Source organism: Cydia fagiglandana, chromosome 12, assembly GCF_963556715.1.
Source record: "Cydia fagiglandana chromosome 12, ilCydFagi1.1, whole genome shotgun sequence".
Lineage (NCBI taxonomy): Eukaryota > Metazoa > Arthropoda > Insecta > Lepidoptera > Tortricidae > Cydia > Cydia fagiglandana.
In genome coordinates this window covers 1-288,358 of record NC_085943.1, presented here as the reverse complement: position 1 = coordinate 288,358, position 288,358 = coordinate 1, and the positions used below count along the sequence as shown (strand labels likewise).

Genomic DNA, 288,358 nt, shown 5'->3' with positions numbered 1-288,358 from the left:
GTTGCATTTGATTGTTTTGCAGTTGGTGAGGAACAAGCAAATTCAACCGCGTTGCTGGGAATTGTTGCTTTGCTCCGGCAAATGCACACTATCGCAGTACCGAAAAAAAAAAGTGTGGAGGCTGTCAAGGCACGAGGCAAGCACTGGTTTCCTGGCGCGCGTTGCAGCAGCGTCAGAGATTGCCACATATTGCCCTCAACAAGAGGCATTCAACCTCTCAAAAGGCATAGAATCAACCACACATACTTGCGGTCGGACCTTCATGGGCTAATATACACACGTATGAAATTGTTACCACTGCTGGAGGGCTAAGATACCAAGTATTGTGAGACTATAAAGGTGACGTATAATTTATACTGGGCATTGGACTTAGCGTACCCTAAGGTAGCTGCACCTTGTTGGATGTTTATCCAACGGGCCATATTTCAGATGAAATCTAAGTTTGACTCTGAAGGAGTTCCATTAAGAGAACTACTTTCGCTATTAAATTCGCTTGATCAAACTTTTAAACGCCTTTTGATAAGTGTCTCGCGCCATTAAACTAATTTACTAATAAACCTTATTTGATAATACCTAGCTTGATACAGTTGCGTTGACATTAACACGGCGTTCTTGACGTCCAAGGGGATAAAGCAGCTACACTTTCTTTGCACGAATATTGTAGAAAAAAGGAAAATGACTACTTGTGCGGTAGGTATGCAACACTTCCTTTGGCAGTTTTATTCGGTTGAGGAAGCACATGGCTTTTTATCATAAATCAGTTACAACTTTGATGATCATTACTTTGCATACCGTGATCAAGATGCTCCTTCCGAAGATGAGCCCGTATATCTTGATTATGACACTATGCAGTATCATTTTCCTTGCAATCTCATCAATATGAGTCATGGTGGGCTGACTATGAAATATGTTTTTTGCGTAAGCCATTGTAATGTAATTAAGTGTACTCATTACTACTGTTACTGTTCCCATTAAAGGTTCCGGCATATTGAAAGCAGTTTCGCCGCTGTACTAATAAACCATTCCTCCTATACACGCTGATGTTGGTCTCTGACGCGTCGGTCACATGCAGGAATAAGCACAATGCTCTATGAAACGCCGCAAAGCGACGCTGATAGATCTGCCGCTCAGACATGAGTATCGCTGTGCGGTGTCCCATACCTACAACATTATTTATTGGTCCGCTTGACCGATACCAGCGTTAGCAGGAAATCAACCCTTAAAAACGCAACTGTCCGCAACCGCGTTTGACCCGCTTTATTACTACAGCCATTATGACAGTTTGCGCGGCCCCACAGGGTCATTGACGTCATTGTATAACTTCAACCCAATCCGGAAAACAACGCAAATGTATGGTCTAAATAAACTAAAGCTGACACTCAGCTCATACGTTTCCGTTGTTTTTCAATTAGCAACAACCCTTTCGGCTCGGCCACGACATTCAGTGCTTTGCGACGGCGGCAGCGATAACCATAGGTTGGAGCGAAACAGCGATCGGACCTTTCGTTTCCACCTATGGTTGTCGCTGCCGCCGTCGCAAGTCGCTCAACTCAGCTCAGCTCTCAAACTGCGCCGCCCCGCGCTGTTTCTGCCTTGCTTTTTAATGTGCCGAAGCCTTAATAAAGAAAATTATTATTATTATCTATGTGGACTTTAGAGTGGTCCAAAAAACGCTTTTTATATTTTTGAATGTGCTGTTATTTGAGGTCGGTAATATTGTAGGTAGGTACATGTAACAAAGGACCATGTTATGTTATTTTCTAGAGGCCTGGAGCCTCAACTGCTGTTACCTAATTACTTAGTGATTAGTAAAAGTATCTTTGAAATAAATACACATGAATGTACAAGTTAATGTTTTATTCACTATTTTTGCATTTCCCTCCTAGAACATAGAACATAGAGGGCAAATTTCTTTTTAATCATCGCCAATTAATTGTTTTATTTAAATAGTTTCTAGTAATGTAAGTAATTGTTTTAGTCATTACATAACGTCGCGTTGTTTTAAGCTGTCAACTCTGTAAACATAGTATTTTAGCTATCTATTGCAACTAACCAGGCCACGTAGCCAAGATGCCAATCGCTTACGCTCCGTTGCGATCGAAACGCAACTGTTACTGTCACACTAATATGGAAGAGTGATAGAGAGACATAATGCTTTTCGCTGTCGAAGCGATAGCGATTGTAACCTTGGCTAGGCCGGCAGTTGTGCCTACCTTACCAAACGTCTTCAGGGGCCGATATTATAAGGGGGCTAGCTCAATTTACAAGCGGAAGTCTCTTTCTATCGTCTTCTGCTAGAAAGAGACTTCCGCTTGTCTGCGCTAGTAGTTGTATCCATGAACAGAAAGCGCTGTTAAAGCTCATGCATGGTGTCAAACAAATGGCGGATTGTGATGCGATGCAAAGAGACATCAATGCGGTATTGCAATGGAGTATTTCGAATAAACTGCAATTCAACGTATCCAAATGTTGTGCGATGTCCTTCACTCGCTCCCCAAAGCCTTTGATTGCACAGTATGTACTTGGATCAGAAGTCATAGCCCGCGTAACAACTGTCAAAGACCTGGGTGTTACCTTTGATGTCTCTCTTACCTTTCATGAACACATAAAAGGATTAGCTGCCGACTGTTACAAGCGACTTGGTTTCGTTATCAGAAATGCGCGCGAATTTAATGATCCTAGAGCTATCAAACTGCTCTACACGGCTCTTGTGAGAAGTAAGCTTGAAGCTGCAAGTATTGTTTGGAACCCAGCTGAAAGCACATACGCCCTCCTCGTAGAAAAAGTACAAAAAACATTCCTTAGGTTCTTATATAAAAAGCTGTATACTTATTATCCATTTTTATATCCGACGAAGTATTTATTAGGATCTCTAGGTTTTAACTCCTTAGCAGTAAGGCGGAATAACAATCTCCTAGTGACAGCATGCGGAATTTTACGCGGCGATACAGACTATCCCGAGCTGATAGGAAGAGTTGTTAGACTCGCTGTGCCATTTGTGCCCAAAAATCTCCTTAGACCGCGAAGTCACAACCTTTTGGCAGTACCAATTACACGCACTGTAGCACATAAAAACTCACCAGCTGTGCGGGCTCTAAGGCTGTTGAACTCGCTTCTGTCATGGGCACCAGAATGCGATATGTTTGCAAGTCGATGGATGGTTGTGTGTCAGGTGTGTCTGCGGTACTGTGAGATGATGGACGAAAGTTGATTGTGATCTGATTTTCCTAAATTGTCTAAATTGTGTAAATACATTATGTATTCTGTAATTTGATGTGTACAGTGATTTGGTTTCGACTGTAATGCTGTATATTATGTTTTCAAAAAAAAAAAAAAATAGCTATAGCAATAAAAAATGGCAGCTAAAATTATGAATAATCCTTTAAAATATTGCAAGATATATATTTTGTTTATTTCACTGTCTGATAATGTAGATTCAGGCTCTCATTCAGGATTAAAGGCTATTCAGTGTTTGTTATTTATCTGTCAGATTTAAAAAGTTTATTAGGTACCTTAATGAATAATGCTATTTGCGAAAGTATATATTAAAAAAAATGTATTAAGTATTGTTCATATCTAAGGCATAACACAAAACTAAACAACTTGCATGATTTTTGAAGAATACTTTTTCATACATTTTATAATTTAAGCTGCCTTTTTCTCATCGCTATGATGACAGTCTGAAGAGTGAGTGACTATTGATAGGGTAGCACCAACAGATTTGTTGGAATAGCTAACTAAATGCTGTGTTCACAGATCAGTGTGGACAGCTTAGCAACATGTTATTGGTATTAATTACAGTTGCTGGCATATTAAAAAGTAGCTTGCTCTCACATAATATAGGTATATTGTATCACTGTAGCAATACGTTGTGAGACACACATAATATAATATTGTTGTCACTGAAAATTAAAAATGAAAATGAAAAAATGTTTATTCGGTTTTAGAATTACTTATACAATTGTGTGTTGGCGCCTCTTTTTAAGTAACAAATACCTGTGTTAAGAGGCACTCTGAAAACAAAAATGTTGTCAATTTTACAGCAGATCTGTGACTGCAAAACTGTATCACTATAGCAATATGTTGTGTGACACGCATATATTGTTGTCACTCTGACAACATAAATGTTGTCGATATGGCTACATAACTGTATCACTATAACAATATGTTGTGTGACACGCATATATTGTTGTCACTCTAACAACAAAAATGTTGTCGGTTTGGCTGCAAAACTGTGTCATTATAGCAATATTTTGTATGACACGTATGTATTGTTGACAGTCTGACATCATAAATCTTGTCTATTTGGCAGCGGAGCTGTGTCACTGTAACGATACATTGTGCGACACACATAATATCGTCAGGTGACAAGCAAAACTCACTAATTACCACCACAAGTTCATAGCCATAGTGAACCATATTAGTACTAAAAGAAGGTCGATTTTTGTTTATTTTATTTTGTAATTAGTGACTTTTGCTTGTCACCTGACGATATATTGAATATATTAATATATTGATATTGATATATTCAATACATTTAGTGTGTCTCACAATGTATCGCTACAGTAACACCGTCCGCTGCCAAATAGACAACATTTATGTTGTCAGGCTGACAACAATATATGCGTGTCACATAACATATTGCTATAGTGGCACAGTTTTGCAGCCAAATCGACAACATTTTTATTGTCAGTCTGACAACAATATATGCGTGCCACACAACATATTGCTATAGTGACACAGTTATGTAGCCAAATCGACAACATTTATGTTGCCAGACTGACAACAATATATGCGTGCCACACAACATATTGCTTTAGTGGCACAGTTTTGCAGCCAAATCGACAACATTTTTGTTGTCAGTCTGACAACAATATATGCGTGCCACACAACATATTGCTATAGTGACACAGTTATATAGCCAAATCGACAACATTTATTTTGTCAGTCTGACAACAATATATGCGTATCACACAAAATATTGCTAAAGTGACACAGTTTTGCAGCCAAATCGACAACATTTATGTTGTCAGACTGACAACAATATATGCGTATCACCCAACATATTGCTGTAGTGACACAGTTATATAGCCAATTCGACAACATTCATGTTGTCAGTCTGACAACAATATATGCGTATCACACAAAATATTGCTATAGTGACACAGTTTTGCAGCCAAATCGACAACATTTATGTTGTCATACTGACAACAATATATGCGTATCACACAAAATATTGCTAAAGTGACACAGTTTTGCAGCCAAATCGACAACATCTTTGTTGTCACACTGACAACAATATGTCACAAAACTTGTTTTGATTATATGACAACGTTGTACACATTGCTACAGTGACACAGCTCTACTGTCAAATTAACAAAGTTTTTTGTTGTCAGAGTGACAACAATTAATCACAAAATTTGTTTTGACTTTATGACAACGTTGTATACATTGTTAATAGACATTGTGTTCTGGACAATTGTAAAAGTTGTTGCAGAATGTTGTTATATCAACAATAAACTGGCGACAATAAAAACGTTAACTCAATAGCAATGTAACAATGTGGGTTGTGTGGCGTTAAAGTTTTATTGTTAGCTCAACAGTATTTTTCTCTCAGTGTTATTAGCCGTGCGTGATTTTCTTTATAAGCCGTGCGTTAGATTCTTTATTCTTAATTCGCCGCGCGTGAGATTCTTTATTCTATTAACTGTGCACGAGATGCGCACCAATCACCAAAGCGATCGTCAAGATCGTATCAAAACCAGTTCAAAGCCATTACAAATTATTAAATTAGAATCGACCTTAGGGTCCACAGTTATTTAACAGGGTAGCTGTTAGTATTATCTTGTATCTACGTAGGCAGTTAATTGGTTCTGGTTTAATTTAGTGGCAGGGAATTGATAATGTTTCTGTAGGGAGCCCATTTTCCACCGGCCTCCAAGGCTGCGAACCTTTGGCGGAGCGCCGAAATTTACGGCGGCGTGAAATTTTGCAATTATCAGCTCATATTTGCCATCCATTAATTGCCTATCAGGCTTCGAATAGTTACTGCCGTCAGAATTATATCCTATTGATGTCATTTAGTAATCACGCGTCTCGCTCGCGCAAATATATGTTCGGAGAAGTACGAGCGAAGTATATAACTAAATGACATAATGCATATTTCATTCTAATGTCAGTGTACGGTAGGTTCGAATTGGCCTGTGTATTTGAGTGCAGTGTTGTGCCGAGTTAACGTTATTAAATTTTAAATATTGAACTAGGCATTTCATAGTGTTAGTAGAAATTATTGTGGGTATGTAAATGGAAACATAATTGTATTTTGATTGAAAATTGAAGAAAAAAAAACGCAATGAAACAAATAAACGGATTTTGATAAAATCTGTGTCAAGAACCAGGGTCCATCTTAAAAAAGAAGGAAGAAAGAGAGTGGCCCGTGGTGTCGGGGTTTAAAAAATGTAGGTACAAATCAGTAGCTTGTTACCTATAAATTGTACTCGTTTAAATCAAAACTAAATACAACCTCACCAATAAGTCGAATCTAAGCACTAAATTAGATTACCTCAGTCAACCTCATCGGTCCGATCGGCGTCTTCAAAAGCAAAATCTCTAGATGTAACGATTCAGGATTAAACGACATTTAACCTTATCACACAGACATAAGCTACCAATGGACTTAAGAGACATTCAGTAGTACGGCAACACTCTTAAGAGAGGCGTAACCCAGAAAAGAACTAAAAATACATTATTGTAGCGCGCCATGCGAAACTTGCCACGGAAGATTTGGCGATTGCACGCGGGTTTTAGCACAATAACTTTGAAATATATTTTATACTTCTGTTTAAAATTCCTCTTGTCAAATCCCTTCGCTATATCACTAGCTAGGTTTTTTTATAGTAAAATAATATTTCTTTGGTACGACATGTAGTGGCCAGATCTTAGAATTGATTATATTTAATATAAAAGTTAAACCATATCATGAAATGATCAAAATAATCTGCGAAGACATACAAATATGTATTTTACTTAACCTGTTAGTGTCTTCCACTGTTGGACAAAGGCCTACCCTCTTTCTCGTCACTTGGCTCTCCCCAATACACACTCCAGCCACTTCACACAGAATGTAGAGAGATCATCCCGCCATATCCGTTTGTGTCCCAAGATCCATCCTGTGGGATCCAGTCCGTGGCTTATTTGGTCCAGCGTTCTGAGTGCATTCGGCAGATGTGCCCTGCCCAGTCCCATTTCAGCTTAGCGGCCTTCACGCCCACATCCACAATGCTAGATTTAAAACGCAGTTCGGTGTTTCTCGGTGGACATACTACAAAATCATGACGTGTCTCTTTTCCTTGGAGTAAGATTTTCCTTGCAGTCTGCCCTTGCAAATATAGCTAGTCTTGTTTTCATGTGAAGTGTAAAAATTTAAGATAAAAACTACAATTTTATTTTCCGCCTCCTCTTAACAGTTTTAACGATGGCACATTTATTTCGTCCTAAGACCACGGTCCCGGGGCTTGGAAATTCCCTTAAAAAGGACTTAAGTGCCTTAGTTTCCTTGTAATCATTAGGCCCTTTTCTTCAAAGAGAGGAATGACGTAATATTTGGACGGAGCAGCATACAATTTAGTATTTATAAGTCATTTGCCGACTCTCGGGCCTTAAATTACGACGCTTGTCTATATTTTGGGGATTATCTCTTTTTAGTCGTTTTGCATAAGCTTTGGATTATTTTATTACATTCTCTTTTATTTCTATGTGAAAATTTATAAGACCTTAAGTAACTAAAGGTTTTTTTAAGGTTTTAAAGGTTTAAAGGAGCCACTTGTTTTATTTTTATTTTTTATTTTATTTATTAGGCACACAAAACAGATAACATTTATTACATGGAATAATTCTTTTCAGAGCAGGTTTTTGGTTGGGAATGCCATCCAAATCATGTATGCACATCATGAAACAAATATTAGAGCGAAAACTACAATTATACTAAGACTACTATACAAACTAACTTAATTACACAATAATACAATTTTAGGCACAAAACATAATAATTCAAATAATGTGGAAATTAAAGACATTAATGACACTTAATGTAAGAGTGACATTCCATTTCCAACTGCAGCTGCAATACTGTTCATTTTACTATGGAAACGCGTCGCTGTCATTGTCAATTTCCATAGAAAATGAACAGTATTGCAGCTGCAGTTGGAAATGGAATGTCACTTTAATGGTGATCGATGGCAAAGAACTTCCATAACCTGTTTCCGAAAGATTGCAAATTTCGAGTTGAATATATCAATATGGCTATGTTTAGATACCATACACACACGCATACGTTGTACACTTGTACAGACGGCACATTCTTACAATAGGGTTGTAAAATGAAGTATTATTTGTATACACTTGTAGAGCATTTATTTTAATCGATACTATCTCAGGTTAATGCTCATTTTTAGAACACTTACTTTGAATCCATGTCTCAAGCACTATACTTGAGCCACTCGAGACATTGAAATTCAGCATTTCTGTTTTTTTCAGTTGTTAGACTAGACTGACTGATCACGTGTAAATAATAAGAAGAGTCCTTCTAAAGGCCTGATTTGAATAATGGTTATAAGACGTCACACCGATATTTGTTCCTGAGTCATGGTTGTTACCTATGTATTTACGTATTTATAGGTATATTAAGAGTATATATATATATCGTTGTCTGAGTACCCACAACACAAGTCTTCTTGAGCTTACTGTGGGACTTAAAGTGACATTCCATTTCCAACTGCAGCTGCAATACTGTTCATTTTACTATGGAAACGAGTCGCTGTCACTGTCAATTTCCATAGTAAAATGAACAGTATTGCAGCTGCAGTTGGAAATGGAATGTCACTCTTAGTCAATCTGTGCAAGAATGTCATATAGAATATTCATTTATTTACCTATTGATACCTACCTACTACTCATCCTACTACTGATCTGTCAGTATCAAAAGTGACATTACTTTAACCGAAAACGTCACTTTTGGCACTGACCTGAAGATACCGTCGACCACGAGTCGATGTTTATGCAGGTTGGTGTCAAAAGTGACATTACTTTAACCGAAAACGTCACTTTAGGCACTGACCTGAAGATACCGTCGACAACGAGTCGATGTTTATGCAGGCTGGTGTCAAAAGCTTACTTGAGGATGAATGAAGAATACAATTTGAATCAAAATATTCGATAAAGTAATTTCTTTAAAACTAACTCATGAGCATCATGACAATAACGCACGCGGTACATAATTGTTTTCTACGTAACCTACTACTTAAATTTGTATATTGGTTTTTATTGACGAATTGAATAGAATCTTAATAGAAAATTTCACTGACTTCGACAGAGCAAAGTGCCACTATTAATTAACCTCATATTGTCTTAGAAATTTGGCATAAATTATGATATTTCCACACTTACATAGTCTGACTCTAACTATGTAAAGTCTGAATAATTGATGTACCCTAGGAAATCCCAAGGCGCAATTCCTGCAAGCTGCAATTAACCTGAAGCGCCCTTTGACCGCGAGCCGGCATTTATGCAGCTTGGTGTTAAGCTGACTTGAGCATTATTGAAATACAGGCCAATTCGAACGTGCACTGACACGTGAATTTAAATAATCTGCCCAATTCGAACTTTGTTTGAAGAAATGCCACATTTGACACTGACATAATCTAATCCATATCGTTTCTAGATCTGTTAACTGACGTATCCTGAAATTCAAATCGGGCAGAATGTTGTTGAGTTATCGTTCCCGTTCGCGCCAGTACATATACGGACAAGGTCAACAGCTAAGCGGGCGAGGGGTTCAAAATGATTTTGAAGCGACATTTTCGAGAATAAGAGCATGTCAAGGTAATTGTGAACACCTCGCCCTCGCCCGCTTAGCAACTTCTGCTGGTGACTAACGAGCAAAATAATAATATAGCGATATTGGCTCTAACCCTACACCTCCACCCGAATATTTTGTTTTATTTGGACTTTGGAGCATTTTACTGGAAAATAGGTTTGCCAGACTATATTACGCGCGTATTTCTAAAATTTAAAGAGGAATCGTTCAAAGTACCTACATTAGGGTGGTTCACGTTTGTATGGGAAAAATTTAAACTCTAGCTAGAAGAAGCGGCACCCTCTCATTTTGTTACACTTGTTCTGTTAACTAAATATGCCTAGTTTTGTAATCTTATCTCAACTACAAGGGGGTGCTCAAACACTTTGAAATTTTTTCAAGTTGTATGAAATTAAAAAAATTCAAGTCTATGTAAGTAGTAGTTTTCACATTATTTGAAAGTGTGATTTAAAAGTTATTTGTTGAAATACCATTTTTATTTCTATTTTTTATGATTTTTAGGTGAAATTCTACAAACCTTACTTTTGAAAAATAATAAAAAATAGAAAAAAAAAATCTACTTAAAAACTAACCAAATAATGTGAGATGTTTTTTTTTGGTTTTCATACAACATACAAAATTTCCAAAGTGGTTGAGCACCCCCTTGTAGTTGAGATAAAATTACGAAACTTGGTGTATTTTATCAGCATAATAAGTGTTACAAAATAAGGGGGTGCCCCGTCGGAAAAAAACATGTTTTTTGAACCACCCTAACCTACATACAGGAATGCCATATTATTGTTAGGAAAGAATGTTTAATATCCTCGGATTCCACGGGGTCACATTACCTCGATATCGCAATAATATTGCGACGATTTTTTTTTTCAAAGCAGTGGCGATATGTTAGCTGCTTAATGCTTAATACCACAGAAACTTATTTTACATGAGGTTTATTATATAGTAAGTAGTGTTTATTAAGGTAAGGGAGGAAGGACACAAATAACATCTCGCTGTCCTAGCTAGTCTCGCCTGCTCGTGGAGCAGGAGCAGCAGGAGGAGCTGCTTAACGGAAGAGATAGCTACAGAGAAGGAAAACTTGAAACAAACCCGGCTCGGTGCCAGCCGTTATGCACCTGCAACCGAACCGGCTCCGCACGTATTGACTATGTCATTCCTGTGGGTCCAGCCGGCAAGGCCGAGAGAGTGATGTGGGTTTTGGGCATGCCCGCATTACTTACTCGCGTCCCAGGCGACGCAGCGTCCGTGGAGAGGTCACTTCACCCATTCCAGCTTGCTGAGTGGAAAACAACACGGAGAGTGGCAGTTACCGGTTCTAAGTCCAAACAGATAGGCGTTAGTGCGGACGCCAGGGGTCACTCTCGACAGTGGGAGGGTCCATCGCAGGCCCATTGACAAGTTATCGCCCGCTTTAAGCCGGGCAGCCCCCGGTCAGTTAGGTACTTGTCCGTCTCGGTACTGACTTGCTTCTAATGGGTGGTAGGAGCACTAGCATTGCTAGACAGTTGGTTCCGTTAATAACTTCACCTGCTATCAAGAAAACCAACAAACCATGTCAAATTCGCCAATCCATGCGCCTGGGAACATGGAATGTCCGTACAATGAGGACAGGCTTTCCGAACACCAATGAAAGCTTAAACTACGAGCATAACCTTCGTAAAACCGCAGTTATAGATGCAGAATTGTCAAGGCTAAATGTGGAGATAGCTGCATTGCAGGAGACAAGACTGCCAGATGAAGGATCCCTACGTGAATCAAATTACACGTTTTTCTGGAAGGGAAAAGATTCCTCTGCGCCGCGACAGCACGGAGTGGGTTTTGCAATAAATAATAAGCTGCTACACGCCATAGAAACCCCAAGAGGAGTGTCCGAGCGCATCATGGTTTGTCGCATTAACACAAACAGCGGCTTTATTACGTTAATCGCTGCTTACGCCCCAACATTGGCCTCGTCTCCGGACTCAAAAGATCAGTTCTACGGCCAACTAAACGAAACTGTCCGTGAAGTTCGCAAGGGAGACCGCCTACTAATCTTGGGCGACTTTAATGCTCGAGTGGGTCAATCACACACATCTTGGCCAGAGTGCATGGGCTGTCACGGCGTTGGCAACATTAACGAGAATGGGCAGCGCTTACTGGAGTTTTGTTCTCAAAATCTGCTCTGTATCACCAACACTTACTTCAAGGGCAAATTCATGCGCAAAGTCTCATGGAAGCATCCTCGATCCGGGCACTGGCACCAGCTAGACGTCATCCTTACCCGGAAAAAAGATCTTTCTGATATACTCCACACACGTACGTTCCACAGCGCAGATTGTGACACCGACCACTCTCTTGTTATCACTAAGGCCGCCTTTACAGCTAAAAGAATTCATTCATCTCGTACCACTGGTCGTAAGAAGTTAAAGGTGCCAACATCCAGGTCCATAGAAATGGTTGAATCCTACAGTGATCTTGTACGCAAGCATACAGCTTGCTGGAATACAGATATGAATGCCAGTCAGGAGTGGACTAAATTAAAAACTCTTCTTACTGATACCGCAGCAGAGGCATTTGGTTACGTCAAACCATCAAAACACGATTGGTTTCAAGAGAATATTGAACATCTTCAGCCATTTCTGGATGCCAAACGGGATGCAGCACTGCATCATCGCCTTAGTCCTAGCGACAAAACGCGTGACAAATTAGCCCAAACTAAATCTGACCTGCAAAAGAATACCCGCTACTTTGCTAATACGTATTTTCTCGAAGTGTGCAAAAGTATTCAAGCAAGTGCAGCTACGGATAATTTCGCTGGTGTTTATTCGGGAATAAAGAAAGCTCTCGGTCCTATTCCTTCAAAAACAGCTCTTCTCAAAGAAGTAGACGGCACTGTGATACTTGAACCAGACCGCCAACTTAAACGTTGGGTGGAACACTACACGCAACTTTATTCCGAACCTGTTGGAATACATCAAGATGCAATTCTCTCTTTACCTAAATTGCCAACATGGTATGAACTTGATGATATTCCCACTATTGATGACTTTCACAGTGCTGTCAATCAGCTAAAGAACGGTAAAAGCCCGGGCAGTGATGGTACTCTTGCCGAGATCGTTAAATTGAAATGTATGGCTCCTTTCCTTTTCAATTTTTTCGTGAAGTGTTGGAACGAGGAATACATACCCCAGGATATGCGCGATGCCAACATTATCACGCTCTACAAAGGGAAGGGTGACCGCGGCAATTGTAACTCATACCGCGGTATCTCTTTGTTGAGCATTGTCGGTAAACTGCTCGGCCGTATCATCATGGCCAGGCTACAGAAACTGGCAAATCGTGTGTATCCTGAGTCCCAGTGTGGTTTTCGTGCAAACCGTTCAACAACTGACATGATTTTCACATTACGTCAGCTTCAAGAGAAATGCAGAGAGCAAAAAACCCCCTTCCTGGCTGCATTTGTCGACTTAAACAAGGCCTTTGATACGGTGAGTAGAGAGGGATTGTACACAGTGCTACAGAGCGTTGGCTGTCCTCCAAAAATTTTACACCTCATTCAACTCTTTCACCTTGATATGAAAGGCTCTGTTGTTTACAACGGTAACACTTCGGCTCCTTTTGAAATGCGTAGGGGAGTAAGACAGGGCTGTGTGTTGGCGCCTACATTGTTTGGAATCTTTTTCTCTGTACTTCTGAAAGTTGCCTTCGGGGACACCACTCAAGGCATACATCTACACACCAGGTCGGATGGTAAACTGTTCAATATCTCACTATTAAAATCCAAAAAATACCGCGAAGATTTGTATGTTGACAGTTTGCTATTTGCCGACGACGCCGCTTTCGTTGCTACGTCACCGGAGGAGCTTCAGAGTATGGTAGACAAATTTAATGCGGCTTGCAAACTCTTTGCAATGTCGATTAATGTCAAGAAGACAGTCGTAATGGCTCAAGGCGCAAATCAAGACCCAACAATACAGTTGGATGATTTGCCTCTGGAAGTTGTTGGAAATTTCTGTTACCTTGGATCAACCGTGACCAATAATCTCTCACTGGATGCAGAGATTAACATTCGTATTGGCAAGGCATCTACGATGTTTGGGAGGCTCAATACAAGAGTATGGGATAATAAACATCTAACCGTAAACACAAAGATGATCGTTTACCAGACATGTATTTTGTCGATACTCTTGTACGGTGCTGAGACTTGGACATCGTATGCCAAACAGGAACGGAAATTGAACAACTTCCATATGCGCTGCCTTCGACGCATTTTAAACATCTCGTGGAAGGATCGAGTCACAAACGAGAAGGTACTTAGTATCGCACGTTTACCCAGTATCACAGCAATCTTGAAACAGAGACGATTACGCTGGCTGGGGCACGTGCACAGGATGGAGCCCTCTCGTTTGCCACGTAAGACTCTCCTGAGCGAAATAGCGCACGCTAAACGACCGGTTGGGCAACCAATGCTTCGTTTTAAGGATAGCGCAAAGCGAGACATGTTGTCCTTCCGGATCGTTCCCACCAACTGGGAAAGGGAGGCTGAAGATCGCGACCACTGGAGGAAAACCCTGGGTGAAGGGGTAGTTGCACACGATAAAGCGTGGTTTAGCCTTCTTCACACTAGGCGAGAACTGAGACACCAACGCGCCGCTCTCCCACCTTCGTCACCGGGCACGGCATTCTCCTGCCAGCTATGCGGTCGCGGCTGCCGCTCTCGCATTGGGCTTAATAGTCATTTGCGGAAGTGCCGCACTCTTAATATGGACGCTGTTTAAACCATCATCTTATTGATGTGACAGGCCAATGATGATTGCGACGAGAAATCATTATTTTACTTGATGAGAAAAATAAGAAGACACATAATTTAATATAACACGCACGTGCTTTTAAGGAGAAACTGGGGCGTAAGGTATATTATTTCTTGTTTTTCTGTCTGTGTGTGACAATTATATAACATATTACATCAAACCTCTCTAGCGACCCATCCGTAGGTACAGTCGCCATCAGATATATCTGAGCGGTCAAGGTGTTCACAATATCTGAACCCGCACTCTAACACCCTGACAATAGAGGCGTGTTCAGATATTTGTGAACACCTTGGCTGCTCCGATGTATATGATGGCGACTGTACAATCGAATTGATTGAATCAATGTTATAAGACAATAGAGTTCAATTAGTTTTATTTTAAAATCTAAAAATAAGCAACTCTGTTCCATTCAATTAAGATTTAAATTTCATAGGAGGTAATTTCTATTAGTACTTAATATTAAGACATTTAGGACAATGAACAACCCCCAGAGATTAAGTAAGTACAGTCAAAATTAACCTCTCTCACACATGAAATTAGGAATTAAAATAAATTTAATTATCTAGCTTTGATTCAGATTACGATATGCAATTAGAGTCGCCTAGTCACGTCATGTCATGAGTCGTATCATAACAAAATCAAAGCTTTAACATTTGTTAAACTTATATTCCGGCCTCCTTATCAACATAATAAAGAGGGAAATATAAAATACCCACAATTTTTTTTTCACCTTAACTCAATACGCCGCCTCTGTAGTTGACAGTATTTAACCCCATTTGTATATTCATTTAAAAATACACAAACTTATCTATTACAAAGCCCGGCCAACACGTAGCCAGCGACACCCGAAACCCCCGTGACGTCACTTCCGGCGCTCCCGCGGATATTTATCTTGTCCCCACCGCTTCCGACTGTCCCCACACATTAACATGGTCCGTATAGTTGACAGTTAACTGAATATGAACCTTATTGCGATGAGGGAAAGTCTATTAGTGGTCAGTGAGGTTGCTCTTAGTAACATCGTCCACAGAATTAGGAATAAGCATGAAAATATTTTTTTTATCACACCAGTTCGCAAACACCAGTTCATTTTTCCCGGTTCTCAAGATACACAGCCATATTCGAACTTTAAGATACGTCAAATAATAGATATGTAAACGATATAGATTGGATATGTCAGTGTCAAACAAGTGTCAAAAGTGACGTTTTTATTTGTAGAAACTTCACTTTTGACACTTATTTGACACTGACATATCCGATCCATATCGTTTCCATATCTATTATTTGACGTATTTTAGAGTTCGAATATGGTTGACAGACTTTGCCTAGTTTTTTAGATTATTGCCGAAATTCAAAACCATGACTGAAGCGTCAAGAACAAGTCACTACCGACTGGGCTGGAAGGTCTGCAAACTGATTTCTGGTGCTTTTGTGCAATCATTTGTTTCCGTCAGAGGAGCGAGGATTCGTAGCGCGGGATGTGCTTGTTTTAAGAGCCAACAGGAGTGGTAATTTCTCCATACAAACGTACTCCTCGTTTTCCTCCGTGGTTTTTAAAGCTAGAGCAATGATTTTTTCAACACAGATTAATATTGTCAATATCTGTGTCGCACCGTTTTGCTTTTTTTGATATTTTTGTTTTTTAAGGCGCTAGAGTCCTTCAAAAATGGCCAAAATGGCCTAATTGACTATGCCGCAATGAGAGGCATTCAAAACTGATATCAATTAGCCAAAAAAACAAAACTGTACGACGCAGATAATTTCATAATCATTTAGATTTCCAAATTTGGTTACGATTGGTTAAGTTTTGGAGGAGGAAACAGAGGAGTACTAAACCTCGATTTTTGAGATTTTTACGCAGGATTTTTCGCCTTGTCCTTATCGCACTACTTTTAGGTGCCGCTTCCGTTAGCGAGACGGGTATATTTACCTAAAATATTTAAAACTCAGCTCCTGTTTCGTCTTAAGAACCAATAGAATAGGTACTATCCACTAGAGCTGCGCTCAGCGAAGATATGTAATAAGTGATGGGAGCGCACCCGGGGGTTAATCTCTTCTCGTAAATTGTCTAACCAGAATTGTATTTTAAAAATATATTGAATGGACTTGTTACAGAGTTTTATTTCCGTTCCAATTTCTCTGTTGTTGGTCTTTTAAAATTTAACGCAGCAGAATATTTCCCTTGCGTAGGTACGATTGCATCCCGGAATAAAAATAAAATCCCACGTCTGTTTCGGTTTTATTTTTATACAATCTTGGAAATTTAATTACGGGTTCGAGTTCCGGTGGCCGATACAGATTCAACCATTTGCTCCAGTTTTGATACGACCCTGAAAATAGCACGCTCTGATTGGTGTATGCGAATTGCAGTGAAAGTCGTGCGTGAGATGCGCGCCAATCGACAAGACAATCGTCAAAGTCGTATCAAAACCAGGTCAGAAACGGGCTCGTGGTTTTCATCTTATTTTTATATCCCTTTTCGTCCCGCTCTTCCTTGTCTCGTCTCGCGTTTCACCGATTGGATCATCTCACGCACGGCTTTTACTTTTAATTCAATAAGCATAAGCGATCTTCAAGGTCGTATCAAAATAAAATCAAAACCGCAACAAATTTTCACATCTAAATCGGGCTATCAATTTGAAAAATTAAGGGAACCAGCCTGCCAACAAAGTACCCCCTGGGATGAATATTCTATCATTGGTTGTTGGTTGGTATGAAAGCTGAAATTTCTGAAGCCACGGGAGATTGAGTAATGAATAATTTACTTTTGGAAAGCGTCGGAAAAAATAGAAATTCAATATAAACACGACGGCCTGTCAGTTGAGAATACTTTTGTTTTAAGGGTGGAATAAGAAATAAGGTCGGTGAGGCGTATAAGGCCTGGCGAGTGACAAGGCCCAATGTTCAAAAATAGCACACGTAGAAGTAGCAGATACATACAACGAGCTGACAACTACGCTTGACTTCACACGCGCACGTTCTTTTTTTAACCGACTTCCAAATCCCAAAGGAGGAGGTTATCAATTCGGTTGTATGTTTTTTTTTATTTTTTATGTTTGTTACTCCATATCTCCGTCATTACTGGACCGATTTTAAAAATTCTTTTTTTGATTGCATGTATATGCATACAGATTGGTCCCGTTTTTGTCAAAATCCAGTTCTGATGATGGGATCCATAAGGAATCGACGGAACTTCTCAAATCTTAAAGGCATACATATAGTGATTTTTGTGTTTTTATCAATAAATCAAGCATATACATTCAAAAACGTGACATTTGATGAAGTGGAACTGCTGATGATGATCAGAACGGAACTCTTCAACGACGCATAGTTCACCTTTGGATATTTGTCCTCTTCCTTATGTTTGTTAAGCAAGTTAAGTTTTTAAGCAACATTTTTGTCAAGCTTGAGTTCTGATGATGGGATCCATGAGAAATCGACGGAACTCCTCAAATTTTAAAGGCATGCGTATAGAGGTTTTTGTATTTTCATCAGAAAATCAAGCATTTTCATTCAAAACTGTCGCATTTGATGGAGTGGAACTGCTGATGATTATCAGAACGGAACTCTTCAACGACGCATAGTTCACGTTTGGCGATTTGTCCTCTTCGTTATGTTTGCTAAGCAAGTTTAGTTTTTAAACCACATTTCTGTCAAGCTCGAGTTCTGATGATGGGATCCATAAGGAATCGAGGGAACTCCTCAAATCTTAAAGGCATACGTATAGAATTTTCTGTATTTTCATCATAAAATCAAGCATTTACATTAAAAACTGTCGCATTTGATGAAGTGGAACTGCTGATGATGATCAGAGCAGAACTCTTCAAAGACGCATAGTACACGTTTGGTGATTTCGAATTTCGATTTTGACTTGACTTCTTGCCCTGTGACGTAAGTTTATTCAAAGGAGCGGCTATCGATGCGAAATTTCGGATAAACCGTCGATACCAGGAACACGTTCCTAAGAATGCCCTTACGTCACGTGCATTTGTGGGTGTGGGGAAGTTTAGAACGGCAGAAACCTTGTCAGGATCAGTACGCAACCCGAACTCGTCCACGACGTAACCGAGGTATCTTATGGACTGCCTGAAAAACTTAGATTTCTCGAAATTAATTTTCAAATTTGCCTTTTCTAACTTCGCCAACACACGATTTAGCAAAAGCAAGTGCGTCTGAAAATCTGATGAGCAAATAACGATGTCATCGATGTAACAAAAAGCTAAACCGGTTTCGATGTCACCTGTCAAATTGTGATCAATAAGGCTGTCCATCAGCCTCTGCTGACGCGCCGATGCGCCGCAGAGACCAAAAGGCATGACCTTGAACTTAAACATTCCACGACCGGGCACGCAAAAACTTGTCTTTTCCTGTGATGTTACAGCTAACGGTATCTGCCAGAATGAGGAACTTAAATCGATCGATGTTAGGTATTTCGCTTCCTTCAAACTATCCAAAATCTGGGGTATATACGGAATGGAATACGAATCTCCCTTTATGACCGCATTTAATTTCCTGCAATCTAAACAAAATCGCCAATCACCGTTAGGTTTTCTAACTAAAAGAGCCGGGTTATTCCACGGACTCTCACAGGGTGTAACTACGTCCAATTTTAACTGCGGTCTAACTCGGAGGCTAAAGCAGCGCGTTTTTCCGGCGATAACGGGTACTGTTTCGTTTTGATGGGCGTGGCATCACCAGTATCGATAACATGCTCCGTCAAGCTGGTTCTGCCAAGCCCCTTCTCCTCGAACGAAATGTTTTTAAATTTCCCTACGACGGTGTCCGCGAGTTCCCTCTCGGCCGCAGTTAAATGCTCGTAAGACCGAATCGTGTGTACTTGTTCTGCACTTAAACCGTTACAACTAAAATAATTTTCAGGTGGAGTCATGTGTTCCGCATTTTTTAAACATTCAGGCAATAAATCAAAAGCTTTCCAAAATTCATACCCTAAAATAACGTAATTTACGATCGAGGGTACTACTACAAACTTTATTACTTTTGTAGTATTTTCAAACGTAACCGGGACAAAAATGTCCCCAATCGACTCGCAATTTACTCCATTTGCGACCCTACACGAACTAGAGTACGCTTCCTGAAATGTAAAACCAAATTTGACAAAATCTAAATGTGCATTGTTCCCTAAAACTGACAATGCTGAACCGCTATCGGCCAATCCATAAATCTCAAAATCATTCGCTTTAAATTTCAAATATGGTCTAATATCATCTTTATTTGGAGCAAACAGAATCGTAGCAATCGAACTAGCATTTTTATTTTGTTCAATCGATTTAAACTTTAATCGATTCGATTGACACTTGCTACGATTCAACCTTAGGCGTTTTTTGACTGTTGTTGCATTGGTTTTGTAACGTTACCCTTTTGACAGATTTCACATTCCGATCTGATTGTGTTTGCTTTGCCACAGCCAAAACAGCTATACGAATTTAATTTAGGCTTTTCTTTACACAATCTAAAATTATGATTTAGTTTACCACATTTATAACACACTCCACGATGTGGTTTCGAAAACTTCGCGTCCGAAAACCTTGGTTGCTGTTTTCGCTGCGAAAAGGAACCATCCGACTTAGTCGCGAAGCTTGAGCTTTGTTTGGCAGCGATGGCATTCACCTGAGGTTGCTTGGCACTGGAGCCTTTATAAACATGATCACGACAAAGTGTATGCTCGCTGACCTTGGGCGGTTCTACAAATAATTTCGCCCTTTGCTGTGAAAACTCAACCTTGCGACAATAAGCCTTCAGTTCGGCGACCGACTTAATATCTACCAATGCCAACTGCTGAGTAAAATGTGGGCGAATGTTGTGCAACAAGATGTCCAGTACGCCTCCTCCGGTAAGTCTGATTTTAATCTAGCAAACATTCCTGACATTACCGCAAAATATAAGTGGATGGGTTCGTTTTCCCCCTGCGTTCTAGCTTGAATTTCCTGTCTCAGCCTAAAATCATAGTCACCGGGGACAAACTCATCCCACAAAAGTGACTTTAAATCCTGCCAACTTGAAACCGAACCCTTGACACCTCTAAACCACAACAATGCCGAGTCTACAAATAAATGTGGTGCCGCCCTAAATAGTTTGGCATCTGAAACCCCATTTGCTTCTTTTAGTTCCTCCACACGCTCCAAAAATGAGCGCGGGTCTGTCAAACCATTAAATTTAACCTGCCATTTTGAAATATTCAAATCACTAGAGCACTGAACCTGCATTTCCCTAATACCGCTTGTTAACATTTCAGAACTATTGCCGGAGATCAAAGGATTTGCATTTGAAGCCTCCGCGCTGCCGCTGGGTGTTGCTGAACTTGAACCTGGACCCTCAATCTTCGCCAATAAACACTCAAGCTTGGATTGCAAACTAGTCTTCAATTCTAGCAATGTCTGGTTGCGTTCCGGCTGAACCCTGGCCAGACGATGATAAATATGGTACCCGAGGGCTTTAGCGCGACTTAAAGAATACCTCTCCTTTGTCTCACAATATTTGTCAACAATGGAAGCCAAATCGATCACTTTCTCCGAGACAATGCCTAGCTCCGACTCCGCTGACAGTTCAGTCTCCACTATGTCCTCGCTAGGCGCTTCTAAAATAAGAGACCTAAGTTGCTTTCTCAAAACGTCAACCGTGGTTGCAGGAGTTTCCGACCGAATTTGAACCTCATAAATCAACTCATCCTTCAAAAGACTGTGAAATTGAATGCTGCGCTCCATTTTTAACTAGTGTATAAACTACTGTATTGAAAATTCTGGTATTAACAATATGTATTGTATGTATGACTGTATCACTATGTTGTTTTCTAACAAGATTAAATAATATTAAATAGTGTACTATTTTCTTTAAACCAATCTTAATCTACAAATAATGTAACTGTAATCCTTAATGAGTAAAGTATTTTTCCTACCGAAAATAATTTCTAACTGACAGGTGTACACTTTCAAACGTCAACTTTCTTTTTAAATTTGCAAAGTGAAAGCTACTATGAAATTGGTTCCAAACAATACCACAAACTTCCAAGAAAGTAATATTTCCAACAAAATCCAATACCGTTTACTTTAAATATGTAACAATGAGTTGACACTAAAGAAATTTAAGGGAAATGTAAGCAAATACTCTAAATTAATTGTTATTTCTCAAATTCGAATATCTTTGTAATAAGTCCGTACTACAAAAGAATGCACAAAAACCTTTTTAAATTTCAATTTTACGCTTAAAAACAACACAAATTTAAAACAAATGTTCAAATTAAATCTTAATATCTAAAATGAGTGAAAGTTCCTCGCATGTACTTGGTGCAAAGTACAAAACCACGTTATTTTTACGGTTGGCAATAACCTCAAAAATCAAAAAATTGCTTGTCACTTTCTCTTCCAAAAAACATCAAATAAATGTGCCGCAAACCAGCAAAATTGCAATCAAATCTTCAAATTACCATATCTAAAGACTATTTAATGTATAAAGAGCAACCAACACTAAACAAAAAGGTGAGTAACACAGTAAATATTTCACAACTTTCCTGGTACATGAAATTTCACAAGATTCCTTTAGCAAGTTTATACCCAGGGCGCCAGTGAAACGTGCTATTTTAAAGGGGTTAAATAAATTGCAAAGCTCCGGCTTGTTCAAAGAAAGCTATAGCACGTTAGCACAAAAAAAAATGAAATTAAATACTTAGAAAAAATGTGGTGTCTAAAATTGCTTGCTATAGGAACCTAATTTGGGAGATGAAAAAGCGAACACAAATTATATTATAGAAACTTTATTAAACCTAAGATCTTGCCAGTGGTAAGTTTGTGATTTAATCCTAACCTGCGAGTCCTGTGTGAACCTTTAACTTGATTTGACGACACCTAATTTTAGAACTTAGCTCAGTGGACAGCTGGGCCGCTTAACAGGTCCGGAATAAAGCTTCACACAGAATTCTACTTATTTTAAGAACTAATTTATTTTTATACTAAATACTATGTACCAGGATTTTCAAATGTCTTTATCTTACTTTAGTGGTTGCTCAAAATTCTAAATTTACTCTAAACTTTGCAGCTGGCGCTGATGCCCTACTAAATTAAATCATGGAAAGGACCGACCTCAGAATTTAAACGTTCCTCAGATGCAGCGGGGTGACAGTCTGCTTTCCCCGGTGAAGTTAGATGCTGAGCTGTGACGTAGAGCTCAGGGGCCGCGCACGTGGTACCAAAATGATGTGGCAGAGGCAGATGACGTGTTTAAATTCCTCGCTCCAGGAGGTCTCCAAAACTAAATTGTCTTCTAGGATTTTGAAGCTTTTGAGATAAATTACTCAACAAATGAAATAAATGAATGAATAAATAAATGAATAAATCCCGGCTCCTGAAAACCGAGAAAAGGTTATATTAGCCTACGCCCTTTATGGCCGCTAGAAAAGAGATGAAACCATTGGAAATTTGGCTCACCGCACTGGTAGCTGCTAAGCCTTCTGGCGGAGCGCTCCCTTCCCTCGAGCAGGAGTCTCTCTGCAAAGAACCACAATCTGGTTAACAACAAACCCACAACGTCTCGCGCCATTGTCGAGTTGATCACCACGAAATTTAATTTCTACTCACTCAGTGGAGCTTCCGAAGGACTCAAGCCGTTTCCATCTTTCAGACCACCATGCCGAAAGTGTGGTCTTCCCACAAATTGGGCTCTTGCGAGCGAGTGTCCCCAGAGGGGTTCCCAAATCAAATGTGCCTATCATTCTCGAATGATCTCCAATATGGAGTCCCTGAGAGCCCTATTAACAAAAGGTAGGGTGGCAGTCCCTTGAAGACACAAATCCTTCGAAAATTCTGTCTGAATTATTTAGACAATATCACTCCTGAGCCTAAGAAATATATTTTTACCATTTAATCTAATATTGTTTCATTCCAGAGCCACTTTGTAAGTCTGTAATTTCTATGTTTTGTTTTAAATCAAAATTGTTTTTATCTTATAAATCCTACCTACTTCATACAAAGTTTTCCTGGAGTGACAACATAAATATCTCAAGTTTTAATTATTTTTAGTCATATGACAACCCCGACAACAGATAAGCATCGAGAGGTGCATCTGAATGCAACAGATTATGCATAGAAATGCAATCAATGAGGTTTGTTTTGGACACCGTTAAAAACGTTGAAATAAGAAGAGGTATTTTTCTTTTAATTATCAATCGACCCAAAATATTTATTTCAAATTTAGAAAAATGTACTACGTTACAACTGGGACCCGGACTCGTACCCGGATCGGAACCGGACCTGGACTCGGACTCGGACTTGGACCCGGACTCGGACCCGGACTCTGACCTGGACTCGAACCCGGACTCGGACCCGGACTCGGACCCGGACTCGGACCCGGACTCGGAACCAGACTCAGACCCGGACTCGGACTCAGAGACCTGGACCTTGACCTGGAAAATCACTATGATACCTAAACTAAATAAACCGCTATGATTACCTACCATAAAATGTAGGTATATAGTATGATGATGCCAAACCCCTCCCGCTCATACCCCCGTACACCGCACGGCATGCGCCGTTAAGTAGGTTAGGTTAGGTTTGAACTGCGACCTCACAGACCAAACAAAAGTGGGTTAGGTTTGGTTAGCACTGCGGGCTTTACAGAAACGAAATGCTACTAGAAAAGTGGGTTTGATTAGGTTCGAACTACGATCCTCACAGAACCGAACTGCAATCAGAGAAGTGGGTTAGGTTAGGCTAGAACTACGACCCTTACGGAAACGAAATGCTACTAGAAAGTACTGGTTTTACCTCCTTTTCTACATAGTGCACCATCTACCATAATTTTTCACCGGGAGAAGTCGGTTTTTTTTCTTAAAAATTATTCAGTTACATGTATTATACAGTCAGAAAGGGAGGTTGCGGCTGCGCTTGATGATTATTTTTAATAAAACAAAGTTTGTTTTATCGAGTTCCTTGATTTATTCGTTTTAATGTAGGTACATATAGGAAGTTATCTAACTGTACAAGTAAGGGAAACAATATAATTTTATTCTTAAACATATTATAAGTTATCAAATGGTTATAACATTTTTGGTTGAAAAAGACACTGTTGACAGTTGACAGATATACATAACTGCTTTTATATCAAGAAAATACTATCCGAATAGGCCTCCTGTATAAAAGGTTGCCAACAGGTTCAAAGGGTCCTTCAGGTTAATTGCAGTTTGCTGCCGAAACTGCGTCTTAGGATTATGCGAGATATTTACATTGAGGGGTTTCCAAGAGTTTAGATAATGGTTGACGACGGTTATCATCTTAAATAAGAGTCTCAAAAACATAACCTCTTATTCATAAAACTTTGATGATGATGTGAAGCAGCATTTCACAAACTATATATGGCTCGCGGCCCATTGGTGGGTACTACATATAGGTATTATGTTAATTGGATGTACATGCCAAGTTTTCAAGGGATTTTTAACTGTGTAAACTTTATCATCGACCTCGAAACAATATCTACTTACAAAATATTAATACAGTTACAAAGAAAGCTGGGGGCGATCATTAGGGAAAGTTATTTAATGCATCGATATGCAAACACCATATTTGTCATTAAGTTTTGCCCCCTACAATCCAATGTATGTTAATCAGCTTCTCGCACTCCAAGCATAACCTCATTTACCAAGGACAAAAAACAAAAGCCCTATTCACCCGAAAAGCCGCAAACAGAACCAAAGGGTCGTAATTACGTTTCCTGATTTGCGTAATTTTTGTTGACCTCCAATGGCGTATCGTTGGCAACCGTACATATATACCGGGTGTGGCCTGTAATACGAGCAAAAAATTAAACTGTAGGCTGTACTCCTCATACTGACCAACATTTGTTCAGCCACTTTTAAAAATAACTTGTGGTTTGATTTTTAATTCACTTTAAAGTTTATTCTATGACGCAATGTATTGCGAATTTTGTTATGTTTAAGGCATGACGATTGACGTTGCTAATCACAACGATAATGGCGTGGCGATGGCGTCCATTGAAGATTATATTTATTTTGTATGAAAAATAGGGACTCTATACTTCATAATTTTTAAAAGTTGTTGAACAAAAGTATCACCGTTTGAGGAGTACAATCTATGTTTTAATTATTTGCTCATATTACAGGCCACACCCGGTATACTTAACAACTTTATCTGTTAATGAGATTATGGCTTCACTCGCCGAGGTTGTAATCTGATTAATCGGATATTCAATAACGTGAAGAGTATGTTAATTTACCTTTTTCACGAGCACTTTTAATTGATATCCAAGTCAATTACAACCAGTCACGTACGATTCGTTCCGAATCATCGTAAATGATTAAAAAAATATTACCTATACAGGGTGGAACAGTCTAGAGACTGAGCTGAAAGCATAGAGTTATCTAAGTGATCTATAATCAGTTATTAGTTATAACCGTATAGCTAAATTAAAAAGTAAAACAAAATTATTGCAATGAAATATTTTTATATCAGTGACAACCCTACCACTACAAAGTTATTTACATTTTAAATTGACACCATGTCAACTTACTAACTTGACTTTACATTCGATGCTGCTCGGATCTACTTGCTAAGGTTGGAAGATGCAGATTATTGCACTAACGTTTAAAAAACTTTATCTCACAAACGGTTAGAAATATTGACGTGGTTATAAGTGAAAAAATAAGTACGTAGCCTAAATAATTCCCCGTTTATATAAAAGTCCTTCGTTCTGTTCCACCCGATATAATAAATACCTCGTACCTATACAAAAGAACAATAAGAATACATACAAATAACAACACAATTTCTGAAATAAATATGAACGTAAGATACTATTGGTTAGGTGTATAGAGCATTTTCTTCCTTGGAGTATTTGACAAAACTTAAAGCATAGAAGCATAATACAATAAGTACCATAACTTATGAGTTGCTCAAATAAAGTGCCTAATGTCACTAACCTAAGAACGAGTATGGCAAGTCTCATATCGGAGTTATGAGGCCAATTCAAACTGACATTGTGACATCAAAATGATTTCTACTCGTAAATCATGTCAATCGCGTGCGAAATGCGCTCGCGCCAATATTATATGTTCGGACAAGTACAGTCACCTGCAATAATATATAACTCTTCGAAGGCCGCACAAATATGTGAATGGCTTTATGGCAAACAAGATCAAGTCAGATATTTTTGCGGTGTTCGTTGTGTAACATAGGTAAGTATTATTGCAGGTGACTGTACAAGATTCAATTTATATTTATAATTTCGATGTCACAATGAGCCCGATTCGGATTCTGAAATATACATCTATTAGATATCTTTTAGACATCACCAAGATACGATAACGATATGTTTAAGATCTAACCTGTCAAATTCGACATTTGCGCGATTCTGGAAATACTCTTGAACAATTTCCACAGGATATGACTTAGAGATCCAATTCACATCTTAGTCTATTTAACGTAAAAGTGACATTGGTTGCCCGAATTGCGCTGCAAAAGAGAACTAGTTGATATCTAAACTATAACGTATCTAGAATGGATCTAGTACGTGTCGTCTCTTGTGAATATCTTGAAGTTCGAATACGGCCGAATCTATGTTTGAATTGGCCTCTAAGTCGAGTTGATTCTCAAGCGGATCTCCTCGTGTCCAAACGTACACAAAACAAACTCAATTAAACAACCTCGGTTTATTCGACCGAATTCAAATTGGGTACCAAACGAAATCCCCTAACGAATAAAATAACCGTCCGACAAACAACTTAGTTAATTCCAGAAACAAAGAACGATCAAAGAACAAAGGAAACCACATTCTTGTTTCTTATTACATTGCTTAAACACGGCAAAACAACATTGATTGTCCACTGAACACAAATCCGTGTACATTCACGGTAAATCTTTAACAAACGAAACAAAGTCGCTATAAATGGAACACGAAAATAAGCAGTTAGGAAATCTTCAAAGGGATGTATTTTTAGACTGTGTCTTTCAGTAGCGATGAGTGTGAGTGTATTGAATGATAGTTGCAGTTCGCGCGACATCAAAGAGGGTCATTTGTTCCGGTGATGTCTTGGTCGGGAGGGGGTGGGTGGGGGGATTGCAGATGTGAAAACTGATGATATTTTTATCCTTTACCACGCTCTTTGTACAGTTTAGTTAATATCGCATTTTTCCGATATTTTGACGATGAAATTAGAGTTGTCGGTTGTGACAACATATTATTGAATGGTTATTTTATTACGGTTGTATTTTGAAACTCAATTCAGAACTGGAATTATTTAAAACTATATGTGCTTCAGACCACGCCTGTCTAAATAAAGTAAACAACATACAGTCGTCTGTTATTTAAGGTATCCATGTATGTATGTACCTATACTACATAATTATTCGGAATCACAAAAGTACCTACGGAACATAACCTCATTTTGTTAGAGTTTTGGTAAAGGTTTCAACATTAAATATTTCAGTGCGTAATTTAGTTTTATTTTATAGATAAGTTAGTTTATTTTTATATTTATGGTTTGTATCTACCTTATAAATAAATACAGCCTCATTATTAATTAATTAAAAATACTCATAATAGACGGATTTCCGTAGGTACGTTATTATTGATATGTATTTATATTCCCTACATTCATTCGCGATGATAATAACACAAACAAAAAAGGCTCAGGCACAAATTACAAACAGCAAAATCTTCCAAAGAACAAATTTATCATTATACCATTTCCAACCAAATTGTACGCTAAAATAATCATTATTACCAGTTTATACGTAGTATGTGCAGTTTAAAGGCTGCAAATATAAGTTTGTTTTTGAAACCTTATGTCCCTTGAGGCGAAAATTGGTTCATATCTGGAATAAGTTCACAAAATATTTTTGGATTCATATTCTGGGCCGTGGAAGTGATCCGATCGTCATCTTGGTACAGTCGCCATCAGATATATCGGAGCGTCCAAGGTGTTCACAATATCTGAGCACGCACTCTAACGCTTTGACAATAGAGGCGTGCTCAGATATTTGTGAGCACCTTGGGCGCTCCGATATATCTGATGGTAACTGTACCTACTTGCCAAGTTAAAATTAATTCAACTTAACAGTCACGGTCTTTAATGGTTGAGCCATGGAGAGGCATCTTCACATTGGATATATTGAACAACCAATTACGTACGACGTACCTATCGGAGTTTAGATGAAAAGATCTATCGACGAAAGTTTATCCTTAATATAACGTCGGCCTAAGTCGCAAACCTCGTAACTCCATTTCAAGGAAATAAGTAATTGCTACCTTGGACAACAATACTTATAGCTTATAGTCGTAAACCTCGTAACTCCCCCGGAGGAGTTACGAGGTTTGCGACTTAGACCGACGATAAGTACCTTAGTTATTTAATGATTGATTACTCTGAATTTTTTCAGTAAGACAACATGTCTAGGAGGCGTAAACATGTTAAGAATTTGTCACTGACATACCGGGTGTGGCCTGTAATATGAGCAAAAAATTAAACCGTAGGCTGTACTGCTCATACTGACCAACATTTGTTCAGCGACTTTTAAAAATAACTAGTAGTTTGATTTTTAATACACTTTAAAGTTTATTCTAAGACGCAATGTATTGCGAATTTTGTTATGTTTAAGGCGTGACAAGCAACGTCAAACACAATGATATGGCGTGGCGATGGCGTCCATTAAGAATAATATTTATTTTGTATGAAAAATAGGGAGTTTAAATACTTCATAATTTTTAAAAGTTGTTGAACAAAAGTGTCACCGTGTGAGGAGTACAATCTATGTTTTAATTATTTGCTCATGTTACAGGCCACACCCGGTATAGTAACTAGTTTTAAATAAAGACGCGTCCCTTTCAAAAATAATCCTTTAACCTATCAATATGTCAACTCAATCATTATTAGATTTACACTCGATATATCATCATCATCCTCGCATTGTCCCGGTTTCTGACGTCTTATGGGAGCCTAGAGTCCGTTCGGACTATTCCGAAGAATTGGCGTAAGCTAGGCTAAACTAGGTTTTCCAAAACTACTGCCATCTGACCTTCCAACCCAGAGGGGAAAATAGGCTTTATTGAGATTTTGCAGTATTCACAACGAGGTGGGAGTTATTTTGAAGAAGTAGATGGCCGGCATCGCTGTCTCTCGCCAGTTTTGGAGACCTAATTTAATACGTCGCCCAATAAGTACTAAAACTTGGTGGCAGTTTCCGACTTTGAACTATGTCCCCACTGGGGAGAGTATTTCTTTCGACGCGTATTCATATGTTTACTCTATGCTGTCATCGATTAGATTTTTAAACATCCTTAATTATAAAATCATTATTGTTTAAACAACTCATGACACAGATACCCAAACCACTTGACGCATCGAAAGCCAAATCAGCGTCGCAATAAAAATCCTCCACCAATTACATCCTGATTTCTTAGCTTCACCTATTCGATCTCGCTCCAACAAGATTAATGGCCTGCCCTCCCCCCTCCCCGCTTCAACCCCTCCTTCCCCATCAATCACTTAGCCCTTTGATGTATTATTTACTTGGAAAACTTTATTTTCGTGTCTCCTATGTTTTGAAGGGAACGCAAATATTTTTCAAGAGCATTTGCCATTGTGCTAAAAAGGGGGCGGGTGTGTGAGTAAATTGTCACCTTGTTAGGGAGGTTTAAGATTGTTTTTTGATTGGTGGGTTGAGAGGAGTTGGGATGTTTTTTGTGTGTGGAAGGAAAATGATAACGTGTGAGAATTGTATTTGCGATGATAATATCATTGATGTGTAACGCAGAAGCTTAATTATATTACGGGCTTAGAAGTATTTCCCGCGGCTTTTCTTCGAATTTCTCATACGGAGTAGGTAAATTTACAAAATATTAGGCTATTTAGTAAAGTGCATTTGGGTTATGTCGATAGGTTTTTGGGTTAGTTGAGAGGAATGTTTGCGCTTGAACTTTAAAGCTACTCGTATGACTGAGTTGTGTGTAATATTTTTTTTTAATGCATATTTGCGGCGAATGTGAAGGTTGGCCATCTTCTGCAGCCATCCCCGGTTTCTGGAGACCAAGTTTGGGGATTTAACGAGATGTTTCAAATTTTGCAGATTGTAGTTTTTAGAATATTGTCAATAAAGGACGTAGAATATACAAGAATTTGGGTGAGAAAAGTAAGTCCAACTACTCATGGAATTTTTTTCATCATCATCATCATCATCTCAGCCATAAGACGTCCACTGCTGAACATAGGCCTCCCCCTTGGATCTCCATACGTGCCGGTTGGAAGCGACCCGCATCCAGCGTCTTCGTCTAACGACTGATTTTCTTTTAATTTAGAATTAATGTCTGATGGAGCTATGCCATCCTCGTATATTGGTACGCCATGTAAGGGATAAAATCGGACGTAACACGCACAAAATTTTGAATAATGCCAACCCAGAAGCGCTGGCAGACAGCTTTTCTGAAACAAATACAAAATTTCTAAACATTATTAATATTAACATTCAAATAAGATATCTTTTATTCGCATGAATTATAGTAGTTAATAGGCGTTACACAGTTTTAATGGATCATATGATTCAGCCTAATGACGGCTACTAAAGTCTGTGCGGAAAGAGAAGAGTCGCGGAATGTATGGAGCCCAATACATTCCACGACTCTTCTCTTTCCGAACAGACTATATACAATTATATTCTTCTTATTTCTTAAAATAGGTAATACAATTTACAACTAGATTTACTTTTCATTAAGACATAGTGACACTAACTAAGAGAGTGTGGCAACTCAAAATCTACAATAACAATATTAGTTACATTCCTGGGGCCGATATTGACCCAGCGTTTCCAACAATCCTATTGGAACAAATAAGACCAGCTCCGGTCTGGAGACGTGGGTGGGAACAATTGGGGACACACTTATTTGCCCAAGCACACAGATTATTTACGTACTAGATGCATTATACATTTATGCATCAAGACTCGATGAAAAGCGAGCGATATCCCATCTGTTCCCGCCGGGGAATTGGAATTTTAACTGTTATAGCAACTACCAGAATCGACATTTTTATAATAAATAACAAAGACAGAAAGAAACCGAGGCGGTCACAGATGGGAACGATACATTCCTATTTGTCCCCGCCAGCCACAGATGGGAATGGACCCTTCCCATTTGTGCTCGGCGGCGGGGATAGAACTGAAATTGTTCCCATATGTTCCCGGCGGGCAATGCACCATTCCTTCGGTCAGGGGGCGGGCACAGGTTATACACCAGCAGACTATATGTGTGTTGATAGTACGAGCACCTTTGTAACCGCGTCACATTGCGGTGTCTATCGGAAATAACCTGTTGCACACCTTCAGTATGTTTGCTAGAAAGACACCAGATAACATTTACCGAGCGAGCATCTGATACACAATCATATAATAATCGTCACATGAAGTTAATTTCCTGTTTATGATGGAAGGATATCGCATTAACTCATTGTGCTAGAGAAAGAATAACATACGTATTTACAGTAGGTACCTACATATGGTGCTACTTTACCGCACTAGTGCGATAATTAGCACATTACGTAACTATATCGAAAATTTTAAGGGCCATTTATGTACCTACGTAAAACGATAGGTATTATAAATCGTTTAAATTATACTTCAGTTTATTATAACCCACACACACACACACACACACACACACACACACACACACACACAACACACACGCTCTTATGCCTCTACAAATAAGATCGTGTCAGATATTTTTGTGGGCCTCGTTGAGTAACATATTATTGCAAGTGACTGTACACGATGTCGCCGACTTTTCTCTATTGACTTAAATAATATTTGATTGGTCTGATAAGTTTTCAGCGAGACTAAGTCTAGTATATAAAATCTAAAACCAATTATATTATATCTTATCCAGTCTTAAAACTTGTAAAAAATAATCCTTTAATCTTTCAATGTGTCAAGTTGTCAATTCAATCATTATTCTTGGTACCTAATAGTAGAAAAGGTTTTCTATTTATTTTGTATTTATTATTTATATCTAATATTCAAAATGTTAAACCAAATTAAGGCTGCACTCAGTCATAATAGGAGGCTTTAGAAGAATTATGTTGAAATATTGTATTTTATTTACTATAACAAAAGAAACGTAGGGAAATGTAAATTCTTATTTTTTTACAATTCCAGGCAATAACAATTGTAACAACAAAATTTTTATTTCTTTATTTTTTCAATATTAAACACTATGTGACCCATATTCGTTTTGATACCCTTAACGCCATCTAGCGAGAACAGTCGATAACAACATGGTCCGGGTTGCTAGATTAAAAATAATTTCGGTACCTTCCTACATTTTTGGTTTTTTTTAATCGCAGGTCGTTGTAAATTAAAACTGTCTTCAAATACTGTTTTTTATTCGTCGGCGCGTTGTATTCAATAATATTCTAAGCAAACTAAATAGGAAAGAAAGCGTTTTTTTTGTCAAGTCATGTAGTGTTCGCCCGAGCCCCGTTCGGACTCTGGTAACCCCGTCGTTTGATCTGTCACCGATGGCTCGCCACGTAGCTAGCCGTTCTTTTTGGATTTGGAAGAGATCGTAGCAAGGTGGTTCGTTTCCTTTGCCCAGCGGCATGGTGCCGCCTGATGGCTTCTACCTATATCGCGGTTTAAGCCGCCTAATCGTAAGTAGCTCGTCGATTCCTTAATTGTTTTGGATGGATTTGTTAGTGCAGTGCTGATTGTTTTTATATTATTGCAGCTCGTTGGATGTGAATCGTCCTGGAAATTGAAGCCCCGGGTGCATTGAAATTATGCAAGTCCTTTCCTACGCCCGCTTATTGTCTGCCCCGGGTAAGCAGCGACCTACTCGCAGTCCAGTATATATTCGATTCTGTGAATGTCTGTTGCGTTACTTAGTAGTTTTATAAATTTCAGGGTTTCAAGATTTACCGTCTCTATTACAAGTTTACGGGGTGGCCTCAAGATGCCAGCTTCTACAAGCCGAGCTACCAGTGGCAAGGAGCTGTGCCAGGCATTTCCATACTTCCACGCAGAGGTTCTTGGCCAACGTGGCGGTTATATTATTTACGGTCTTCCGAAGTTTGGGAGGTTAGATCGACCCTTTATTTAATATTTATTACTGAACCAGAGATGCTGGCTCTGGCGCCCTCATACCCTTAGTAACTTTTAAGTTTGTCCGTCAGTAGGCCGCTTCTACCAAAACATTTTAAAAAAGAGTTCGCTATACCCATAACTGTTCCCTCAACACTTAAATAAGAGTCTGATGCTCATGTTATTTAGATAAGAGCTAGTTTACCTTAAGTTCCTGTCATTAAGGCCATTAAGGCTCTCCGGGTTAGTTTTGAAATTATTTAAATAAATGTTTTATTCATATTGTCTAGTTTCCTTAATTAATTAAGAAAATATTCCATATTAGTACCCCTAAATAAAAGTTGTTTCAGTGGCGCCCAACATGGGGCAATGTTAGCGAACCTCTTTGGTCACAGTGTGTTAGCTAAAGGGAGTTTTATTTTTGGTAGAAACGGTGCTGCTTGTATTCTTGTATTGTGTTCAGGATTACCGATTATTACCTTTTTTTAATTTAAAATTTAACTATATTACATAACCGTGTAAGTTAATACTGTTACCACATGTGAGCATACTTTTATAGGTTAGGTCACATGTACATGGGTGCGGAGTTACTTATCTATTACTTGCGTTGTACTGTTTAGTACTGTGTAAAGATTATTAATTAAATTGCAACTAGTGGAATAGTGTGTGGAATGTTAAACTTAAGTTAACTTTTACTTTAATTTAAAAAAAAATACAAAGGTGTAATGTTAGTGGACAGTTCTGTACCAAGCTGTAAGACTTGTGTTCTTTCAATTTAAGTTTTTTATTCTTCCTCGGTGGGAGGTTACTGTATTTGTACTTAGTTGTCGGTACACCTGTTTAAAATGTAACGATATTTTATTAATTATAAATGTGGAGTTGTAAAAAGTTTGAGGGAGCAAATTTGGAGGTTATAGTGAAGTACAGTCAGCAGGTGTTTCCATTTATTAAATTTATTACGGGATGTTTGGAGTTGAAGTTTAAAATAAATAAAATTAATATTAAATAGTTTCTTGAGGTGGTTGGGTACAGTCAGTCACAATTATTGTTGTTGACTTATGTTTTTTTTAAATAACTTACCGATATTCAAATAGCGGTTTACCTTTAAGGTCGAATCTTATTGTAGTAGTTTTCACAATTGTTTCGTACGGGAGTTATGTTTATTACCTACTTTTCCTTATCTATTATCTCGACTTAAATCGAGTTTTTCCTTATTGTTGTTACTTTAGATGGAGTAAATATTTACTTATTAGTTAATTATCGGTGATTGCGCGTTTTTTTTTTGTTGATGTTCGGTAGGAGTTTTTTTTTTATGTGTTTCGTGCAGGTGTTTATCTACATAGTGTCCGGAAGGGAAAATTACCTTTTGAACACGCGTACTTATTACCTTTCGATCGTGTCTGAGCAAACGTAACTCAGGCACGTGGTTTGTTTGTTGTTGGTGGGCGAAGAGGACGATTTAAAGACTCTTCACGTGTTTTACCGGGGTGCTGGCGTTTTAAACCAGCATTCCAATCGGCACTGGCTGGTCGGGTTTTGGCGGATTTTAAACCGTCAAGCTCTTAATAGCAGTGCCATCTTCTTTGTTAACGCTTTGCGGTATGACTTAAATCATATGCGTGAACGTTAATGTTGATGTTAGGGGGTTGTTCTGTGGTACACGCCTTAAAGCGTTGTCCGCAAACATCGGATATTTAATAATCAAACGAACTTACCTGTGAAGTTTGATTACAATTATACGAGTATCCAAATCCAAGACAACAAATATAATTTACAAGCAGCAGTACATGGAATCATGCCGTCCTTGTCACACATTTTAGAGATATAATATTTAAAAAACAATTTCGCGCTATTCCCCTACCTCACTACGCCATCGTCCCTCGCCATCCCACTCTAACCCCGCTCCTCAGATACCCGTCATTATTTCAGAGTGGATCTTTTTTGTGTTATGAACAGAGACTATTTTATTTTAATTTTCGGGGTTGGGGGGCGGGAATTTGTTGTCTTGGATTTGGATACTCGTATAATTGTAATCAAACTTCACAGGTAAGTTCGTTTGATTATTAATTATACTTCCTATCCAAATCCAAGACAACAAATATAATTTACAAGCAGATGTTCAGAGCCTTGTATCTAAATACAGGTGCGAAAATAAAATGAAATATCGATATGAAATCAGTAAGTTACGTATACCGTTACTGATATGACTGATTTCAGCTGAAGAGATTTACCTGCAAATGTAATTTTATATAAGTATAGCATTGTATATTATAATGATAAGCGTCATTGATTAACGGGTAAAATTAGGTACCTTTTATATTCCTTTTTGGTGAAAGAAAAAAATAATCATAAATAAATTAAAATGTCTTAGTTTTTATTGTAATACTATAACTATAACTTTAAAAAACAACTTCTTAAAATTATGGTTATAACTGTTGTATAATGTAATTTTGCCTTTGCTTATGTAAACCATTGAAAGGTGTGTTCAATCTTTAGTTATAGCTCTGAACCAATTTTTATAGCACTTTATACCCATTATATTATTCGAATTTCAATTTAAATTTAACTAAGATATACATTGTTTTAATTTTCTAGATTATAATTACTACAACGGTTTAGGTTATTTTCTGCCAGACACTATACATAATAAATAAGCTGTTTTTTATCATTTAGATTTTACCAACCACTGGATGTAATTATTTTTTGCGTTATGATTAATCTATGAATGTATGTCTTTTTAAGTATTGACAAGTAGAATAAAATATAACTTTATGACAGTTTGCAATGAAGATCCAATACAACAATAAATACCCTCTTCTATACAATGCCTGTGGGTAAAGGAGATTTTTCTTCATTGTAAGGTTGTCATAGAAATCAAGTTTCTGTACATTTAGACTAAGTCCGGACAATGACTAGTAGAAAAGCCTGTAGGTGCTGTTTTGAAAAACTTATAATTTTTCAAATTTTCAATTATAATTCAGCTTCAAATTATAGATTTATATAGTTGGTCAAACCAATTTGTCAGTCAGTAACAGGAAAACTATACTCATCCTTTCCTTTTGGGTGCTAGTACTGGTGTAAGACAAAGATAGTACGATTCTCTCTGTCTTTGATTGAAATGAGACAGTCACATTCTCAAACGATATGTAAATAGCTAAATAATGTATATAGATAGACTACCTTTATTAATAAATAACTCGTCTTTCTTTACGTATCTGACCGATGACGACTACACGTGATACAAGTGGCAAGTAAACTTTGGTAGATTGTAGTGTAGGTAGTTAGGTCTTAAATTATGATATATTTGTGTATAAGGCATTTACTTGAAATTTATCATTCAAGGAGTAACTTATAGTAACCTTTTTTTTTTTTTTTTTTAAATAACAATTATACTGTGCAGCGTGCACAGTATTCTTGTGATACACAATCAACAATAATTATTTAAGCTTTCTCGTGTTACGTAGCATTCAATAGGGTATTACATAGGTACTATAAGTATTTAAATAAACTATTTTACACCATGCATAAAATACACAGATTAGAGTTATTGTTAAACACAAGTTCTATTTTATAAATTGGATAGAAATATAACAAAACACTCTTTTTGTTTGGGCAGTCGTGTAAAAAGTAGGTGAGTTGACCGTGACGTCACGATCTAATGTTTCATATAAATTCCATGTTAGCAAATCGTTTTGACAGTTCTAAAAAGGTAACTGATTTGTAGTAGTAGTAGTAGTAGTAGTAGGAAAATACTCTATTATAACTGTACAGCAATATAATATGACAACCTAGGGCATTTAAATTAATGACAATATTTAATTTTATTATTGTTGATGGATATCAATCTTTTATTGCGATTGTCAATCTAGCTATTTAGCGATGGCGACTCATGTAACAGGTTACAGCATTTAGCTCTGGTTGCATTGTTGTGCAATTGTGCATATTGGTTTTCAGCTAAGGATTCCAGCGTTGATTTCGCATCGTGGGATATATGCATCAACCACGGTGCAGCCCTTGTTAGTTGCGGCGACGGTCCCCTGAAGTTTAGAGCTGAGATAACCAGTAAGCAAATCGTAATGGATTTGTTACGAGTTGGTAAATCGGGCTCGTTGAGATGGTATATATTTGACTGCAGGTCAAAGATGCTGTTTGAAGCTATTTGGAACACATAACTTCGTTATATGTATGTATAATAATGTGAATGTAAAACCGGTTAAAGGGTTATATCTCTTTCCATATATTGTTTACTCGTCATACAGCACTGTTGGTGTACTTAACAGGATTTTAGGCTGCATTAACACCAGTTAAATTGCTTCAACGTAACTAAAATCTCCTTTGTATTTCACATACGTAAAGTCACATCATCACTATTAAAGTGGAGGCAACATAAAGGTCTGGATGCAGACTATGACAAGTACATTACATTGGCATCAACACTGTTACAGTGGAGCACGGTTATATATCTTTGACTCATTTTATAACGATCAAAGCGTCTGCAGAACAAACATACCGAAGAGCGTAAAGACCGAAGGACGAAGTGACTGAAGAACGAAGTGATCGAAGAGCGAAGCGACTGAAGAGCGTATCATCAGAAGAGCGAAGCGACCGAAGAGCGTAGTATCCGAAGAGCGAAGCGACCGAAGAGCGTAGCATCCGAAGAGCGGAGAGACCGAAGAGCGTAGCATCCGAAGAGCGAAGCGGCCGAAGAGCAAAGCGACCGATAAACCAAATGACCGAAGCAATCGAAGAGCGAGTCAGCCATTATTATGTAGTTTTTGATATTATGCAATTATCATCATAAATCTTCAACACAGTAAATGTGGAGTAAGGATAACCTCGTTACTATTAATGAGGAGCAAATTCAACCTCGACGCTGTGAAAGCGGAGCTCTCGACACAATTACTGTGGAGTAAAAATAGCCTCATCACTATTAAAGTGGGGCAAACTTACCCTCAACGCTGTTAAAGCGGAGTTCTCGACACAATTAATGTGGAGTAAAGATAGCCTCGTCACTATTAAAGTGGGGCAAATTTAGCCTCAACGCTGTTAAAGCGGAGCCCTCGACACAATTGATGTGGAGTAATGATGGCCTCTTCACTATTAAAGTGGGGCAAATTTACCCTCAACGCTGTTAAAGCGGAGTTCTCGACACAATTAATGTGGAGTTAAGATAGCCTCTTCACTATTAAAGTGGGGCAAATATAACCTCAACGCTGTGAAGGCGGAGCTCTCGACACAATGAATGTGGAAATTTTTGCCTCGACTTCTCGTTTGTAACTAAATATTTATCCTATATGAATTTTAATGTGCAATATCATAAACTCTCCTTTTGTCATTGACTTTTATTTGGTAACACGGTTTATACCGAGTACTTACCTACCTGTTTGATGATCATCTCGTTGCATAGTATACCTAAGTTTCTAAATACTCACTCTACGTAAACTACCAAATTCTGAATCCCAGTTGTCATTAGGAGGTTTACTTATATTTCCGATACGATTTACGCATGAGTTTACGATCCTCGACGCTATTGTACTAGCGGAGTATTATTATTTGACGTAGTCCATAATATTACACAAATCGAGTCCCAATACTTTGACCATGATTTATTTCATTCTAAAATTACATTGAGTTGATAATATGCGAGTGTATAAAAAGAAATTGATGTTAGCACATTCATGAGGTTTACTTACTCGTACAAAGATATCGTCGGTATACTTCAAAAACATGATAACTGACGAAATGGTCAAAAATGAGTTATTTATACAATTTTGTTCAAATTTTATTGCTTTAAATATATATGTGACATTTTTTAAATTATGTTTATTATTTACAAAGTTACACAGTGTAAAAAAGTACTAACAGACAGGAAATTAAATATAATGTACAAGTAAAACATAATAAGAGTATTTAACACTACCATATCTCATAAAACTGGTCACGCAAAATATATAAAGTAACGTTAACATTTTTTTCCTGAATGTACCTATAATTAAGAACCTAGTTATAGCAACACTGGTAAAACATTATAACATTATTCATTACTATTTACCTGTAGACATTTCTTTCAATACGCGATCTATTATACAACTAGACAATATTAAACTCACTTTAAACTGATTAACATTATGCTCGTTAAACGCTAAATAAATCAGTTACATAATTTATTGCAGTAATTTAGTTAATAAGGAGTGTATTGTCACATGTTTCTTCAATAAAGGAGGGAAAAGTCAAAAATTGTAATATTAGAATCACTTATAACTGTTTACCTGTAAATAATAACATGTTGTATGTAATTTATTACTTTATATTGCTAACGGTAGTTTTTAGAATTTACTTATAATGCCGTGTGAACTAGTATTTTTATCACTGTCATTATTTTTAATTATATATAATTATTTTTTATATGATTATAAATTAATAGGCAAATATCAGTCCATTTTTTATACAGGCAAAACATGATAACTAACACATCCCATGTTTTTGTCGGCCAATATTTAATATTTTTCGGTTCAAAAACATCAGTTTTATCACTTTATAGACAATTTTAATATCCAAAAATTTTAAATGTTAAACTAAATTTGTAAAAACGCGTTTCTAAATTCCCACTATTGAGGATCAAACTTTCAACTCGCGTTTTCTCGAAACTATGTTTCAGGTAGTTATCATGTTTTAGAAGTATACCGACGATATACTGTTCACACTTGGTACGCCTCCGTTATACAGTACTGTTGTAGAAAGTAACTGGCTATGTGATGTTAAGCATATAGCATTGGTACTTAATAGTGTCAATCAGTAATGTCTATTTATCACAAAGCAGGAGATCTGATGAGCAAAAGGAGGCGACCACACCGACTGGACCCAAGACTCGACGATACCGCGATGTGCGATTAAAACCAGTACCTAATCCGTTTTAATCCTTACGATACATTCACTATGTCGGTATCGGAGCACGCATAGTGCGTGCTCGTCGTATACATCGGTCACTGGCAACAGTCGGTCAAATTATTATGCAAGTATCTTGTAGATCGTGTATTTAATGAAATTTTTTATATACCTACATATAAAATGTAGGTATCTGTATACCTACAGGTATGAGGATACCTCCTCATAACATGCTAATTAAACTTATTGGTTAAGTAAAGAATAAGTCTATTTGCACAAAGACACATTTGCTACCGTGCATAGGCACTTAAATATTACCAATCGGCAAGGATTAATATTGTTACCTATCTTTTTTATTACACAGTAGGGTAGATCTATAATTTTTATTCAATTCGGATATAGTTTGTATACCTAGTACCTACTAGTATACAGTATATAAAATCTGTAGGCGAAAGCATGTTAATATAATATAATAATATGGTGTTCGCATTCGTAAACAATTTACTGAGCGAACATTGCATAGTATGAATGTAACATATTTTATTCAAAACATGAAATGTTAGTAATATGGTACATATTACTATAATCTTTGGATTTTGTATTAGTCATATAACTGGGTTAAAGATCATTTTGTGATTTATCTATTTATAGCTCCGTACTTATTTCATCCGTAATTATTTTATTCTAAAAAGGAGGTAGTTGTAACAAGTGATTTCGTACGGAAGCAAAGATTACTTACTTAGTTGATTTATTACGTAATAACTTTATAACGCTAAATGAAAATACGATTTCAAATTAAAGATTACTAGCCATGTAAAGTATTGCAAACGAGACTAGACTTGCCGTGCCGAAAAACCATTCATTTGTTGCTCGGCCACGGCGGCCGGCGGTACAAGTAATGTTTTGATTCTATAATTATCATTCAGCGCTTAATAGACATATTAAAATTACTCACCCTAACTTCATCAATCGACACACACACAGACATTTTTAGAGGAACACTATTTTGGCGAAAATACGTGTGATTCGGACTAACACAAAAACATGTAATGACGGGTATCTGAGGAGCGGGGTTAGAGTGGGATGGCGAGGGACGATGGCGTAGTGAGGTAGGGGAATAGCGCGAAATTGTTTTTTAAATATTATATCTCTAAAATGTGTGACAAGGACGGCATGATTCCATGTACTGCTGCTTGTAAATTATATTTGTTGTCTTGGATTTGGATAGGAAGTATAATTGTGTGTCAGACTGACAGACTTGCATTGCCTGAAATGGAGCCTATACAGTCGACTTCCTTGTGTGTCTCGTGTTGTTTCGAACGTTACCGTCTGTTTGTCGTTTAGACACAGCTGGTCAACGTATCATTGTTGTTGTGTTATTGTCTGATTACCGCGTTCAGACCTTGACGTCTGATAGTCACGGCCTGTTATGCGCGTTGTATATATTTAAATTAGTTGTAGTACAGTCACCGATCTTAGTTATAGTTAATTTCACTTGGCTATATGCCGTCTTCCGCTGTATCTCTTGGACGCATAACCCGCGGCTTGGGCCGTTCGTTATGCCACCAAGGAATATACGCGATGCGACGTTTCGTGGTAAAGTAGCTTAGAGCTTTACTTGCGTACGTCAAGTCTTTATAAAGTAAGTCTGGTTTAGTGCGTGGGTTCGATTTTTTTTGTTAGATAGTTTTTTTTTAGCGGTAGGTAATTGTCTAGGTACTTTCCGCGTGTGGTTTTGCGAGCTGGGGACCAGCTCAAAATTTTGCCGTAGTCAAAATTTTCTTCGGGAAGGGGAGCACTGTAACAACAAAATTTTTATTTCTTTATTTTTTCAATATTAAACACTATGTGACCCATATTCGTTTTGATACCCTTAACGCCATCTAGCGAGAACAGTCGATAACAACATGGTCCGGGTTGCTAGATTAAAAATAATTTCGGTACCTTCCTACATTTTTGGTTTTTTTTAATCGCAGGTCGTTGTAAATTAAAACTGTCTTCAAATACTGTTTTTTATTCGTCGGCGCGTTGTATTCAATAATATTCTAAGCAAACTAAATAGGAAAGAAAGCGTTTTTTTTGTCAAGTCATGTAGTGTTCGCCCGAGCCCCGTTCGGACTCTGGTAACCCCGTCGTTTGATCTGTCACCGATGGCTCGCCACGTAGCTAGCCGTTCTTTTTGGATTTGGAAGAGATCGTAGCAAGGTGGTTCGTTTCCTTTGCCCAGCGGCATGGTGCCGCCTGATGGCTTCTACCTATATCGCGGTTTAAGCCGCCTAATCGTAAGTAGCTCGTCGATTCCTTAATTGTTTTGGATGGATTTGTTAGTGCAGTGCTGATTGTTTTTATATTATTGCAGCTCGTTGGATGTGAATCGTCCTGGAAATTGAAGCCCCGGGTGCATTGAAATTATGCAAGTCCTTTCCTACGCCCGCTTATTGTCTGCCCCGGGTAAGCAGCGACCTACTCGCAGTCCAGTATATATTCGATTCTGTGAATGTCTGTTGCGTTACTTAGTAGTTTTATAAATTTCAGGGTTTCAAGATTTACCGTCTCTATTACAAGTTTACGGGGTGGCCTCAAGATGCCAGCTTCTACAAGCCGAGCTACCAGTGGCAAGGAGCTGTGCCAGGCATTTCCATACTTCCACGCAGAGGTTCTTGGCCAACGTGGCGGTTATATTATTTACGGTTTTCCGAAGTTTGGGAGGTTAGATCGACCCTTTATTTAATATTTATTACTGAACCAGAGATGCTGGCTCTGGCGCCCTCATACCCTTAGTAACTTTTAAGTTTGTCCGTCAGTAGGCCGCTTCTACCAAAACATTTTAAAAAAGAGTTCGCTATACCCATAACTGTTCCCTCAACACTTAAATAAGAGTCTGATGCTCATGTTATTTAGATAAGAGCTAGTTTACCTTAAGTTCCTGTCATTAAGGCCCTTAAGGCTCTCCGGGTTAGTTTTGAAATTATTTAAATAAATGTTTTATTCATATTGTCTAGTTTCCTTAATTAATTAAGAAAATATTCCATATTAGTACCCCTAAATAAAAGTTGTTTCACAATCAACATTAATTATAAACAGTATCTGCTGCTTAATGTATTTTAAAACAAAATTTAATTACCTTTTTCCAAGCATGATTAAAATTTAACTATAAATATTTATTTTTAACCTGAACTTGCAATAAGTAAAATAAATGGAAAGAATATATAATAAACTTTCACTTGGATACGTCGTTTTTATAACCTCCTTATTGCAAAATGTTTAGAAATACCCAAGCTATAAAGATGAAGCTATATTCAACAAAAAATCTGTAGTTTGACCCTAAGATGGGTGAATAGATCATTTTGTTTCGATGCGAACACTCGTCCTTATTATTTGGTGCTCGCAAAATGTGCTGCAAACTTGTTTTATAACAAGAACAAATCAAATTGATATTTTAACTTGTGACCATAGACTGATAAAATCGTAGAACTATTTTTTTCTTATAAACACAAAGAGCTAGTTCACATCCCCAACACAAAAGACCTAAGTATTCTGAATTACGCTCGTCCAGTGTCAACTTTAACACACTCTACCCTACGGACGCATGATACCCCCAAATCAAACAGGGGCATATTAAGTATCCCTCCGTCACCTCAGTAATGAAGTTAGGGGCCCTTCCCGCCCCCAGACATGATACCGGTATGATCGATCGGCTTTAATGCGTTTACTAAAACATCTGCGAATATTTTCTACGTAAAAGGAAGGAAAAGTGGGTGAAGTTTTTGGGTCAATATATGGGCGGTATAGGTAAGTTATGTGAGGTTGTGTGGGGTTTTGGACTTTTTATTGCATATCAATGACGTATATTTTAAATAGAATATCATCTACAGGTCTGCAAGTCTACAGGTATTTATAGTTATAGCTACGTTACATCATGAAATGTCATGCATTAAAAAGTCCAGTACAAAACTAGGTACCTACTTATTGTAATTATCTAAGTATGAATTACAGGCCATTTCGAACGTATTTACTGATATCAGAATGACACCTAACTGATGTCATAAGGTCCACCGATGTACAGTTAACAGTGTGTGCGACGGTACGAGTAGGGGAACTTGCACTATTTGTATTTTTAATGGCACTTGAATAATGATATGTCTAGAAAACGCGTTGCGTGTGCGAAGTGTTGAAAGGGTGCGCTTGATGAAGTGAGGCGATTTGTGTCATAAACAGACTTTTCTATACAATATAACACTTTAAACTCTCGCGTTTTGTACACATATTCAATTACACAAACGGGTCTACCGCGATATAATTTCATTGTTTTTACCTTTAATTCCGACGTTTCAGCTGAGTTGCACCAGCTGTGGTCACGGAAAGACTGACGTCCCAACAAATGTCAACGGAGATATTAATAAAACAACACTAAACTACCCGAAATTAGTTTATAAAAATGTTCGGGGTAGACAAAGAAATTGCAGCTACCCGTTAAAGTTTAATGTTTATTGTCCACGGCACAAATTATCGTCTACTTGGGGACCAGTGATTCAAATGTTGAAACCAGCAGATATATCTTCGGACCAGTGTACGGATACTGTGAGTGTTGTGTGTCGTGCCGTGGACTATAAACATTAAACTTTAACGGGTAGCTGCAATTTCTTTGTCTACCCCGAACATTTTTATAAACTAATTTCGGGTAGTTTAGTGTTGTTTTATTAATATCTCCGTTGACATTTGTTGGGACGTCAGTCTTTCCGTGACCACAGCTGGTGCAACTCAGCTGAAACGTCGGAATTAAAGGTAAAAACAATGAAATTATATCGCGGTAGACCCGTTTGTGTAATTGAATATGTTTTCTATACAATGTTTTACTTTATTGATTTATGTAGCGGAAAATTAAAATGGGGTCTTCTATGAGTGATATAGCTGGCTATATAACGTGCATTTTAGTATTATAAGAAACAGTGTACGTATTGATGAAGATCCAAATTCATCCCATAAGAGGGTTAAAAGGGGGTTGAAAGTTTGTATCGGGAGTGAGTTTTTTTAGTGCGAGTGTTGAAACTTTCATAGATAAACACAATTAGTTATTAAGATAACCGCCCAAGGTTTTTATTTAAATCAACGATATGTTTTTTAATAGAAAGCAATGTGTACGAAATAATTTTTAGAATCTAAAATCGTCTGTCGGTAGATGGTATATTTTAATATTATAAATAGTATGTCAACAATGTTTGGCGAGCTACTAAACCGGGCGAGTGCAAGGCGCTCGAGTCTGCTCGAACGCGATTACTGGCGCAAGTTAGACCGGGAGCTGATGGAGGTAATATGAAGCTCGGGAGATCATTTATTGAACTCATTGGTGTCTTAAGATGGGCATAAAGCCAGGAAATTAGATAGAAACAAAAGATACGACGCGCCGCGGGAAACTAGCGACGGAAAAAGATGGTTGTGATGTTTTTCGTCAACATTTCTTAAAGTATATTTAATTCCGTTTTATATTTAGCTAGTCAAATCTCTCGACTATTTAATTAGCCATTTTATCATTTTCTTAGAAAATTAAAAAAAATACATAGGTACTGCTAAACAGCCGTAACAATGAGATAAGTCAAATACTAGATATTGAAACGATATGGATCGGATATCAACAAGTGTCAAAATTGACGTTTCTTCAAGCAAAAACGTCACTTGACACTTGTTTTACAATGACATATCCGATCCATATACGGCTGATAGTACTAGTATGCAGGTTAAATATAAACAATTGAAAATAAATGAAAATTAGATAAAATATGTTCTCGTGATTATTTTCTATCGAGCTAACTTTGAAACTTTGACGATTTTTCTTAGAGTCTGCCCCGAAAATTTAGTATAGTTTCCGAGTGATATTTTTGAAACGTGTAAAAATTCAGTAACAATAATCACTACAATTTTACGTTACCTCCCTCTTAAGCTTTATTGTTAACGTACGGCGGAGACCCTGTCTCTCACACGGTCAATTAACAATGAAGCACAATAGACGCACGGGCAATTGATGTCAAAATTAGTTCAAATCGACTTTAGCTTGCACCTCAAACGGTCTGGTGACCCTAATGGCAATATCAATGTCATTGTACAATGACAAACTCACTGAATTAGATGACCGATTAACATCAGTACGCGACTAAATAATTAATAGTAATGGCCGTTGACTGCGTCCAGTGGATTGGCTCGTTTGATTATTACCCGCGCTTGATTATCTATCAAATTAGCTAAACGTTGTTAATATTATTATAATGTTCGCTTAGTGTAATATTCGCTTGCAATTGTTTCAAAGTTAATTGGCTGATTCGATTAAGTATTAATTAAGTTATGTGTTGTATTTAGCTAACACATTGATAATTTGTAGGCAGCAGTTAACATGTGTATTACGAGAATTAAGTTGGCGAGACATTCAAAAATATGATCGTAATGAATCATTTTAAATATCTTGGCAGTGTATAAATAACATGTTAAAATGCAGACAGTATCTATATAGATGTATACCTGAAAAAACCTATATAGATATATACCTATACCAAACATTGCGTTGTTACCTTTGCTAAATTTCATCGCATTCAGACAAAAACTAGTTGAAATCTGTAAGATTTGACCCAAACTTTAAATCATTTTAATTTGAAAAAGTGTGAGGAGGCCTTTGCCCAGCAGACTCGAGAAAGTGGGAACCTTTGCCCAGCAGTGGGACATTATAGGCTCCCAATAATAATAATGAAATAAATAAAAGCTTGTAAAAACTTCCAATGTAAAAATTGGTGACAGTGTCCCGTACCGCCTCGAAATTGAACTCGGAGTGGCCGCACTCGGCGTCTTTGTGCGACAAATGTTGCTTCGATTGCTTGCGCTGCCGTACCTACCCTACAACGTCTACATGTAGTATAGCTGCAAAAACGTACGTTCAGATACGTGGCTACAATATACGGCCACATGCAATAGACATAAGTATATGCAAATGTTGTATCGAATTCGGTGCATGCCAAAAATAGCAGTGCAATTACCCAATCAGCCACCTACCGTTTTGTGTACTAAAATGACAAACAGTTTTTGAAGATTGCATTACAAGCACCGCAGGTCTAGAGTGTAGAAGTATGCCTGTAAAATAAATATTTAAAGCGCAACGAAAAGTGGAATAATGTCTGGTTATGTATGCCTAAATGATTGTCACTTATGTTCTCAATACAGCTTTTCGTATATGCGAGATTCATACGAATAGCACTATTCGTGATGACTTCCTTTTTGCACAATTCAGTTAAATGTCATTCTAAATCTGTAATACTTTTAAATTAAATAAAAAATGAGGTCAGAAAAGCCAATTATTTGATAACCTGACTATTCAGCCGCTATTAACTAGTTTTGACGGGCATATTAATCTGGAGTAATCTGGAGTTTGAAGCCTGATATTATTCATGTTAGAGGCTTTTGGGGTTACAAGTTAGTGGCGTGGGTCGACTAATTAGACGAAAGTCAGGAGTCAATGTCAATTTTTTTATGCAAGTTAACAGCATAACTGGCATATAATAAAATACACACTTTTCAGTGAAGCAAACAAATAGCAATAAGTTTTTTTTTAAATGCAGTACCTAAATACGGAAATAAAATAACAAAAGCTCTAACTCAATATTACCTTAATTTTCTCCTCGCACCATTTTTAGGTTTCTATTAAGCCCTAACTTAACCTAATGGTAGAAAATACTATTATGCATTTATTTATTCCGCCATTTGGCCAATTTGTACTTATTTTAGTATAAAAAATAAATAAAATAAAAATAAAAATCATTTATTTCAGACCTTGGTCCATACACTTACACCAAAAAACTAACTAACTACAAACTAAATTTAACTTAAAACAAAGTTTTAAACAACCTATTTTACTACTACTACTATTACTATTTACTATTTTGTGCAAACATTTTTAACTAAATACCTTCCTACAACCCCCGTGCCCCGTACCTATTGAAAGACGCGGAGTGGAAATGATCTTTTCAACAGGATGCTTGGAATTCGTGGAAGAGTCCTTGGAGACGTATGCCAGGATGATAGATGGGAGGAAGGTGTCCATAACTCTGCAACAAAACAAATACAATAAGAAGCCTCAATATTAACGCGGGCATACCTACTTATGCTAAAAACATTGCTAAAAACTTTGTTCATGATAATCATGATATATATAAGCGATTATATCATGATTATCATGAACAAAGTTTTTAGCAATGATAACGTTCTGCATTAGAAATCTAGTGCATCGAATTTCAAAGTAGGTACCTAGTGTATTTTATTTTAAGATTTAGAAAATTCCATATTAATTTTAATACAATTAAAAATACACTACATAATCTGAACATAAAACACGAAACTTAAATATAAATATAAGCAAAATAATATAATTATATATAATTAATTTAAAGTTCTTCACTTCATTTCGCATGCGCCAATCGGCGTGAGCGATCTTCAAGGTCATATCAAAATAAGGTCAAAACAGTAACTAATTGTAAAATGAACCGCGCTCCTAGTATAGTTTAACAAACCAGCTAGTTCTATTCAAGCTCAATGTTTTTATCTAGACAAAGGAAATTAGCCACAAAGAGCCTTTGTAGGTTCACGTGAGCAAATTTTAATTGGCAGAGGGTATTAAATATTGAAGGGTGAACAATGGACTCGACTTACGGAACGACCGCGCTGTTCGCTGTAATTGTGCGAGTACGAATATGAAATACTAATAGGTACCTACTTGCTCTGATATGAGTCAAGTTCGGCTTCAAAATTCAAACGCATGACAATTTGACAATCGCAAGTGTGAATAAGACCTGCGAATTATAATTATACCTCCTAATGTATACAGAAATTAATCGGTTTATTTGAAAATACAATTCCCTTAATAAAGCCGCCAGCGCCACTGGACGGACGATGCAGCCTTAATTGTTTACTGTATCGTAGAATTATTTTAATATTTAAATGATGTTTTAAAGTTGTGTATTGTAAATATTCCAAGTTTTTAAGTATATGTAGGTAGGTACACTTTATGTTCTTTCTTCATAATCTCTATTTTCTTCAAACTAGCATACATACCGGTTATTAAGTAGGTACCTAGATAACAGTATTATCTTGCAACTAAAAACTACACACCACATTATGGCTGCGAAACATTTCGCAACCCCGCAGTGTCAGGCAGCGGTTACGACGCCTGAACTTGACACCCGTCGCCCAAAACCTCACCTTGGTGAAAGTCGCTAGACCCGTCGCTAAGCTCACCACAAAAAATTAAAATTCACGCTGTGTAATAAATTACTTGTATTACAAATTCAAAATGATGTTTAATCTACAGGCTCCAAAAACAATTCGAACGTAAATCTACATATAGTAAAAATTTGCACATGTCTCCATCGAAAAAATAGTTTCCATCAATGGAGTTTAATCCAATAATCCATACAGATTTGACATTTTATCTCAGATTAATTTCCTACCCCGATCCAATCAGGCTTGGCCCGTTGAAATAAGTTTATAATTCGCATCGCCGCCACAATAGGCTCAATTTAAAGTTTTGGACCGTCTGAGGACAAATTTGGAAGGGTGGCTGCAAACAGAAGACGAGAGTTTGGCGAAGTCCGGCGTATACTGACATGTATTAGGTATTTAGAAAGTAACGAGTTCAATTATTCATTGGTGCGATTGTTTGCAAAAGCTCATTGAGGGAATTATAACGACCCCAAACTCAAAGAAGTTGCGTTGTTTCATTAAGCATTTGGGGCGTCGTCGCGGCAAAACAAAAATAGGTACATAATTTCTTAATTAATTGTACGTTTTTTTAAATATGACCTACTGCCCGATTTGATCATTAAGATACGTCAATAAATAGATCTAGAAACGTGACGATTTTGTTTGAAGAAACGTCACATTTGAGACTGACATGTCTACCTAATACCTACATATCGCTTAGTTCGAACTTCGAATCGGGCCGCTACGTGATCAACTTGCGTGGTGCCGAATCAAAAGTATAGCGTCTAGGGAAAACGTCGATTTCGATGAGAATTTAAAAAAGGTACGAAAGAATAATTCAACGCCACTATATAAAATACCTACTTACCGCAAACATCGAAGTTCGCAAATTGCGGGCATGTTTCTCTGTCACTCTAATTACGCCTTAATTTGGAGTAATTAGACAAAGATGCCCGCAATTTGCGAAATTCGGTATGCCCTCTGAACTGCCGAATTATTCTGTAAATATGTGAAAGAACTGGAAAAACACATGAATTTATTGGTGCATTCAGCAATAAAACAAATACCGATATTGTTACACTAAGTAATGTAAGTATCGCAGCACGCAATACGTGTAAATAATGTACATATTTAATTTATGAACATATTTACATAACCAGAGTAATAATATACATGAACAGCTCACACCAGGAGGCCGATTCTTACTTAACAATTTATATGGTTTTCATCTTAGGTGACTGCTATAGTATATTGGTTCCAGTCCTCTATAGTCCTCTATAGCCCTTAATAGGTTTTGATAGGGCATTTCGCTCTCCTGGATTGGATGCGCACTTCGTCAGCACCAATCGGCGTGGTTATATCAAAGTATCAAAATAAGAAAAGTGACCTGCAGTAACGTTCGAAAACCTACATTATACATATTATGTACCTACATGTTTGTGTAAATGGTGCACAATAAAGAATATATACTTAGGTATACCTACTTAAAGCCTCACCAGTAATATATGATCATTTGTCAAAAGGGCACCTTATGTAAGTATGTAATTATTTTGATTGAAAAAATATATTAAAATTGGCAGTTTGTTTTGTACGACGTCCGGTTAGTACGAAGTAATATCAGCGGTCCCTTGGGTGTCGTTATAACCGGACTCTACTGTATAGGGTAACAGTTCAGTATAGTATGAAAAAAATTAGTTCCAATGAAATTCCGCAACATGGCACGTGGTCAAGCTTTACTTAATAACATATTTCTAATTTATAAAAATATCAATAAATTGGCATTAATAGTTGCCTTGAAATTATTGACAGAACCGTAAAACACGGTAAACACGGCGGTATCTTAAGCCTGAATTTATGAAATGGCCGGCCGGATGTCGCGGAGGCAATCGGAAATTACCCACGGTTTAGGATCGCACGGACGGTTCTGTGGATCGGTCTGTTGCTAGTTACGTACAGCTATACTGCCGTATTCGAACTTTAAGATACGTCAATTAATAGATCTCGAAACGATATGGATTAGATGTGTCAGTGTCAAAAGTGGTGTTTTTGTTTGAAGAAACGTCACATTTGACACTGACATATCTAATCCATATCTTTTCTAGATCTATTAACTGACGTATCTTAAAGTTGGAATCGGGCCGATAAGCGGCTATCACACTGGAGCGAATCGCACGTCACTCCGATATTTGAGCTGCTATGCAGCGCGTAGCGTTGTCCCGTTCCCGTACCGTTCTGTTTGAAATTTGGCTCATCAGATACCTCGGCTAAATCACTAACTATAAACTAAAATCATACTGCTACAATATACACTATTTTTTATAACTTCCAGTAGCTTCTACTCGACAAAATCTACACTTTTTTCCCATTTTGCCGTCTTTTTCCGTCATAATTACCTTATTCATTAGTTAAAGAGCACCCCGGGGTAATTAGGTAAACGCATAATATATACATAATGTTACGGGTATTACCATTTGACCTTTAGTTTCGGTGCTCCAATATTCATGGCGAATGTTCTTGTGAGAGTGATATATCAGCGCAGAAATGCTCGGTTATGTCTTATGAATATTATGATGTGATATTATTCCGTTTCTATGTTACATTATAAAATGAATTAATATGTAGGTATCAGTAGGGACGGAATTAATATTATAATATCAAAGTGACATTAAACAACTTAGGAGGTACCACCACATAAGTCTTCTTTTTGTCATGTACATATTATCTTAGTTTGACTATCATTTCTCTCTTAGCTACTTAAAGGTTAGCTGGAAGAGATCCCTCAAGGGGACTTTTCGCCTTTGTACACATTTACTGTATTTTCTTTGTGTTATGTACTTGTTTTGTGCAATAAAGTATTTACTACTACTACATAAGATAGAGATATCTAGATTCATTTCATACCTATGTATGTATATTACATTTATCGTATTTTTTATAACTTTTGATAACGAATTCCTAAGAAGATTAATAGCGACTCTAAAAACATATTTATATTCAACATACCCTGGTAATTAATATGGGATCACGATCCAAAGCCCTCAAGGAAGCTTTGGATCACCTTTAATTAACTAATGTTTGCGATCCCGAACGAATGGGGGAGGGGGGGAGGTGGGAGCACTTGATGAGGAACCCCTAATTAGATTAGCGTAAAAATCTGATGAACGTGAGGGTATTCGGTAATGTAATAAGCAAATTACACCGGAAATTAAGCCAGATTTACATGTTTTTTAATGATTTGGCGATGTTAATTATAAATTTATATAAACAGAGTAATTTTGGAGACGTGATCAGCATCAACAAGGCGCGTTGTATTATGAGGGCAAATGTTTCTTCATTATTTACAATTTTTTTTTTCAGTTTTATTTATATTTATTTACCAATAAATGAATAAGTACTTCTCCGTTTCAGCTTGAGCGAAAATGTTTTCGTATATCCGGCCGTTTCTCTCTCCAGGAAACTTGTTCTGATTGTAATATCAAAAGTAACATTTCTGGCTGAACACATTTTTGACAGCATTAATTATTGGTTATGTGTTTTTTTCGCCAAGTCAGCTTTTGTAAATTCAAAATGGCGGATCCATGGGAGTTCGCGAGTTCCACAGCTCACAGAGCCACTAGTTTTGAACAGTATCGAAGAATCGAACTGTAAGCGAGCAATAAGCGAGCATCAACGCCAAGTTTCGATGTGCGAGCTCAGTCCGAACCAATGAGTATCGCAACTCCACCAACACAAACACAACAGTTTTGCTGTCGGGTATGTATGGTTTATATAATTATCTACATCAAATCAGGTAAAAATATTTATCTAGAGAGGAAAATTTTATAAAGAAGCGGTCGTCTCCTTTCCCATAAAAGACATGTAAATAGTAGTAGTAGTAGTTTTGTATTTAAAACTTACTCGCTTGCGACATATTCTATAGTTATTCTAATTGTTGGTTAGTAGTAGTTACCTAAGCATTAACCACATAAGGTAGCGTCATACGGGTCTAGCGACTTTCACCAAGGTGAGGTTTTGGGCGACGGGTGTCAAGTTCAGGCGTCGTAACCGCTGCCTGACACTGCGGGGTTGCGAAATGTTTCGCAGCCATAATGTGGTGTGTAGTTTTTAGTTGCAAGATAATACTGTTATCTAGGTACTTAATAACCGTATGCATGCTAGTTTGAAGAAAATAAAGATTATGAAGATAGAACATAAAGTAGTACACCTACCTACATATAGGTAGTTAAAAACTTGGAATATTTACAATACACAACTTTAAAACAGTCATCATTTAAATTTTAAAATAATTCTACGATACAGTAAACAATTAAGGCTGCATCGTTCGTCCAGTGGCGCTGGCGGCTTTATTAAGGGAATTGTATTTTCAAAGAAACCGATTAATTTCTGTATAAATTAGGAGGTATAATTATAATTCGCAGGTCTTATTCACACTTACGATTGTCAAATGCGTTTGAATTTTGAAGCAGAACTTGACTCATATCAGAGCAAGTAGGTACCTATTAGTATTTCATACTCGTACTCGCACAATTACAGCGAACAGCGCGGTCGTTCAGTAAGTCGAATCCATTGTTCACCCTTCAATATTTAATACCCTCTGCCAATTAAAATTTGCTCACGTGAACCTACAAAGGCTCTTTGTGGCTAATTTCCTTTGTCTAGATAAAAACATTGAGCTTGAATAGAACTAGCTGGTTTGTTAGACTATACTAGGAGCGCGGTTCATTTTACAATTTGTTTCTGTTTTGACCTTATTTTGATATGACCTTGAAGATCGCTCACGCCGATTGGCGCATGCGAAATGAAGTGAAAGTATTTAATTAAAATTAAATACTTTCACTTTAAATTAATTATATTATTTTGCTTATATTTATATTTAAGTTTCGTGTTTTATGTTTAGATTATGTAGTGTATTTTTAATTGTATTAAAATTAATATGGAATTTTCTAAATCAAAAAATAAAATACACTAGGTACCTACTTTGAAATTCGATGCACTAGATTTCTAATGCAGAACGTTATCAATGCTAAAAACTTTGTTCATGATAATCATGATATAATCGCTTATATATATCATGATTATCATGATCAAAGTTTTTAGCAATGTTTTTAGCATGAGTAGGTATGCCCGCGTTAATATTGAGGCTTCTTATTGTATTTGTTTTGTTGCAGAGTTATGGACACCTTCCTCCCATCTATCATCCTGGCGCACGTCTCCAAGGACTCTTCCACGAATTCCAAGCATCCTGTTGAAAAGATCATTTCCACTCCGCGTCTTTCAATAGGTACGGGGGTTGTAGGTAGGTATTTAGTTAAAAATGTTTGCACAAAATACTAAAATAAGTACAAATTGGCCAAATGGCGGAATAAATAAATGCATAATAGCATTTTCTACAATTAGGTTAAGTTAGGGCTAAATATAAACCTAAAAATGGTGCGAGGAGAAAATTAAGGTAATGAGTTAGAGTTTTGTTAATTTATTTCCGTATTTAGGTACTGCAGTTAAAATAATACTTTTTGCTATTTGTTTGCTTCACTGAAAAGTGTGTATTTTCTTATATGCCATTTATGCTGTTAACTTGCATTAAAAAAATGACATTGACTCCTGACTTTCGTCTAATTAGTCGACCCACGCCACTAACTTGTAACCCCAAAAGCCTCTAACATGAGTAATATCAGGCTTCAAACTCCAGATTACTCCAGATTAATATGCACATAAAAACTAGTTAATAGCGGCTGAATAGTCAGGCTATCAAATAATTGATATGTTACCTTTTCTGACCTCATTTTTTATTTAATTTAAAAGTATTACAGATTTAGAATGACATATAACTGAATTGTGCAAAAAGGAAGTCATCATGAATAGTGCTATTCGTATGAATCTCGCATATACGAAAAGCTGTATTGAGAACATGGGTGACAATAATTTAGGCATACATAACCAGACATTATTCTAATTTTACTTTGCGCTTTTAATATTTATTTTACAGGCATACTTCTATACTCTAGACCTGCGGTGTTTGTAATGCAATCTTCTAAAACTGTTAGTCATTTTACTGCACAAAGCACAAAACAGTAGGTGGCTGATTGGGTAATTGCATTGCTATTTTTGGCATGCACCGAATTCGATACAACATTTGCATTTTATGTACTTATGTCTATTGCATGTAGCCGTATATTTTCTGTAGCCACGTATCGTTTTTGCAGCTATACTACATGTAGGTAGATGTTGTAGGTAGGTACCTACAGCAGCGCAAGCAATCGAAGCAACATTTCGTCGGGGATAGTGCAATACCGCGTAACTAACAAAGTCAAATAGAGTTCTAAATTCAAACAATGTAACAAAGAAATTGGACCTTACTGCATTTGTTAGTTACGCGGTATTGCACTATCCCCGACGATTTGTCGCACAAAGACGCCGAGTGCGGCCACTCCGAGTTCAATTTCGAGGCAGGACGGGACCCAGTCACCAATTTTTACATTGGAAGTTTTTACAAGCTTTTATTTAATTCATTATTATTATTGGGAGCCTATAATGTCCCACTGCTGGGCAAAGGTTCCCACTTTCTCGAGTCTGCTGGGCAAAGGCCTCCTCACACTTTTTCAAATTAAAATGATTTAAAGTTTGGGTCAAATCTTACAGATTTCAACTAGTTTTTGTCTGAATGCGATGAAATTTAGCAAAGGTAACAACTCAATGTTTGGTATAGGTATATATCTATATAGGTTTTTTCAGGTATACATCTATATAGATACTGTCTGCATTTTAACATGTTATTTATACACTGCCAAGATGTTTAAAATGATTCATTACGATCATATTTTTGAATGTCTCGCCAACTTAATTCTCGTAATACACATGTTAGCTGCTGCCTACAGATTATCAGTGTGTTAAAAGCTAAATCCAACACATAACTTAATTAATACTTAATCGAATCAGCCAGTTAACTTTGAAACAATTGCAAGCGAACATTATAATAATATTAACAACGTTTAGCTAATTTGATAGATAATCAAGCGCGGGTAATAATCAAACGAGCCAATCAACTGGACGCAGTCAAAGGCCATTACTATTAATTATTTAGTCGCGTACTGATGTTAATCTGTCATCTAATTCAGTGAGTTTGTCATTGTACAACGACATTGATATTGCCATTAGGGTCACCAGACCATTTGAGGTGCAAGTTAAAGTCAATTTGAACTAATTTTGACATCAATTGCCCGTGCGTCTATTGTGCTTCATTGTTAATTGACCGTGTGAGAGACAGGGTCGCCGCCGTACGTTAACAATAAAGCTTAAGAGGGAGGTAACGTAAAATTGTAGTGTTTATAGTTACTGAATTTTTACACGTTTTAATTATTCACTCGGAAACTATACTAAATTTTCGGGGGCAGACTCTAAGAAAAATCGTTAAAGTTTCAAAGTTGGCTCGATAGAAAATAATCACGAGAACATTTTATCTAATTTTCATTTATTTTTAATTGTTTATATTTACTCTGCATACTAGTACTATCAGCCGTATATGGATCGGATATGTCATTGTAAAACAAGTGTCAAGTGACGTTTTTGCTTGAAGAAACGTCAATTTTGACACTTGTTGATATCCGATCCATATCGTTTCAATATCTTAGTATTTGACTTATCTCATTGTTACGGCTGTTTAGCAGTATGTTTTTTTTTTTATAAGAAAATGATAAAATGGCTAATTAAATAGTCGAGAGACTTGACTAGCTAAATATAAAACGGAATTAAATATACTTTTAGAGATATTGACGAAAAACACCACAACCATCTTTTTCCGTCGCTAGTTTCCCGCGGCGCGTCGTATCTTTTGTTTCTATCTAATTTCCTGGCTTTATGCCCATCTTAAGGCACCAATGAGTTCAACAAATGATCTCCCGAGCTTCATATTACCTCCATCAGCTCCCGGCCTAACTTGCGCCAGTAATCGCGTTCGAGCAGACTCGAGCGCCTTGCACTCGCCCGGTTTAGTAGCTCGCCAAACATTGTTGACATACTATTTATAATATTAAAATATACCATCTACCGACAGACGATTTTAGATTCTAAAAATTATTTCGTACACATTACTTTCTATTAAAAAACATATCGTTGATTTAAAAAAAACCTTTGGCGGTTTTCTTAATAACTAATTGTGTTTATCTATGAAAGTTTCAACACTCGCACTAAAAAAACTCACTCCCGATACAAACTTTCAACCCCCTTTTAACCCTCTTATGGGATGAATTTGGATCTTCATCAATACGTACACTGTTTCTTATAATACTAAAATGCACGTCATATAGCCAGCTATATCACTCATAGAAGACCCCATTTTAATTTTCCGCTACATAAATCAATAAAGTAAAACATTGTAAAGAAAAGTCTGTTTATGACACAAATCGCCTCACTTCATCAAGCGCACCCTTTCAACACTTCGCACACGCAACGCGTTTTCTAGACATATCATTATTCAAGTGCCATTAAAAATACAAATGGTGATGCAAGTTCCCCCCTTCTCGTACCGTCGTACACACTGTTAACTGTACATCGGTGGACCTTATGACATCAGTTAGGTGTCATTCTGATATCAGTAAATACGTTCGAAATGGCCTGTAATTCATACTTAGATAATTACAATAAGTAGGTACCTAGTTTTGTACTGGACTTTTTAATGCATGACATTTCATGATGTAACGTAGCTATAACTATAAATACCTGTAGACTTGCAGACCTGTAGATGATATTCTATTTAAAATATACGTCATTTATATGCAATAAAAAGTCCAAAACCCCACACAACCTCACATAACTTACCTATACCGCCCATATATTGACCCAAAAACTTCACCCACTTTTCCTTCCTTTTACGTAGAAAATATTCGCAGATGTTTTAGTAAACGCATTAACCCTTAAAACGTTTCTGTCACTTTTTTAGTACAGGTACTAAATGTGGCGCCAAGTTTAAACACTAAGTGCAGGCTAGAAAAGGAAGTACGTTAAAGAAAGTGCGAGAATTGTACTTTTTTTCCTAGTTTAAGAAAATATCAGACAAAATTCGGTTTATGCGCAGGTGGCAGTTGAAATTTGAAATTCGCTTAATTTGCGACGGTGTGTGTTCCTGAGGTCATAGAATATAAAGTTAATAGCCAAATTGTTTTCTTTGTGTTGATATTATTACTAGATGAGTTAAACATTGTTATTCTATATAAAGCTCATTAAATGATAGATTAATTCTAAGTCAAAAATTGCGAAATATATCTTGTCCCATTTTTGTGACATTGTCGATAGTACTGGTAACAAGGTACCATTTAGCACGTCCTAAAAAACGGACAGTGCCGACTTGTGCGGAGACAAGATTGTAACAGAAAACGGACATTGCCATACTTAGGGTATATGCTTTTTTTTCATTTATCGTCATTTTATAGGCTATTGTTGCATTGGGGTTATGTTATACATAAGTATATGTATATATTTATTTATATTTTAGTTTTAGGTGGTTCCACCATCTGACTCAGAAGAGTGAGATAGCAAAAAAAAACGACGATGACGAAATTTTACTAGAGACAGATTGTACATCTGCCTTGCCCCAATCTGACTCTTTTTTAACCAGGTCACTTTCTACGAGGATGTCAAATATGATGGACAAATATATGTTCATTTACGAACACGCGTGCTTTTATTCTTATTGTCATGCTATTAAAGTTTATTGCGCCTCATTGTGAATGGCACTGTCTGTATTTAAATGTAATTTCGAAGTCTAACGTAGTCATTGTGGGAAAAAAGTTGTTCATAATATTCGATCTGATGACCTAAACACGACCTGTCCTCTAGTACTCCATCCACAAAACTTAATTCCTCGCCATTAAACGCATAACTCGCTTCAGTATCCAAAATTTTTGGCACTTCTTGAAATGTCCTACGGTTAGAACCTTTTTCAAGTCGATGATGAAGATGCTACAATTCCTGAGGCCTGTAAAATGTAAACTCTACAAATTTCAGGAGAGTAAATAGCTAATTTCTCTAGTCTAGAATAGAATCTAGTCTTTCATATGTCGGGCAGACGAAGCAAAGCATTTCTACTCGGGTACAAGAACATAGCTGATGTCAAGCACCGCCAACTAAAGTCTGCGGTCTGGGAGCATGACATGGATAAGACTCTGGTTCTCGCCAAGGAGGAGCCATATATTCTCAGAATGTTGCCAGAGGCCATTGAGACTGAAAAATATCTAAACTTTTACAGGAACTACTGCTATTCTTTACCACCAGCTTAGGTTCCAGATACTCCGGGTAATAAAAAAACAAGCAATACATAGAACTGTGAGAGCATAGTGATAAATGGTGTGGTCATTTAAGTAAAGTAATGTTACTTACAATAATTGTAATGTGTAACTATCTTTATGAGCCTATTTTGCCTCTATACGTAGCTTTATAATGTATATTTTTTGTTTATTATATCTGTACGTGGGTCGTTTTACATATAAACACTAGAAGTAAATATAGTATTACTATGTTTCTCATTACTTTTTTCTTCTTAATAATATAATTAAACATTTATTCCAAACATTCACTAGTGTGTTATTGAAATAATTATACATTTTCTAGCCCTGTAATTCTTTTATATTTTTTATTTTGTGAAACTGTATAACGGCATTGTCCGTTTTTTAGGACAACCTTGAGAGCAATCAATCTATAAGGTTCGTGGCAATGTCCGTTTTAACGGACGTCCTGAAAACCCTACTTTCAGAATGCTTTTAATTTTTTTTTCTTAAATTAAGTATTTTTTTACTCATTACTATCCCCAAAAACATTCCATGAAATAGGTGGATACATTATTTCATGTCTTGCCATGTTAAGGGTTAAAGCCGATCGATCATACCGGTATCATGTCTGGGGGCGGGAAGGGCCCCTAACTTCATTACTGAGGTGACGGAGGGATACTTAATATGCCCCTGTTTGATTTGGGGGTATCATGCGTCCCTAGGGTAGAGTGTGTTAAAGTTGACATTGGACGAGCGTAATTCAGAATACTTTAGGTCTTTTGTGTTGAGGATATGAACTAGCTCTTTGTGTTTATAAGAAAAAATAGTTCTACGATTTTATCAGTCTATGGTCACAAGTTAAAATATCAACTTGATTTGTTCTTGTTATAAAACAAGTTTGCAGTACATTTTGCGAGCACCAAATAATAAGGACGAGTGATCGCATCGAAACAAAATGATCTATTCACCCATCTTAGGGTCAAACTACAGATTTTTTTTTAATATAGCTTTATCTGAATGAATAAAGATTTTATCTATCTATATATCTTTATAGCTTGGGTATTTTTAAATTCAATTTTTAAACATTTTGCAATAAGAAGGTTATAAAAACAATATCTCCCAATGAAAGTTTATTATATTTTTGTAAATTTCTTTCCATTTATTTTTTTGCAAGTTCAGGTTAAAAATAAATATAGTAAAATTTTAATCACGATTGAAAAAAGATAATTAAATTTTGTTTTAAAATACATTAAGCAGCAGATACTGTTATACTTAATGTTGATTGTTTTTGCCTGTCATTGTAAAAAACATTAAGAATTTACATTTACGTTTCTTTTGTTATAGTAAATAAAATACAATGTTTCAATATAATTCTTCTAAAGCCTCCTATTATGACTGAGTGCAGCCTTAATTTAGTTTGACATTTTGAATATTAGATATAAATAATAAATACAAAATAAATAGAAAACCTTTTCTGCTATTAGGTACCAAGAATAATGATTGAATTGACAACTTGACACATTGAAAGATTAAAGGATTATTTTTACAAGTTTTAAGACTGGATAAGATATAATATAATTGGTTTTAGATTTTATATACTAGACTTAGTCTCGCTGAAAACTTATCAGATCAATCAAATATTATTTAAGTCAATAGAGAAAAGTCGGCGACATCGTGTACAGTCACTTGCAATAATATGTTACTCAACGAGGCCCACAAAGTGTGTGTGTGTGTGTGTGTGTGTGCGTGGGTTATAATAAACTTAAGTATAATTTAAACGATTTATAATACCTATCGTTTTACGTTCAGCTTGAATCCTGCAACCGGCAAACATTTCTCGGCGCAGTTTGCACAGCACACGGCACACAGCACACGTTACACAATGCACAGCACACAACACTGTAGCACATGATTGTGCGATTAGCTGAGCAACAAGGACCTTATCAAGCTAGATGTCCCGCAGGTACCTGTATAGTAGAGTGTTCCGGCAGATCTTGGAGCTTTGAGAAAATGGTAGCTAAAGAATCCAGCGGTGGCAGTTACGTATTTTTATCGTTTGTCACCATGCCTGTCACGTTCTTACATGTATGTAAGTGCGAAAGTGACAGGCATAGTGACAGGCGATAAAAATGGAACCTATTGCCACCGAAAGAACTGGAAGACTCGACCCCTTATTCATAAGCACGCTACAAGCAATTAGGTGGTTAATTTATGGTTTATCCCTTTCTTACAAATACATAGGTCAACATGACAGAATAAGATGAACGATTATTAGCTAATTGAGGCGTGTAGCGCGTTTATGAATAGGATTGCCTACTGAACCAAACATCGAACGCCTGTTGAAATCGGTTTACGGTAGCAATGTACAAATTGCAGAAATTGCAGAAATGTTCTCGGAAATTTCAGAGAAATTACATGAAAGAAACTTAGAAAGTTCTCTGTGAGAATGTTCCCATGAGAACTTTAACGTTTTGTGTAAGATAATTATAATATTACACGCCACATAACAGTAAAGCGGGCAGGCGAAATATTTAAAATGGCATATGTCTACGTCGATCTTGACACGATTAGATTGTTTATTAAATTTAAGTTCCAGAGAATATTCTTCATAGAAGTTTCGCAACTTAAGAAACTTCTCCTCGGTGCATTGCTAGTTTACCGGTATCTATTGGTGTACAGAGTACGTGTACCCTCGTGAATGAGTTTGAGCAGGTGTCATACCTGACATTAAAGGTCTCCAAACTGCCTCTACGTGTTGGATCTATGTATCGTTATCCCCCTACGCATGCCTTTTAAATGACCGGACTTAAAAAACCCAACATTTTGTAACGGAGATGCAAATAATATAAATTAGTTCTTTTTTTAGATAACCAGGATCCCAGGATTGTTAGTTACTTATATGTTTTATGAACTTATATAATATTTCAATCTTTAGCGTTTAACCTATTTGCTTTGTGAAAATAAATATTTAAATAAGTGTAAAATGACGGCGCGGCGTAGTCGGGACATCTAGTTTAAGTTTAGGATTCTTGGCTGAGCCTGATCAATCAAGTTCCGAGCGCACAGGGTTTTGATGACTGATATGAGCGTTCTGCCAGATTTCTGTACTGTAAGTATTAAGGATAATAATTGACAACGGTCAAAAATGCCATTAAAGTATTTTTTACCATAAGGGTAACATTCCATTTCTAACCGCAGCTGCACTACCGGAACGCGTCGCTGTCATTGTCAATTTCCATAGTAAAATGAACAGTAGTGCAGCTGTCTTTGGAAATGGAATGTCACCTTAAGTTTCGCAATGCGAATGGGGTGAAACTGAACTGGGGCTGGGAAATACTCACGATATTGTGAAACAAGGACCAATTATAGTTTTCGTTCTATAACGTTATAAGATAAATAAGTAGTCTGTCAAACCATTTTCGTAGAAAAGAGTTGTCGTGCCACAGAAAATTAGATTTTCGCGCCTTTTTCTACTGACAAAGTTTGACCGGCTATAGGATTATAGGTACCTACTAACGTCCGTCAGGTGATTTGGCAAATAGGCTGCACTGAAAAATCATACATACCTAAACGCCACGCGTAAAAAAGTAATTTCGCATGCAATAAAACATTTACAATTCACGCCTCATAAATATGTGAACAGCAGATTATCTCGGGCTCATAAAAGGGTAGTGTAAATCATGATGGTGGGAGATTATGTGAGACTCATTACAAATACTGTGCCTCCAGTGTAAAAGGGTTAAACTCGAGTTTGTCCAAATTACAAATTTTACCAGTAAAAGGTTTATTTCATGAAACTACATCTTTTGGGCTGACACCCACTGCCCTATGACTTCTAATTGCTGAGATATCGATTGTGCAAAACGATTAAACTTTGCCAAAAATCACAACCATTATGTTCAAAACGATTTATTTTTATATAATCTTGTTTAAAAAATGTGTTCCTTAAGAATCGTGTTACGAACGATGGTTAAAGTAAACTTTAATCTTAGTTAATAAAATACATTTCAAGAAACATTTGGTGTAAAGAAATCAAAATTCACTTAGATCTATTTCAACTACCGAGTCTAGTTCGTGAATGACGGTAAAACTTAAGTTTTTTTATTAATCACAAACATTTTTTAAGACGTCATGATGTGTAAAAGGGTATAAATAATTTACTTTGACCGTTTTTCACCATCTAGTTTCGCTAAATTGAGTTAATGATTAAGGTTAATGTTCACTTATATTCCTTTCCATATATTTTTTTAGTTGGTCAATGTTGTGCAAAACGGTGAAAGTCAAATATCAAAAAGAAAGTCCTGTAGAAGAAAAGACATCTAAAAGGCTGATTATGAAATAATTGTGTAACAATAACAAAAATAACAAAGATGGGGAAGTAATACAAACAAGTACAATTGCCCTGTTTTCAGTACAACACTACTATAGTACAACATTACTCTGTTGAAATTGTGAATGGTTCAGTAACCATTAACAATTTCAACAGAGTAATTAAATATATTAAGTCACTCTTTATTACATTGATATTATTCTTTTTGGTTTGTTTTTTTTACCATCAATCTACAAAAAATGCAATATTTAGTTCCCAAAATGGTTTCTTTACACAATACAAAAGTTCAAAAAGATTTTAGCGACACTAGAGAAAGTGCAGTTTAACCTTTTCACACATTCATAATTTTTGTGAAAAGGGATTTATGTAGTTTTTGAAAGCCAATATTTCCGTTACTTTCACATAAGTCAGGTTCATTTAAATGACAAATTATAATTCACGACTTAAACTATCTAAAACAAAAACAAAAACCTAATTTTTTTAGAAACAATGCAGAGAAAACACGGTTTGAAACGTTTTTCGGCCATACTGAAAAATTTCATTTTTTGAGTTTAACCCTTTTACACTGGAGGCACAGAATAGATATGTATATTATTGTGTTATGAACAGCATTGCACAGGCCCATTCATACTTATGTACATAGTAGTGTGAAATACCTATTATTTCGGGCCTATTTAAAAAAAAATGGCGCCATACTGTCCATAACTGGAGAAAATAAAACATAGTTTTAATTTGATAATTATGTTGAAACTAGTTGCAGCATCTTTCATTAAATAAAAATAAAAATAAAAATAAAAATAAAAATAATTTATTTCAGACTTTAGGTCCATTGGGGTTAGTATCATTATTACTAAACTTAAAATTAGGGTTAATATCATATAAAACTAAACAATACATTAAAATTTAAAAATAAAACAAAACTAACTTAACCTATGACCCGGTACATACGGAACTGGCGCATGCAGACCGAGCCAGTGCCTCATTAGGGGGCTGTCCCACGTTTCTGAGACAATGCCCAGGATTCCATTGGGGCTGTTCCGTATCCTGCTCAGGGTTGAAGCACACCTCTTTCGCATGATGGCATGGAATCCATCTATTCCGGCATTGGCAAACATCCCCGAGGCGCTACAGTAACGAGGCAACCCCATCAGAACCCTGAAAGCATTGTTATATTGTACGCGTAGAGCGTTGTAAGCCTTCTGCGTGTAGTTGGCCCATAGGCTGCAGGTGTAAAAAGATTGGCAATATGCTGTGAACAGCGTCGCCTTGACTTGTTTCGTACACCGTGCAAACCTACGCGCCAACATGTTGCATCTGACTGACAACGCTCTACGCTCACGTTCCATATCCATGGTATCACTCAGATCTTCCGTGACCCAGTGACCCAGATACTTAAATTTGACGACTTTATTTAGAGGAGTCCCGCATAGTTTTAGGTGTGGTACGTCAGGATAATATTTGGAGCCAGCCTTAAACACAAGCCACTCACTCTTCTTTACGTTGTATCTGAGTCCATGGGTCTCGGCATACTTCTCACAAATACTGAGAAGAGTGATCATCGCGTTGATTGATGGAGTCAGCAGCACCATATCATCTGCATAACTAATGTTGTTTACGCACACTCCACCGATATGACAGCCTTTATAGGTGCTGCTGAGTTCAACAATCAGACGATTAATGTATAAGTTGAAGAGACGAGGCGAGGTCAACCCCCCCTGCCGCACCCCGCACTGCAACCCATACATATCAGAGAGTGACCCTGCCCATCTTACATAATTGGTTTGTTTACTGTACCAATATCTAAGCACCGACACAACTTCGCCCGCCACATCAGTCTCCTCTGTCAACTTTTGCCACAAAATGTCATATGATACAAGATCAAATGCCCTAGACAAGTCTAGAAAGCATGCATTGACAGGTGTTTTTCTAGATGTATAATGAGAGACAGTGTGCTTGAGAGACAGGATTGCGCTTTCGGTAGAAAGACCTGGCCGGAAGCCGAACTGCGCATCGTGTAAGTGTATGCGACTGGCCATATGCCTGTCAAGCAAACTGTCTAACACTTTTGCTACTACTGTGGCAAGCGAAATCGGTCGATAATTAGAAAGCTCAGAAATGTCACCAGTCTTATCCTTCATGATTGGCACGACAATAGTCTTCATCAACTCATCGGGCAGGTGTGAGTGGCTAAGACACAAATTAAGAAACATAGCCAATACTCTGGGCAAATGCACCCCTGCGTACTTTAGGTGCTCAATACTGAGCTGGTCGTGGCCCGGAGACTTGCCTCTTTCCATACCACTAATTATTGACGCGACTTCCTTAGCGGTGAAGTGCACACTCAGGTCCCTTGACTGACTCTCCATATTAAGCACCTTAGTTTGACGTATTAAGGGCGCATTTACCTTAAAGTGGTCTTTGAAAAGGTTTGCTATGGCGGTGGGATCATGTTGCCCCGCTACACTCACAGGGACACTCGACTTAGGGTTCAATTTATTAGTATTCTTCCAAAAACTCTTAAAGTCCCTCACCTTATGGTTTTGTGCCAGTATATCCATTTTAATTTGAGTTTGATTATTTTGACACCATTTTAGTGCGGACTTGAAGAGCTTTCTGGTAATACACATGTTGTCATATAAGGGACCCGAACGCGGCTTATTAAACATACACCATTCTCGAAAAGCAGACCGAGCCTCCCCGTGAGAGCGCTTAACATGCTTATTCCATCCAATTATACGTTTAAATGTTGCCCTGCTGTTCTTACTAGTTAACTGTGATGCTTCGGTAAGTTTACTAATAATGTCACAATACATATTGTTCAAAACATTTTTATGACTACAATCTCTACACAACCTACCGGCACACCTAGCCAATTCAGAAGGAAAATCGACTTCTTTTAGCTTATCATTACATAATTCTGTATACCTAGATATTTGCATAGCATCTCGCTCTCCCCATCTGACATTATTGTTACTAGGCGGGCTCGACAAATGAATAGACTGCCTAGTCAAGGTCAAGTTAAGTTTAATCTGTAAAGGCATGTGATCCGACCAATATGTATCATAAAGCACTTCAGCCGCATCAATAAGGCCCCGAGCGGCCTCCGTGACTACACAGTGGTCAAGCCATCGCCGGCATCCGTGTGCGTCACTAACATAGGTATAGGTGTCTAACGATAGTAAGTCTAAGTCTACACATGTCCATTGTTGTTCCGCACAGAAAGTCAATAGCTCATGACCGAACAATGTATCGGGATGAGCATTAAAATCCCCTAGCATGAAAACGGATTGCACATCGTTACTGTCTACTATGGCACTTATCTCACTTAGACACTCAGTGAACTCAATAATATTGTCCAACGAGTCCGTGGGCATGTACACAGAGAAAAATAACAAAGAGCAGTTCCGATATCGTACCTTAATTGCAGCAAGACGAACACTACTACATTTTATCACTGTAACATCTGTAAAGAGCGATTTCCTCCATAACAGAGCCACTCCTCCATAAGGACGCCCGCGAAGTACCCCGGCCGACGTATCCACCGCTGATGTACCCGTGAAGGCAAATTTATCATCAATTTGGCCTAAGTATGCAATATCATGCGGCAAAAGAAATGTTTCCTGCAACGCAATAATGTCCGATGATACACACAGTCGCCTAATACAGTCAACCGATCTAGTTACACTTCTACAATTAAAAGTTATTAACTTAGCTGTATCTTCCATTATTTTGATTTATGTTTTACGCCAATTTTCAGAGCATCTGCTCTGCCAATAAATTTCCGGTATGAAATACCTTCAGGCCAGAAGTCATCACTCATAAACATTTGAAGCTTAGATCTCGGTACAAAAACTTTAAAAGAGTTATAACTTTTTGAGATTTTCATTTTCATTTTTTCCACATTCACTTGTATGCTCCCTTTTTCCTTGACGTACTGCATAATATCTTCTTCCGTGACTTCTTTGTCAACGTTGTATATGTACATCGTAAAAATATTGGAAACGGCCCTAAATTTACTATTAGGGTCTACAATTGCTGTTCCACTATTACCTATAAAACGACGATTTTTCATCTTCTTACGTTGCACTAATTGCCATTCCTCGTCATCATCACATTTTGCCGTTGGTACTTGATTATTTATGTTCGGACCGAACGCCGCATCCGTGTGTCTCACGCAGCCACTTGTAATCTCGCCAGTAACTGATAACGCGCTCGTCGCCCCACCAGCGCTCTGCGCCTGCGCCGCCGCGGGACCGGTTTCGCCCTCGTCGCTACTCGTATGGTGCATTTGAAATAACGAGTCAGCAGCTGACTTTGACGTTTTTGCGGTAGGCGAACATTTGTTTACATCACTTTTGTGTTTTGATTTATGTAACGTAACCGTTTCATTTCGGGTTTGCGTGGGATGTTGTAGTGATGGTAAGGAGGTTTGCAGGTTACTTATAACGCTGTCATTGCTTATTTTGGACACGTCACAATTACTCAAATCTTGCGTTTGGGGTAGTAAACCCATGGGCCCGCTATTACAAAGACTAGTGTTATCTAAATTACAAAACACACCAGCTCCACCGCGCTTAGTATTCACAAAATTAAAATTGTTAGATTTATCTGAACTTGACTTCAAGAGATCAAGATCTGCCTTCAGTCCATTATGTTGAGCCAATGTCACGTACTTCTCCTTTATATCCTCTATTTCTTTCTTACATAGAACCAAATCTTTCAATAACTTCGTAACATCAACTGACTCGAAAAGTACAGGCGGTAATTTGTGGAGCTCTTTCGCCACAAACACCGGTCTGTCATCTGGCGGAGTTACTTGTAGGAGCCCTATGATATCTTCAATCTCCCGGAACTTTTTGCCCTCTCTTTTTCTTTGTATATTCCGTTGTTTTGTCTTAACCGCATTGAACAACATATTTTTTGCTTCCACTATTTCACTGTCCGAGAACGCAGAAACACATATACGACTGAGGCTTTCCTCATCCATAACGTCCAACTTATTACATATGAATGCAAGCACTTCATTTATCACGATGTTGCAGTTTATGCACTTTACCACTTGCGACGACATTGTCATCACAGAGTACTCGCGCGCGCAGGCACGACCGTACAACAACGCAAGCGCGACGCGACTCTTTTCGCGATTAAAACGCGGAAAAAAAAGACGAGCAGGACATTCAAGTTTTAACACGCAAAGCGGTAAAAAATTTACAAGTTGCAATATGAAAAATACTTCTAACTTTCTCTTTTTAAATGTCTCATGATTGGTGCTGTTTATACGCAAATCTTAATTTATTTTACACCGTACAAAATATTACGTAGCGTCCGTATGCTGGTCACATTTGCCCTGAAATCTTCTCCCGCGAGTAGAGGCGGGCGCAGCGGGCCTGTAATTAATTCCACGGCCTGTCCGCAGGTGCCCGGCCTCCCCTGCCCTGTAATAAGCCGTTTCGTTCCAACCAAATTATAAAGACACAATTATAAAACTTGGCTACCTACTTCATGTGTCCTATTTTCTTAGCTGCGTGCAATCTTTAGCGGATGGCGCTGGGCCTAACATACGGCGTTGCATGAACAAGAGATTTCCTTTGGCAGGATTGGTCCTTAGGACCCAGGGATGGATTCAAGAAGTGGAGCCACCGAGATTTTTGATGTAAATTTTTAGGGAGGGGGGGGGGGGCTCTCAACTTGATCTTGATATATGTATCATTTAAGCTACTAGGCCAAGTTTGGTATCGTTTCCGTATAAATCGGGGGTGCCGAATTCATTTCTGATATCATAATGACACCATTCCGAAGTAAAAACACATAAAATATGAAAAAAATACTTTTTTTTTTAATTCCTCTTCACGCTTAAACTGCTGAACGAATTTTAGTTACAATTTGGTACAGAGATAGTTTGAGTCCCAGGGAATAACATAGCATACTTTCAATCTCAATAATCATCCCTTAAGGGTGTGAAAAGGGAGGAGGAAATTTGTATGGGAATTCAATAACCGCTGAACCGATTTAGATAAAATTTGGTATAGAGATCGTTTGAGTCCCAGGGAAGAACATAGGATAGTTTTTATTCCAAAAAAAATACCTTAAAAATGAAAGGTAAGGTGTAGGATTGTATGGGAAATCAATAAACGCTGAACCGATTTCGATGAAATCTATATCTACATCTTTGATTTAATTGAAAATGATACTAAACTTGACTTAGAACCTAAACTTAAAGAATTATTAACCTCAAACGTCGCAGTTTTATCTGCTATTAATGATGTTGAATTCGAATACTGCATTAAACTCGAAAAAAAAAGGAACAATGTTGTGACAAAACGAAATGAATAAATACTTTGGTTCAAAGACATTCAAATCAGATTCTTCTGTACAGTTTCATTCCGTACCCCGGAAATAACTTTCGCGCGTACCTTCAAAGAGACCATTTAAACTGCAGCTCCAACTAAGGTTTCAATAACTTCTCGTTAATTCCTTCCGATCCATTCTAGCTGCAAGCGATTCTGCAATCAGAACTGCGCGACGGACGTGCTGGCAATATCGCGAGAGGATTACCGCCGTGTTTTACATAACCAAGCTACCCTGATCTACTAACCTCCGCACACCGAGAGCGATTCACTAAGAAAAACGGCGCAGCGTAGTAAAGCGCGGCTCAAAGAATCCTGGCGTAATAATGGCTGAGAAATAATTCCGGATTACGACTATTCGGGGAGGCACTCGCCAATTATCGAAATGCAGGATGGACACGTAGACCACGCAGTGGGCACTGCTGGGAACAGTTCGGTTAATTACAACTTATAGTCTGAGGTTTGAGGTTTTTGTCTGCAAAGTAATTTGGATCGCGTAATTATTAAATGATTAGGCAGGGCTCCAGGAATGAACAGATGAATAAATGATGGGGCGGAAATGTAGTTTTTATTTTTCTTTTAGCGGAGAATCCTTGTAAGTGTGTTTTATAGCCGTAACCCCGTCCACCATACAAAATTATTGCTAAAGAAGTTTGAGTCTACCTGTATTTTAATTGGGTTGAATTTCATTTGTCCAAAAATTTAACGAGACTAAATAAATGCAATTTTCTGTTTCATGAATGTTGAAAATCCATTGAAAGAGAGTGTACATCGTAATGTACATGGGGCGGCTGAGGTTAGAAACGAAACGCATAGGTGGCGAGGCAGGCAATCTTACTGAACCTCAAGAGTCATCTTTTATGCAAGTAAGGTGCAATGGGTTAACTTCGAAAGCGGGGTAATTTTGTAAATATAGCTATAATATCTGCTTATCCAGAAGTTTAATGTTGCTAAAAAATACCGATTCTATTTTAAATAGATAGATAGATAGAGAAATTAGTAGGTAGATATCTTAATTTCTTAGTATAGAGTATAGAGGGTCCAAAGTATTATTTTTGGTTTAAAAAATGGTTTTGAACTAGTTTGGCAACACATTAAAGATCATTTTGGTTGTTGGCGCGCATCTTACGCACGACTTTTACTTCATTTCGCTTGCGCCATTCATCATGAGCAATCTTCATGGTTGTTAAACTATTATAAAAACGAATTCTGACCTTAAATAAACCCTTAATGACCTTAATTAATTCTATAATGAGGTAGAGGATCGTCGAATCAGACAGAGCTCCAACGGCATTTTAAATGTCATTACCGACTAAAAATATATGACTGCCCTATTCCGTTTCTGGACTCGAGATTCTCGAGAAGTCTTAGGGGTAGCTTCTTAGATTAAGTGTATTTTTTTAGTATTTAGGATAAATGTTTTTTTATTGTTTGTAAAATAACTAACACTAAAGTAAGTATGTAACTAACAATTCTATGGAGTCCTGGTACTCTGAAATAAAGATATTATATAGTCTTGTAAAATTATAACACTTTGATACACAAAGCCGCCTGTATAACAACTAAGACCTTTATGAACATTGAGTTCATAACTCCGTGATCCAGCGAGTTTTCGCGGAACCTGTTCAATCAGGGGCTCGCCCTCACATGTGTCTAACGTAAATAATATCCTGCCCAAATAGTCAGAGAGCTAGCTCCAGAATATCGGCCCTATTTGAACTTTAATATACGTCAATTAATAGATCTAGAACCGATATGGATTAGACATGTCAATGTCAAATGTGACGTTTTTTCAAATAAAAATATAACTTTTGACACTGACACATCTAATTCATTTCGTTTCTAGATCTATTAATTGACGTATCATAAAGTTCGAATCGGGCAGTATGTAGGTAAGTTTTTGTCAAAAATTTCATTTTGATAAAAAGCTAGTTTTTATTTCACTTGCCCTGATTGTACCTGTGTGTATGTCAGTTATTATGGCTCAAATCTTGGAAGCTACATTTGACCTACTGCCTGATTTCCGTTAAAATTTTGTGTAAGTACGAGTATATATGTAAATCAGATGACAACGAAATGTTATAACGACATCGAGCTGATCTGCTGATGGACACAAGAGGTCAAACGACGCAATCTTATTGTGTTTGGGTTTCATAGAGTGATTGTCTCGATGAGTAAAGTCTCGTGAGTAAACCTGTAGAACGAAAAGTACAGTCAGCAAAACGAAATTTTGACAAAAAATATTTCATGAATAAAAATTAGTAACTATTTTCGACGCCAGCTCTTAGAGCAGTATATCGACGCTGCGGGGGGCCAACCCGAGCCGTAAGCAGAAGATGAAAATGGGACGCCTTTTGTTACGTGTAGTTTGCTTCACCATAGTTTACATCGATTCAAGTGGGATTTTAGTCTTGAATGGAAATGAAAAATAAATGGAAAATTCTTAAAAAAAACACTGTACAAGGCTCGAAAAAGCACATAATAGCGATCACTCTTTATCAAAAAATGATGGATTTTTGAAATAGGCCTTGTGGTTATAACTACAAGGCTTTCGTGAGTTAAGGGGCTTCCTGCGGTTAGCATCGATTTTTGTCGAGTTTTGAATCGTATTTCCTACTTGTGCACTACAGTTAGATTTATAAGACAAACGGCTAACGATTCTTCAATCTTTTATCTCCATTTTCGTCTACCGGATTTTGAAAGAATTGAATAACTATTTTTTACGATTATTTTAAACATTGTCAAAAAAACACTTTGTTTCGTAACTATCTAAACGTTCCTAGATTGCTGTGAAGGAGCATATGCATATGGAGAAGAAGAACCCTTTAGGTATGGAACGCCACAATTGACAACTGACAGCCAATCCATTCCTATTCCCGCGGGATTAAAATCAAATCATGCAGCGCCCCCTAGGGTTGATGTGTTCTTTGCGAATCAGGTGTAGTTTAGTTAATCCCCAGTGATATATCGTGGCACGGTACAATAGGGACACACGGTTTTAAAAAATTGAGAACTTGACCTACAATATTTAGAACCAAAACAGCAGCGCCCCCTAGGGTAAATGTATTCTTTGCGAATCAGGTGTAGTTAAGTTAATCCCGAGTTATATTAATTTATCGTGGCACACAACCGTATTCGAACAATGAGATACTTCAAATACTAGATATTGAAACGATATGGATTGGATATGTCAGTGTCAAACAACTGTCAAAAATTACGTTTTTATTTGTGTGTCAATTTTGACACTTGTTTGACACTGACATATCTAATTCATATCGTTTATAGATCTATTAATATACGTATCTTAAAGTTAGAATCGGGCTGACAGTGCGATATTAATACAATAATAATGTATACGCGATAACTCGACGCACTTAGTCACCACGCTCAGATATGCTGGAGGGCTCGACAACCATGACTATTGTTATCTTATTCTAGAGGCTACCCCTTCTCTGTCCGTTGACAACACATAATCACTCTAACAAATAAGTTCGTATGTATGACTATTATGCCTCATCACGGAGACATGAATCGTCCGTCCTAGCGCGCCGTATGTCACTATCACGCGTGTCGTACATCGCGGCTGACAACTCAATTTGCCCATTCTCCGTCCGTTGACAACACAATGACATGATCTCACTAACAACATAAGTTCAAAAGTATGACTATTATATGCCTCATCAAGTTTAGTCATCACGGAGACAGGAATCGTCCGTCCTAGCGCGCCGTATGTCACTATCACGCGTGTCGTACATCGCGGCTGACAACTCAATTTGCCCCCTCCCCGTGCCGACGACAAATGATCGCACTAACAGGTGCATGTGTACCTGAGTGCGACAATAACGGAAATTGAAACAATAGCTAATACCTAATACTAGTTACAGGGCGCTATTGACCACAGTGTGTCACCGAAACCGAGTTTGTACAAAAGTGTTCTAAAATGTTTATATCGTGTTACCATTTTCTAAAGAAGTACGTTACATTATGTTAATGCAATAGAACATAAAAAATATGCATGAAGAATAATATTGGACAGTTTTTACGAAATCGTATCAAAACGAGTTCAAAATCATAAGTAATTTTTAAATTAGAATCGATTTCCTAATGAAAATTGTTTAGGTATGTACTTATTTAATACATTTTGCATAAGATTTTAGTCAGATGATTTATAGCAACGTATAAAGGTCGAAAAAATTTTAACCGGCATCTTATTGCTTCATATATTTTATAATAATATGGATGCTAGTTTTAAGGTATTTTTGTCTATGGGTCAAAAGTTGCCTGAAAATAAGTATTTTCATTTCATTTCATTTCATTGCGTAAATCCTAGTGACAAACACAAGCCAAACGTAGTCCTAACACAGGCCAATTCGAACGTTACAGCGACATCTAACTGAATGATATCATATCATGATTTTTTAGCAAGTTGTATGAAGTTTTAAGTCAAGTGGAATTTTGATGTTGGTTGCTGAAACTTCTTTTCTTGTATTCTCATAATAGGTACCTATGCCCTTATACAAAGATTCAAGTTCCGCACTCACAAAATATCTGATCTCCATACAAACTTTCAACCCCTTTCTCATCACCTTGGGGGATGAATTTCAAAAATGCTTGAATTAGTTTTCACGTTTTTGAATTTAAAACCTTTTTTTGTAAAAAGTTCAAGTTCATAGCTTAAAATTAAATTTACACTCCAAGACGAACTTTCATCCCTTTTTAACCCCCTAAGGGGTTGAATTTCCAAAAACGTTGCAATTACTTTTTTTTTGTAATCTACTATTATGTCTTTCTAAGAAGTTTCAAAGCATTTGTAATGGATTCAAACTTTGAACCCCATTTTAACCCTGTTAGGGGATGAATTTTACAAATCGCTGAAATCACTTTTATTGTCTTCTAATAATATCGCCAAATAAAAAGATTCAAATCCCGCGCTCGAAAAAATGTATGATATCCATACAAACTTTCAACCCCGTTTTCACCACCACAGGGGATGAATTTTCAAAAACGCTGAAATTAGTTTTCTTGTATTTTAATAATATATCTTTTTACGAAGTTTCAAATTCCTAGCTCAAAAGAAAACTTTAACCCCATACAAACTTTCATCCCCTTTTTAACCCTGTTAGGGGAAGAATTTTACAAAACGCTGAAATTACTTTTCCTGTCTTTTAATAATATCCCTAAATACAAAATTGCACCCGAAGACGAACATTCATCCCCTTTTTAACCCCTTTAGGGGTTGAATTTCCAAAAACGTTGCAATCAATTTTTTTTGTTATCGGCTATTATGCCTTTCTAAGAAGTTTCAAAACCATTTGTAATGGATTCAAACTTTCAACCCCTTTTTAACCCAGTTAGGGGATGAATTTTACAAAACGCTGAAATTGCTTTTCCTGTCTTCTAATAATATCTCTAAATACAAAGATTCAAGTCCACCACTCGAAATTTTTTTTGATATCCATACAAACTTTCAACCCCTTTTTCACCACCTCAGGGGATGAATTTTCAAAAACGCTGAAACTAGATTTCTTGTATTTTAATAATATATCTTTTTCCGAATTTTCAAATTCCTAGCTTAAAAGAAAACTTTAACCTCATACAAACTTTCATCCCCTTTTTAACCCCCTTAGGGGTTGAATTTCTCAAAATCGCTTCTTATCTCTTGTACACTTTATAAATGCAATCTGGTGTGCAAATTTCAACTTTCTGGCTTTTGTAGTTTCGGCTCGGCGTTGATGAATCAGTCAGTCAGTCAGTCAGTCAGTCAGGACACTTGCATTTATATATCGGGTGTGGCCTGTAACACGAGCAAATAATTAAAACATAGATTGTACTCCTCAAACGGTGGCACTTTAGGTCAAGAACTTTTAAAAATTATGAAGTATTTAGAGTCCCTATTTTTCATACAAAATAAATATTATCTTCAATGGACACCATCGCCACGCCATATCATTGTGATTGACGTTGCTTGTCACGCCTTAAACATAACAAAATTCGCAATACATTGCGTCTTAGAATAAACTTTAAAGTGTATTAAAAATCAAACCACAAGTTATTTTTAAAAGTCGCTGAACAAATGTTGGTCAGTATGAGGAGTACAGCCTACAGTTAATTTTTTTGCTCGTATTACAGGCCACACCCGGTATATAGATTTCGCTCAAGACGAACGGTAACGAAATATCATAAAATGTTATTTATTTTGACGTCAGTGTACGTTCGAATTGAACTGTTCGAGGTAAATATATAACTGAATTTTTCATTATGTGCGTTTGCGTTTAGATTATTGAGTTTCTAAACGTACAATAATTTCCTTTTATTATTTACCCTCAAAGACTTTTCATTACGTGATTCAAGAGCCCAACGAAAAGAGTTGCCAATAAAGAAAAGTAGGTACCAACATAAACTCAATTTAAATTGTATTTATACGAACGGAAGGGAATGTGAGCGTGGAAACGTCGAAAGATTACGAAGAACATTTTGTAAAAATATATTCAAGATGGTTTCGCCGACTCATGATTGATGGGTACAAATGAATTCATTCCGAATTCGAGTGTACTGAGTACTTAATCACTTTACTGTGAAACAGATGTGTATTGAATTAAAAGCGAGCGTAGTCAATAGTTTTTAAAGTCTGGCAACAGTTTTTATTAAATGTGACACGCTGGATGAAATAGTACATTTCGATGCTAGTGCGGAAGGTATGTCATTACTTCACGAGTACCGAGATATCTTGCCACGAGCCGCAGGCGAGTGGCAAGACTCGGGACGAGTGAAGAATGACATTTACGCACGTGTATCGAACGACGTTTTTTAATACAGTTGCGAAAAAATAAGAAAAACATTGTTAATCGTACACTAAACAAAAGTGGTAACAGTGACAGCTCGGTTAGACGTCGTCTTTAAGTATATTATATCTATGGGCGTTTGGCAGCTATTCCGTTCCATTCAGTCAACTTATTAAGAACGGAATTTTCAATATTGAATATTAAAAAATAAACGTGTTATAATGATGAAGAGGTAAGTAATTAAATATGAAATATGTAATATTTTTCGTATTCTTACATTAACGGTAGGTTTTTATGCTGATTACGACGTTTAAAGGAAACTAATATTAACACTCATCAATAAGTAGTCGTGAATTGGAACTAGTATAAATTTAAAAAAATTGGAAAAGTAAAAAGCACTAGTTCGAGATAACCAACTTTCCGCACGCTAAACAGCTACGTAAAGTAGCACTTTTTGAGCAACTGTATTAAAAAATATATTTATTATTTTCAAACCGTATTTTACATTTTTTGAGATGACATTTATTAAAAAAGTCTATATACAACAAATCCCAACCCTATTTTATTATACTTACCAACACGAATGATATTTTTTTTTATCTCAAAGACATATTTTTAAGTAATTATTTACTTGTTTTTATAGGACCGATGGCCAAGGGGCGAGGAGAGGGGTATGGGGGTATATAGGTTTTAGTTATAAATTTTATTCCAATCAATTTTAATTTTTTTTTCATATCTTGTGGCAACTGCCCCCTCCCCTCTCTACCCTCCCTGGTCTACCTCTTCTTGCAGTAAAACGAACTTATGTATAAACCATCATCCACACTGTTAAATGACTTTTTAATACAGTTGCTCAAAAAGTGCTACTTTACGTAGCTGTTTAGCGTGCGGAAAGTTGGTTATCTCGAACTAGTGCTTTTTACTTTTCCAATTTTTTTAAATTTATACTTGTTCCAATTCACGACTACTTATTGATGAGTGTTAATATTAGTTTCCTTTAAACGTCGTAATCAGCATAAAAACCTACCGACCGTTAATGTAAGAATACGAGAAATATTACATATTTCATATTTGATTACTTACCTCTTCATCATTATAACACGTTTATTTTTTAATATTCAATATTGAAAATTCCGTTCTTAATAAGTTGACTGAATGGAACGGAATAGCTGCCAAACGCCCATAGATATAATATACTTAAAGACGACGTCTAACCGAGCTGTCACTGTTACCACTTTTGTTTAGTGTACGATTAACAATGTTTTTCTTCGTCGTAATCAGCATAAAAACCTACCGTTAATGTAAGAATACGAGAAATATTACATATTTCATATTTGATTACTTACCTCTTCATCATTATAACACGTTTATTTTTTAATATTCAATATTGAAAATTCCGTTCTTAATAAGTTGACTGAATGGAACGGAATAGCTGCCAAACGCCCATAGATATAATATACTTAAAGACGACGTCTAACCGAGCTGTCACTGTTACCACTTTTGTTTAGTGTACGATTAACAATGGTTTTCTTATTTTTTCGCAACTGTATTAAAAAACGTCGTTCGATACACGTGCGGAAATGACATACCTTCCGCACTAGCATCGAAATGTACTATTAAACAAGCTTTATTGTAAGTATGTATATAAATGGTCATAGTCAATTAAGAATTGCTAACGTTTTTGATCTTATTTTGATACGATGACTCAAAGACGCTTACGCTGATTGGTGAAAATGTCAATCACCAAATCAGCTTGGCAAGATCGTATCAAAACTAGTTCAATATAATAACAAATTGTTAAATTTGAATCCACCTTCAGGCTCGTATGAACGTTCAAAGTGAGCATGCATTATTACGACACCTGTGCTCACTTACCCGCCGTCCGGTTCAAAGCGGCGTTTTCATAAAAAAAGGTTCGGCCCAAAATAGATTTCCTCCGATTCGCGTTTGTTACTATTTTATCGGAGTAAATATATTTGCGATAGGAATGAAGCCAGCGGAGTGGATGTTTCGCGCTGATGAATATATGACCCTTTGTAGCTTTCTGTGGCTTAACCCGATCGTTCCAACCTATTTCAACAAACAACCCACATTTGTTTTAAAGACTATATAAGTACAGGTATAGATTTCTATACGAGATCGGTTTCTATATAAATATCATTCCGCTCCGCTGGATCACAACCAATGATATTGATTGTCATACGTCTCTTTCATATCCGCTCATCTCCGCTTCAGTGAATAGGCAGCCTAAAATTTTGTTTAGTTTTTCACTCTTAAAAATATTTACAGTAAAAATACCTTTTTTGAAGCTCGTACTATCAGAAAAGCTCGTGCAATACAAGTGCTACGCCATAATAACTCGCAACGTTTTACAACTAGAGATGCCCCGAATAGTGAATTTGGCCAAATACCGAATATTCGGCCCCTCTCTCGGCCGAATACCGAATATTCGGCATGACATGCGAACATTATGAGTCACAACTATTATGAAAACTGTTCGTCAACAAAGCACAACGTTTGCTAAGATTTATATTTTTATGTTGAACAGAATTAATAAATGTAGTTAGAATCAATCAAATTATCTAATGAGCCGTGGCGAAATGCCCGGATAACGCGAGGAAGAAGAGGAAGAAGAGAGAGAAAATTGTAAGGAATGAATGAATGAATGAATATTCTTTATTTAAGGCCAGGTCCATATAAAATTAAAATTAAATTAAATTAAATTATAACATTAAATCCTTAAAGCCTTTTATACCGTTGTTATTGTTGTATGGCAAACTATCGGCTCGATTCGGAACACGAATTAGATTTCTACTAGACTTCAACAAGTTACGATATGGATAATTTAAAGATATTTGTAAGATAGATATGTAAAATTTGACGTTTCCGCAATTCCGGAGGTCCTCTTGACCGATTTCGACAAGTTATGATTTAGATATCCAAGTCCAAGGCCTATTGACTTCCTTGGAATGACGTGACCCTTCATAATTGTACATGTGTGCTCCGTTTCTAGAGCTGTATTGCCAGTAATTACCATAAAAATATTTTACTACAGCAACATTGCTAGAACTGGTTTTGTCTATACGATTTCTAGGAACAAATCCAATTATTTTATCAAATATATTTTGATTTGTATTTTATGAAGTAGTCAAAGTCATATGTAAATTATTATTTATTTTTTGAAATATGTAAATTATTATCTATTTCAGTTTGTCTTTGTCTATGTTCATAAAATCTATGAAGGGTAGACGTGCCTCTACCCTCCTTGAATAAATTAAAAAAAAATCTTTGTCAATAGGCCTCTTTGATAGGCCTTGATTTGAGTCTGGCCGGTAAGAACATCGACAAGACAAAAGTCTGTAATGTCAATGCTGTCATTTAAGTCATTTAACGCCAAAAATATAAATTTTCATATAAAACGATTTATTCACTTGAAATATATTTATTTACCTATTAATTTAAAAATAAAAACTATTCATATGTACGAGCAACATATCTAAATGCGTCTTCGCACAGCTTAGTTAAATTTAAACCGTTGTCGCTCTTCCTTCCTTGCTGTATTATGTATCCGGCAATGGCGACTTCATCAACAATTCTTATGCGGATTATGAAAAGCCCTAATGTGTGTGTGGAAACCGCTGTAGTAAACCAGAAACAGCGATAATTTCAAGGTAAGAAATATATCAATCTTTAAATAAAAATGAGCGTACTAATTACCAAATTCAAATATAATAATTTAATCTTACTATCCCCGTAAGTCCCGCGGACGCTATATCGCGTCCGAAATTATAATCTAAATTCATCATAGATGTAAAACCTCTCATTGTTTACGAGTAAGCTGGTAAATTTAAACCTTAGGAATTAGCGACGTTAGTAATTAGGAAGTTAGATTATATTGTTTAATTTGTGACTATTTTGTTTTAGAAAGTGAATCATGGCTTGAGCGTGAGATAATAATATAATCCTGGCCCGTCATATGATTTCTTGGAAAAAGCTCAAAGGGCACGTATCTGCTGCATATACAGACTAGTTTTCCGGTGACCAAGAACGCTGCGTGGAGTTGTGGAGCAGAAATGTCCGATAACCGGATAGATGTAATAACAACTTGTAACCATTTGCCATATCAATGTATGTATTCATATGTATTGCTCCTAACATATATACACGAATCCTAATAGGAATGAAAATATTTATATCTTAATAATACGTAACTTTTTGTAACCTTTTATATTTGACGAATTTTTAAATATAGTACCTAATCATTATCTTATAACGTATTTCTTTATTTATTTGTGATATGCTAATTTAAGAGCCCAACAACGTGCACACTAGCACCACTGCTAAAATAAATATTCGTGATTATTTAAGTTAAATTTAAATTTTACAGGTATTTAAAAAAGTGGCCGCTACTGACTGTATTGTGTATTTAAGTACCTTTTGAATACATCAAACTAGTTTTTATGTTGCTGGATTCGTCAATCTATGAGCTCAAAACAAAAACGGCCGCTTTAGTTTTGAACGGGTAGGTTGACGAATCCAGTAACATAAAAATTAGTTTAATGTATTCAGCAGTGGCGCTAGTGTGCACGTTGATGGGCTCTTAAAAACCTGACCCCAACAAAAAATAAAATAATACAAAAAGAAATTCCCTCTCCGGGATTCGAACCCAGGGCCATTAGCTTCCTGAACTGGATTACTGCCAATACCCGCTAGGGGCGCTAGGCTAAACGGGTTGTCAATTCTAATTACAATGGTATCCTACCGAGCGCTAGTAGTATAAACGAACTTTTGAAGGGGACATTTTTTTGTATGGAGTTATCGTTCTTCTCCTAGTGAGTATTATATTCTTTGTCCAAGTCACATCTAGTCGATATCTAATGTAGATCTAGTTGATCTCTAAATCGTCTCTAGATCTTGTGATTATCTATAAATCCGAATAGGCCTGTATATAATTCTTTTTGTATTTTAATATGTATATTTTATACTTATCTGTGTTTTTGTCAAAGTTCTTGTATGTACTTACATTACATGTTTTTTGTTCATTGAGTTTTTCTGCCAGTACCATAATGAAATCTCGGAAAAGGTATTTACTCACTACTTTTCGCTTTTGTGATTTTTATTTTCAGCGAAACTGTTTCCGAGAATTAATTAACAAATTAATAAAACATCGATATGTCTGGTTTTTATTTGGTTCTCGTTAACAATTTCTTGGGAAAAAAAAACTATGGTTATATTATATGAAAATATATTAAGTAGGTACATATTTATTATATGAAAAGCTACAAGCTTCACGCAGTACTTATGTGATATGCTGGGACCGGATTAGTTTCAACAACTTGTAACGATTTAGAACTGGTTTTGATACGACCTTGACGATCATCTTGGTGATTCGCTTCATTTCTCATGCACCATTGAGCGTGAGCATTCAAGGTCGTAGAAAAATAAGAAAAAAACCGTTATAAATAAATATCCCCAATTCAATGTTAAACATTTTATAGAATAGAAAAGAATAGAAATATTTTATTCATGAGCACATACACAAATAACAAAATTAAACAAGCAGAGAAACATAAAAACCGGGCAAGTGCGAATCGGACTCGCGCACGAAGGGTTCCGTAGCATAATGCAAAAAAAAAAGCAAAAAAAAACGGTCACCCATCCAAGTACTGACCCCTCCCGACGTTGCTTAACTTTGGTCAAAAATCACGTTTGTTGTATGGGAGCCCCATTTAAATCTTTATTTTATTCTGTTTTTAGTATTTGTTGTTATAGCGGCAACAGAAATACATCATCTGTGAAAATTTCAACTGTCTAGCTATCACGGTTCGTGAGATACAGCCTGGTGACAGACGGACGGACGGACGGACGGACAGCGATGTCTTAGTAATAGGGTCCCGTTTTACCCTTTGGGTACGGAACCCTAACAAAAGGAGAAAGTGCCACGAAATGGTCTCACCTCAGCATGTTGCTGGCGACTTCCAGCGCTGATCTTCCGATGAGACCATCCGGTGAAACAATCACGACAGGTAACATGAATATAACAACAAAATTCATATACCTACACATACAAGAGACAAAGATAGACATTATTTAAAAATACATGACAATAAATTACTATGTATACATCTATTATATCTGTTTTTAACAATTATTAACGTTGATTCGGGCTCCTAGTCCGGTTACTCTCTTTCTTTATCCGGTTCGAAGGACCATGTGCAAGGAACATTTCATATTCTACAATCTACAGTATTTTTTGCTGTCACAACTTAAATATATTCAAGTTTTTTTTTCTTGCAGTCTTATTTATTTGTTCCCATGGGCCACAAAGAAATTAAGACGAGCTTTTAATTCATAAATAAAATACCTAAGTTCCAGTACTTACAAAAGAATATTTAGTTACTATATTTACATCCAATAACCTAATAAAAAAGCTACGAAAATCGTTAGGCAATATTGAAAATGATGCCGAGGAAAACCTTTTTATGGGTCAAGTGTTGCAATCCGATACATCTTCATCCCAAATTCTTTCGACCGGCCGGGGATTAGCATCTCTTGTTCCAAGAATTACGAAGTAAAGTTAAACTCCCTAAACAAAATTATTCAGATGTTCGAGAAATCCTTGAGGCCTTTGTATCTCAGCGAGTGGCCTCAAATTATCTAAAATTTTTGCCCGCAATTATATAACAATGGAGTTGAATTGAAAAGCACTCGGCCTCAGACAGCCGCGGAAAAATGGCGTCTCAATACGTTCCGGATAAAGGGAATCCGCAAATCCCTACAATATCCAATAGCGTAAAAGAAATGCGGGAAATTAAATTCCGAAGCGTAGCCGTTTGTGAGGAACTGTTACGCACGCCCGCCGCACGCGGGTTATTGAAATATACGAATTTATAAAAAAAACTGCAGGCCCCAGGGAAACGGCACGGGCGTCCTCTCCGCTCAACCCGTTCGCGAAGAGTCCCGCCAGATACTCCTGGCTACAACCTGCTAGCCCGCACGCAATCAATTGCGCTTTTAAATCTCCTGCACATTTGTATTTTCGATTCCGCAGTTCGGACGTTAAACGACAATTCCGTCTGCAAATCGGAGATTCAAAATTGAATTTCAATGTCACAACAGCAGATATAAAAATCATCGGAGCCTCCGCCGATCGTTTGGCAGCGCAGTACGCAGGCGCGGGCGGGGTGCGGCGCGCGGGTGCCGGGGGGCGGGGGTTGCGCGCGCTGGCGCGGCCGCGTCAGTAGCCCGGCTCGCGTGCGCGGGACGGTCGTGTGTTGCCATGCCAGCCCCCCGCGCCCCGCAGCCCCGCGATCGAGTGTAGTGTCGCTAGTGACCCAGTGGTGGTGGCTTATGTGGAGGAGCGGGAGCACACGAGCGCTCTGAACGCGTAAGTGTCGCGTAAACAAACCCGCAACTTCGCTAGAGATGTTCCAAAGTTTGCGAAACTTCACCTTTCAAACTTTAACTATTACCCCCTGAACCCTCAAACTCGCGCGATTTCAATTTTGCGCAGTGACAGAAACTTAGCTGACGGATGTGGCCGAATTGACTGCGTGAATACGAAGGATGTGAAGTGATAATGAGGTAGTTTCCCCGGCGGCGTATCTGCGATCAGCGGATCAAAGGCGCGATACCATCGCAGGTAACCCCGCTCTGAATAAATTTCCTCGACTTTTCTTTGAATGGAACTTGGGCTGGACGGTGAACTTCCTAAAGTTCCTTATTTAAATATTCATAAAAGCTTGCAGTAGCCTGAATAAAAGTGGGTGTTATCGCGGGAATTTGCATTCTCGCCGGCGGCATTAATTAAGGCGCGCAAGTGTGTCAAGAGGTGTTACACGGCATTAGCGGCCGCAGATAGCCTGAATAAAACATTCAATCTCCTCGGAACACTCTCTTTGATTAACCCCGTAAGCCTAATTACTTACCCTCCTACATACCGCACTCGCATTGAAATGATCGACGTCCTTAAGCCTTAAGTAAAGGGTGGCGGACTTAAGGGAAAACAATGGCTCTTGAGGAAAATTCTTTGAAGAAAATTTAATTTATTAAAACTTCTGAAAACGCAAATCCGGTGCTGCCTACTCTTAAGAAAGAATATGGATAGGTACTTACCTAACCTACTCAATCTCTTTTGGAAAATACGGACTGAAACTCATTTACAAACTAAGCTTTAAAACTAAAACTGAAGTCAATCTCAAGTCAAATAGCAATCGCTACTTCACGAAAGTACTGTTCAAACACTGAAAGCGCTGGTACTCAGTCACTTTATGAATGGGAAAGTATAAGAAGCCTTCAGCAATACACGAAGCTCTTCTAGTGGTAGTGCGCCTTGTAACGGCCACTCCGAGGCTGAGCAAAGCGCAACCTCTTTAATCCGATAGCGAAACTGAATAGCCGGCCAAGAAATAGTTCCAACCTTATTGCAGCCGGGCATTCAGCGCTAGAATCGCTTTACCGAGGGTTGAATGGGATTAGCCCTTCCAAGCCCAGCGATAAACTAATATGCGGACTCGAATTGGCTTCGAATAACCCCACATATAGCGCGAGTCCGTCAACGGGTAAATAGCTTCCAGGTTCCTTGGGACCTCAACAATTTAACCTTCTATTAATTTCACCCGGTCGTAGATATATTTCACAGCATCGTTTGTACATAGCTATACATATTCCGAGCTAAATCGGTAAAAGATACGCATCAGACGATGACATCGTTTCTTTGTAAGTTCCGCTTGAATCCACTTTGGATGAGTGAATAAAATTTCATCGAGATAAGTGCCGTCTTTGTCCGGGCGTTATCGCCGCAGCCGTGTAAAGCCGGCGATGCGGATCGCTCCCTCGGGGCCTGATAAGCCCGTTCTATAAACCTTCACTATTCCTTGATGTGATTTAACGTTACACTAAAAGCCACAAAGTTATGGCTATTGTGGACCGTATCTTGGTCATTTCAGATGCTGACCTACATCCCCTATATCTAATACGTACGCGAAGCTCGCAGTCGAAATTCATTTCTCCTGGAAGGACCCATCAATTAAATTATCGAGCGTCTCGCGAGCCTATTGTGGACGGAAGAATATTCGATTAAAATTATTAAATAATTGTCGAGGGCTGTCGCCTAACAAAGCGTTGAATTATTCACCGGAACAAATTAGATCCCCGTCAACACAACTGTAACTCCCACGTTTCCCGAAAGGGCCTATGATCTTGGCCGCTCGAACGCCCCAACTCCTTTGTGGGTGACAGAGCTCCGGCGCTAGTTAAATGGCTCGGCTATGCGGACACGAAATTGTATCAGAGGGATTAGATTACGATTTGAGTCGGGCTAAAATGGATGGCGACCGTGGTGACTGCTATTTGTATTTATGCTCCAGAAACTACTACTTTTCAAGACAAACTGCGAAATCATGACATTAAACATGAAAAGTGAGAAGTTCAGAGACGACGTGTAAAAGGTTATTCTAAGGTTGTTAATTAATATTTACCGAGCCGTAAGCCAGCTTTCACGGTGTTACCGTTTCATAATACAAAGTGAAATATTTGATCCCCTAATCCTAAAGAGGGTGCTCGAGTGTCCTCCCACACAAATATATATATATATATATTTATACAGCCAAACGGACTAAGTCCCTCGCAAAATATTACGCGGAGCAATATTGCTCTTTTGGTGAATTTCGTAATCAAATCGTGCGCTCGACGCGGACTCGGGCTTTTAGCTCAAAAAGGAGGTTCAAATGAATCTGTAGGTTTGAAGAAATTAATCTATGTTTCCGGGCGCCATTTTGTCGAATAGTACCTACTCTCTTAATGTCGGTCGCTATCAAGCGGGTCGCCGGAGGTTTATTGTTCTAATAGGTCGTCGGGTTACAATAATATCTCCGAACAGTTGTAATGAGCGGCCATTAGTTGCGGAGCGATGCTTATCCGCGCGTCAACTCGCTTAATAGTTTCAAATGAAGTCGCGGCCCGAACATACCGCAGTGGGTGACCCCGCGATACGATCTCTTGTCAATAGCCCGACTCATTTGTTCAAATCGCTTTTCGATTCTTTTAATTACACGTTCATGACATATAGCCGTGTTTGTGAAACACCTGTCATGTCCCAGTATTACTTATGTACTGATTGAAAATTAATGGGTGCTGATTCGATCGCGGCTATTTTTACGATTGTGGATAAATCACGAGAAACCCTTTGAGCCGACCCTTCTCGCTGTCAGGCTCCGACAACTCCACAATTTAACAGGAATTTTATAGAGGGACATTTCTTTTGTGAACTCCATTGAATTGGGCACGGGGTTTCTGTAAGTTTTTGCTATTTTCGCGCGGCAGCGACATTTTGTGTACACATTTTTATAGCGCCTATAATATGAGATTACATTGGGACGCGGGAAAAGTTAACGAGTTCGCTGTAAGTGTAGACTTTGTAGGTGTGATCCGGCATCTAGTCGCTGCGAAGGGGGTGTTAGGGGATGAGCTCCACCGATTCGATCCTAGAGAGAGCCGAGCATCGTGCTCAAATCCGTAGACACGACAAGACACGCAACACGGTAACCCGACTAAACGTACACTCGACAACACGTTTCACTAGCTTGGCTGGGACAAGTTGTATTTTCTCGCTTGTCTCTGTGTCCCTAAACATTATCCCTTTCCATAAAGAAGGTTAGAAGTAGGTACCACATTTTCTTTTAAAGGGGTCTGTGTTATTTAAACGATGTCATCTACATAAATGTCAAGCAATTAGAACCGTTTTGAAATGCAAATGTTAGCGAACGACATCGACTGTCCGGCAAAATTAAACTGAAGCATCCCATTCAATAAAGGACAAACTGCCCGCTCGATGCCAAATGCAAATCTGCGGGCATAAAAGCGGGCTAGATTTTGTACTAGTACTAAACTACTATTTGAGGGTCTATATAATTCTCCATCAACTCCGTTAATTGGATTCCTGATTGGTATAACTTTATTAACGTAGCGAGGCTTTTTATTGGTAGCGTGGTTCGATTAAGGCGATCCCGGGCCATGATTAGCTCGTTCCTCACCCAAATGAAAACGGCCGTAATAGGGCGCGGTGTGCCCCGCCGAAATTAGAATCGTGTCTTATGAATTCCTTGAAAAATTATCTTCCTTGTCTGAGATATTGCGAATTTTCATTCATCACGGCGTCAGAAATATCACGTTTTGTTTTGAAGGGGCGAGGTTATCGCGTTAACAATAATGTCCGCGCGTAATAACCCGTAATTACGGCGGTATCGTCGCATCGACAAATTGGAACACGGTTTAATTTCACGGGGTGAGTTTGTTGAGAGCGCTGAAGGCTGACAAACGAGGCGCTTGCGCCACTGTCTGCGGAAAGAAAACAATTTTCCTCTCTTTACGTTTCCGCCCCACATATTCTTGCTCGCGTATTGTAAGACTCATAGTAATATCGCCGCGGCACGTCGATATCAGATAGTGAATCATGTTCATGATAACATGGCATTTTCGCGACTCCCTTTATCACCGTCGAAGGCCTGGCATCTCTACGATATATTTGCAAGCACCCGTCAGTAAGCGTGGGGGACTTTCGGAATAAAATTCTCATTGTCGTCACGAACTCTTCAGAAGGGGCGCGGTGACAGTTTTGAGGAAAACCTATGGTGCGGCGTGCGATTATAATATAACGATCTTCAAACTCCAGATGTGCTGTTTAACTATAGTAGTACCTATTCAAATATTTTCCGGGACAGTAAAATTCCTCATTGGCAGCAGGTTTTTAAATATCAAGGATTAAAGCAAATGTAAGTGCTAAACAAAAAAGGGAAAACACCTAAAATAAATTTTAAGAACTTGCGAGCCTTTATGCTCTGATTACAGATATGAAGTTCAGGCTACGAATTTTCTCTTATAATCCTCCAAGGATTTTTTCTTAGGTTTCTTCTTCTAGTAATTGGTTTTCCGTGACATTCAATATTTATTTAATATTTAGTGCTAATTAGGCTAAATTATTGATTTATTCATTATTTATTTTAAGTGCTGCTAGTGAATATTTTCTACTTCGTTTTGCTAGTCAGAAAATCAGAATGGTAACCAAAAATAAAACTGTCTTTTTGTGGAAGTCACTCTGTACTTTAAAATGAGTGCACGAGTTGCAGTCGCCGCGAGCACTCGAGCCTGAGGAAGGACCCCCGACGGGCCCGAAACATGTCGCCAATAGCGACTAACAATTCAAGTGAGTGAAACCGTTATCGTATAAACATTTTAAAATGTCCCACGAAAGTTTAATATCGATCACTCCGGACTTCTGCTCATTTTGGACTCTTCATGCACCAATTTCGTCCTATGGATAGGTGTGAATTAATACAATTTTAGGTAATTACGATGCTAAGATAAACAATGTTCAATAGTAGGTTTAGAGCTTTGATGTTGTTCAAATGATGCTTTGATATCTTCAAGCGTGCATTCAATATTCAATGGCGGTGTTCCACCGAGCACATGATTCGATACCGAGTACGGTCCGGCTCGACTCACGTGAGCACGACGTTTCCTAATTGAATCCCAAGTAACAATGCAAATGGGAAAAGCTAATAAGAGTACGAAGCATCCATTTTGTGGCTGAAACGCTGTAATGGTGGAGCCATTACGCTGGAGATAGTAATGCAGTTTTTGATGGAACGCGAAGCGAATGTAAGAGTGTATAATAACCTATTTTGTTGTTCATAGCTGTATTTCACTTGGTAAAATTCTGTGAGATGTATTAGTTATATAATTAAAAAAACTAAAAGAATTTACTTGTTAAGTAGACTGTAGCTAAAAGGTTCTCAATACATACCTAATCTTTGTTTTTATAACGTAGGATACATAAAGCTTTTAGATATAAGAATTTTCTTTATAAATAAGCTTTCTTTTAAAACGTAACTAGGATTCGGATGAATACGTCGGAGCTCAAAGCGAGAGTCGTCCGCGACAGAATTTCATTTGTCGATGTCAAAAGACGCGGGAGGACTACCGATATCCAGGGTCCCGTTGAAAACTGTTATTACCTCTTAAAATTTCTTTCATATTTTTTAAACATTTTCTAATTACTACCCACTGATCAAAAAGAGTACCTTGGGGAACACCTCATTTTAGTTCAGATAATGATCTGGTTTAGTTGGTACTCTAATAAGTATTAATTAAGTTATTTGTTAAAATAATTGAGCTAATTTTCTGGCACATTATTAAGACAATACTGACAATTATAGTTTTGCTACCCTGTCCAAACCCATAGAAAAGTCAAAAGAAATACCAAATTCGTCACTTTTGATCAAAGCCGAAAAAAGGTTAAAAAGGTAATTTCCGAAAAAAGGTTAAAAAAGTAATTTAGCACACGAACTTTGCACGAACGAACCCAAAATAACATTTTTTTTTACAACATAACTTAAGATACACTTCAGCGCGTCGCAAAGTTTTGTCCTTGCGGAACCCAGGGGCGTAGTTGCCTAACTTCGTGGGATATTCTCGTTTGACACTTCCTGGAGTGTCGTTCCGATCACTTTTCGAGTCAAAAACTTAGACAAAATAGTATACCGAGACTCTGTAATTACTCGTGTTTCTTGATGATCGAGGTCATATTTCATCGGTTATACTAGGTACCTATGTAGAATGTGCCTATTATGCACGCAAAATGTAGAATTTTCTCCGTCAAGACATAACGACTTCCATTAATTTATTTATATATAACCATTTTTCATAAAATTACAAATATTAGTTCATTCATTCATTATGACGCATTTAGCTAAAGTGATTTCGGAATGAATTATTGAAGTGAAAACTTCTTTAACGGCGCTGTGCACTTTTTGTGAAAAATGTTAAACACGCGAGAGCGTAAGACGTAAGACGCTTCGTAAGACGGACACGGTCGTGACCTGATAGAAAAACTGTTACAAAGTCATTGAGTTTTCACTTCTGCTGGCACTCCTGGAGTGCAAACCGTTGTTTTTTTTTATATGCGTCTGACTTTAACTTCCCTGCAATAAGACAAAGTAGTATTTTAGAGGCATATTATGTGATGTGATGTTGTCCACAGATTCTGTTTATTTCAATTTCTTTTAATTAATTTATCTGTGTATATAACAGGAGCAAAAAATAAACTGCAGGCTCCACTCCACAAAATATATAACAATTTAAAAATTATGAAGTCATTAGACTTCCTATTTTACTTACAAATTAAATATTACCTTCAATGTATGCCGTATCAGTGTAATTGACGTTGTATATCACGCTTTAAACATAAAAAAATCTCATCATCATAATAGAATAAACTTTAAAGTGTTCTAAAACTAAAAATACTAGCTAATTTTAAAAGTGCTGAACAAATGTTGGTAAATTTAAGCAGTGCAGCCTACAGTTTTTTTTTTTCTCGTGTACACCCATACCCAGTATATTTATTTTGCGGTTTCACACGTTCACCTCAATATTTACTTCCTAAACGTAATCAATCTTGTCTTCCGAAATGACTCCCAAAACGTAGCCTCAGCTCGTGTTTACGATTTCACTAAGTGACACGACACGTTCACTGGCACGAGCTACAGAGTTATTTATTAACAAGATCGAAAAATCGAAAAATGATAATTTCATGAAACGTAGTTACCATGTCGATTTCTTAATATTGATTATTCGATGTTTATTATTAATGATGAATTCCACACAAATGTATTTTATAACAAGTCACAATCATTACTTCTTCACATTTTCGTTTCTTCCTATTCGTGATTCTACACAATTTGAGTTCCAAGCAGCTACAAACAGTGATGGCATAAACATGAAATAAACTCTGAATATTTATATTCATTAATAATTATCGACTTATCGACGATATTTTTATCTACTTATTTTTATTTACTTAGATTATTTTTAATCAGAGAAACAGAAATTGATAAAAAAGTTCATGAGCAGAAGTTAAATAAATTTTCTTTCCATCCGACATTCGTAGGTTATATTCCGATTAAATGTGTACGCCCGCCTCTGATCTAGGTCGTGGTTTTACTTTTTTCGCTTTGAATAATGTGTTTGGGCGCTCGTAGGTTCTTTAGGGAATACCTTTTTTAGGACAAGCGTATTGTTCTAGATTTGTGTAGGTTCGAATTATTCATGACATGTTTTTTGTCAATGCACCCTTCTCTTAGAATATTACCTGTATGTTTTTTTTAGTAATTTGATATCTTGTTTCAGATGGTATAGTATTTAAATAATTTTATATGAAATACTGAGAACGCAATTTAATACAAAGACAAAGTAATAATCATTTTATCTGGTTCTTTCTTGACTTCTCCACCAACTTCTTTTTGACTAAAATACCGTTAAAGTTTTGTTACTTAATATTTGAATACAAAACGTCATTTTTCCAAAAGACAAAGAATTTATTTAAAAAAATAAATCGTCTTTGTGTTTGGTTTTCATATCAATCTCTTTCATTGGACTATTCACCACCAACACAGCGGTCAAAGTTGCCATAATCACCCCGACGTGCCACATTGACCCCGTTGTATTCATTCTGGGGAATATGCTCGTTCGAATGCTATTCATAAGTTTCCGTGAAATGCCTTTAGAAATGTTATACCTTTTGAATACCGCTTCTTGTTAATTTTGTTTATGAAATGCGATTTCCATATATGAAAACCGCACTTTACTTTTATAATAAAACGTTATTTATTTTCCTCAAATTTTGGCGTTTAAAAGAGCCTATTCTAACATTAAAAGTGTTTATTTATAATGTCATACAAAGAATGACTCACGCTACACCGGGGCCGGGGCCAGCTTGAGCCGTTCTTAAATCGTGGCCATGCAATTAAATATTATACATTTGTATAATAATATTGAAGTCAGCGTTACAACTGCAGTAGTGCAGATTTTCAACACTCATCTACAAAGAAAATGTTGTATAGTCACCTGCAATAACATGTTACTCTTCGAAGGCTGCAAAAATAAGCGACACGCTCTTATGGATCTACAAATAAGATCGTGTCAAATATTTTTGGCGGCCTTCGTTGTGTAACATATTATTATATGTACAGGTACTGTATTTATCAAATAAATGTACACCATTCTGTATTGTAACTTTCTTCCAAGGATCATTTTAGCAATGTTTGCAGAGATTCAGAAAAGAATACCTCTATTTATTTACCCCAATTACGCGTCTGCAAAGAGCCTTGACTTAATGCAAATTCCTCCAAGGCATGCCGGCACCGGAGGCAGTCAAAACCCAGAACGTACTAATGGAGTATCAGATTCCTGCATTCTTAGTACTTTCTTCCCTTGGCTGCCGCTGTAACTGATGAGAAAATCTAAAGTAAACAAGTAGCGCGGAAAATTCCTCGAAACGCTAAGCGGAACGTGCAATTGCAGCGTCAACATGACCTGATATCTTCATCCTTACCCCTCTCGTAATAGAGTTCTCATTACAAAAGCTTATGTAACGATTGGAAATGAAGACTTATAGCTGCTGTAATTGCGCTTTAAGACATGTTCGATTTTATAAAGTTGTTAGTGTAGCTTTTGCCTTTGTTGAGCTTACGTAAGCAGTTTGTGTATATTCTATATTGTTCTCGACTCGTCTAGTTGACTGAACAATGAAATGTGAAACTGTTTACCAATAATAACATTGTTGCTGGGTAGTAAGTTGTTTTCGTGTACATTTCTAAATGAGTTAGTGCCCAATATAGGTATTTGATATATTCAATAACTACTTTCTATATAAATTGGACTCGCTATACTTTCTTTGTTTAACAATTTTTAGCAACTACCTAATACTCCAGACATAGATATTGTGTTAAATTCGTTAGTGTTCATGCCAAGTTTCATGTCATTTAACCCTGTCATTTTAAAATGAGAGGGTAACTTCGATTGTAAGGGAGCGGCTTTTTGGCGACGGGCTCGTAAGACTCCTAAGTTATCATAAAAAATGGTCTATTTACTAATAAAATAAACTACAAATCTTTTCCAAACATTTTCCCTGCCTCTATTACTTGTGAAGTGTATTTTATTATGTTCAAAAAGACAGACAGCGGGCGAAAATCGAGGCTAACTTGTGCCCCAGGGAGCTCTCGGGCCGAGTTAGTTCGTAACGCTCTGTCAACAAATCATAAAGATGGCGGGAGTTGAATATTGTAGGCTTTGGACCAACTAATGTTAAATTCAAAGCTTAAGGCAAGTGCAGTGTTCAGACTTTAGAATTTGTTAAAGTTATGACAAGAGCGATATATAATACAGCATGCTTATAATAATCACACAAATGTGTATCAAGAGCGAAACTAACTGCCATCAAACTATTTATTTTGCAGTTTGGCAATACTGTTTCAATCTTACACCTACACATACATAGTGCTTAATTGTTTTCCATCGATTTTTTTCGGAAACGTTCGTATTTGTCATGCTATAGTTCGTTTTTTTTAGCATTAGAAAGAACTCCGCAGAAGCAAGCGTGCAGTTTTTATCAGGCTTGTTAATTGTTAATAATTATTGAATTATCTAATGTAGCATGGTCAATACATATAATTTACTTCAAATTGTTACCGCTAAAAGTGCCAGATTTAGAACCACAAGCGAACTTCTGCGAAGTTCTTTCTACTGCTAAAAAAAACGGACTATAGTTCAGTCAATGTCCTTTTTGTACCAAGACTGACTTATGTAGATAAATATAAATACGTACTTATGTTCCATAACTCAGGAACCAATATTCGTGATAAACACAGAAATGAATTCCCTTAACAGGATTCGAATTTGGGACCTCCTGCTAAAGAGGATTAGGATTAGACTAAGAGTAAAATGTCACCACTCGTAGTACATTTCGCGCGCACCAATAAGCGCAATACGAGCGATCATATCGTGCCTATCTTATAAATCAAAACCTGAATACGTCCTTGCCAATGTTATTAAAAAAATCAAAGTTTATTGCTTTAACACTTTGCTCGCAGTATTATAAGCTACTTAAATAATGTTTTTTGCACATTAATGTTTTTAAAATTGTAATATTCCAACGTAGAAGTGTGCAGTTAATGAAAGTTAATGAAGACTGACTCGAAACGCGATTAACGCATTCATTGCTATGTTTAAACCAAGTCAAAGGATATAAAGAATCAGAAAATATACGTGAGAAGGATTTTTTTTTACAAAAAGGTGTGCAGTCTGGCACAACCACGTTGCTTGTCTTGTTAGTTGAAGCCGTAAAATGAGGTATAACATTTATTTTGCGTGTGGTTTTGCATATCCCTCGAGAATATTTCCTGAGTGCGTGGCTTATGTGTCTTGAACATAAACACTCTCTATGCAAAGTCGTATCGATCCTGGGTCCCCTGTTCCAAGAAATAAGGAAGCCAGCTAATATAATTTTGGGTTTATATTAAAGGTAAAGAATAACAAATATCTTTCTTCAAGCTCTCTTTGCTAATATATTTTTAATGCCGTCTTTGAGTATTTTTTTATTCGTCTTTCCATCACAAAATAAACAAGTTATGAAGCCTGATTTTGTTATTTTATCTTTATAGGTATGTTAAAACTTCTACCTTTTATAAGTTATATGATAAAAGTCTTAGAAAAATATACCCAAATCGTTTACTTTTGTAATGATGTGAACATTGACCGAGAATGTACCAATTTTCCTGAACTTTCCATTTTCCTCAGTAAGAACACTTTGAAGGTATAGATATACCTACTAACTCTTGCCCGCAACTTTGCTTGCTGTCAGCGTGGAATCATGACGATGATTAATTAAAACTATCATATGTCTTTTGACTTCAGAGCTCGAGCTTCGAACTATCTCTATACCAAGTTTATCTTAAACGATTCAACGGTTAAGCGTGAAGAAGTAACAGACAAACAAACATCATTGTCATATTAGGATGTGTACTTACCTATAGATACATTGAATTCCAATTTTTCTGAAACGGAACAGTCATAGAGCGGGACGTACAAAGCAATATTTTCGTTTGTCGCGTGACGAGGGTAAGATGATCAAACGGACAGATGTTTCTTGAGAGACAATCTGACAGCAGAGGTCGACTATGAACCAAAGATTATTTATTTTGATTCTCGAACAAATCGAAAACAAGTATTTTTTTTCAAGATTATGTCATTTGAATCTTTATTCAAAATGTTGTTCGTTTTCTTGAATAAATAACCGACAGGCCTACATAGGCCTTTTGAATAATCAACCACTTTTGAATAATCTTACAATTTTTATACGATACGATTTATAAAATAAACAGCGGTACAAAAACATTTTTAAAACGATTTTACAATTAGCGAAGAATCGATAGCAAAAAAATGGTTGTCTGATGTAAAGTCGGTTTACGGACGATAATATTGCGTGATACCTAACGCCATAAGAAAACATTACTATATTACCATTACGTTACGTAACGTTGCCACGGAGATCTGTCCACAACGTTACCATGGAGATCTGTCCACAACGTGACACTTTTTCGTGCATGCTACCGGTGTTCATCGATTTATAAGACGTTATCACGTCAAAAAGTCAAGACGCAAGCTCAAAGAACAAATCAAAGTCAATAAAACAAAGTCCTCAAGATGTAGCAATCGACATAATCAGCTACAAATGAGGCGTCTCCGTGGGTGACTGTAACAGCGGCGCGACACGGGAAGCGCCGCGGTTATACCGCGACACAGCCCACGGGTTGTCACGGGGCAAACTGACAGATCTATTAATACTAATGACTGTACTTTATGTGGGTGAAGAAATCTGAGGTAAAATTAGAACTTTTATGGAAGTGTCTCCGATAGTTACAGTCGCTGAAGCAAATGTTTAACTAGATGTTACCGTGTAACTTAAATAACAAGAAGTAGGTAAAGTAAATGAACAGCTAATTCAAGTCGATGAAAATAATATGTGCACATTACATGTGTTGCTTACTCTAGGGACTAGGTTTAAGGGTACCTACTCAATTACTTTTGATGTATTGCTTGCAATTAATGTTACGTCATATTATATATGTGGCGTAAAAATGGGCGTAAAGTGACGGCGTTATTCATTAATATTTCACAAACCTTATTAATTTAGTGATTATTGTTTGTGTCCTATCTGTAACTTTATTTATGTTTGTTAGTAAGAGCTCAAACCGAAATAACTTAAATAGGTTTGTCAAGAGTATTACTAACGTCTTTTAAATTTTGTCACTATCTAACAAAGACAATAAAGTCAAGAATGGTAAATACGGGCAAATGGTAATCAACGACATTTATAATTAGCAGATGCTTATGAACAACGCTAAGTTATTAAACGTATTACTTAACCTGAAACTGACCTCACAGTTAATTTCAAAACAAACGTTTATCCTCGGCTGCAATAATCACAGTACTTAATTATAATCAATTTATTTTGATAAAGCGGAGCTCCCGCTAAGACGCTTAACGCCCCAAATCCGACGGCGGCCATTAAAAATGCGTAAAAAGCGGAAAAGCCTTAAGAATGTTTACACTGACTTATCCTTATTATCTTAAAGCGAGTATTTGCGAAGACCTTAAACTTTCCGAGTACCTATTGTTCCTTGCGCAATTCCTCGATTGCGGTTGGAAATATTTGTTAGTAAGTTAAGCTTGTAGAGCTGCTAAAAGTTTGGTAATACAAATTAGACTGGACTTACGCAGTAGGCACGTGATCTTTGGTAACGAAGTTTTGGCCAACATTTTTTCTGCGGATAATATTAGAATAGGTTTTGGAGTATTTCTTTGCGAATGATGACTGTTTTTGTTTTATTTTATTTATGACAGTAATATTTATCTCCCCTATCTTTTAAGGGCAATACTATGTTTATGTTCATACTTATACATAATTTTAATCGTATTACATACCTACATTACTTACATTTGTTACATTTCTTATCCGCTACCTAAAGGTTGAACAATATCGATTTTTAGCGATAATACCGCCTGTTGTTTAGGTACAATAGGTACCTCTACTTCTGTTGCTGTTTTCGTTCTGTATTGTTTTTAGGGTTCCATACCCAAACGGGACCCTATTACTAAGACTTCGCTGTCCGTCCGTCCGTCCGTCTGTCCGTCCGTCTGTCTGTCACCAGGCTGTATCTCACGAACCGTGATAGCTGGACAGTTGAAATTTTCACAGATGATGTATTTCTGTTGCCGCTATAACAACAAATACTAAAAACAGAATAAAATAAAGATTTAAGTGGGGCAAGCAAACGTGATTTTTTACCAAAGTTAAGCAACGTCGGGCGTGGTCACTGGTCAGTACTTGGATGGGTGACCGTTTTCTTTTTGCATTTTTTCCGTTTTTTTTTTTGCTTTATGGTACGGAACCCTTCGTGCGCGAGTCCGACTCGCACTTGCCCGGTTTTTATTTCGTTGAGGCCGCGGACAGATCGTACGTACTCAACCAGCTTCAGGAACTGCACCAAAACTCCACAATACTAAAGAATACAAACAATGTTTACTAATAGAAGCAGTCCATTATACGTAAATATAACAATGTCGTAACATTGTGAGCCGTAACTTATTCTTTGGCTATACTGTCGCAGCCATTCTACGACCACTGTCGGATGTTTTTATTTTACGACACGACTTTTATTCCAGCCACTAAATCTATCCCGTCTTTACGATACAGGCTTACGTAAGAGAATTTCGCGAAGATCTGAGCAATCAGGAAAGTGGAGCGAGCATAGTTAGGACTAGTTAACACTTTCAGCGCTGAAGGCAAACTAGTTTCGAGACAGCGCCTACAGTGGCCTATTTACAGCGATACACACTCAGATCTTGGCGAGCTCCTGTTTTTATGATCATCTAACACAAGTTGTTCTACTTTGCTTGCATGTACCGGCAGTATGTTGTTAGAAGTAACATAGTGAAGCAGAAAAGTAAGAGGGAACAAGTACTGCTATTCGTTCACGATTACTTTCTCGTTTATACATTACATTGCGCATTGGATGATTTTAGAAGTGGTTTTTAAACCAAAAGACATTCGTGTATTTTGTAAACTGTGAATTGTTTCTACTTAGTTCCGTACTTTGTGTCAGGAGTGTATTGAAATAGGCGACGCAGACTGCAATCCCTAATAATAATGTTACGATATAATCTTAGATTACCTACGTATCTGTGCAATACCTGTCTTAAACTTAGTTACTGTCGACATCACGTCGCTGTCATCCTTGTAGGAGCACAGTTACGAGCGCGAGTGCGTTCTCCCGAACTTTACTTTGAGGATGACTTTGAGACTTGAATTATTAATTTTAAGAGGCGTTACGACAGTAGGGCCAAAGTTACCACATTTGTTTAAAAACTAAAAGTTTCCAACGTTGTATTTAATGCAGGCAAAGAATACTAACGAGGTTTAATTTTATGAACGTACGTGATGTCACAATGTCTTTAATTTCTTTTCTTAAGCTTATACATAGGTAATAATTTTTAGGCTTAACTTCAGGTGGTAATAATCGTGATCTCAGTTATTTTTCCAGTATATTATTGGGTTTTGTAAAATTAATCTTACGTGTGCCGTAAGTTTCATATTTTGTAAAAGTAGCTAAATGCTAACAAATTTCAAACAATACAAAATGGTTTTACTTAAAAGCTTTAGCCTTCTTCAAGAACATCAAAGCAGCTGACAGATTCCAAATGTTAGTACAAGCATGCCTGCTGCGGTAATGATGACGTCTCTCCCTCGTTAGAACTCGAAAGACACCATTTAACTTACTTAAGCGCCGCAGTCTTGGCCGCCTCTTTCGCAATGTCTCTAGTGCTGCGGTGCCGTGCCAAAACCTCTGAAATGTTTGTACACTCACCAAATAAATTTGATATTCTTGACGTCGAGCTGTGGCGTGAATAAAGTTTTTGTGACTTGATTTTCAAGAAAGCTAGGTTTCGGTTGGAAGCTATAAGTAGGTAGTATATACAATTTGTTCAGTAAATTTAAAGTTATTAGGGAAAACGTTCAGCACAGATGACTTGCTTTCAAGTGCAAGTTGAACCTTGTACAAATTCATTACATGCATGAGCATGTATTTGAAAAGTCCTAGACGTTTCATTGAAAAGAGGTAGAAAAAGCGGTTGTCAGACTTGATTTTCCACTAAATTTAAACCACGATACATCGTTGTAGTTCCAACGTCACTCTGCGGAACCTGCGGCGACAGACTCCCTACAGCTTAAAGGAGCCATCGCTTAACTTACTTAAGTTTACAATCTTGGCGGCACACCTCGCCAGATGGCGCTATCCTGTGACGTCACGCCTGGCGTTACGCCAGCCAGAAACAATGAAACGGAATTTAAAATAAGTGTTTCGCCTGGAATATATCGTGGGTAGTTTTTAGAGAAGCCGAATTTAAATTTTTGGGCCTGAAAATATATTTGGTGGGAAAAAAATTTGCTTCATCTTTATGGCCAAAGTTATTTGGGGTGGAAAATGCGAATCTAATGCTTGGAATATTTATTCTGAATACATTGTAGGGCTAAGTTAACCTTTGAAGAATTTCTTACTTAAAAATCTTAAATTTTATTCTAGAATGCCTCAGCCTGAGAATTCTTAAGTTTAGCTCAACATTTTAGTCGTAGAATAACTTGCTTTGGAGACTATTAGCATTCCTTAATTTGCTTATCCTCTTAACATCCAAATAGTATTTTCTCGTTTTTTGACACTCTTTATTTTTCTTTTACTGTAATTTAGGTACAATTACGGTAATTTAGTTGTTAGAACTCTCCTAAAAAAGGGATGACAAATCACAATGAAGCAAGGTCAACCCACAAAATGATGGAAGAATTTTAAAGAGTAGTTGTAATAAATTCAATTTAATCCAGGCTTTGCTTCAGAGGGTTGGTTACATAAGCTTGTTTAAAAATGTGTTTATTATGACACTACTCATTATTAAAGCAGAAGATGGATTTCTCTGCGGTTGATCTTTCGATAGTTGGCCAGAGTGCGGTTGCTGTCTCACTTTAATTGGGAATCATTTAGTCGCCAACATCGAGTTGAATATTATTAACTCCAAAATGTTTAATTATTCATCATTAATAACAATTTGAAGGTAAATTTCTTATTCTAACTAATTATACTCTATTGTCTATAATGCCTAAGAGAAAATTACGTGAATCTTAGAATAAAACTTACACTAAAAATGATATCTCACAGAGAATTTAAGGCAAAAAACACATTATAAAGTAAGTAAATAAATTTCATTTCAAATTTCATTTCATTTCAGTAATCCTAGGAAATTTAAAAAGTTGGAATACTGAGGCCAAATCATTCAGATTAGTTATTGAGTAAAATGCCTGGCATTAGTGGCACTCAATAATTAGTTTAAATGGGTACGACGCAGGGTCACGAGGAACCAAGCAATCAGCATTCAACGAACATCTCGTAGTATACATTATGTAGACTTCGGCAGGGAAACTTCAGCTCGGCAAGGGTTATTTACTCGCACTTCCCCAGCTTTGTTCCAGCATTAATCTTTTCCAACTATTTTTTGTTAGCGAAGACGCAACTATTGGTGGAAGTAATTACGGTAGTTTAGTAACCGGACGCGAAGCTGCTACTTTAGATCCAGAATGTCGTAAGAAACTAGGTGAAGGAATGTTCGTAAGCCCTTTCGCTTTTGAAAGTGTTTGAGGTGCTGAGTTAGTGGTAGAGCAAAGAGGTGCGGCGAGAGGCGGGGCTACTAAGTTCGAAGTTCACGAAGGAAAGTGTTGCTGTTGGTTTTCGTTGCATTTGCAGAATGTCAAATGGGCTTTTAAAAGCCAACAAAAGGTGTTAGTGCTATTTTAGTAAATTTTGTAAAGAGCGTTTTGATATTTTTATGAGTATTTTTGTATGAGTTTATATTCCGTGATGGTACCATAAAAATAAAAACAATTCTGAATTGATAATGTATAATACCTTATTCAATGAAAACTTTGCTTCGCTTGAAAAGTTTTAAATTTATAAAATAAAGCTTAATTCTTAAGACAAATATAAGATACGCAATTTTCACCAAGTTAAAAGTCATGAATTATGACACCAGCGACGCGAACAAATGTTTCAACGAAAAGCTAAGCAGTGTAAATGATTTTAACACGAAATAGTAATAGAATAAATTAAAATAATTGTACACATCTTAATCAAGCAAATCATTAAATGACTACGAAAATGTACAAGCGGTTCAACAACTTTAGTACATTTATGGGCTAATCTAACTCTAACAAAGCGCCTAAAGCGAAGTTCAGGGCATAAAACCGCACAGCCGAAAACGAAGCATTATTTCCAACTCACCTTGAGTTAAATTAAATTATTCAGACTCCTTTGAGTATTACAAACAATCCCGAAATCCTAAGCATCTAGGCCAAGCTTGTCGAGTTTAATTAATCAACAGCCTCACTTCATTATCCCTGTGGATCTCATTAACATCGATCCGCCGGGAGCGCCCAATCTCAAGTAAGGAAAAGAATCAGGTTGCAGAATCCTTTATATTTGAGATTCCGGTCGCAAGCCCTGCTCGCCTCAAAGAGAGATCAACTCTGAATAGCATAGTTTAAAGTCTACAATCGATTGTTGCAGAATCACATCAAAGCATCTATTCGCGGCGGCGGAAGTCCGCTCCCCACTCAGGGGTGACACATTTGAAACATTTTAAAAAACATATATTAAAGCCGGCGTAATTTTTCCTCGCGTATAAATTCGGATTTAATGTTTTTATGATGCCATAAAAATTAATAACGTACTCTCGCGGTGTCAGGTAATATGAATTTATTCGCCGCGTCGTAAAGTTTGCTTGCTGAATGCCAACTCATTAAGTTTAAAATGGAAACTGTCATAAAACGAACGAATAGTTCCATCTTCTTAACTTGTTGTTTGGAACTTTGCTGGATAAACTCATTTTCTCAAGTTTAAACAGCAATCAGGATTTCTGACTAAGAATTTATATTCTGTTGTTTAATGCAAATTTAAACAGATATTAACAGTTTGAAACTTACTTGCGAACAGGAATGAGGAATGTACTATATCAGGAAATACGAGAAGAAATGTATAACCCTTTACACCCACACCTAAGTTAAATGTCTTGTTTTCGTCTCCAACGTATAAATGGAATTTAAAAAAAAAACATTTTGAGGTGTACACCACACCTAATGCCGCTGTTATTAGTCACATGACTTATAAAAACTAGAGATTCCTTTATTATTTTTCATCCTAAACACATGATATTAATAACATGAACACATTTTTTCAGGTTATTGGTACCATCAACTAAACGAAGTGTGCAAGTAAATATAAATATGTGTAGGATATAATATATCCAGAAACCAACAATAGGCCCCAATATACTTCCTTGGATGACCCTACTTTCAGGACATAAGTAATGCAAGTGCTGACAGGTGACACGGCGCCAGCGATTGTCCATCTATTCATATACACATCCTCTATCCTCTTTGTATCGAATTATATTATGACACTTATATTGATTATGTTGGTTTAGGATAGTGTTACGGGAATTGATAGATGGAAAAGTTGTTCTGTTTTGTCTATTATACCAGGTATCGTAGGTCCTACGAGCTTAACAACACATATAACATCTAACTAAACATTGGCGGACTAATTGAATAGAAAAATTGTGATTAATTTGATTAATAACTACACAATAATTACACTGGACAGAGATTTGTTGAGAAATTGGGGGGAGGAAAAATAATCTAGAAATAGGATTGGGAAATGCCTGCACGGTTCTATTTTGAGATCCAAACTGCCACATGGTAAATTGATATATGTCCAGCTTTGTGACTGACGGGTGATTTAGAAATGGCGGTGTGTTTGAATAACGGACAACGTCGCGTATATGTTGCAGGTTCTATGTTCGGCAATTTTGCATTTTTGGATTGCATTTTATCACTTTGGAAGTTCTTAAAAATAAATAAAAAATATGGCTTGATGGTGAGTAACCGGCTTGAATGGCAAGATGCGTTCGGCCCATGTACCCCACCCCATTTTGCAGATATCTCATCATCATCATCATCATCATCTCAGCCATAAGACGTCCACTGCTGAACATAGGCCTCCCCCGCATCCAGCGTCTATCAGATATCAGCAGATATCTAGTACTAAATAATAAATTAGACAAGCCCCTGACAAAAATACACATCAATAAATTAAAATAATTTTTTTACTGTTGATGAACAATTTAACATTTAATTTTAAGTTTCTCCGAAAAATTACCTATTCAGGTTTGCTATTAGCCGCCTAAATAATGATCTGTGAAATATAATTCCCCAGTGAATAATGATAAAGATTATTTCGATAAATGAGTAGCGTCACAAAAGCTGTAATTCAGTATTTTCAAATGATTTATATTTACCTTATTAGTTTGAGCACCACTTTACTAAATTGTGTTCTATTTTAACAGTAACTGTAACGGACTAATCATTTTTGCCGTCACCAGGAAAGCCGCAAATATTCTCAATCTCCAATCAGCTCTGGCGTTGGGTCGTCCGTTAGTTCATTAATCTAGATGCACTGAAATAGTGCATTGTCTGCCGCTGGACTGATTAAAATGGAGCTCTGTTTAAAACTCCAATTCGCTTGATCAGAGTGCTGTGACAATGATGAATCCGTTTTCAGTTTCTTGGAATGGTTTTTGCTAAAGCGTTTGATTTAATTCAAGTTAGATTTGAGATTTTACACAAAAGAAATATTGAAGTGATAAAATTTGAAGGACTTTATTAGCTGCATCGTTGAAATTAACAAATTTTACGTTTAATGCCTAGGTATATTGTGATTTGAATTCTCGTACAAAAATGTATAAGCGAACAGATTTAGATACCTAAGTTGTTTTTTTAAACTACTTGTAATGTACATATTTGCTCTAACTTTCCCTGGTTATTTGTCTATGTTAAATTTACAAAAACTATAATGCAAAATAACAGTTATCATCAGCGTTTCAATTTATCCTCAATTAATTATACCTAGTTATTATTTTTAGGATACCTAATCAATTCAATATACGAATATTAACAACAGCACAAAGCCCTGATACGAGTTCCACATCCTCCATGATTAAGCTAAGTGTAGTATTATGAACGGAATCATTGTGTGGGCACGCGTTCGGCAAGTCACGGCGCATTCAGCGTGTTTTGGTCGGTTAGCGCGCGCCCTGTCACGCGATGAATGGCACTTCCCTCAAGTGACACTTCACAATTTATTAAAATAATATAAGTTCTGTCTAACATAAAAGAGAATAACTTTGTTGTTGAGTCATTTTTGTCCTCTACGAGTTGTATAATAATTTAATCTTCTACATGAGTACCTATATTGTTTTGTCATTTATTTTAGTTTGAAATTCAATATACTTATTAATGACCAGTTAATTAATTCATATTATTGACAACTGAGGACTTGAAGTATATTATCTTGTCGCAATGATTGTGTAACAAGTAACAACTAAGGAATTTAAAATCATAATAACTGAAATTCATGATTATCATATCCTCACTAGCAAGAATGATTAAAACTATCTCGTAGCCGCTGAAAACACTTTGACAAAAGAAGTTGTGCTCATAGATATCACCTTGTGTCGTGTTTAGTTATGACGGCCATACTAAAACTGTTTTAAAGAACAATCTCTCCGTACCGCAGCATCTGCACACAACACGTCGGTGATATTTTACTAAAACTGCAGAATTTAAAGCCGTCATTTCGCAAACTTTCGTCGCATCAGCGCGACTGCTCCAACTTTTAGTAAAATTATGTCCCTCGGCTGCGCTGCGGAAAAAATAATTGCGCCATATTTTACGGAGGGCTGTTATACGGTTCATTACAATAATGGACGAAATAAAGCGAAGCCTTGACGAGCATATGTCTTGTCGGCGCCGTGTTACGCGTTACGTATGGCCGCCATTATACAACCTTCCGCTTTTAGATGGCTAGCGGAAATATCGTGCTTGGCTAATATTCTACATTTACCAAACTTGCCTGATTTATGTTTTACGGTGATGGTTAACATGCGACACGCCTACGCCTTGTAAGTAAGCGGTCACTACACTCTCATGGTAAAACCTTGAGCTTGTGGCGTTTTCGGAAAAAAATATTTGGGTAAAATATCACTGTCCTACGACTTTGGTATACTTTTTTACCATCAAATACTGTTTTAAAGTGTACTACATGTATACAAAAATTGTAAAGTGATTTATTATCTGAGTATTTATGGTAAAAAAACTGATTAAAAGGTACTTTAAAGTAAAGAAAATGTACAAAAACTGAAGAAAGGGAGATGATTTTTGAGTGTCCCATGCACACTTTGCATACTTTGGATCCAAATATTATATATCTGCCTCCTTCTAGGCCCGAACCTGGTTGTTGTGTGATAAGATCGTACCAGCCAAAATCTATTAAAAACCTTATTTTTTAGCACCTAAAGTAAAAATATGCATTAAAGTTTAATTTATTGTTGTCCTTCAATATCGACGTAGTGGAAATTTCCACCAACGTCACGGAGTTTTTACCAACTTAGTAGCAAAAATCTACTAATATCATACGGATTTTTACATGATCGTAACATTATGTTCCTATAATTACCCGGTGTTTAGGTTTTACAAGGCAATTGGGCTCGAAAAAAGCTAGTGTAGGTTGTGCGTCACGATGTGCAGAAATTTGTTTTCCACAACGAACTGAATTAAACTGAAGATAAGGAGTCAATTATTGACTAAATATTTATGAATTACGTTCGATTATTATGTGTTGTATGATATCAAATAATTATAATTAAGAAAATTCTAACGATCAGACCGCTATTTCGCTTTATTAACCAACCGGCATGCCTACGTCACATCCAAAACGTTACGTGATGTATTAGTGGAACAAAAAAACGTGACGTATGGAATGAAAATGAACGGTTTACATGCCGTCAGTTTAAGTTGCCAAAATATAATAGGTAGAGTGATATTAAAAACACACAGATAGATTTATTTCCATAAGGTACCTTTTCGTAAATGTATGGAGCAAATACTGTTATTGTTATGTAAGTTTAAAGTGGCATAAGGGGTTAAATATAGTATTTAGTTGGGGTTTTAGGATTTATTTCATCTGAATGACAGAATTTCTTTCATATGTGCTCAGAAAAATTGATTGTGTGTTACATTAATAATAATTTTATTCTAGCAATATTCTTCTAACTACTCGACCTACTAGTAAAATATTACTTAGCACCAGTGGCGGCTCGACCTAAGAAACGCTGGCAGGCGCAGGTTATGCTTTCGACTGCAGCAGTATTGCAGTACGACAATACTGCTAACTGCAAATGTCAAAAAACTGGGCAGCAACATCTATTTTGATTTTGTAGCAGTAATGCAGTCGGCAGTATTATCGTGCTACAATACTGCTGCAGCCGAAAGCATAATTACTGCAAGAAATTCAAAATCTGTTAAGTTAAACTATAATAATAGGTATTAATTACTAAATTATTTAATTTAGTACAACATTAAGTAGGTATTAAATTAAGTAGCTATTTTCCGCACATGTAAACCCTTCATGTAGTTCCTAAACGCGATATTATGGTCCATAACGTCACTTTGTCCTACTGTGGCTGTGATTGATTTTATTAGAATTTATATTAATTTTTAGGATAATTGATACTGATTTCGATCTCATTTGCAAGAATAATATATGATAATTATTAAAAACAACTTTTTATAATACCTTTACCTTACGTTTATTATAACAAAATGATTGCAAAGCAACAATTAAAACGAAAAATGTGACGTATTGGAAAGACTTCTTTAAATAACTTTATTGTAATACTTAGTATTGCAGTTGTTATTCGTTTTTAGAAAATTAATATTGTTTTGTATTCCAATAAATAAAAACTGGTTCACTTAAAACACTCCGATCTTCACTTAAAACCTGCCTAAAACTTGTAACGTAATGGATCGTCACATTCGCTGTCATTCAGTTTAAAGTGATTTATTAGGAATATAAATAATTTATATAGAAGCAAAGTAACATTTTCATAAAATATATAAATAGTAGATTAAATTCAACCCATTTTTAGTCAAAAAAAAATTTTTTTTGGTGGGTGGAATTCCATTACGTGACGGACTCTAATTCTAAAAACGCCCCTTGTACATATGTAAATGACCTTTGCAAGAGAAGGTTACAGTAAGAAGCAGATCTGTCGGAGGGTGGCCATCGTTTCCGAACCATTTGATCTGAAAGGCCCTGAAACGCTTAAATTCAATTAGATAGAAGAAATTTTAAAGAAGTATTTAACCGATAGTTGACTGCACTGAAAAATTTATACCAATGTGAAATATTAGAAAACGTTATTATCAACTTGAGTAGCACTTTTTGTAATACTGCATAATGAAGAATGACGGATATTTTATTTTTTTCTGAAGCTCTTTTTATTACAATTCATATAATAAAATTCATGTCTCAAGTCATAATTTCATTGTTCTTATGATATTATGAAATTGTATTTTGACAGAGCTGAAGTGCACATTACATTTTGATGATTGTCACACACAAATTGTTATTAAATTATTTATTATATTGTCTCTCACATTTTCATACTTATGTCCAACATATCTCATATGAAACAAATATAACGACATTATATTCTTCTTACATTTAAAGTCAAAATTGTCTGCACTCAAGTCATGAGTTGAGTAGGTACTCGTACCTAATAAAATAACTTTTTTGATAAAATTTAATAATTATTGTTGTTCGAATTGTAGGTAGGGACTTCTTTATCATTTCTTTTAGTATTACATATTTCCGTGGTGCAATTTTCTAATTTCTGCTCCTACATTTTTGAAGTAGGTACCGTGACTGCCTTCTAATATCTTCGTAAAAAACCCAAGGTCACGTTGTCCACAGTGCCCTCAAGACCCTCTCATTTCGCATGCGACAGGCACAACCAAACTATCCTTGAATAAATTACCTACATAAAATTCGTCATGGCCCTAAACTTGCAAAAGAAATTTAATATAGGTATAAATGAGAATTGAGAACCAATTTCTTTCTTAGATATATATTGTATAAAAGTTTGATGGCTCGACATCGCTGCTATTCGAATAGCCATTTTTAGGGTTCCGTACCCAAAGGGTAAAACGGGACCCTATTACTAAGACTTCGCTGTCCGTCCGTCCGTCCGTCTGTCACCAGGCTGTATCTCACGAACCGTGATAGCTAGACAGTTGAAATTTTCACAGATGATGTATTTCTGTTGCCGCTATAACAACAAATACTAAAAACGGAATAAAATAAAGATTTAAATGGGGCTCCCATACAACAAACGTGATTTTTGACCAAAGTTAAGCAACGTCGGGGGTGGTCAGTACTTGGATGGGTGACCGTTTTTTTTTTTGCTTTATATTTGTTTTTTTTTTGCATTATGGTACGGAACCCTTCGTGCGCGAGTCCGACTCGCACTTGCCCGGTTTTTATACCTATATGAATACGCTTTCATTCACTTATTTATTTGAAGGCTGGTGATGTAGATAGGTTCCCTGATCTGACACAGCTGTTTCAGATCAGGGAACGCAGTTAAAAAAGACCACAACAAGATGACCCGACGACGCCTATCGCCCACATAGACTGATATATGAACAATGATGATACACGAGGATATAACGTGAGTGCTGTGTTTCAGCTAAATAAATAACTTCAGAGAAAGTCGTAGGCCTAGCAAACTAGCAGTAAAACAAACTGTTCACATGTAACCTTCCCAGCGCACGTAACCTATAAACAATTCTTTGCCGTTCGTACCGCATTGTTTAGGGTCACGGGGGTGAAGGGGGATGGGGTGTCTTCAGCTTCGGTGAGCACGGATCCTTTTATTATTTAGAGCAAATAATGCGGAACAGTCGGACGGAGAAACATTATCGGTGTAGGGGCAGTGCTAAGTGGGCGAGACCACTCGACGTGAATTCTGTACCTACAGCCAGACATAATAAATGTTAGCGGTTAGCAGGAAAAATGTTTCAACGAAATATATTTGGAAGATATGAAGTTTCCAGTGAAATTATGCGTGGGTACATGATAATATTTATGATTATAAAACGTATGTACCCAATGTCTAAATTCCATGTGCTAGAGCGAGCGTTTGTAATAAATCCATATATTATGTTTACAAGTCTCTGCATAAAGCGTATTCTAAATTCTGAAATCCGGCAGTACTTTAGTCATTGCTTCGATAATAGGAAATAAAATGTCGATAGTGGCCTAGATTAAGAATCAAACCTCGTATCTTTGGCTGGACGCCAAGCCAAGTTATATTGCAAATATTGCAATATCTTTTATACTTAGTTGAAGCTACATTACAATGTCACGTTTGATGTTCGCGTTCGTCTTCATCTTGTATTAATGATGTGCACACGTCGCTTAATCTGGGTTTATCAGCAAGTCAAACGGCGTAACGAGTATTTGCGGTTCATTAGGCTTCAAGCCTTAAGTGGCTGTACTGCACGCTGTTCTCCTTTTACAGTCTTGTCACTGTTGCTTTGTGTATTTTTTCTTCATTGTTTTCATTCGTTTTCATGTCGCGTACATCGATTTCGTTTCATTGTTTCACGATATCTATATGTTTTATTGATTCTTCACAGAGCTATCGATACCCAAATGTTTTTATACGTGTATTTATCTTTCTTTTGATGGCTTACACATTATTAATCTTTTTGCGCGCTTCTTGCCTTTTTATTGATGTTTTTTTTTAATTTTGCAGGTCAGAAGTTATCTTATAACTCTTATAAGGTTTATATAGATTTCATATAGTTGTAGTGCTGATTACATAGTTTTTATGTTGAAAATTACAGTTAAAGCGCAACTGGCCATTAGGCTCATTACAAATATTTAGGACTTATTTACAAATTAAACATCTAATCTTAGTTTAATTTCTTGTTCTGATAATTTTACGGATTTGATCTGTCAAATGTCAATAGTAACCCAGAAATGTCATTAGTGACAGCTGACAGATCAAATCCATAAAAGCTGTTGAAGAAGAAAACAACATCGTGTTTCTGCTTTTTTGCGCCATGACGGCACCTATACCTTAAATTAATACACGCAATTTATCAAAGCTCCAAACCGAATTAATTATTGCAGCAGTTTAACCATCCCAATCCCAATCTCAATCCCAATGTTACTAGAGCAAATCAGTTATTACTATAAATAATTAATTTGAACAACCAATCAATCGTTAACATATCTATCAGAACAAGTAAGCAATTACCAACGGTTCGGAGATTACAGAGGATATACGAGTCGTTGGTCCTACATTCCCTCAGCAGCACAAACGTGGGCACGTCCAGTTTTAACTTGGCCCTCAGATATGTAAGAACTTACGTGTATAGACATCAATTTATACCAGATCTAATAAGCCTTCGATTTGTCCTCTATAAAGCAATCAGAATAATATTGCCGGGGGCGTCAGAGGAAACAATACGATACGGTACGCTGTATTGTGGACTGTGTCAATAATTGCTGATAATAAACGGTAAAAACAAACTGCTGTAATACACAAATACACCGGAGGCCATATCGTGGATTTGGCAAACAATAAAGGGATAATAAATATCTTTTGGTTTATCAAAGGGTGTCAATATCCAAATACATATGAGCAAATAATAATTATGATTATCGTACTTGTCCCGAAACGAGTTTTTTATTATTCATGCACGTAATACTAGCTGAATTAGATTTTTTTTGACAAGAGGTACCTGAATACAATAAAATTAGAAAATGCCACTATAAACTTTTTTTTCAAAGAAATCTGATGTTAATGAAGACCTCCCCACACTTTGTCTTCGAAGAGTTAGCTTCGTTTGACTCTAGTAACTCTTAAGCGAAGAATAAAAAAAATAGTGGTATAAGTAAACTAGATGCCAACAAAACAAATGTCTAACATCAGGACGCAGCGCACAACGTGCAATTTTACGAGTAGTCATTAAAATACCGCTCCCGGTATGCTGCAATATATTTCCCACTCCATTTTCTGTAAAATCTCACTCAACATGCTTTTATTTAACTATCAAGTTAATCCAAACAAGCAATTATTTTCATATTACAATCTCTGTGAATAAATAACGCTGTATTTATACCCCAATTCGTGTGAATGCAAGCATGGGCCGCCGAACACGGCTAGCTAGTTAATGCAAAGTAGGTACCTAGGTAATTAAAACTGTAGGTAATGAATAAATCTGGAATATGCAAAAATCCAGGCTATTGTTCGTGGGGACGAAGGAAGCAACATTGGATCTAGCGTCCAAACTTGTTTTTGGATCTTATTTCAAATTACACGCAGTGATTTTCTGTAAACCTAGTAAAAACGGTACAAGTCTCGCGCACCTTACGTGTAATAGGGCATAAGTATTACGAGGAACTTAAGCCCTTTCCTTTTTGCGCTGCCCGAGACTTGTACCTTTACTCACTAGGGCCACAGATTTCTCTCGTATTTTTCTCGCAGGATGGGCTTCCAAACCTAAGGCGCATGGCATAATGCATCCGATTCTCACGTCACTTCTACATTATTTTGAACAAGACAACGCTATGCGCGTATTATAGCGAAATCCCGCTCGCACATCGGAGCGACTAAGTCATATTATTGCACACTGTCGTTTAAATCAATCAGCTTACTATCTTTCAGCAAGGCCTTTTTAAATTTATTGTCGCCCCACGTTGGGCGCCAAATCTCCAAAAATGATTAAATAAATACATGATTTTTACGTAATGCAATAGATAAAATGTGCTCTGTTTCTGACAAAGTTCAGCTTAAAGTTGAAGCACATTATTTCGGCAGCCAGCTACGATCGTTTCCATTTTAATAAAAGCAGTCCTTTTATTTCTTATATTTAAGATTGACGTTAATACGAGTATTGCAGCAATATTAACGTCAATCTTAAATGTAAGAAATAAAAGGAGTAGGTAACTACGTTTATTAAAATGTAAATGTTCGTAGCTGGCTTTTGAAATAACTTCAGCAGCGACAGTGCAATATACTAGCAATATTGAAAAGTCTCTCGCTGAGTGAAATTTCATGCAGAATAATACTTATTATATTTTACGAAATTAATCAACTTCTACAATGGCCGTCGAATTTTAATCTCGGCTTGAAATTTTAATCGATGAGTGTAGTTTATTCTGGATCAGCGAAGAGTTAACGCCAGTGTACTTATTGTGTAAGGCTTGATGGACGAAAATAACAAAGAAGTGAAATATTATTTTATATAATTACTTCGGAAACAACTAATTTTACCTCATAATTAAATAACGTACAATCAGGTAAAAGTCCACAACCACAGACAAAACATCCTTCACACTGAGCATAGTCGCGCTAGCTCTGCCACGCATACGGTAATTTTACTCCATGTTCGAGTCGAAAATGTATTTGTGTGACGTCCGTGTCTTTGAACAGACCAATCACGAGACTTCGTTCACCTCGTCCCGCGAACCCTGCATTTTTGGCATCATCGGTTGCATGAAATAATTGCTCTAAACTCGGTCTAGAGGATTCCTAGTCTATGTCCACAACTTACAACGATGGTCCAAATTCAAGCTCCAATAAAATATGTACCTATTAGAGATGCACCGGATATCCGGTTACTATCCGGTATCCGGCCTATCCGGCCATTATTTTACTATCCGGCCGGATACCGATAGTGAGCTACTATCCGGCCGGATACCGGATGGTAACATTGCTTGATTTTGGAGTAAACAAATTGGATTTAAGAATCAGACACGGTCATAATCGTACTTGTTTATTATTTTAACACTATTTAAACATTCCACTGACTTGCACGCGCACTCATTTCGAACCTAAAAATGTGTCCGCGCGAACGTTCACTAGGAAACAGGGCAAACCTGCAGAATGCGCACCTGAATAACCGAAATGTAGGTATAGTTTTGCCAACCGAATATTCGGCGGCCGGATACTGGATATTCGGCCGATGGTCAGGCCGAATATCCGGTATCCGGCCAAACAACTATCCGTTTCATCTCTAGTACCTATAAGTATGTTGAGATGTTGAGTATATAATATAGAAAGAGCATTAGTGTATATAACCTCCAAATAAATGTAACGAGTACCAATCATAAAGGCTCGTTAAGAATCAACTTTACAAACCGAACCATCGTTGTACGTAAGGACCATGTTACCTGATTTTACGGTAGAACTAAGTGTGATATCACGTATGACCTCAGTATGTATGTACTCGTATTCGACCGATACATGAATCAGCCCCCTGCGCCGCCTCATGCTGTAATTATTGTTTTTGTCTCTTTTTGCTATTTAGTATTAACGGGAGTTACCGTTAAATACACGTTGCAAACAAAAACTAAACGTTGCAAAAAGAAAAAGTGAACATTCAAGAACATTCCGCCCACCAAAATAAATCATATACGATTTTTATTGCAATAAAATCCCTGTTAAGATAATCACTCTTAAGCGCAGCACATACCTGATACGCCAGTAATTATATTCCACTCGCGTGATTGAACGTCGAGCACCAATCACAGGTGTCTGTGACAGCGTCCTCGGAACAGTCGGAATTAGCACTAAGTGCGACACCGTGTTCCACACACGACATCGAAGGCTTACTATTTACTAATGGCTAAGAGACTAAGAGCAGAATGGTATATGCTCAATTGGCCAACAATCTATAATGAATTTGAATCATCAAATAAAACACGTTTGTTTTGATGAACAATGTTTTATCTGATGGTTCATCAAATAAAACAAATTAATATTTTTTTTTGTTGACGCACTTCGTGGCTTTAAAATACTTGAGACCCCTCTGCCCTCAGCTGTTATACCAGTTTTCTTGATTAGGGCTTTTCAACTTTGCACAACCCACAACTGGAACCATGTTGATTTAAAGCTATTGAACATTAACGCTTATTTACCAATAAAAATTAATGCGTGAACAGGAAAAAAATAGTGAACATTCCGCCCACCAAAATACAGGTGCAGCAAAAAAAACTTTCAGCGATAATAAAAATACAAGTAAGAAACTACGTAATAACATTATTTCTATCATTATAATGACATACTACGCATTTGAGTATGTCATCGATAAATGATTACTCATACCCAAATTGGTCCCAAAAATTGTTTCGACCTTCCATGATACTACTTTATATTGAAATTAGGAACAATTAAGTTATACTGGAATATGATTGACCTTGTCTCGTTTAAGTTTCACACGTGTATCGATTTATACTAGAGTTTATTATAAAGCTTATAATAAGAATATTAATACCTTCATCCTTATAGTTCATAAATGATGCCCCCGGTAATAATTGTGTCGGATATTATAAATTTGCGTTGAAACTCGTTGTAAATAATATTTAATTACTCGAAGTATTTGTAATAAAACTAATAAACACACATTAAGCTCACAAGTACCGCTTCAAGTTTACTTATTCAATAGGAAATCTGAAAATTAAATTCTAACAACTTGGAAAAGTTATTAATACTAAAATTAAGTCAATACACGTTTCTAAAAAAGTTTGAACAATCATAATTTAAATACCAGATTTTAACTTTCTTTTCTGAATAATTTATTATCTTTAGTTATTTAATACCTACCTAATTATACGTTGAAAATCTAAAAACGAGCAATAAAATAAGATCATTGAAATACACATTCTACAAATTATTTTTGTCCCAACGGCTACATTTTTTAATGATGATGTTAATAAATACAAAAGTCACAAAGTCAGATATATTACTATACTTAAAACCATAATTATGAATGATTACTTATTTCATTTAATAATATTGGGACTCAGGTGTGCGAAACGGGGCAAATAATAAATTCGACTTTTGACTTTTAGGTGTCCTCCAAGTTGGTGAGTGTGGGTCCTGAATTCAAACACTTGGTAATAGGACCGAACAGTCCCAAGCGTCTGGGACTGGTTGTCAACAAAGTTTAAGGTTTACGGTATGACTATGAACTTTAGTTTTGCGACTCAATTATTATATTAATATCTAATATGACTTACATCAAATTGACGAACAGATTTTTATCAACAACAATTAGATTTATAATTTACAGGTCAATTGGAACGTACACGTGTTATCAAATAATAATTAAACATGTAGCTTTGTGTACATATAAAATAAATATAAATAAATATTGGACATTCTTACACAAATTGACCGGTAACGAAGTCCCACGGTAACGGTAGGTATAATATATTCCCATTATTTTCTTGTTTACATTCTTACATTTCCATGAAAACTGATCGGTATGAGATTACAAGGCACGTGCAACTTGTAGGTTTTTACATATTTACTTACAAAGCTACATATTTACTTACATAGCTACATGTTTACACAGTCTTCTTAACATGGTAACCCAGCATAGATCTCCGGACTTAAAACTTCTTAGAAGTAAACATGAAAGCTTAAATTCCTGCGCCTGACATTAAGTTAAGTGATCAAAGCGATTTACCTCACGGTGTAAAATGCCGGCGGCCGATGACTGCGAGGTGGCAGGGTTATTAATAAGAGCATTTACCCGCGAGGGCACGAAATGTTATTTTTACAACGGGCTTTACGAGTGATTTTGAGAAATGCATAGCAGCAAGCGTCGAGAAATTTGTAAAAAGTTAAGTATTTGTATATAGGATTGTTCATAATATTATTAGTGGGTATGGTAATCTTTTTTTCTTCCATTCTTAAATTGGAAGACATTTAATCTTTTTAACACGTATTATTGTATAAAAAAATTAATATGCATAATGCAGAGGAATCATACACATTTTAGCGTGGGTATGCTTATTTCTTTTGCATTTCTTTTATAGACATTTCAAATGTACGTAAGTGAGTCAAAAGCTGATTTGAAAACATTCACATTTAAAATATTTACATTACATTTTTTCACTTAAGACTATAATAAGAAAAACGGGATAATTTTGTAAGCCGGTCGTACTTATGATGTTTTGTCCACAAAAGTGACCTTTTTTGAAATGTGTTTGTCCAGAGGGATACAAATTACAATGAAATAATATCAAAACAGTATGAAAATATTTAATGACCCAATCACTTGGGAGGTACTTGTAAGCCAGCCTTATTACCACTAAAGTGTAACTATTTGACTGCTATGTTGACCAACAAAGCAAACACTCCACCCGCCATAATTAGCGTTTTATTTATTATTTACACACGATCTTATCTTTCTTTTTTTCAAGTCCGGCCCCGAGCGGCGTCGCGTGCCGCCATGTCGGAAGCGTTCCGTCCGGCTTCTTCCGTCCCGCCTCCCCCCTCAAATTCTTCCTCACACCCCCCGGAAACGTTTCCGTCTCCAACGATTGGGATGCCTCAAATGCCTGTAGAAGCTTGAATTTTTTACACTTTGATATTTTTTTCCTGATGGAAATTTTATTGTCGTTGACGAAATACTTCATGAATTGTTACCGGTGGTGTAAATACATTGAATACTTCTAACTTTTGCAAGATTATATATTGTATTAATGATTTTATATTGTATAGGCGACAAAATTATATTAAACTGGAGGCCGATTCAGATTTAACAACTTGTTACGGATTCGATCTTATTTTCATGCGACCTTGAAAATTTATCAAGCTAACATCAATGGGCGGCAAACCATAACATATTGTTAATGGGTGAATAACATAAATTAGTATCTTGTGCATTTATCTCATGATGAGGATTGTTAAGCAAAAATAGGTAAAAATACTAAAAAAAAATAACATTGGAGGAAATACAGACAAAAATACTGCCATTCATCACATGAACCCTTCTTAAAACATAGTGATACGTGTGTAGTTAAAAGGCTCACACTTCATACGTTCAAGTCCTAGATTTACTCGACAGTCCACACCACACCCCACAGTCACACAAAATGTTACGCAAACTAGTTCAACCCATGTCATTGTGATAAATCAACTCAACCTTCCCTAACTATTGTTCTCCTAGCATTGGGCTTACACGTGTCAGAGAAGTGTGTTAAATAGACGACTGCATTAATAATGAGTAGTCTTTGCTCTGAATTATAGATGGCGCTGGGTGCGAACGACTCAATGGACTTACGGTTTTGGGTGCAAACGACCCGGGTGCAGAGATAAATAATTATTATAGGACAATTTTGCACAGATCGACCTACGAGACGACGAGAAATGTAATATTTTATGTATACTTAATATAACATTTACTTTTATACGCGATTCGATTCCAGGAGGAGACTGCTTCATAGGCGTAGAGATTAACAGTTTGCAACTCAATTGAAATTAAAATTAATTGGTTTTGATCTTATTTTGATACGACATTGAAAATCGCTTATACAGATTGGTGCATGCGAAATTAAGTTAAGTCGTGCATTAAATACGAATCACCAAGATGAGTGTCAAGGTATCAAAGCAAGTTTAGAACCATAACAAACTGTTAGATTGGAATCGTGTCCCTGTTCAGAAACATTCTAAAGAAAATAGTTTCTTTGAAAATAGTTGCTCATTGTTATTACCAAACTTCATAAAAACTTTAAAAACCACAAACTAGACCTTCATTGTACAAATCACAGAAGTTCTTACTATTTTATCAAGAATGCGCGCTCAAGTAATTATTAAACAGGGTAAGCGCCCGGAGCTCTTAACTGTTAATAATTGAAAGCAATCGATAATAGACAAGTCTAGACACCAGCATTGCTAGTGCTGAGTAGTTTATAGCATAAAAGAGGCAAATTGCTGTTTTATTACAAGAATCAAAGAATGCTCTTTATTCGCAGCTGCACTTTGATTGCCAATCAAAACTTTGATTGACGATTTCATGGAAAATACTGATTAAGAATTTCTCTTTGTGTTTCCAGTTCTATTTCTAGTTTGATGTTTATTTGAAGAGTTCATTAATCGCGAATGTTTAATAACAGATTATCTTCACGCTAAATTGAATCTAAATCTAACAAAAACATGCGACACCAAAATGAAAATAGATCCAGCTACCTTTTACTAAGATAGTCATCGTGCAACATCTATATCAACTTGAGTTAAATGATAGTCCTGTAGAATACTCCAACGGTATTAACAATGTTTGTTGTGGCTAGAGTAAGCCTGCAGTCGACAATAAGATTACGCTTTGTCCTGTCATAGCCAAGCTCTCATTCGTCTTCAGACCTTTTGCACTAAATCCTAGACGAGACCATGATTAATTTCCTATGTTTGCTAAAGCTGAGCATTTCCGTAGCTGGTTATTTCGAAATAACTCAATAACAATTTCCTTCTGGCAACCGTTTCTTTAAAAACAGTTTCACATAATTTTGCACTTTTCATAAAAGGGTCCGTATAAATGGCAACAAACGCTACTATCACGAACATTTAATTAGAATTAATCTAGAACTTATCGTAATATAACTAACGTAAATTTATAAACTAAGATACTTCTGATAAAAGCTAAACGCCAAAAACGTCACAATATTTTTTTGTGGTTTTATTATTCGCACAGTTATACACCGAAAGTAACGCAAGTCAAAATGTATTTATGACATTTTCCCGATTCAATAGTTATAGTCAAAACAACAATGAAGGAAAAATAAACATAATTGGCTTTTAGTTCATTCTAAAAACACAAAACCGCAAAACCGTTTTCCGAAACGGTATCTCGACAAAACGTGTGACGTTTCGTTTAACAGCTCTCGTGTCCACGACAATTAGTTAAGAGTAGGTACACGTGTCGAGTTCACCCGAGCACTCATGACGTTATTATGTCGCTCATGAAACGCTATTTGTTCAACATTTGCCCGCAACATTTGTCTCTTAGCTAATAACTGAAATTGATATATTGATTGATAACTTTTTCAAAACAGAGCCTTTTTCAACCCATTTTATGTCTTTATTCCATAAATTAATTCTATAATGCGCAAAATATCTCTATATCATAAATATCATATTGCGCGAGATATCTCTATACCATAATAATCATGTGAACATTAACAGAGTTTACAATGTTTACCTAGCTTGGAATCGCAATGGACTTATAATTCAGTTTTCATGAAATTAAAAGTAAATAGGTTTTTAATTAGTTTTATAAACTACACAAATACACACATGCCAAATGAATATTTGTTATGTATGAATTAACCTAATAGATTCAATTGACTACTAATTATTAGGTACTAATTTGCGTATGTCGTCAACAATGATTCCTCGTCTCGAACTCACCGGAGCTGTCTGAGCCACCCGAGCGGACGTAATGTATGGAAATACGCCATCGACGTATGCTTCGGCGACTGTTCATGTTTATTGGCACTTGAGTGATGGCTCATTTACCGATTCTCATTACATTGTTACCAATTGGAGAAATGTGTTTCAAACGTCAAAATTCAGTATGACGGGGCTAACTACTCTTTCTTTATACTTACTAGGTATTATAAATTCTCATTATCCTTACTAGGTATTGTAAATTCTAAATAACCCGTGGAGCGCCCCAGAATTACCGTAGTACCTATGGAACTCCTTTACTAGTTACCAGCACACGTGTGACAGTAGGGCGCTCCAGGGGATAAAGTAACTTTGTCAGTCTGTTACCTCTTCGCGCTTAAAAAACCGCTGCACGCTAACCCGATTTATATGAAATCTGGTATCTCCATACCAAATATCTCCATATTAGAGATGGTTTGAGATCCGAGGGAGGACAGAGAATAGGTACCTAGTTGAATTACCATCATTATTTCGAATGGAGGTCCAAGGGGGAGGCCTATGTTCAGCAGTGGACGTCTTATGGCTGATGGCAGATGATGATGATGATATGCTGGACAGGGCTTCTTGTCTTGGTTATATTCTTTGTCTGCTTCTGAATCTATCTTCAGCCTTCTGCAGAGTTCATCCATCTTCAAAGCTTTAATAGGTATGTTTGTAAAGCAGACGTGCTATGCTTACTTCGTGACTTGAAATCTTATGAATTTCAAATTGTAAACATTTTACTTACCTATTTTAAGACGATAGCGGATAACCGTTTCTACATACATACCTACAAATATAGTCCCCATTTTCTCCCTGGATATTGACGAGATGGAAAATATTTAATACGATTGATTGAATATTAACCATAGCTAATAGGTCCCTTCGTTTGATTTTTTAATATTTTTTGATTATTATAAGAATTCGGAGCGAACAACAATTTCCATACTAATTTTAGCTAGAAGATTTTAAAATTATTTATGGCTAATATTCAAAATACATTGTATAAAAATATTTTCCATAAAGTCAATTTCCAGGGAGAAAAATGAATAGGTACTAAGTTTTTATGGAGTAGCTATCACTTGACTTCGTCAGCTTTCCTCTTAAGGCTGCAATATAATTAAACACGTCATAGTTACTTAAAGCGCCATCTAGCGTTAATCCAGGACAGGAAACTTATCTATTATTCAAGCATTCGGAGCTGACCGCTCATTATAAATGCAAAAGTCGTTGTTTTGAAGACTTGCCTCTCTTCAGCGTGTATTTAATGCAAAGTTGGCTTATTTAAAACCACTTGGCGACATTCTCATTAGGAAGCTTGTTGATTGCTTCGGAATCTTCAAACGAAGTTTGCTTCTCATTTATTTAAACAAACTCACGCAAAACAGTCGCGATTGAAAATTACTTACGGAATACCGTAAAACGGGGTGAGTAGGTTTCGCGGGGAGAGTTGGGTTATGAATGGGGAGAGAAGGTTTGAGAGGGGGGGGTGAGAAGGGATTTTAAGGCTACTGCTACAAAAATAATGTATTCCAATTTAAAATGGGCCTATAGTAATACGCATAATAAAAAAAAATCGATCCAACAATCTTCCAAAATCACCTTTGTATGAAAAACCCTCTCACCCCAAATACGAGGCACTACGGGGTGAGGTGGGTTTTCCTCTTTATCGTCAAAGTTATGAACTGGAACTACCCAAAATAAAATACAAACTAAAATACAAACGTCCGAACCACTTATTATATACACCACTCAGTTTTCACATATAAAAATAAAATTGTATCGAGGTTTGAAAAAGGCAAGTATAGGTTTCAATTTGATTAGTATCATTTATTAGAAGTAAGATGTTAACACTTTTTGATTTAAGTAATTATCATACTTACGTATATTTATTTACTGCATTTATTCATGAAAAAAAAATGAAAAATTTTGTAGAAATTTTGTTGAAAAATGAAGTATTTCCCAGGTTTTGTAAATAGCTTTACGTTTTGACCCAAAATCAATACCAAACCTCAACCACTAAACTAGAGCGATGACAATTAAAACTTCCCTCTAAATATTCGGCTGTCTTACTAAACTTAATAATTATAACTTAACAAACGTGCAAGTATGCGTTAGTGTAAGTTTATATAGGTCACTCACGTGCGTCGCTTATGTGATGGTTCAACTAAGCATCCGTTAGATGGATCATTCAAGAGAGGGCAACGCAAATTAGTTGTATTAAATTTTTACATGTTTTAATCGGGAGAACATGACAAAAGTAGTAAGTAGCAAATGTATGTACTCGCAATAAATATTAATCCATTTGCAAACACAGGCACCTATGTTAAGATCAGCTACCTTATATCTTAGGTTGTGTAGAATATCCAAACTTGCAATAGCTGTAAAATAATATAATTATAATTTGTTTTATAATGATTTTTTGTTTGTTTCAGGTACATAAGTCACATAGGCTCGTCATGTATCAGTATTTCAGTTGCATCTCGTTAAATGCACTTTCAGCGTGGTCTGCGACCTCAGTCTAAGATAAAAAGTTTAAGTAAGATAGAGTGTAAGTTTGATTAAACTTTATGAAGACGTTATTCCGTCCCCAAACACAGGAAACAACCATTAGGTAGATCTACGTTTATATAATTTAACATCGTTTTAAACTAACGTTTTATAAGCGCGTTTTTAAAAGCACGTGTAGATACGTGTAAGCATGCCTTTTTCCAAATGTAGGGAAATATGGCAGACGTCTAAACGCTTAACCCAAAACGACTAAATGTAATTTAAAAATACTCAAAATAACTCGTTTTCAAGGGGAAAAAAACTATGTATTTTTATTTTATATATAGGTACGTAGTAAGATGCGCGGTAGCATTGTTGACACCAGAAGAGCGCTTAAACAACTTACATTTTAAAAGCAACACTAAACGTTTTGTTTTTACAACAACTTTTACTAACTGACAGTTAAGTGCAGACGATGCATACAACAATGCGGTGTCTGCTGGAGGAAGTCTATGTTGGTTGACCTAGTTATGAGCGTCGCTTACAATGCTGTTATGTGCCATTATTAGTTTGTTGTTTGTCGCCTCAGAATATTCTACTCGTATTGTTTTGATGGGTAGTAATAAGCACGTGCCAAAGCCATATGCAAGCATATTCTCTTAATCTGTTTTATAGGGTTCTAAGCTGTTTTCTCTGGTGCGGTTACCTCAGTAGGCTTAAACCGCTGAACAGATTTAGATGCAATTTGTAAGAAGTTATTTTAAGTCCAGGGAAAGGACATAGGAAAGCTTTTAGGGACTTAATTCGCTGTAAGCTATCCGAGTATCTTAAATTTTTCTTAGAGCACACAATCATTTAATAATATGATAATTTCTGGGAGAAACATATAAACTCAAAAATGATCGTTTTCCCAGAGATAAGACCTAGCTAGATCAATTTATCGCCCTGAAACCCCCACATAGCATTTTTCATCGAAATCGTTCAGAGACGTTTCCGAGATCCCCGATATATAATATATATAGGTATATAAATAAACAAGAAAGGTAGGTAATATTATGTTGATGTAATATTAACATAAATGCTGACTTGAAAGTCCACATTTTAAACAGCACCTTTCATTCCAAGTGTCATTACATTTCCATACGAATGTTACTTGCATGTTATATACTCTGTGGTCGAGCAGAATCCGTGATCAGTAGGAAACTGTTTGAACTGGTAGCTATTAATGGCAATGGCTTCGATGCGGTTGCAGCGTTGGACTCTTGCAGGTCTATATTATAAGACGTAGACTCAGTTATTAACTGAAATAGATGTAATATTCTAAAGTAAAAGTGACCAGACAGCACACACACACACACACACACACACACACACACACACACATAACAGAGTGTGCACAGAGTGGACAGATTTCTTCGCAACTCGGTTCCAGCCTCGGTCATTGAAGGCCTGGGTCAGTATTTTCTTTAGAATATGACATCAATTATCAACTTATAATGTACCTATATATTTATAGTAGTGGTGTGACTTTAAAAACACAAATCAAAATATTTAATAAAATTATTTGATTTCCTAAGTTCTAATACCTACTATATGCACTGTCCACGGCCTAGAGGACCAAGTCCAACGAGATGGTGTGACCAAATATCCGCCCAGATGGACATCACACTAAGCAACGCTTTCCACAAAGCAACCGACAGGGAGAAGTGGAGAGCTGCCATAGGAAAAATTAGTAAGCGGAGTCACGATCCTCAGCAGTGAGGGACCGACTTAGAAGAAGAATATGCACTGTCCACATTTATTCGTGTAAACAGGCCGCGTAGCCAAGATGCCAATCGCTTACGCTCTGTAGCGATCGAAACGCAACTGTCACTGTCGTACTAATATGGAAGAGTGATAGAGAGACATAAAGCTTTTCGTTGTCTACCTTTCGCTTTCGCTGGTACCTTTATATTCCGACAGTCCTTACATTTCCTGCGATCGTTACTTCCCTGTTTTATCCTCTGCGGTCGAGCGGACTCTGTAATCAAGAGGAAACTATTTGATCTGGCAGGAATGGCGAATCGATGCGGCAGCGTTGGTAATAGCTAGAGGCTCTTGTAAGTCTACATATATTATAAGGTTCATGTGTGTTTAAAAGGCTTAAGAGGGGCTGAAAGAATTGTTGTTTTTATATTGAATTGTTATTCATACATTTGCATACAATATGTAAGCAGGCCCTAAACGCAAGTAGCAATGCTATGAATTCGTAATAATCACTTATCAAAGTGTAAACAGGCCCAAATGTAAAAGCCAGCCACACTTATCTGTATTGACCTGACGCTATATACTTAATCCATTAAATTTGTTTAATTCACGAATAATATTTGCGAAACAAACACAATATCATTTTACGCGTGTTATGTTTTCGCGTCTCATGCATTGTACTAACTTAGGTACCTTTGTACTTACTTTACTTGATACGTTCGAAAGGCTGTCGTAAACGCTACGCCATCGTTTTATTGTCAAAGACAAAGACAGAACACTTCCCCGTGTCAGCCGCAAGGCAGGTGTTTATCTTACATCTCGTTCTGCAATGCCGTCTCCCCAACGCCCTCGTACGTCTTATTTGAATATGACTCTCGTTTGTAATATCGGTTTATTATCTCTGTATAATTCTCAACACTTGGCAATAGTACACAGAGTGAATTCTTGGAAAAGGTAGTGCAATATACCGGGTGTGGCCTGTAACACGAGCAAAAACTTAAAACATAAATTGTACTCCTCAAACGGTGACACTTTTGTTCAACAACTTAAAAATTATGAAGTATTTAGACTCCCTATTTTTCATACAAAATAAATATTATTTTCAATGGACGCCATATCGCCACGCCATATCATTGTGATTGACGTTGCTTGTCACGCGTTAAACATAACAAAATTCGCAATACTTTGCATCTTAGAATAAACTTTAAAGTGTATTAAAAATCAAACCCCAAGTTATTTTTAAAAATTGTTGAACAAAATGTTGGTCAATATGAATAATACAGCCTTAAGTTAAATTTTTTGCTCATATTACAGGCCACACTCGGTATACCAATGTAAGTTGGATCCATTCGAAACTGAAATACTTAGACTATGTAAATATATTTATTAATAACAATAAAGTTACAGGGCATAAGCAGGAATATAAAATTAAAACTAACTACATTTAAAACAACTAAAACTTAAAAATTAAAAATTTGGTGCCCTCGGAGGGTGCCCAACACGCGGGCAGCGCTCCCGCGCTGGATTGCGATGGCAATTCTCTGCGCGAGAAGGGCAGCGCGGGGGTCGCCCGTTGCCTCCCTCAGCCGTTTGCCGAGCGCCTTGAGGAGCATCTGTGCGTCTCTGCTCTACGAAGGCACGAACCAAGCGTCTCGACGCCAAACGCGATGAATTCGTATTGAGCGCCGAGACAGGGGGCCGAATTTTGAATTTCGACCACTCGATTTCGTGTATTTCGTTAAATAATATCTCCACTACTAGGCATTTAAATTCTACTAATAGAATTGAAATTGAGTGGTCAATACCACGAGATTCCAAAATTCGATCGATCGTATTTCAAAAATTAGCATTTCGCCGTTTTCCACCGATTTTCGAGTGACAAAATCGAGCGATCGAAATTCAAAAATCGGACCCAGACCTGTATTTGCCTACCTTTTGATGCTCCCGAGTGTCCGCCGAAATTCTTAGATGTTTCAAGGCCTCCAGTACCCAGGGCTGGAATCGGACAAGCGTCCACTTTATTCGCGACATAATTATGGCTAGACCACTCGGCCACCGTCACGGCGGCGGGAAATGATACCAAAATGACATCATTTTTACATCAAATGTAAGCATCCACATCCACCGATGACCACGATCCTCAGTCATGAGCGACCACAGAGAGAGTAAGTTCCTCGTTCCTCCTGAACTCTTGCCAGTCGGTCGAGTGTCTTACTGTTACAAAACCTTATACCTACTGCTGCTCTTAACCGTGTGCCTAATACATCAGAGTCTTAAGAAATATGTTAGGCCGCGGCGTTGCGTTTTGAATAAATTGCCGGGACTCTTAGGGGGGAGGGGTAAGAGGGGAGGAGATCAATGACGCGTGACGATTGTGTACATGACGCTCTTGATATAAACGTTCTTACTATGCCGGAATACACAATGACCTTGATAAACTTTAACGCTTTATTTACACAAAATTTGAAACTTTAATCAAATATCAAGGCACAGCAGGCCGGCTCTGTACAAAATAAAATAATCCAAACACTGTAGGCGAAAGTGTACTCCCACACACAGTAGGTACTAGCTACTCATATTAAAACTATATTTTGATGAAATTTAGGTAATATAATGAATTATAAGACTTTTCTCTTTATAAATACGAATTAAACAACTTTATAAGGCTTCACGTGGGTCGATGTTCTTATTTATATTTATATTTGATTTGTTTTCGCTTCAAAATTGATAATATTACGATAAATTTCTCAGAAAGCCTACTTAGTACCGCCTACTAACACTTTTAGTACCTATTTTATATTGTTATCTATTCATCAAAGGATTGTTTAAGGAACATTTAACGATATTGCTTTGTTTGTTTAATTAAAATGTTATTTTCCATCGCCATTGAATCGCTAATTCAAATTCGCTCGTTTAACTCGCTATTTATATTCTTAATTAAAATCATACTTTATTAGAATCTTTCGCTAACTTGGGACTCTAAATTAGCACTGGAAGAAATAATAACAAAGGTTGCTCTCTTGTTGCACAAGTAACCATTAATAAATGATCGAGAACACAGACCAAAATAGAACAAGAAGCAGAAAAGAAAATATAAATCGTTCTCGAACCAACGTATCGCTTCCCAAGTAGATGTAGAAATATATTAAAGGAATATAGTGGGAAGTAAAAGTTGCACTACATCATACGGGCTATAAATTTCAAAGGAAGCGAAATATTTCCTTTTAGCTCTCGTTTCATCGTTACATGTGTGTGTGAGCGGTGACTACCTCTTGTAGACTACGCATTACGAAGGAAAGTACATAAATTGGAGAAAAGAAAATAAAAGAAGGGACCGGAGCAAAATGGATAGTATTATAGAGGAGGGCAAGACACACAAAGGGTTAAGGGTTATAGCGCCACAGGTGCGCCAATAATAAATATTAAGAACGATATAAGAAGAGTCGTGGCAACAAACAAACGGGCGATTCGGGATATGAATTAGACATTCACTAGATATGAAATAGTAACGATATATGACGTTCCACGGCAAAAGGTACCTTATGGCCGCAATAATATTGATGGAGCGGCGTTAATAATGGCGTAAGCGCTAACCGCCATAGGGTACCTTTGCCGTGGAACGTCACATATCGTTACTATTTCATATCTAGTGAATGTCTAATTCATTTCCCAAATCGCGCCAAAAGGCGCTTTTTATACCACCTACTTGGAAAATAGGTACTTCTCTACCAGCCGCGCCACTACAAACTGAGAACCAAACCGTAGAGTCAAACTGTCAAACATTACAATTTCTACGTTATCTCATTTTGACCTCACTCGTCGCTATGAACAAGGTGTATGCGAAATTGTGCGTGAGATGCAAGTAGCCCATAATTAAGACTATCGTCAAATTCGTGTCAAAACCAGTTCATAACCATAACACGTTGTTAAATCTGAATGAGGTTTCGTATTTGTTTCGGGTGTAGTGGCTGCGGCTCGGGTTAGATGCTTCAGCTATGTAGGAAGTGATCTGTAACGAGAGAAAAACAGAGGGCGCCATTTCAAAGAGTATTTATTTAGGTTCCTGTGAATAATGAACACAATATGCTCCTTTTGTGTGTGTGTGTAACGTGTTGTGTTAGTACTGTTCTTTTAAGTATGTTAGAATAATTAAAAGGCAAGTTGTTTTACCCGGCAGGCTATTTAGTCACTTGTTCAATTATGCTTTTCTACCGACTATACACAGGGCCTTTTTTAACCTTGAATGAAGAAGGTTAGGCCTTGAAGGTTTAGATACGCTTTCTTAAAAACTAAGTGACTGCATCAACTCACATGCAGCAGTGCATCTCGCTTGCACCAATATTGTTAGTTTACGCAGTCGCTAGCGAATATGACAGTAGTGTCAAGTTTCAAGTTTTTTATTGTATGTAAGAATCAGGTTACATTGCAGGGTACATTGTCAAACTCGTGGTAAGGATATAGCTCGGTTTTATAATTCCTTTATCCACCTTAACTCCACTAAGGTTAGTATTTACTCACACAAGTCGGAATGCTGCGGAATAATCCAGAACTCAGCGCTGCGGCCATTTAATAAAATTAGTTTAGTCCACGTTAAACTCAGGAGGTCTGAAAGCTTTCAACTATATTTCGATTATAAGCATAAATTTAATAATGTATAGGTACTAAGTGCAACTAACTAAAATAATTAGACTATATAAATCAGACACTTCTAAAACAAAATAAAGAATTTCGGAACAGCCGGCATAGTTATACATATATAGGGTACCTACAGCACAATAGTTAGCAATTTGGGTAGGTATAGTTTTCTAAGACTTTCATTAAAAAAAAAATTAAAAAATGTATTAATATGCTGATTAGAAATTAGTTAAAAAATAAACTGATATTTGCCAGTAACTTACATTATAAAAAAGTTTTGATTCTCAGGTACTGGGGTTCAAATCCAGGACCTCAATCTCCGCAGCCAAGGTTTACGGAAGTTTATCAATCAAAATACGCCTCCAGAAAATATTCATTTACTCTGAAAACATGCCTCAAGTTTGTTGTTTCAGGTCACTTGACCTCATCTTTAAGTAGGCCAATCTTCAAGAGTGTTTTTAACTTTGATACCTCTTGTAAATAAATATTTAATCTTATTACGTCAGCTCAAAGAGAGCATGCCGATTTGTTTTTAACTTTCATGGTACCTATTTTCTTTCTTTGCGGTTTTCCTCATAAAAAGACTTGATCTATCAAACTCTTGCTTGTTTAATTTAAGTCGGACATATTTAAAAACAGGATCGTTTGCGGTAGATACTTAAACAGCCAATTAAAAATACTATTTTATAATCGAATACCTAATGTAATATTCTTAATAGTAGAAAAAATATTTCAATACCTAAATAAATGAAAACAGTACCCAGTACAGTGCTTAAAAATTAAAATAATGTTCTGGAAATAAAATAACTAGGAACAAAACTTTTAAACAAAAATAAATTTATACCAGCAGTGTTTAAATATTAAAATTACTAAAAAGATCTTAAATAACCTTTTTGTTCGTTTTTAAAAACACGGCGTCGGATATTAATATTACTTATAATTTATAGCCATAATTCATTCCTCGGAAAACGGGACCCTCATTGAAAACACTTCATTTCCGAAATGCGCCTCCCGACACCTACATAACAGATACCATAATCTTTTCCTCGTCGTTTGATATGATATTAAGTCTCCCAATTCCTTTGCTACACTATATTTCGGATTGCGTGAAGACGTTTTTAATATTTTCCTGGTATTTTTCCCTCTTACATTTTTGGATATTATTTACAAAGATTATTTCACGGAAACTAATCTCACCAACATAATTATATTCTCACTCACAGGCGGGCAATGCTCTGTGAGCGATTGTAATAAATGAGATCAACAATTCAACATGTTAAGATTAAATACTCGACAAAACAAGCAGTGGGTATTTACTATTTAGTTACATCAGTTTCAACACACTTGCTCGTAACGTTGGAACTTATTGGCTCATAATCATAAATATTAAATAAACACGCGTGATTTTATCATTATGTTTTTTTTATGTTACGCTCTTGTGCGGTCATGTACGATGATCCGATCGAGTTAAACTGTAACTAATTGCTAATAATGTGTAATTATTCGGTCTAGTTGATTATTCCACAAGGCGCCAGGTGCAGCGTTGGCTGCGCGTTGGCTGGCGATGACCGCGGGCTTCAGGCTGTAATCCGAAATAATAAATAATTCATGATTTATTATAAATACTCACTCGAAATGGATGGACAACGTACATTTCTGAATTTGAAAATAGAAAATTACAGACAAAAAAGCCTGGTCATGCATTCTGTAAAGAGTCTGCCACAAGTTGATTCCCGTGGGTATAGTTTGTCAAAGGACTGTCTCATTTCAATCACGGACAGAGAGAATCATTATTCTTTGTCTTACACTAGTACTAGCACCAAAAAGAAAGGATGAGTACAGTTTTTCTGGTTCTTACTGACTGACAAATTGGTTTGACCAGCTATATTCGCGTATCTCCGCCTCAGTGGAAAGGCAGACTTATTACACATTTCAGTCAGCATACCGGCAGTATAAGCATAAAGTATACAACATTTAATTGAGTACTTTGATATAAACTTCTTGAATCGTCAAATATGAAATAAATTATACGGCACAGAATTCCTGTTTTTCTAAACTGAAACTGCCGGTATATAAACTTGATCCTTTTGTATTGACACGTCCTAAAACAACGGTGAAGGGTTGTGTGCTCGGCGCTCGGTCAACAGCGCCAAAGGAAGCGTCCTTTTAGTGACGCCTCTGTAGAACATAGCGACTGTTTGGAGTTCACCGCAAAAATTGGCGGGTAAGGAACCTTAAATTAAATTTTAAACTAAGGAAATACTGATTCTTCATGCCAATAAAGTGATATTACCTGCTTTTTTTCCTTTGTAACGGGTTTTGCCGTCATGTGACCGAAATCGGGAACTTAAGGGCCCGCTCATTACCAGTCCGCCGGACGATATCATCCTGTCAGTTAAAAGCAAAATTTGACAGCTCCGAACAACTGACAGACTGATATCGTCCGGCGAACTGGTAATCTGTGGGTCCCTTTAAACTTGACATTATAAATTCGTGCCAACGGACGGGCTAAAAGTCATTCAGGTACACGTATATATTATTTAAATACTTACACAATTGTCGGCCAGAAAGTACTTGGTATTTGTGAAAACCTGCCGTTTAAATCACGGGCTTAATTAAGCACAAAATGTATCAAAACGCTTATTTCTGTGAACTGTGAAAAAAGAAACGATCGCTTACAGATACAAAATGCATTAGGTATAGTTTGTCGATTCCTAGCAGGCCCCGATAATTTACTTAACAATCACACATTTTTTTAATAACCTTTAACCCCGCTTCAACCTATTCCTTACGTAAAACACACAAAATAACCAATCACCATTAAGTATACTGGTATTCCTTGTTTTTAATAACAGCATAAAACTCTACTTCAATACGATAATTGACTAACAACCGCTTTAATTCAAACCAAAAGTATTAACCAATCAAAAACGTCATAAATACATAAACGATTCCCACCACTTACGACCTTCTCGTCTTGAATCATACGCTCATTGTTCCTCGTACCACAAACTTCCAAGATGCAGTGAGGTATTTGCTAGCGTGTGTTTATTGCCTGCTCGCTATTAACTGCTCCGTACGGGGCGGAGCGCGGCACGCAATGTACACTGTACGCTCATTAGGATCATCCGTTTAGCGGGCACTCGAGTCGGTAATAATATGGCTCCCTGGGACTGTTACAGCAGTGCATACTTTATGGCAAAATGAGTGTTTAAGAAATTAATGTGCACTTTTCACAGGAAAGTTTGCTAGTCGTGTTGTTTACTTTACACACTGTTTTCTTTCATGCAAGTTGTTATTGTTTAACTTTATCTTATATTAATTTCAAAGCATTGATTGGTTAAAGTTTTCCACGCAGATTTATAAAGTCAATCCCTGAGGTCAGTCCGATCTGATAATTTATTACCTATGTTATGTAAAGCGTCAAAAGCTACAATCAAAATTAGTCATATAATGTAGATATTATCTATCAGGGATTTGTAATCTGGATCAAAAACTTTTCTCTTATAGACTAACAGATTCATGTGGTCATCATAAAATAAATCGAGTTTAAAGCCTCGTTTTCATACTTCGTACTTTATTATTCCTGTAAATTGTATGACGTTATTTTTAAAAAATGTATTATTTTTTGTAACATCCACAGAGAAGACATTTCTCGAACGTTTGTAACCCATCCTTATGATTGCTTAGACAAATAGAGCTGTGGTAGTTATAAATATAAAACTTTTACTCAAAAGACAGTCTAAAAATAAAAAAGTAGATACAAAATAATACCCAACTGAAGTGAATAAAATAATCAACTCAACGTCTAGACCGCAAGCTATAAAGAAAATAGTCTAGGTATTCGTGGGTACGGTAGGTACATAATATATTATTTCGTCTGAGAAATGAACTTACCATCTAGGTTTCCTCAAGGGTCTACATGTCTACAATTAAGGTTGCCTTAAGAAACGGGTACACAATTTAACATATTCTGCCAAGGTTTTTGTTGTGATACGTCGTTCGTGGCCGATCCCAAATAGATTATTTACAAGGAGGCAAAGTTTTTGCAACCGACCAATATTTGATTTTGATATCCGAGTAAGCGAAATAAAAATTTAATACACAATTTCAAACGGGAAAAAGTTGTGAGGGTTTTAAAGCGCAACTGTTAAACACACTGCTACCGAGTAATACATACATTTTCACCACCCCAACGCCAGGAAAATACATTAAAAATCTTATAAACGCTATCAAATAGTTATTATTTAAAATTATCTTTAAAAAAATTAATATTTCCAATAATTACTTTGCCACTCTTGTTGATAAATGCAATTTTCTCATTAGTTTTTGATGAATAAAGAGAGCCTTTACGAGCTGGTAAAATTAATATTTATCGCAATATTTACGTAAGCATCTGAATATACCGCTAACATACTCGCTGCCAAAGCACAAGATATATCGTATAGTTCCAAACATGTTGTGCCGCGATACGTAGACGGGCTACGAGATAGCGTAGCAAGTTCGTAGCGCTACGCCGCTACGATAACACTCGCGTAAAGTTTGAGATAGTGAGTTGGTAGTGTATTGTAGAGAAACGCAAGTTCGGTTAAACATGTACATTAAGAACGGAGTGAACTTACAAACTTATTAACTTTGTTTTAATAAACTTCTCACTTATGTAAGTAGGTATATTGTTTCTCGAGAAGTATGAGTAGGTACTTCGGGTAAAGGTATGTTATTAAATTCTACATTGCATAAATCTGTAGACCGATTTTTATTTTGTTTCTTTTTTGTCTTATTTTGATACATAATTTGAAGGGCTCCAGGGCGAAATGCCGATTTGGGACAAAAAAATGTATGTATTTTTCCGATGAGATTACGAAAATTCCATACATCTGCGTAAGTCAGAGGAAGATTTTTTAGAACATACGAAGATAGAAATTATGCTTAAAGTTTGTACAAATAGGGAACTCTATCTATCCACCAAATTTTTTCGAAATTTGACGACAGGAAAAAACCTACAACAAAATAAAAATCATTATCATTCATTTCAATTATAGTCAGCGATTATTACCCACAAATATACAACACTTAACGATTTTCTAACTTGACTATCGCTAGGTATAACCGGCGATAGCGTTAGAAAGGTTATTGACTGAATTAGTTAGCTTATAACGTCCCGTTAGCAACGAAATATTGCTTCCATCACGAACCACTAACGTAATTAAATACAAGCACGATTAACAGTTGCCAGATTTAAGTGGCAGAGGGCGCTGGGCGGGGCAGGTTATCCGTGATTCTGATTACTGGGACAGCAATGCTTAGAAATCAAGGAAAAGTGGAAAAACTATGGCGCATGTGAAGGATATCGTAGAAATATTCGCTGTTAACAGGTAAGTCTCGGTAGCTCAGTTGGTATAGCAATGGACTCGTATCCAGGAGTTACGAGTTCGAGTCTCGCCCTTTGCAGTGAGTTTTTTAACTTCTCCAATATTTCTAAGCACTTTGATATCATTTACTGACGATCCTGCTTACTATAAATATATTTTCTGGGACAGCATTCGACAGTGCGAGTGTCAGGCTACTTGAAGAAATAGGAAAATGGCGTCCGAGTGTGGAATTAAAGGCCTAGTGAAGCGAGGCCATTTAATGAAGACAAGGCCGGTAATCTCTATCATGGCTATTTCCTTACCTGGCGGTGGTATGTTTTATGATTACTTTAAAAAATGCGTGAATACAACCTGAAAAGTGACGCTTGCTTAAGATTATGCTGGCTCGGCCAACAATGTTGTACATAAATCCATTGCCGGCGCGCCTCACGTATGTTTCGCAACCTATTATTCTGAACGTAACCACAATATTTTCATTGTGAAAGTTGTTCAGTATATCCTAAATAATCAACCCCAAATTCCTAAGGGTTAAATAAACATTCCATTTCAATAAAACATTCGATTGTCCCCGACTGACAAACCCAGGAACGTGTCGGAATATATATTTAGGTTTAATATGTACGCCGGATTTTTCTTTAAGCCGATATCTCTGAGAATATTTATATGGCATCCTTCGGGATCCTTTCCACGTGATGTGTAGATCATTCCTAATAACGTGTTCCGTTTTTTGAGGATCCGGAAAAGGCGGAAAGCTTCTTAATTTTATGTGTATCGGATTACTACTGAAGATGTTTACGCCATGTTTTTAATATGCCCGTGATTTAGCGAAGTTGGTAAATAAAATCTCTTTCTCAGTTTTCCTCTTATTACTTCTGTATTATCTTTTAACACCCATTTGACTTCCATCATTCTTTTTCTGCATTTTTACATTGTTTAACGACAGATATCTTGTTCATCTTTAGGCCTTGATATATTTTTTTCATTTGTACATACCTATATTTTAGGTTTTCAGTTATTTTAACTTTTGACATGACTAAACTGCACTATAGATCATTATTAAAAATATATTCCAATGACAGTCTATTTCTATATTTCATTATTTAGGCAATCATCAGATGAGTTCATTGACATTCATGTAAACTGTAACTTATTTTAAAATTCTTTGACACAAAAAGCAATCTAAATGTCATCTGATAAACACATCGCTGAGCATAAAAAGATTCCCTTTGAAGTAATTTCAAAAGACATTGTGTAAAAGAAAATCGACCATTGACGTAATGTAGTAATTAGTAATTTAACTATATACTGACGATATGTATTCCACAGCAGCAAATTGAGTTACAGGCCTTTTCGAACGTGCACTGACATCAGAATGATATTTGAATCATGTCATTTACTTAGTTATCTCGCGTCTCAACCACATATGTACGGACATTTGAACAAGTACGAGTGAAATGCACGATAACTAAATAACATGATTCAAACATATTTTAATTAGTGTGCGTTCGAATTGGCCGGTTAATTGACAGCAAATTGAGAAAATGGTTGAATCGACCCTTGTGCGTCGCCCTTTCTAATGCAAGGTCGACGACAACGCCCTCTGCGGACAACTCTGCTCTTATCTATACTCTGTACTTTTAGGTATTTAAAAAAACGTAAACAAACCATTAAAAGGGTAATTTATTGGGCAGGTTTTGGTTCCTGTTAAATTTTCAATTTTAAAAAATAACAGGTTACAGATTCGTTCCATCCTATTTCAGCAACCTGTAGTTACGCTGGATTTTATGATATATATACACATATATAAATTTACCCAATTATTTATATCACATTAAATGATTAATAATTTTTTATAGTAAATTGCCTCATAAAAAACACCCAATTTTGCAGATGTGCAAAACGCAAGGTTATAGTTATGAGGATAAAATACGACTAGATTACAGAGTACCGTTTTTAGTGTAGCAACACGTACCTTGTGTCACTTTTTAACTTGGTCGGTTTGACAGCGGCCATTGCTTGACGCTTGTTGCATTGTGTTTTATAGTCGGATGCCCTTGCGATATTTGTGGTGTTTTTGAGCTGTTATTCGTTGTAAATTTTGTGGTTTTCTGTTAAGTTTTTGTTGAACTTGTTTGTTTTGTTACGGAGTTGTGTGTTTTGCGTGAACATGGATGATAACAAACCGGGAAGTAGCCGGCCTAGTTCCCTGCTTACATTTCCTTCTCCGAAGAAAAAGAGGCCTAAAACGGGACAGCTTTCGTCATCGGAGAAGACCGTACTTGTTAACGTTTATAAATACGTGGAAGAAACGTGGCCCAAGGATAAATACCCATATAAAACCGAAATCGTTCAGAAAACGGCAGAAATTGTTGGTGTCTCGACTCCTACTGTATACTCTGTTTTGAAAGAATACAAGACCCACGGTCGTGTTCAGTCTCCACCGCCACCTGCGACGAAACCAAGTTTAGTAAATGCACTGGATGAGATTGAACTGGGTGGCATTCGAAGAAAAGTGCACCAATTTTATTTTGCCAATGAAATACCAAGTATAGACAAAATGCTTGATGCAGTAAACAGTGATGAGAGTCTGCCAAACTTCTCGAGAACCTCATTTTTTAAAGTTTTAAAAAAACTGGGGTTCAAGTACTCTAAAAGAAACCGAAAAAGTATGTTGATTGATAGAAGTGATATAGCCTTATGGCGTATTAACTATCTAAACAAAATAGAAGAAGAACGAAAGGCAGGGAAAAAGATTTATTACCTGGATGAGACCTGGGTTAACGAAGGTAATTAAATTGTTTTACTTTTCTTTTTAATTTTCTTGTTTGTAATCATTTAAATAGAACTTGAGAGATGATAAATAAACTAATGCTGTAATGTATTCTTTACGTTATGTAGTATGGTAAAAATAGTATCCCGTTCAAAGATACACCTAATTCCTTAATTTGACATGTCCGCCTTCAACTAAGCACTCGCTTATAGACCTTCTTTATTTTGTGTGTCTCAGCTTTAATCCTACCAAATATTTATAAAGATTAGAAAAGCTATACTCAAGTTATCGTCTTACGTTTGATTTATGTTGTAATAATAGTGCAATAATTATTATTTTGGTTTACAGGGCACACGAAAGAAAAAGTTTGGCAAGACACAACAATCAAGAGTACCAAAGAAGCTCATCGCCAAGGGCTTTCTACAGGACTCAAAAATCCATCCGGCAAAGGAAAACGCCTCATATTAGGCCACATAGGTATGTCATATTTGTGTTCAATAATATGAATCATCCATACTAATATTATAAATGCAAAAGTCTGTCTGTCTGTTTTCTCTTCAGACAGACAAAACGCTGGCAGAAGGCAGTTTATTTATAAGTGATACCTTCTGCCAGTCACTTTGTCTGTGTAAGATTATGATGATATGTCCTTTCCCGAGAGAAACTCCATCAAGTGTCAAGAGGTTCATAATATTAGTATGGTTAATAAGTCATACACAAATTAATCTATATAATATAATATAATATATAATCTATATAATTAAGGGAGTGCATAGACTCATATAGTATAGGGTCGGCAACACGAGTGTGATATCTGTGCAGTAACAGGCATTCATAGGCTCCGGTGCCTGCTTACCATATTTGTTATTAGCATGCATTAACATGTTTCTATATTTTTGTAGGATCTTCAACCGGCTTCTTGAAGGAGGGCGAGCTGATCTTTTTAGCGGGCACAGATGGTGGAGACTACCATAAAGAAATGAATGGAGCAAACTTTGAAAAATGGTTTGACGTTATTTTAAATAACGTTGAGCCAAATTCAGTAATTGTGATGGACAATGCACCATACCATTCACGCAAGCTCGAAAAAACTCCTATTTTAAAAACAAAAAAAGCTGAAATCCAGGAATGGTTACGGTCCAAAAATATTGCTTTTGGACCTAAGGAATATAAGGAGCAACTCTTGAAGAGAGTGCGAAAAGTAAAAAAAAAATACGAAAAATATGTTGTGGATGAAAAAGCAAAAGAAAGGGGCATTACTGTCATAAGGCTCCCGCCCTACCACTGCGAGCTCAACCCTATTGAGCTCATTTGGGCACAGGTAAAAGGGGAGATTGCCGCAAAAAACAAAACGTTCAAATTGAAAGAGCTAAGAGATTTACTACCCGAGGCACTCGGAAATGTCACTGCTGCTAATTGGAAAAGCTGTGAAGATCATACCATAAAAGAAGAAGAAACAATGAGAGGGTTAGACAACCATATCGACAACTTGACTGACAGATTTATAATAAATGTGGGGGGGGATTGGGATTGGGATCATCATCATCATCAAGTGATTCCGAATAAAATATTAAATTTCCTAATTGTACTGTATTGTACTAATAAATAAAAATAATATTAAATTATTGTGTCTTTTTATTTTATTTATACACTGGTCTCAGTTTTATTTATACAGTGGTCCTATTCAATATGCGTCACACTGCTGAGCACAGACAAAGGCCTCTGGCCTCCTCCCATGCAGTAGAGGGCTTGGGCTATAGTCTTCACACTGGCACTATGCTTGTATTGTAGTATGTAGCTGGAGACATCACATACACCTTTGAATTTGTTTGTGAATGTATGCAGGTTTCTTCACGGTGTTTTCTTTCATCAAAGTCAAAGACCGACTGATAAACTCAGTGGTACGGTCGGGGTTCGAATCTTCCGGATTGAAAGACATCTTACCACAGTTACCACCAGGCTACCAGTGCTTATGGGTAAGATGTCTTTCAATAGTACATTAATTACTTTAAATAATATACGTAATTATAATATTTAAGGTTATTAACATAGGTAATAATTATATCACTCGAAAAAGGTTCTAAACCCCTGAATCTGTCATTTTTGACAGCTGCTGTTTGTTTACGTTTTTTTAAATACCTAAAAGTACAGAGTATAGTTAACGTTTTATTCACGTATTTGTAGTCACGCTCGGATATAGGTTTTGGACTTTTTCAATTTGGGCAAACGATCATGACCACACATCGGATTATTGTAGGCAAAATTAGATGACGGGTAGGGTAGTACCTATATCGATAAACTTAATTATCGATACATTTTTAATTGTACTACCGATACATATATTAAAAGTTAATGATATATTATGCAAATATACTTACCTATGGTATTAAATTTAAGTAAAGTGAATATTTTGTGCGGTTTTAATAGTTCAAAACTTGTGTACCCCGCGTTGGGACACGGAAGGTGAATGATGTTTAAAACACATTTACAATTAATTTTCTTTTGTGTAATAAATATTGATTGAATCTGTTTTCATTCAATCCTTATGGATTCTCAGAAACAGATTCACATCTGTCTAAGTCTGAGTAAAATTATATTGATATAATTAATAAAATAATATATAGGTATAATTTTCAATAGGTACCGAAGTGATCCCATAAGTGTTCCGTGAACAAAATTTTGTACGGAACATTAAAAATTATATATACGAGTAGTTAAGAAAAGGCCCATTATAAAAATGCTTCATTTATGAGAAAAAAACAATTTTGTAAATGTAAACCTAAATGGGGTATTTACGCATAAAGGAAGTCCTAATGACTAACTAGGGGAATAGGTTTTCATATATTACCTAGAATACCTAGTGCCATTATATGTATGTACCTAGTAGTACGTAGGGGGATGAGAACGGGCGTTTCTTTCGGGCACATGTTTCATTACTCGTCGTAAACCGGGCCGTAAACCGTAATTACTATACACTTGATGAAACGGCCTTTTTACTACTATAATCTAATTTAGTAATTAATGCTCCTTTTCATTTGTTAGTCCGCTCGTACGTCACTGGGGAGTCGTAATTACTTGTAGACTAAAAATATAGACGATTGTGTTGAGGATTTATTTTATACAATTTTGGCTAACTACTTGGTTGGTTAAAATTTAGATCCGAATCCTGGTAAGAGCACTTGTTTGTGTGTTTATCATGAATAGGTATATAATTATATTATATCGTCGTCTAGTACTTACGCACATCGCGCACCATAATCCTTACTGTGTTTACTGTGAGGTCGAGTTATGTAAATAATATTTATTAGTATTTTTAGTATCTTAGGATCAATTTCCAAATGCCACTCGAGGTGAGCGTCATTTGATAGTGCCAGGGCCTAGCGTGCCAACCGGGCATTTTTGATACGAATAGGTAGCGTTTGGAACAAGAATAACCGTACACTAAGCTACTTTATTGGAGCGTTTTTACTCTAACATTATCAAACTTTGTACACTCCAAGCCGATTAATACATCACGTTACGTTTGTTACGGTTTTCATCTAAGTATATAATTATGATATGACCTTGAAGATCGTTAACAATAATCGATGTATGCGAAATGAAGTAAAACTCGGGCGATGATCAAGGTCTTATCAAAACCTGTTCAAGATCATAACAAAGTGTAAAAGTAGTATCGAGCTCTTTGTACCTACGATGCAAGCCGTTTAATATAACATGAAAGAAATATAAAAAGCGGGAGAGAATACAATAAAACCGTTTTGACGAAGGAAAAAAGGACAATCATGTCGTTCCTAAATGCGCGTATAATTTATATTTGGAAGTTGAACGCTTTTATAATAAAAGCTTAATGTTAGGTACCTACCTACATACAGTTAGCTGGCCAATTGTGAACGTTATCTTTATACCTAATGTAAAATGTGCTGGTTACCTTAGATTTGCATTTCTCTATATTATAGGAAATGAAAATAAGATTGAGAATTGTATCTAATCCGTGGTTGATGACCACTGTGCAAAACACCAGTGCTTTAATAATTAAAGATCGACTCAAGTGCTATCGATATCGATAGCGAACAATATTTGCACACCTCTTTGATTTACGGGCCAATTCTAGTTTAAGTTATTAGATCTGATTCCGATACGATACTGATCTGTCAGTGTCAAAAGTGACGTTTTTGGTTAAAGAAATGTCACTAACAGATCAATATCGTGTCTGATTCCGATTTAATAAATAAAACTTGAATTGGCCCGTTATTCTTATTTGAACTGTAAATATCTTACATATTAGAGCATTGCCTCTAGTCAAGTTGAGAATGATTACAATTACTTCCAATTTAGTTCACATTATTGTGTGTTCGTGTTTTTATTTCTATGTACAATAAAGTAAATACATACATACATACATACATACATATTATTGTAAAAGCAATTATAATATATTTAAAAACTATGTAACGATTCTGTCTTACGTCATAATTTTATCGACACCGACCTATAGTAAGTTTCACCTTGTCCTCAAATTCAAACAAAGTGCACCCGTCATACCGGGTTATTCTAATCAGCCATTATTATACTAACCTAACCTAACCTTACCTACCTCTAACATATAAGTATATTAACCAATGTATCGGATCACGTACCTTGGCGATTACGCCATATCGCCCGCTATCTCCAAACAGCTTTGGGCCCATGATATCGGTGATCATTATCGACATTTTGCTTCGATACGCTTTTTAATCGGCTTTTTTAGATTACTTTCGCTAAATGACAGTTTTTAATCGAATACGCTTCAATCTTCGTTTTATACACGGATAATCGGATATCTACATATATATCTAAATAAAAGGCTTATCTGTATATCTATCTATTTACCTAAATATATGAATTATGTAATGGTAATGCTGAATTCGTTTACACATTAGGTATGTTAGGTATTACAATTATAACATGGCTTACGGTCGGTACAGATGGACTGCAACCCGACTGCAATTTGTATGGGAACTGCACGCCGACTGCACGCCAACTTAAACATATGTAAATTCCAAAATTGAGTTTTAAATTTTCACGACCGTTTTATTATGAGAAAAATATAATGCCTCTGACGTTAATGGTTAAGCTATTCAGTTCACTTTACATTGGCCTATTCTAGGTGAAGTATTGACCAACCACATTGTCTAGAACTCTAAGTGGTCCGAGGTCGTTTCGCATAATATAGTGATTTTTCTTTACGTTAATCACAAAGCCTGTTTGCACTGTCCGACACGATAGAGACACTCTCGTTATGTCCCACAGCCTACCAGTAACAGACTCCACATCACAGCATATATTATTAGGGCGAGCGAAGCGAGCCCTATTACTATTCGACGAACTATGCATTCTTGTGGTACACTTTACGGAAAAACTACTGCACCGTTTGGTTTGAAATTTAGCATAGTAATTTTAAATTCATGTCTAGATGTGTTATCAAACATAAAAATATAATTTTATAAAACTAAAAAAATAAAATAAAGTAATAACACTTTGTATTACAAGCGCCATCTGTTGGCAAATTAATGAATTAACATTCGTACTAATGTTAATAATTATTGATTACTCTGACAGATGGCGTTAGTAGTAAAAAAATTAATAAATAATACAAAAGTGGGTTAATATTTTGGATTTAGACCCACCTCGCTTTGCTTGGTTTGATTCCCAATTTAGCAATTAAGTTTCTGTGAATACCTACTAGAACAATAAATTTTGCTGTATATTCACTGCGGAGATCAATTTACTCGTATGTTTTGTGACGCTGATGAACTGATCAGTCGTGTTGTGTTAGCAAACTTAAATCGGGTATTTTCAGTTCGAAAAACAGTTTTGGCGCCATTCATTTATTACGTAAGACGATTTTGGGGTGGAGGGGGGTCGAACATATCAATTTTTTTTCTTACAAGGGGGAGGGAGGGATTTTCATAGTTCTTACGTAGGTAAGATCACAAAGATGAGATTTTTTTTTTAATTTCTATGAAATTATGACGTTTAAAATAAAGATAATAAAACACGGTACAGAGTTAGCTTAAACGAGCTCAAGTACCTTTGTACAGGTACAAATACACATACTTATTTGAAAAAATAAACTCTAAAACAAACCATACGTAATATATGGTAATATAGGGGGTGGGAGGGGGAGGGCGTCAGCCTATTCGAGGGGATCAGCCTATTCGAGGGGGTCAAAAACTGGCAAAAATTGTCTTAAATAATTAATGAATGGCGCCTTTAGTGTTACTATTGCTTGGAACTGCTAAAATTATAAATAAAGATAAGCATATTAATAAAAACTTCAGTGACTTAGAGCCGGATCACGACTGCAACTTGTATGATAACTGCACGCCGACTGCACGCCAATTGCAATGTCGGCATGCAGGTCAACAAAATGACCCTGGCAGTTCCTAGTGGAACTCAGGTTTGGTGCAACAAAGGCACATTATGCTATGGTCATCCGACTCTACTTGATGAGTACCTACTTAGCAGAGTAGTACCTACACAAGATAGAGCTGATGCTGAAACCTGGCAGTACCTAGAGGAGTTCGAGTTTGGTGCAACACAGGCACACGCTGTATTAGTCAATCGACACGTCTTGATGACCACTTGGATGAGCAGTACCCAAGATAGAGCTGATGCTGAACCTTGGCTGTACCTAGTGGAACTCAGGTTTGATGCAACATAGACACACGCTGTGTTGGTCATCGGACTCGTCATGATGAGCACTTGGGAGAGCAGTACCCAAGATAGAGCTGATGCTGAACCCTGGCTGTACCTAGTGGAACTTAGGTTTGGTGTAAAATAGGCACACGCTGTTTTGGTCATCTGACACGTCTTAATGAGCACTTAGAAGAGCAGTACCCAAGATAGAGCTGATGCTGAACCCTGCCTGTACCTAGTGGAACTGTGTGTGTGTGTTTATGTGCGGAGCAGCGTGATTACCACTAAGTGTCCAGACGGGATAGTTTTTCGCTCTATTGTGTGAAGTGGACGCAAAAATAAATTCAAGGACATTGGCTCACTGACCCAAAATTATACATACATATAGGAAAGCCTGTTGGCTTCCTTACAAAAAGTACTGGGCGACCGTGTAGGATGTAATAAGCGCTTATGAAATTGTATATTACGTATTGGCATATACGATATTGGCAATTTGATTTTGTCATCTGGTCACGTTTTTAGTGGACAAAGTAAAAGCTGTAACAGACAGGCGTACCGGACAGCAACCGGGGTCCGGTTAGTATCTATATTTCTTTCTTGCTTTCATCTATAGCTGCGTTCTTAACGGACTTATTACGTACCCACTCGATCGAACATCAACAAGCCTCGGATTGGATCAAAGTCGCGGTCCGGTGCTTTTAGGTAAAAAAAAACTCCGCGAGCCCTTACAAAGCTCTGCTTTTTGCTAGTATGTATAAAAACAGCGAGACCACACAAACATGCTGTGTCCATTCAGTTGTAAAATACTACAATACTCGAATATTCAGTCATATCCAACGCTAGTCTAGTATAAACTTCTTCAAAAACAATGGACTTTTTTCATTCAGGATTTTTAGCCACATATCCATATCATAATTATGCTTGCCATCCACTTGGGATCGGTGCAGCACGTCTTTCTCTTCCACACATCTCTGTCGCCCGTTATCTTAAGTACCTATTCACTTGCGTTCGTTTCATATCATCTTGCCAAAGTTTTGGTTTAGGCCGGAGCTTTCGGCTTCGACAAAAAATCCGGACTCGCACGGATACTATTCATAGATACTTCATCTAGCAAGTGATCTATGTTATGAGCTCATAATTGCGCCGCGACCACGACTTTACGATTGGTTCCCGTCGTAAAAACATAATTTAATGCAAAACCAATCTTAACGACCTAAGATAAGGTCCAGAATGGGTCAGCGTTTTATTTCAACGGTTATTATGTCATAAAAAGTGACGTGCGGAATCGAACCCGAGGAAATGATGGTTTAAAATAAAACCTAACACTTAAATGGTGGTTATGGCTCACTATAAAAAGTGCGTGTTTGAGTTTGAACCAGTTTTTAAAATCAGAGCGATGGTAGGTACACTTAACTGTAAAAGGCGGCGAAATCACGTGCCCGTTTGAATACTAACAACTGTGCCCCAACATTTGGTTTGTTTAGATTTCTTAATTATTATACGAGTTAGGAGCTCTTAAAAATTGGTATGTATTTTTTCTTCTACTAATACTTGTCTTAATTGTCTTAATCAAACGAATACTTATAGCTATGTTTTCCATAAGGTCAATCAATATCTTGGGAGGAAAATGATGACTAAATACGTTTGCATGGAAAAGTGGTCATTCGTCCACTATCCTCTTAACTTTTTGAATATGGAATGAAATCTTTAATCACTTCCAAGGCTGTGAAAACAAAATTAAATAAAGACGAAAGTCTTATTTCTTTGAGAGCTCCTAACTCTTATTTTATACGCCATACCCGTTAGAGAAAATAGAAAACTAAATAAAAATCTTCTTTATACGATTTAGGTACTTACTTTGAAATTTTGAAGTAACCTAAGACTCAGGTCACCTGTGTAAATTGACAAGAATTATAGGGTATTTTATAAAAGACGATAAGGTCGAAGGGATAAATGGCAATAGGGGATATTTATACGTCTATTTGAGTTAATTTATTAAACAACGTCAATTACAAGACTTCCCGTCATCTATAGTGATAAAAGCCTAATGTACTTTCTAATAAATCGTTTTTGAGAAGTAAAAAATACAACTAATATAAGGATTAATGGTATATTAATCCTTTTATCTTGTATTTATCCCGGGCGACCTTAGTATTTCTTTACCTACTCGTGTTTTTTACGCGCTTTGTCTTCATCAATTTTCGCTCGCTCGCAGTGCATTTCGCACTCTTTATTCATTTTCCCCACATCAAAAAAGCGACAAACTCGTCGAGATGTCAGTTTTACCTACTCCATCAAAAGTTTTACGAGATCGTAAAGTGATGCCTACGGTCGATACGTCACCGTACGTTACCTTGAGTTACGGGTAGTAAAGGTTTTGCATGTTTTCGCTACTTTATTGGAGATTTAAGTAAAAGCCCGTACACGCGGTTCCGTTTAGTTTTCAAGAATTTATGACCATACATAACAACCGGATGTTACATTGACAAACGCACTTAAGTGCCTACGACGTTTTTAGTAAAAACTTCCTCCAATTTCAAAGTTGGGTAAATTAATATGAATATATCGGAAAGGGTTTGTTAAATATACCTACCAGTACATTTAAAGAGCGATTAGTAAAAATAATAATAAGAAGGGAGAAGGCGGTAATTTTGGACACGGCGCGTATAGTACGTCGGTTCCTCACTCTGCGGCCCTGACCACCGGCAGCTTGGGCCCTGCCCCGCTGCCGGCGGCACCCTAGGTTAGTTTTTTTATAATGTGTTTATATGTATTTTTTATTGTTTTGTAAGTGTTTTTATATTTTACTTTTATATTCATGTTATAAATGACCTAGCCTAAGAAGAAATATAAATAAAGAGAATAATAATAAAACTGTTTAAAAACAATTTTAACTTAAACTCATTTTTGGTTTTCTTTCTAAACTTCTTTATATCATTCAATATGTATGTGATTGGTTGTCAAGTGTCTATCGGCCCTATTCGAACTTCAAGATACGTCAGTTAATAGATCTAGAAACGATATGGATTAGATATTTCAGTATCAAATGAGACGTTTATTAAAATTCAAACAAAAATATCACGTTTGATATTTTATTTAAGTTTAGTATTTAGTGCATAGCGTAATACGTATGTTTGAACGTGAAGATGAACGCGATCTCGCCAAACTGCAATTGCAGTTTGGCGAGGACTATAATGTGTTATAAAATTGTTGTGTACTTTATGATAAATAAATAAAAAAAACACTGAAAAATCTAATCCATATCCTTTCTAGATCTATTAGTTGACGTAGGTATCTTAAAGTTCGAATCGGGCAGTATGTTCGCCGTCATTATGGGCGGGACAGCAATATACTTAATTACGCACGAGCTGTTAATTAGGAACACATGGGTCAATGTACGATATTCTTCGTGCTAGCTAGCGTCCTTTCTTAGAAATAATGTTTTAATAATATTAATTTGAAAGTCATCGGTCGTTGCCCCGTACAAGTGTTGCGGTTAGTACCTCTCTCTAAGCTCAGTGAGTGAATAATCCCTCCCTTTGGCATTTTGTTATATCCCTTCCGAGGAAATCAGGACAATAATCCCGGACAAAGCTTATAATTTTTTTGTTCTCAAAATATCCGCTTTTATTGCGACTTTTATACTTACATTGATTGTATTGAGTGTATTCTATCATACACATATAATGGTTTTTTATTGTGGGTGTTAAAGTCCTTAAGAGTCACATAAACCTACTGCTAAAAAACCGCTACCATACAATCGAATCGCTCTCATTTTAATACGATATATGTGCTAAAAGTACATTAAACTTGACATGGTCATCGTAGCGCAGCGTTAGAATAAGATTTTTATTGTCTTGTATGAGTATTTGTATTTGAAAATAAACAATCATTTACAGTTTGACGCAACCCCGCAGACACTAGAGGCCCGATACGGATTTATAAATAGATATCTATTAGATGCCTTTTAGACATCACCAAGATAAGATAACGATATGTTTAAGATTTAACCTATCAAATGTGACATTTGCGCGATTCTTTGTATTCTTGAACGATTTCCACAGGATATGACTTAGAGATCCAATTCACATCTAATAGATATCTTACTCTATCTAACGGAAAATTGACATTGGTTGCCCGAATTGCGCTGCAAAAGAGAACTAGTTGATATCTAAACTATATAACGTATGTAACGTATATAATGTATATAACTAACTAGAATGGATCTGGTACATGTTGTCTTTTGTGTATATTGAAGTTCGAATACGGTAGTAGGGCATGGCCCTAATAGACGAAGACGTTACCGTCATGACCAGCGTGATGGATGTGCAGCCTTATTGATTCCGCGCAATATCGGCCCGTGTCCACTAACGACTGCCAACGGGCACGCCTGTTACATAATGGCTCTAAACGGCTACCGAATTTAGATATCTAAGCCCAAGTATTAAACTAAAGTAAGTATTAAACGGCCTCCTAGCCTAGTCGATACTGACCTTGCCTACGCAGCAGAGGGTACCGGGTTCAAATCCTGGTGAGGGCATTTATTTGTGTGTTCATCACGAATAGGTATCTTGTTCCTCATAATGGATGTTTTTTTCTAGGTAGAGTTAGACCAAGATAAGTCTGCAACGATTTTGATAGCACACGCAATGCAAGTGTTATTGTTAAACTTCTATGAAATTATGACGTATATAAATAACACTTGCACTGCGTCTGCTATCAAAATCGTTGCAGGCTTATCTTGGTCTAACTATTTATTTTTATCTATTATAATTAACGTTGTCTAGTATTTACAATACAAACCTTATTGAGCTTACTGTGGGGCTGGTTTGTGTAAGATTGATAGATAGATAGATTTTTATTAATCATACACTGTTCACTAGGCAGGTACATAATAAAAATTGATTACAAAATTATAATAAATCAAAATTCACATGTCCCATAATGTTTATTTATTTATCTATATTGGTATCAACTTGTTTCACAAATGGCATTCCTGTCCGCTTGAGCGACCGTCTCGTCCTCTCAAGAAGCAATAGCTATAACGGCCCTACCACATCTCGCAGCGGGAAATGGCATTTCCACTCGATGCATACTCGCCCATGATTTGTAGTAGTCTGAAGCCCGCAAGGTCTAGCGAGGGAGCCATTACGGGGAAATAGCAATTTCTTGCTAAATGTAGGCACTAAGATTAAGGTACCGTTCGGATTTAGACTAAACCAGCACAGCTGCAATATTGCAACACGACATTATTCATTACCATTGAATACTCAAATTTGATTTATTTATCTCTGTTATAAAATTAAAACTTAAACTAAAGAGTATTCAACGATTTTAATTACCAGTCAAAATTTAATTAATTATGGAATTAAAAGCAATCTAATAATTATCGCTGGTATATAGTAAATTCATTAAAAAAACTGCAATAAAATCGGTTCATCTATAAGACCTGACACTGATACAGAGCACAGATAATAAAGACAATAAATTCATACAATTCCACTCGCCTTTCTCAATATGTTTTGTATCATCGATAACAAAACCCTCAATAAAATAAACCTATTCGACATAACGTAGAAGCTATCGATAAGCCGCGCGATAACATCGATAAATAACGTAAAGAGCGCGCCGTAACGTTATCGCAACGGTCCGTCATCGGTATCGAACGCCACAACACGCCACGACACGCCACACGCCACACGCCACGCCAGGCAGCGGGCCAAGCGGGCCTACTTATCGCGACAGTTAAATTAAAGATAGCAGCTTAGTGCAGTGCCATAACAGTATAATAACGCCGTTATGGCTTAACTTATTTCTGTGAGTCGTTATGTAATATCTAAATGTTATGCTTTCAAACATTTAACGATGGGAGGAATTTGAAACGCGAAGCTAAATTATGAAACAAATTTAATTATTCAATTAATACTCTAGTCTCTGCCCGCAATTTATTCCGCATCGTTAGAAATTTTAGCCTTAATTTTGGAGGCGAATTACAAAATATTTTAAGCTATACTAGATTTGCAGAATTTTTTCAAAATTTCGGGGCGTAACGTCTAAGTTCTTGTTGTGGGTTATTTGTATTAAGGAGGATTCATTAGATTTTACTTTCTAAAATGATAAACTGAAAAAATTCAATAATAAACATCATGAAAAAATATTACACAAAATAACACAGTTTCACAGTTGGCAGTGCCATCATCTTTTTATATTAAAGTAGCTGAATCATGCCAAAACGTGTGGATTCTTTATTGATAGAAACAAAGAAATAAATTAACAAACATAAAATTATTTTGACTTTGAATAATTGAATGAAGTTATTTTCATCTCTCGTCATTAATTACCTACTGACTATTAAATTTTAATTTGTAGCTAAAATTGTGATTAGTGTCTTCGACTCAATTTATCTTGCTTTCAGAAATACGAGTTTTTGACGTAAGGAGCGGTATTTATTCAAACAAATTATTAAGATGTTGATATTGTTATGATATAACTATAATACAACTTACAGATTCGCGCCCCGATGAGTGTGAGTAAGATGGTCATTGACACGACCCGCTGTCAATGTAGGTATCATATCAATATCAAAACTTTGACAAGTTTTAAAATCAGAATACTGCTCCAGGGCGATTTTAACGTTTACCAACTGCAAATAAGTTTGAACTCTAAAGGTGATTTCAAGGTGAAACGTGGGCCCATTTACTTTTGAATAAATCTAGTTTTCAGCAAGATAGATGATGCAAACATGTTTGTAATTGTAATAGAACACAATTCAATGCGCTATTGTGTGAAACTCTAAGAAGTTCGCTTAAAGAAAAGTAATCCATAATAGGTTTCGTGCCAAATAAATAAAGAACCAAATGGTTGGGACTTCGGTAAATATTTTTCTAAGCATAATATAATTACTATAAAATTGTTTTAAATAAATGCTAAAAAGATATCGCTTCACGAGGCTTACGAACTTGAAAATTACAGAAAACATCGCCTGTGTACTTAAATTTCAACGAAATGAGCTACTAAATTAATTTCAAAGCAATGGGTCTTTTAAGCCGGGTAGGCCTAGGCTACTTGCTCGTACACATAATTTAACGCATATAACAATTGCCTATGCAAATGTACCCAAGAACAATGAATATGGGTCACACAGTAACTTGTTTTGTTTGCCCCTGGACTACATAGGAAGGTATAAAGTTATGAATTTATTTTAAGAAAGACGTAGGTGCGGAGTTATTTCTCTCTCTTCCTATCTATCCATCCCACATGGTGGCGGGGTCAGCTTTCTTGCTCAACCATCTCCACTTCGCCCTGTCCACGACATCGTCCTCGGATAACTTGCACTCACTCATGTCCTTAGCACTACATCCTTCGATTAACTTACAGTCCTCGGATAACTTGCACTCCTCGGATAATTTGCACAATATCGTTGGAAAATGAATCACTGGTCTTTTTACGAATACTCTTTTTGTTATTTTTAGGGTTCCGTACCTCAAAAGGAAAAAACGGAACCCTAATAGGATCACTCGTGCGTCTGTCTGTCTGTCCGTCTGTCACAGCCTATTTTCTCGTAAACTACTGGGCCAATTAAGTTGAAATTTGGTACACACATGTAAATTAGTGACCCAAAGATGGACATTTTTTTTATGATTTTAAAATACATGGGTTCGAAGTTATTTAAGAAAATAGCCCAAAAATTACCATTCCCCCCCCCTTTATCTCCTAAACTACTGGGTCTAAAATTTTGAAATAAATAGTCAGAATAGTTCTTTAGATATAAATGACACGAAAACCTATTAGAAATGTGCAGTCAAGCGTGAGTTGGACTTATGTACGGAACCCTAGTAACGCGAGTCGTACTTACTCGCACTTGGCCGGTTTTTTTTTGTTTCAGTATTATAAATGTGTTTGCTATTGTTGCAGTTCGGCGCTAGAAGACGCAACATGTGCGCGCGCGCGTGGCGTCTGCACGCGTTCACCGCCGCGCTCGTGTTCGCCGCGCATCTCATTAAAGGTGAGTCTACACAGGGGCTAACTTTTACAACTACTAACTTTTCCTTTTTGCCTAGCTTCTTCTCATCACCAGACATCGTACATTTTCCAGCATTTTTGGTGCAGCAGAGTGTTGTTAACGGAATTGGTACAGATAATTTCAAATGAAACGGTAAATTAAGGTTAATATTAACGTAATTAACCCTAATTAATCATTAGGGTTGAAGTTATTTATACCAATTCCGTTAACACCACTCCGCTGCACCAAAAATGCTGGAAAATGTACGATGTCTGCTCATTACTATGGATTAATTAACCAGGGATGCCATATATTTATGTTATAAACAAGTCAAAGCAATGCAGGTAGTCAAATAAAAACTCTACCCGCAGGACTTTCGGCGCGATTCGGGAAATGAATTAGAGATTAACTAGATACGATATAGTAAAGATATGTGACGTCCCACGGGTAAAGGTGCCTTATGGCGGTTTGCGCTTACGCTATAATTTTATTAACGTCGTTCCAATATTATTGCGGCGCTATGCGACGTGAGCGCCAGCGGCCATACGGGTCCTTTTGCCGTGGAACGTCAAATAACTTTACTATTTCATATCAAGTGAATCTACAATTCATTTCCCGAATCGCGGTGCCAGCTGCCATAAGGTACGTTTTTCCGTTGAACATCCCATATCTTTACTATTTTCATATCTAGGGAATCTCTAATTCATTCCCCGAATCGAGCCGTTTATCACGGACATAACTACTTCAACAGAATTCAAGTATAATTGACTTCTCCTACGGGACACACAATTTACATTAATCCGCCAAAACTAGTCCCGCTCCGAACAAGTTTTAATGAATATTTTAATCTTGAAATTTCGTCAAACCACTTCAGTCGTCCTTTTCCACCCGGTTGTTAACGAAAGAGACGCACAGCGCGAAACTAGTTGTAATCGTGAAAGTTTGCCGTCGCGTAAATACCTACATAAGTGCGGCAAATGTTCTCGAAACTGCTTTATGTCGGGATGTTCCCTTTTTAACCCTGGAAATGTAATTCCGTTGCTTTAAGGCCTATAATTCTATTCGCAAAGGCTCTCTTTATTCTTAGAAAACTGATGAGAAAGCTACATTTTATCCGCAAGAGTGGCAAAGTAATTTGCGACGATGCCAATTTTGAATTGTTTGCTCTGAATATTCGTTTTTTATATTCAATATGTAATGTACCTATGTAATTGCAGTTAGTAGTTTTCTGACATTTGTGTGATAAAAAAATGTGTTTCACTCGATAGCACCTCGAAACCCTAGCATTGCTCAAGATTCAACTTTTCAAACCTTTCGCTAGGATCGTGGAGTTAGAATCCTCCATTTGCTCGGGTATGAGTATTATTATAAATATTACATATTTTTGCTGCTGCTGAACAAGCGATCAAACAAAAACGTTTGGGAATTGTTTTCCAATTTCCTCCTAGAAGAATATCAACGGGCTCAGTTAAGAGTATACCTTTCTATCAAGTGTCTCTGACATTAAAGAGCCAAAGTACTATCTCCGACAAAGCGCGGCGCGGCGCGGAACCCTGTCGCTCCAAACTTGTAGATCCCTAAAGCCACTAGCTACGTGTGAATGCATTTTTGGAGCTTTGTGACTTTCAAATGCTTCAGTGAATAGAGTTGCTGTAGTTTTATTTGAAGGAATTCGGAATGCGACTGCTTTTAGGGTACCTACAGAATATGTGCGCTGCTAAATTAATGACGACACAAAAAATATAAAATCCGCTGGCAACTTCATTAAAATAGATTTCCATACCCTACCACGCCGTAACATCCATTGAAAATCAGTAGAAACTATTGAATGATATTTTTCTAATGGTTACTGCTAGGAGTAGGCACCACATACCTAGTTTTAAATCAACTTGTTACACTTCGTTACACGTTACACAAGATCATGGCCTCGACAAAAGATCAGCCCTAACCCAACCAGGCTAGAATCATGCTGAGTCGGGACCAATTCGCGGCTCAAATATATATATGATGTTTTCTTCTTTTATTTTTTGCCTCGAATAAACGCTTTCTACTCTACTCCAACATAACGTTCAATACGGGTCACGGCGTGATTCGAACTTTAAGATATCGCGCCGTTAGACATTCACTAGACATGAAATAGTAAAGATATGCGACGTTCCACGAAAAAGGTACCTTATGGCGGCTGGCGCTTACGCTTGTTATTAACGCCGCTCCAATATTCAGTCAGGGCAATAGCATCTTTTGCCGTGGAACGTCACATATCTTTACTATATCTTATCTAGTGCATCTCTATTTCATTTCCCGAATCGCGCCGTAAGTGAAAGATGCTTTAACATTACTGTTTCTCGTCTTTACCTGTTGTCTGCCATAGGTAGTTTGATTTAAATGCTTAATTTTTATATACTGTTAATTTTATTATAGAAGAGCAGTACAAAATATTTATATTGTAGTGTATATGAATGACAATGTATAACCTACTGAATAAATGATATAATATGGCGGTCGTCACACTGCTCCGCATCTCGCAGCGGCGTCCGTTGATGCGTTTTTTACCTTTGTATGTAGAATCTTGATTTTGTATAGAAAAAACGCATGGTACGACACACTGGCTCCGCGTCGACGCGCGGAGGAGCGTGACGCACGACGACTCGCGCGCTCGGACGGAGACGCGGTGCGTGCCGCAGGGTATGTCACACCGAGCTCCGCAGTGCCGTACGGATTTTAGTGCAAGAAGGACGTAGGCGCAATGAATATCGACGTCGATAAGTTTATTTTTGAAATTGAAAGCCGTCCATCAATTTGGAATATTAAATGCGACGAATATTTTGCTTAGCAAATAATCAAATGACGAGGTTGACATACAGGTGCAATTAAAAAAAATTTCTTCGTGTTGCCTTAAATCTTGGTAATCTCTAGTAAAAGACCCATTTATAGGTCTGGTTTGTAAATCTAAATAGGGATGTACCCATGCAGTGTCTTCTGCGTTTTATGACTCGATTGTACAAAAAACAAACTGAAAGTATCACCGCAGCGTTCTGAATAAGTTCCGTTTCCATTTTATCGACAAATAGGAACTGTTTTCACCTTAACGTTCGAATGTGAAATGAACGCGAGACGGAAGACAAGTAACGCTAGCGCGGGACGTCGCGCATCGCAGCTCCGGACGGAGATGCGGAGAAAACTCGGACGTTGGTGCGTTGTCTCCGCATGCGAGTCCGCTGCTCCGCGTCTCGCAACGAGACGCGGCGGCAGTGTGTCAACCGCCTATGATATGTAGAGTACAAAAGTAAACAAAAAGTGAATTTACAGTTTCAACAAATTTTTAATAAACCCTCTGCAAATGGGTTAAGCTCCACAAAGGCGTTGCTATTAAGCGAGCTTACCTTATTTTTACGTGGGTGTTACAAAGCCGAAGTGGAGAGTAGCCATAATATGATAATAATCCGCCGTAATTGGGTTCCGCGTAGGCGATAGTTACTTCGTGTAGGGCCTTTTAAGGGTTTAGTGTTGTAAAGCCCTAAAAATGGAAGCCTTGCTTTTGATAATGGTACCTATGACTTAGGTATTTATAATAGGAAAAGGAATTATTGGTAAAAAATGAATTAAGTGTTTATAAGGTAAGTACCCCTATTAACGACCCCATTAAAATTGGCATTCATTACCGCGGTATGTACAAAATAGCGTTTAATAAGAAAGCTTACTAACTTTCTTTGAATCTAAGAACACAGAAATAAAGCCTTATCTTTTGACTGTCGAATAAGTATAACACTACTACGAAAATATCACACAAACAAGTCGAAAAACGTAAACTAGCGTATCAAGAGCGCAAGATTTGGTTGCCCCATACTAACACGCAACACCTCAAGTAAGTAAACGCGTATTCTATTTAGTGATTAGCGTAATAATGGTAAATATTATGGAAGGACTAAGACTTGAGATTGATTCTTAGTTATTATCTTTATGATTCTCAAATACTTTATTTGCGATATTTGCTCCAATAGGGAAAAAAATAGGAAATTAAAAACCTCGGTGTTAGGTTCCATTTTCTTTGTGTGACACCTAATTTCGAGGTATACCTCGGTAATAACGGAAACGGTATTTTAGATTCGAGCGATCTTATATTCATATATAAATGCACATTTCCTTGACTTTTGATGTTATTGAATTATTTAACCACCTATAAAACTAAAGAGGTATTAACGTGGTATGAAATCTATGCAAGAACTCTTAATTTTGATTACAATTTTAGACACCTTCTCAGACGTTTTCTTAGAAACCCTTATATGAGAAACTCGTTCAAGTATAGTGCTCGTTTTGTGGCCCTGCACACCTTCCAGATATATATCTACATCATCACCAAGGCACATATTGCGCCTTTTTATTTAAATAATAAATACCCCTCATCGCTCTGGATCCTGCCTTTTCATTCCCATCATCCCTGTGAGGCTCCTCTACCTGCCCCCTCATTCTTTTGCGGAACTGTTTCGCACTTCCCCGTACCGTGTACACCCTACGAACATCTCCGACTTGGATTTTCGAACAGGACCTACAAACCCTCGACGACACATTAAAACTCATCCTAGAAACAGTATTGAACGTAAGTTTGAACGGAGATCAGTGGCGTCAGGCGTCCTTACCTGTTCGCTATGGCGGTCTCGGCATCCGTCGAGTCCAAGACATCGGCTTGGTAGCGTTTTTGGCTTCGATACACGGATCAGCTGATCTAGTCGGTCGGATACTTACAATAGAGAGCACCAATATCTGCTTGCCCTTTGCATCGGATGCCTTATCAAAATGGGCCACATTGTGCCCATCTAATGAGCATCCAGAAAACCCGGCCGTTCAGAGGGGCTGGGATGACATCCTTTGTAGGCTTCGCCACGCGAATTTACAGGCTGGTGCCTCGATAACCGATCTGGCGCGTCTCAAAGCCGCCTCCAAGTCTGAGTCGGGTGCATGGTTGCACGCCTTGCCATCCCCTCAATTAGGCACACTGCTAGACAACGATTCCCTAAGGATCGCAGTGGCCTTAAGGTTGGGGTGCAAGGTGTGCAACGCGCACCGCTGCATCTGTGGAGTGATGGTAGAAGAGAACGGCCACCATGGGCTCAGCTGTCAGAGATGCGCCGGTCGTTTCCCCAGGCACCATTCTTTGAATGAAATAGTCCGTCGAGCGATGCTGTCGGTGGGCGTCCCGTGCCTCCTCGAACCACCGGGGCTGTCTCGAACAGATGGCAAACGACCCGACGGGCTGACGCTGGTTCCCTGGCAGAGAGGGCGGTGTCTTATATGGGATGCAACTTGTGTGAGTACATTTGCTGCATCCCATGTAGGACACACCGCCAAGTCGGCAGGTTCGGCGGCAGAGACTGCCGCCAAAAATAAGCGACAGAAATACTCTGCCCTGGGAGCCACGTACGACTTCGTGCCCGTCGCTGTCGAGACAGCTGGGCCCTGGGGACGGGAGGCACGAGAGCTTTTCGGGGAACTTGGAAAGCGCCTCAGAGAAAAGGGGAATGACCCCCGTTCTGAGTCATGGCTTGTCCAACAGGTCTCCATCGCCATTCAGCGGGGTAACGCTGCTAGTGTGATGGGGACCTTTGGACCCGGCATGGCTCAGAACGGGTTTTAGTTTGTTAAGTTTTATACATACATACATAATATGTAAAATTGAATAAAATTGAATAATTATGTTGAGTATTGATATAAAAACAGAAGTATGGTTATAAAGTTTATTTTAACCTAATTGTTTTGTAATATTTGGAATCATCCATATTGATCGTTTAAAAAAATACAAGATAACTATTTATTTTGATTAGTCGTAAATGAGTTTTAAAATTATTTGAATTGAACCGTTTAACGATGGTTAGAAAAGACATCGCTCGGTAATAAGCTGTATGAGAACCTAATACAGACCCACCCAAAACTTTAATGGCTTCGAAATTAATAGGTTCTTAAAATACTTTAAAGTACTTTTGATACTCTTTTGTATACCAAGTACATAATAAAAGGGTTCTTAAAATTCAAGGGCCAAAGACAGGCCCGAGAATTTTCAGACCTAATGTATTACCGTTGCATTGCACACAATATTTTTTATAAGGCAGCAAACATAAAATGATATATAAAGTAAAAGTAAATATTGGTTTTTAGATCTTTGCCTCGAAGATAGTTTTTTTTTTAAATACAACTCTTGACTATTACTATTGTAATATTTGTGATCATATAGACAAAGGACACGGCCCTCTACGCACTGCGCTTCAAATGTAGCTGGTTTAGATATCACTGGCAATCATTTAATCGACAAATAGAAGTGCTGGAGTAGAAAAAAAATATATTTTATGTTATATATATAAAATAGATACACAACACAAACATACAACATTAACATTAACTTACACAGATCTTGTATCTGTATTGTGTAGAATATAATTGTGATAGCTTGAACGTTTTGGCGCAATTTGTCCTCCACGTCCGATTGAAATAATTAAGTACCTATTTATTTAACGTAGATAGGTAATAAATAAATTAAACAAGAATAATTTCGACAGCATCACCCTTGCTCGTAAAGGGTACCCCACGATGTTTTTAGCGTTAAAGGAACCAACTATTTCTATTTTAAATTCAATAATTAACTAAGTCTTATAATATGAAAAGCGAAGGTAAGTATTGAATATACCATATTTTATCCATTATTGTCAAATAAATAATATTTATCGTAATTATGGAACTAAAAATGTAACGAGTTATCTACCCTCGTAAAAAGGAACCCACATCCGCGGTATTTGGGTAACAGTGGTCCATTACCACGGTAATAGGCGATTTCGACATTTTGGTTTTGATAATTATTTTTTCCTTTATAATTTTCTAAAACAAGGTCAGAAACTAAAATAATATAAACTTTAATTAATAAACTAACATAAAAAAATATGTCTTGGTCCATATACCGCCGGTTTATGCTTAATTTTTGGCTCTTTTTGGGAAACTTGCTTAACCCCCTCGTTAATAGGGGTACTTACCTTAATACCTGTTCGTAATTTAAGACAACGCAATATATTTTTATTTTTTTATTTATTATTTTTGATTTTATTTTTTATATAGCTTTGCTTACGTATTGAATGAAATAGGATATTATATTTAATCTAATAAGTCGTCTATGTATGTTAAGCCTAGCAGTAAAAAGTGCGAGTTTCAATCCGGACGTTCGACCGCCTCGTATTAACAATGAGTTTTCGGAACATACCTACCAATTACCATGTACTATCCACAGATATTGGATTGGAAGGTCAAATACCAGACGTTGCTTTGGTAAAAAAAAACTCTAGTGCTTACGCCAATGCTTCGAATTAGTTGTCAAGCGGACTTCAGGCTCTCAAGGGCCGTGACAGAAAGGGACAGCACGAGGAGGACGATGAAGTCCCATGTGTGATTTATGGCTTTCAGCAAATTTCAACGCAATCTCTACATGTTTAAGGCTTTTAAAAATCTCAGTGAAATCTCGCTTAACCAAAATTAGAATTTTTGACAGACTGTAGATATCGTGCGTCACGGTCTGCCTGTCGAAAGTCGAAGTCCCCTCGGTAAGCCGGCGGCGGCTCCGTGGTTTATCTTTGATCTGCCTTTAATTATCCACGCGGCTCAACCAACAAATTACATATCTGTCGAACGATATTATCGGGAGTAAGTTCTGCTGATGCAATTCTAATTCAATGCATGATTATTTCTTGCTCTGACTTTAAACCCATATTTAAAACATATTTATGTAAACCAGGTCTAACGCCAATCAATTTTGTTATCTTCTTATCTTTATTTCTGACGCAAGGTTCACTGGGTGGAATGGTAGCCATCCGCGACCAAGACCAGAGTGAAACCTAGGCCTATTATGGGCCCGATTCGGATTATGAAATAGACATTTATTATGTCTACATCTTTTAGACATCACTAAGATACGGTAACGATATGTTTAAGATCTAACCTGTCAAATATGACATTTGCGCGATTCTGGAGATACTCTTGAACGATTCCCACAGGATATGACTTAGACAGATTGTGGCGACAGGTGTTTTAATTATTAGTATTTTTATAATTAATATTAACGTACCGTATTCAAATGCAATCGCCGCTCCGCGCGACGCGGGCGCAGCGTAAGAGTACTTGCCTTATCGCTCGGTTCGTTTCGCCGTAGATCGGCGGCCCGAGTGCGCATTCGTGCGCGCTCGGAAATCCCGGTTAGTCGGCATATTACCACTCTCGAGGCTGGACGCATGCGCTCGCGCCGCCTGAGCTAACGGTTAATGCTTACGCGCCGACTCGCTTGCTTTATATTCGGTTTGCGTGCGCGCCGAATACGCTTATAGCTTTTGCTTTTTATGTATACTTTCTTTATGTGCTTTTTCTATCTTCTGTGCTTACTCTGACTTTCTCTTCAACTATACTGTGCTGTGCTTTGAACTCTTACTTCTTTCCTTTGTGTTTGTGACTCTTGTGTGCCGTTATTTGACAATATATAATTAATGTGGAACTAGCTTGTTTCTCTTATCTCGCTAGGCTAGTTCACCACAAGATAATTCACATCTAATAGATATCTTACGCTATCTAACGTAAAAGTGACATTGGTTGCCCGAATTGCGCTGCAAAAGAGAACTAGGAGTTGATATCTAAACTATAACGTATCTAGAATGGATCTAGTACGTGTCGTCTCTTGTGAATATCTTGAAGTTCGAATACGGCAGTATATTATAGGCCACTCGGTAACCCGGCGCGGCGGGGTTTGTCGCCGTGATTTATCTTTGTCTGACTTTAATTATCCACGCGGCTCAACCAACAAATTACAAATATGACGAATGATAATATCATTCGTCATATTCCGCCGAGTCCCTTCACTGTACTGCTACTGCTATATATTTTTATTTTACATTTTTCCCTTTAAAAAATTACATATTTGTAATACAATAATAAACAAACATATATAACATAAATGCCAATAATATGTGGAAGCTTCTAGTTTAAGTTTACAGCGGGTGCGAGAATGGAGTCCCTCTGATAAGACCGTCTCATTGATTCCAAATATAAATTCAGCCTCAACTGGACCTTCGGGATTAAGGGCGTCCTAGTTTTACAATAACCCAGCCATGTTTATTCACTAACGACGAGATTATCTCCCACTATCCGAAGGAAATTAATAATGATATCGGATTAGTAATCCTTATCATATTAATCCTTTAAATAGGTAATCGCTTTATTAACCCCCGACGCAATTAGAGGGGTGTAATATGTTTGACACCAATGTCTGTCTGTCTATCTGTCTATGTATCTGTCTGTGGCATTGTAGCTCTCCTCCTTGTTAGGCACAATGTTGGTATGTCTTTTTTTTCTGTTATTTCTATATTTCAACAAAGAAAATTCCAGCTTTCTAACTAGAATTCCCTGCGGTAGTATCTTATTTAGAAAGATTCTTCTTTCCCGATTGCTCTCACGTACTTACTATTTACAGAGTAAACTTTAGAATTTTAATGTATAAAGCTTGTATGGGCCTCGGCAAAATAAATACGGACTCTGTAAATACACAAACGAAACAACAAATACGTTCGTTCGAATAATTGTTGACCTCTGTCGCTGTCGTGTTGTCAGGTGTAATTGGAAAGAGACATAGGTATCGCGATTTGTCAACATGGATTAAAAGAGGGAAAGGTCAAGTCAGTTATCAATGTTATCATAATATAGGGAAAGAACACTGCGGAGAAATTTAAAGGTGTGTACAAATAGTGGAGTAAGTAGTAATAGTGGACTGATATATTCGCTAGCGACATTGTATACTCATAATGCATAACCCTTTATTACTGACAATGCTGCAAGCGAGATGCACATAGTTAGAGTTGACGCAGTCGCCAGCGTTTTAGGCGGCGTAAAACTCATGATGAGGGTGTTGCATTGGGTTAGCTTGGTCACCGTGGTCTAAAACATCTCGAACAAATATTTATAGTAGACGTAGGTGTAGGTTTATGCTAATATTTACACTATGTACCTACCTAATTACATCACCATCTCTCATTTTATCATCATCATCATCATCATCAGGCTATAGTAGTCCACTGCTGGACATAGCCCTCCCCTAAAGAGCGCCAAAGCGCCCTGTCTTCAGCTTGCCGCATCTAGCATCTGCCTGCAGTCTTTCGCAGATCGTCATCCCACCTGGTCGAAGGGCGTCCTACTTTATAAATAATCTCTATTATAAAATGTTTATACGACAACGGTTTCACTCACTTGAATTCACCAATAGCGACTAAAAATTCAAGTGAGTGAAACCGTTGTCGTATAAACATTTCTCACGAAAGTTTAATATCGAATCTTTATAATCTGATTCGCTTCTTAAAATAGATTATAATTCAAACTTTGTCCTGACTTTCTCAATTCAAATCAACTCAACACAAAAAAACCTATCAAACTTTGACCTTAGACAATAAAAACAGCGCGCCTTTTGCGTAATTGCTAATGTGCCCTCGCCCTTGTAGCCATAAACTAGACCTAGGTCTTGCTCGTTAGAGCCTAAGTAGATTAGGCGGCCGACTAATGGCCCTAGGTGACCTTTTGCGTGGTTCACCACGTGCAGTTAAAAATAACTGGGTTTTATTTACGACGTTTTAATGAGAGCGATAATTTAGGAAAATATAATGGAGATGACATTCGGCGAAATTATACGTCTGTACATGTTTGATGACTCAAATTTCAAATACACCTTCTGTCAAACGTACATAGGTGCCTATCTTATATATTTGGAATACTCATACCTATATAATTATGAATAATATACAACGAATATAATGCCTGTTTTAAAGGTAATGACTGTAATGAGTAGCCCCTGTTACACGTGGTAGTGAAGATTTATTCAAAAACACACTAGGAGTACAAGCTTTAATTGGCTATTATATATGAGTTAAATGTCAGTGTCAAAAGTAATGTTTCTTCAAACAAAAACGTCACTTTTGACACTGACACATCTAATCCATATCGTTTCTAGATCTATTAATTGACGTAACTTAAGAGTTCGAATCGGCCAGTAAGTGGGTTAGACATTTCATATTTACAATTTATAATTAATTTATTTGTAATATAGGTTCTTAAGAACTCAGCTGAAACAACAAATCCAGAGTGAAACCATGTCCCTTTAGCTCCAAGATTTTTGTACGCTAGTTTTTTATGATTTAAAACGAAACTCGGATGGAACACGGAGACCGGCGCTAAGCCGGATTACTCATAAAAGGCTTAGCGTTTTGCTGCTACAAGCAATCGCTACGCGGATCAGACATCTGGATGCCGCTGGAGAAAACAACATATTTTATGGTTGCTATTTTTAGAAGCAATGTATTAGCGGTGGAATTTCTGATACAGGATTATAATCATGACAAAAATAACAGGAAACACTTTAAATGCGTAGTTTTTTCTCGTGAGCTCTTCACGAAAACATAAGATATACTTTTTTCTGCTTTTCGCTCGGAAAGCATCAACCGCTGCGCTAAACGAATTTGCCGCTTTCTGACTCCGTCGTCGAGCAGAAAAATAGTATACAAACATTGCACAGTAAAATAAGAAAGCCTCATATCTCATGTTTGTCGACTCGGCTTCGCCTCGGCCGACAATAACATGTGATCTGAGACATTGTACACTAGCCACAAAATCTTAAGCGGTTACCATATTTAAGTCCGTCTTAGGTCAGAGACCGATTATGTGAAGTCATATTTTTATTTTTTATGAGAATTTGACGCCAATGGCAAGATTTCAATACTCTGTCGGTTGCCATTTCGGTATAGACTCCTAAATTATTTTATCAGTCACCCGTACGTATGGCTCACGCCAATACATGTACGAACAAGTGCGGGAGAAATACTCGTGCGATTGATAACAAAATGGCACCCTTTTGTTTTCAAAATGTATGTTCGAATTGGCCTCCAGGCCGGTTCCACTTTAGTGTTATGACATCTATTTCATTTTTAAAAATCAATTGTATATGTTTACTTAGCAGATTGTAAAAAGCGCGACCACAACCCCGATATTGAAAACCAATAGTATCACGTCCTCGAGCTGGCCTCCAAGAAACTTGCGGCAAAGTAAATCGAATGCCCCGCGGAAACGCTATGAAATAGAAATGCAGGAATTTTACAATCACTCCGGACCGTAATGAGGTTGTAGTGTGCTCTGAATAAGCAATGTTACTACGTGAGGGGGTATGCTACGACAGGGGGGGGGGGCTGCTACGAGCTACAAGCGTAGCACGCTTACGATAATGCTATCAGAAGGCAGTTTTTTTTTTATTTGCTTTTTGTAGCAAACTGGAAAGAAGGAAGATGGACCGTGTACGTTTGAGAAGTAGGTAAGGATGAACGTACCATACTATAGTTCGTTTTTTTTAGCATTAGAAAGAACTCCGCAGAAGCAAGCGTGCAGTTTTTATCAGGCTCGTTAATTGTTAATAATTATTGAATTACTTATCTAATGTAGCACGGTCAATACATATAATTTACTTCATATTGTTACCGCTAAAAGTGCCAGATTTAGAATCACAAGCGAATTTCTGCGAAGTTCTTTCTAATGCTAAAAAAAACGGACTATACGTCTACGTCAACTATAATAATTATTATGTAGTATTATTTTCGAACACTCATTTACTTACTTCGCTGGCTCAGCGACTCGAAGTGGATCTTGGCCTCCGACACTAGATTGCGCCAATCGTTCCTTTCCTGTGCAATCTGACGCCATTCAGCCGCTTGCATGCCACACAAGTCTTTCTGGACCTCGTAGATCCATCGGTACCTAGGCCTTCCGACCGGACGTCTCCCAGTTGGTCGCCCCAGATAAGCTCTTTTTCGAACAAATCTACCTGATTTTCATCTATTCTAATCAGAAAGTTAACCACGCTAAGTATTTAGGTACATAATTTCCTCTGTGAAAATTTCTACCGTATTTAAACTAAAGCCAAAACACTACACTTATAAAAGGCGAGACATATCGCAGCCATTCATTAGGTAAACTAGCGTTCGTGCCGCGCGCGCGTTACCACCGCTTCCGGCGTGCGCGCGCGACGGGGTAGGGGGGGTTAAAAGGGGGGGAGGGGGTGATGGACAACGGTTGTGAATGGGTGATTAGAGCGTGATGGAATGGAAGGCGAGTTTTACTTCGAGCTTCAGTTTATATATAGATGGAAAATAACAGACAGGTCCAATAAGTACAGTCACCAAAATAGCGCATAAGACTGCGCATCACAAGTGTATAGAAAACTTGTCAACTTGTCTGTTTTCCAATAGCTGGAGAGTGGCCGGTACTTTTGTGATAGAACTCTTGAGTGTACCTACTGGTATTAAAACTTTGAGATTCAATTTATTTCTTTGCTGTGAGAAAAGAACAGGCAGCGATAAAAGCTTGTATAAGAAATAATTTTTTTTACAAAATATCTTATTATCCGTCTGTAATGATTGAGTAATGTTGCGGTCGTTGCCTGCAGACGCCGGACCGCGGCGTTCGTTAATGAGATGATAAACTGAGTGAAACTCTAATTAAAATGGATTTATATTTAATACGACGTATTTATGAAGTTATTCATAAATAATAACCCCCTTATTCATAAACGTTTACTAAAGTTGACAAGCCGATAATAATCGTTTGTCCCTTTTCATCATACCAATACGTCGGAAAGGAACAAACGATTATTATCGGCTTGTTAACTTTAGTAAACGTTTATGAATAAGGGGGTAAGTCTATAAAGCACGAAGTGTTGGAATCCTTGCAACTTTCAATCCAGTGGTCGCGGGTTCAAACGCCGGCTTGTAGAAAGCTTACGTACGATAAGTACATACCTATAAGTATCTACAGCGGAACTTTACATGTAGGTCGTTAGTTAAAGTCCATTTTTGACAATAAAAATCTTAATAAAGTCCACCTATCCATTTTTTTTTTTTCAATTTATTCCGTCTTTTGTTTCGTGAGACTTCCTGTATCCCTTGGTTACTTATCTGCTTTCAGCAGTGTAAGGGTTGGCGCGATGACAAATAACGCAATCATTCGCATGCAGAGCGGATCGCGACGATTTGTCGGCGGGGCGAGGCGATGTGGTGCTTGTCAGGGGTAAAAAATGAGGGGGTGATGCGAGGGGAAGGGGGAGTAATGATTTAAAGGAAAACGACGTGAGTTTTCCCCGTTAGCTTGAGTCATTGTAAACGGGTGGATCAACTATTTCTAATCTGTCAATCAATATATTAATTTTCGAATATAAAGTAGGGAAATATGTTATAGTTTTGAGAGGGACAATGTATTTAGTGATTGATATCTTGAAAAATAGATTATGCTATTTCATAATTAATTGTGATTTTGTTTTGAAAGGACCGAGATATGGCTTACAGTACAGGCTAATTCGAGTTTTAGTTATTAGATCTTTTTCCAATATGACACTGATCTGTCAAATGTCAAAAGTGACGTTTTTGGTTTAAGAAATGTCACTTCTGACATGGACAGATTATTATCATATTGGGAATAGTAGAGTATCATATTAGTGTGGAGCAGGTAAAAGATAAGATAAGATAAAAAAATATTTATTCAAGTAGGCATATTACAATGCGCTTATGAACGTCAAATAAACCTAAACCGGCTCCAACCGTACACCTCTGCCCCGAGAAGATTTAAATCCCCCCTCAATTGGAGGAGGGTACCCGAATATGGGACCGGCAACAAACTCGGCGGGACACATCTTTTCAAAACATTATTACATCTTACATCAGGATGCCTAACACGACTGCTATAGGTACGAAGACATTTCATATGCACTACTAAAATCGGTAAGCGATTGTAAACTGTCTTCTTCTTCTTCTTCAACCTAGCGTTTCCCCGGCCTAGCGCCAGGGTCCGCTTTCCTGCTCAGTCTTCTCCACTTTGCCTGGTCTTCAGCATCCTCAGGTGTGAGATTATTCTCTAACAGTCATGTCCGCTGTCACGACATCCAGCCGTTTGTAAATTGTGTCACAACAAAATCAAAAAGAATATCTATCTCAGCTGTGTACTGATGTCAGTGTTTTTCAGCGTTGCTGAAAAACCTGTACGAGTACTCCAAAGCGTTTTACAGCGCTGAAAATGGACACTGTATTCAGCCTCAGTGGGCCGCACTGAGTTTCATTCAGCTATCAAACACTTTTTAGTTGAAAAGACAAGTGATTGCTGGACTTTGTGAAGCAGGTTTACGAAACTTTTTTAAAACTATTAGAGATCCCTTATAGGGATAAGTTCGCCTTTGTACTTCCATTACTGTAATTTATTTTTGTAAACCTGTGTTGTGTACAATAAAGTGATTACTACTACTACTACTATTTTCATGTAAAAATATATAGTTCCAATGTATGTATATTTTTGCTGCATTTATTCGATAGATAAGTTAAGTTTTGCTATACTTAGCTGACGGTGATGGTAAAGGCTTAGAATGGCCCCACTCATTGACGTGAAAGAGTTCTTCCGTGGCCTATCACATAAAACTTACAATTACAATTTTACAAGTGTCAAGTTACAACTTTGTAATAATATAAATGTGCGTACCACAAAATATACAAGTAACAAATTTGTAGTGGAAAATTCTTACAAATATGTAAATTGTATCGACAAGTCTACAATTTATTGTATCACAAAACTTTACATACGCTCCATATATTTTCCGGAAAACGTACAAATTTGTAGCTGACAATTGTTTTGTGCTACATTAAATTGTAGTAATAATTATACATATATATATAGAATTGTACCTACAAGTTAACAATTCTCTAAACGTGTGTCGCAACCTCTTGCTACAGTTGATATTATACGAATACTAGTAATTGCAGTATATTTTATCATATTTAGCGATTCCAACCCTTTGTACCTACCACGAAATGTTTAGTTCAAGTAGCAGTGATAGTGAAGAAGAATTATTTGTAAGATGTCCTAGGACGTATAGTGAACGTATAAATTTAACTTTGACCATAACGGATGTTACATTTAATCAGCAGTTCAGAGTGAGTAAATCTACCGTCGAATATCTACTGGAGACTGTTGGTGGAAACCTTAGACATCCGACACGAAGAAATCATGCTCTTGATTCTAAACAACAGTTACTGACTCTTTTAAGATGGTTGGGCTCATGATCCCAATATCACTGACGATGCTCGTGGTGTTTCAAGTGGTTTAAAATGGTCAGTTTAGCTTGCAAATCCATTGTAATGTCAGTTGGTATGTAAATGCTCGTAGATAGATCACTATATAATTATAATTAATGTAATTCTTGCGTATTGCGTATAAAGTGAAACTAAAGACAACAACATTAAAGAAGCAAAATAAATTGTTACATAATATATTTGAGTTGTAACATTAAAATTTTTCACTTGTATATTTACAAATCAACAATTCTACAATTATGTAGCTGTCGTGACATACCTTTATTCTATGTGATACGCTTTCACAAAAATGACATATTTGTATACTGCAGACTTGTAACGAATACGTATTTGTAATTATTGTGGTACATTTTTTGTTTACAATTTAACAATTTTGTCCAATTGTACACTTGTAAAGTTTTGTGGGATAGGGCACGGAGTCCGATTCAGATTTACCATCTTGTTACGGTTCTCTTATGATGTCTACGAGAGTAATGACTGTAATACCGCATATAATAATTTTTATAATAGTTTTAAATTGTTCTACGAGCTATGCTTCCCATTTAAACTAGTAAAATGTAACACAAAACGAAAACCAGTGTGGTCAACAAATGGCATTAGGAAATCATGTAGACAAAAAAGAATAATATACTTACAATATCTGAAAAATAGAAACCTGTACAGCGATCACTACAATAACTACAATAAATTGCTGAAAAAAGTAATTACGTATTCCCAGAGACTAGAAAATTTTAATCTTATCAATAAGTCTAATAACAAAAGTAAAGCAATATGGCATATTATAAATCAGAGTAAATACATAAACCCAAGACCAGAGATAAAACAGATAAATTACAAAGGTAATATTCTACACAGTCCTGTACATATAGCGAATGCTTTTAATAACACCTTTGTTGAACTAGCAAACACGTATTTTAAACAGGATACAGGGATTATGCCAGAAAATAATATCGACCCCGTTGAAAATTCTATTTTTATGCAGCCAACCTCCCCAAAAGAAATCTCAAATATTATAAAAGGCTTGAAAAATTCACTGAGTGTTGGACATGATGGGATATGTACGAAAGTGATCAAAACATGTTCAAATGCGATAGTAGAACCACTCTCGTACCTAATTAATTTAAGTATATGTACTGGCATTTATCCAGAAATTCTAAAGGTAACAGTTGTCAAACCTGTATACAAAAAAGGCGACAAAGAACAATGTGAAAACTATCGCCCAATAGCTTTAACTTCAATCTTTTCTAAAATATTCGAAAGATCAATCTACAATAGGTTAAGTAAATTCTTCGAGAAATATAACATATTGGCTAGAGAACAATTCGGCTTTAGGAAAAACAGATCGACTACTTTAGCTATCGTCGAATTAATGAACACAATCTCAGAATGCTTAAATACTCGTCAACCTGTCACAGCTATTTTCATGGACATGACTAAAGCGTTCGATTTTGTATCCCATAAATTGTTACTAAATAAAATATATCAATACGGGGTACGAGGGACTGCTTTCGACCTCATCAAATCTTATTTAGAAAATAGGAAGCAGTACACCGTTATAACTCGTATTGATAAAAAAAGCAAAACAGAACTTGTCTCGAATTCGATAAATAGAACAGTAGAACGAGGTGTACCGCAGGGTAGTATATTGGGGCCTTTGTTATTTTTATTATTTATCAACGACTTGCCCAACGTTACTAAAAATCGTACAGTTCTCTTTGCTGATGATACAACTATCTTGGTAACAGGAAATGACAGCGATACCTACCAAGACAGACTAAACTTGGCATTAAACAATGTTATGAAATGGTTCACGATGAATCAACTCATTGTTAACTTAAGTAAAACAAAATTTATGCAGTTCTACCTGCCACAGTCAAAGCCAAAAGAGATTGTACTAAAATATGAGAATCTTCCATTACAAGAAGTAACAGAAATTAAATTTCTTGGATTGACGTTAGACTGTCATGGAAGCTGGAAAGCACACACAAATAATCTTTGTAAAAACCTAAGTAAATATGTTTATGCTCTTAGGAAAATCTCAACTATGTCTTCCCAAAAAACTGCACTTTGTGCGTATCATGGCCAAGTATCTTCTATCTTGAGATATGGTTTATTGCACTGGGGAAATTCTTGTAATAAAAATGACGTATTTATTCTACAGAAAAAATGTGTTCGGTCTATTGCAAGAGCAAGATATAATGATAGTTGCAGGCCTCTATTCAATAAACTTGATATCTTAACTCTCCCTTCAATGTTTATACTGGAAGCGTGCATATTTGTCAAAGAAAATATAAATCTCTTTAGAAAAATAGAAAAAAACTTGCCCCGAAATCATCAAAATAAGTATGAGATACTCCCAAAAATCCCTGTAAAAACCGCCTACTATAATAAAAGCTTATACGTAATGGCTGCTAAATTATTTAATAAATTACCTGACTCAATTAAAGATCAGGATGCAAAGGCGTTTAAAAAATCTTTAGTATACATATTGAAAAAGAAGATGCCTTATAATATAAATGATTTTTTGGTATAGATTTCTCAACCACTTTGTAATAGGATAGTTGATAGCACGTGCCTTATTTTTCCTTCTTAGGTAAAACTAGGCTAAGAAAGAAAAATATGGCAATTACAAACATTACAAACATTGTAAATAGTTAATATAGATTATAGTTAATATAGATTTTAAGTAAACAAATATTGTACGCCTGACAGGCAAATTATAGTGAGTCAACTAAAATATGTACATATCATGTAATCCACCTTTCTGTAACACCTATAATTATGCAATAAATGATTATCTTATCTTATCTTATTTTATAGTACGACCTTGAAGGCCGCTCACGCTGATTGGTGCATGCGCAAAGAAGTGAAAGTCGTGCGTGAGCTTTACTCTTGGTGATTGGCGCGCGCCAAGTTAGGTTACGTATCTAATTAAAAGTAATGTACCAAAACATTACGAACATAAACCCATGAATGAGATAATTTCTCTCAAAAACATGCAAGTACAACTTTGTACAAGAGTACAACACTAGACAGAGAGAGATGTCCCGCGGCACTCGTCCTAGTGAGGACAATAGTCACTCGGGTCCGCTCGGTTAGCCCGGTAATTGGATGGAGTACTCAAAGTACCGCGGGTCACAAAGTCCCGACAACAAACAGTATACAGCTTGTATGATAAGACTTGAGCCAAATATTTTTTTATAATTATAAAGATTTGAAATGAGACAACAAACTCTAGAACGTACTTAACCCTTAAAACGTTTCTGTCACTTTTTTAGTACAGGTACTAAATGTGGCGCCAAGTTTAAACACTAAGTGCAGGCTAGAAAAGGAAGTACGTTAAAGAAAGTGCGAGAATTGTACTTTTTTTCCTAGTTTAAGAAAATATCAGACAAAATTCGGTTTATGCGCAGGTGGCAGTTGAAATTTGAAATTCGCTTAATTTGCGACGGTGTGTGTTCCTGAGGTCATAGAATATAATAATAATAATAAATAATAAATCATTTATTCCAGACAACATCGATCCATAGGTATACATTTAAGATAAAATTAAAAATATATAAAATTAGGTATAGGTATAACATAAAGATTCATGACTAGACATTACAATTAAATTAAACTTAGCATTTGATAATAAATAATAGCCAAATATATATATAAAGTTAATAGCCAAATTGTTTTCTTTGTGTTGATATTATTACTAGATGAGTTAAACATTGTTATTCTATATAAAGCTCATTAAATGATAGATTCCATAGGCTTTTTTTAGAAGCCTATGGAAGAGACTGGTCAGCAACATTAGGACATGATGTCACGATCCTCAGCATTGAGGGAACGACTAATGATGATGATGATGATGATGATGAAATGATAGATTAATTCTAAGTCAAAAATTGCGAAATATATCTTGTCCCATTTTTGTGACATTGTCGATACTACTGGTAACAAGGTACCATTTAGCACGTCCTAAAAAACGGACAGTGCCGACTTGTGCGGAGACAAGATTGTGACAGAAAACGGACATTGCCATACTTAGGGTATATGCTTTTTTTTCATTTATCGTCATTTTATAGGCTATTGTTGCATTGGGGTTATGTTATACATAAGTATATGTATATATTTATTTATATTTTAGTTTTAGGTGGTTCCACCATCTGACTCAGAAGAGTGAGATAGCAAAAAAAAACGACGATGACGAAATTTTACTAGAGACAGATTGTACATCTGCCTTGCCCCAATCTGACTCTTTTTTAGCCAGGTCACTTTCTACGAGGATGTCAAATATGATGGACAAATATATGTTCATTTACGAACACGCGTGCTTTTATTCTTATTGTCATGCTATTAAAGTTTATTGCGCCTCATTGTGAATGGCACTATCTGTATTTAAATGTAATTTCGAAGTCTAACGTAGTCATTGTGGGAAAAAAGTTGTTCATAATATTCGATCTGATGACCTAAACACGACCTGTCCTCTAGTACTCCATCCACAAAACTTAATTCCTCGCCATTAAACGCATAACTCGCTTCAGTATCCAAAATTTTTGGCACTTCTTGAAATGTCCTACGGTTAGAACCTTTTTCAAGTCGATGATGAAGATGCTACAATTCCTGAGGCCTGTAAAATGTAAACTCTACAAATTTCAGGAGAGTAAATAGCTAATTTCTCTAGTCTAGAATAGAATCTAGTCTTTCATATGTCGGGCAGACGAAGAAAAGCATTTCTACTCGGGTACAAGAACATAGCTGATGTCAAGCACCGCCAACTAAAGTCTGCGGTCTGGGAGCATGACATGGATAAGACTCTGGTTCTCGCCAAGGAGGAGCCATATATTCTCAGAATGTTGCCAGAGGCCATTGAGACTGAAAAATATCTAAACTTTTACAGGAACTACTGCTATTCTTTACCACCAGCTTAGGTTCCAGATACTCCGGGTAGTAAAAAAACAAGCAATACATAGAACTGTGAGAGCATAGTGATAAATGGTGTGGTCATTTAAGTAAAGTAATGTTACTTACAATAATTGTAATGTGTAACTATCTTTATGAGCCTATTTTGCCTCTATACGTAGCTTTATAATGTATATTTTTTGTTTATTATATCTGTACGTGGGTCGTTTTACATATAAACACTAGAAGTAAATATAGTATTACTATGTTTCTCATTACTTTTTTCTTCTTAATAATATAATTAAACATTTATTCCAAACATTCACTAGTGTGTTATTGAAATAATTATACATTTTCTAGCCCTGTAATTCTTTTATATTTTTTATTTTGTGAAACTGTATAACGGCATTGTCCGTTTTTTAGGACAACCTTGAGAGCAATCAATCTATAAGGTTCGTGGCAATGTCCGTTTTAACGGACGTCCTGAAAACCCTACTTTCAGAATGCTTTTAATTTTTTTTTCTTAAATTAAGTATTTTTTTACTCATTACTATCCCCAAAAACATTCCATGAAATAGGTGGATACATTATTTCATGTCTTGCCATGTTAAGGGTTAAACAAAATCCATCATTAACAAACTATCTTAATACTTAATTAATAAATTGTAAGAAATAATTTGTCTCCTCTTTATAAAAAACACTAACAATAAGGTAATCGTACTAGTGCTCGACATGCTAATGCCCAAATACGTGACACCTTGCTATCGCCTCTATTTGACAATGACTTAAGTTTCAAGATGACATGTACTGGGACCGCGTCGAGTACCAGTACGTTTACCTTAGGTAGGTAATTTTATTTAGGCTAGTACCTAAGCCATATGAATATGTGAAACGTTTTTTCTCTAGTGGAGTATATTAGCAAGTTCCTCTTCCGCTCGGGTCGGCTCGGTTAAACAAAATTACTTCCCCAAACACGAGTACAAAGAGAAGCAAAAAGCGCATAACGAGCGGCTTGATTACCACACAGGCTATCCCCCCTAGACGGTGCATGGAGCGTTTACAACGAAGTCTAATATGCACATAATACAACTCTTAAAGTACCACTGGTATTCACACTACTTACCGTTTGGGTTGTATCGCTCAGCAGGAGCCTCCCCTCCACGCTCGATCGTTCCGTCGCATGCGCGGTGTGTAGCGGGGAATCTATTTCGTTACAATAATACGTTTTGTATTAGTATGGAAAATGAACTATTCCAAAGTTTTATAGATTTACAAACTTTACTTTCTGTACTGTATGCCAAACTATTTAGTTGCACTACACCATTTTATGATAAGCGATAACCTACGCAGGTTTACCCCTAGGATTCAACATTTGTTGAAAATTTACATGAACACAGGTCGTGATCGCGTGTGCAACTTAAATTAAATAATATTAACGCGTCAATGTATAGTGAGGGGTGATCGGAGTATATACACTACTCCATCTAGTGGTACTGATCTGTGTTACTGGCCAGCGGGGACCACGAACGGACTTTTCTGTTTTAAGACCGCAATTTCGCACTCGCAAAAATGTGTGGAGCGCTAGGCGAGGTCACATAGGTACCTACTACATAGGTACTGCATTAAGGTTACATTCGGACGGCGACTGTAGCAGCATTAAGATGAGATTCGGATATCCACTGCAACTGCATTACTGTTGCGGCGTTGTTGTTACCGTCACTGTCTCTGTTGACTGACGGAATAAAATTCACAATCGCGCCAGAATTAGGACGGCGAACGTTACCGATTTTATCAAGGAAATTAGCAGAGAGACTCAGTAACAGTCACGAAGCTGCTGCACTGTTGCAGTTGACACCTGAAAGTCACCTTTAAACTATTAATATCACAAATGGTGAAAACCTCCAATATAAAAGGCGTGACTCTGGTGTAAATGTTTACCCATAGCACCATAACCAAAATTAAATTAGTCGCAAGCATTTGCCTGTAGAGAGTAGGAGCAAATCGCAGCAGTAACGGCGCGCACGGGCCATTACGAAGTGCAGTAACACTTACGAAGACTGCAGTAAACGCGCATTGTTCGTGCGATATTGAGACGGTAATGCACCCGTGGTGATAAGCTGTAGGTTGTACCTACGACCCAATTCGAACAATGTTTATAAGATGTAGCAGTGATACGATACTAATCTGTTACATTTCTAATCATTATCGTATAGCTGAGATATGTAATAAGCGTTATTCGAATTGGGCCACTATGTATTTACATTCTACATGTGCGCAGTTACCAAACATTTTAAACAAAGGACACTTAGCATGAGAAACTTCGTACACCTTGACTTAGCCTGTTCCTATCTCTAACGCATGCGCATGATTATATTGCAGTCCCGCCTAAGACGATGATGATTGATAAAACACATGCATTCGCATTTATAATATTAGTAGTGAGTGATATCTATCAAAATCAGATGGAAGTTCACCTATAATTCCTCGTAATAACTCCAGAAACCGTTACATTTCCTTTCAACGTGGTGACGCAATTCCACGAAGAACGTGCACCGCAAATGTAATCCCGTGTACTTACTCCGCTGCACTGCACTGTGTGCACTATAATGTTACACGACGTGCAACTCCAATCCGCCCGGAAAACACTAAGGACTGCCAGGATCTGATTCAGGTGAAACAACTTGTTATGGTTTTGATCTTATTTTGATAAAACTTTGACGATTGACTTGGCGATTGACGCGCATATCACGCACGACTTTCACTTCATTTCGCATGCACGCAACAGCGTGACATGATCTCCAAGGTCGTATCAAAATAAGAACAAAACCGTAACAAGGCGTTTCATCTGAATTAGGCTTCCGATACACTACAGTAACTTCCCTCCTATTTAGAAGTTATAAAAATTGCTTTTGGATTTCGACATATGCCCCTAATACATATGTCATTGTATTGTATAACCTTTACTTTAGGCATATACTTACAACCGCACCTTTGTGAAACATAAAAATAGCTACCTACTCAAAAATTATAATGCACAAATTAATACGTAGCTACACATTCATCTTTTGATTTACCACTTTGAAAAATAGCTGTTCGTTTTATTTACCTCATATTATGTCAATACATCATTGGATATGCTTCACACTTTATCTTGTATTCCTTAAATTACATTATTCTTTTGAAAACACAGTCAAGTTTGCAAACTTTTCAGAGTGTCATCGGTTGAGTTTTTGCTTCTGACATTTTGTAATTGAAAAACCTACCCGTTAAAGTCAAGAAACTTGTACGGACAGAAGTCACAGTTCGCTTGTTTCGTCTCAGGTGCGCCACAGGGCCGTCCCGAGGGGCTCGAGTTACGAGAGAGCTGCCAATGCAATTTTCTCCGTATCCATGCTGTTGGTATTTACACTGTTCGAAGAGTTTCATATTTTTCCTGTTTTAAGTTTTTCTTTTGATGTCCTTTCGTTTAATAACTATGAAATACGAATGGAGTAAATAAAACAGATATGAAACATGATGTATAATAACAGTTTTGAATGATTCACGGTTAGTTTCACTAGACTTATATCGACCGGAATATGAACCGTGATTACCTTTTGTATTGTTTGCGAGCTCCAGATATTTCGACGCAGTTACTTACATGCATCTTGTTCACGGTTAACTGATGATTGCGGGTGGGTGTCAAAAGGTAATCACGATTCATATCCCGGTCGATATAAGTCTGGTGATGTATAATAATAATATTAAATTTCAAACGTTTTTCAGCAATGATTTATATAAACCATGCACAGTCATTCTCTGAAACAAACGAACCGAAAGCTAAACTAAATTGATATGTATAAACTCACTTTCATTAATCAAGTTATGCAACAAAAGTTCAATGTTAGGTTACGGAGAGCACGTTACGGAGCGTGCGGTGCGTGGCCCGGCGCCATTACCGCTGACACACGTAAACCCACCAGGCACGCCTAACAGTCTTAACAACCATTGCAAAACCAGTTTAAATTTAGACTTTATTTCACAGCAATACGGTACACTATTGAATGAGTTTACCATTGGCTGTTATAAGGGTTGTGAATGGTGCATTGCTGTACGCACTAATCATTCGTCAAAAATATTCTTAGCAATCAAATGAGCAATATTTTGTATCGTAATCGTGAAGCCTAAAGCGACTTTTAAAAAGGAGATTCGTATGTTGATAGGGAAATCCGTTTTTTCCGTGGTTTTAAACCGGGAGGCCGATTCTTGTCTATAAATTTGTTAAAGGGTTTGATCTGACGTTGATACGGCCTTGAAGATCCCTCATGCTGACTGGTGCATGCGAATTGAAGTAAAATAGGTTCGTCAGATGCGCGCCAAGCACCAAGATTTGATCTGTCAGTGTGAAAGATCATATTTATAACAAATCCTGATCAAATTAACAGGCGTATTCGGGAAACGAGATAATTGCAGGATTAGAGACGAACTAGAGATTTTTGGGATCTACATTAGATATCGACTAGATATGACTTGGATATCTAAGTCATAACTTGTGGAAATCGAGAGGACGTGCAGAATCGCGGAAATGTCAAGTTTGACATATTTACCTTACAAATATCTTTAAATTATCCATATCGTAACTTTTTGATGTCTAATAGACATCTAATTCATTTTCCGAATCGAGCCGTTACATTGAGTTGAAGTTTTAGTGTTTCAGCATCTAAAGCAATAAGGTTTTCTCAATAAATTCTTCTTCTTCTTAAAGTGTAAACCTTCAACATAATACATACATACATACCTACTTATATTCTACTAGTGTAAGTACATTCCTTTACATTGTGTTCCGTACCGCCGTAAACTCATACGTGAACCTTTCCCGCCCCGAAGTTCCGTGCGATATATAACTTGTTTTCATTTGCCGCGCGCGCTGCGTCCTGCTTCCGAATAAACACAATCTTTTCATCTCAAGCGTACATTTGTTATCGCTAGTGCTGTACAAGCAAATACAGAGGTTTTGAGTGGGCATTATAGTTAAAAAAAACTACTGTTGCATGTAGTAGTATTTCTGCCTTTCCGATGTTCCATGTGAGACAGATCTATATCAATGGTGTATTTAATGCATCGTGCGAATCCGCCGCTAGTTTTTAAAACTACAACGCATACTAGAAATCTTACGAATAATTTCCTTCTACTGTGGAATTACACACAGCTGCAATAGTTCATACCCATTTTATAAATAACGTGCTATACCTACTTATATTTTTTCAAGAAAACACAAGGGTAGGTACCTATGTGGTTCTTTAATAAAAGAGTGTTCAGGTTTCTAATGCACCTGCAACGTGCAAGTGGCAAGCATTTAACCATCAGCCGGGCTGATTTATTTGTTATTAACATATTAAAATATAGCCCAAATTCCATCTGGTATAATTTTGGTCAATTTCAATTTCAATTCCAGGATTGATAAAAATAGAATTTTACATGTCAGGTACAATGCTTAATGCTAGGTCTTATGATTAATTAATTATAATTATTAGATTTCAAGTCGAGTGGAGAAAACGAGGGGAGGCCTTTGCCCAGCAGTGAGACACCAAAGCAGGCTAGGAAAAAAAATTGATTTAATACATGGTTGGACAGGCGAGACTGAGCCAGCGAACGAGCAATTGCATTGTATTGGTACTGGTCCAGAATACTCCAGAAGTCGTATTCAAAGTAGACAAAGTAGTGTTTAAAGTAAATTCCAAATGTCACATCACTATATATCCTTCGTGTCGATCCGTATAAAAAGTTCACGGCACGCACGTGGCCTTCACAAACAGCGACAATACGTCGCGGACGTGATTTAATTATGGACCCCTAACAAGGATACCTTTTTATGCGATGGATACGCGATTTTTTATATTATCACCCTGATACAATTAATGTCACAAAAATTACTGTGATAGTCAATGTCTATCATTCCACGCGAGATTTCTCTTTTGTAAATAAACTACCTTTACAATCCTATTTAAAAGTAATGTCATAAAAAGTTGGAGAATAAGTCACTGCCGGAGATATATAAGATAATGATGGTGGCGATGGTGGCCGAGTGGTTCTGACGTCTGATTTTCAAACGGGAGGTAGCGATTTCAAATCCTGGCTCGTAGGTACAGTCGCCTGCATTCGCGGTGGTCCACTTTTGAACCTTAATATACTGGATTAGAGTCTAAAAGTTGAACACCGCGAACGCAGGTGCGACTGTACCAATGAGTTTTTCGGGACTTCCCTCAAACTGCATTAGGCCAGCGTGGAGACAGCTTAGGTCCTCTCGCGCATGGAAGGAGGCCTGTGTAGAGCCGGGGGACGTATAAAGGCTGAATTATCATTTATCGATTTGCGTCGAATCGTCATTTAAAAGTTGAAATGCCACTGGGCTTGGCTTGTATGATAATACCACTGTTGTTGTTGTTGTTTCTATTCTGTTCTGTTGGGGGATAATACCACTTAATTAGGTGCTAATTTACATCAGCTTTCCGACTTTAACCAGGTCAGTTATTAATTTATTTATTTATGCGTATTATTATGCACATAATAGTGGCCTGAATTATGGATCATGACAGAAATTTGATGCGAGGGTTTGGTAGAATGTGATTTATCAACGCCCGAAGGTAACAAATAAAATGCTAAGGTTAAGGTAGTTACTGGCGCAGTCAGTAGGATTAGGATGTAATTTAATATTTATCTAATGTGTGGGTTGCGTGTAATGTTATTAACCAAATGAGGTACCTACTAACAAATTATAAGCTTACAAAAATGTAGGCAAGAGCTATAGTTTCCAAATTCGAAATAATCTTAAAAGTTCGACTAACTGGCGCAGTCGTTAGTAGGATGAGACCATATTATTCGTTTGAACTCTTTTAAATATTCAGGCTGCAGGCAATATAATAAAGTAATATGAAAAGTAGCCCAAACAACTTTTACGGCATGATAAAATTGGTTGAAAATGATAAGTAGATTTCGGTTGATCAGCTAAACCTTTTTAACCACTTGCAACCTGGTGTAGCTGGTGTCCACGGACGACGGTAATCGCTTACTTTCAGGCGATTTATCTTCTCATTTGCCTCCTATGTTTTAAAAAACTATTTCGTGGAAAAAGTTGTCCATTAAGTTCTACATAAAAAACATAAAAAAACTGCCTGTATAACTTTTAGCTTAACTATTCCCATGTACATACGAACATAATTCTTCGTATATTTACGAGTTACAAAAGTTTCCTGTACATTTTTGCTGGTCCGACCGAGCGCCAACAAAAACTTTCGGGCGTAATTAAATAGTTGCACACATTCAAAACATACGCGACCTTTACACACACACGCAAGCATACTTACTGTACACGTAAACAAAAGGTAACCTCCTAATAGACTTCGCATTATGAAGCATACTTAATAATCATTTTCTTATAATAATTCTGATTTATTAATACCACTGTATAATATATATATCTATCTTGTTTGTAAATATAATAAATAATTATAACTGTAAAAAAATCTTATAATATAGTGTTATCTAATTATAGTTTTTGTTTTCAAAATGTGGTTTCAAATAATAATATCCGTATCATTTCATTCGGGTCCCATTTAACACTACTATGTTTTAGGTATGAGCATGTTTTGGTCAAATTGTACCATCGTATGTTCCACTACATATTTCAATTTCATGTTTGGCGAAACTCAAAAAAGTACTTTGTATTATTTTGTACTAGGTCAAACTAAATCAATTCACATGATAAATTAACTCATTATTCGACTATACATACAGGGTGTTACTGACCATGGGGCTTTAAATCCAGTACTCGATTCTACTCGCTAAACTGAGCTACTTTTATTATGGCACCAACCCCGAAATGCCGATTTTTTTTTTACTTTTTCATACACTTTGGCTGGTCAGATGTTGACGTTTTCTATGGAAAACCCAAAAAACATTCCCCTGATTTTAGGGTTGGTCCCATAGTAAAAGTAGCTCAGTTTAGCGAGTAAAATCAAGCCCTGGAATTAAAGCCCCATGGTCAGACACATACTGTATACGAGTAGCTTAAAGTAGGTAGACACCTTTTTTGCGTGTGCACAGGCAATACACTTTATTAATTATGATTATAAGGTCATTCCGCTCCATCTAGAGGGCTAAGTTGTCTGTGACGTAAGCATACCGTATTATCCTTTGGGCCGCAATTATTTTTGAGTGTGGGCAGGGTTTAATTGATTCACGGGGATAATGAGCACGCGACGTAGATTATGGAAACGCCACAATTTTGGGATTGTTCTGTTTGTTGGAAATATCACAGATATACAGTACCTATGTATGCGAGCTCAAAACATACCTGAAACCCATGTCTCGCTAGTACGAGACATGTACCACAGCGTAACCACACAGATTAAGAGTCCAGCTGGTATAACCGACCCATTCCAGGTTAAAATTGGTGTCCATCAGGGTTCGGCATTGAGTCCTCTGCTATTCAATTTGAGCATGGATTACATCACCAGAAGCATTCAAGCACAAATACCTTGGTGTATGCTGTATGCGGACGATATGTGCTTATGGCGACAACGGCGGCTGAACTACAGAAAACCTTGGACATTTGGCTCAGGGAACTGGAGAGACACGGGTTGCGAGTCAGCCGTACAAAAACCGAATATATGGAGTGTGACCTGGGTGGGACAGAACGGCTTTGCTGCAACATACACATTGAAAATACCGCAACACCCAGAGTCACTCGCTTCGAATTCGCTATATGGTTCGAAGTGCTGGACTGCACTTAAGAAGCACGAACAACGTTTTGATAAAATAAAGAAATAAAGACCTTTACGTTTTTAATTACGGTGTCTTATGTCACACGTAAGTGTGTGTGTAAGAACGCTGTATTCTTGTTTGGGGTATCAATTATACCGCGTGTTGTCCCATAAATTGTTTTCAAACTACAGTCATCAACCACACCGAGGTCGATGATAAAACTGAACTAAGCTTATTATAACTAATGACAGCAGTTATCAGCAATCAGGTAATAACTGTGCGTAGGCGGACTTGAGCTATATTTGAACTTTACATATTGATAACAATTTAACTCATCAGATGACTTGCTTCTATTTTATTTCGTTCGATTTTAAAACAACACGAATTCTATTCATTTTTTATACAAGGAATTTTGCAATAGCACTTATAGCGAGGTATACGGTGTAGGTACTTATTCATATCTTCGGTGATGGGTGATATTTAATTACTCTTAAAAAATAGGGGGTTCACCGATTTTCGTAAAATACACATTTCCTTTTTTTTATATATTAATTCGTGTTTTCTAGATAAATAATTGAATTGTGACCAAGTTGAATGTCCGCATTGTTTAAATGTTTACTGACTATTCATCTATCATAACAAATTATTATTATTACTCGTATTTTCCAAAGAAATGTCACTTTAATTTTGGCATTGATACATTATGATGTGTCAGTTCATAACAAATCCGGATCAAATTCATAACCTGTTACTATAATCAGAATACGCCTCCTTTACTGTTAGTATAAAGATAGCAAAGCTCATTCCCCAGCACGGTAACTGAAAACCTTGCAAATGCTCTGTCCGAACTTGCCTCGCAGCGTCGCGGCCTACATCCATTGTTCTCTCCCGTTAATTAGAACCCCCTCCCCCCTTTACCCTCCCTTCCCTTCCCCCACACAGTTCAACAAAAGAACTGATGGATAATACGCGTAATCTGCGCGTATTTATGTCGGTGCGTGCTTACCGGCAATGAGGCAGCTGTGAGTCGTAAATATAACAGTGTACGGCATACCTGGAGTTTCGGCTCTTACCGTTTCTCTCTGACGTGTAAATTAACAAATCAAACGGAATAAAACGAGTTTTTTTATGAAAATTTTAGGCTGAGACTTAATCAAAGTTTAGACATCGACGTTTTTACAAAATACATTTAGTATTGATACTCATTAAGTAGTATAATCAGTGTTAGAAATAAGTAAGCGAGTGAGATCTTCAAAATACTTTATTTGCACGCACACTTTCATAACAATAAAATTGTGTTTAGTTCATTTAGCTTTCTTGGATAGCACGCGTGATGTCCAAATGAGAGGAATTTGTAAAGTTCGAGTGATTGACGTTGAAATCAACCATTAATTAATATAAGCCGTATTCCCTCAAAGTATGGCTCAAATTAATGTTTGCAAGAATTCTAATACGACATAATTGTTTCATTACCATGTTTGCTCCATAAAAACCGTATCACGGCTCACAGGTTATTACGTATGCAAATAATGTTTTATTACACAATTGTAAAAGCTAAACACATGAACAAACAGGCTCATAGCTCAAATACTATGTGTGTTTATGCAGTAATAAGTGCAGCTAGTCGTAGTAGGCTCAATAAAAGACTCGATTCGGGACTTAAAAGACTCGGAAGTTTTTTAAGCAGAGAGTAAAAACCAGCCGAGTTCTTCTAAACTCAAAAGATTCGAGTTCCTACCAACACTAATACTTGGTCACTTAAGAAGTGACCATCTGTTACCTCACCATCTTAAATCACCATCTGTTAACTGCAAACTTCCAGACGCGTGCCTTAAAAAGAAGAAAGCTGAGCGTAATTAAACAAAAGAGAATCGGGACAATGAAGTGACAGCGGCGGCGGCTTCATTAAAACAGTTGCACGCAAACAAACCGCCGAGTTACCCACTCGAGCGGGATTCCCACTTTGGAAGTAGGTATGCTTCGGATTTATTTGCCGTTAGATACACGCCAATGCAATGGGGTTATCTGGTAGCATTTTACAGATGGCGCCAGCCTAGGTTTCATCTGTCAATCTTACAAACAGTGTCATAATCTTATTTTTTTTTTAAATTTGTGTGTTGAGAGCTAGCCAAATACTATACAACAAACTAGAGACAGGTAAATGCTACGCTAGCGCCATTTATAAAAACATTTGAGAGCTATTTACGTCAAGTAAAGAACGATGTTAATGAGTATTACAAGTAGCATAATAAATTACAAATGAAAATCAATGCAATATCAGTGTGGAAAAAAAGCAGTGCAAAGAAATCGGGCATAGCGTATTTAGGTAGGTATAGGTAGAAAATACAACTTTTCTATTTTCTTGGACATGGCTGTAATTCCTGATAGTTATCACTATCAGAACTAATACTTACCGGAATAATAAAATATTTTCGTACGCAACAACTAAGCTATGGCGCTTGTAGTACGGGATAATGGAGACCGCGAATTGTTTTAATACCTATATTGCAATACACACATAACACGCCAAGGCATCGCATTTAATACAAAATGTTTTGATAGAATCGCTGTTTAACTACAATAATAGCGGAGCGTTCCCGTAGCTTATATCGTTATTATAATGCTACTGAGTAAACCGTTATTTTATAGCGTTATTTACATAATCAATCAATTAACTTGTGAAAGTCAATTAAATATGATCAATAAAACGTTGTTATGTAAACATATAATGTTATTAGCTTTTATATTGTTTGAGCTGCTCGAGCAAGTAAATTACAATTGATGTAACCATTAATAAAATAATTATTAATTAATTGTTGTTTTAGAACTGTGTATCTACTTGAACATTTAGTAAACCATTTATATTTTAACTTTTTACTTAAAACAAATAACTTAAACTCTTGTTTTTTTTGCAGGTAAACTCTAAATGAGTGCGACGCAAACACTAGCAGTGGCACTTTTTCACACAGGTACTGGTATGGACTTTAATCGTTAAGCCAGTTTTTGTGCATTTTAAATTGGACACTCAGTGACCCAGTGACTCAGTTATTAAATAAGAGTCCCACGAAAGCACGGCTGAAATTCTCGCTCTAACGTCTTTGTATTACAATTTCTAGTATGACAATTTTCATGCGCTTTCAGAATAGCGTTTTATAATGAGAGCGTAACTTCGATTGTATGGCGGCGGCTATAGTTCATCTTTATAGCATTAGAAAAAGACTACGCGATCTTGACGTGTCTTTTAATTGAAAAACGCTTATTAAAAATCTAAAAAATATGAAAGCAAAGAATGTAAATAATCGTACATGATTAATAATTGTTACACGCTGCATAATTCACAATTGGTGCCGTGACTTATTTCCAAAAGTGTTTTTCAATAAAAAGACACGTCAATTGTTTACCTTTTTACTAATGCTAAAAAACGAACTATGGGTTCGTGCGAGTCTAAAATAACCAAATTTGCTTGAACTATTTAATTTCGTGACTTATGTACATTATCTACACTACCTAGCACAAACATTAGGCATATAAACGTGAAATATGATAAACCACAGTATGTACTTAATAGGATACTCAGGCATTCAGAATGTAAAATGGAATACTGGCTTACCAAGTGTTTGTGTGCTAAAATATTTTATAGTTCTATGTCTGCAGATGCCTATTTAGGTACCGAGGCCTATAAAATATCTTATATATTACTTATTCTATTTTATTTTAACCCCCCACCCAAAAAGAGGGCTGCTATATGTTTGACACCAATCTCTGTCTGTCTTTCTGTCTGTTGTCCGCAGCAATGGTTTTGTTTTTGGCATATAGCGTAGGGAGCTATTTAAATTTAATCGTTATTAGCCTATGCATCTTTATTTTGCCAAATCAGAGTTGTGTTTTTCTTGACTAGTGTTGACTTGTCAGCGCGCGTAAATTAAAATTTAGGCTGGCTTTACTGGACGTAATTGGTTTGTGGACCTATTTAAATTAAATTTTAAATAAGATAAGAAAATTGATTACCAAACTGGTTTTAAATTCTAAGCTAAATTCTAAGGGAAATAAATAATTCCATTTCAATCATTACATTTATCTTCCATTTCGCGAAGTAAAAACACATCAACCTTAGCACTCATCCAATATTCTACCACAAAAATCCATGGCTATTTCTCAGCAAGAAGGATAAACCTTCAGACACATTTCTCTCTTTTCCTTTAATACAACAAGCAGCTCAGCAAATTCTGTGACAACTCAAAGACACCCTATTAGCTCGCTCCGATATTAACGGCCTTTACGCAAACATTGCTCTTCACGCGATTTCGTATCTTAATGACACGTATTAAGGCACACTTTTAACGCCATCATCTCACATTACCCGCCACGCTATTATACACCTTACTTACAAGTTTTAGGGTTTAGTTTAGAGGCTATTGGTTTTGGAAACTGGCCTAGTTGGTCGTTCGGGCGTGCCGAAGCCGTGTCAGGTGTTTATTCGCAGCAAACCTATAATCATTGGTAAAGGTGAACCAGTTTAGAACCCAGAGAAAATAAGGCTACTATATTATAGCCTATTATGAGCCTCATCATCTTCCTTACGTTGTCCCGGCCTGATTTGCCTGCTAATTTAAGGAGTCTGGGGTCGACTCGGCTAGTATTTACGAAATCAACGTCCATCTGACGTTCTGACCCAGATGCAGACACTTATACTTACAATACTTTTGTGGTAGCCCCAGCCTGCGTTTCCTGCAGGGAAAAGAGATATTAGATGATATTCTGTTCATTTGTTCCAAGAACATGATTGTTATGGATCACGGTTCGACCGTCGGATCAAAAGTTATAAGCCTTAGGTACTAGCCATAGACTAGGAAATCCTCTAGACCGAGTTTAGAGCAATTATTTAATGTGACCGATAATGCTAAAAATGCGGGGGTGCGCGGGACGAGGTGAGCGAAGTCCCGTGCCGTGATTGGTCCGTTCAAAGACACGGACGTCACACAAAGACACTTTCGACCCGAACATGGAGTAAAATTACCGTATGCGTGGCAGAGGGGGTAGCGCGACTATGCTCAGTCTGGAGGATGTTTTGTCTGTGGTACTTACTAGCCAATGCTTCTTAATGTGAGTATACAGGTCGAGATATACTGGAGAGTTGATAGTTGATCGTAATGTTTCGTGAATGTACAGAACAGGGTGCTTTACGCGCAGTGATCGATGGCAAATATTTCCGTAGCGATATGTCAGTGGCGATAACTGCGTAGTCTGCCGTAGTGTGTACAGTCAGCATTAATAGTCGCGGATGAGATGACGTATCAACAGTAGAGTCTGTGCGGAAAAAGAAGAGTCGTAGAATGTATGAGGCCCAATACATTCCAGGACTCTTCTCTTTCCAAACACACTCAACGATCGAGTTCACGGGTATACGATCTTAATGTCAGTGACTTACACGCGTATTCGGGAAACGAGATAATCACAAGATCTAGAAACTATATAGAGATCAACTAGATTTACATTAGATATCGACTAGATGTGACTTGGATATCTAAGTCATAACTTGTCGAAATCGTTCAAGAGGACCTCCAGAATCGCGGAAACGTCAAATTTGACATATCTATCTTACAAATATCTTTAAATTATCCATATCGTAACTTGTTGACGTCTAGTAGAGATCTATTTCATTTTCCGAATCGAGCCGTTAGAGGCGTGTAAATATATTTCTGGAACGTTGTGAAAGATATTTGTAAACTTGACTGAACCATGCTTTTATAGCTAAACGAAAAGAGATATGTGTACATATGTATGTTAATACAATTGTTGTATTTATAAAACTTTTAAGCTTAAACTGAATAGGCAGGCCTATTACCTATTTGAAATGCTATTTTTATTAGCCTATGGTCCCGGGTTCGAATCCCGGTAAGGGCATTTATTTGCGTGATGAACTGATTACACAGATATTTCTTCCTGAATCATGGTTGTTCTCTATGAATTTAAGTTTTTATATTATAATTATCGTTGTTTGAGTTCACCCACAACACAAGCCTTAATCTTGAGCTTACCGTAGAGCTTAGTCAATTTGTGTATGAATTATTTGTGAATTTACACCCTTCACCTTAAGTGAAATTATTGAGTCTTTTAATAAAATAAAACGAAAAACTTCGAAAGACATTAATGATATGTCAACTCACATTCTTGACTGTCTATCTCCTTTGGTTATATCACTGATCCTATTATTGTTTAACGAGTGCACTAGCGCTGGCGTATACCCTGATGCTTTAAAGCTAATAAAAGTGCAACCGATTTATAAGGGAAAAGGTGAATACGACTCACCCAAATCCTATCGCCCGATATCTCTGGTGCCTATCATTTCAAAAGTTTTAGAACAGCTACTTAGTAAGAGACTGATGCAACATTTCATTTCAAACCGCTTGTTAAATAGTCAACAATACGCATACCAACCGGGAAGGTCGACGACGGACGCTGCGCGGGATGTTGTGTCACGGGTGCTGCGACACCTCGAGGACGCCCGACAGGTCGCTGCAGTCTTCTGCGACCTGTCGCGCGCCTTCGAGATGATTGATCATACTCTCCTGTTAACTAAATTAGCTCAGTATGGGATTACTGGTGTATTTCATAAAACGATTGCATCTTTTCTAAATAACCGAAAACAATGCACGTATGTACATAACTCAAGGTCAAACCTAGAAGCAGTAGGTGACTGTGCAGTTCCTCAAGGATCAATTGCTGGTAATAACTTATTTCTGATCCTCGTAAATGACATCACGAGCGCTTGCCCTGGCTCAGAATATATCATGTTTGCTGATGATACTTGTGTGATTGTACATGCGGATGATTTTGAAACATTAAAAACGAAACTTAATTTTGTAATAAACCATCTTGTCAACTGGTTTAATGCCAATGGCATGTTATTAAACTTGGATAAAACGAATATTGTACACTTCCAGTTAAGAAACACGATTAAAACAAAACTAAATATTGTACTTAATAACATCCAAATCCCTCAGGTTGATACAGTTAAATATCTTGGTTTTGAAATAGATGCTGGGCTGACTTGGGGTCCCCATATCCAGTCGACCTGCGACAGATTGGCCTCAGCCTGCTATGCACTGTCCAGGTTAGCACCCAGTCTAACTGCTGTCAATCTCAAAACAGCGTATTACGGATATTTCCATTCGATCCTTACACATGGTGTTGAGCTCTGGGCCACAGCCGCTGAACGTGATAGGGTGTTTAGGATGCAGAAACGTGCTGTCCGCATAATCGACGGTAAACCCCCTGACCACCCAGCACAAATGCTGTTTAAAAAACATAAAATATTAACTTTACCTTGTATATTTGTCCTGTCGGCTTGTATGTACGTCAGAGCAAATATACATACGTATAAAACTAATGCATCCATACGTAGCTGTGACCAGCCGCCCCGCAGGTCTCCCCTACTGGTTGCTCCGAGTTGCCGACTCGCTAAGTCGCGACGGTCGCTTAGTGTAATCGGACCAAAGCTGTACAATTCACTCCCGTCTACATTAAAGGACTCGAATAGTGACTCAATTTTCAAAAATAATCTTAAATTATTGCTTATTGAACACGCATGCTACTCAATTGATGAGTTTATGTGTATAACCTTAACCAAAGATCATTGACCCAACACTGTGAAATGAAAATTATGATTGTTTGTTATTGTTATTTTATTGATCTATAATTTTATTGTTTTATTACTTGTATAATTTGTATTTTATTGTGACTTGTAGAATGTACTTTTATTTTTACCAATAAATATCTGTATTCTGTATTCTGTATTCTGTGTAAAAATGTCCTATAATACATAGGTACTTATTTATTTATTTATAATTGATGCTTCACTGAAAACTCAATTAATTTTTAATTCGGCCTTTTGAATTTGGAACTTTCAATTCTATATGAGTTCAAAACTGGAATTCGATTTGTACAAGTACACAGGGACTTACGAGGGTATAGCATGACTGTGTAAATAATACCTATAAATACATATTAGTGTATACGACACCTAATAAACGTGCCCTCCCATACCCTTGACCCAGTTACCCTGACCCGAGGTCCCGGGTTTGACTCCCGTGCGGATCAAATTAGGCACCGGACCGTCGCGAATCGTCTCCGGCCTGCAATAACATGTGAAGGGTCGCTAAATTTGCCGTGAGGTATTGAAAACGGACTCCAGTCTCTGTCTGTCTCACGGGCCACGGCAAATATTGGATTGGATTTTGGATAGGTGATGTTTTTATAGTAACCGCACATTATTATATTTTACAGCAATAGCAGAAATCGTTAATTTAAATATATGTATGTAAAATTTCTTTCTCAAACTAAATCGGTATAGCCGTTTTGTGTAAGACTTTAGCAATAGACCTCAAATTATACGTACATTTAAACAAACTTTCACATTTAAATCGTAAGATTTTACTCAGAGACAAATTATATTCACAAGAGACACATATTTTCTCTTTCTTGGCATGAAAACATTACCCCAAAGATTTCACGTTCACCAGCCGAATAAAGCAAATTAGGGCAACGTTTTACAAACTTACCGCAGGGTACATAAAACATTTGAGGACCTCCTAACGTTTCTGGAAGCTTCCTCGAGGGTAGGGGTGTCACGCTGGGAATCTTTATGCGTCTAGACACGGCCACTTAGATACGAGGGCGTACTGTGCGTGACAACCTTGCGGGCGCCGGTAGAATTGCAGGGAAAGGGTACAGAGCATGGAGGTTTGGGGTAAGAGTTAAATTGTATGAGCGAATAAAAAGATATTCCTACGAGGGCCAAAAATTAAGATTTTAGTAAAGGAACCTCATGAAATGAAAATGAAATTGAAACGAAAGGAACCTCATTACGTATAATATTCCGAAAATGCTTGTACATGTACAAGAAATTAAAATTAAGCTGTAAGTAGGTATGTAACTCTATTCGGAATATGGTGCGCATTTTATTTAAACAGACACATTGAGATCCGTGTTTCCGTGTCCGTGTCAATTTATAAACATATTTACAATACAAATAACGGTAGCAATAGGCAGTCTTATCACTGTAAGCGATCTCTTCTAGACAACCTTAGGATAGCAGTAACGGTGTTTTCTTAAAACACTTACCTATTCAAAGTGTTTATCAAACGGAATTCGTTTCGTGCCACAAGTTACAAGCCAGCGACAAGGTGCAAATACTTACCCACTTATTAATTAGCTTACAACTTGTGCAAAAACCTCCAATAGTTCAACGCTGAACTTACGCTAGTTATTAATAAAACATTCGTTCTGCAACTTTTAATTACATTCCGCGCGTTCTACTGGTTTTTGTACTTGTTCTACGGCGCATGAATTTCATATTTTGTTAATAACTAGTTAATCGAAAAAGTAATAAATATTAATAAGAAATTAATAGAATGATCATATTATAGTAAGGGGCAAGGGTCGGCCATTCGCACGTGATATATTTGTATTTCTAACGTTCACAAGCTGCTGCCCGAAAAGGAGATGGCGTCACGGCTTGTAGTCCGACTCGTAAGCTTAAACCGAAAGAAAGCAAATGTTGTGGTAATCAAGAAGTGCCCTCCAATCATTTAATAAAGCTTAAAGGACCTCCTATGATCTTTTAGATACATAATAATGGTAGATTTTGACTTGTGACGCATAGTCTTATCCGTTACTTTCGATGCTGACTTGTCAACAAAACTACTATGTAATTATGAACAATAATTATGCAATTACATTCTCTACAATAATTTTCTTCAAAGTATGTTACTAGGTATGTGAGGTGTAGGTAACTTTTGACGAGCGATATTGTTCGGCTACATATTATTATCATCGTCGATCACTAGTCTTTCTCGTCGTCGGTCGAACAGGTGCCTTACCTATAGGTAAAACCTACCATTAATTACTATGTCCTGACTTGTATAGTAAACTATCTTATTAGGTCCTAATCCGCGCTCCTGCTGTCTTGTAAGCTCACAGTCCAGGGTTCGACCCCCGGCAAGGCTAATGTGTCAGCGATCAAATTAACACGGCGCGGCGCAGGGGGTAAAAATGTAATAGGGTAGTGATTTATCGAGTCGTTAAACTGTCAGGGATAGTCTGTTGGGATTACGACTGGCCTTTATTATTGTTTGTATCAGACAGATCACCTCATTTATTAGATAGAACATGTACTTACCTAAAGGTACCGTTCGAATACAGACTAGATGGGTACACCAGCAATACTAGGTACTAGCATTACCTAATATTGCGCGATATTATTACCACCTGCGTTGCTGCCGATCGATGTCGAAAATCCAAGCAGCAATATCGATTTTGACTATTGCGGTAGGAAACAGTCGGCAGTAATATCGTGTTGCAATACTGCAGAAGTAATGTTCCCAACTTCTCTATCACTGCTAATAAAATTAGGAAAGCAGTCACAAAATACATAAGAGTACCAATTAATATTTATTCCACACAACACAAAAATCAGCCTGTATATCTGATATAAATTTTGAATATCGAATTAAGCCATACGCGCGGGTTTATCTCCCTCTGATTGGACGCAGACGTCACTGCCCCTCTCACAAATGAACCGACTTATAAGCTGTACTAATGTACGGTACTTACGACATTTTTGACGCAGCCGTGACGCCCGTAACCAGCCACCTTACCACTAAAGAGACGTAAGAGTTCTTCGTCCGTACGGCGCTTACAACATTTTAGTTTGCACCGCTGCTGGCGCAGTGCCCGGTAAACGAATTATATATTGTTTAGTCGGGTCTGATGCAATTGCTGCATACAGGTTGAGCCGTATAAATGGGTCAGTAGTCTGAAACTGTACAGGATAGATAAATATTAGTGTCCAACCGAAACAGGGGTTTCTGCCAAAACCGAAGTTTCTGCCGAAACCGAAAACTAAATTATGTCGCCGAAGGAGGCAGTGGAGCGTGCGCTCGAGAAGGAGCGCTTCCACTCCGCCAACGACAGGCTCAGGGCAGAGACAGACGCTATGCGCGCTTGCTGCCTCCGCCGTAGTGAACTGCGCCGGGCGCCGGGCCTGAGGACCAACTAGCACCCAAAATGTCCAGGGCCTACAGGCCGCCCGCCGGGGCGCACGCGGTCGAATGCTGATAGCGGCCCTACGACCGCCCCATCCATGTAAGTAAGGCGGAGCCGGAACTCGTTGGTGGTTTTAGTTCAGACGGTAGTCCTCCACTGGCTAGTCTTTCATCCCCCCTGGCTTCCCCGGACCGGGTGGCATGGTTAAGGCATTTCCACAACGTAAAATAAAATCTTATTACCTGTAAGACATACTAAATTAAATTTTAATACATCCTCGGGTGGTAAAAATTTTAAACCTGTTTCTTATAGCCCCAGGTGAAAATTAATATACTTCTGACCCTGAATGACGCACCATTTGCGCTTTTTTTACACATGCCCCATTTTATCTTTTTGCCGCATCGACATCACGCTCGCACAACCCTCATACAAATGATACAAATAACACCCGCGCCACTAAAATATTCACATTGCAAACTTTTATCTGAAAATTTGATTACATTCGCAAATGGGTACACGTACGGTTAATTCCGCCGCCGGAATACCCGGGTACCTGGGTAACCGAGTTATCCGTGTTTTGTGCTGTAATTGATTAGCAGAACGAGTGCAGACGGACATGGAAAAATCATTTCACAATTTACCGGCTCTATTCGCTGCTGTAATATTTGAAATTGGGATTAAATTATCCAATTTATTACTGTATTTTTATGCATTATATTTGTGTTGTGTTTTGGAATCGGGTCTTTAATGGATTAATTATTAAATAAAGAAATTGTTACACGTTGAACGCGAGTTATTTGTTTTAAACAATTCTCCATAAAATAGTAGCCAATTAGTCTGATTTTAAATTTTTTCCGCAAAACTTCATAGTTTATGAACCTAATTTAAATTGTTAATTTTGTAATAAAGGACGTAATTTAGCAAATGGATCTCAAAGAGTTGTACCTTAGTTTTGATGACTTATTCTTGTTGACATAAAAGTTCATATTTTATTAAATATTTTCAATAAATATTTATAGATTGTATATTGACGACTGAAGTACTTTTACTTACAATATCGGGAAGACCAAGCTTGGCTCGGAAAACATTATTATAAAAACTTAATAAATGCGCGTCTTCCCAGAGATAAGATTTAACTACATCGATTTATCGCCCCTGAAAACCCCCATATAACAAACTTCATCGATATCGTTAGAGCCGTTTCCGAGATCTCCGAAATATATATATAAATTGCTCGTTTAAAGGTATTGGATAGATAGATAGATAGATTTATTTGTGTCACAATATTTCTGGTAGACATACCGCTATATTTTTCATAAAAATTAAACACTATTCAATTTTGGTATCACGGTTGTTTAAGTATATTTTTGCACTTAATTCAGCTAATTTGATCAATCATTATCCTTATCTAAATACTATTCTATAATATCAAAGAAATATTGTGAATGCAATGAGATATTTAAATTTTTAGTTATACCGGTAACGGTCCCTGATTATAGTTGATCTTCTTTTGTCCTAAGTTCTCAAATCCAAGACAAACAGCGTATTACAAGACTTAACTTAAACAGAGTAAAGATGTTTATAGGGCCTCCCAAGTTCGCTGTTCATCTCGCGGAGTTCCACAGGGCACTGTTCTTGCGCCTAAATTTATGAGTAAAGCTTTCGCCATAGTGTACACTGAAGTAAAAGTAAACAAAGTGGGGTTAATGTCGCTGTTATTTGATACTCCATTTAGCACTTTGGCTGAACATACTACAATAATGGTAGATAGATAGGTATTATTATTCATTTACACTAGCTTTTCTTTTCCTTAGCTTTTTTTATTTATACTAGCTTTTCGTTGTGACTTCGCCTGTGCGAAATTAGCACCCACTTTTGCCAATTATCACTACCTTCCGAAATACAGTTGTTGTGATGTGCTTATCTACAAAATAAGAAAAGCGTATTTCAGGTGATACGGTGGGTAATTATATCTTGGACTATACTGCTATTAAAAGCAAATAATTTGCGCAACATATAATTTCTAAGTTCAATACATTCAATGACACATAACGTCATTCCGATTTTGGTCGCACTTTTGATATTTGACAGGCAATCTTGCACATTGTAGATCTGTGGTTAAATGCCCCTGGCCGGAATGACTAAATGACATCAACAGTCCAATGAACAGGATGATTTATTCAAGTGTTTAGCTGGATTTAGACCATGAATATTAAACAGTGAAACATACACTCGAAATGCTCCATTAGATTGATATTTGCATGCGACATATCGACCGGGAGTGTGACGAGCGATCTAAAGCCATCTTGAGTTCTAACACAACACTAGTGGACTACTGTACCTTCACCACAGACTTCACACACAGACACCGCATCAGGAAGCGTTTACAATGTTTACATAGATAACGAGACCTCTCTAGTGTGCAGTGGTAGCCACCACACACGGGTGCAATTTTACTTGTAAAATAAAATTTTATACGATTTGAGGCTACTGCTCAAATGTGCCTACTGGCACATTCCCGCTCCGTGATTAGTCACCGGCCTCTCTATTTCAGTTTAAGATGTTGATGAGTTATGTTCGTAATTTGTATCCAATTTTAACGCAGTGTATTACACCGATGCATATAGATTCCTCACTTTCCTCAGGTGTACTGTTTAGGCCTAAATAATGGAACGCGGGGCGCAAAAAATAACCAAAGGATTGTTTGACCGTATCACTCGAGCCGGCGCCGGCGCCGGTTAGGCCGGAAACCGATAATATCCGGATTTGGTCGTACGCATACATACGCGTAGGTAACCTACCTACTCGTAGTTACCTAACTTATGTCGCGTTCAAACGCTATACCCTTTTAGATGACACTATTAAATTTTAAATCATGAGGGGTATATACAGATTTTACAGTTTGTAACAGTTTTAATATTTTTATTTATAATGCACTGCAGTGCAATGAAATTTGAACCTGCAATAAGGTGTATGAGGCGTGTAATAAATATTTTATTATATTGTCTACACCCTGAAACGACCAGCAGAGATAAAACTAAGCTTCCCCTTTTCGAGCAGCAAATTTATTGAGCTAAATAGTGTACCTATCGCCCGACTTGTTGTTGAAAGTAGTTCGTTGAATAGATTTCAGTTGTTTTCCTGGAGTTCTCGTTTTGTTTTCAATTTGAGAATAACGTTTATATTGCAGCGTTGCAGTCGGCAACAAGGGTAAAACTAATTACGGGATTCGTGGAAGTGTTCAATTGCTTGTAAAATTGTTTTATATCATGAATCATGATATTCTACAATATTTTTTGATTAAGGAAGATTTATTTTAAAGAATATTAATATAATTTGACTAATTTAGGATTAAAATTAATATTGTTAATATTTAGTAAGTTTAATTCCAATCTCGAATCTCGATCTCGATTAAAAACATAATTTTAAATGAATACAATTATACTCGTATGGGCGGGTTTAACAAATTGTTTTATAATCACTATCCTTTGTGCTGTAAACTATCGTTATCTTCAAATAACTAAATAATAACGACAAGACAAAGAGACTCATTAACTAATGACAATTAGGTAGTATGTCGTCGACAGGAAGGCGTGTATTATAAATGTAATATGGTGTAAGTGGGAAAGTTAGACCGCGCGCGCGCGGTAATCGCGTTACGTTCGCGGTGACTGTGCCTTCATGAACTACTCACGGAGTATTTCTAAACTTTGTCAATGATTGTACTTATCTAAGTTACAACAATGTACAATGTTTGCTTGTAATTTTTATATCATAATCATCGTCTTCTAGCTGTTTTCGGTCACAGTGACTGGGTCAATTTTCAAATAGGCATTTTTTGCTGTCCCACGGCTAAAACTCGAAATCCATAGGACTATAAGACTGGGTATGTATATATTTTCATTCAATGTATTATAAGCTTTAAAAATCATGCACAACTGTACCTAATATATTATTTGTTCCTGACAAAATCGCATTTGAAGTTCCAAAAACGGCGAAATTTGCCGTTTTTCGCGTGTCCCAGTGGCGGTATAGCGCAATAAAAAAAATCATAACTTTGGATGTAGGCAACATATTATAAACAACTTTGTATTTTTATAAAGAGCATTTTCTAGTGAATTGATTTAATCATATTGATAAATTAATGCGTTATTTAATTAAACAAGAGAAGCCTTTTTATCGCTGTCCCACGCGGCACCTATTTTGTTATGACTTAAATATGCCCCCTATTATCTCTTTTGTCTATTGAATAACGGTTAGTTTAAATTTACGACGCAATAGTGCGGTTAGTTGGGCATCGATTGACATCGAATGTAGACGCGAAAACAATTTAATTTATTTTAATACAGGTAAGAATCTCTTTCGATATATTTTGGTACGACATTTCGACATTTGTATGGACGCTTAATACGTTGGTACATCGTTGAAATAAAAATGTTTATTGTATAATAATAGTTGCAAATATAGTGTTAAAATATATAGTAAAATACATAAGTAATCGGTTGTATTTTGTAGGAAATATCGCTAAAAAATATTATTGGCGACATGTCGCGACATTTGTATGGCGACATTTATACGGCTATTTTGACCATAAAAATGTCGATTGTGGCATACAAATGTCGATATAGTGTCATACAGATGTCGAGTAGGTGCCATACAAATGTCGTCAGGGTCTTATAGATGCAACAAACATAATAAACAGTGGCATATACATGTTGATACAGCCATATAATGTCGAAAAAATGCCTTATACATGTCAAAAGCGCCTTACAAATGGTTAAATAGTGTCATACAAATGTCGATCTTTAAACGTCCATATCTAGCTAACTATAAAAAGTACAGAGGTGCCTCCTACAGTATATTTTTTGTTGTTAAAAACCCTTCCTAAAACAATGATTATAAATCAGATTTCTCAAAAATAAAAAATTGCCATACAAATGTCGAAAAAACACCCTCTTCAAAAATTGACCCGACTGCATTTTACCGTTGGTGTGGCCTCAGATGACTGACTGACGACGTTGCAGCCAATGTGCGACCACACTTGCTGCCGAAAGTAGCCGTGGCAGTATGATTTACCACAGTATTGATCGTGAGTCGCTGTACTGCATTCTGCAATCGTTTAAAATACCCAATAAGCTGGTGAGGATGCTGAGAGTCGCTACTTCAACGAGCAAAATGACGTTGAAAACGGGAGTCGGCCTAACAGACCAGTTTGATGTCGGTACGGGTCTCAAGCAAGGGGATGCGCTCTCTCCCATACTTTTCAACTTGGTGCTCGAATATGTCACCAAGAAAGTTATAGCCTCTGGTGGCGGAGTAGAGTTGAACGGTAGACACCGAATTATTGGGTATGCAGACGACCTAGCTGGTGCGATGAGGTCGTGAAAGATCTGAACGAGCTCGGTGCCGTCGATGGGACAGAAACGGCGCTAGACAGAGAAGCATGGCGTTCCTTAGTGTCAGAGGCCAAGATCCACTTCGGGTCGCTGCACCACGGCAGTATATACTGGGTTCGTACAGCGATGGAAGATGAGTTATAATGAGTTATACGGCGCGATTCGGAAAGTGAATTAGAGATTAACTAGATACGATATAGTAAATATATGTGACGTCCCACGGATAAAGGTACCTTATGGCGGTTGGCGCTTACGATTATTAACGTCGCTCCAATAGTATTGCGGCGCTATGCGACGTAAGCGCCAGCCGCCATAAGGTACCTTTTGTCGTGGAACGTCACATAACTTTACTATTTCATATCTAGTGAATCTCTAATTAATTTCCCGAATCGCGGCGCCAGCGGCCATAAGGTACCTTTTACCGTGGAACGTCACATATCTTTACTATATCGTATCTAGTTAATCTCTACATCATTTCCCGAATCGAGCCGTATGCGGCCGCTAGAGTAAGGGCTAGTGCATGCGACAGTTACTGATTCCTCAGAGGTAGTAGTAGTGACTGTTAATTTCAGTACCTACCTACTTTGTCTGACGGCCTGATTTGAACAATGCTTCTAAGAAGTCACAGCGATACGATATTGACTTGTCAATGTCAAAAGTGACGTTTTTTGGTTGACAAATGTCACTTTTGACACTGACACATCGGTATCTTATCACTTCTTATAAGCATTATTGAATCAGGCCGTAATACTAAGGCCCACTTGCACCATTCCACTAACCCGGGGTTAGCCGGATAAACCTGGAGTTACCATGGTTACAAGTACAATTTGACACTGGGTTTTGACGGTCAAACCGCTTAACCCCGGGTTAGTGGGATGGTGCAAGTGGGCCTAAGTTAAGTCAAAGACATATGTAACTTCGTATAAAGGCTCCTCTTCACGTTGGACCAACGCCAACGCCAACGAGGGACGCATTTATTCGTTAGAGGGAGCAAGTGATATTGCTATCTCATTCTACCGCATGGCTGCGTCCCTCGTTGGTGTTGGCGTTGGCCCAACGTGAAGAGGAGCCTTAAGATGAATAAAGAGTAAGAAAAAAACGTGCCTCGGAAATCAAGAAAAAGTCATTCTCGCATAGATGGCGCACACATTTTTGGCCTATTCTCGGCTAGATGGCGTGACGACACTGTTTCATATTTAACAATTTTAACACATAGATATCAGTGAATCAACATGGGTCAAAATGATATAAAAATAATAAAATCATTTATCCATACATATATACATTTTTTTGATAATTTGATACGTGTTTATTTTGAGTTATAGTCGTGTGTCGATAGATGGCAGTAAATTTACAGTGACTGCAACATTTACTATGACAGGACCCCTCTATACTATCTATTCTTTTTGGTTAAGCTAAGGAAAGAAGAAGGAATATTTATGCATCCCATATAGTAACTAAACAGCCTTGGACGCTTCGCGCGTAATCGGAGCCGACGGTGTCGTGTCGCGTCGCAATTAGAGAACAAAGCGAAACAGATAGCGTTGTCGCACTATTACGAGTAGCGCCGCGATCATTTACACTTGCGACATTATCAGGACGGTATCCTTGAGAGCTTCGTGGAAAGCGAAACTAATAATAACATTAAGTTAACATACCAATTCGAACGTGCATCGTCTGACATCAAACTGATAATCTGACATCACAGTATTCCCTAACTACATACCTAACTAGTAACAATATTTATATAAAGGTTTTAATTTTCGAGTGATAAGTAAAGTAAAGTAAAACATAAAATACACAAAAACGCAACGTATTTGGTTACTGCTGTGCGTATTTGCTTGGTCAAGTTTCGGTGTGGCGGTGGCGTGTCCCTAACAAAAAACAGTGATAGTCCACTAGCGGCACGTGTTAGCAAACCTTAGAAACCGCAAAAAATGCTCTCAAAGCTTGCTGTACTTAAATACAGCAAAATATTAATCAAGAGAGTTTTAATTCCGCCGTAATCTTGGGAGCATTGAGAGTAAAGATTGCTTTGTTTGTGGTACAACTACGGAACATCGCGAAACCGGCGCCGCTCCGTCTGACGTCGGCCTCTGCTGACCCGGGACTCGGATAAGAGGCAAGCTAAATACTTGCGACTCGTGACTAGCTACAACTTGGCCTGTATAAGGTGTCAACGTATAATTAATTATACCTGTATTAGTTTTTCGAACCTGTCACTTACCAAGTTGTTAGCTAGGTACTAACTCTGCTAGTGATATCAAGCACTTAAATAGGTAGATCGAATATAGAACAGCTAGTTTATCGATTATGCTCATATTAATTAGTCCATCACATTAGTTGCAGTTGAAGTGTAGGTAATACACGTCTCACGATCGCGAGTTGCCTCGTCTAATCACGCCTCGCGCTTGCCTCGGGGTCTATTATCTAACTGGGGTAATTAATACCGCGTCGGCGAGATAAAGCTTGTAATCGTTCAAAGTATGACGATGGAAATGTTTTCATAAATCACGTCGTGTGCATTCATCCCTGTATTGTTGGTTATGACGAAGCTGGATGTTTTATTATGACGTTCTACTCTCGTATCTAGGCTTAAAGTAGGTGCCTAGTTGGTGTATAATCCATGAATCCATTGTACAAAATATATGCTGGTTATAACTTAACAGTTAATTTTGTTAACGTGGCTCCATGCCATTCCTCCATTGTCAATAATATTTTTGTTTATGTAAATATGCCTCAATTTTTTTTTTCAAACTTTGTGTGTTATTATCTAATGTAGTTACAGCCAACAAGGTAAAAAAATATGAATACAATTTTCATCTTGTTCAAGTTTCTCTAAAGATCTAGAACAAAAAACTTGAAAAGAAGTTGACAGTCCAAAGAAAACATTACCTTCGATCAGTTATCCCTCGGCAGCAATTTTTTTCACTTGATAATAGCTTTTCAAATTGCCGACGTGACCTACAAAAACGTGATTTCTTTCCTCATCGGCGCCTAAATGCTCAAAACTCGACAAGAGATTAAGAAAAGGCGGTTTCAGTACACGATTATGTCATTATTTAATACCGCATGCGGACGTGCACGAGATTCATTCTAATTCCAAAAACTGTTCTTGGTTTGATATTTTATTGCTTTAAAATTGCGTTGCAGACGAGACGCGTCATTTGAACTTAAAAAGTTGGTTATTGATTTGTTATCTCAAAATATTTCATTGTAATGTTTTGTTTCACTTTTTAATCCAGCTTTACGATTATTAAAACTCGATTGTAGATCACTATCCTTTCAGGCTTTCAGCTCAGTCTCTATAAATGTTCCATTCTGTAATTTAAATATCTTGATTTACATTCGTCACATCATTATACATATTTATATACCATACGCATTAAGCGGGCCAGTAAAAGAAAAATACAATTATGTCAAATCAATTTCCCATTTTTAAAGTCGAACTCCTGGTTCACGTCCCACCACGTCTCCCCGGCACGTAGACACGTAGGCACGTACGTGTCGCCTGCATTATTATCATTACGCTCCTTTCAATTTACCGACCATTTTGATTTCTTCCTCTACTTTGTTAAACTCTGCACAAGCTTTGGCACGGGGTAATTGTGAAGAGTGAAAAGGAATATATGCCTTTATAATTTAAGGCTTGAATTACGTACTCGTAATACATCACAAATACATACATCATAATTATCTCACATCACACACGTGTACATATGACACCACGCCACAATACATCGCACCACACGTGAACATTATGACAGTTTTGGTTTCAATTTTGCGTTGTACCTTTGGGATGCCCCGTGCGAAAAATCCCTTAAACATCAATGGGGATACGTTAAGTTTCGGTACTTCTTGTGAGTTCAGTTATTTATACACGACGCTAACTTCAGACACCCTGTATGTATGACACGTGGATGTCGTAATTAAACGCGTCCACGTGCAATAATTGGACGAAACTCTCGTTTCAATTCCGCTCGTTTACGATCATAGTAATGAGTAGTGTCCCCCCTCACCCCCCCCCCTACCCTCTTTCAGCCCCTCCCCTTCGAGCCTTTGATCTGCCGAATCTAGTTGCGTCCCTTTTGCGACAATGAAGGTAGAGTATTCGAGAAGCATTAATGGCTCGTGATATAGTTGATTTTTATTAGGTACCCATTAAACTTTTTTTGTTGTTGTTACGAGATTTGGGTGTCGCTGCATGCTCCTAAGTACCAGAACTGTAAATAGGTAGTAATTTATAACTAATTATTAGGATAGAACTAGGATAAACTAACATAGATATAAGTAGATATTACTTTACATAAGTAACAAAATATATGGACTGTAATAAATACAATTGATTGATTGATATATTATGTGTGTGGGTTAAAGTATTTAGTTAATTACCATATCTACAATATTACAATGTGTACCTACATTGCATTAATTAATTTGTACCTATAGATTTTTTAACGTACCTTTTATGCGACAATCAAACATACATTTATATCTCAACCAAGTTCCACATTAAGCACAATACAAAATTTATCTCTGCCTGTAATGTATTAACGTGAATAATGACGATTGTTAAGGTATTATTGCTCAGTTCAACAGTAATATATTACAACAAAGGTGCGGATCGATAGTTACAAAATGTTATATTTAGTATAATTGAATACCATTGACAATAGGGTGCCATGGCTGTTATTGTTATATTACACACTTACAGCCAAGGATACACACGGACACTTACAAAATACGTTGGCGTAATTATTCTTTATAACTGGTAATTAATAAATAGGTACTTATATCTGATTATTTTACTAGTATAAATAAAAAGTTAGCTAAAGCTTGATACTGTTATCAGATGTTCAGTTATTCACAAATATCTGAGCAAATGCTTTGTTCTTATTAAGAATTAGAGTGACAGAAAAAGATGCCCGCAATTGGCTAATTTCGGTGTTGTTGGTCACAGCCCTGCCGTGTCGGCGAGTGTACTTCAATGGCTACATACAACAGCATCGTGCCGTAGAAGCGTTACGAGAACACTTCCTAAGATTTATTTGCCGCTATAATTTTACTCCGTACGAGTACTTTTAGTCTTCATTTTCTTTTTACCGGCTCATAATATTCTAGTAAAAGTGCTCTCACTATTTTGCGAGAAATGTGCTTTAGAACGTTGTTTAGCCATTTACTGTGTTCTCCGTGCCATAATGCATATGCTAACATAATTCATGAAATAGATGAAAATGTACATATTTATGTTGTATAGGTACATATATACAGGATATTGGTCAGGGTAATCCTGTTAAGTCTAGTTACATATACTCTAGCTAGGTGATACTGAACTATTTAGATATTATTAATATGAGGCAGCCTTATAATAACGTATGGAAATAGTCACATAACTTTTCATAGCATTTGTCCTTACGATATATTTTTCTTTCTGTTTAGCGTTTGTCGATGTACCATTGTCAACTTGGCTAAGCCCCCTGATTGTAGGGTATCAAGTCATGTCATCATAGTTGTAAATTTTGACTGATTTTGACATCATACCTAGGATATTTTAAGAAAATGCCTATGTACACAATATGTGAGCTTCATTTAAAATTATCTTCGCTGGCAATTGAAAATAGGGCTACCAGACATAGGTACCGCAAGTTCTCTGTGATATTTCAGTGAAGTAGTTCTCTAGCTTCGAAGCCCCGTTCTGCATGTATGCGGTCACTCGGGGTAACTCCGGGCTGAGTGTTATCTTCTTTCGCCATCATTGCGAAATATGAACTAGAAAACCTTTTCCTTTTGTAACAATAGAGTGCAGTTTTATGTACAGTTAAACCACGCAACGTCCAAATGCGTAATTAGTTCATTTAATTAGGTATCAATACTAATTTTGTTTTCGTTTGTGTACTTATGAGTTTTTCTTTCCTTGTTTAAAATATGTAGTTATCATTAGAATTGCATCTTTATGTATTCGTGTTAGTTTTGAACCATAGTCGTTTTACGGTATCTATACATCAACCGGATTAGGGCATTAATAATAATAACTGACTTTTCAAGGTTTCAATCTTTTTGTTTGGATTTTGGAGCAAAAAAATATTTTTGTTGGTTTCAGGTATGTACCTACAAGATTAATTACTGTCACCGTTTTGGAACCAATAAAGTAGGTAAGTATGTTAAATTAATACTCATATCATAGGTAATTTTAATGCTGAACTGTATCGATGGCGGGGTGTAGATATTGACGCTTACTATCTCGTCCCAATTTATCAAAAACTCATCAAACTCCAAGACAAAGCAATTAAATAAGTTAGCTCCAAGCCCTATATAAACTGCCTATATTTGACGCGCCAGCCTTGGGATTCGATTCAGATTTCACAATTGATCATGGCTTTGATATGACCTTGACGATCGTCTTGCTGATTGGTGCGCATCTCACGTACGACTTTCAAGGAAGGCAAACAGAACTGAGCCCACGTACGCAACGTATGTATGAAATCTGAACCCTGAAATTTGTATGCGTGTTAACATAATTATCATACGCAACGCATAACGAGCAAGTTTCCAAGCATAGGCATTGGTACAAATTTCCGGCTTCAGATTGTCATAAGGTGATAACGGTTTGCCCCTGCCTTTACTTTATTTCGCATGCCACAGTCAGCGTGAGCGATCTTCAACGTCGTATTAAAATGAGATCAAACTCGTAACAAATTGTTAAGTCTGAATCGGTCTCCCGGTGTGTACAGTGTAGACTTGAAGTGTTAACCAACCGCTTAGTGCGTGCATTATTCCGGTCAAGTCGACTGCAGCCCTGTACTCCCATCGCTTTCGCGAACACTTACTTCACGGTGTTATCCGGTTATCCAGTGTTACCAGACCTTGGATTCCGCTCATTCGAACCTGCTCACCATGTTTCACGAGAATTGGTTGAGAAATACAAGCTGCAGAGGAGAACACCCGGAATACGAAATAATTGATGCCCAAGTTAAACTCACGCATGACTTTCACTTCATTTCGCATGCACTACTCAGCGTGAGCGAAAAAAGATCAAACAAGTTGTTAAATCTGAATGGCGGCGCGATTCGGGAAATGAATTACGACCCGATTCTAACTTTAAGATACGTTAGTTAATAGATCTATAAAAGATAATTATGGATTAGATGTGTCAGTGTCAAAAGTGACATTTTTGTTTGAAGAAACGTCACATTTGACACTGACATATCTAATCCATATCTTTTCTAGATCTATTAACTGACGTATCTTAAAGTTGGAATCGGGCCGTTAGAGTTTAGAGATTCACTAGTGTATATGAAATAGTAAAGATAATCTTTAATATTTATTCTTTAATCGCGCCATGCGGCTCTTGATTGATCTTTTGACTCGCCCGAGTTCGGCAAGCTTTTGAACCGAGCCCCACGCCGCCGCCGCCGCCGCCGCACGTTCGCAGCAGAATTATTCATCAGCTGTTCACAGGAGGTACTTCGTTTCCAACCTTAACCTCCTAGTCATGTTTGACACCTCGTCACACTTGAGGTACGGGGACTTTTAAGATGGAGTTTGTACTTCTGCGTTTGCGTTGTTATGGGTTTTCTTATTTAATAAGCTGTAAGTTTATTCTATAGTTTTTAGGGTTGATAAGGCATTTAAAACCATGGTTTAAATAATGGGTTCCGAATAGAAACTGAAATAGATGTCATATACCAAAGAAAAAATGACTAAGGGTGGCTGAGGTCGGAATCGAACCGTCGACTTCAGCTTCCTGACTACTATTGCACTAGACCCCCCGTACCCCTCCCTATATGCAAATACCTTTCCTTCTCTTTTTTTCTGTTTAGCGAAGTATATAATACTGCTGTTCAGAGGCCTCATCCCTTGATTTCATTCGTGCTTCCGTCGTTGTACGGTCAACCAAGAAGTAGTCTACCAGTTGACTGATAGAGTCGAAACGTGGTAGACCACTTTCTTGGCTGACTATGCCTAAATTAAAGGATATTTTTGAAGTGAAAACTTCTTTAGCGGCGCTGGGCACTTTTTGAGGTGGGAAAAAAAATTATAAACTCGAGACAGCGTAACGCTTGTGACCGTAACGTTTAGGTGGCCACTCATTTCGATGGCATTTAAATCAATGAAGAAAAACTCAATGACATTACATGAAAAAGGTTTTAATCTTGTACGGGTTGAAATACGAAGATCTCACAGTTACATTCTAACTTTATATCACCCAAATATAATTCAATAAAGCTACATCTTGATGAAATCGCTAATAAAAGCGTACTCTAGGACTGGTGAATAAAACTCAAAATATCATGAAATATATTTAGATGCGAGATCTGCAAGGTAACATTAGAATTTCTATTCGAATTTAAAACAATTAACGCTACAAATTTGAATATCGAATTTTAAACAAGTTCACTAACCAGCAATTTCGGAACTAAAGTTTTTCAACAGAAAGGAGGATGGGTCAATTATACATAGTGCTGTAGACATTTTGGACTAGTCATTGGGTTTCCACTTCTGTCGGCACTCCCGGAGTGCAACCCGTTGTTTTTTTTTTCAATTTTATTCCTTCACTTATTGTAATTAACTCTGTAAAAATAAAATGGTAAAAATATAAATTTCGGTGGCTAACAGCACACCTAGTAGGTGTCACCTACAGATGGAAATTTTTCTTGGAGAGTGGACACTTAAATATTCGCATACAAAATTGTACCGTTCCCGTCCCGAACAGTAAAAATTACATTGCTTATGCAGTGACCTGGCCCCTAACAGATAGAACAAGCATTTGATCCTCGCGACCCATCACATCCAAGTTTAATCAAGGCTGGAACGTTAATCACGAACGTAATTAAATTCCTGATTAGGGTTATAGATTGACGGAAGATGGGACCGTACTCACTGTATGTTCCCCTGTGCTTTAAATAATCTAATTTTGGAACGTTCTCAGAGAGTTGTCGTTTCCATGACATTGTCATTTGAACCCCAAACTAAACTCAGACTTGTGATAGTTACAACCGTCTACAGACACGTGGCACCCTGAGCTGTAGACCATGTATATCAATTGTGTATTCTATATCTATACTAAAATGTCTTTGTTTTGTGGTCTATTAAGTAATCTGTCTCAGGTCAACAACCTAGATAGTTTCATCTCTACGCAAACTTCGTATCTCACTAATTATTATTTATGTATTTAAGTAAACACAACCACTTATGTTAATATAATGTCTCCGACTTGCTCGGTATGTTTTAACTGTAAATTTCTTTCCTGAGAAACGGATATCTCTGTGACTTTTGTTTCCATCTAAACCTCTTGTAGGTTAGGACATTTCCAAATGGCATTGACATCGGTACCTAACTTATACTACCTATAGGGCCTCTAAAATGAAACGTACCTAATACTGATGAATGAGACGTCACGGCAGCTCAGGTGCGCGATCCGTTACCAGTCGAAGTATAAGTTATCTGATCAAATAAGGGAAGACTGAAACAAAACGGAATTGCCTCAACAAAGTACGACGGACGTGGGTCTCTAAAGCGAGCGAAATATAGATGTTAGTGCATTCACGATCGTTTCTAAATAGTATATACTTTTTTAAATCTATATTTTATTAGCAAATTCATCTAAATAAAGTTAGAACTTTTATTAGGTGTAGTGATAACTGAGCTGAGAGGTCCTGAGCATGGCAGGAGAGAAGAGATGCCTGTTAGACACAATAGCTAACAGAAGGGGCAAGATAGTTGGCCACTTGATACGGCACGACAGAATCTTTAAACATCCTGGAGGGCAAGATTGAGGGGAAAAGAGGCAGAGGAAGGCCCAGGCTCACATATCTCAGCCAAATAAAAGAAAAAGTTTCTGTCGTGTCGTACGAGGGAGTTAAAAGGCTGGCCCAGCAAAAAGAAGAGTGGCGATTACTCCACCGACAAGAGCATAGCTCTTAAATACTGATGATGATGATGATGAGTAATAACTGCTTGCCATTAAAATTTTTAATCCTTATTTCTGAAAGGTACTCTTCAGATAATTACTTGTATAAACCAATCTTTGTTCTTTGAAATCATCGTTTGATAAAAGATCCTTTGTATAGATAAATATCCTTTCTTTCCCATTATACATAACAAATTGTTACATTAGAATCGATCTCACGACGACGACGTGTGTTCTGCTTCTTCCGCAATCGCGGAAATGGGATATCGCGAGCAAAGGAGGGTTTGTAAAGACGTGTCATCGCTTCAGCGGGTAACACTGATCATTCCAGTTGGCTCTGATCATTAAAAGCACCGTTCTCCTTTTAGTTAAATTTATTTCCTCTTTGTCGTTTATACCTATACAATTTCAGGCTAAAGGCGTATTTACAATGTACGAGTACAGTCAACTGCAGAGATAGTTGACGCAATTGCAAACAAATTTCTATGCAAGGGTGTCAGTTACATCTCTGCAGCTGACTGTCCATTTGTTTCTTTGAATTCCCGATATTTTGACACAGTTGCACAGCCATCCTCTCGTGCTGAGAGTTTTAATAGTGGTCTATCTTCAACATTATCTCGGGAACTAAGAAGTTATATGGTAAATAATGTTTTTAATAATACATAATTATGTATTTAAAATAGCCTATGTTTTTGCCAATGTCCTTCTTATTATTATGTACCCACTGCTGCGTGCTGCGAATCGAGTACATAAGTAAATAATTATATTATACGTGGTCTAGTAGAATATAATCTATGGTGTCTAATGAAGTTCTCTCCCAATATAATATGTTAGTGTGTATTCGAACACAATATTATCTATTTACGTACACGCACACAGGCAGCGGTAATCCTCTGCCACTCCCGGGATTTATATGTACAAGTATTAGCATAATTTATATGTATGATTTTCTGGGCTTCCTTATACCTTTTAATTCGCGTAATACGCTTGTGAGAACACTGCGCCGATTCTATACTTAACGGCATCTGTTTTTATAGTTAACGATCTTTTATTGTTAAAATATTTCCAAGTAAATACACCTACATTCAGTGAAGGTCTCTAGTGCTTAGTTTATTTATGCAGTGGCTAGACAAACGAACCGGCGGTTGCCTTAGAGAGCAGCTTGCTTAGAGCAACTTGTATACGAGCACCTCCGCGGTTGTTTCGAACTGCGACCGCGGAGATACTCGGGCGGAGACATATTTAATGCATGACTACAGCTTTTTGATGAAAATGTGAGGAAATCTGCAAACATGAGTGGAAAAATTCGTAACGCATATTCGCTTTGAGCTAGCATGGAGACTTCCGCTCATCCGTTCCATTTAGTCAGACTTTTACTGTGCACTTTTTGATTTTTATTAGCTGAAGTATGAGTAACGTAACACTATTATTAAAAATTGACGTTGCCTTGTTTTTGGTGGGTAGCTGAATCATCAAATGTCAACTTTTGCCTTTTGCACCATCTATTTATTTACTAGCTGTCAAAGTCAAAGCACAAATGTGTCTTAGACTACGCAATATCTAATACAGTGAATCTTTGCTATTACTATTTATTATTTATTTATTTTAAACTTTTAACTTTTTGTATGTGCAATAAAGTATAACCGGCATTAGCCGGTATAGGCATTCTCTACCAGTCAACCATAGGGCGAAACAGAAAAGCGTACATGTGGGTGCAGTGAGAAATAAACAGAAAAAAAACGTAACTTTTGAGCGAAGTAAAATATCAACATTCTAAATACCTACTATATACATATAATTATGTTATACCATAAGACTAAGAGTACACTAAATACATAGATAGATATATATATACACAAGGATATATACAAATACATATAATACTATCAGAATAATGACTTCGCATTTATATTTGTTCACGTAAATTCATTCGCGTGTTGCGAGCGACAGGAGGGGTCTCATTCCGAACGCTACACAAGCACAGCTAGATATTCAATCTTCGAAGACGAATACTTGTGTTTTGAGGTCATATTCATTTATACCCTGGCTTGACGGAGTTACAGATTTAAACTATTCGAATTGGTAACGATATGAAGCAATTTATTTACTTAATCATATTAACAAGTGTAACTCGTCCATTAACTTAAATTTATGCATTAACTTAAGAGTAAATAAACTATAAAATTTCCTTTTAAGTTAAAACGCCAAGCCAAAATGTATCCTCTGAGACCGTAGTGTGGCTCATATTACACTAGTAATTTTTAGAACTCGACTCGCTCAGGCTTGCTCAATTAGAATGTATATCCAACAATTGCAGCGCATTCAGCTCCGTTCGACTGACAAATCGAATCGCGCCACGTTTCGCTTCGCTCTAATTTGATTGTTAACAAAGTGGATTCTTGAGTGTTTGCTTTAATAAGATCTAGGCTTAATGCTGCCTTATTAATCTGAAGGTGAGAAAACCTTTGTGTGAGCGGTAAGACATTCATCGAACTCTATTCGTTCGCTCGATAGAACGATTTGTATTTTGTATTTGTAGAAAAAAAAAACTAAAATATGTTCAATTTCCAGTTGCACGAGTATATCGTCACCTTGCATACCATAGCAGTATATTTAAGATTTTTTTTACATATAGTGAAGAAATAGACAAAATGTTAAACAGAATTGTATTTTCATATTACTGAATCTATTTAATTGAGAAAAAAGTTATAAACCCGCGCGATGGACATATCTTCGCGCGGCTCGTCATAATATATGTTCCATTTTAATTTCCTGGCTCTACGGTCCTCCTTAAACAAAGAGTGGTTTAGAGTTTGGTATCTCGTAGGAACAGTTTCTGAACACAATGTCCCTTTTAAAGTACACAGCGGCCGCTCCGTTTGCTCCGTAAGTCAATCAAGTTGTCGCTCTTGCGGCTGCAATCCACTAACACACAAATAAACCCATTGTATTCCACAATCGTCTTTAACGGAAAGCGAATACAGTCCAAAATCGACCAGCGTTCGATCTTGACCGCGATCTCGCATTACGTGCGAAGTGTTCCGCCACTCATTACTTCTGTTTGTGCTTTACAAACGATTCTGCGTCTTAAGAGCTATGTGTAAGGTTGTGATTTGAACGGCACGTTTGACGGGTAGGCGTGTAATGACCGGGTGTTGTTTGCACTGCTGTCGCGATAGCCCTTGTGGCCATAACATTGACTACCAATATACACTGACCGTTTATAAGTACATATACGTGGAAGATTCGGAGCTCAAGCGTCGTTGGATGACTTTTATTAGGCACGGGTATAAGAAGCTATCGCTTTTATCTGTTTTACGTAATCATTAATACCAGCGGGACGTGTGTTATACAACCTCGTCGCTCTCACTCAAATACTTAAATACTATAGAGAAAGAGAGATAGAAATAGGACCTGATCTGCAGCGCAGCAGGCCTCGAGGGAAATCCTTCGGATAACGCTATTCGGTATTTTAATGCATTTTTATGGAGTTAGGAACGTGCCCGTATAAAATAGGTGTTTGTTCATAGATGTTAGAATGGATATGCATAATGTAATTTGATTTGAAACATCGATGTAGCAGCAGTGTAATAATGTACATGAGAATTATTATTAGTAGGTACGATTTACCAGTAGATATTGGAAGATTCGTGAAATTAGATTCCTCTATTTATTTAAATATTTTACCCTATTTCTATGTTAAAGTTTTTCAATGTCTTTTGGCAAAAAATCTGTTTGCATTTTTTTTACTTTTTGACTTTTTTGATAGATTTGGCATACAGATAGGTTTTAATATGCACTTAGATGTTGTTTCTTTTTGTCCATTAATTCATCTCTTAATGCATAAATAGCTTAAATCCTAATTCTTCAAAAGATATTACACACCTAAAACGTATTTTACAACCCTTTAGCCCCTGCTTTGGCTTTCACCGATTAATAGCTGACAGATATTCGGATCTAGACAAAAGATTGGTATATGCTGCCGTGCTAAACCACTAGAGACCAATTTTAGAGCCTACTTCAATATACATTTGTTTGCTTTTGACCAAAATCCATTCCTATTGGATTATCACGGCAGAATGGCATATTGCAGTGTTTATTTAGGTTTTCCTGCTCTATAAACTATTGTACCTTTTTGGCGCTGGCTCCTAAACCGCAGTTTCACAGACTTGGTACCTACCTAGTGCGCCCGTAGCTTAGAGCGGCACTAACTCTATGCACTAAACTGTTATGGGATCGACTAAAATGGCTTGCGGCTCTGTATAAACTGTCGCGATTTAGAGCGTAGCGCCGCTACGAGCGGCGTAGCGCTACGGTTGTCGCTACGAGGTAGTGCTACGCTGTGCTACGAGTAGCCAGCGAGTAGTTTAAATACGATAGTGACTTGAGTGACGTATTGAAATAGGATTTTGGGGCTGATTCTGATTTACCAGTTTGTTACAGTTTTGATCTCGTTATGGTCTCACTAATGATACGACTTCCAAATCATTTCGCTCGCACCAATATTTGATGTGTGTGGTTTGGTAATAGGCCTGCATTCAACAAAGTAGGGAATAAATCAATTTATAGGTGAATTCGTAATAAATTCGTACACAAAATGTTGCATCCATTATGTTATACTCGTCTATATTGTAATGAGGCTAATAGCAAGGGGAGACCGGGGACACTTGTAACTTACAAGTGTCCCCGGTCTCCCCTTGCTATTAGCCTAAATTATCGAACAATTATAATGCAATCTCGACAGTTACAAGTTGTAACTGTCGAGATTGCATTATAATTGTTCGATAATTTAGGTTTCCTATGTACAGTCAACCAATTAAATAGGACTGACGATCTACTGTTCTAAAACTGTCATGGATTTGATTTGAATCAGACATTTCTGAACTAGACAAAAGAACCAGAAATATCTGAATTGACAAATATAAACAGATTCATTGTGATTTTTAAACAAAATTTTGGCATGACTCATCAGTAGCAGCTTGCTAATAGTACACTTATGTATTTGTACAGTAAATAAACACTTAAGTACAGCGTACAAAAATACACGCACAATTGGCTTTAACAATAAACTCGTATAACAACAGATAGGTACATAACATATGTTGCGTGCATTGTATATCGCCTGTGTATGTCGTAGATACGTGACGCGGCTGACAGCTAGGGGAGCCCGGGGACGGTTGTGACAGTCGAGATTACATTACAATCGTCGGATACGTTTCGGCACTTCGCTTTGTTACGGTTTCTGTTTGCCGCACGCAAGCGTACTTAATATCAATACACACACTTTATTTAAGTATCTGTGTCAATTATTTGTATTGAAACGTGATATAAGTAGAAATAAGTAGGCCGGAGACACTTTTGTGAGAAATGGTAACTTAATATCTTTACAAATTAAAAGTCTATACATTTATACATAGATTAAGTCAATATAAACAATTTTCAAAATTACTCCGCTTTCGTATTTATCCCAAAGCACTTTAATAAACCTTTAACGTCACAATCCGCAAATACAAACCGCCATTAGATATTGAATCGTTTGAAATAAGGATGCCGAAACGGCCCCCGATGAATAGGGGCCAGACAAAAGCCGGTGACGGACGGCCGGACGGGGCCGGACGCACTCACAATCAATACACCTGATTTATTATAGGCGAAGAGTAAGCGCCGATAAAATATACCATTTACGTAGGTAACATAAAGTATACCTCTTTTACCTAGTTTGAAGGTTCGAATCTCGGTAAGGGCATTTATTTGTGTGGTGAGTTCGGATATTTGTTTCTTGCGTCTTAGGTATTGTCTATTTTAATGAAACGTTTATAATATATTTAAACTCTCTAGTTAGTCTCATAAGTTGTGTTGTTATTATATTCCCATGGCCGACAGCTGTAAAGGCCTAAGTAGCAGCCTTGCAAATAGGCAGTAAAATCAATTGAAAAAATTGACAAAAATATTTTCGATTGTCGTGAAATTTTGTGAGCAGGGTCAATTATTGAATAGATTTTTTTGGCATCGGCGTTGCCGGTTAGCACAGAATTATGTAAGGTACACATCTCTAATGGATGAACAGCCAGTTGCCCGAAGCTAGTATTTAACAAGGATTGTTTCTATAAATTTTATATAATTTTCTGAAGCCACCTCTTACACAATTAGGAAGATCTGCGCAAAAAATAACGCCTTTGTATTAGTATGTATGTATGACAAGCTTCCCTAATGGAGGCATTCGTCACAACTTCACCACGTTCCCAATACACACAGACAACTGAAACTCCCAAACAATTTCTTCGACTGACTTCTGAATTCGGCTGCAAAGTTTTCTTTGGCGGTGTATAGTGTATCTCGCTCTGTCGTTAATCAAATGTCGTGCGTCTCGCTCTGCGGCGCGGATTTCCGATCGGTATGAATCACGTGCGATCAGTTATCGCGGCTTTTTGCGGTGGTTCAGTCCGCGGGCGCGGAGCGCAGATGCAAAGCACTTTGATTATCCGGGGGTTATTCGAATTGTAATAACAGGTCATGACTTTGGTCTGTATTTGTTATGGATATGATCTGTTAGCTGTTATTTTTCCAGGGACTCTATGGCGTAATTCATAAACGCCTGACAAATCTAAAATGCTATTGAATGTTTGTTTTGCATTCAGTTTGTTAAAAAGACAAGTTTAACAAAAATGATAAAGAAATTTGAACAGTAGTATTTTTGTATTATATATTAACGTGCTTATGCATATGATAGTTACTGACCTGATATACTTACATATTTTTGCAAGCAATTACCTAATGTACTTAGACAAAGGCATTAATTTGTAGGTTCCAAAAAGGCGAGAGAATCATCATTCAATGGCTATTTGATTGGTATACGTTTTACACCATGTTTCCGAGTACAGGCGTAGCCCCCCGCCCCGCACTCCCCGCAGTCGACACTGACAGCTTGTCATCGGCACTCGCGCGGCTCTGTCATGAAATGTGTCACGAATAAACTTATAAAACGACCTTTACTGAAAAATAGCAGTTAAATATTATTTAGGAAAAGGTAGAAATGGGAATGTGAGAACTCTAACCCAAGGTAAATGTTAGACAATATACAAAGAAAATCAATAAATACAAATATATACCGGATATTGTATAGACGATGAATCTCCTTATTGAATAGCTATTAAAATAATAAGTTGAACATTTTTCTGATCACCCCCGCGCCCCCCGCAGTCGGCACTGACGGCCTGTCGTCGGCACCGGGACTGCCATGAAATGTGTCACGAATAAAATCTTGTAAAATGATCGCGTCATCGCCACGATAAGTATGTTTGCGTGTTTAAGATTGCGCTTTTAAAATATGTACTCGTATTGTTGTCAATCGTAATGATAACTGACGAGGTATTTTATTTTACATATGTACGTACGGTGTAATTTAATTTGATGCTGATTCAATTAATTATTTCTTACTCTGATAATAGGTACCTTACTCTGGTGATGGCGGCATAACACTTCTTGTTGCAAATGCTATGCAGGGTTTGCAATTATCATAATGCAACTTCTGAAGTAGTAAGGTGCATGTAAATATTTGTTCAGCTACCTAATCCAAAGGATTATCTCAGGCATTTTGGTGAAATGTCAATAATAAGAAATACCAAAACTCTGACTAAAATTATTTCTACTCGTATTTTTGTAACAGATACGCTGTATTTACTTGTGTCAATTTTTTAAATCCATACAACGTATGCACCAAACATTGACAGTTCATATTTGTTCACGAAGCGTGCTTTGATGAATGAAAAAAATAAATCTCTTGTTGTTTATTTCCCATAAACGCGTAACACAACAGGAAAAATACGTAAAAACATAAAAGTCATAAAATGTAAATTTATTCTGCGGAATGTTTAGGTCGGAATACGTCAGACATACGCCTAGGGACAACAACAGACTTAAGTTAAACAAGAGCTAGGGATAGGCTTCAAAGGAATATAGCTACTCTAGAAAAGTTACACGTGTTCGTGTTGCCCTTGAGGGAAACAACATACCTACAACTACCCACACCACGCGACTTGATTCGTTTTGGTAATACCTTTTGGAATCGCTGACAACCAATTTACTTAATTTGCTTTGAAACTACCGATTAAATTTAAACCTGGTACACAATGTACACATATTATGTAAACCGGACTCTCTTCTTCCAAATGCGGACTCGAAGACAAGAAGTATTTTGAGTGACATCTATTGAAAACTTCGGACGACCATTATCATTTATCATTAATTATGTCATCTCTGTACATTCATTTTGAGGAATAGATTAGATTTTTGTCTTTTTCACGTGCAGACTTTTTCAACGTGGTCGTGATTATGTCACGCTGAAGGGTGGTGTGACTTTGTTCGTTTCTCTTTCGATGTGTTTTTTATGACATAGGACCTGATGGTAAGCAATTACCGACGCCCATGGACACCGGCAACACCAGACGGGGTGTTAGTGCGTTGCCAGCCTTTAAGATGGGAGTACGCTTTTTCTCGAAGCTAGGAAGGTAGGTTAAGTAGGTAGAGGTCTTAAGGTAAGATGGAAGGCAGATGGTAGGTTGGTGGCTATATTTATTTATATTATAGCTATAATTTGATTGGGATACGTAAACACTAAACACACTTCTGTTGCTGTTTCACACAATGTATTTATGTCATTACTCATTAATCAGTAGCTCCGGAATATGGCTCCGCTTTAATTACGTAACCACAAAGGTCGCAATAATATGTTAATTAATTGGCTTTTGACTAAGCAACAAGGGCACTATAGTTTGTTAATTAAAACCTCATCAGTTTGATTAACATTTAATATCGATATAGCCGGCGATATGACGTAGGTACCTAACGACATCCAAACTCAAGGGCGCGAGTTTATACCTCAGCTCTGATCAACGAGTCGGCGAAGGAAAATATCGTGACGAAAAGGCTCATCTTCTGGGTTTACCTACTCATCAAATGGCATTTGCTTTCGTAAAAAATAGTGTTTGCGCTAATTGTGTTGTTAAGAAGAATAATAATTCAAAATTAGGCATTTAGCGATCATGTATAGGTAATTTACAAAATAATGAGAGATTAGCACTAAAAATTTAAACCAAAATATTACTTTGCTTTTACACGTGTCGAGTATTGTTCTTTTGGTGGTGCTTTGTTATATTATATTTATTTATTTAGGTACGTATTTATATTTGCGGTTGGAGGGTGGAAAAATTAATTGCATAAGTATAACGGGTTAGCACTGATTGACTAGCACGCGGATAAGTAAGGTAATATTTTGGTTTTAATTAATACGGATTTCCGCAAGGTAGCGCCTGATTTTATTCACTATTCATAGATTAGAACATTGAACATTGGCCTTGTCATACGGCCCGATTCCAACAAAGCTTATAAGAAGTCACACCGTGACGATACCAATCGGTCAGTGTCAAAAGTGTAATATTTTTAACCAAAAACGTCACTCAACACTCTTGACACTGCTGCTGCTGGGCCACTACTGTTGTGGCTATGTGTCAATTTCCTTGATATATTGAGTGCCGTTCGCCGCCGCGTTACTGTTGCGGTTATGACGTTGGATCCGTCACTCATTTGACCTAGGTTGACAGTGACAGCGGCGGCATCAACGTTGTCGCAGTAACGTCGCTACAGTCAAGCAGCCTGCAGCTGCAGTTGACATCCGAATGTCACCTTCAATTTAAATGGTTAACTAGCAAAAAGAACAAAACCACATTAAGCAAATTCAATCATTACTAACCTGAAAGAGGCGGTTCATGTCCTACGGGACTAAATACCTGAAAGTTCTAGTTAATGCCGTAGACTAAATAGGTCTTCCGTTCGGCTGCCCCTGGCCTATTAAGACAGCGGAGCATGAGCCAGACACGAGGGGATTGATAACATCGTGAGCTATTTTTAAAGCCACTGAGCTTAAGGTGAAAATATTTGAAATTGTTTTTTTCATATTTGTAAATATGTCTGCAGCTGTTTTAAATGTTTTAATTGGTGGAAAGATAAATACAATGCAAAATTACATTAATATATTTCTAGCAAAGGAGTCCATGACGCTCGCTGCGTTGCCACACGCCACGTTAAAAGCGACCTCTGCATCAGAAACACCCCGGAGCGAGGCTACCCTAATACCACCACCACGAAAATTGTAATGCGTCAACCAGAAATAAGTTAACATTAGTCGTCACATCTACCTCTACATTCGCGTCACGCCGTGGCCTTGATGTTGTTGATGTCACAACATCGCGTGAGTTATTATATTCATCAATATTACTATGAAGCATCCGTGCAGACTGCGGAATTACCTGTACTATACCCACATCTATATTATGGCCGACACGGGCGACAAGCGACCGTGAAGCTATTTCGATGCGTATGGAAATATGCGGTGACTGTCATGCAAGCCCACTATCCGTCCTTAGACAAAAATACAAAATTACATATAATATATCACTACAAAGACTTGTGATTAGAAGCTTTTAGGATTGTCAATATCAAATGGAGCCCTGTTACTAAGCTGCCGTTATCCGTCTGCTTGTCTCTTTGCCAGCAGGTGAGAGCCGTATTCAAATAATGCACTATTGGGTAGAATTTCTCAGACTAATTTCTGAAAAAAAAATGCACAGGATAAAAATTACAAAACATTACACAAAAGATGCATTAATTTTTATTATTATTATTATAGCCTTTTATTTCTACATAAAATTTTACATTTCGTTGTTTTTATAATATGGTATGTTTATTGCATGTTTGTTTTATGTGGATCCCTTGTGGGTGAAGGCCTCCTCCATATCCTTCCAGCGTTTCCTGTCCCTTCCTAGTAGCATCCAATTTTCCCCTGCTATTTTCCGTAAGTCGTCAGACCAACGTGTTTTTGGCTTACCCCTATTCCTTTTGCTTGCTGGGCCTTTCCACTGGGTGGTTTTTAGAGTCCATCTGTCGTCTGTGACGCGTGAAATGTGACCTGCCCATTGCCATTTCATTCTTAGAGCGTGAGTGAGTGCGTCAGTTACTTTAGTTTTCTTTCTGATTATTTTACTGTTTACTTTGTCAATTTTCTTTAATTTTAAAATGCTCCGCTCCATAGCTCTTTGGAAAGTTGTTATTTTAGACTGTATGTTGGTTGTATGTACCCACGTCTGGCAAGCATACGTTAGGCAAGGTAGGAGGCAAGTATCCATTACAGTCTTTTTCAGATGGAGTCTGTAGTCACCCTTCATAATTTCTTTGTGAGCCCAGAATTTCTTCCATGTAATGGCTATGCGCCTTTCAATTTCCTCTTCATTCCTCTCTTTGCTGAAGGATACCTGCTTTCCTAAATAGATATAATTGTTTACATATTCTATGGGTTTGCACTTTACTTTTATTGGGTATCTGATGGGGCTGTTGGTCAATATTTTGGTCTTCTCAGAATTTAGCTCTAAGCCTACCTTTGCGCTTTCTTTGGCGAGAGCATTTATCATTTGCTCGAGCTCCTTGGCATTCTCAGAGAATAAGGCCACGTCGTCGGCAAATCTCAGATGGCTTAAGTATTTATTTTCAATTTTTATTCCTGTTCTGTTCCAATTTAGCTTTTTGAATATCTCTTCCAGTATGGCAATGAAAAGTTTAGGAGATATGGGGTCGCCCTGCTTGACGCCTCTTTTTATTTCAATTTCATTTCCCCTTTTCTCAAGTTTTACTCGACTTTTGCTGCTGCTATAAATGTTCTTCACGACATTGATGTACTTTGGGTTAATGTTACAAGCAGTCAAAGCCTGCCATATTGCATTGTGGCTTACACAGTCAAATGCCTTACTGTAGTCAATGAATGCTATATATAATTGCTTGTTGTACTCGTTGTATTTTTCTATTAACTGTTCTATTGTATGAATATGGTCCATTGTCGAGTATCCAGACCTGAACCCCGCTTGTTCGACCGGTTGCTGCATATCTATATTTTTGGTTATTTTCTGAAGTAGGATTGATGCAAAAAGCTTATAAATGGTTGGTAGAAGACTTATTGGTCTGTAGTTGCTTATATCCAGTGGGTTTCCCTTTTTGTACAATAATATAATATCAGAGGTGCCCCATTGCTTTGGTACCGACTCAGATTCAAGTACTAAATTGATGTAGCGATGCTACGTATTTGCCTAGGATAAATACATGCTTTTCCATACAAGATAACCGGTACAACATGACTGTCGCATTTCCAACAAAATAACATACACCAGAGTATGACACTTATGTAAAACTGTAATGTACCTTCTCAGCTGTAGGTTGATTAGCATATCCTGCCTCCTGGTTAACTGGTTTCGAAGAAACAAGTCTAAAGAGTATGCCACTTGAACGGAACTTGTCACCCAGATTGTGCAGAGGTTGTTGAACCAAACCTGGCTTCACGCATATTAAAATGATCCTCCTGATTTACCCTAACTGCTCAAGTAGGTCACATCCTAATTTAATTAGTATTTTAGAATCATTTTCGGAATTTTTATGAAACATAAATAGCGATTATGACGGTGTCAAAAGGTTGAAATTTGTGACAGGAGAACTGTCAGAGAGTAAATTATGCGTTTAGTTACCGCATCGGAAAGAAGGTATTCTGAATGAAACAAGGTAGAAAACGTACGATAAAAATATAATTATTAGTAATTATTGTTAACCACTTAAAATATTACAAGTATTAATGAGCATTGATATTTTTTCGAGAATCATTCGATTTAAAAAAGATTTAAGTTGGTTTGACGTTTAATGTGTTGATGTGAACCGAAACGCAACGTGTCCGGTAGGAGATTATTTCGAACTGTCACTTCACTTGGAGTTGGAATTGGGTCTCGCTAGCATTGATATCGCTCCTAATCATGTAAAATAAACCATTTTCGTCCCCTTCCGCCGCCTGGCTCGGCCGGGGGGAGGTTGAGATGTTAAGTTGCGTGTATCGCCGAGTGTGTGTTGTGCGCGAAAGGTGCGCAAGCTACCGTGTGCGTCCCACGTCATCGGCGAGCACAAGCATGGCCGATGGCCGGGTTTCCCCGAGCGTCGTTGCGCGCCCTCGTCTTTGCTGAGCGTCATGTTGGCGCCACCATCAAGCCGTAGGGCACGGCCTTGACCCGCGAGCCGTGTGTCGGACAGCCTTGCCGCGGTCCGACGACCCCAAGGTCTCATCGCGCGGGTCCTTCTTGCGGAACTTCCGAGCGCCGCGGGTTGTTCTCGCCCGGGCCTGCCAAAGCCGGAGCTTGAGGAACGCCCGCCGCCCACCGTCAGCGATCCGCCTGCTGCGTTAAATACCAGCGGGCCTGTGGATGATAGCTACGTTCGGTACCCGTGAGTGCACTAGACTTTTATCCCAGGTTTTGGCCAAAACCCCGCGTCTCGTCCATCTCGCGATCGTAGATTAAGGTTTACTATAGTGTCACCCCATAACCGCCGACGGTTTAGAGAAACCGATTGTATTTTGAGCAGCGCCCGCCCTAAAGCGGAGCGCATTGTAAGTAGTTAGCGAAGTGTATTAAATTGCATGTCATATACTTGGTTTTATCTTTTCAACATCCTACCAAGTTCCCATTAACCAGGTTAGAGTAACAAGAGGACCCTTGTACTCCAATAGTCCAATGTTTTACTGCGGATCTTATCCGAGGCATTTTTCCCATTAACTATTTAAACCATTTAAAACATTATTATCTTTTATTCACCACAGTGCCACGCTACTTTAAATCTAATTATTTTTTATACACGACAATGGCGCCCGAACAAAGCTTAAATTCAATATATAGCCTGGTTAATGTGAGCTTGGGAGAGCGATAACATCAATTTATAAAATTTTTGTCATTTAAAAAACTTTATTTTTAAAAAATTTAGTGAAATTATTTGTTTTAAAAATATAAAATTAATTAATTTGTAAGTTTACTTGTGACAGGGTAGCAAATTCATCAATTATTACAATTATTATTAGGCTACACTATGAATAATTAGCATAGCGCTCAGCCACATATTATTTTTTTCACCATGCTCCATTTGAGAGGTAGGTAATTTATTTTAACACTTCCTGTATAAAGTGAAGTGTTACCAATTTATTATACTTTATTACATACCCTGACACAAGCAAACCATTTTTTCTACCGACATGCCGGACGGGGAAGGAGAGGAATTTTATGAAGTAGGAGGGGGGGGATACCTTATCTACTCACCCCTAACCATGCCTAATGCCTCATTGTTTAATACGCGACCATGGGGTGCCGCGTTAGACAACCACCCGCCCGACCCACCCATTTCAAAAGTATTAAAATATTTATTCATTTTTATTTCTCAAACCAACTCAAACTTTTCATTCCGGTGACTTAGTATGACAGACGAGACACTCTAAATTTCTTTGTTTTTGACTTATTCGGTTCTAAATAGAACTAGTATTTTATAGAACTTAAATGATCATATTATTGGTTTTTGTTTTTTTGAAATTTGAGGACATTGGTCTTAGAATCAACCTCAATTTCGGCTATCTTAGAATAGCATTTTTTAAAGTTCTGCTGAAACATGCACCATTTGTATTCGCTAAAGGTAGGGACATGTTGTTGAACGGCATGCTGCATTCCATTTGGAGTAGTATTCCTGATTCGTCACATAACCTCCGAATTTCCGACTGCTAGAGCAAACCGCTTTGTAGTTAAGGTAATCTGAAAAAAATCAGTTACCATTTAATTTTAAAGCATTGGTTCAGTGACATTATGCTCAATATTATATTTCACAAGGTGTATTTTCAAGTTAGTAACTTATTTTTTTTTTATTCGGGTGAACTTAGGTAACAACCCATTTTTTTGAGTACGCGTACCTCCTTGACTCATTTGGTCAAGATTTGTTTCAAGCATTTCCTAGGAAAACAAATTTTGTAAGTAACTACATACCCTAAGGGCCCAGGGTGACTCAATTATGGTGGATATAATACACTAAGTAGGACATGGGAAAGAAAACCAAGTTTTTCTTTTTCAATTAATGCAAGCCCATTGGATGCATATTGGAATTTGATTTAAGTGCGGGTTACAAGTAGCTTCCACTATTGCTAGTATAAGTAATAAATAAAAACTACCAACTAGTAACCACATTATATTAGGGTACTAGTGGCTTTGTATTTGTAGGAATATAGGCATAGCAGAGCATGCTATGGTAAAACATAACTATTAGTATATCAATAGGTAGCATTACATTAGGAATAGAAATACATGTAATATACTAATTAATTAGAATAAATTAGCCTAATCAAAGATAACTAATATTTTTGTTAGCATTAAAAGATATCAATTAGCCTTAAAATGAGAGTTAGCTCATTATTAACTATAGCGACTACATTATACAACTTAAGACTATTTCAAAGGAAATCTAGGTTATATTTTTTAGTTGAGTAGCAGAAACCACAGTGTGGTGGCCACACGCTGTGATTTCTAATGTGAAACACGTGATAGTCATGATCTTACCACAGCATAGTGTTAAAAGGTATACGTCTACGTTATAGTTCTAGAACATAACATAGGTAAATTAAAGATAAATATTAAGTAGCATACTAAATAAATAAATCTAGGTTTAGTGTCAAACGATAATAAATATGGAGCGCATGTATATGTCCGCATGTATAGTTAACGTCCTACTGGACCAGATGATTTTTTGGGAAAAGATTTTTTTTTCTCTCCGGTTACCCCGGCTGCCTCGGTTAAGCGGCGCTTAACCTCTTTGCCGAGAGAGGGGATATTGTAGCGATGCTACGTATTTGCCTAGGATAAATACATGCTTTTCCATACAAGATAACCGGTACAACATGACTGTCGCATTTCCAACAAAATAACATACACCAGAGTATGACACTTATGTAAAACTGTAATGTACCTTCTCAGCTGTAGGTTGATTAGCATATCCTGCCTCCTGGTTAACTGGTTTCGAAGAAACAAGTCTAAAGAGTATGCCACTTGAACGGAACTTGTCACCCAGATTGTGCAGAGGTTGTTGAACCAAACCTGGCTTCACGCATATTAAAATGATCCTCCTGATTTACCCTAACTGCTCAAGTAGGTCACATCCTAATTTAATTAGTATTTTAGAATCATTTTCGGAATTTTTATGAAACATAAATAGCGATTATGACGGTGTCAAAAGGTTGAAATTTGTGACAGGAGAACTGTCAGAGAGTAAATTATGCGTTTAGTTACCGCATCGGAAAGAAGGTATTCTGAATGAAACAAGGTAGAAAACGTACGATAAAAATATAATTATTAGTAATTATTGTTAACCACTTAAAATATTACAAGTATTAATGAGCATTGATATTTTTTCGAGAATCATTCGATTTAAAAAAGATTTAAGTTGGTTTGACGTTTAATGTGTTGATGTGAACCGAAACGCAACGTGTCCGGTAGGAGATTATTTCGAACTGTCACTTCACTTGGAGTTGGAATTGGGTCTCGCTAGCATTGATATCGCTCCTAATCATGTAAAATAAACCATTTTCGTCCCCTTCCGCCGCCTGGCTCGGCCGGGGGGAGGTTGAGATGTTAAGTTGCGTGTATCGCCGAGTGTGTGTTGTGCGCGAAAGGTGCGCAAGCTACCGTGTGCGTCCCACGTCATCGGCGAGCACAAACATGGCCGATGGCCGTGTTTCCCCGAGCGTCGTTGCGCGCCCTCGTCTTTGCTGAGCGTCATGTTGGCGCCACCATCAAGCCGTAGGGCACGGCCTTGACCCGCGAGCCGTGTGTCGGACAGCCTTGCCGCGGTCCGACGACCCCAAGGTCTCATCGCGCGGGTCCTTCTTGCGGAACTTCCGAGCGCCGCGGGTTGTTCTCGCCCGGGCTTGCCAAAGCCGGAGCTTGAGGAACGCCCGCCGCCCACCGTCAGCGATCCGCCTGCTGCGTTAAATACCAGCGGGCCTGTGGATGATAGCTACGTTCGGTACCCGTGAGTGCACTAGACTTTTATCCCAGGTTTTGGCCAAAACCCCGCGTCTCGTCCATCTCGCGATCGTAGATTAAGGTTTACTATAGTGTCACCCCATAACCGCCGACGGTTTAGAGAAACCGATTGTATTTTGAGCAGCGCCCGCCCTAAAGCGGAGCGCATTGTAAGTAGTTAGCGAAGTGTATTAAATTGCATGTCATATACTTGGTTTTATCTTTTCAACATCCTACCAAGTTCCCATTAACCAGGTTAGAGTAACAAGAGGACCCTTGTACTCCAATAGTCCAATGTTTTACTGCGGATCTTATCCGAGGCATTTTTCCCATTAACTATTTAAACCATTTAAAACATTATTATCTTTTATTCACCACAGTGCCACGCTACTTTAAGTTATTATTTTTTTATACACGACATTGAATAGATTTGTTAATAAGCTTGTCAGAATCGGAGACCCTATTTTGAGGAGTTCATTACTAATCCCGTCTGGCCCAGGACTTTTATCAGCTTTTAACGACTTTATGTGGGTAGCTACTTCACTTTCCATTATTTGATGAGTACTGTTTATTTCTAAATGATATTCAGGGTTTTTTGTCACTTGCCAGTCTTCTGAGGTTTCCCCTTTTTCACTAGTGGTCATACCATAGAGCTTTTTATAGAAATCGGTTGCACTTCTTAAAATTTCTTCCCTTGACATAGGGCTTGTATTATTATTGTCGCTTAGGTTAGTGATCCAATTTCTGTGTGTTGCAAGTTGTTTGTAAGCTTTTTTAGCGCTGCGATGTGACTGGAGGTTCGATTCTATTATATTGTGTCTGTGTGCTTCGTAGTCTTTTCTAATTGCTTTGTTGGTTATTTTGAATAGAGTGCTCAGTTCAGTTCAGAAAAGATGCATTAATAAAAGCTTGTAAAAATCGAACCGTAAACTACAACTATTCTCATTTGTAATTTTTGTGGTAGGTATAGGTAATCAAAAGGGTACCATTCACAGCTTTAAGATATATCTAAATATATAGGCACCTACTCATTTTAAGATGTGTCCCGTTTCTACATATTAATACCTCTTTATTAAAAATCAAGGGGGGAGCACACAAGAGACGTATTTTTATTTGTCTTCAGAAAACCCTTTTAAACATACGAATCTGGAACTCAGTGTTATAATAAAGAAAAATATTCTGCATAACAGCAAATAAAAAATGTAATAAATTGTGTGATGATACGGAACCACCAGGGCACAAGTCGCACTCGCACTTGGCCAGTTTTTTATTGTTGTATGTTTTTGTTGACCTCCCACTGTTACTTCCTGCTAAACTAAATATAATCCGTTTGCGTGTGCCATGCCGGAAGTACATAAATCGTATGTATACGCAAATTCAGAGGTTATATCGATTTTATTAGAATGTATGTTTATAAACAGATTCATTGTCTTTTTTACCGTCTACGAAATTTTGATATTCATAGACAGATTACCTGCGTTCCTTGAACCTCTAATTTAACTTCAGACAAAACAAGTCTAGTTCCAGACTATAAATAAACTGCAATGCCAAACTTAGCTACTAAATGAAATATGAAAACTGCAAAGTACCTAATTTGACGGATATTGAAAGCAAGGATTTCATTTCATTCTATTTAAGAAAATAAACTTTTAGTTCGAGGTAAACCAATTATCTCAGGGAAATGTTTCATAAACCTCAAACGGCTTGCTGTATGAAACGCTCACTTTTACTCGTAGAAGAAGAATGAGAAGAAGGATTGCTAGGTAATACCTATTAGGAACTTAAAAGTTAGAAGGCGCTCATTAGATAAAATTATCATATATGCACAAAGTAAATGGTACCTAGTTTTAGTACCTTCAACGAAAAATGTGAACTGAGTTGCTGGCTTCTTATAGCAGTCGCCTCTTCCCATCGAGCTGGCCTTATGCTAATTTTCCACCGACGTCTTTTTAATATTCTTCATTGTTGTAGACGCGGGGGCACAGTAAGGTCATCCTGATTTCCAATATTATTGCAAGTGTCGGACGACTCTGCTAAGTAAATGAGTTAGGCATTAAGTCCGCCATCTGTACATAATTTTTATGTGTTTTGCAATAAAGTTTAAATAAATAAATAAATGAGTTACATTACATCACCAATAATTCAAAACAACCTAGCTACCTTTTCTACCTAACTAAAATTTGAACAGAGTTTCAGTGTCTGTCCTCATAAACGTTCTTGAAGTATTAAACCTGCGAATGACGTGGGTGCTGCTCGGTCGTGACGTCACCGCTCCGTCTCGAGACGGCGCGATGACCTGGAACCGTCCGCGTTCTTGCCGACGCAAACGAGTCAGTCCCACTTGAATAATTATCTAAAAATATTATTTGTAGACTTAACTGGAGCAGAGATTAGCTAGCCGAAGATTCGTTCGCTAGACTGGTCTGTTAGACAGAGCTGACAGCTTACGTAATCCTAGACCAGTAGCAACAACACGTAATCGAAGAACCTGGTTCTGGTTACTGTCAGCCCTTTACTCGATAACCTATTTATGTAATGACTAGGAAGGTGGTAATGAAACGTGCTGACTCCGTGTTTGTGTATCGTTAAACTTGCCAGAGTTACGATATTGCTATCAAGCCAGTTGATTTAACACTGGTGGAATATATAGATATATATATTTTATGTTTACATAAAGCTGGGATATCGGCTGATCTAAGACTCGATCAGATAAACAAGACAATGGTGTATATAAGAAAATATGAAGTAGGTACGGTCGACAAAATATTTATAACTGGCACCGATTTGCCCTACAAGTTGTTAGTGAGGTGGGTGCAAATTATATTTCGTCGACTATAGCTTAGATATAGTATTTCACTTAAATTTGTATCAGATAACATAACGATTGTATCATTGAATCTCGTGAATGTAACAATGATGCCATTATTCGTCATAATAAGCCCTTCGGCCGCAACTCGCGTGCAACAGTTGCCCAATTGATACGCAATTAGTCGCATTTTCGTTACTGTTCTGGCTTGTTTGGCCGTATTCCTGCATTGTGTATGAGATTCATCTGAAAATATTTAGAAATGTAATATGGATTCATCTCCTAGTAGTTAGAAGTATATTTATTTTGGACATAACATATTCACATATATTGAATGATGAATCTAACCTTGATCTCTGCTTAACTGAATGTTACCTATTAGAAACGAATAATATGTTCTTCGTTGAAAGGGGTAGAATTATTAGAATCCCTGGAAAGCGAGGCTTCTAATTCTACGGACCAGTACGCGGATGTTGTGAGTGTTGTGTGTATACAATTAACATAAATATAAACTGATAGTTTCCATTTTTTTGTCTACCTCGATCATATTTACGATTACTCCATTGTAATTTGGCTGGGACCTCAGTCACTGTGACCCAGTTAAAGCGGATATAAAAAATAAAGGTCCTAACCTTTATAACCTATTATAGGAAAATACATTAATCCTGTTCTAGTCACTAAATATGCACTTCCACCCTGTAGACCAATACCAATATCACGTTTCCACTGAACGCGGGTTGTTACAGCGCAGGTACTCCATCATCAGCTCAGCTCAGTTAACCAAATAGTTTCATGTGCATACACGTACTTAATAACACTCTAATTCGACAATCAATCTTCCCGAGTACCCACCTTACCCCAGCTCCCCCAACATGCTATTATGGTAATTCGACTATTATACGATATTTGAATTTAGTTAATCGCCGTGTGTACGGCAGGCTGTGCGTATGAATATGAATTGTAAGTGCTCTTGGGATGAATGTGATGGAATAATATTTAGAATTACTGTAGCACCCACTTAAATAATATAATAATTATAAATATAAACATCGCTCTCGTCGCCTGTATTCCCTGGAGGTCGCTCGATTCTAATTCAACAATTTGTTATGCTTTTGAACTGGCTTGCTTCGATACCTACGACCTTGACGCTCGTCTTCGTGATTGGCGCGCTTCATTGCGTGAGATGTACTAATAGAACATAAGCATAAAACAAGGGCAGTAACTGCGCGAAAATTTGAAGTCCCCCGGGTTAGCAACTATTTTGGTGATAGAACTCTTAGGAAAAGAGTTCCGTATCTCCTGAATAGTCTACCCGAGAACATTCGGCATGAGCCAAATAAAAATAAATTTAAAAGTGCCCTAAAACTGTACCTATTGCAAACACTTAAGTGACAGTTGCACATGTGCAAGTGCCACTAAGTGTTTAGATTTAATAATAATTTAAAATTAGTACTCACTTAAATACATGTGTATGTAGAGACTCTTACCTGCAGGCAAACTGTAAATACAGTTTTGCAGGGACCTGTTCAATTATATGTTCTGTACTGTGTGTTAATAATAATAAATAATAATAATAATAATAGCCCCGCGGGGGCAGCTTGTGGCGAGCTGACGGTGAGTGGCGACACCGCGGACCCCTATTCCAGAGGGCCCTGTCATCTGGCCCTCGCCTCTGTGCTTGCCTTGATTGGCCGGCCAGAGTGGAGTCGCAAGAGCGGGACCTATGCTCCAGGTTGGAAGTGTAAAATGTCATAACGCCGGCGGCCCTTGAACGGATTACCGGGATCTGGCTACCGCAGACTCACCTCTCAACAACTTCATAGCCACTCCAAAGTGTTGCCCTGTTGTCGCACTGTGCGTGCGGCCATTGCGGGGCCCACTCAATGAGTTGGCGAGTCACCACCTGTCTTATACAATTTTGAGACTGATTGTCACGGCAGGTGTCCGCTAGTCTCTCCCATAGCCCATTATCCAGTCCATCCAATTTTCAAATCTATAGCCCATGACCTTAGTTCCCATCGCAGCACAAAAGTGCTGCACTGCAATAGTCTTTGCACCTGGCGGGGACCATCTCCGGATGTATCACATTGTGCGTTCGGGGATGGTATCCGCCACGTGTATCCCTTGCTTTTAGATTAAAGTGTCTTAAAGGGCCTCTGCGCTGTTGGCTTCGGCCCCACGTAAGCCTCCCAAAGGTCCGGGACCCCATGGTCCCGAGATATGGAAAAGACATACAAATAATAATAATAGTATTCGAACTTCAAGATATTGACAAGAGACGACACGTACTAGATCCATTCTAGATACGTTATAGTTTAGATATCAACTAGTTCTCTTTTGCAGCGCAATTCGGGCAACCAATGTCACTTTTACGTTAGATAGAGCAGACGTGTCTCACTCCGCGATTTCGTCGCTTTGCTACAGGTAGCTAAAAGTACATCCGTTCGGCCCCAATTTTGGGGTTTGCCATAAGCCGCGCGTGGCGCTGTCGCCATCTAGCGGCCATATCTGTGCTGATCGTAACAGACGCGTTTTGTTAGAGAGTGAGTCTTCTGTACTTAGTACTATTATCAATGACCTTTTATTTATGTAGACGTGTGACGTTCATAGTTGACAAAACTAAAATTTGATCCAACGATTTTGACAACTTGACAGGTTGGCGTCACCCATACGACTAACTAAATATAGGTTCTGGAACCTATATTTAATGGCTCACGATCGTGCGCCTGGTACCATATCTACCTCAATTTACTTATATCTATGACTATTATTTATTCTGTGGATAGAGTAAGATATCTATTAGATGTGAATTGGATCTCTAAGTCATATCCTGTGGAAATCGTTCAAGAGTATCTCCAGAATCGCGCAAATGTCAAATTTGACAAGTTAGATCTTAAACATATCGTTATCGTATCTTGGTGATGTCTAAAAGATATCTAATAGATGTTCCCTTTCAAAATCCGAATAGGGCCCGTACTCGCATCATTTTCACTTCCGTTTCGCACGCGCCAGTCGGCAATCGGCGTAAGCGATTTAAAGGTCGTATGAATTAGTTCAAAACCATAAGAAATTTAATCACTGATTCGGGCTTCGGGCTCTAGATTTGCCCCTACAGTGACCATCGATAAGTATTACCTAGTCAAAAGATGCCTATAGTATTCTCCAGAAAAGGCAAAAAAAGAATAATATATGTACTTTAAATCACAAATCCTGAAGTTAAAGATGGACATCATATATCTTTCGAATACAATTATATATATATATCACAAAATAAATAAATCACAAAATATTGAACATCTTTTCTAGAAAATTATAATAAAATAATACACGTAAACTCTAACTCTTAAGTGCGAAGGAAAATATTTGGTAAAGACTATGAGAACAGAGTACCTAATTTAGGTATATTCGGAATTACTTTATTACATATAAATGTCACATATTTAATCTCCATTAAGCACTTTCCAGAAAGCTTTTAAACACATTTACTCGTCTTATCTCCAGAATCACACATCACCCGATCTTATTCCATTTTACGGCACGTACCCGCCATTCTCGCGAATATATCATACCGCCTGAAGATACATCTTAACGGCATCTGAAGATAGATAACACGATTTACCGCCAGATGAAATTATCTCGTGAAATATTTATCAGGCCCATTGTGCCACTTGGCGCGACCGCGACGCTGTCACACTCGAGTTTATGATACGAGTTTACGAATCGAGTTATCGAGTTGAGGTTCGATTTTATTTCGAGTAGCTGCTGCAATAAACGCGGTTGGAACGTACCTGGGAGATGCAAGTAGGTATCGATTTAATGCTTGCAGAGCAGATGGGCATTCATCGTAAGTCTGAAAAGCATTAATATGAATGGATTCAATTTAAATAGATCTCATATACGACAGTGATTAAGACTTCCATTGCCCAGGACCGGCATTGAACCTGCCGAAATTTCTCGAGTATGCAAATATTTTAATAAAATAATTAGTTTTGTTCTCGGATTCCTTTTTATCTGTATAATAATGCATTAAACAGTAACCTAAAACGTACGTATACTACTTTAACTAATAGAAAACGTACAGTACCTAAATGATAAGCAATAACTTACAAATTAATGGACCATAAAATTATGTTGTCTTTAATAAAGATTTTTTTTTCATTTGAAAATTTTATTTGAATGTTGTAAAACTGCACTAAAACATTTTAAAATAACTCTCAAGGGGGTGAAAAGTGTGATTAAACATTTTTAACTATTATATGGGGGTACAATGCGGGCGGCTAAAATTACAAGTAGATGACTTCACAAAAAACTTAAAATAAATATTACGTATGTAGGTACCTAAAGATAGTCAAACGTCATAATTGCAATAAGTAATAGGATAACTAAAATAAATGTTTAGTTTATTCTAATAGTATAGACAAATTGGTCTAAGATTGTGTAATAAAAATAAAGTTACAATAAGAGTAGTGCGCAGACAGCTACCTCGAGTCAACTCGCGCCAAACCTCGGTCTCGAGCCACGGCCCCATCACTAATCGCACGAGTTATTGCAATTTGAATATGGCACGACCGAGCCGGTGGCGGCGCGTCCGTAAATCTCCTCTAACTTATTCACAAACAGACTAATTTCATTTGCTTGTCGCGATGATGAGGTGCCGTGTGTGACAAGATGTGTTGTATAATATGTGTGTATTAGGAAAACGTGGGAGCGTGGCGTGGCGGGGAGTTTGGTATCGAGTTTCACAGTGGCTTACTTCAGGATGGAGTATTTTGGGACATAATCATAATCACGCATATACCTGGTAACTTTTCAGCATCAGGAGCTATAACCACGATCTACGACTGCAGAGTAAGCAGTACCTAGTATTTGTATGGCTGTCATCTGCTGTAGGTAACGTTACTTCTAATAAATTTTGTGCCAACTTAAGGTGTCCTTCCTTGTTACTTAATTTTAATAGCATATTTAAATAAAATTTATTTCTATTAGAAAAAGAAATACATTTTTCTTAGAGCTGTCCTTAATATCACTGCTCAGTACTAGCATGCCTAGTAATAAGAGCTAGTACATCTATATGTACTAGCTCTTATTACTAGGTACTCTAGGGAAATGATTGGTTTTATTTTTTAATATCCACATCATCTCTCTGTGACTTTTTCTTCGAATTGCGAAATTAGATACTGTATTTACATCCGAGTTACGAAATTCGACATAAGGAAAACCTACTGAAAGCTTAAGAACGAATGAGGAAAGCAAATATTGAACCAAATAATATGCTCAATTTAATGCTGCTTTTGTACTTTTGTACTTTGAATAAGGTATTCACAGAACTCGTAAAAAATTAAAACGCAGCATTTACTTTTTATTAAACATTGTTGACACCTGGTTCTTTTGAATTATCAAATTTTATTTTTCTCCGTTATTAAGAGTTTTGCCAGAGTTTTTTGATCATAAGTAAGAGTAATAAACTGATTGCAGATTAAAATAACATTTCTATACAAGTGAGTTCACGTTATATTATTTATGATTACGCGCTTAATACTTTAGGTATTTAAGTCATAAAAAGTATCAGATTTATATTTATATGGTTATGATAATAATCTTATGAATTTGAAGGCCGCTAATGTTAGTTTGCATTTATTAATTCTGGATACTAATAGGTACAGTTATATGCATATTACCTAACGTTGAAGAACATTTCAACGCAGAGTGATTAAATGAACTTTTATTCCATTGTGTTTCGAGATTTATAAAATAATAATAATTTTCCGAACATCGACCCTAAATAATTCGTTAAAAAATATTAATAACAGTTGTTTAAATAGGTAATCCTCATTGGATTGCTAATGTGGTGGAAATTTGCCTGTGGGTACATTTATTGTCGGTACATGAGACCCTACCCACCCTCAACTCTCAACTTCACAACAAGAGATTCGCGACCGCTCTAATGTGGAGGAAGTTTACAGCGTGCAGCGGGGCGGGACGGGACGGGCGACTGCTGCTAACTTCGCTGCCATCGCGTGTAACTCGAACAAGTATGAAGTACTTTCTGATAATTCGGTTTAATATCATAGTGATCACAATATTTGGATGTTTGTTCCATAATTACGAAAAACGACTTGACAGATAAATTCAGCAGCCAGCTACCTACAGTGTAAAACCTGGATTAAAATAAAGGGTATTTTTATCCCGGGAATGGACGTCATAAACGCTGTAGAAGGGGCCCCGCATCCTATAAGACAGAGCTAGTATGTTTGTAAGTAGGTATAAATATGTAGTTGCAGAGCTCTCCGCGGGATGTGCCAATACAGCGCGGCGCAGTGCTCGGATGCGGCGCTGCATTATTCATCGCGCTAATGAATAATTACCATAATGCTCCAGATGGAAAACCAACACGCCTCACACCGACTAATCGCTACAAATGTACGGAATACCATCCCTTCGTTGTTACTTAACCCATTCAGCGATATTAATTAACAATACTGTTACAGCCTTTTTCCACTAAGTCCAGTTTTGTGGATACAGTATTTTTACTGAATTCCGTAGTAATCATAAGTGTATTCACCCCGATTAATTTGCATCCTGTTTTTTGCGGTATAGCAATGACAACGAGCTCTGTATATAGCAATGATAACGAGCTCTGTATATAGTTTATTAAAGTGGCACCTTACCGGAAGACCTGATCAATAAAATGTTATAGGAACACATTTTTCATCACATAATTTTCCCAAGTGCTTCTTAAAAGTGAGCGGCGGGTCATATGATATGACCTAATTCTTCCATGACGTCACTTTCCGCCGACAACGCTTGAAGTATTGCAGACTCGTTTAAAAAATCTGAGACGAAAACAGAGCCAACTCGACATGGCAGTCTAATATATAACACTTTAAACTCTCCGTTTTGTACACATGTATTTAGTGATTTTAATGGGTTTAACGCGATATAATCATTATTTTTACCATATCATGAAGTGTCAGCTGGGTAGCACCAGCTGTGCTGTGGTAATACAGTATAACATTGCTATCATTTTATGGTATTTCATCCGCTCCTACGAGTATAAGCCAAATATCGCTTTCCGATAGTGACTTGGATAACTCTTCCATTTGAAATGTTATATTTAAAACAAAACTCTATTCCTCCAGAAACCCACCATCAATCAAATCACGACATGATAATATCATATTATGACACCAACTAATTGTGAAGTATACCTACCCATTAAAATAAAAGAAGATTGTTTTAAATTGTTACAGCAATCTTCGAGATATCGATGAAAAACAACAAACTCTGCGAGGTTGAGAATATGAGAATTGAGAAACATGTCTTTCAACATCCAAAAAATAAACAACAGTATTGTAAAAAAAAAATCTTCTTTTTGAAGCCGCGGTAAAAATATTTTAAAAGCCCATCCACTTTGCGATGTAGGACTCTCAGAGTAGGTACAACTAATTGTGTCACGCCGGGGACAATTTCATTACGCGGCTCTTTGTCCGTTCAGTTTTACAATTGTAAAAGGAATCGCAAAATGACACTGTCGGGCGAGCGCTGCGCTGAGCGCGGAAAACGAAGTCAAAGACGGGCAAGTTCTCTGTGATTGTGTGGAGTGGACCTGCGTACCTATTACTCGGACAGAAAAGGGTCAACACAACGTGGGGAAGAGAAAAGATTGCCTTTAAAGTCGCTTTTATAGATACCTACTGTCAAACAACGCACAGCCAAAACCATTGCAAGCCTTGAAAGAAAATAAAGAATAGTTTATTATTTATATTATTCGTATTCTTCAAATGTTGGTCCATTACGAAATAATTTTGAGCGACATCGAGCCGTGGTTAGCAATGTACAAATTGCAGAAATGTTCTCGGAAATTTCAGAGAAATTACATGAAAGAAACTTAATAGAAAGTTCTCTGTGAGAATGTTCTCATGAGAACTTTAACGTTTTGTGTACGAGTAATATTACACGCCACATAACAGTAAAGCGGGCAGGCGAAATATTTAAAATGTTTAGATTAGATTGTTTATTAAATTTAAGTTCCCGAGAATATTCCTCATAGAAGTTTCGCAACTTAAGAACTTCTCCTCGGTGCATTGCTAGCCGTGGTCTAAGCTAAGGGACATATTGATTATGGGATCTTGTAGCAGCAGGATTTTATTAAATAATCCGCTATGTATTTCTTTAATATGTATTATAATATTATCGCTTTAACAAAAAATTTAACTGAATTATAATTAAATATAATTTTAATATTGTCAGAAAACTAGATTCAATGTCAGATATTTACAGTTACGATAAGAATAAATCAAAGAAATATGCACTGTGCAAATATGGTGCAAATAGATAATAAAGAACTAACATTCTAAATTGATTCTGTTTACGTCGAGGATGAGTCACATTTGTCAATATGATTTAAAAATTAGTTGTTATCGATATCGATAACACTTGAGTCGATGTACTGTCACTCGACACACAAGTCACACAACACTAACGATGTCCGGTTTTTCAACCGGCGATATTCGATTGCGCTTGCATAATGACTGGAATCCATGTAGAATGCAGATGATATCCTAAAACCATCGTTCCGATTGAGATTGAAGTATTTTTTTTTAATTTGACGAGCGCGCTCTGAATATCGAAGGAAATTTTCACGTCTTTATAAATTAATTCTCGTTATAATAGTTCGTTCGTTTTGTAATGGATAAATATTATCGTACAAGCTCAAATGAATACTCGTAGTGTCTTTGATGTTCATTTAAACATGATTGGCATGATATGACGTGACGCGGCACAAATACATATGTTTGCTCGTATTTGCTTTATCGACTTCAGGTCAATCGATGAAAACACTAGGTACCTATTTACTGCTATAAAGTACATACTATGAAGCCAGCTAGGTTGCATTTATAAAAAGCTTTCATGGATAATAAATCTCTGGCATTAGTACCTACATCTACCTACACCTAGACGGGACGTTCGAAGCGGGATAGATTCAAATGCAGAATCAGCTTGAAAAATTCCGTTTTTACGTCTTTGTGTTGCTCTTTGATCAGAACACTAGTGAAGATATTTTCTAATTTGTAGATTTTTAACTGTTTACCTAAACACAACTGTGTAACTTTGGTGTAGAAGTATATATGACCGAGCGTTAGCGAAGGTCTCCGTTTCAACTTGTATGAAAATCGCATATTTTTTTAACCAGTAAAATCGTTCTCATAAAATTTGTTGAGCAAGTTCGATCGTATGTAAATAATAAATATGTAATATAGAACTTCTTTTGTCAATTCGGTTTTGGATTTTTTCTAAATGGCGGCACCATGGGGGCGGACCCCCGAGGTTCTGCCAGGTCTACAGCTCGCAGAACCACTAGATTAATTGAAATTTTACGTTTACGATAATACTTTCACACTTTGTCATTGAAAAGTCCGTGTATAGTTATCTTGGTCGGACTATACCCAAACCTGTACAACGCAACATTTTATAAAAAACGCATGACCGCAACGGAGCACATTAACATCGGAACAAAGTGCATGCATACATTAAAGTTTATGACGTCATATTACTTGTAAAACCACCGCTACAAATTGTTTACAACCAGTTCTATCTGAGGCCGGAACACGGTCTCGTTTATATTTAAATGACTGCGACGTGCAATTTATAACGAGTGCGATAATAATTTTCATACACGAGTAGCGGGTCCGTTGTACGTCGCGATCCGAATACAATTACGACGGAATACAAATTATTTATATTTTACAAAGCGGCAGGAAAGCGCATACGGGCCGCGCGCACGACACGACCGTATAACGCAATATGCACTTTAACATCATAAGTATACGGATGAAATTTCTGCCACTTGAAATGCTCGTGCATGTATCATTGAATTTGAAAGTATAATTGGCATCGACATCGCTAATGCGATCTGATTGGCGGGCGCGGCGCGGCGCGGCGCGGCCTGCGCGCGCCTTATCGCCGATGTGCTGTTGTATGTTTGTGCAATCGACGAATGCATCAAATAGAGAGCCCTGACAAGTGCTAAATTGCGTTTTAGTGTCACGCTACCGCTGCCCACTATGTGAGTTACGTTCGTTACGTGTTGTTTTAGCGACCGAAGCGATGAACGAGGGGTTTGTTACTTATAAACTTTTATCCACTCTATAAATACTTAATCTATAAACTGTCTGTACATGTCATTAAAATTCATCAATTCCCATTAATTTAAACGGTTAAATTAACTTTCGTAGCTTTTGCCTGCGACTTAATGGATAAAAAAAACAACGGGTTGCACTCCGGGAGTGCCGGCTGAAGTGAAAACTCAATGACATTGTAACAGTTTTTCGGTCACGTGTCCGTCTTACGAAGTGTCTTACGAAGTGTCTTACGTCTTACGCTCTCGCGAGTTTAACATTTTATCCCCATCACAAAAAGTGCACAGCGCCGCTAAAGAAGTTTTCACTTCAAAAACTATCCTATGTTGATCCTCGGGCATCTAACTATCTCCATACCAAATTTCATCTATTTCGGCTTAGTGGCATAAGCGTGAAGATGTAGCTTACAAAACATATTAAATATTAAGTACTAGAGATACGGCTATACTATGTCAAACACTCCAACAACGCACTCATCTACCTATCTCTTCACTTCTCTACATAAACACACCACACACGCACGGTCCCACACAACAACCCTGAAAACTACATAAAGTTGGCATCCTCACCCGCTAGTTCCGCCATACTTTAAATACCTCGATGATTGAAATACTTCAGAGAGCGCTGGGGGCCTCTTGAAGATCGTGCTACTTTCGATCCGGAGGTCGCGGGTTCAAACCACGGCTCGTACCAATGAGCTTTTCGGAACTTATGTACGAAATATCATTTGATAATTACCAGTCGCTTTTCGGTAAAGGAAATCATCGTGAGGAAACCGGACTAATCTTAATAAGGCCTAGTTTCCCCCTGGGTTGAAGGGTCAGATGGCAGTCGCTTTCGTCGATTATAGTTGCCATCAAGCGGACCCCACATTCCCATGAACCGTGGCAAAATGCCGGGATACCACGAGTAAGATGATGATGAATGAAATACTTCACCCCTCAGCCTCACACGCGCGCAGCGAGGGGGGGGGGGGGTCACAATTATTCTGCTCGTTAGTTATTTATTTACCTTAAATTAGAGCTAATGAAAGGAATTATGTAATTGGTCGTAATTTGAGAAATCACAGAGGCTACAGCGCAGCGCTGGAGTTAGTGGAATTGTGCATTTTGCTGTCGCATTGTAGAGATCTAAAAGGCAAGAAGAAACACAATTGTTTTATATTATATTTTATTATAAGAGATAAAAAAACAATTGTATTTCTTGTTAGTTGTTAACAGAATTCGCCTAACTATAATAAATAATACCTACTAAATATTATTATCCTTAATCCTTATTAGCCTTATCAATTATGAAATGAATTATCGGCTAATTGATAATATTCTAAATTCAAACTTGCACATAAAATAAGAAATACAATATTTCACACATTCTGCATTCTCAACCAGTCAACCTTTGATCGAACAGATCGAGGGAGACATTTATTTGGTGTAGGCTTTAGAGATGTTCAAATTAAAAAAGCAACACAACATCTTGGGGGACTGCATTGAATTGTTTAATGGTACTGGTACTATCTAGCGTATATGAATGATAATTTTATACAATACTGTCATGTTGCTTTTTCATTATGTGAGTGAATCCCCAGCACTGAACCGAGAACGTTTTAAAATGGCATTTCCCGCACGAGCTGAGGGCGCGCGTGGTCGCAATGGCCTGTAATGCACACTGCAGTGCACATGCTTACTGGATAATATTGACTTTGCACAAACATGCCGCGGACTGTACAGTCATCATCAATAGTAATGAATCAGATTACGCGTCAAAAGTATTCACAATTTAACAAAAACCTTATAATTTCCTGGCTGTATTCTTTTACACTGCTCCCCTTAGGGGATGAATTCTCTGAGAAAAAAATATCCCATATCCTTTTCAAGGTGGCCCATTAGAACTTTCATTTAGATGCCCGTGCATCTCGCTCGCGCCAATACATCAAAACGCCATCACACTGATATCAAAAGTTTGGATTGGCCTCCAGGAATTGTACCTAATTTTATCGAAATCCTTTCAGTCGTTATGGTGTGATTAAACTTTGTTCAAACATCCACACATTTTTCTCTGAGAGTCGATAAAGGAAACATAATGCCTAATGCCCACCATACAACTAATGAGTTTCCGATATCGTGTAACTGTAACATTCATTTAGTAAGTATTTACCTACTCGTACTCACGGGGTAAATTGATATTATTGAGCCATCGTTATACAGCACTAAGGTGTATTAATGAATTGATCTTACTGTAGACTATTAATGGAATAATGTTATAATGTTCGTCATAAACGGAATAGAAAATATAAATACGAGTAATTATATAAAGATTAAGTACATACAAGTTAGTTATTCGTTCATAAATATTTAGAAGAAGGTTCGTGCAGTGAAGTGTTATTTTTGTTAATACATTAAGTAGTATAAGTTGATGTTGTATGCAAGACCGCACAATGCCTCTGCCTGCCTCTGCAGCAATGCTGCAGGAAATTTGATATTTGATTCTTGTACTGTACCTGCTTACCTCAGTAATCAGCAATGTGAGTTCTGGCACTTGAAACTTGTATAATAAATTCCCGTAACCGCTATAAAGTAGTGCCATGGAGATAAAGGATGGGTAATCTCTGGTAGTTAGTAGATGTGAGACGTGACGTGGCTCGTTTTCAATCCTATCGAGCGTGCCAAGCGTGCAGAGGCAGACTGTAGTATATCGTCGTTTATACGCCATCGTAATACCTATCGTGAACCTTACAGTAAAGAGATAAAGTCTATTATGAGACAGTTTAGTGTGTCACTGTTTATACTTACTAGTAGATCCGCTAGGGCGTACCAAGCGTGCTACGTAGATATTGTTGGTTAACTGGAGTCCTTTCAGTTCTCTACTTTAAGACTCGACTCAGTTTCTCTGACTCTTATAATAAAGTCGAAGCTCCGATCCGTTTTAGCTTGTTAGAGATAACGAGATTAACCGAGTCTTTTGTAGAGACACCTTGCCAGATAACTCTGAATTTTTTTACAAAATTTAATAATTATTAAAATGTAATTATCAATATGAAAAATGTATGTGTAAGATGCACAAAATTACAATAACGCCTTAATTTTCCTTACTATTGTTTTGATAAAATCTGTACGATGAATCTTTTTGATTTGCATTTAAAAAGAGTCAATAAAGGACTTGACTCCGGACATAAAAAACTCAAGTTCAGAAAAGTCAAGTTCTTCAAATTAAGACTCAAAAAACTCGAGTTTCAAAACTAAATGCAGAGTACCTATAAGTGAACCCAATTTCTTGCATATTATCTATTAGCGATATCTTGCATAATTCTATTAGTAATTTTGAGTCCATCGGCGCGGCGGCTAATCAACGCTCCCCATCGGGATACAAGTTGGAATGAAGCGCGGTTTATCTAACTCTCTTTGCGTCGGGGAAAAGCCTTGATAGTTGGTCAGTTGGTGTGAATAATGTTTAAATGTACATGGCCTTCGGAAAGTAGGTTCTATGGAAAATCGTACAAGGTCACTAGTAAATCAGAGTAAAATCAAGGTATTTCATGTTTAAGTAGATGAGTGCTTTTAGAGACATGGACACGTTTATCATCAGGGAGCCCCCTAGTCAAGATGACAAACGTCAAATGTAACGGGATGACAGATACTACGAAAAGTCACGTTAAGTTCCCCACATTATTTTAAGTTTCGATTGGCGTTTTCTATTTACGATTGACTTCTTGGCTAGGCTCCCAGAGAGGAAATGTTATTGCAGGTTGTAGTGAAGTAGTTGTACGAGGAACTCTTTACATGTTTTACACCATTTCTATTGTATTGTTTATTCTAAAGCTTGCCAATGCCAAGTAGCACTGTGTGGCAGCTTACTCGTACTGTTAAATATGTGCCTACTTATGTACATGTTGTACATAATAAAATTAGAAGCGGCTGTTTTCCGACATTTTGTCCGTCGCAATGCAAATTGTTGGGTCCCCTGCCGACCGCAGCCGCGCTCGCGGCGACGAGACCGAGAAGCGATGTTACTTTATTCACTTTGTTAACACTGGATCTAAAACGTCTTTTTAATAACACATAAACTGTAATAACTAATAAAGCAAACTTAATAGTGAGCTCTTTAAACAAATTTCTAAGACTATTTGAATGTAAAATAAAAATAAAGCCTAACATTTACTAATTGTACTACTCGTAAAACTTTTTCAAGACTCCATTGAAGGAACTTTTCTACAATATCTGTATTTTATATCGAAAGAAAACATATAACTGAGTAACTTCAGAGACTTTAAATCCATCTTTGTATTTAAACTAAAATGTGACTTTGTATTATAGATTTATTAAAACGAGTCTTTCAAGTTTAGGTTAGGTTAGGCAAGTTTTGAAATAAAAACGTAAGGACACTCACGTTTTAAGTGTCATTCGTCTGGGTTCTACGGAAGTTTTTTTTTATTTAAAATTAGCATTATAGCAGCTCACCAATATGCGGCTTTCTAAAATATCTAAAACAAAAGATTTATATAAATACCAACAAATCCAATGACACGGATTGCGGGTTATCCACCGCGGACTCCCAGCCTAGGCGAGTGCGCACGACAACCGCGGCCGAATGCAAAACGTGCCCGCGATGCTAATGCCCGCGCCGCGTCGCCACCGCACCAGCTTTATTTCAATTCCGCCTTCGTAGTAATAACGAGTGAAACGTCTGCTCCTTCTCATGTGATGCTCTCTTGTTTCAGGTACGTACGCGGCAAGTGCCGCAACCAATAACAGACTTAGAACAATACTAGACACATCATCACCATTTATAGGTACACGTCTCCCACTGTCGGACACAGATCTCTCCCAAAGGTTTCCAGATGTATCTAGTACGTATATCCATAGCGCTAGCTGAGTGCATGACCTTTTTCGCACTTTGAAGTGAACTGACTAAATATTATTAATTAATACTGATTATAATATTATGTATGAACATGAATATTACTTAAACCTATATCTAAAAATGAATTGAAATCTATTGCTTATTTAGAGTATAAGATTACCAATTAGAGCATTGTTACGATGTTCAAGGGAAAGCGTCGAAATACTGGCAAGTTAAGTAGATCTGTGACCTACCTGGCTGTGTCCCAAGTTGGTAACATCCAAGCGTGCTACAGTACTTATCGCTTAACTTTTCCACATAGCTAAAGATAATTAAATTAAGGTACTTAATGGACGTAGGACCGTAGGTATCTCGCTGCTTTAAAATCGTACCCTTCAATAAAAGGATCAAAAACTGTAAAATAAGTAGACGTTGTTTTAAATAAGCAGATTTGTTAATGACCATAATATAAGAGCATGGGTCTTGTCGGTGGAGTATGTGCCAGTTTCGCGGTCCTCGGCCAGGTTCTTTAGGTCTCTGTAAGGCACGACATTTGCTTTTGCTTCTAGTTATTGTGTATAACTTGCTCGTGGTTTTCCTATTCCTCTCCTAGCTTCGATCTTGCCTTCTAATATAGTTTTAAAAAAGTATCGTGTATTTGTTAACCAATACAAGCAAAATCAAAACACGCCCGCAACATGCCAACAATAATTGTCATATTAACAGTCAAAATTCGCTCACAAAGACTCAACTCAAATGTAAAGCCTGATGAAGTGAATAAACAAAGCAAGCCGCTTCCGCGAGCCGTGTGTTTAATTGTCGCCGCGAGACTGGCATCCCCCTTCCTACTTACACCCCAGACAACCCCCCTTGCCCCCCCCCCCTTGAACTGCGAGTCCATTCACACCTGTCACCACGCTCCAATTAGCCCACCATCGAGTGATTCCCACAAAGGGCTCGGTTCTCACGCGGACGAGCCTCGATAGAAAAGTTGGATGCGCTTTGTGTGACTCTTACTATACATAAAGTTTACAAACTATTCAATAGGTTGATCACAGAGGTGGATTGAAAGGGGTTGCCAGGTGTCTGGAATTTTTACCTAAATTCATACAGCTTCAAATATATCGGAAAATGGCTGAATTGTGCCAACTATCGCCTTCAAGAGGCGTTTTATCACGCAGCTTTTGACAAATAGAGCAAAGTAGGAAGAGTGTTACAGTACACCTGAGTGGCGTTCGGCACAGTTCCGCCGAGGCCTCACAGGGTGCGCTGTCCAAACAAATGCAATCGAGGACAATTGAAGTTATACTGTCAATCAATCTTGAGAAGAGCACGATGAGAACTAACGAGAGAAGATGACGTCTGTGGCGGTTCCTGGGTCCAATCCACTGGTTTGCTTAGGAATCTTAGGATAAGAAACGTAACGTGTGTTGTGTTGTTACAATGAGGCTTGTCCAGTAAAAACTGTGAGTTGAACATCGTATTTCATTAAAGGGCGTCATCCACGATTGATCTTCAATAAAAAAAGGTGGTCTACATCTAACAATAAATTTTGTGATATTTTATAATACATTTTAACAAAACCTGCCTAAAGATATACGTTTAATAAGAAAAGTCTCCTACCTACAAAAGTTTTGCCGTGACGACAATACATCCAGGCCTTAGTGACCTATTTAAAAACCTACACGTATGTTTAAGCGTACTGATATGCGGATGCGTGCGGCCTCAACGGAAGCATTTACCCTCGCCCGTGTTCCATCGCTGACGTATCGCCAACAATCGCTTCTTTTGCATTTGCACTTCCTGCACGTAACACCAATTTAACTGGCCGTGAGCCTTACGCCTTTGGAATAAAGTTCAAATAAGCCTGTTGTGTGGACGATGTTACAGTTCCACGACATAAACCAGCCATTTTAAGTCTGAGCTCCAACCATGCATAGTTCTTACCAATATCGGGATCAATTGATAAATGAACACGCTTGCAGTCGAGGCAGTGGTTTGTGAAGGTTAAACAAAGTGCAGAGTCGGTTCGTTTTCTGTTGTCAGTTGACTGGACAAATACTTCCGAGCAATCGCCGTTTCATCATTTCGTGCATTTCTTCACCACACTGTTAAAAATATTCAGGGAATTTTACATAATTTTAGGGCAACTTTCGTTGCCCTAACTTTTCTGTATTTTTACATAATTATGTAATTTTACAAGGCGTAGGTAATTTTACATATCGACCTGATTTCATTATTATGTAATTTTACATTTATGTAATTTTACATAATCAAACAAATTGACGGTTATGTAAAATTATATTTATGTAATTTTACATAATCATGCTGTCAGATATGTAAAAATCTCACTTATGTAATTTTACATAATCTGTAAAATTTCATGTATGTAATTTTACATATACGTAAAATTTCACTTACGTACTTTTACATTTTTTTCGGTAATATTACAGAGTAATTATGTGTTTTGTTACAAATTTCGTATGTATAAATACATAAAGTTTGTGTATTAGTAATGATTTTTATGTATGATTACATTTTATTCAGTAATATTACCGAATTATTATGTATTTTGTTACAGATTTCGTCTGTAAAATTACACCAACTTCATGTATTATTAATGTTTTTTTGAGTATTTTTACTTTTTATTCGGTAACATTACACAATTATTATGTGTTTTGATACAGATTTCGTATGTAAAAATACATTAGGTTTTTGTATTATTAATGATATTTTATGTATATTTACATTGTATTTGGTAATATCACAGAATTAATATGTGTTTTATTACAGATTTCGTATGTGAATTTACACAAAGTACATGTATTATTAATGATTTTTTTAAGTATTTTTCCTTTTTATTCGGGAATATTACCGAATTATTATGTATTTTGTTACAGATTTCGTCTGTAAAATTACACAAACTTTATGTATTGTTAATGTTTTTTTAAGTATATTTACTTTTTATTCAGTAATATTACCGAATTATTATGTATTTTGTTACAGATTTCGTCTGTAAAATTACACCAACTTCATGTATTATTAATGTTTTTTGAGTATTTTTACTTTTTATTCGGTAACATTACACAATTATTATGTGTTTTGATACAGATTTCGTATGTAAAAATACATTAGGTTTTTGTATTATTAATGATATTTTATGTATATTTACATTGTATTTGGTAATATCACAGAATTAATATGTGTTTTATTACAGATTTCGTATGTGAATTTACACAAAGTACATGTATTATTAATGATTTTTTTAAGTATTTTTCCTTTTTATTCGGGAATATTACCAAATTATTATGTATTTTGTTACAGATTTCGTCTGTAAAATTACACAAACTTTATGTATTGTTAATGTTTTTTTAAGTATATTTACTTTTTATTCAGTAATATTACAGAATTATTATGTGTTTTATTACAGTTTGCGTATGTGAATTAACCACAAACTTTATGTATTTTTAATGATTTTTGAGTATTTTTCCATTTTATTCGGTAATATTAATGATACAATTTATGTATTTTTACATAAGAAAACTGTGATTTTAAATATGGGCAAGGTAAAATTACTTGTTGTTTGTGTATTATTACCTGTAAAATTAGGTAATATTTCATGTTATTAGGGGATATTTTTCTGTAAAATTCAATACAAATTCTGTACATTTACGGTAATTCTCCGGATTTAGTTATTAATTAGTTAGTTTTTTTTTATGTAATTAATTAATGCAGCCTGTCTGCAGACTGCATTTATTAAAATACATAAGAAAACAAATACCAACTTGCCAATAGCAAAATCCTGAGAATTATCGATAGCATGTGAATGTACAAAATTTGTATAGAATTCTTTAGGAAATATCGCCTAATAACATGTAAAACGAACTAATTTTATCAGTTATCAGTTAATTTTATCATAATATACAAACAACAAGCAATTTACAGTTTGGAGGTTATTTAATAAAAAACAAAATTACAAAGAAATAAATTTATTGAAGTTCTTGCACTAAAATGATAGAGCACACGTCTACATGCATATCTACATGCATAAACACACATACCACGCAGAATTTTATTAGTTTTATAGCAACATTGCGAGTTAAACACTTATCTAACTTAGATTAACTTAACACTAATTTGTAAACTACTTGAAATCAAACAATCAAAGCATTTTCGCACGTACTATAGCCGGAGAGCTAGCCACGGAAAAAGGTATGCAATTTATAGAGCAACGAAATCCCTATAGTTAGTGTGCCATACCATCATTATTAATTAATCCGGGCGCCTGGCAGCTTTTCAGCGGTGGGTGCGGGAGTGGATGGGAAACAAAGGGGTTGTAAAATCAATTGAAGGTGTGCAATTTATAGAGCTCTGTGTTTGGTGTGATAGGTATAATAGCTAATTATGTATTTAATTCAAATATAACAAAGCAAGGCGTTTTATTCGGGGGAAAAGTAGTGCCAGGTGCCAAGTGCCAGGCCAAATTGCACCTGACTCACAATTGCTTTACGCATAGTGTCTTGAGTCTTCTACTTTTTCCTAACACTTACCTAGGCGTAATTGAACAGTGTAGTACTATTATTTATTCTGTGACAGAGTACAAAAAGTAGAAGACATACGACACTATGCGTAAAGCAATTGTGAGTTAGATGCAAATTGCTCGTGCTCTTCGACAGGCGCACAAAGGATTGTGTACTTTCATCATCTGGCACTACTTTTCCTCCAAATAAAACGCCTGGCATTGTTATATTTGAATTAAATACATAATTAGCTATTATATCACACCAAACACAGAGCTCTATAAATTGCACACCTTCAATTGATTTTACAACCCCTTTGTTTCCCATCCACTCCCGCACCCACAGCTAAACAGCTGCCCGGATTAATTAATAATGATAGTATGGCACACTAACTATAGGGATTTCGTTGCTCTATAAATTTCATACCTTTTTCCGTGGCTAGCTCTCCGGCTAAGTACGTGCGAAAAAGCTTTGATTGTTTGATTTCAAGTAGTTTACTTTAAGGGGATCGTCAATAGTCTATGCTTAATCGAATTTAAACTTTCGTGAGACATAATATATTATAAAATATTTATATCACAACGGTTATACACTTACGTGAATTATTTGTCGCTATACTGGCGACATGTTTCGGGCCCTTCGGGGGTCCCTCATCGACTCGAGTGTTCGCAGTGCGCAGTGCACGGAGTGCAGCCGCCGCCAGTAGCGACAAATAATTCACGTGAGTGTATATAACAGTTGTGATAATAATTGTACCCCTCTGAGTGATATACCTATAGCTTTTACAGTGTATCACACATGTACAGATAGGCAGACTGTTTTTCAACAGTCTAAAGTATTTAGGAGCCCGTTCGCTAACACCTTATAATAGGTTATAATACATATAACATTTGATTATCTGTATGCGGCGCTTATGTTGCAAAGCCCGACTTTATACTGGTAACTCAAGAAAAAAAAAAGTGAATGGATCAACCCCGCTTCTCGGAGCGATCACGTGCCACCTTTAGGCAGTAAGGGCGGCGATTGCCCATACCCCATGGTCTAGGAAATTGGCCATCTTAAAAGCAGAGACTAGTAAAATAAAGACTGCCAATGGGCCGTATGAATAAAGAAAAGTATAAGCATTCACTTCTATACGTATTAAATGCGTCAAATTTGACAAAAAGATACATGGTCAAATGCTAATACTTTAAAAGTTTAAAGCTAAGCAAAACGATTTACTCCGGGCCTTTTGCTCATTTCAATCATATGAATAAAGTACTCGAATGACAGCCAAAGCATTCGCTTCAAACGCAGTAATTCACTTCAGAGTAGAAGGTAAAGGATATCCATAGATGAATAAAGTATAAATGCTTAGCTTATACCTTCTTTTGAAGTGACTTCTTATACCTATAATCACAAGGATTTACTTTTTTTCATACGGCCCCATGTCTATACATTGTCGCGTTTCCATTAAAATAATGAACCTGCTGTAGCTAGTTTCACTATAGAGAGGTATCTGGGTGCGGAGCCTACGAACAATCGTTAACGCTCCGTAGCGAACGAAACGCAACCGTCAATGTTGCACTAGTGCTAGAGAAAGATGACTACGATACGCTACGGAGCGTTAACCATTGGCACATTGGCTACGCGCTCTGTACTGCTTAACACAATATAATATAATAATATGCACTCAATGAATTTCCTACAGACGGTGCCAATGTGTTAAGCAGACGTCTAGTTATAAGTGTCAAACGAAATTAATGGTACAGAGACCTCTCTATAATAATTGTACCCCTACCTACCTATAATAATTGTATCTACCGCAGGCTCATTATTTTAAAGGAATGCGACACTGTATATAACTAGATATTGAAGGCAGTCTTTATATTTACTAGTCTCTAAAAGCCAATGTGGGAAAAAATTGGTGGCGGACCCGCATATCAGCTTAAATGGTCTATAAGTTTTACAAACCTGGTGTGTGAGCTGTGTCACCTGCGGGCAACACGAGCCCTGCAGAATAATGTACTTCAACAATGTAACCATCCTGGTTATTACAGTAACATATAAAATGATATAATTAAAAGCTAACAGCAATCCAGTACATAAATTATATCTTATGTACATTAGTCTTATAAAAGTTTCGGTTAATAAGGCCTATGTGAATCACGCAATAAAACCTATACCATTTCAAGTAACGAATTGTCTGAAAATGTTTGTTACTGACATTAATAAAATTATAGTTCGTTTTTTTTTAGCATTAGAAAGAACTTGCAAGAAGGTAAGCGATCTTGACATGTCTTTTAATTGAAAAACGCTTTTTAAAAATCATAAACTATTACTTATGAAAGCAGAAGAATATGAATGATCGTATTAGATTCATAATTGTTACATATTTGCCGTGACTTATTTTTAAAACGTGTTTTTCAATTAAAAGACGCATCAAGATTGTTTACCTTTTTTCTAATGCTAAAAAAACGAACTATAGAGATGCAACGGATAGTTGTTTGGCCGGATACCGGATAATGGATGTTCGGCCTGATCATCGGCCGAATATTCAGTATCTCCTCTAACAATACCTATACTGGCCACTCGTCAAGAATATGTGTTAAGTACGGCAGGACGTGTCGAGTTCTGAGTATATATATGTCGCAGTAAGATAGATATGGCCGTTATATAGTTATAACTCTAGGGATATAATTATATGACGTAACATAGTTATATGAAAGCGATTCATTACTATCTTAATAGGTATATAACTATAATACGGCTTTAGTTTAGTGATATAGTTATATTACTGGATTAAGTTAGTGAAATAATTGTAAGTAGAAGTGCAGCGGTGCGGCGGAGGTATAGTTATATCCCTAGGGATATAGTTATATGCCGTATAGTACGTAACTACGTATTATAATCATATTCCTAGTAAGATAGTAATTGTAGGTATTAGGAGTACGGCAGTGCGGCGGAGGTTTAGTTATATCCCTAGGGATATAGTTATATGCCGTATTATAATCATATTCCTAGTAAGATAACTATTATATATATTTTCATGCTGCTATTTTTAAGGGTTTATGAGGCATTGCGATCGATTCACGAAAGCTGGCGCGAGATTTGACAGAATTTCAATGAAAATAGCTGTCACTCAGTAGAAATCTCGCGCCAGCTTTCGTGAATCGACCTGTACTTTTACGTAATATTGCAAAAAAGTATTATACGACATATAACTATATCCCTAGGGATATAACTATACCTCCGCCGCACCGCTGCACTCCTACCTACAATTATTTCACTGAACTCAATCCAGTAATATAACTATATCACTAAACTTAATCCAGTAATATAACTATATCACTAAACTAAAGCCGTATTATAGTTATATACCTATTAAGATAGTAATGAATCGCTTTCATATAACTATGTTACGTCATATAATTATATCCCTAGAGTTATAACTATATAACGGCCTTATCTATCTTACTGCGACATATATATATACAATTCAACTATATAGTGATTTATCTCTCTCCTTTTGATTCGGTCAAATTGTGTTTTTTGAAAAACACATTATATCCAGCTGAAAATGAATGTAGTGTGATACCATTGGGTATGGTGCTTTACGCACACTAGTGTCCCTACTTTCATTGACACTTTTTTCCTATATTGTATACTTTCCCCAAAAAATAAAAATATGTCAACCGGGACACATTTTATTCTAAAAGGGGGAGTTGCATCAGGGGGAGGGGCCTGGAAAAAAGTGTCAATGAAAGAAATAACCCTTATTAAATTCTCAACAAAAAAGGTATTTTATTCATTTTGTTGATATGGTGCACCATATTCATGTTATAGCTAGATGAACTTCGATAAAATTTTACCGTTCAACAAGCTGGTTTTCTCCATACGATTTCTGACCGTCTAGCATGAGTTGCGTTCTCGCGTGCGAGTCCATACTTAAAATCGCGCACGAGAACACAACTCATGCTAGACCGCCTGTCATTGCAGTACTATCACGTATTATTATGTTACATATATTCAACTTCAACAAGTTAATACATGAATATGGTAAGTCTTACCAAACAGTTGCATGTAACTTTTTTTGTACAAATTTGATTAAGGATTATTTCTTACCTTGACACTTTTTTCCAGACTCTAATACTTCCCTCAAAAAATTAAAAAAAAAACCATCAACCGGGACATATTTCATGCTAAAAAGGGGGGTTGTGTCAGGGGTAGGGGAGGGGACGCTAGTGTGCGTAAAGCACCATACCCAATGCTATCATACTACGTTCATTTAACGCTGGCTGTAATTGTTTTTCTTCCCCATACATTAGAACATAACGGGTTATACCCGCTAGTTACCACCAAATTCTTACAGTGGTAACTATGTACTGGGAATTTTTTTCCCAGTAGTTACCACCAAAATTTTGTTAGAGTTAAATACTAATAAAAGTACAGTATAAAATACAGGTTGTTTTTTTTATAGTCACCTGCATTAATTTACGGGGATGTAAGTCATACTGAACAACTTTTACTATGGAACCAAAGGCGAAAAAAAATTGACTCTCCCATACAAATATCAACATCAATTTTTAAGTAAATTTATGTTTTAATCAATTATTATAAATTGATTAGTGTTTCACCAAACCGAGTTGGTGGTAACTATATACGGAGAAATATTTTTCCCAGTAGTTACCAGTGGTAAAAGGTGGGGGAAAAATTCTCAGTAGTTACCACTGGTAAGAACTTGGTGGTACCTAGTGGGAATAACCCAACATAACTTGACGGAATCATTTATGGAAGAACAATTTAAACATTCCACTCACTTGCTCGCGCACTTATTTCGAACCTAGAAATGAGTCCGCGCGAAAGTTCACTACAAAACAGGTCGAAAACTGCACAAATGCGCACCTGAAAAACAGAAATGTAGGTGTATTTCCGCCGGCCGCAGACCGAATATTCGGCCGATCGTCAGGCCGTACATCCAGTATTCGGGATCGGGCCAAACAACTATCCGTTACATCAATAGTTCATTACGTACAAAGCCCTAATAAAATATTGAAGAGAGGTAGTATTACGTGACAAGTGACGATACCTTATCTTATAGGATCAAGAAAGAATTCAAATCATCGAAATAATGAGTACGGGCTGCAAGGAATGGCCCAGTGATGCTTGAAGCAACGATTTTTTAGACGAAGATATGCCTTACAATATATTTATAATTATGAGTCATATATATGTTTATAATTATGAGTCTTTTAAGTAGCACGTAAAATATATAGTGCCTAATAAATTATTATTGATGGGTATGTACTACTCGACACGAAAATAAATTAGGAAAAATATGTTCTTTAAAAAAGAGTGTACAGATGTGTGTACTATATCAACTATGAAGTCATTTTTCAAAAATATATACAGGGTGATTTCAGGGTCGTGATCCAGAACCACTTTTTGTGACTCTGTAAATGATCCACATTATCGTATGGTAGTATTTGATTAAAAGATAATTACTTTAATTATTCTTATTTTTCAAGTAAAATTATTGTTATACTAAGTAATTATGGTCACCCTATGACTTTTGACATACGCTGTATGGAAAGCGACAAGATGTCACATTGAGTAGGGTCACCAACTTGTATGCAAAAATGTTTTTTCCTACTTGTCATCTGGAAAATCATCATCATTATTGGTGAAAAACAATAATTAACAACATCAAAAAGCTCATCTTTGGATTCTGTATGATGTCTGGCTCTCTTGCTCCACGACCCCGAAATCACCCTGTATAGGTATATAAACCCCTATAACGGAAACCTATGTGTGTTAATAATAGTGTGGTAGCCTGTTCCTATTATGGTCTAAGATCCCACATATACAGGGTGATCAATCCAAATGGGTCAGTATGGAGAAGTCAGAAACTATGAGAGATAGCGAAATCTGTTCTTAGGAACCATGGCTTCGATTTTAGATTTAATAATAATGGCATTCAATTTTTTTTTTATCTATCATACATAACCGGGATTCGAACATGGTCAATATTCTTGTTGTTTGTTTGTATGGCAACTTTTAAACGATGCGTGATAAGGTGGGAGGTGCTCGACCAAATATCATATAGGGCCCCGAGACAAAACAAACTACATAAAAAAAAATCAAAATGGCCGACATTTTTTTTAATTTTTTCAAGTTGGTACGAGCGCACTGAGATTTGGCATGCGGCGAGCCTAGGGGCCCAAGATTACCATGTCAAAATTTTTGTTTGAAAAAATCCAAAATGGCGGCGGACACGGGCAAAGTCAAATAATCTCCAAGTAGGTTAAGCGAGTCCGAAGGCCTTAGCCCGGAGCCTTAAACACGACCCAACACTTTTCCTATTGAGCGTCGCGTTTTGGGAGTCGGGGTGGAGGCTCCGGGCCTTCGGCTGTCTGCCGGGGTCGGCTTTCAGCCTCCCGGCCTGAAGCTGGCCCTTCGGGCTCGCTTAACCTACTTGGTAATTTGACTTTGCCCGTGTCCGCCGCCATTTTAGATTTATCCAAAATGTTTTTTTTGACATGCTAATTTTGGGCCCCCAGGCTCGCCGCATGGTTCCTAAGAACAGATTTCGCTATCTCTCATAGTTTCTGAATTATACTGACCCATTTGGATTGATCAACCTGTATAAGCACCCCCCACCTATTACGCATCGTTTAAAAGTTGCCATACAAACAAACAACAAGAATATTGACCATGTTCGAATCCCGGATATGTGTGATAGATTAAAAAAAAATTGAATGCCATTATTATTAAATCTAAAATCGAAGCCATGGTTCCTAAGAACAGATTTCGCTATCTCTCATAGTTTCTGACTTATACTGACCCATTTGGATTGATCACCCTGTATAGTCGACCTTCACCAATCTGTCTGACGGATGAAACTATGAAAATATGAAAGAAAATATGTTCCAGAACATAAATAAATAGGGTTACCTAAAGAAATATGGTCAAGGCTAATTTTAATAAAATTTTTGAAAAAAAAAATTTTCGGCAAATTTCACCGATTTGTCTGACGAACGAAATAAGTTTCAATGGAAAGTAAACAGGGTTGCCTGCGAAAATCCGGTCAGAAATAAGGGTTGCCAGGCTTTTAATTAAAATAAGAAGGGAAGACTTTTAGCGATAACTCATAAACGGCTTAACTGATCAAGTTTGTTTTAATTTTATTTGATTTAGTTTTTTAAACACTATTTTCATTTTTTTCATATTATTTGGACAGATGGTTCAAAAGTTAGAAGGAAAAACCGTTTTTTTTTTCTAAACGATTAGTTCGATATAGGGTTACATACATTTTTTTTCTTGTTTTTTCGTTTGATACCAGTGTTGTAAGATGATATTTGATATGAGTTTTAAAATAAATAGGGTTTTCAAAAAAAAACATGAAAATAGTGCTTAAAAAACTCACTACATACCACCAAGTTATTACCAGTGGTAACTACTGGGATTTTTTTTCCACCTTTTACCACTGGTAACTACTGGGAAAAAAAATCCCACTAGTTACCACTAACTCGGCTTGGTGGAATTTTATTCCCAGTAAGTAGTTACCACCTAAATATTGTTAGAATTCAATACTTATAAAAACAGTAAAAATAGTATAGTATAAATGTAGCGTGCTGTAATACATGAAATTAAAAATAGCCTTGACCGTATTTCTTTAGGTAACCCTATTAATTTATGTTCTGGAACATATTTTTTTTCATATTTTCATGCTTTCATCCGTCAGACAGATTGGTAAAGGTCGACCATATGTGGGATCTCCTACTATTAGTTTTTTTGTATCAGCATCTCTGTCATAAAGTTGTGAAAATTTGTCACACAAATCCCGTGCAATCACTCTGCAAGCTGATCTTGGTGTTACTTTTGATTCTTGGAAGAGTTCAGGTTCCGTCACACAGGCGCGTTTTCAGGGCGGGGCGTGAGCGTTTTATATGTAAAAGCGGCGCGCCAAGCTCACGCCCCGCCCTGAAAACGCGCCTGTGTGACGAAACCTTTAATCTGTTATACAGTTCTCACGATAGCGTTGACTTCGGCATTAGAAATCGGTTTACAATCATTTAATTTTGTCACTAACTACTACTACTACTAACCGTATTAAAGAGACTATTGAGCGAAACCAAGGTTCCAAAGTGTTCGGAAGTCTATTGTAATAAATTATTTGGCAAATTAACGGACATTTGAAGGCATAATTAATTTGTTTATTTCAAAAGGGTACAATCAGATACTCTGGTACAAAAAAAGTATACTACCTATTAATAATTGGTCCAATTCGTGAATTTTGTCACACATTGATCTTGCGACTGAAACTCGATAAACCTAGCTAGAAGTTTCTAAAGCAAATCTAAATAAGCATGATGCAGACATATAAAATGGCAATTGTCAATAATATGTGTTTTATAAGTGTTAAAATGTAGCAAGCTTTGGTAGTCACTACATATTTTTTTTTCATTAAGATCTGATTGAGGTGTAAAAAGCTTTTGGCATAAGCCTATTTCTGAATTATATTGAAATTTATGATTACATCCAATGAAATATGGATTTTCATACGTATCACTAAATAGAATCATCTCTACTTCAAGGAAATTCAGTACGTTTTCTTCATGTTTATAGAGAAGGTAATCGCCTGTTGCATAATTTATCCCCCTGTAACCTATTTGCGAAGCCGAGAGGATTGTTCCAGGGGTGGTGTTAGAAATCAAGCACCTAACGCTTGATGGTAGTTCGTCGATTCTGTGTACACGAGAATGTTTGGAAAATAATTTGGTATCATACCGAATACCCTGAGAAAGATAACCCTCGTGTAGTTGATGACGATTTGATAGTGAAAGTGTGATATTGACAAAATTTGGAAGGTGTCGGACAACGTTTTTGAAAAACCTATGTTTGCTTTCAAATCTAAGCGTCCAAGAATAGATCAACGGTCCATGAATTCTCGTCAATTCACCATAGTGTAATAGGTAGTGATGTTTAGGTCTTAGCGGAGTATTAGGGAATAACTGTTTCCTAAGTATTAAATATTCTTTTGTGCCAGATGATAATAAAGCTGTTTGACCAATAGATATCTCATATGCGCAAATAAGTTGTGCTATTTCCCGCAACTTTATTATCATTTGCCAGACAGGGTCGTGAATATTTACAGAGTTTAATAAAATTAGCGGCAAATAATTTAGAAAATGCCAGTTTTCAAGAGCTTGACCCCCTATTTTAACAGAGCCAGCTTTAAAGGGTGGTGGCACACTTTTTTTTTCCATTTTCGACAAACGTTCCATTTTCATGTTTAAAAAATTTGGCGTAAAGCTTTTGTTATTGATGAAATAGTTGATAGCTAAAGCGATGTCAAATTGCACAACACCCTCAAATAAATCATGTCCTAAACACGGAGGCAAACCGTCAATGACATGATAGTTTTCGATTTGGTTAAAAACGGAGTCCTGTTTAACCCCTCGATTATGAACCGATGAACTACCATCCTCATGTAATTGGTTAGAGATTTTTACGTCTTCGTTATAGTCTTCAATAGTTCTTTTTTTTCCTAACAGTATTGGATTTTGCGCAAAAGGTTCTTTCTCAATTAAACAAAACCTGCAAAAATATTTTACATTAAAGTTTTCAACAAAACCACCAATGGTATGACTTCCCAAATTGTCACCAATTATTGTCAGAAGAGTGCCATAAATAATTTGATTACACTCTTTAATATACACTCCACGTGTTTCTAAGCTTCTAAGGTCTTCCGTTAATTTACCAAAAATTTTATCATGACCGAACTCTTTTAAATGTTTTTCCTTGCACAATAATACCAGTTTCATGTTATCTATTTTAGACCTATTATAAGGAAAAACATTTACCAGCGTCATGTAAACTCCTAGTATTTTATGTTTGATCTTAGATGATCCCAAGGGATTACAAACTTCAAAGGCGTCTTGATACAGTATTATTTTTAATGTGTTTGGATTATTTATGAATTCGTTATTACACATTTTTGAGCCACATGTTATATCTTTTAAAACATCATTTACTTTATTTTTTGGGTTTTGAAATTGTTCAAGAAATGTCTTATCTGCAAACCACGTTCTAATGGTGTCTATGATTGGTATATATTGTAAGGAACACATTTTGTTAAAATTGTTTCTACCTAACATTATAGAAATTGGTAACACAATGTTACAAAGTTCCGAGTAAAGTTTAAATCTTAAGTACTTGCTTGTCAACTTTTTAGACCAACTGCCATTCATACTATCTTCATATGTCGAATTGAAAACATGTTTCTCCATAGCTTCTTTAGAATCTGGATAAGTTTCAAGAGCATGTAGACATTTAATTTTAATATTTTTCAAAGAATTTTCATGGACATCTGAATAACCTTCTACCACACTGCAAATAGCATCTTGAGAAAGAAAATTTCGTGCCTCTAACTTGAGTAAAAGTAACAGCAATGGTTTCAAAAATAACAAATCAGTTTCGTTATTAAGATCCGTATTGACTTCTAAATCGTCAGACATATTACAATCTTGAATATCGCTAGTAGTAGGCTGAACGTGATCTAGGCTACTCGGGTTTAAAAAATCTTGATCTGTCAAATTCGAAACAGAGTTAAAATGATTGCGATACACATGACTTTTTAATGATGGTATACTAGTAAAAGTAGACGAACCACATGAAGTTGTTTCAGATGAAAGATTATATGGACAAGTTACTGCTTTTCCGGATTGAATATCATGAGTTCTTGAATGGTATTCGACATTTTTTAACAATATTCTCTGATTACATTCTGTACACTTAGAATAGGTTGAATTAATGTCAACTCGTGGACTATCAGTACTAGTCCCAGGCTGATGCAATCTAAAATTGTGATTTCTAAAAGACTCATAATTATTGAAAACACTCTTACACAAAGGATCAACACACGGAAATTTTACATTTTTACAGAACCTGTGACTTTTTTGATGGTTATTGTACGAAATTACTGTGGAGAAATTCTCGCCACAATAACCGCATGTAAATGCCATTACTGGATTTTACTGATTAAACTAATCACTTTATTCAGCGTGCGTCCTTTACGGACTTTACTTCCTTCTTTAGGGTTTATTTTAAACACAAACCTTTGAAGAAATTCCAATGTGTTTTGACAGTGCACTGGATATTCCATATTCAAGTTGAAGTAAGCCGCCATCAGTAGTTGTAACGACGTAGACAGACTCGCAGTTTCGCTAACAATCGTTTTTTCTACCAGCAAGTAATATATATTTTCATTATCTGTGGGCAAAAAACAAAATGGTTAAAACAGGAAATATAATAGGCTCCCAAATTTTATACCTCCTCCTCAAATAAAATAATTTATCGTATTACGTTAAGTGGCACTACTAGTGAGTAAGTGTACAAGTCTCGGGCAGCGCAGTTTTAAAAGGGTATAAGTTCCATGCAACACTTATGCCCCTTTTAAAACTAAGCTGCGCGACACTTGTACCCTTTTTCACTAGGGCTACAGGTTTATTCAATACATTTACGTTTTAACACTGTATGTTTCATATTATAAATTATATGAAACATACAGTGTGGTGCTTCGCAGGTAAGGCATTTTATCATTGTAATAATAATTAAGTCTCACCTAAAAATACAATGTTAGGCGCAGCTATTTCGGATAGCTCTGCAACTTGAACCCTGGTTAATGGTTTCTGGAAAAGAAAAAGTTAATAAGATTAGTAAATGGAACTACTATATTTAGAATGGAACCACATCCGGAAGAAAATGGATTATGAATGAAATATATATATATATATATATATAGATACCTCATGTGCTTGGTATATGAGTTTTATATCTTCATTGAAATAAGTTGCAACCATCTGTAGGTTACAATTCAAGTTATTGTCATTAACAGTGCATGTCTTATTTTTTTTCTTCGTGATCAAAGTTTTCAACCGCTCATTCAATGCCGTCGTTTTATTTTGAAATGCATCCATACACTGGCCAGAATTCAAGGCACAAAGACGATCAAAATGCGAAATCATATATTTCTCCTCTAACAATACTGGCCATTCGTTAAGAATATGTGTTACGGCAGGTGCTGAGTTCAGAAATATCCTTTGCTGTGCATAGGTCTCGTTCATGTAGAATTCAACTTTTGATTCATCTCTTTCCTTTATGGAAGAAACCGATTTTAGCCAGTCCTTTTTAGAATCTAAAGTTTCAAGATCCACATTACCAGGATCACTGGGTTGCCATTCTTTGCAGCCAGCACTCAAATTTTTAACGACTCGAGATTTCTTTCTTGATCCTAAGGTATCCATTTTATTCGGCCTTTGTAGATAATGAACTCTCTCTTCAACTTTTTTAAAAATGGTGTGGTAGCCTGTTCCTATGAGTTCGTTTGTATCAGCATCTCTGTCATAAAGCTGTGGATATTTGTCACACAAATCTCGTGCAACCACTCTGTAAGCTGATCTTGATGCTTTTGTTTCCTGGAAGAGTTCATCTGTTACAGTTCTCACGATAGTGTTGACTTCGGTATTAGAAATCGGTTTACAATCATTTAATTTTGTCAAAAGCGACGATGGAAGTTTGTTATAGGGAATGTCAAACGCAAAGCTATTTATGCTTGTGTCGCTGTTATTGCTAATTATGCTTGTTGTTGGTGAATTAGGAGCAGTGATTGTAGACGCTGTTGCTGTGCGACTTTGATTATCGCTTTGATCAGGTTTCCAGTTATCCCCTATAAGTATAACCTCATTTTGGAGTTCTTTGAGAGCTTCATTGTCTTCTATTTCTGTGCCATCAATCAAAAAAATCTTTGATCCGTATATATTCCTTTCATTTGCTGTAATAAAGATGTTTTTTTTTTATAAAATGGTTACAATTAACATAAACAAAAAATATACAGCAATAACTTTAATATGAGAACCTACGGATGGTTAGAACATATTACAATTATTATTACAATAAATTATAATATTTTAGCATAACAGCGAGGGGCGTTGTGTCTAAGAAACTTTTTATAATCAAAGAAACGCCCCATGATTCGATCAAGTTGTGTTCAAATGTATGGGGAAGACAAACAAATTATGTAATGTAGTATGATACCTTTGAGTATGGTGCTTTACGCACACTAGTGTCCCATCCCATCCCCTCCCCCTGACGCAACCCCCCCTTTTAGCATGAAATATGTCCCGGTTGACGGTTTTTTTTTTAATTTTTGAGAAAAGTATTAGAGTTAGGAATAAAGTGTCAAGGTAAGAAATAATCCTCAATAAATTTTAAACAAAAAAGGTCACATGCAACTTTTTGGTAAGACTCACCATTCATGCTAAAAGGGGGGGTTGCGTCAGGGGGAGGGGATGGGACACTTGTGTGCGTAAAGCACCATACCCAAAGGTATCATACTACATTAATTGAATGCATCAAAATCGGTTCAGCCAAACGCGAAATAATCCCGAACAAATATACATATATACGGGTCAAACTGAGTACCTTTTTTTTGAAGGCGGTTAAAAAAGGTAAAAAGGTATCAACATTTTTCCCGAAAGCGCAGTGTTTTATAGAAGCCAAAAAAAAGTGCTCATTTTATTGCAAATTACTGAAGTTTAGATCATTACAAATGCGAGACTAAAACTCCCGCGTGTCCGGCGTGTCCAATTTGCATAGTTTTTGTGTAATAAATTTTTGAAGATCGTGTTTTAGGCCCTAAGATTTTACGAAAAACGTTAATAATTTGCAAATTATTTTGTCAACTTTCTGTTGTTTAGTTCTATTGGATAAACCATTCAAAGACGCAAATTTAGTGGCAATTGTGACTTCTCTAGGTATATTGGTTATAAAGATATTAATAAATTTATTGTTCTTGGTTTTCATTTTTTTTCTTCCATGTTCCGCCGTAGTAGGAGCCCATATTTGTATGACAGCTTCATTTATATGTCTTCTATCCACCCTATTTTTTACAAGACCTAATTCCGTGGAACATTCTAGTAATCATCGAAACACTTTATATCCGGGTTATCCGGCCGCTAGGGTTGGCACTTCGGTATTTTTATTTATACGCCATTTTCTTGGGGATATCTGGTTTCGAGTTCATATGGAAGAAAATGTGGTCCCACTGCTTCGAGAACTGATTTAGTAAGTACCTATCAGGCAAGTGAGAGTCGGGTTCGCATACGAAGGGTCTAAAAAAATTTTACCATGTCATACAGTGTACGATGACACGGATCCTCAATGTGCAACTCCAACTCGTACTTGACCCTTACTTTATTTAATTTAATTTTTAAACATTTAATAATTGGAATTTAAATTTAGGGCAGTACGTTTCAATATATTTTTTGTTTCAGATGCTGATATGGACTTAGAAGAGATACTGAATTTTAAAAGAATACCGGTTTGGAATTGGAATCGTCGTTTGGATCGCCAAGGATGATAACTGATCTGAAACTTGTATTATTTAGACTACTTATACTGAATTTTAAAAGAATGCCTGTGGATTTGGAATCGCCGTTTGGATCACCAAGGCCTAAAAAAGAATTATTGGGAGAATTTTTTGATTTTTGATGATTGGGATTAAATACAACATATTTAAAAACTTTATTTGTAATTAAATACAGAAGAGAGCTGTTGTCTATTTTTTCCGAACACCGCATGCACAGGAATCTCAGGAGTAAATCCCAACACCAACGTCCGAGTTCTGTCCAGACGACAGTTATTACGAGGTGCAAGATGGGGCAGAGAGCCTCGAAGTAGAAAATGATGACCCGACCTGATGAGCCAACTAAAAAAAGATATATACAGCAGTGTTTCACCTTACTGCATGGTAATGAGGTCCAAAAGGGTATACGTCTCTTTGTAGTCGACTGTCATACAGCTAACGACCAAAATGTAAATATTATCTACCCTAATTATAAAGAGGAAGAATTTGTAAGTTATCTTTAGCTAATAAATTACTAAATCTTAAAAAAAACTTATTATTTCATATGTGTAGGTTTTTATTAACATATTAAAGTTTATTTTTACCACCCATAAAAGTGCTATACTGTGTATACAGCGTTAATATTATATCCGGGTGAACCCGGATATTGGTAGTGGCAGCCCTGACCGCAAATTTTGAATTGGCTTTAAATTCAATCTTCCACGGAATTAGGTCTTGTAAAAAATAGTGTAGATAGAAGACGTATAAATGAAGCTGTCATACAAATATGGGCTCCTACTACGGCGGAACATGGAAGAAAAAAAATAAAAACCAAAAACAATAAATTCATTAATATCTTTGTAACCAATATACCTAGAGTGGTCACAATTGCCTCTAAAATTGCGTCTTCGAACGGTTTATCCAATAGTACTAAACAACGGAAAGTTCATAAAACGATTTGCAATTTTTTTTAAGTTTTTCTCATACAGCTAACGACCAAAATGTAAATATTATCTACCCTAATTATAAAGAGGAAGAATTTGTAAGTTATCTATAGCTAATAAATTACTAAATCTTAAAAAAAAACTTATTATTTCATATGTGTAGGTTTTTATTAACATATTAAAGTTTATTTTTACCACCCATAAAAGTGCTATACTGTGTATACAGCGTTAATATTATATCCGGGTGAACCCGGATATTGGTAGTGGCAGCCCTGACCGAAAATTATAATTGGCTTTTAATTCAATCTTCCACGGAATTAGGTCTTGTAAAAAATAGTGTAGATAGAAGACGTATAAATGAAGCTGTCATACAAATATGGGCTCCTACTACGGCGGAACATGGAAGAAAAAAAATAAAAACCAAAAACAATAAATTCATTAATATCTTTGTAACCAATATACCTAGAGTGGTCACAATTGCCTCTAAAATTGCGTCTTCGAACGGTTTATCCAATAGTACTAAACAACGGAAAGTTCATAAAACGATTTGCAATTTTTTTTAAGTTTTTCTCATACAGCTAACGACCAAAATGTAAATATTATCTACCCTAATTATAAAGAGGAAGAATTTGTAAGTTATCTATAGCTAATAAATTACTAAATCTTAAAAAAAACTTATTATTTCATATGTGTAGGTTTTTATTAACATATTAAAGTTTATTTTTACCACCCATAAAAGTGCTATACTGTGTATACAGCGTTAATATTATATCCGGGTGAACCCGGATATTGGTAGTGGCAGCCCTGACCGAAAATTATAATTGGCTTTTAATTCAATCTTCCACGGAATTAGGTCTTGTAAAAAATAGTGTAGATAGAAGACGTATAAATGAAGCTGTCATACAAATATGGGCTCCTACTACGGCGGAACATGGAAGAAAAAAAATAAAAACCAAAAACAATAAATTCATTAATATCTTTGTAACCAATATACCTAGAGTGGTCACAATTGCCTCTAAAATTGCGTCTTCGAACGGTTTATCCAATAGTACTAAACAACGGAAAGTTCATAAAACGATTTGCAATTTTTTTTAAGTTTTTCGTAATATCCGGGTGCCTAAAACACGATTTTCAAAAAATTATTACACAAAAACTACGCCAATTAGACACGCGGGAGTTTTAGTCTCGCATTTGTAATGATCTAAACTTCAGTAATTTGCAATAAAATGAGGATGTCACTTTTTTGGCTTCTATAAACACTGCACTGTGAAACGTCACAAATATACATATAACGAACTTACTAAGTTTTGTGGCAGGTTATTAGCTACTATTTGATACAGTGCAGGCATTGCAGTCTCCTGGGGCAGCTCATCAATTTTGCAGAGTCTAAAAGCAAGCTTAGGGGTCGTCCATTAATTACGTCACACGAATTTCTAGGTTTTTTGACCCCTCCCCCCTCCTTGTCACACTTGGTCACATTTGGCAAACCCCTCCCCCTAGTGTGACGTCACATTTTTTCTACGAAATCGCCAAATCGAATTAAGTAAGTATCTAAGTATTATTAATATTTTATCAAAATATTTTTGACGATATAAATATTAGTAATTTTATAACCCAAAACTGCTTAGGAAAGAAAATTAAACGAATAAAAACGATTATTGTTTTAAAAACTTGTTATTTAAATGTACAGCGAATAAAATAATTAAATAAATTTTTGGTTACTGATGAAGTTAAAGTGACGTCACAAAGTTTGTGTCTCCCTCCCCCATGTCACAATATGTCACATTTTCTTGACCCCCTCCCTCCCCCTAAACGTGTGATGTAATTAATGGATGACCCCTTACTACAGAAACTAAAAGCACATTATGTTTCATGTCACCTCTATTGCTAAAGACATAAAATTACAGATAGCAACTACTACCAGGGGCCCATTTCTCAAAAGCTTGTAGTTTGTAATACAAGTGGAAGTTCCTTTCTAAAAAAAGCTGTCAAAATCGCTGCGTGACACAAAAAGTGTGGCATCCACTTGTATTACAAGTTACAAGCTTTTAGAAACGGGCCCCAGCACTCAAGACATTTTTGTCTGTAGAAAATTTAAAACAGTAATATGTTTATTTTTTTTCTAGAAATAAACAATTGAAACCAGTGCGCAGTCAGTTAACTCAGTAGTCAATTTGCTAGAAACCGGCATTAATATGTAGTGATCGGTAACAAAGTTTTAATTTCATGGCAGTATGGCAGAGTTGCATTAAAGGAAAGTAACAATTTTGAAGGAGACAGTCAAATAAGGTTCATTAAAATTATTGGTAATGGTTAATAACCTTTATATGAACGCTGCAATGAAATTAAATAATAAATAAATATTATAGGACATTCTTACACAGATTGACTAAGTCCCACAGTAAGCTCAATAAGGCTTGTGTTGTAGGTACTCAGACAACGATATATAGGTCCGTGGGGTAGGGGGGCACGGGGGCTCCACAAGGAGCTCAGCAAACGCCTAAGGCAGGCCACAGGTGACCCTCGCGCGGGCAGCTTTCTCGCGCAAAGATTGTCCATAGCAATCCAGCGTGGGAACGCTGCCTGCGTGATGGGCACCTTACCAAGGGCGCAAAATTTTGATAGGTTTTTTTAAATTTTAGCTTTAGTTTTTAGTTAATTTTAGTTTTGTATTATTAATATAAATTTTACAATAAATGAGTTTTTTTTTATATACAAATACTTAAATACATAGAAAACACCCATGACTCAGGAACAAATATCTGTATCATCATACAAATAAATGCCCTTACTGGGATTCGAACCCAGGACCATCGGCTTCGCAGGCAGGGTCACTACCCACTAGGCCAGACCGGTCGTCATACATACATGTAAATTAGAATGTTGTAACCGATCAGGTGATCACTAATTACTTAATATGTTAAACAAATTTCTGTATGTAAGTGTGACTTTTCAAGTTAGCGCTATGGCGTACAATGTAATTAAATATTTGCTTAATAGAGTCAGACTGTGAAAAGTCTGCAGTGATTTTGATAGCCCACGCAGTGCAAGTGTCATTTTAAACGTCAAACTTCTATGAAATTATGACGTATAAATAACACACTGCGTGGGCTATCAAATCTGCTGCAGACTTTTCTTGGTGCGACTCTACTACCATTCACATAGATATATGAGAGAGGGTATAACAAGTTTGTATGTATTTACATAGAGGTATATCGGCACGAATAGATCTAATTAAGTGACAGAAAATAGGCCTCTATCTACAATCTACATACCTAATTGGATACTGTTTAGCAAAAATATTAATATGTCAAACCACATTGATTTTGCAATATGTCAACTTCAAGCGTCTAATTTTTAAATTGACATCACGACTTTAAATCTTACCAGTAAAAGATAGAATATTAAATGCAATAAATAGCATTTCATTTTTAGTTGTACCACTGTTCATGATAAGCAACGATGTTACTGCAAAATAAATGTGGTTTGAGTCAGCACATTAATGCTTAACAATAGGTATCCAATTATAGTCTATTCTACAATACACTACATTCTACAATTACACAAAAAATATTTCATTACGAAAAGTCAAATTAATTTAGATTTACTCACCATTTTCAATAACATTTTCTATTGTTGGGTCCATTATTTGAACCGCTTTTTTGATTTTTTGATCTACAGACCAAATTTTTATAACAGGCATGTTTTACTGTGAAGGAATAACACAATTTATTAGTGTTGGTGACTATTTAATTAACCTACAAAATCAAGCATGTACTAATATCGTTTTAAATTTAGATGTAGCTAGTAAATACTTACATTTTTTTAATGGCATACGACGAGTGCTCCAAGATTTGCAGATCTGGTCTGATCTACCCTGGACGTGGACACGATATCAACTGAACTTCGTAAAGGACGCTGAGGAAACCGTTAGAAAAAGTTGAACCGCGAACCCTTTCTGGAACAATCATATTAAGTACATAACGCTTTAAGGTCTAATGCAGATTTCACTAGATATTCGATGCAAGAAAGTAAAGGTATATCTAATACTTATATTTACCAGTTTTCTTCTATGCTATCTCCAATTTTACACGTTTACACAATTAACCTACAAAATCAAGCATGTACTAATATCGTTTTAAATTTAGATGTAGCTAGTAAATACTTACATTTTTTTAATGGCATACGACGAGTGCTCCAAGATTTGCAGATCTGGTCTGATCTACCCTGGACGTGGACACGATATCAACTGAACTTCGTAAAGGACGCTGAGGAAACCGTTAGAAAAAGTTGAACCGCGAACCCTTTCTGGAACAATCACATTAAGTACATAACGCTTTGAGGTCTAATGCAGATTTCACTAGATATTCGATGAAAGAAAGTAAAGGTATATCTAATACTTATATTTACCAGTTTTCTTCTATGCTATCTCCAATTTTACACGTTTACACGAGTACTACTTTCTACGCACAGCGAGCGCCATTTTGAAGTGAACAACTGCGCACCAACGCAGCTGCAGAAGGCCTAACGCGAACCACGTTCGACGTGTTGCCTCCCTGTCACACTTACGTACAAATTCACAGGTGCGGCAGAGAGGCAACACGTCGAACGTGGTTCGCGGTAAGCCCTCAGGTGCGTGGCGTGGGGTGCGCTTCATGGTGCGCTTGACTAGCGATCGCGTGATCCATGTAGCTTGCGCGCCATTCGCGCGCGTAAAAATAGTGATCCGTGATTGGGTGTGTTCCAGTGCCGCACAAAATTCGTCCAATCCGCGAGTGCTAACGGTTATGAATTCATATTTGGGGTTGCCGTGCTTAAAAAGATTTATAGTTTATTTTTCGAAATTAATAATTAGGTACACAATTTTATCAATAATAATTGCTGACATTGGTACATAATAACATCGTAAGTTTTGTTGTTTCCAACTTTGATGCTGTAATTTACATTAAGGGGTTCCCTGGAGCCAATGAATGACCTATTTGAATCCCTTAGTTTTCTAATTTTTTTTTTGTAGCTTATCATACGGTAAAGTTGAAAAGAATTTATGTACGAAATGGGTATCATTTGATATTTACCAATCGCTTTTCCGCGCTCGAGAGGAGGCCTGTGCCCAGCAGTGGGACGTATATAGGTCGAGATGGTGATGAATCGCTTTTCGATGAAGGGGAAAACATCGTGAGGAAACCGGACTAATTCCAACAAGTTTCCTAGTTTCCTCTCTGGGTTAGAAGGTCAGATGGCAGTCGCTACTGTAAGAACTAGTGCCTACGCCAATTCCCGGGATTAGTTGCCAAGCGGACCCGCTGCGAGCAGCTGTGGCAAAAAGCTGGGATAGGAAGATTTATTATCATAGGGTAAAGTGCCCTATTACCAGCCACCTGCATTAATCGTTGAATAACTTTTATAATATGTCCAAAACTACACGGAACGGTGTTTGTATGTATACACGGTGTAACATGAGGATGTTACACCGTAACTTTAACCGAATAACTTTAACCACGCATTTCTGAGGTCAAAAGAAAGAAAAAATGTAATATCAGTTTAGGTCTACCTCGCCAAAAAAAAAATTTTTTTGTTTTGTTTTTTAAATTTTTTGAATGTATTTGTACATAATAAATAAATGTTATTTGATGTTGATTGGTAAACTTTTCACTTAAAATTGATTTTTAAATTTTTTTTCGTAAAACCTATTTTTTGCAAAGTGTTAGAGTGACATTCCATTTCCAACTGCAGCTGCAATACTGTTCATTTTACTATGGAAACGTGTCGCTGTCATTGTCAATTTCCATAGTAAAATGAACAGTATTGCAGCTGCAGTTGGAAATGGAATGTCACTCTTACTTGTCACTTTTGGACATCTATCAATAAGGATATTTAGACTACGTCTCATAGCAGCAACATCACACAACTTGTAACAATAAAAACTTGTTTTTTTTTTTAATAATATTATCTCTGAAACTAGGCGAATTTCAAAAAAGTTTATAGGACATTTTTGTCTCTAAATATGATCAGGAATACGCTGTTAAAATTATTCGGCTTCCTAATGTTACACGGTGTATGTGTCCGCGATTATCTCGCGTTTAGCTGAACCGATTTTGATGTGGTTTTCAGAAAAGTGTTTGTTACATTCTGGAGAAGGTATTAGTATACATAGAGCTGAGCTGATGCTGACCCTGGCCGTACCTAGTGGAACTAGAAAAGACAAAACTGTGGAAAAATACAATTGGACAGCGCGGCAATGCCGCCAGCCTTCTTGGCACCCTGCCCAAAGGCACAGAGCTGGAGCCAAGTTTTTATTTATAATTTTAGTTTATCTTGTAGTTAGTTGTAGCTTTATGTAGTTTTTATTTAGTTCATAATTTTTTGTAACATATTTGCTGTGACTTATTTTTAAAAAGTATTTTTTTTTATAAAAAGGACGTCATGATCGATTACCTTTTTTCTAATTGGGGCATTTTACCCTATTCCATATTTACTTAAAAATTAATTGGGAGGAAAACTAACTTTTTATCCCGCCAGGCCCCTATTTCACGGAATTTCGTGACAATTGTCGTATCGTATTTCTTGTGACAATTGTCATTAGCTTCGCAAAATAAGTACTTATTAACTGGCACACCGCCCGTCTGATGGTAAGCGGTTACTGTAGCCTATGGAGGCCTGTGACGTCAGTAACAGTGATGTCGTCAATTGTCGGACCTGTCACGTTGGTGAAATAGGAGCCTGGTGGCGAATTAGCGATTTTACCTCGCTTTGACATAAAAACTGTCAAACCACATACATTTTTTGTTTTTTGTAAGTAAGTTATTCTAAACTTGTACAATTTTCTCAAAAATGCCTGAATGTAGTGCGCCAAATTGTACAAACAGAGGAGCTCATTTATTTCCCAAGGACCCAACACGAAGAAAACGTTGGGAAACTGCTCTGCGTATTAAAAACTTTAGGGCAAGGGATTCAGCCCGCTTATGTGCAATGCATTTTAAGGAAGATGATTATTTTGGAAAAAGTAGATATACAGGTAAGTAAATTAATAAATGAATAGAATAGAATATCTTTATTAGCACAAAATGAAATACAATTTAACTTTAATGCTAGTAAGTTCGGCATAATTGTCTTGAATTCTAACATAAACTGTGTCACTTAACTTCAAACTTAGGTAAATCTATTCTGCTGTAAGGTTGGTTATTTAAAAAATAATATAATAATCTGAATAATAATCAACCTTAGAGTAGAATTAATTTACCTGAGTTTAAAATTAAGCGGCACAACTGATATGAGGTGATGTGATGTGTCCTAGTTAATACATACCTGGCTCAGTATTAGTACTATTTGTACTTTCTAAACATTATTTTTTAATTTTCAGACAATGAACCAGTTGCAAAGTTCTTAAAAAAGACTGCAGTACCAACCATATTCTGTTTCACTAAAATAAAACAAGTAACACCAGAAGCGCTTAAACGGCAGGAGCGTTATGAAAAAATAAGTCACAGAAAACTGTTTAAAGATGTCAAACAGGTCTTAGTAGAAGCAACACCATGTGTATTACTATTGTATTGTTCACAAGCATAATGCTGGATCTATAAGTGACAGGCAGACAGTTGAACGAAGTGGTCTAGTGTCAAAGTGTGAAAGTGGTGACAGTGTACTAGCAGATAGAGGATTTACAGTACAAGATGTGTTTATAGACAAAAACATTACTGTAAAGATATATATATCGCAGTCAAAAGTGTGAACTGGTCAAAAGAACTTTTAACCGACAAAAACAGGCAAAACTGCTTTTGACTGAGCATGTTGGTCAAAAGTAGTTTTACCTGAGCCCGTTTTTATCGGTTAAAAGTTCTTTTGACCAGTTCACACTTTTGACTGCAACATATATACTTTTATGAAAGGAAAATCACAGATACCAGGTTTAACAATCATAAAAGATAGACAACTTGCAAGTAAACATGTCCATATAGAAAGGATTATTGGATTGACAAAATCCTGGTACCCTGATAGGCTATAGCCATACCTTGCAAAAAACAGATTCATATAGTAGAAACACTTTTTGTATGAGCATAAAAACCTATAATAGACTGGATAATAACATCAAACAGTTGCCTTTGAAAATGTTTAAGGGGAAACTAATAGCATGGCTCGTACAAAAGGCCTTCTATTCCATCGAGGAATACATGGCATCTTTTGACTGAGGTGGGTGACATAATATAATATTAGGCCTCGACTATTATGACTTATGACTGTTTAAACTTAGTTTTAGTTGTAGTTTTAGTTTTTTGCATGCCAGATGCTGGTGATGTGTTACCCAATATTGTCTGACCATCTTTTGTACCATATTTCATGCAAAATAAAGTTATTTGTATTTGTAAAAACCTACAAAATATTAGTCTTTTATTGGAATATAGTCCATTTCGGCCGCACATCAAAAGGCTCCTCTTCACGTTGGGCCAACCCCAACGCCAACGAGGGACGCATTTATGCGTTAGAGGGAGCAAGTGATATTGCTATCTCATTCTACCGCATGGCTGCGTCCCTCGTTGGCGTTGGCGTTGGCCCAACGTGAAGAGGAGCCTAAAGGGATTGGCCAAGCGTGGTCCAATCGGCACTATCGGCAGTGCGCGGTCGAGGGTGGACGTTCATGTTTTTGTGTTTTTTAAAATTAAAAATGACGAATACGTGGCCGCCCCACGAAAATATAAAATTTTTAGAGCTATATAGGGGAGAAAGCGTAATATGGAACCCCAAACATATAAACACCACAAGGATAAAAATAAGGTAAAAATATCGTTTTACTTATTTATATGTTTGTACAGTCAGCAGCAATAGTTGCTAAGCTGGCTAGGTGTTCAAAATGATCTTGCCGCGACTTTATTGTTACGAGAATAAGAGCGTGTCAAGGTAATTTTGAACATCTCGTCCGCCTAGCAACTTCTGCTGCTGACTGTATGTATTACCTGTTATGTGCAATAAAGTGACGTACATACATACTGTTTGTTCGCGATTATTTCGCGTTTGGCTGAACCGATTTTGATGCGGTTTTCATAAAAGTGTTCGTTATATTCTAGAGAAGGTTGTAGTATACATAGAGCTGAGCTGATGCTGAACCCTCGCTGTACCTAGTGGAACTCAGGTTTGGTGCAACAATAGACACACTCTGTTTTGGTCATCCGACACGCCTAGGTGAGCACTTGGGAGAGCAGTACCCAAATAGAGCTGATGCTGAACCCTGGCTGTAACTGGCTTCCACGTCCACCTTGGAAACCGGTCAGATCACAACTGAAAGTCGCCATCGTGTAGTAGCGTTCCGACCAAGGCACGGCTAAAGGCTCCTCTTCACATTGGGCCAACGCCAACGCCAACGAGGGACGCATTTATACGTCAGAGGGAGCAAGTGATATTGCTATCTCATTCTACCGCATGGCTACGTCCCTCGTTGGCGTTGGCGTTGGCCCAACGTGAAGAGGAGCCTTAACTCATGGGCCAAGCGTTGGCGGAGCGTTTGGCCAACGTGTAGAGGAGCCATGATATGAATATTTGGCATATTTATTTTTAGAGACGTCAAAGACGAACCCAAATAAATAGGTACCTACGTAGGTATGTATGTAGATTGTAGATTTCGTATTAAGTAACTAAGTATTTCTATCTTTACATAATATTAATGAATCTATTTATCTTTAAGTAGGTATTAGTAGTAACGGGGTGGTGTGAGCACAAACCGATTTTGCCTAAAATTTATTAGGTAAGTACCTACTTACTAAGTAAGTAAGTACCTTTAGTACCTTCTTAATTTCCAGCGCACGGGCGGCATTCTCAGCAGGTTAAAACTTGTTCATGGAATTGTATTAGGGTTTCCACGTGTCCAGTTTCTGTTTCTTTGTCCAATGTGTGTTTTGTCTCACATTTTGCTTGAGAGAGAGAGAGTGAGATGCCATGACATTGGACAAACATATCATTGGACACATTACCGCACCGCACCAAGGTCATTGTGCGACGCACCCATAAGTAAGACCTTGACAACAACCTTGACAATGTCCTTGGTGCGGTGCGGTAATGTGTTAGCACTGTTAGCAGCTTTATGGTAACATTCCATTTCTAACCGCAGCTGCACTACCGGTACTGAACGCGTCGATGTTATTGTCAATTTCCATAGTAAAATTGACAGTAATGCAGCTGCGGTTAGAAATGGAATGTTACCATTAGGCATTAAGTAGTTTGTTTTCTATTCTATGTATGTAGGTAAAGGATAACTCACGCTCACGTTAGACCGGGCCGCATCCGGGCCGGAGCTTCCGGCGCTTAGGTACTTTCCTATGACATGACAGGCGAACACGTGATGCTTTCCATAGAAAACGATGCGCCGGAAGCTCCGGCCCGGGCACGGCCCGGTCTAACGTGAGTCACCCTTAATGGGTACTCGTATGTTACCAGTGTTGGGCACTCAAGAATAAAATCATTACTTATTTGAATATATACATATACCTAGTAGTTAGGAGTTCGTAAAAATAAAATCATATCGATTTAATTCCCGTCAAAATTATTCAAATAATTTCTTCGGGAATCCATATCCATACTTCCATACTATATATAAATAAAATAAATATAAATGCTAAAGCTAATAAATGCGAAAGTGTGTCTGTCTGTCAACAACCTCTTCACGCTTAAACCGCTGAACCGATTTAGTTGAAATTGGGCATAGAGATATTTTGAGTCACGGGGAAGGACATAGGATAGTTTTTATGTCGGGAATCATCCTTAAAGAGAGTGAAAAGGGGGGATGAAATTGAGAGAGAGTTAATGAATTGCCTGATCACTGATTGAATGAAACTTATGCTCAAATTGAATGATTGCTATTACACTTTCTTCAGGCGCTATTCTTACACTAGCTGGTAGCTGCTGTTACTGATTCCACGCAGACAAACTTGCGGGCAATAGCTAGTAATTCATAAATGTGAAAAAAACTCGCCCACCGAGGATTCCGTACTTTTTAGTACTTATTTATTGTTATCACTCACACCTTAATAATGAGAGAGTGAGACACTGACATTGGACAAAGAAATTGAATGCAAATTTGACAGGTGGAATACCACCCTAAGGGCCCCTTGCATCATTCCACTAACCCGGGGTTAACCGGTTAAATCTGGAGTTACCTTGGTTACCAGTACAATTTGACACTGGATTAACGGTTTAACCGGTTAACCCCGGGTTAGTGGGACGGTGCAAGTGGCGCTAAGCTAAGTTAGTTAAGTAGTGGTTTGGTATTTTTCCTTTTATGCTGTTTAACTTGTTTGAACTAAAATAAATAAAAATGTAATGTAAAGACACACATTGAAATAGTAAATTTGCAGAAAATTAACCCATTGACCGCCACAGACGGCTGTGGACGTCATTGGAAAGTTTTGCCAAGGGCGCCAACGACGGCTACAGCCGTCAGCTTCGCCAATTCAACAGGGAGTTACGGGAGACTCCGTAAAGTTCAATTTCGCTTAAATATTCGCGATCGACTGGTGTCGGCATGTTCCTTTGCCGTCTGGCGTTCAAAGGGTTGGGAAATTTCATTGTATTGTTTTTAATTTTACTGGCATTTTTCTGAATATTACATAAAAGATAAATAAATTTACATAAAAAAAAAATTCACGAAAGTATCACGACACACGACATTATGTAAAGTTCCCCAAAGGGTTGGTCGAGCACCACCTAGGTCTGACCGTTTGGCCGGGCCGTCTAACATTTTTCTGACCGGAAGCGGTCAGACCAAAAGTCGGAATTTTCTGGAGATCACGAGACCGCCCTCTATATGAAACTGTCGAAGTCTAACACACCACGAACCTCCTTCTGGGAGAACAATTGTGTCATCAGTCAGTCGTGTTGCAGCTATATAATATAGAAATACGTACATAATAAAATTATTTTTGTCCCTGACATTCCATGTAATTTTACAGATTTTATGTAAAAGTCCATTGTCTTAGTGATTACTATACAATACATATTGAATATGTAAAAAAAAACATATTCACGGCCTCCTTAGCCTATTAGTTGATAGTGATACCTTGCCTATAAAGCAGGACGTCCCGGGTTTGCATCCTGGTTAGAGCATTTATTTGTATGTCTATTATCACGTATATTTGTTCAGGAGTTATGGATGTTGCCTATGTATTCAAGAATTTATCGATTATACATATATATATACCTAAAGTGCCCACAACACAATCCTTATTGAGCTTACTGTGGGACTATGTTAATTTGTGTAAAATTGTCCTATATATTATTTATTATTTTACCAGTAAATTTACAGAAAATATATAGGTATACCATTAAGAAGATATTGGTAAATATCATAATATTGTTTGTAATATTACTGACATGTTTCGGAATATTACATAAGACTTAAGTAAATTTACATAAAAATGTATTTTTCAAACAAAATAGTAAATTTGCGAGTTTTTTATGTAAAATACCCGTTCCAATTGTTGAAAATCAATTGTAGTATTACAGATATTTATGTAAACGGGCATTTCTTAGTGACTATTACATATTTATCGTGTAAAAAGACACATTTGAACAGGAAGTTTACAGAAAATTTGTAATATTAAAAAAATGTTGGGAAATTTCATAATGTTTTTTGTAATTTTTCTGTTATTTTCGGAATATTACATAAGAAGTAAGTAAATTGTAATAAAAATGTGTTTCTCAATAAAAAATGGTAAAATCACGAGATTTTTATGTCAAATTCCCGATTTAATTGTTAAAAAAATACATTAAACAAGTATTTGTCCCAAAAATTCCATGTAATTTTACAGATTTTATGTAAACTGTCATCTCTTAGTAATTATTACATATTTATTATGTAAAAATACCATTTAAACAGTAATTTCTACAGAATATATGTAAATTTGAAGAAATGTTGGGAAACTTCATAATGTTTTTTGTGATTTTAATGACAGTTTTTGGAATTTTACATAAGACGTGAGTAACTTTACACAAAAATGTAATTTTCACAAAATTAGGTAAAATTATGAGATTTTTATGTAAAATACCCATTTTAATTGATATAAACACATAAAAAAATGAATTTGTCCCAAACAATCCATGTGATTTCACAGATTTTATGTAAACTTCTATCTCTTAGTGATTATTATATATTTATTATGTAAAGCGACACATTTAAACAGTAAATTTACAGAAAATATGTAAAATTAAAGAAATTTTTGGAAATTTTATAATATTGTTTGGAATTTTCCTGACATTATTCCGAATATTACATTACACGTAAGTAAATTTACACAAATATGTAATTTAAAAAAAAAATGGTAAAATTACGAGATGTTTATGTAAAATTCTTTTTTTAATTGTTAAAAACACATAAAAAAAGTATTTGTCCCAAACATTCCATGTAATTTTACAGATTTTATGTAAACTTCCATCTCTTAGTGATTATTACATATATGTTATGTAAAAAGACCATTTAAACAGTAAATTGAACAGAATATATGTAAAATTAAAGAAATGTTGGGAAATTTCATAATGTTTTTTGTAATTTTACTGATATCTTACGGAATATTACATAAGACGTAAGTCAATTTACATAAAAATGTATTTTTCACGAAAATAGGTAAAATTGCGAGATTTCTAAGTAAAATTCCCTCTTCAATCGTAAAAAGTACATGCCAAAATGTATTTATCCCGAACATTCCATGTAATTTTACAGATTTTATGTAAATATTCATGGCTTAGTGATTATTACATAAATTTTATGTAAAACTACATAAAAATTATTGATTTTACCGAAAAAATTTAAAATTTACGAGAATTACGTAAAATGTCATATTTTTCCGTAAATTTCCCAGATTTTTCGGGAATTTTACAGGATTATGTAATTTTTTTGCATGTAAAATTACATAATTTTTAACAGTGCACTGCCCTCGGTGTATTTCTTAGTTACAAACAAAGCTAAAGCAAAGATAAAGTAATGAGCGAAACACGAGTACGCATTACATCTCGTTAAATATTGGAGTAGTCTCAAAGTTGACGGGCGTACGCCGAGGCCGACACGCTAAAATCCTAATAATCTCCAAGACGAGTTATCCCTTAAGTATAAAGTTAGTTAGTCATTAGTCAGCCTAAGATCCGAGCGAAAAAGATCAATATTAATATATGCGTAGCAAGCCTTTTAGCTGGAGGCTTTCAGCTGGAATTTAAAGATAAACAATAGATACTCATTTTATACGTGGCACGCCGCTATAACAGCCTGTTTTGATCGTTATTGTGATGTGCGCGTTTTCAAGGACTTAAGAGGATAGTAGACGACCGGTTTTCCGTGTAGCTCGCGAGCCAGGAACAGATTTCCATGACCCATAGCATCCCGGGCGATCTCGCAAAATGGTTATAGCGGAAGCAGTTATAAAGTTGACCCAAAATTTTTTTATTAAGCTATGAGCTTCATCACATATGTTTCTTGAGTAATTCTAAGCATTTCAAGCCTGGGAGGCAATAAGAAATGTGTGTCTACTCGGATTTGTAATGGATTCAAACTTTCAACCCCTTTTTAACCCTGTTAGGGGATGAATTTTACAAAACGCTGAAATTACTTTTCCTGTCTTTTAATAATATCCCCAAATACAAAGATTCAAGTCCCGCGTTCGAAAATTTTTTCGATATCCATACAAACTTTCAACCCCTTTTTCACCACCTTAGGGGATGAATTTTCAAAAACGCTGAAATTAGTTTTCTTGTAATTTAATAATATATCGTTTTACGAAGTTTCAAATTCCTAGCTTAAAATAAAACTTGAACCCCATACAAACTTTCATCCCCTTTTTAACCCCCTTAGGGGTTGAATTTCTCAAAATCGCTTCTTATCTCTTGTACACTTTATAAATGTAATCTAGTGTGCAAATTTCAACTTTCTATCGTTTGTAGTTTCGGCTCCGCGTAGCAAAAATCTCCAACCAAATTTTTCACCTTTTTACGTTTTTCATGTAAAATTACTATGAAACTGAAAAAAACAAATATCAGCAATGAATTCTACGTCTTTGGTTTATACGAAAATGATACCAAACTTGCCCTTGTACCCACCAGGATCAGAATAGATTTTTTTAAAGATGACGGGTGGCGGCCGTCTTTGTAATAAACTTACAATAATTGCCGCATCGCCACCATAATGTAACAAATCATCCATTACACGACATTAAAACAGCATGAAGCCCGATTGCCGCGATACGCATGTGATCGACTCGACCCGGACTTGATTGAGCGACAGGCCCGCTATTTGTAACTTTCCACAATGCGACAATTGATTCCGCGCCATTGTTTTTGCGTTTATAATGGCGAGATAGCGTAAACCTGTGTGTGTACCGCACACTGGCTGCTGAAAGGCGAGATCGATAGCCGAATGAACTTTACTAAATGCCGACCTGAACTTTATGATTCATAATGATGCTTGAGTACCTACTCGTATTTATTCGCCTAATTATATAACTATGAACATTCCTCGAACAAAACAATTAACGTTAAGAACGTATTACCTCTGCATTCATCTAAATTTCGCTCACTTGTGTTTTACGAATCATATTAATGTGCTTGAATGGTACTTATTCATAATTATTTGAGCAATAAACATTATGTAAGTACTTGTTGAGAATGCATTGTGACTTCAGTGAGAACAAAAGAATTATTATAATGTTAACTATGCACGTTATTCAGCTTCCATTACCTACTTACATCAAATAATGTTTTCGTGTTCCTGCTTGTTTCTATATTCTCAGCACATTGAGCAGATGATTGTACACCGAGCTCTTTTTTTGTTACTAAATATGCTTATTACACATAGACATTTATTTGTAACCTTTAGATACGAAAACCAATTTTATTAAGAATATACAGGGTACATAAATAATCATACAAAAGTAACTTAAATATATCTAAATATTAAAATATTTTAATCTAAAAGGCCTCCGCGGGCTGTACCGGGTGCAAAGGTGCCCATTATACTTGCCGCGTTACCACGTTGGATAGCGATGGCCAACCTTTGCACCAGGTACGAACCCGCGCGAGCGTCAGAGGTCCTCTCCCTGATTCTACCTCCCACCTCCCTTATAAAAGCTATGGCGTCAGACCCCCAACACCCCGTTACCTCGAAGGCGAGTGGCACAAAATAATAATTCGCCTCAAGGTCGGAGTATTTTATGCGCTTTCTTAACGCTGCCAGCTCTGCCGCAGCGCCTGCTGTCTGCACCGTCCGGTTTAGGTGCGAGGCGGCGAAAGTGCTGACGCACGTCGCGTCCCATAGTAGGCACTTTCCTTTCTGCCAGGGCACCAAAGTTAACCCGTCCGGCCGTTTGCCATCGGTGCGACAGAGGCCAGGTGGTTCCAGAACACACGGTATGTTCGCGGATATTAGGGCCCTCCGGACGATGTCGTTAAGCGCGTGGTGTCTGGGAAATCTCCCTGAACAGCGACAGCAACTCAAAGCGTGATGGCCATTAGCTTCCACCGTGGAGCCGCAGATGCATTTGTGAGGTATACAAACATCGCAGCCCAGGCGGAGAGCTACAGCCACACGCATTGAGTCACTGTCGAGAAGTGTTCCCAGATGAGGGGAAGGCAAAGCCTGTAACCACGCTCCCGCTTCTACCTTTGACACCGACCGGAGTCTTGCCAAATCCACACCCGTAGCAGCACTCAAGAGACGGGCAAGTGTGTTTCTGGCACCCGTATCATCCCAGGCTCTCTGCACTTGCGGAGCCTCAGGCACAGTCGCAGTTGGGTAACGAGCTGACCATATTGCCAGCGCATCGCTAACAAAGGGAATTGTAGCCCTGTCTCCATGGGAATGTAACATTTTAGAGACAAGGTCAATGACCCCATGCGCTGACGCTAGAAAGGCTGGCAGGCCTACGTCCCCTGCGCGCCGTAAACCCAGGCCACCATGACGTACAGGCAGAGAAGCTTGGGTCCACTGGTCATCAGAAAGGGACACATTTAAAATGGTTTCTGCTGTATCCTTTAAGGTGTCGTCAAAAGAAGACACCTCATCAGGACACAACCACGTCGGGGTGGTTCTTAAAAGGTACGTTATTTTTGGAACCGCAAAACACATTCTAAGCAGAACAAGGGCGACGTGGGTACCTATATTATTGAGGCGCTCTCGGGCGCGCTGAAGGAGCCGTCTCCTGGTCTCTATTGCATCCGGGATGGCGTCTGGGAATATTGGACAGCCCAGAAGGTAAAACGTGGTACGTGAAAGTTCTTTGAGACCAGGAAGCAGAGTCTGAAAAGAATACAAGGAAGAAGAAGAAGTGGGGCTGCAACAGAAAAATTCACACTTTGTCGCGTTCACCTCCAAACCCATTTCCTTAAGACGGGGAAGAAGAAAATCCAAGTCTTGCTTTACGGTATCAGGACTCCCTCCCAAGGTCCCGTCGTCCAAATACCATGTATTAAGGGGTGATTTTAAAAGCGGTAATGCGGTAATTTGTAATGATAGGTACAAACAACAGCTATTGTAAAACACTAGTCTAAAAAACCTCTGATAATTGTTTGCCCTTATTCGACATTTTGACATTTGTGTTTATTAGAAAGGGACAAAATTTAACAAAGGTTTCGCTAAGTTTTATAAATATGGTGGTAAAATTCCAGCGACGCTTTTGTATTTCAGTAATTTTTTGCACAATAGTTATTTGTTTTACAAGGGGGCAAAGTTGTAGTTTAACCGCTCGTGCTAATATTGATACCCGAGCAAGCGAAAGATTCCAAAATCGAAAAATGGAATCTTGAGCGTTGCGAGGGTTTCAAAGCACAAGGGTTAAACAAAATTTGCCCCCGAGTGAAACACAAAATTCTTCACCACACCAACCCGAATCAAATATTAAATGTAAAATATCAAACAAAATCAAACCAAATCAATTCCTAATGAATGCTATTAAATATTTATCATCCAAAATCATCATTTAAAAGTCAATTCACCAGCAAACATAAGAAAACAACTCAAAATTTGCATTTGATTACTTTGCCTCACATGTGAATAAAATGCAACTTTGCTATCAGTTTTTGAAGTGCAAAGTAAGCCTTTCCGAGCTGGTGTGGTGAAATAGTTATTTGTACAACAAGAGATCAAAGTTTGATATTTCTTCGAGTGCTTATTTTGAGTCCCGTGCAAGCGAAAGATTCTATAATAGATTCACGAGCGTAGCGAGTGAATCTAATTTAGAATCTTGAGCGTAGTAAGGGATTCAAAAGCGCACGAGATGTAAATAACTTTGATCTCGTGTAGTACACAAAAATTTTCACCCTAAGCAGTGAGAACATACCTAGAGGGACAGAGATAATAGAACCCAAGTATGTATATCGAACTTGTATTAGACCCCGCATGTTGAAATGACATATATTTGACTATAAAGGTCACTTGAATGACATTTTGTCTCACTCAGTGAGCAAAATCGCGTTTTGCTCACTGAGTGATACAAAATGACTCAGTGAGCAAAATGCCATTTTGCTCACTGTTTTTAAGAAGCAAAGTACCCTTGTTCGAGTTGCTGAGGTGAAAAATATATTTTTTACTATGTTGTATCTAGCAAATTGTGAGTGAATGAACGTTTGTGTATTTGAATTCCAGTCCTGTCGTGCGGCGAGGCGGGCGGCGGCGCGGGCGGCGGCGCGGGCGCGGGCGCGGGCGCGGGCCGCGCGCGCCGCTACGTGGGGCTCTACACCGGGCCCTACTTCGACCCCGCCGCGCCCAACAACATCACCGCGCAACTGGGCACACACGCCTACCTGCCCTGCAAGGTAAAACTCACACCAAAGAGATTAGATGTGACAGCTCTACAGTCTACATCGCCCATACTTCTCCTGCTCCCAGCAACCTCACAGCGCAGTTAAGGTGCCCGCGCCTTCCTACCTCGCAAGGTAACAGTCATAAAATCTTCCTAGCCCTCTACGCATCTTATGGCTCCTCTACACGATGGGCCAACGCCGGCCACTCCAAGATAGCAATATCACTTGCTCCCTCTAACGCATATAGATGCGTCCCTTGGAGTGGCCGGCGTTGGCCCATCGTGTAGAGGAGCCATTAGCCATGCACTGGCCGCTACTTCGATGCCGCTGTTACTTACCAAAAACAGCGCAGCGCAGTTGGGGACCCACGCCTACCTATAGTATGTTCCGCAGTAACATAGTGCAAGCTTTACTTTTTTGGCGCTGGGTCGATCTGTGTAAGTCAGTTCCCAATTTTGACATTATGGTACCTATTAATAAAGTTGTCGTTATGTTTCAGGTGCGGCAGCTGAGCAACAAGTCGGTGTCCTGGATCCGGCGCCGCGACGCGCACATCCTCACCGTGGACCGCTTCACGTTCATAGCGGACGAGCGCTTCCAGGCGTTCCTGGTCGAGGCCACCGACACCTGGACGCTGCAGGTATGTGCCGTGTGTGGCTAGACTAGCCCAGCAGTGGGCTATGTGCTAGCTGTGGCTAGGGATTACTGTCGTTGGTTGAGCAATAGCAGCTGTTGACCTGACATGGGAAACAAACTTTTGTGCCATAGTTGTCCATACTATAAATGGATTATAATCGAAGCACAAATGCTTACATGGTTTACATTGAGGAGATTAATAATTGATATGAAACTTGTCTTCTCGGCAAATAGTAAAAAGAGCAGCAAGCAAGGTTTTTGTAAAAAGCTTGCTTAGTTACCTATATTCAGGTTATGTTATTCTTTTTAAAGTACATAAAAAACAAACACGAAAAATACAGATACAAAGTATGGGATCTCTTCCAGTCAACCATTGAGAACTTGAGTTATGTTAATATTATTCAAGAACTTTTTTTCTAGTATTAGACTACCTCTATTCTGTTCTATACTTGAAATGTTTTCCCATACTGTTAGTTGATGTAAGTGTGTGTCGGTTCCAGGTGAAGTACGTGCAGGCGCGCGACGCCGGCGTGTACGAGTGCCAGGTCGGCACCGAGCCCAAGATGAGCCACTTCGTGCAGCTCAACGTCGTCGGTCAGTTCACTACAACCAACCAATCTCCGTATACCTGGTCGAGGGTAACTGGCTGCCTAGTCTAATCAGGAGGCCAATCACAACGTACTCTTTAATGACAACTATAATAATGATGTTATAAATATATCTTATTTATGTCTTTATAGTTATCATTCACGTGTGCTTTTTGCTCATACTTGTCCGTGAATGTACGATGTACGGGTACGTATGAGACGCGCGGACAAATGAGAACATAGGTGTTATAATAACCTTACATAATTTTGGAAAACTGCTAATATATTCTGGATCGAATTTTATCAATCTTAGCTCAGAACCACCATAGGGAAATAGGTTTATAAGTACCGGACTGAGAAACCGTTACAATATTGCCGGCGCCAGAGGGCACGCGGGGAGACTTAGCCAGCCGTACCCTCCATCAATATTGATACATAACAATTATCAACATGAGACACAACTATCACATCTAACTGTTATCAACATATTGCAGTGCCGAAAATCGAGATCGCAGGTGAAGCGGAGGTGTTCGTGCGCGCCGGCAGCACTGTGCGCGTGACGTGCGTCATCACGCAGGCGCTGGAGGAGCCCGCCTACATCTTCTGGTACCACAACGGCGCGCGCGTGCTTGACTACGACCGCAGCGCCCGGGACATACGCATGGAGCGCCGCGCGCCCGACACCACCGTGAGTACAGTGTGACCACCCGCCTACATCTTCTGGTACCACAACGGCGCGCGCGTGCTGGACTACGACCGCAGCGCCCGGGACATACGCATGGAGCGCCGCGCGCCCGACACCACCGTCAGTACCTATGTACAGTGTGACCACGCTTTTCTAGCTGACACTACAACGGCGCACAAGTTATTTGGCACAAAACACCGCCATCTACTTCAGCAGCCAAAATTATACATATAAAAAAATTAAAATTTTATATGTCTTCTACCAATAATAACTCGATTCAGGTTGGGACGTTGGGTCCGGCATCCACTTTTAAAGGGAAACACGACATGAAAGTAAAAGGAGTTAAAAATTGGCCTTATTTTCGACAGGGTGTTTAATAGTAGCATTGATATTCCAGGTGGGGGACCTGGTGATGTACAACACGCGGCGCGAGGACTCCGGCAACTACTCCTGCGCGCCCTCCAACCTGGACTCCGCCTCCGTCGTACTGCACGTGCTGAGCGGTCAGTATTATAACAGACATCACTGTGTAACACTCGAACAACAAGCATGGGCAAAGATGCTTTCATAAAGGTGGAGAAGAGACAAGAGCCAGCTCATCAGAATCAGTGCGGTACCGCATTGCTGGACCCAACCATTTACTGCGTCCTGCAATGCGGCCGGCTTCCTGATACTGCGGGGTTGTATATCTAATACATCGCAGTCATAATGTGTTTTGTAGTTTTTAGATATATTTTTTTATAATATGCATTATGTAATATGTATGCTAGTTTGGTAATTATAAATGATAATTGAATGTAGGAGAACAACCGGCGGCGATGCAGCACGGCAACGCGGCTGCGCCTCGGGCACCCGCCGCCCGCCTGCTGCTGCTGCTGCCGGGCGCGCTGGCGGCCCCGGCGGAGCTGCGCGCGAGCGGGCGCCGGCTGCTGCGGCTGCTGCTGGCTGTGGCGCTCGCGGTGCTGCTGCCGTGAGTACACACTCTATATGATTACATGAAGCTTCCTGCAGAAACTCCCCTGCAGCTCTCCGAGCCATCAGGACGATTAACGCGTTCTTGACATCAGCTCCTGACTACGATGTGTTTGCTGGCAGATGGGTGAATGTGTGTCTTGAATGTTTGAAATATTGTGAGATGACGGGTGGTTGAATCGTTTATTTAAGGTAATTGTAATTATTGAAAGTAATAACAAGGTAAATATTGAAAACATAGCCAAATGGATGGGACGGTGAAAAGAGCTCGTGATTATGATGAAAAATAACATGAATTTTCCCAATTCTAAGTAGGGAATCCATTACTTTAAATAGAGATGCCCACACTGAACGCTTTTAATGGAGCTTTACTAGCGACATCTTCTAGGATAATGGGGTACTATAAGTTCGTCGAAGGTCGTCGGAGGTCGCTAGTGGTATCGCCGTGTCCAAATGTTTCGTTCTTCTACTCCTCACTAGATGTCCATAGTAGTATGCGTCTGCGGCGTCCGGCTGTTACACAATTATTTTAGCAAAAATCGTCTATTATAGGCAGAACACATTATTATCTATTTTATCCCTGCCGGCATAGAGTTTTATCATTATGGTACAAATGTTTCTTATGAACAGAGTTTGAGCATCTCTACCTACTCGTTTAAGCAAACAACCGGTAATTTGTTAAGTAACGAATGTAGCTTTATGTTGACGTTGCAGAGTATTCTGTCACGACGAGGAGCGCTCGCCGCACGTGCGACACTAGCGGCGCCCCGCCCGGCCGGCGCCCGCCGCGCCCCGCCCGGCGCCGCAGGTCCCGGCGCCGCAGGTCCCGGCGCCGCAGGTCCCGGCGCCCGCCGCCCCGGCGCCGCAGGTCCCGGCGCCCGCCGCACCCCGCCCGGCGCCGCAGCTGCACGCCGCCCCGGCGCCCCGCGTTGATGGCGCCCCCGTGCCCCCGCGCCCGCGCCACACGTCCACTTACAATACTTATTGTACATTTCGATATTCCGCGAGGGTGTGAAAGTGAAAGGACGCTGTAGCGTATACCCTTGTACGTTGTACATATTACTTCTATTATATTATAATGAATAAATTAAATATAACAGCCGCCGGGTCGCCGGCAGACATCGAACTTTACACGTTTTCAGGATTTGTTAACGGTACAAACTGAAGGAATTGTGTTGCGCGTGTGGGTTATTCACTGCGGCCCGCTCCCGGGACGTCGCTGAGATCACCCGAGCCGATCACCCGGGGGGCTAGAATGATCGAGCTTTTCTGCCGCCGTAGTCGTCGTTTTCTCATAAGTACCTATAAGTGTAAGAGATGACATTGCAGACGATAAAAACTCAACCTTTAAATTATTTTAAATTATCATCGCATAATTTTCTAACATTCTCCAGGTGATTTTGATAAAATTTTATGGATAACTTGGGTGTCTCAATGAATGTCCCGCATATATGGACCGCCATTTTTTTTTACTCTAAGTGTAAATATACTTAAACAGTGAAATGTTGGCGGGCCGCAGTGGGTCGCCGTCGTCCTTTTGAGTACAGAAGTCCTGTAGCGCCTTCTTTACTAAACTGCAACTTGATGGTACTAAGGAGCCTCGTGCCAGCTAATCATTTAAAAAAGTCAAGATTTTGTTTTTAAGTTACGTCCTAATATTGATATCTTACTGATATAGATAAAAAATAAGTAAGCTGGCTTGAACTGCCTGAAATGACGACGGCGGCGTCTTATGTTTTTTTACTTGAGCCCGGGTCATAAGTAGCGGTTCACTACAGACTGTAGCGGAATTCTACTTACGAACCAAAGGCAACCTTAAAATTGTACACAAATCACGAGCAGTGATAAAGAAAGCATCAGATCGCAAGATAACTCTGCTTGTAGAAATACCCGCGTTTTGAAGCGTTCTTTGTTACAATGCCAGTATGTATGTATTACCGTTAAACAGTGGAGTTTCGTTACACTGTTACTGCCTCACTTGTAAATAATTAATAATAAGGATACGAATAAAGATGAGATCGTTGAAACATTAAGCAATGTATTAATTGTCACAATCTCCTGATCCCTAACTCAGGCTCAAATCCAGGTAAAGGCAAACATTTATTAGCGTATTAGTAGTGTTCAGTTTATTGTATGCACCTCGCCCACTCCACTAACCTACTCCTGCTGTAGAACATACATAACAAGCAGTATTTAATTTTGGAAATCATTAAGGATGACTCACGCTAGGATGGTCCGGATCCGGGCCGAGACGTTTCACACTTCTGTTTTCTATAGAAGGCAAACGATCATCCGTTATATAAAACGAAGTGTCAGAAGCCTTGGCTGACTCGGCACGGACCCGGGCCGTTATAACTATTCGGAGAAAATTTAATGCTTTATACAAACATGCCATTTGCAAGGAAATATTATTTATAATTTAACTACACATTTTTTGGTAATAACAAAAATGCGATAATTTCCAAAATAGTTTATTAATAAATATTTAAAAAGATTTAAAATATTACATTTCAACATCAGATCATTCAACAACACACTTAAATATCTGGATATTAGGAACAACAATCATCACTTATACAGATAAGCTCGAGATTTTAATTCATTAAAGGTTAGAGAACAAACCATTTTTAAACGGCGGGTCCTTCCAAAGTACCTAGGTTCGAAATCTTTTTTCTACTGACAATTTTGGTTAGACAAAATTTTTATAATTATATATTGAGGTAACAATGTTGCCTTGTTAGGCAAGGTAAGCTACTTATCTCATTATCTGTTTCAAGCTGTTACTTAATTTCCTAGTAATTGAATGGCCAGGTTTTCTTCTAATTTACCACATTTCGATTGTGACACCACTGTATAGTAATATTGGGCACTGCGTTTGGATAATTTATCTCTACTAGTAGGTACCTTGATTATGACTAGCAAATAATCAGAAACACATCACTATGGGTTTGAAATAGGAGAGAGATTCGTAATCGTTGCATTTGAAGTTGCGATAATGAGAACAGCTACGCGACATTGAGAGATCAAAGATTATGTAATTATAACTAGGCCTGGACATAGTTATCTGGAACAAGACAGACGTTGACATTTTTATAACTTTATATGAACACGTTTGTGTAATGTAACTAATAGTTTAATAGTGCATAGGATATGTAAACAACCAGGAATCCGCAGGTCGGTCGTGTCCACATTTTCCTCTGGGTCTATTAGCTTGGGTCGGGCCCGCGGGTAGTAGAAAAGGATACCAAAATTAGAAAATAGACGCACTTGGTAGAGTCACTCCGCGAGCCCCAGCAGGTCTGCCGTGTCCACGTTTTCCGGCGCCGGGTCGGGGTCGGGGGCGGGCTTGGCCCGCGCGCCGCGGAGATGCCGACGCAGCGCGCGCCGGAGGCCATAGTTCGGCAACAAGCGCGCACTGCGGAGACGCCGACCCGACACGCCCGACACCGCTCCCTCTGCAATAAATCATTACAAAAATGTTTTCATTACAGATTCAACTGAAAAAGGGGTTCAAGTTCAAGGTTATAGAAAGCTTTATTTTCTTTGTAGGCAGTGATGATAGCAAACCACTCTTTTAGAAGACTGAATCCGTTTGTTGGATGCGTTTTAAGCCTGTGT

General features: G+C 37.3%; 4 protein-coding genes and 1 long non-coding RNA gene across 9 annotated transcripts; 3 read left to right on the top strand and 2 right to left on the bottom strand.

Moving 5' to 3' along the window:
• The first annotated feature begins 84,815 nt into the window (after window positions 1-84,815).
• Window positions 84,816-284,669, top strand: LOC134669325 (hemicentin-2-like). Its single transcript, XM_063526835.1, has 8 exons — window positions 84,816-85,228; window positions 152,311-152,401; window positions 281,703-281,872; window positions 282,360-282,500; window positions 282,997-283,090; window positions 283,578-283,888; window positions 284,166-284,271; window positions 284,570-284,669. The coding sequence occupies exons 2-6, from the start codon at window positions 152,332-152,334 to the stop codon at window positions 283,784-283,786; spliced, it is 684 nt and encodes a 227-aa protein (XP_063382905.1). The 5' UTR covers window positions 84,816-85,228; window positions 152,311-152,331; the 3' UTR covers window positions 283,787-283,888; window positions 284,166-284,271; window positions 284,570-284,669.
• LOC134669305 (uncharacterized) lies at window positions 136,584-139,462 on the top strand. The gene is made up of 4 exons (XM_063526811.1): window positions 136,584-137,734; window positions 138,067-138,195; window positions 138,621-139,270; window positions 139,394-139,462. Exons 1-4 carry the CDS (start codon window positions 137,116-137,118, stop codon window positions 139,460-139,462), a joined length of 1,467 nt encoding a protein of 488 aa, XP_063382881.1. The 5' UTR covers window positions 136,584-137,115.
• Window positions 255,775-267,599, bottom strand: LOC134669319 (uncharacterized). 5 transcript variants are annotated; one of them, XM_063526827.1, is made up of 8 exons: window positions 267,509-267,599; window positions 267,268-267,406; window positions 266,918-267,056; window positions 266,711-266,807; window positions 264,400-264,495; window positions 259,558-260,582; window positions 259,374-259,440; window positions 255,775-259,021 (listed from the first exon to the last, which is right to left on the bottom strand). In XM_063526827.1, the coding sequence occupies exon 8, from the start codon at window positions 258,772-258,774 to the stop codon at window positions 256,096-256,098; it is 2,679 nt and encodes an 892-aa protein (XP_063382897.1). In that variant the 5' UTR covers window positions 258,775-259,021; window positions 259,374-259,440; window positions 259,558-260,582; window positions 264,400-264,495; window positions 266,711-266,807; window positions 266,918-267,056; window positions 267,268-267,406; window positions 267,509-267,599; the 3' UTR covers window positions 255,775-256,095. The 5 variants fall into 5 exon arrangements, 4 of the variants coding, with proteins under 4 accessions (XP_063382897.1, XP_063382899.1, XP_063382898.1 ...); XM_063526829.1 differs by having other exon boundaries at window positions 264,400-264,484; XM_063526828.1 differs by lacking the exons at window positions 267,268-267,406; window positions 267,509-267,599 and adding an exon at window positions 267,159-267,204.
• On the top strand, window positions 283,862-285,755 carry LOC134669304 (nematocyst expressed protein 3-like). The gene is made up of 5 exons (XM_063526810.1): window positions 283,862-283,888; window positions 284,166-284,271; window positions 284,570-284,738; window positions 284,780-284,867; window positions 285,501-285,755. The coding sequence occupies exons 1-5, from the start codon at window positions 283,862-283,864 to the stop codon at window positions 285,753-285,755; spliced, it is 645 nt and encodes a 214-aa protein (XP_063382880.1).
• A 1,440-nt stretch (window positions 285,756-287,195) lies between these two features.
• On the bottom strand, window positions 287,196-288,193 carry LOC134669193 (uncharacterized). The gene is made up of 2 exons (XR_010098868.1): window positions 288,008-288,193; window positions 287,196-287,804 (listed from the first exon to the last, which is right to left on the bottom strand). It is a non-coding gene; the product is annotated as an uncharacterized LOC134669193 (long non-coding RNA).
• Between the last annotated feature and the right edge of the window lie 165 nt (window positions 288,194-288,358).

Excerpts from the sequence above, each read along its gene's own strand:
- LOC134669305 (XM_063526811.1), top strand. The coding sequence starts at position 137,116 with ATGGATGATAACAAACCGGGAAGTAGCCGGCCTAGTTCCCTGCTTACA. Across the intron at positions 138,196-138,620 it reads CCTCATATTAGGCCACATAG|GATCTTCAACCGGCTTCTTG; the intron begins GTATGTCATATT and ends ATATTTTTGTAG. Across the intron at positions 139,271-139,393 it reads GGGATCATCATCATCATCAA|TGGTCCTATTCAATATGCGT; the intron begins GTGATTCCGAAT and ends TTATTTATACAG.
- LOC134669319 (XM_063526827.1), bottom strand. The coding sequence starts at position 258,774 with ATGGCATTTACATGCGGTTATTGTGGCGAGAATTTCTCCACAGTAATT.
- LOC134669304 (XM_063526810.1), top strand. The coding sequence starts at position 283,862 with ATGGAGCGCCGCGCGCCCGACACCACC. Across the intron at positions 283,889-284,165 it reads GCCGCGCGCCCGACACCACC|GTGGGGGACCTGGTGATGTA; the intron begins GTCAGTACCTAT and ends TTGATATTCCAG. Across the intron at positions 284,739-284,779 it reads GCGCTCGCGGTGCTGCTGCC|AAACTCCCCTGCAGCTCTCC; the intron begins GTGAGTACACAC and ends AGCTTCCTGCAG.
- LOC134669325 (XM_063526835.1), top strand. The coding sequence starts at position 152,332 with ATGTGCGCGCGCGCGTGGCGTCTGCACGCGTTCACCGCCGCGCTCGTG. Across the intron at positions 281,873-282,359 it reads ACGCCTACCTGCCCTGCAAG|GTGCGGCAGCTGAGCAACAA; the intron begins GTAAAACTCACA and ends GTTATGTTTCAG. Across the intron at positions 282,501-282,996 it reads CCGACACCTGGACGCTGCAG|GTGAAGTACGTGCAGGCGCG; the intron begins GTATGTGCCGTG and ends TGTCGGTTCCAG.